Consider the following 285,000-nt stretch of genomic DNA (forward strand, 5'->3'; position numbering starts at 1 on the left):
CCACTCTTGACATAAATGTCGTATGGGCCAAATAAAATGAAAAACTAAAATATGGCACTCCCCCAAAACAGATACTTATTTCAGAAGACTGTTCCTGAAAATACTCCACAAAAGGAGAAATACAGTGGTACCTCGGGTTACATACGCTTCAGGTTACAGACTCCGCTAACCCAGAAATAGTGCTTCAGGTTAAGAACTTTGCTTCAGGGTAAGAACAGACCTCCGGAACGAATTAAGTACTTAACCTGAGGTACCACTGTAAAATGAATGAGTAGGAAAATTAATTAGAAATAACCACTGTGGAACTTTCGGTTTGGCTCGCCATGGCGGGGGCTGATTATAACATCGGAGCCGTTTAGCACAGAATGTTTTGAGGATGAGATGGGAGTAATCATTCTCCCAACCCCAGGGCCGGGGGGGCAGCTTCAACCACAGATTGCCCAACACCAGCCCCCAATCCAGAAATGAATTGAGGCATCTAATCATAGCCTGCATTTTTAATCAAAGCTTATATTTTAAAATTCTGTATATTAAAATGAGCTTAAAGATTTTCAAATGTTAAATGCCAGGCAGAAGAGCAGCTGCCTAAGAACCTTGGCAAGATGTTTATCCTCCTGGACAAGGGAGCCCCCTGATTTATAGCAGAAAACAATTCTCAAAGTCGTAAAAAGGGAATTACAGGCTGAGAGCCAAGGTTACACTGACCCTACATATTACAGAAGATAAAAAAAGCAGAGAAAAACATAATTAAGAGTGGGTAAATAGTAAAATAAAACCATGTGCCTCCCATTAAACTTGAGCCATATTTTCCTAAGGTTAAAAGGCCAAGAGCATCTGGCTGGCAGAAAGGGAGGGAGTATTTTGGGAAGTCTTTTTCTAAAGTTGTTTCTTTCTTAAACTGAGATCCTTTTAAGATTTCTTTTCCTTTTAAAAGGTTATTTATGTTATGTATTAAATATATTGGCTTAAATGTAATTATGCAAAGGAATTAGAAGCTAAGAAATGTTAAATCCTTATGCTAGATTCTTATTTCATATAGTTGGAAGAGACCACAGGGGCCATCAGCCCAGCCCCCCTTGCCAAGCAGGAAACATCATTAGAGCACACATATGGTTGTCAGGCCTTTGTTTAAAGACCTCCAAAAGAAGGAGATCTTTCAATGTTGATGTGAACTCAAGATCCTTGACATCTGTTTAAGATAAAAATTTAAAACTATTAAACCATCTGTTTTGGAGGGCAATAGGGCAAGGAGGGCAAGAGGTGAGCTGGTAATTAAGGTTCCTTGTTGAGACAAATGTAAGATATATGACTACTTATTTGTCATTTATAGATAGAAGAATATATAGCTTTTTGTTTCCCATAAAAGGCAAAAAGGAAATGGGTGTATCTTTTGTGATTGGTTCTAGCAAACAGCCAATAGGAATTTCAACCAGGCTGATTGGACAGAGGCAGCCACAGGAGGAGCAAGGGGGCTGGATTAAGGAAATATAAGTGCTGGCCATAACGGCAGGAGGCCAGGCCAGAGCTTGGTAACCATATACCACTGTGCCTCTCATTTATTTGTCTGACAAATAAATTATTATTTTAATTTCTCTATTGCTGCGTTGAATATTTCATTCCAGCTAAGCGTTAACCACAAGCAGGGTGCTACAGAATGACGGGGCTGGGAGGAAAGCACCGTGCGTCTCTTTGGCAACTCTCCAAAGTTGCCGCCATGAGCGAATGAACTCCCATTTTTTAAGATGAAAATTTGGATTTAATTAGTGGGCATACTCTGAGTGGTCTCTAAGGTGCTATTGGACAACTTTTTAATTTTTTATATATATTTCAACTGTGTCAGACCAACACGGCTGAATTAATAAATATTATTTTTTTAAAAAAGAAAGAACCACAGTGACTAGTCTGTTATTATGAGCAAATGAAATAACAATCTAAACTGAACAGCAGAGGAGGAAAAAGCATATTGATAGTACACTATAGGTATGTTCACATGAGCAGTTTGTAACACAGTGGGTTTATCCCGGCTGCATTGCAAGCTGCATTTGCACAGTGTTGTTCCCATCAGAGAGGGGGCAGGGATGTCTTCATCTGATGCTCATTAAAAGAAATGTTTCCCTGCTTTCAACCGTTCCACTGAATTCCTATTCATGAAGCTGTGGTCTGCACATGCCAGCTCGTTGTGAATGCGCAATGTCTGGCTTAGGTCACCTAGTCAAATAATGATTGCAAATGTTTTGAGGCAAAAATGCATAGGGCAGTATACAAATTTAATAAATATGTTTTCTAAAAATCTACACCAAAAAGTGTTTGGTATCCTTCCCCAAAGGCAGGTGGCCCTTGTGGATGGTATGCAGGGAAACAGGGCAGTCCGCTCAGTTTTGAGTCCTTCCTTGCCTCCCTCTCCCTCTATCTCTTTTCCCTGGAATTCTCCCCTCAGGGCAGCTGGTGGTAGAGGATAGTGGAGGCAGCATTATACAGACACGCCTGAGGGATACATCTCAAGAAACTGGCACAGCAGCTGTCCTTTGGTCCAACATATTGCTAAGAGCATTTCCATGTCCTGTTTCCCCTCATTCCTAACTGAGTCAACTTTTCCTTATCGCAACCTTGTAATTGGCCCACTGGGCATGTTTCTTCAAACAGTCTTTGCATGCAAGTAGTTCGTGATCTTTGTTTGCACAGGATCAGGGCTATCCTGAGTGAGAGAAGTCTTTTTGTTCCACTCTGTTGGCTCCTATAATTTTTAAGGCCCTCTTGTAGCTTGGGGATTATGCATACCTGCAGGCTTTTTTGTGTGTAACAGCAGCCACAGTGCCAGAAACCTTTGTGCATGCTTTAGTACCACATTTATGAAACAATGGCCCTGAGCCACATAATGGAATGCCAATCACCTGATGGCAAAATACATCCTTTGTCCCATGAGCTTATCATTACTGTCCAATAGCCCTTTTTCGCAACATGTAACCATCTGCTCTTTCTTTGTGTGCATTAGAGATGAGTTCGAAAGCTCGCCAAAAAAGTTCAAGCAGATAAATAGGTACCTCTCTGGTGGGAAGGTAAACGGCATTTCTGTGTGTTGCTCTGGTTTTGCCAGAAGCTGGCCACATGACCCAGAAAATCTGTCTGCGGACAAACACTGGACAAACGCTGGCTACCTCGGCCAGTAAAGCATGATGAGCGCCGCAACCCCAGAGTCGTTCGCGACTGGACTTAACTGTCAGGGATCCTTTACCTTTACCTTTTTACCTCCTAACAACCTTCTGGTGTGATTTGGCCTGGCTATTTCAGCAACTGAATCCTTGCTGGATCCAGGAATTAGAAGGGGGCTCAGACATACAGCCTAATCCACCCCCCCCAACTCACAACAATATGTTACATTATTTGACAACAACAATCTCTATGGAGCAGGATCCTACTATAATTTTCTCTCAGAAGCATTCTGCCAGACAGTTGACCTGAATCCATTAAACTGATTAAGCACCTGCAAGCATCGTAACTGAGGCATGGAATGTGCCCGGCATGATTAACTTTATTGTAAACAAAACAGAAAACAAAAAAATGCATCTTTTTTTGGGGGGGGTAACTAATATCTGCCTTATTGAGGAACATGCAGGGAGTCCCACAAAACACCTGCAACCTTGCCCACTTCTGACACCCAACTGCTAGCTTACGCCCATTTTCATGACAAAAGTACTCCACAAATTTGTTCCAAAGGTCCTAGAGCTTGCTTTCTTGGGGCCAGTCATCTTATCAGGTCATTTGATTATTCAACCAATGATCAGACTGTCTGCTCCTTGTTCATTTTCAGCTCTGCTCACAGGAATGTACTTCATCCAAGCCAGGCTCACCGGAGCTTTGTACATGCACTTTGGCATTCTGACTGCATAATTGCCCATCTTGCTCTCAGGAACCTTCTACAATGAGGCCAACTTTAAAGCGAAGGTCATGAAAGCCAGCATCCTGAGTTCATTTCCTAAGAATTGGGAAGGTGTTATAGATAGTGCGAAACAGGCCCAGGCAAAGGATCGTCATGGAGTGTGCCAATCTGGTTTATTCCTGTATATCATGACCTCAGTGAAGTTGGCATGACTTGATATTAAAAGAGGCTCCCAGTTTGACCTATTTTATCCCTTGGTACTAGTCTTCATCTTAAACGATGACCTGGATGACATGAGTAAATATATTGACATCCTAATACCTAATGTAGAGATCAGCACACTAATCCTTTGTTACCAACAAAAATTAATGATCACTTCCTGTAGAAAGAACTGAGTTCCCTATAGACATATGCATAACCAGTTAGTCATTTCTCACTACAGTCATGTCCTTTCAACTGCAAACTGGACAAGAGAAACATGTGGAACCAATAAATAAAGATGTTGTAGCACTCACACATCCCCAAAGACCACTCCCTCCTTCATAAGGATTCACTGGGTCAAAGAGGTACTGTACTTAAACCTGACATTTTCTATGGCTGGGTAGTTCAGAGCTCTAACAGGACCCCCTTTTCACTCTGTGCTCTCAAGCAGGGCCAACCTGACCTTTTGGCACTTGATGACGATCTAGAGCAGAAACAAGGAGAGATCGACACTGGGATCTGCTGCCCCGGTGAGTCCTGCCACCTGAGGCGGTCACCTTGCCTTGCCTCATGGATGGGCTGTCCCTCCTCTCAAGGAGACCTTTGTGCTTCATTGGCCCACAAGTCAAAGAATGGAGGAGAGAGATGCTGCAACCTTGCTAGTGCAGGTAAGACATGAGGAGAGCATAACTCTCAAACAAAAGGCACAGCCCTTCATCCCTGACTTAAAGGTAAAGGTAAAGGTACCCCTGCCCGTACGGGCCAGTCGTGTCCGACTCTAGGGTTGTGCGCCCATCTCACTTAAGAGGCCGGGGGCCAGCGCTGTCCGGAGACACTTCCGGGTCACGTGGCCAGCGTGACGAAGCTGCTCTGGCGAGCCAGCACCAGCGCAGCACACGGAAACGCCGTTTACCTTCCCACTATAAAGAAGTACCTATTTATCTACTTGCACTTAGGGGTGCTTTCGAACTGCTAGGTGAGCAGGAGCTGGGACCGAACGGCGGGAGCTCACCCCGCTGCAGGGATTCGAACCGCCGACCATGCGACCGGCAAGCCCTAGGCGCTGAGGTTTTACCCACAGCGCCACCCGCGTCCCACTTACTTACCGCATCCCTGACTTAGGTCCCACTAACTTCAGGACTTCTGCTTACTTCTCCTCCCTTTCTCACTTTCCTTTTTATGTGCGTACAATCCAATCAAGGTAACTAAATGCTGCAAAAATGGTCTTCCTCAACCAGGCCTTTGGCTGATCAGAATCTGATACCATTTTAAATGGGGAGGTGAAATATTGTTGTATTAGATACTGTTTTTCTTATGTATTTTCCCAGTAGTGATATATGGAAGTGAGAGCTGGATGCTTTTGAATTCTGGTGCTGGAGGAGACTCTTGAGAGACCCATGGACTGCAAGAAGATCAGACCTATCCATTCTTAAGGAAATCAGCACTGAGTGCTCACTGGAAGGACAGATCCTGAAGCTGAGGCTCCAATACTTTGGCCACCTCATAAGAAGAGAAGACTCCCTGGAAAAGACCCTGATGTTGGGAAAGATGGAGGGCACAAGGAGAAGGGGACGACAGAGGATGCAATGGTTGGACAGTGTTCTTGAAGCTACCAGGATGAGTTTGACCAAACTGCGGGAGGCAGTGGAAGACAGGAGTGCCTGGCGTGCTCTGGTCCATGGGGTCACGAAGAGTCGAACACAACTGAATGACTAAACAACAACAACATGTATTTTGTGTTTTTTATTTTGTATTTTTATGTTGTGAAGCACCCTGAGATCTATGGGCAGTAAACATAATCAATCCATCAGTCAGTCAGTCAGTCAATATGTGTTTTTATCCACTATTGGTGTAATTATGGATTGGTGTCATTTCAAATTTCAAAAGAAGTGAGGGTATAATAATAAATATAATTGGAAAAGTTACAGTAAAGTTTCTGGACACCATTTGAGTCACTTCCTGTCTGGTTGCTAAATAAAATTGGGTAACAAAACAAGGAATCAACTAACGTCATAGCAGTTTGCAACGCTGGGTGTGTAACTGGATTTCACTCAGAAAGCAAAAGGGAACTGTTTAAAATGTCATTATTTTATCTGTGTGGAGACAGAAACATGTCTGATGCTGCCCAAGCCCAGATGTTGGGTTCAGAAGAGTGCTGTGCTGAAAATTTATTCTGTGTGCAACCCCCACTGACTACTCTCTATCAATCAAAGAGAAAAGACAATGCATTCTAAAATCATCAAAGGCAGGGGAAATGTTGGTGAAATTCTCTTGGGCAGGGAGAAGGGTTTTTGTTGAGCTCACCAGCCTCTTATTTTTTATGTGGTGAGAATTTTTGTGAGTATCCTTCCCTTCATTCTACAAATCAAGCCACATGCTCCTTTGAGTGTATGTGTGGTTTTATTCTTTGTGTGTACCTGCATTTTTTTCTTTTATTGTAAAACTTGTGTGAAAGAAATTCATGCAAGAACCCAGCTTTCCTCCTTTGGTAAAATGGTTGTGAGAAAAAGTGGGCATTTACTTGCATAGGGAACTTATTTTTCTGATGGGCCATTGTTGTTGTTGTTTAGTTGTTTAGTCGTGTCGGACTCTTCATGACCCCCTGGACCAGAGCACGCCAGGCACTCCTGTCTTCCACTGCCTCCCGCAGTTTAGTCAAACTCATGGGCCATTGGGGGCCAGAAAATTCTAGAGGCTTCTGTTAAAACTGAAAGCTGTCCTATACTGTTTGTTTTGCAATTTTTAATTTATGTTTGGATTATTTAAGTCCTTTCCAGAGAAAACCCACTGAACTTAATGGACCTAAGTGAATCATGTATATTAACTTCAGTGGGTCTACTCAGAGTAGCATGGGTACTGAATACCACCCGCCAAAATGCATGTGTGTTAATAAGGGGCAGAGAGAAAAACTGGGGCAGAGGAAGAAATAATTTGTAGTCTTGGGAATGAATATTTGAGAATGCAGCCTCAATCATTGACTTTGATAGCAAACTGATTTTGAAAGGGGATCACAGTTATTTCTACCGTGGCTGGAAAATCTTAAGCAAGATGATTTTCATTTATTTATTTACAATTTAATTACATGTTTATACCACTTAGCGCTGCAAAGAAATAAAAATAATGTCCGAATCACAGGAGGGAGGGTGTTCCAGAAGGTCGGCCCCACCATGGAGAAGGCCTGGTTTGGTTTTGCTGCCAGATGCCATTCCACAGCAAGGCTTCCTCTGAAGATCTTCTCAAGGATCCACTTGGTCTATAGAGGGAAGGCCAATTGTGAGAGGTTCAACAGCTGGAAAGAGACTAGGTTTTCTGTACTCCTGGATGGAGGGAGCGTGTTGCTGTGCAAACAGGGAATACCCACCATTTCTGCCTCCCCTCTGCAAGAGCAGAGTGGATAAGGAGGGGGTCTCTCTCTCTTCTCAGGGCATCTAGAGAAATGACAGTCTGTTTCCATTTGGTAGCTGCAGTGGGGAGGATGCAGCTTTTCTTAGCGAGAGCAAGTGGGGGAGGACCCTTTATCTCTTCGAGTTGAGTAGGTGGGTGGGTGGGAATGCCTGGAGGTAGAGGGGACACCCCTGAGGAATGTGCTGGCATTCTGGTGCAGGAGGAGGCTGCAATTCAAGTGCTCCCCTCCTCAGTCATGAGGCTCTGGGTTGAAGACTCCACGCTGGTTATCTGGCAATTCTGCAACGTAGTCTCAAAGGAGAAGGTCCTCTCTGTCTCCCAAGTTCCTAAGTGTTCCCCATTAGTCCAGTTGCTATGACAGCACTGTCTCCATGGCAACCCATCAGCTGAGAACACCCTTATGGGAACACAAGCAAGGAGGGAATATAAGAAGGCGGACGGGGGGCATTTCAGTGCTCCTTGCCGCCTGCAGCCCTGAACTTCAGGGTCTGCTTCATAGCCTGTCAAAATGGCATCTCTCAAAGCTTCTTTGGATATAAAATGCCAGGCTGTCCTCCTGTTGGGGGCCCAAAATCTTCTCAAGTATTCTGAATTTGCATAAACTTCCAATTCTACTATTAAGATTTTTAATGTGAAATTTTGAATGTGAGTTCAAAATTCAAATGGCAAATGCGATGTGAGCTGCCAAATACAGTGACATGTTGCCTGTTCCATCTGAAAGAAGAGAAAAGGCAAATGCAGGACTCTGCCCCCCCCATTCCTTTCACAGTTCTTTTGTCACCTGCCTTTCTCCCTTACCTGCTGTGGTGAGAGATCCCAAGGAGAACCACAGCAGGAGGGAATGGACACACTCAAACACTATGAAGTGTAAAATGTCATTGCGTGTCCACTAACAAATACTGTCAAATATAGCCTCAACTAGTCAAAGATGAGAGAGTAAACTCAAATGCATTAGGATGTCAAATCATCAGTGAATATCTTCAGAAGAGAATTTTGATTCAGCTTTTCAGGAGCCAATTAATTCCATCTCTAATATTTCATGGAGAATGCCTTTGCCTTCAAAGTTATACCAGAAAGGCCTCAGAGACTGGCTTGAAACATGCATGTGTGCATGCACACACATTCAAAAGAAAGTCTAAGCAGTCCTACAACTGGCACCACTTGTATAGACTTACTGATATGATTGATGTTTTATTTCCAGATTTCCTGGGTGAGGGCATGCAGATAGCTGAAGCACGAGGTTAGACACTGAACAGGAGGCAGCTGAGGACATGTGCCCCAGGAAAGTTCAGCCAGGCTTTGTGGAGTCACTAAGAGCTACCAGAGGAAAAAAGCTGAAGAGAAGAAAATACGTGTGGAAAAAGGAATCATTCAAGAAGCTGAATTAGAGGGGTAAGTGAAAATAATGTGTCCATTGAATATCCCAGTATGATTGAGCTACAATATACTTCGCTTTGATACAAAAGGTTAAAAAATGCATTTATCTTACTACACCTTGGACCCACTAATTTTGTAATGTGTAAAGAAAACAATGCAGACTGCTTCAAGAGATGATGTGGTTATTCAGGATACTCCCTCACCAAAATATTTGGACCAGATGTTTGTGAGGCATTGGGTATTTAGAAGGAATGAGGATAGTATCTGCATTATAAATGTCAATATAAGACATTAAAATAGAGATGAAATGAGAATTCCACAGAGGAGAAAGACAACATTCTCCTATGGTTGTCATAACATGCTAGAAAGGGGCTTCTGGGGAGCTAAGAAAGAGGGGCAAAATTCTCACACTAGTGAGGATGCATTAAACAGGCAAGGCAACATGTTGAGAGCACCTCAGATGAAGTTGTGCTGCAGATAGTGGTCCTGAAGTCTCTATCATTTTTATGACTGGGAATATTTCCTTTCCACAACAATTAATATTAAGATCATTCACTTTTTGCACTTGTGACTGCTCTGTGAATGCCAGCTGAACTGAGTGGAGGCTTTGTGTCACCTTTGTGTCTCTCCACCCTCCCCTCCCTTCTGCATCTTGTGAGAAGCCTTGCACCCGCAACATGAGCCACCATCATGGGTCTGTCCTGTCATTTATGAAATATAGCATTTTGATGCATTTCCCCCCTAACCAGGTTTAATTCAAACTGAGAGAAAGAACAACCTAGCTGTTTTTTAAGTTGATAGGGTCCACACCCCTTGTCTTTTTCTCTAAGGCACAATGCAAACTCGGCAGTTGGAGAGAGCTTGGGTGACTTCCATGGAATCTGGATGGGGTCTGAACTGAGAAGATGCAAGGAATGCCAAGCGTTCATTGCTGAAGGAACCACAGGCTGACGGTATGGTAAGACAGTCTGACTTTTAGTCCAGGAAGCTTGAAGAACTTGGGACTTGGTTATAGTTAGGACCGCCTTTCCGTTTATACCCCTGCCAAGTCTTTGTCCATCAGGTAAGATACCCTTAATAGTGCTGTATGATATCCATGTTCATCTTATGTCTGTACAAGTAAAAACCTTCTCATTTTTCAAGGGCCCAGGAGCAAAGGATACCTGACCACAGTATGCAGTGTGACATCAACTTTCAAAGTTGTTTGTGGGCACCAAGAGTTATCTAGAGCTGGAACTTAATGAAAGTGTTGCAGATTATTAGTTCAGTTTGAACCCTTCACATAGAACCCAGTTCACATTGTTCCCTTTTGTTCTGGGAAAGTTCACTCTATTCTCTCTGCTTCCTGCGGTAGTTAGTTAACATTTCCTTTTTTGAAAGTGAGGAGACTTCTGCAAACAATCTTGAGCAACTTATTTTCCTCTTAAGAGCATAAGAATATCATAGCCTGCAGGATCAGGGCAATGGCTCATCTAGTCCAGCATCTTCTTCTCATAGTGGCCAACCAGATGTTTGTGGGAAACCAGTGAGCAGTTGTTTGTGGGAAACCCTGGTTTCCAGCAGCTGTTTTTTCAAAGCATTGCTGCCTCCAGCTGTGGAGGTAGAGCATAGCCATCATGGCTGGTAGCCCTTTCGATGAATCTGTCTAATCCGCTTTTAAGGGCATCCAAGATGGCGTCCATCCCTGCCTCCTATCTTCCAACATTCATTGATGTCCATGAGTTCTAGTGAGAGAGGGAGAAAAAGCTTTTCTCTACCCACTTTCTCCATGCCATGAGGAATTTTATAAACTTCTATCATGTCGCCTCTTGCTCACTTTTCTCACCCGGACATAACAACCCTTCTTCATAGAGGAGTTGCGCCATCGCCTTGATAATTTTGGTGGCCCTTTCCTAAACCTTTTCCAACTCTGCAATACCCTCTTTGAGGTGAGGCTACCAGAACTGTCTTGAGACACACTTTTCTTTGTAGCTATTAGCTCCTCTGCATCACTAACTGTCCTTCCTACCCAATAACACCCTTTTGCTTTTTCTTCCCGTTCCATCACAGATATTATTTCCTAAGTTTAAAGTTGAAGGGAAGCGTGTCCATGCGTCCAACTTCATTTAATTTCTTTTCAGTTTACCTCTCTGCTCTTTTCTCCTCCCCCCACCTCCTCGCCCCCCCCCCAGCCCAGCCAGCTAGTCCCATAATGCACTGGGTGTCTGGTCGGCCTGGATCACGCTCTTTCTCAGCGCAAATGACCCTTTTCTCCTCTTGAGTTTGTGAGCTTGAGGGGGTTTTGTATCTTTTTTCCTTTTCTAAATGAAATATACTCAGAGTCGCAAAGTGATTTCATGCTCTTTATTCAGCTCATAGTGGTGAGGAGGAATGAATGTCCCCTCAAAGTATCTGCTTTATATACATTGTTTACACAATGGGCTGCACATGATTGGCTAATTCCGGAATTCTACTGTAAGCCAATCAGGTTGTGGATTCACTTCTATCTGGAGCATGATTGGGTAGTTCCTGCCAACCAATCATACTGCTGCATTGTTCTAGGACCAATCAGACTGCTGCATTCTGAATCCTATTGTTCTAGGACCAATCAGGCTGCTGCCTTTTGGAACCTATTGTTCTAGGGCCAATCAGACTGCTGCAGTTTGGATCCTATTCAACCCAGTACATAACACTAAAATAACACTGAATTTGTAATGATCTGTTCCCAGAAAACACACACACACATACATTCATTAATGGGAAGTATTAAATAGTGGGTAGACATAGCAGACGTCGCAGCGATTTCTCCAAAGCAGCTCTTTATTTGTAAGCTGGAACAGAACTGAACTGCAAACAGCTCAGCCGGCTTGCTTTTATAGGCAGCCGGCTGTCAACATTGTAGCAACAACAACCCAGGGTTTCCCGCATAAGTAACTGACGTGGACCTGAGTGAAAACTACATACATGATACTCCTGGTGGCCAGGGTGAGAACTTCAATACATAACAGGAAGAGATCCTTTTCTCTTCCCAGTGTATCTCCTCAGCATCTGTTGGCTACAGAATCACTTCCTCTACCTTCCCCTGTCCATTCTTCACCATGCAAGTGGTCCCATATCTGCAGAAACTCCTTGATTGAGGCGGAAATATTTGCAACGTGTTTTAGAGGAGCGAGGGGGCTTCTATGGTCCTCATTGCACATCTCAAATAGCGCTTTCATCAATGGGGGTAGGGCAGAGAAAACAGGGGTCCCCTAGGCTGAACAGGAGGCTGAAGATTCCCTCAAGCCCTTTGAAACAGATTTTGTGGTCTACGTTTTCTCACATGGCATTGCAAGAGGTGACCATGTAGATATGGCTCTGATATAGGAGGTGGAGGGCAGGGATAAGGTCTGAGCAGGTGAGGCCAAGTTTTGTTTTTGGATTGTGTGTGGGGGGGGGGGACATACTCCATGTCTGGAATGGGAAAGGGGCTGAACGTGTGGTCTGAGAGAAATTGAGAAGAGGGCATTGAGGTTTTTGTTCACTGTTATTGTAAGTTTACCCTAATGCTCTTATTAAGATGTTACAACTAGCTTCTTCTACCCTATTTTGGAGGCTTATTTCCCCCTCCCCCCAAAAAAACTCTCTTTCTTCTCACCACCTAAATGATATCTCCTGTCCTATAGAAATTTGCCTGCTGGCTGCAGTGCTGAACAGCAGCACCAACTCAGACTGTGTGTGTGTGTGTGTGTGTGTGTGTGTGTGTGTGCGCCCGCGCATACACACATTACTCTGGAGGTGTGAGGCAACACAAAGTCTGGAGTCTTCTAAGCCGTCTTTTCTTATGCATTGGAGCTGAAAGGGGCTGGCATCTCATCCTCTCACCTCTGACCTTTGTTTTGTATCTTTGCATGTTCCCCGGGCTATAAAAGGAAGAGGAGAGCTAGGGGGTCTCTGACAATGATGGAAAAGGAGGTACTGATGGAGTGAACCTAGGGGGTGGAAAACTGGATGAAAGAAACAGGAGTGGTGTGGGTGGGATATAACAAGGGGCAAATGGGTAGAGATGAATGAAAAAGGATGGAGAGGATGGGAAGGCAGAGCAAACACACACAAAAAGCCTCACTGGCTGGCTGCTAAGATGCGCTTCATGGTTGCTTACCAGCCTGCCTGTACAAAAGCTAATGCTACTCTAGGCTGCATCAACAGAAGCGTACTGCCCTGATCAAGAGAAGCAATGTAGTTTTTGGCATCTGTCTGTCTTGAGAAACAATGGAGTGTGTGTGGGGGGGGGGGTGAAATCAAACTGCTGTGTCAGCAGCAGCCAACCACAGGCTACTGAGAGAGTTAGGAAGGTGTTGAATGCAGAGAGAAGCCAGAATGAGGGGTGGAGTCAGTCAGTGATAGGTATAGGGGGCATAGTGGAAGGGAGAGGGAGGAAGCAGGTGAGTGAGGAAGGGAGGTTGACATGGTGGGTGATGCAGCAGTTCAAGGATGGAGGCAGAGACTGCAGGGACATTGACTGCTGCCCTGGCATCCTGAATAGGGACACAGGGCAACACATCCAGTTTCAAATATCTAAAGGTCTTCCGATGCAGTTCAGTACCTTGAGAGACAAAGAGTTTGGAGGGAGAGGATGAAGTGGACCTGGCCCCAAGTCTGCAGGGTTTTCCTCTTGTGCAATAAATCCATATTGTGTTAGAGTCCCCAAAACTTCATATTGTCCTCTTCATTGTGGGACATTATCAATAACAAACCCTATGATGTCAAAACCAAGGCATGACCAGTCCAAGTACAACTGGTATTTTAAAATAATAACTAAAATTCTTGAACCCCTGCATTCTACATTGTCTAAGGCAGAAGTTGGCAAGGTTTACCTCACCTGGGCCTGTTCACTCCAGCAGAGATCCCTCCGTGGGCCGGATGGCGTGTGTGCATGAGTGCGCACGCCCGTGATTTCCAGCACCTGCGTCTCCGCAGACCCGATTTCCGGCGCAGCGGAAACAAGTTCCCATGCTGTGCCGGTTTAGCACATCGGGCGGCTCAGTTCAGGGGCAGCTCCTGGGCCGGTTAAATGACCACCATGGGCCGCTCGTGGCCCATGGGCCTTAGGTTGCCGACCCTTGGTCCAAGGCCATGGTGTCAGCCTCTTCACGGAGCTGTGGCATGGAAGTGCTAATTGGCAGAAATCCTCAATACATCTCAAAATATATCGTAATGAATGATGGAAGACAAAAAAAATACAACTTCCCCTCCTGACACTCGTATCTAGAATCTTTGGCAGCCCCCATGTTGGATATTCAACCTGATATGGCACATAGTCGTGTCACATGAATGATGGGATGTGGCCTCCCAGGGGTGGTGAGCTCTGACCTTCCTCAAAATAGTGTTTCTATTTCTTTCCGCTGGTTGGCATTACAGTTTTCCATCAGGTGTTGCTGGAAAGGCAGCAAGCTTTTGAAAAACTGCCATCACTCTTCACACTCCATATCAAGTTTTGCTTGTCCAACAGCTGTAGAAAAGAACCTACCTCTCTCTCTCTCTGTGTGTGTGTGTGTGTGTGTAACTTTTAAAGCAACATCCTGGTTTTCTCTTGCTTTAGGGTGAAAATACGGTAGTTTTGTTTGTTCATTTAAAAAACCACAACCTGAATTCTGAACAGAATGAAAAAGGAAACATCCTTAGCCCAGATAAAATGTGTCAATATGGTGTATCCACAAGTAAAAATAGCAAAATATTAATGCAACAGAATGTGTTGGTGCCAACTAGATACCTGTTCAGGCAATGGCAGCCAGAGATTATTCTGTATCACATATAGATAGGCCTCCTGTGATGCTAGCTCAGATAGGCCAGTCACTGCCAGATGTTTCACTGCTACCATCCCCACCACAAAATGTCTTACCACATAACAATGAAGATGTCATGCAGACAGCCGCACAGTGATAGCACACAGCCAAGAATACATGGAATGTACATCCAGATATTTTGATTTTTGGGGATCTAGCAGGTGGCAACACGAGAACTGGCCTTTTCAGTGGTGGCTCCCCAATTGTGGAATGCCTTCCCCATGGAGGCTCACCTGGTGCCACCATTACATATTTCTAGGAGCCAGGCAAAAACATTCCTTTTTCACCTGGCCATTCGCTTTTAAATATCTGTGGTGTTTTTGAGTGGGTGGGATGTTTTAATCTAGTTTTGACAAAAAAAGAATTGTCTTTTAGATGGTTCTATATTTTTAATGCTGGTTTTAATGTATGTATTTGTTTTTTGCTTAAACTATTGTTAAGTTGCTTTGAGCTGTCATGGCAAAAAGCAACTAATAAGTTAAACGGTCACACTCCGTTGTCTCTCAAGACAGATGGATGCCAACAGCAAATAAACAGTGCTCAGAACCCACTACGAAAATTCAGTGGTGCAACAGGTGCAACTGTAAAAATTACATACACAGTGATACCTCGGGTTAAGTACTTAATTCGTTCCGGAGGTCTGTTCTTAACCTGAAACTGTACTTAACCTGAAGCACCACTTTAGCTAATGGGGCCTCCTGCTGTTGCTGCGCCGCCAGAGCACGATTTCTGTTCTCAACCTGAAGCAAAGTTCTTAACCTGAAGCACTATTTCTGGGTTAACAGAGTCTGTAACCTGAAGCGTATGTAACGTGAAGCATACGTAACCCGAGGTACCACTGTAGTTGTAAATTTGGGAGGTTTATCTGGATGGAAGGCCCATAATTATTGGTTGTAAAACAGGTTTGGTCAGGAGAAGGTTAATGGTACCAGGAGTTCATCTGCAGATTATCTTGAGGGCTGTGGCATCTTGATGGTGGTCAAGTACCCTCCTTTGTTAAGGAGATATCTCTTAATGGATGGGCTATTTTGGAAGGAGAGAGACAGTTGAGAGTTGGAGCTTTGCCTCCCTGCCCCCCACAGGAGTGCTGGAAAAGATCCAGAGGCCTGGATCTTGCTGCTCTTGCTAATTCATGGGGGATTCCCTTAGCAATCTGATGGGAGCAGTATCTGCTGAAGTTAATGCCGTGAACCTGTATATATGTAGAAGCAAAATCTTAAATGACATAAACAAAACTTGTCTCCAGTGATTATTCCAAGGAAACCAACCCTGAATCCTCTTGGCACTAGGAGGCTGGGCCACGCTTGACAACGAAATCTGACCTTTTGTTTGTATCTGTTTTACCCCACACTCAGACCCCACCTGGCTCCCTAAGGGGCAAAAGTACATGTTGTTTCTATTAGTTGACCTTTGTTTCATATTTGCCCTATATTCTAAAGCAGGATATGCCACTGCCTCAATTTCACAGGCAAGGGGCTATAAATATACAGCCAAGTCTTGTGTTAGATTTTTTTAGAGAGAGAGTGAGCAGTGGACTTGCAGACCATAGATTCCATACGGCATCTTCTGGAAGGAGAAGGGCCTTTGACTTCTGCTGGTGCCATGTAAGATATATCCTACTACCGGGCATTTCCTGTGTTTATTCCTTGATTGTACTCCTGTTGTTTTATAAATCATCCCAAATGTTTATTTAATTAAATTGACATAATCTGAGGAGGAGGGGCTCTTATTTCACCCCATGTTCTACTGCTGTACAATTAATAGCTCATAATTCCTGAAATATTACATCTCTGCGAAAGCCTTCTTGAACAAAAGCATTTTCAGTGAGCACATGAACATCATGATGCTGGGTGCCTGTCTAATTTCAGCTGGCAACTGATTCCAGAGGGTTGGAGCTGCAACACTAAATGTCTGATTTCTAGTCCAAACTAAGCCCACCTCTGGGTCATGCCATGTGGTCAGCAGTGCCCCAACGGAGGAAGGCAGTTGCTGGGCAGCGATATATGGGTGAGGCAGTTCCTTAGCTAATTATCTAATTACTGAAGAACCCCTATTTTTCAAAAGCCAAGCCATGGACCTCTGCAAAGCAGTGTTGGGTTAGCCCCTAATAAGCAAAGGATTTTAGGTACAATAAAAAAACCAGGCTAGGGCTGGTTTTCAACATCCTGATAAATCAGCAGCTAAACAGCATGATATTCCGATATATCACAATGTCTGAAATTGGAGATCAGGCATGGAGATGAGGGAAGCAGCAGCCATGGAGAGGAAGGGGAGTCACCTCCACCTCATGGGGGGGGGATTGGGGGGGGTGGCAGCCAGCGAAGATGCAGTCCGCTGTGTCTGCTGCTGCTTTCCTGCTGACTAAGAAGAGCTGTTCCGCCCTGAAGTGAGGGTGATCAGCTCTTATCCATCAGTGTGAGTGAGGGGAAGGCAGCACCTCACAATCGGCTGCCCAGCTTTCCCTCACGCAAGAAGCGATGTATTGCTGCATATTGCCGTGTCAAAACCGTTACCGCATTGTGATTCAAAACCGATTTTGGCCAATATATTGAAAAACTGCACAGCGCTAAAACAGACCATAAAATTGTGATATCACCATGCAAAAATGATAAAAAATTAGGGGGGGCAGGCAAGGGAACCACTGCCTTAGGTGACTGTCTGGTGCAAAGAGTCAGAACGGTCTCTGAAGTTTTCAAGTCGGTGGCTTCAGTAAATGAGCTGACCCAGAATGTTGGAAGAGAAGCTGCAGAAAGAAATTGAGACATTTTTAAGGGAAAATTGTGGAACAACATTCCCTGCTACCTGGCTAATTTGCTGACTTTTATTGCAGATAATATAATAAATATATGATTAAAAGTACAGTAATAAAGAGAGAAATAGTTTTAAATAAGAATATAATAAATAATAATAATACTTTACTTAATAATCATAAATGGGCATGTTCTCCTATGGACAGAGAGCCACAGAAATAAAACAGACAGATGACTCAAGAGACCCAGAGGTGTGCTTCACCTCGTATGTTTCCGCAGGCAAGGTTTCCGAAACAGAATCTCAATCGCAAATAGCATATTTAAATTATGGATTGCAGTGTGCCTGTCAGAAGACACAAACTGCGCACCTTCTGCCGTGACTCTTGCAGCGTAGGCATGCATGTGACTTGGCCTGGCCTGCCTGTCTTTGCACTGGCATCCGCAGAAGGGTACAGGCAGGGTCAGATGACACAGCCACACATTTAAAGGGAAAGCGGGCAATCCAAGAAGGATTAACAACAGAGCAGAAGCCACCGCAGGGGAAGTGGATGGTGGCTTTGGAAGGGGAAAAGATGCATATTCAGGAAAAAGCAGGAACTGCCATCTTAAACAGTTTGGTTTATATCTGCAAGAAAAGAAAGGCAATTGAAATGTGGGCATGCCTCAGGTTTGGTGTGCTGGGAGAAGCGTGAGTTTCCCTCTAAACTGATGCCATGCACACCCTCCAACCATCTCAGGATGATGACAGGCACAGGAGGAGCCGTCATCTGCAGCCAAGAGATAGAAAGAAAAAATAGATTCTAGGGCCCGCCCTAGCCAGATTCCCTTCTCACCCAGCAGCATGCAAAATTCCCATGTAACAGAGACAACCCTGCCACCAGCTGCCTCTGCCAGCATATTTAGGGCATCATTAAGGCTGCTCAAGTGTGATCAGACTTCTCCGGGAAATGTTTATGGGCAAATGTCACCTATTGTGCTCTTCTGCAATTCCTGTTCCTTTCAAAGAGCCTCATGCAAGGGGACTCCCTAAGGATTGGGCCCCAGATAAATTAGTGCATTGGGTGCAGTTTGGATTTCTCACCTCCTATCAGACTCCACAATCTCTTGGAACAACCCTTCCTGATAATGTCAAAATGTTTTGTTCTGATTATATTTTATGTTTGAAGTTTTTTCCTGGCAATTTTGAAAAACTCAGCCTTAATGCCAAACAAGAAGCAGCTGTAGATTCAGACCAGGTATTATGAGTGCACATACACCAAATGAGCCCTCATGCATGGGACCAGGCACTCCACAGCACAGACTCTTGGTTCAGCTCCAGTGCAGTCACCCACAGTGTAATTTATTGTTCACAAAATCATAACACACTTTCTGAATCAAGAGATGCTTGAAGAAGACCATCTGCAATTCTCAGTCAGCACTGAGCAACTGCTAGCAGAGAATGCAAATTAAAATTGATTTTCAATATGTGGTTATTGTACTAATCAGTTAATGCGCTATTGCTTTCTAATGAGAAATGGTCTGGTATCAGAAGACCACCTTACAGTGAATCAGATCAGGCCAGTAGTCCATTCAGTTGAGGGTCATCATTTTGAGCCAAACCCTGTTCTGACAAGGCTCGTAAGCAGCCTTTACCATGTCACAGAAACCCCCTGAGCATGTGCAGAGTGTGCACATGTCCCTTGGAGAGACAACTTTACCAGATGTTCACATCCCCAGAGGTTGGCCAAGACTGGACAGTACAAATGGCAATGCTGTTTGTCTTCATGACAACATTTACAGGTAGCAGAAGTAGTGCAAGAAAGATTTAATAGTGCCCTAAGTGAAAATGGACTTTCCAGGTGTTTGGTTTTGGTTTCACATGGGTAGGAAGCGTGGGAAGGGAGACAAGAAGGAGGCATATATAAGGGACCTGAGGGTCATCTAGTCCAAACCCCTGCAATGGAGGAATGGCAGCTGAAGCATCCATGACAGTTGGCCACCCAACCTGTGCTTAAAGACCTCCAAGGAAGGCGAGCCCACCACCTCACAACGAGTTTGTTCCACTGTTGAACAGCTCTTACCATCAGAAAGTTCTTCCTGATGTTTAGTCGGAATTTTCTTCTTGTAATTTGAAGCCATAGGTTCGGGCCAAACCTTCCAGAGCAGGAGAAAACAAGCCTGCTCCACCTTCCATGTGACAGTCCTTGATATATTTGAAGATGGCTATCATATCTCCTCTCTGTCTCCCCTTCTCCATGCTAAACATACCCAGCTCCCTCAACCGTTCCTCATAAGGCTTCCTTTCCAGACCCTTCGTCACCCTCCTCTGCACACGTTCCAGCGTGTCAAATTCCTTTTTAAACTGTGGTGCCCAGAACATCAAGTGTGGCCTGACCAAGGCAGAATAAAGCTATTACTCCATATGCTAATTTACTGAGACATGCAAAGTACCAAGCCTTTATAATGCATTTCATTTCAGTTGGCATGGAATATGCTTTGAACTCCATTCATGGAAGCTGCCCATAAAAAAAAAAAGAACTGTGCGTATGCAAATTTGTGGACTTGCAAAGGAGCCTTCCACCTTTTCCCTCATCCATTCTCAAGATGGCAATTAATGCTGGGACATTTCCTTCAGGGTGACCTAGTTTTAATTCTCTCTGCATTACTTCCGGATTATCTTCCTGGAGCTTTTTTTCTATTGGGAGTAGGTAGAATCAAAACACACCATTTGGGACAGGCAACATCAAATCCTGATGTTTACCAATCTATAGGTTATTTCCCCCCAAATGCCAGCATAGATAAGTGTCATTAACTTTATCCATATCCAATTTCCATCTGTGGCATTTAGAGGGAAAGGAGAAACTACCTCTTTCCCATGACTCTTTGTTGATGTCATCGGTTTAATGGAAATTCCTGCGGGGCCCTCCCTTAATCTCAGCTCCACACCTGTTGCAAAGCACACTGAATTTTCCTCCAGGAACAGAAGGTGTCTGTGTTGCTGGGTTTTCACGGGTGGCCCAAGACTCTTGCACTGGAGTGGTTGTTCTTTTTGGAGGAGGGTGTGGTTGCTATTGGTTTTTTAAAATATTTTAGGTCTTGTTGTGATTTATGTGCAAATTGTTCAGTTTGCTTGTGTGTTAATGTTTGATTTATTGCTTATGACTACTTTTGCTATAACGGATACAGGTGGCGCTGTGGTCTAAACCACTGAGCTTAGGGCTTGCCGATCAGAAGGTCAGCGGTTCGAATCCCCTTGACAGGGTGCGCTCCCGTTGCTCGGTCCCAGCTCCTGCCAACCTAGCAGTTTGAAAAGACGTCAAAGTGCAAGTAGATAAATAAGTACCGCTCTGGTGGGAAGGTAAATGGTGTTTCTGTACGCTGCTCTGGTTTCGCCAGAAGCAGCTTTGTCATGCTGGCCACATGACCTGGAAAAACTGTCTGTGGACAAATGTCGGCTCCCTCAGCCAATAAAGCGAGATGAGTACCGTAACCCCAGAGTCGTTCTCGACTGAACTTAACTGTCAGGGGTCCTCCAGCCCATTCTTGTAGGCACCAGGGATGAGCAGCAAACTTCAGGCTCATGGGTCCTACTCCTGCTCTTGGTTAATTGGGAGGCCAGTGAATGTCAAAGTCCAGCAATCAGAGTGTGAAACAGTGTCAGGGGAAGGGCAACATGTGCCTAGAATTAAGGAACAAGGTGCTTCTTAGCATTTGCTCAGCTCAGGGGTGTGTTTTTATCACCAGATCTAAATTTACAGTCCAGTCCCAGACAAAACTCTACTCCTGGTTTCCCCAATAAACTTTCTTCATCTCAACACACACACACACACACACACACACACACCAAAAAAAAAACAAAAAAACCTGTCAGGGGTCCTTTACCTTTTTTTTACTTTTGCTATGTTGTAGTTATGGGTTTTCTTCCATGTTTTCTCTCTTTCTGGCCAAGTATTGTGAGGTTTGTGCTGTAAATATTAAAACAAAAAGGAGAAGAGATCAGCTGACATGAGAGCCTTTTACTCCATTATTGTGCTTTGAAAATGTATCAACAGACTTGCAAATAACTCTACACAATTAAACAATAAAATTTATGCTTGCCTCTGGAAAGCGCCCAGCTTTGATAGTTTATTTAAACAAAGAAATGTGCTCTCTTTGCCCAACTCTGTGAGAATAAAAAGCCCTCTGGCAAGCACCTTTTCTTTTGGTGTGCAAACAGCCTCCAGCAGAAAGAGGGAAAAGAAGTATTTTCTCAGGAGATAATATGATAGCTGGGCTCAGAAAGGAATGGGGACAGGGATAGAAGGCCAGCAACTGCCCTGAGGTCTGGTCCTGGGGGTTCCCTCTGTGTGAGAATGTCTTTTATATCCTTTAAGTCTATGTACATATGCACTGTCTCCTATACGCAAACATTCTGCACTCTCTCGCTCGGTCATTACTATATCTCGTGTTAGACCTTGTGCACGTGATATGTGCATGTAATGGTTACCTTGCTGAACATTAGCAAGTAGCAGGTTGGAACAGACAGCCAGTTTTTGCTATGGAAGGCAGCATCTAATGTAGCACCACTACGACCTATTCATAAAGGAAAGCTTTGCTCTTTTGTGTGCATCTTATTGTATGCAGTGGGGCAATTGTCTCTCCCAAACTCATTATTTTCCTGTTTCGGGTAGGTGATTGAGTCAGGAAAATGATACAGTTGGGGAAATGTTGTGGGGTGACAAGAAATGTGCTTTTTTGCACCCCAGACCTTTGTGACAATGGAGTCTGGTGCAAGTGAGAGAAATCACACCCCATTTCCCCCCAGTTGTAACCTATTTTAAGGGGAATGCAATCAGGAAAATGTGAGAGGACAAAGTCACCTTGCACCAGAAATCTTGGTATGTCAAGCATCATATTAATGTTGCTAAAATCACCAAAGAGTGCGCTTCATGCTGCTCTCTGGTTGGGCCTGCATAACGCACCACAGCTGGAAAGATCAGGGGTCTCAAATACTTCCCAACAAAAAAACATTGTATTCACTGATTCTACACTATGTCTTCATTTGTGAATAGCTGCAGATGTTAGCGAAAGAAGGAATATTACAGTATGTAGAAAGGGGTTGGGGAGGGGGTGAAGAACAAATGTTGTATGTTGCCAAGTGAGTCTGAGAGCATGAGAATAGGAAGGAAAGAACCAGTGGGTTATTTTAGAACTATACCCTAGTGGGCCTTGCAGAGACCTCGCTTTTGCACCACGACAACTTTGCTTCCTGTTAACATCTGCCAAATCATTCACTACAATTTCCTCCTCCTTCAAGCTATATTTTCAGTTCTTGCAGTCATTTAAAAACAGAAAGCAAAATGCCACTGTCCATGGTCTCTTCCCACCGGCAGAAGCTCTTGCACTTTCAGCAGCGTCCTCCTAGGCCCCTCCTGTTCTTCAAAAACGCACATGGGTAATTCCAGTCATTTGTAAACTTTCTGGAATCGCTTCCTTCTGCAGGCTTTCCCTCTCTTTCCAGCTGTGTATGAGCCTCTCCATCTTGTCCTGAAATAACCCTGTCATTCCTGCCCTGGCCTACCCACGTACACAACGCTGCTAGCGCCTGTCAATCCCACTACAGCGTAGGCCCTCTTGCTCCAGGCTTCTGCTCCTCCCCCCTTGAGATTTCTGCCAGTGCCTCTCTCAACTGCTTTCTGCAATTTTGGGCCTCCCCTCAGACTTCTCTGCTATTTTTGCTTTTGGAAACTGCAGCTCTGCCGGTCTTCCTCAGCCCTGAACAGGGATGTCCTGCCAGTACTCTCATCTTGATGAGTTTGAGTAAAAGAAATTCAACTATTTTGTCCTTTTTCTCTGTCTGCTGCATTATTAGTACCCTTCCAGCAGCCTCCTTGATTCTGCTCTCTCTCAGCTGGTGTGGCTCTCAGTGTCAAGAGGCCCAGCAAACTTGTGCAGAAATGCCACCCTGAGTTTCCAAGAGTTGTTTGCAATTTTAAATTGTAACTAAACTATACCCAGAATAGTTTGGATTCAAAGGGTTGCCTAGGGAATTCCTGAGAGATTAAAGTCCTGTGGGTGTTTATTTCCCTGAAGCCTGCTGTGTCCTCTTTCCCTGGCCTACCCAACAAGAGCCGCAGCTGAGGAACACCCTGGTTTCTGGCCCCAGCAAATTTCCCAGAAGACTGGTTTCAGAACTACAAGCCCAGCCAGGTTCTGGATTACACGTGGATCTAGTTCACGCAACCAGCAGATGAGGTAGTAAACCACTTTCTGGACTTGCACAGCTTCAGACTGACTACAAGTAAGGGATAAAATGACTAGATACTCCTCTGTAGGTTTGCTGGGAGGAAATACAGTGGTACCTCGGGTTAAGAACTTAATTCGTTCCGGAGGTCCGTTCTTAACCTGAAACTGTTCTTAACCTGAAGCACCACGTTAGCTAATGGGGCCTCCTGCTGCTGCTGCTGCGCCGCTGCTGCGTAATTTCTGTTCTCATTTTGAAGTAAAGTTCTTAACCTGAAGCACTCTTTCTTCTGGGTTAGTGGAGTCTGTAACCTGAAGTGTCTGTAACCTGAAACATCTGTAACCCAAGGTACCACTGTACCTACATATAGAAAACTAGATGTCAGAGAGAAAGGTGTCTAGCCTTCTTCCTGACATGCTAGTTTTCTGTGTGTGTGGATTTCTGTGTGCAAGTTGAAGCATTCAGTCATGTGATCACATGCCCCTGCAATCTGAGAAGTAGAAGGGAGAGAATCAGATAACTGTGATCTGTACAATCAAGAAAAGGTCATAGCTTGCCACTAGAGATTTCTTCATCATCTTAGTATGTGTGTGAAATGATGACCAAGTCAGAGACACCACAAGAGATAAGCGCATAGCTTATGGCATGACTTAAGGGCCTTCCTTTCTGGCTTTGTCCCTAGTTGTCCCTGTTTCCATGACAACATTGATCAGGAAAAACTGAGCTTGTGGCAAAGATGCTAAATTGGAGCAGCTTCTGAGTTGGAGTGAACAAGGAGGCCTGAAGGACTGAGAAAATGAGACAATAACGTCACGTCTCCCTCGTAAGCACCCCTCTCTGGCCGCATTTAGGAAGTGCTGCAACAACATAATCTCTCTTTTGCTCTGTGGTTTCCTTTCAACTTCCTGAGAGCTTGAAAGGAAGGAGCACCCTGCCCATATGCGGAGAAATGTATAAAGCCCTAAGTACTCAAAACTATGAAGATAAAAAGGTAAAGGTACCCCTGCCCGTACGGGCCAGTCTTGACAGACTCTGGGGTTGTGTGCCCATCTCACTTAAGAGGCCAGGGGCCAGCGCTGTCCGGAGACACTTCCGGGTCACGTGGCCAGCGTGACATCGCTGCTCTGGCGAGCCAGAGCCGCACACGGAAACGCCGTTTACCTTCCCGCCGGTAAGCGGTCCCTTTTTATCTACTTGCACCCGGAGGTGCTTTCGAACTGCTAGGTTGGCAGGCGCTGGGACCGAGCAGCGGGAGCGCACCCCGCCGCAGGGATTCGAACCGCCAACCTTTCGATCGGCAAGTCCTAGGCGCTGAGGCTTTAACCCACAGCGCCACCTGCGTCCCATGAAGATAAAATTATGCAATTGTCAACATAACAAGTTCTGTAAAATATGTGAGTGGTTTTTTTTAAAGGATCTGGAATATTGGTTCCAGTTCTCTCAACATCAATACTGAGGCAGGGAGCTATTATAAATGTTTAAAAAAAATGCTAAATTGGACAATTGACACTACCTCAGTTTTTGTGGATCTTTGAAGTGGATCACTGTGGCGCAATCCATAACAAAAATTTTTTTGTCCTCCCACTGCATGCCTTAGAAGCAAAGTCAGAGCTGTTCTCAGGAATGTGATTTGGAAAGCTGTTGAATGGGAGGGGAATCCTTTTTTTTTTTTACTTTTGAAATTGAGTTTCTGAACTTTGCTGTCGTGTTCAGAAGCAATCAGTCTGCATAGTCTACAATAATTCTATAGTTTATCTAGAACATTATTGAATGCTTTCTCTCAATCAGCTATTGGGGAGATGAAGGAGGCTTTCTCAGGCAGCAGCTTCTGGTCCAGTTAAAGCCCATAAGTTTAGTTATTGAATGTATTATGATACTTTTATAGCTGGGCTGGGGATTTTATTCTGAGCTGCATAGGCCGAAATGCCTTAGCCTGCCTCTGCTAGAGATGAGCTCAAACAAAATATTCCTGCATTGCAGGAGGCTGGACTAGATGATCCTTGGGGTTCCTTCTAACTCTACAATTCTAGGATTCTGTGCCAGAAAGGAGAATATGATATATAAACTGCAGAATCAAAGCAGCTGCAAATTTGCCGGTTTCATCTCCCCTTAGTTTTAACAATCTTTGATTAATCATCCTTTATCTCTTTTATGGTGGCCCCAATGCCAAAGGAATGACAAAATTAGGCCTACTAAAATTGCACAAAACGGGGAGCAACCTTTTGAGTTTTCCAGGGGCAAAATAAATAAAAAAAAATTAATGAAAATGGATCCAGGCTAAATCTGAGGCTGGGACCATTTTAATAGTATCAGTTCCGTAATAGCAATTCCTTAGTGCTCAGGAACTGGGGGAACACTGGCCCGGCCTAATTGTGGAACCTTTTCATTTCTTCCCGGGTTTTTCTCTTCTGTCTCTGATTCTCTCCCTCTCCCCCCCTCCCCTCTTTCTCGCCGAAGCCCAGAATGAGAACCCCAAACTCCTGCTTGAGGGTTTTCGCATTCCCGGAGAAAGACAAGCGGGCCGAGAGGGAGAAATCCTGGAGTGCTGCTCCCTCCGGGCCGACATTTCGGGGCTTGGAAAGTCCTCCGCCCGGGGCGCGCCCCCCGAGAAGCCGGGCTCCAGCCGGACTGGACCAGGGCGGGGGCGGCGCGCCCCGGCCCCGCCCCGCCCGCCCGAAGCTTGAAATAGACCCGCGCGCCGGCCGCCCCGAAGCAGAGCCAGCAGCCAGCAGCCAGCAGCCAGCAGCGAGCAGCGGGGCGGGCGGGCGGCTTGGCGCAGCAGGAAGCGACGTGCAGCAGAGGCGGCGCCCCCGCAGCAGCAGCAGCAGCAGCAGCATCATCAGCATCAGCAGCGGGCGAGGCGCGTGGCGGCTGCGCATCCCGGGAGCATGGAGAGCAAGAAGGTGAGGGCGAGGCCTCGGCGTGGTGGGCTCCGGAGACTGGCCGCGGAACAGGGGCAGGAGGCGGGCGGCGGGGGGACGGGCCGCCGGGCTGCAGGCGGGAAGGGGGAAATTTCGGGAGCTGGGGAGACGCGCCGAAGACCCGCTCCTCCTCCGCGCCTCGCGCAGTGCAAATGAATGACTAAGCCTCGGCCTGCTCCCGGTGCTGAGTGCTCGGCGCAGAGTATTTGGGGTGGCCCTTCTTGGCCGCTTTCCCGCCTGGCGGGGGCCGGGGGGGGCCGGGGGAGGACGGGCAGCACAACTAGCTGCTTCCCTTGAGCGTCCAGGGAAGATACCTGGCGGAGATGCAGGTGGTGGCCGGTGGCTGCTGGCCTGATCCAGGAGGGTGCTTGACAGAGAGTCTCTGCCAAGGTCGTTTAGAGGATGGCAAAGACATGCCCCACTTGGATGCAACAAGTGGTGCCCCTTGGGATCCTGCTCATTGCCCGAGGGGAGCTTGAAGGCCAGAGCATGGGGAAGGGAGAGAGCATGCATGTGCCTGGAGTTGGTGTGGGTTCCACCGTGAGGCTGCCAGGCCGCCCCACCCCCACCCTGAAGTGCAGACATTGCAGAGGGCAAACACTGTTAGATAGTAGCAACACAATTATGCTGGGTGGACAGCAGAGGAGATGTTTTTAGACAAATGTTTCTCATGGATTGCCAAGGCCTCTGCCGTCCTATGGCTTTGCAGTAAGATAAGGAAGCAGCAGAAACCCCACAGTGAAGTAATCCAGATTGTTGCATTTAAGGGCTGCCACAGGACACTCTTGAGATGTCAGCCAATTCAGAGGAGTCTACAGGAAAGCAGAGCTGTAGAAGGAGAAAAGTGAGGCTGCCTAAGGGAGCCTGACCTGTAGGGAGGGGTGGGGGTGCACGTGCACACACTCACGTACATACATGCATGCTATACATGGTTGAACAGAGGACTGGAAGTAGAAGCCTCAGCCCCTTACAATCACTTTGTCTTGTGGCTAGTCTAGGCTGATGTAGTCCTGTGATTCAGTGTGGGCTGGTAGACAGGAAGTCCTTGATTCAAATCTCACATCAGCTATGAGACCAGGGAGCTGGCCTTAGGCAAGCTGGGGCTTCCCATCTGCAAAAGAGATGTGGTAATGACACAGCTTACATTTCTAATGGTGATGTTTACAGAGATGGGAAGGGCTTTCAACACTGGAAAAAGTGCCATATCAGTTGCAATAATCATTTGACTGTTTGCTGGGAGATCTTAACCCTTCACAGCCAGCTTTGGGGTACTTACGTACTGTACATGTTTTTGTGTCTCATGTTTCCCTTTGCATTAAAAGGGCTACTGAGAGGCTACCTAGCCATAAAGGCAGGATATCTGTGTGCCAGGATCCCATCACTACCAAAATTTGTGGAAAACAGGGTGGGGAGATTTAAAGCACAGAAGCTGTAGAAGGTGGGGCCAGGGTGTTTTTTGGTTGTTGTTTTTTGGTGGAGATGCTGGGGGGATGAACTGGGGCAAGGGTGTTGAATCTCTTCGCCACATTCACTGTTTTCTCCAGAGCAATCCTCTCTCCAAAATGGGGATGCCTGACCCATGACAGATTCAGGAAATCTGTTTTGGGAGCACATGAAGTGATGAGGTGCACTTGAGGTTTGTTACAAGTTGGGATGCAGGTATATTTGGGTGGGATATACAGGCTTCAGGGGCTCCCACTGGACTGGGCCCACACATTCTGCTGTGCTGTGTCTCACCTAGTGGCACAAAAGTGGGGTCATGCAGTACCTGTAAGTAGATGGGCACACTTTAAAGGCCTGTGCCCACATATATATATACAGATGTGCAGACATGCATCACGGCTGCCCCTCCACAGCATCCAATCTTTCGCCTCAGATTTCAGCCCCAGAAAGCCTTGGAGAATTCTCCAGTGCTCTCGTCATGTGGTCTGGAACAGAATCCGTGCCTTAATAAAAAACGGTCACAAATATCAAATCACACATCAAATTAAAACAGCCCTCGGAGGGATTGTGCAAGTTGTAGAAGCTTGACAGTAACAGGGAGGGACAGGGAGGTCATCTTTTTATATCTTTTCCAGTAACTACCCCCCCCCCAAACTGTCTGGGGCCTTACCTGTGGCAATTCCAGTGCATGTGCTGGAGGAAGGGCTAAATTGTCTGATCTGTGGGAGATTAATGTTTTAATTTTCTTCCAATCCTGGATAAGGTAAGGAAGAAAAGCTAACAAATCCATTAGCCTGCTTTCCTTTGTCCTTCAGCACAAGCATATTCTGGAAATCCTCAAGGAAGAACTTGTGTGTTGTGTGTTGTGTGTCTGATTTGATTTTTACCCTTTAAGTGCTTGAATGTTTTCTCCCAGACACAAGCTTCACCAGCTGTTGCCTAGGGAGGGAGCCAGCCATTTTGAGGAGTTAACATTTGCAAACAGCCATCAATTCAACAATTTCCCACAAGTGTCTTTTTATTATTCTTCCTTTAAAAAAACATTTGTGGTTGACTTAGCAGTGTGTAATGGAGAGCTGAATGAGAAATATAAACGCTCTTGGATTACAATTTTTCTGTTGGGGTAATGGTTCTCTGTATTTCCTGCACTTTTTTGTAGTGTCTACAAGTTGCATTATTTCCCAAGGAGAATGGATAACTTGGAAAGCATTTCTCATTTTTACTCATTGATTTCTAAGAAACCTTGGATTGAGATTGCTACTTGTTTGCATGGGAAGCCAACTGGGAAAATGTGAATTAACTGTTTTCTCTCCTTCCCTTCTATTGCAGAAGATAACATGCCCGCTTGTCACTGCTGTGTTTGTAGCTGTCATTGGATCTCTCCAGTTTGGGTACAACACAGGAGTCATCAATGCTCCTGCAGCGGTAAGACAGTGGCACATGTGCTGTGGGCTTTTAGGGGCTCCATCGCTATCCTTTCCTCGAGTGGTGATCAGGAAGTTGAGGAAGCCATGAAGGGTACAAGAAGCAGAGGAGAAATAAATGAAATCGTGGGGCACAGAAATGTAGTAGTCATAGAGACAGGGGAGATGAAACTCAAGAACAATTGACACCTGATGTATCCTTAACTATTGTGCATATGAGGAAGAAATAAATATAGGATACAGTCTCTCCGGGAAGGAAGAAGAAGAAGAAGAAGAGTTTGGATTTGATATCCCGCCTTTCACTCCCTTTAAGGAGTCTCAAAGCGGCTAACATTCTCCTTTCCCTTCCTCCCCCACAACAAACACCCTGTGAGGTGAGTGGGGCTGAGAGACTTCAAAGAAGTGTGACTAGCCCAAGGTCACCCAGCAGCTGCAGGTGGAGGAGCGGGGAAGCGAACCCGGTTCCCCAGATTACAAGACTACCGCTCTTAACCACTACACCACACTGGCTCTCCAGGAAGAGTGGTCCGAATCCTCATACCTAAATTCCACCAGCCACACAGGGATTCCTGCTTGATATCTGGTAGTCCAAACAGACAAAGATTGTAAAGCATGGGTGTCACAGTGATGGTAGCGCTAAACCTGCAACCAAACCCCATATTTTGAGGTATTTCCGGTTCAAATTCCTCTGTAGCTGTTAACACCTTTCCAGAAAATGGACTTGTTGTGTGATAAATGTATTGGCCCTTCTTTTTGGTTGCATGGCCCTTCTTTTTGGTTGCATGGGATGCAAAGGTTTCCCCTTAAGAAAGCAGTTCTGTTAGGGGGATATCAGTTTTCCTAGCAACCTATTATTGCTGACCATTGCCTGAAAGTGGTCTCATAAGTACCAGTCATGCCCATGGAATCAGCACGGCTCATCCTGTAAGGAGGGGAAGAACTGGGAAGAAAATCTGGGAAAAACTACAGATTACAACTCATTTCCTGTTTTCTGACCCGGCCCTGAGGAAGGCTTACAAGGGGCGTCATAATGTAAAAGCTGGGTAAGATCAGTTGGTAGAGCACGAGACTCTTAATCTCAGGGTTGTGGGTTCGAGGCCCATGTTGGGCAAAAGATTCCTGCATTTCAGGGGGTTGGACTAGATGACCCTCATGGTCCCTCCCAAACCTATATTGCACACATGCACGTGCGCATGCACACACGTTAGGTGTTTCTGCCCTGCCCTTCAGATTCCCAGGACAGCTTCCAAGAAAATTGGCAAAACTATCAAAAATACACAGAGACAATATACTAAGCGCAGCAAAATCAGCAACATCCCTGCTCTAGGATGGCCAAAACATAAAAACAGCCATACCAGGATTGTTAGTGCTATAAAGAGAGTTTTGTTGCAGTCGGATGACTGAGGTGGGGACAGTGGGAGAAGAGCAGATTTGATGCTTAGAACTGGGGTAAGATTAAATGATTAACCTCCCAGGGACACACATCTTTGGGGATTTTTATTTACAGTATTCCACTCATATCCCACCTTTCCTTCCAAGGAGCTCAAGGGGCAGAAATGGCCCTCCCTCCCTCTCATTTAACCCTCACAACAACCCTGGGAGGTAGGCTAGAGGCAGTGGCTGGCATCCAAGGTCACTCAGTGAGCGACATGGCCTAGTGGTGATTTGAATCTGGGTCTCCCAGGTCCAAGTCCCGACACCCTCAGCATGACACTGGTTGGAGGGGGAAGGAAGGTAGCTGTAATCAATGGAGGACCGCCAGCTGCTGAGTCACAGTGAGGGCACATCTGCTTGAAGGAAGAAAGGCAGGGAGGGAGGGAGGGGGGGCCTGGCGCACAGTGCAGGGCTGAGAGATGCTCTAGTTTCCCTTAAGATTCTCTTCTACTTCAGCCCCCACCTCTGGCTCCAATCCTGTAACTATCACCCCCCTTCCCCTTACAGTTATAATTCTTACCCATCTTTTCTCGATCTTCATATTTTCAGTCTTCATGCAGCAGTAGAGCAAGTAAGAGACCTCAGAATTGCACCATTAGATTAAGAGAGAGAACCGGGGAAGTGTGTGGGTTTGGGTTTTTACAAAATGAATGACTCACTTGTACCATGCGCACCCGAGATCTGAAAATGCAGAAACCACAGGCATCTGTTCTTGCGCTCATGCTTTAGGTCCTGCTGCCATCTGGTGGCAGTGCAGAAGATGGCTGCCTCCTGTCCACTGACCCTGCTGCTCTCTTTCCTCATGTTGACTGGAACCATTTGCACCTGAACACTTTTTCAAATATGTGAAAGGGTGGGTGGGTGGGTTTCTTGTGGCTTTAGTAGTTGTGAGTGCAGAAGATGGAATTTAAGCAGCTATTACCTCCTTTCATGTCTGACTGTATCTGCCAAAAGCCTCTTCTCTTTACAGGAGCAGTGCATGTATATTAGAATGTAGATTTGTATGACTCTTATTAATTAAACATCTGTTTAATTCAGTGGATTGAAAGATAAGGTCCAATATTATGTGATAAAATATACCTGTTTAAAGCTATAAGCCAATGCACTCTTACCTTTGAGAAGCATTTGAGAACTGCTTGCTTGAGATTTGCCATGCCTCAAAAGGAGGCAGTGTCTCCACTCCCCATTTCTTAACTTTTCTAGAATAGTTTTCACTCTTTCTACCTCCAGGGGACATTTTACACGGTGAATTACCTGCAACAGATAAATATTATTTAAAAAAAATAAAAATACCTGCAACAGATTTCCTGTACATTGCAGACATTAGAATGCAGACTCCGTATTGGCCTGACCTATGGCAAGGAGCACGGGGCTTTCAGAAAAGCTTGTCTGCCATTGTGTATGTTCTCGCGGAGTAATTCCTGATTTAAACTTCCAGTAAAGGCAAGGTTCCTTCCTCACTTGCTGTTGGAAAACTACTGCCCTGGAACCGTAAAAGTATTTCTCCTGTCTTGAACCAGATTCACTTAAACATTTTTAGTGAAGTAGGAATGAAATGAAGTGATTTTTAACAATAAGGTTAAAAAGTAATATGCAAAAATGGCTTGATAATTAGATGAGAAATAGAATGATATAATATGTTTAAGATGAAGAACGAAGATAAAACAAGGAGGGAAAAATTTGCTGAATTAACTATTTGAATGGGAATACAAAGGAGGGAGGTGTGAGGAAGTCATGGAAATAAGTAAATGAAATATAAGACAGAGAAAGAGGGATTTGTTTTTAACCTGTTCTTATTTTTCCTTTTTTTTCTGTATTTTGTACTTTTTTTCTTTTTTTGGACTATGTAATTTCTTCTTTTTTTCTTTTTTTTTCCTCTTTTTTTTGGAAATGTCAATAAATATTATTTAAAAAAAACATTTTTAGAAAAGTATTTAACTTTTACACCACTCTATTTTATTTATCAAGAAGCTTTTCTTTTGATTTCTGTTCTCACCTCATTCCTTTAGTACAATTCCAAAGTTTTCTTAACACAATATCCCTGGTATGTGGTTGTAACTCAATACCTATGGAGTGTTTTTTTCTTCTCTCACACACAGGTTATCAAAGAATTTTTTAATGAATCATGGGTAGAGCGGTCAGGCGCCCCAATGTCCGAACCACTGCTAACCTCACTATGGGCACTCTCTGTCTCAATTTTCTCAGTGGGAGGAATGCTTGGCTCTTTCTCTGTTGGACTTTTCGTCAACCGATTTGGCAGGTACGTTGGGGGAACATTCTGGACTACAGAGCAGTTTCCGCCTCCATTTTGAAGAGCAAGAAGGGATAAGAGGACATTATCTCCATTACAGAATGGACAGAGAATTCAATTCCATAATGATCATTGTGTCACACTTTGGGGGAATGCCTAGTATGGAAGTACTAAGAAGGCAACTTGCCCTACCAGAAAGCAAATATGCTTTGGGCAGCATATTTTGGGCAGCATATTTTGCACAGGCAGAGGGGAACAATGGAGCCCAATCCACCAGGAAGAGCTTCTGCACAAGCCTCCTCAAAACGAGTCTGCTTTGTTCTCCAGTGTGGTTTCTTTGCACATGAGAATGTCCCAGTGATGGATTATGACCCATATTAATTAGGGGTGCATGGTGCCACTTGGATTTTCTGTTTAAATAAGTAACACCACTTTGGGCATATTTATATGGAAAAGCGGCATATAAATTGAAATAATGATAAGATTTTTTTCCCTCCTGTGCAGGCGAAACTCTATGTTGCTGGTGAATATTTTGCCCATTTCAGGAGGCATTTTGATGGGCTTCTCCCGAATGGCAAACGCTTTGGAAATGTTTATTGCTGGCCGGCTCGTTGTTGGCATCTACTGTGGCCTCTGCACTGGCTTTGTGCCCATGTATATCAGTGAGGTCTCCCCCACTGCCTTGCGAGGAGCTTTTGGCACACTGAATCAGCTGGGTATTGTCGTGGGCATCCTGGTGGCGCAGGTGAGAATGATTACAAAGCCACGCAGCTAAGTGGTTCATTGGTATTGCTGGAAGGGAGTTAATGACCAGGTCCCAACTCTGTGCACCTGGGAGTAATCCCTGCTGAGGACCGTGGACTGAATTCTAAATTAAACATGCATAAGATGGGTTCAGTTGGCTACTTGGAAAATAGTTTATGGCTAGTTGATAAGGCTGCTGGCTGGGACTGTCTTGTTTGGTTATTGACCTCATGTAAGTTACTCTGGGGGGACGCGGGTGGTGCTGTGGTCCAAACCACAGAGCCTAGGGTTTGCAGTTTGAACCCCCTTGACGGGGTGAGCTCCCGTTGCTCAGTCCCTGCTGCTGCCCACCTAGTAGTTCGAAAGCACATAAAAGTGCAAGTAGATAAATAGGCGGGAAGGTAAGCAGTGTTTTTGTGCGCTGCTCTGGTTTCGCCATGTGGTCATGCTGGCCATATGACCCAGAAAAACTGTCTGCAGACAAATGTCTGCTCCCTCGGCCAGTAAAGCGAGGTGAGTGTCGCAACCCCAGAGCCGTTCACGACTGGACTTAACTGTCAGGGGTCCTTTTTTTAAAAGTTACTCTGGGAGCTTTTTTCAGATTAAAGCTGAATGTGCTTAAAGTAAATGAATGAGGATTCATTCAGGAAAGGGGATGCTACATTACAAAGAATCATTTCTTCCTATTATTGAAACCTGGGTGGAGTTCTGCAGAGGTGGGCTAGGGATCATCAACAAACTACAATTCCTCTTGGGGAAAATCCATGCTTCTTTATGGGAAGCCATAGATGGTTATAAAACGTCTAGTTATGCTGCAAGTAACTTTTCAGTTTATGGGAATATAGCTCATAAGCGTTTTGTCTTGTCTTTCTCTCCACCAACTGCCACAATCAGGTCTTTGGCCTAGATGTCATCCTGGGAACTAAAACTCTCTGGCCATTGCTGGTAGGACTCACCGTTGTCCCAGCCGTCTTTCAGTGTGCAGCACTGCCATTCTGTCCTGAGAGCCCACGATTCCTGCTGATCAACAGGATGGAGGAAGAGAAAGCGCATGCAGGTAACCACCGAGTAATGAAGCAGTCCAATCCCTTGGCTTGCCGCAGCGTAGCCGCTTCATTATCCTTATAGGACAATCTACTCCCTTCCAGAAGCTATAAGCGGAATTGCAACTTAACAGGCCACACACTCCCATCACCTTTCTTGTGTACGTCTCATAATGTTCTGTCCGCACAATGAAGTATAGACAAAGGTACCACCCACTTGAGCAGCCATTTTTTTAAAAAATGGCATTTTATTGATTAAATGCTGGTTACTGAGGCAGCATGATTTTAAAACTGATTTTCAAAATCAGCACTATGATGCTTTTTCATCTGAGTGCTACTGCATAAATAATTGTAATTTTTAAAAGAATTAGCCAAAAACATTAGTAAAACATTAAAATGGGAGCCATTGGAAAGATAATAGGTTCACCTGCCAAACTGTCACTATCCACATCAAAACCACACCTCTAGAAGGTAGCATCGAGAACCACTAACACCTGCCGCGATTGCTGTATTGTTAGATTCTTTTCTCTAATTATCGTATTTTCTGAGAAAAATCTGATTGAGAAAACAGCACAACGAAAACATAGAAGCATGGAAATCCTGGCTGGCCCTTTCAATTCCTCTTTGTCTTGTCTTCTCCAAAACTTGAACTGGACTCAATCAAGTTGTTTTGTGGGTTGTGTGAATGGTATCTGTTTTACAGAGGGACTTAAGATACCCAGAATATTCCTGAGTCTTGCCATAAGGTTTGCTTCTGTGCCAGTACCTGCCTGCAATGGGAAAATGCAGAAACATGAGTAGAAAAAGGAAAGTCTGAGTGTTACCCATGGGATTTCTTTGGGAATTCCTTCCTGGATCTGTGAGGGTATCAACTTGCCTCATAGATGAATGGAAGCATCTCCAGGTGTGGGAGATCTCCTCCTAATTACAGTCGTTGACATGTTATAGCAGGCATGGCCAAACTTGGCCCTCCAGCTGCTTTGGTACTCCCATCATCCCTAGCTAACATGACCAGTGGTCAGGGATGATGGGAATTGTAGTCCCAAATCAGCTGGAGGGCCAAGTTTGGCCATGCCTGTGTTATATCTCTCTCAATGTACATGAGAGAACAATGCCATAAGCAAGAGAAACTGTCCCCTACTGAGAATTTGAATTTAGCCAATGGAGAAAGCAACAAGGAAAAGTGGAGAGAGAGTCAAGAGGCACCAAGAGATCTGTATTTGTGAGCAAATAATACAGTTAAAAATACTTTGATTTTGTTAAAGTTGGTGATGAGGATTAATGGGTTAGACCAAAGGCCAGTTAACCTTATGAGCTGAGCAGAAGAATAGACTAGGGAGCTGGCTTCATTGTCACAAAGAAGTGAACTCTCAGGGTAGGATGACATTATCACTGTCAACGTTGTGCATAATTCAGATGTTTGATTCCTCCTGCCAGTTCTCCAGAAGCTCCGTGGAACCCAAGATGTGTCGAGTGATATTCAGGAGATGAAAGAAGAGAGCGCCAAGATGTCTCAAGAGAAGAAAGTGACCATTCCGGAGCTCTTCCGTTCCCCCAGCTACCGCCAGGCCATCATCATTGCCATTGTGCTTCAGCTCTCCCAGCAGCTGTCCGGCATCAATGCAGTAGGTTACCTTCTTCTTCCATTCCCTGAGTGCTTTTCTCTTGCAGCCAAATACTTTTGCCATGCAGAAGGAGGCGGCCATGTTCTAAATTGCTGGCCTTGTGGATGGGCCAGTTCCTGTTGGAACTCATATTTGAAGCAGAGAATAGTGATTATGGGCTTGTAGGAGAACCTTAGTCACAGTAACTGAGGCCCCAGTCACTGGATATAAAAGTAGGAACAGCTGCAATCTACGTGAAAGGACTGTTATGAGGCTTAAAGATAGCAGGGAATTTTGTTGCCTGCCCTCAATCTTAGCAACAGTTAAGCAATGCAGTGGTCAATCCTGTGCACACTTACCTGGGCAGAATTCCCATTATACTCAGTGAGATTTGCTTCTGAGTCAATAGGCACCAGGCAAAAACGTTCCTTTATAACCAGGCCTTTGGTTGACATCCTATGCCCTTTTAAAATGTGGCTGTTTCTTTGGGGGGGGGGTGTTATTGGGTTGTTGTTATATTTTGATTACATAGTGGTTTTTATGTTGACCTTTTCTGTGAACCACCCTGAGACCTCTGGGTATAGGGTGGCATATAAAATGAATAAATAATAATGAATAATAATAAGATAGACGTTGAATTTCCCTGCTTAACATTAAGAACAAGGTGAGCTCCAGACACCAGCAGTGACAAATATTTATCTGCCTGTAGGTCTTTTACTATTCTACTGAGGTTTTTGAAGATGCTGGAGTGAAACAGGCGGTGTACGCTACCATTGGTGCCGGTGTGGTCAACACCATCTTTACAGTTGTATCAGTAAGTAGTCTTTGGCAACATGGCATTCATGTACTTTATAGCTGAGTCAAAGTCTCCCCTCTCCTTCCCTTTATATTTATCTTTATATCTAGAACAATAGGGAGGGAGGTAAATATATGGCTAGAATTCAAGGTGGGTAGTCAGTCCTGCAACCCTGTGCTTAATTGTTCTCCCCACTGGGCGACATTTTCTTTTCGAAACAGGGAGCGTTGCTTCCTTCGCCTTCCTTCTTTCCCGATTGTGTTGCCCTGAGGCCAGATCTGCCTGTGGGCAGGAGGCAGTTTCCTAGTTTGTCCCTGTCATGAGAGAGGATGGAATGCTGCCGCTGCTGCTGCTGCTGCTACATGGGGAATAACAGGGTCGCCCCTGTTTGTGTTCCTCCCCACCCCCACAAGCACGGAAATGTTTCCCAGCTGTAGAACAGCAAACTCTGAGGTGGCGTTTCTTGTCTTAACCAAAGTGACTTCAGATATTATAGCAGTACTACTTCAGCTATGAGTTTTAATTCAGTTCGTCAGTTGGCCTTTGTTCTCATTGGTTATCAAAGTAGAAAATGAAAAGGGTAGTTGTTTTTTATATATTTGAATGGTCTATCTTTATATATATTAAAAATGACTGGTAGTCTTTGCTTATTAAAGTGTTAGGGTACTGTTTCAGGGTTGGGGGATGGAGAAGAGATTTCAGTTAAGTTGGGATGCAAATTCACAGGACACTTCACCAGCCGGATGGTTGTTATGATCATCATTCAATAACAAAAAGTAGCAAAGGTAAAGGTACCCCTGATCATTAGGTCCAGTCGCGGACAACTCTGGGGTTGTGCGCTCATCTTGCTCTATAGGCTGAGGGATCCGGCGTTTGTCTGCAGACAGCTTCCAGGTCAGAGCAGCACACTGAAATGGTGTTTACCTTCCCGCCAGAGCGGTACCTATTTATCAAAAGCACATGATGTGCTTTTGAACTGCTAGGTGGGCAGGAGCAGGGACCAAGCAAGGTCAGAACCACTGACCTTCTGATTGGCAAGCCCAAGGCTCTGTAGTTTAGACAAACTCTGAAGAGGAGGCGGCGCTTAAGTTTGGGGAGAGCGCTTGCCACCAAAAGCAACATTTTATTTTTCTTTCCATTTTCCAGCTCTTCCTTGTAGAGCGTGCAGGCCGCAGAACACTCCATTTGATTGGCTTAGGAGGCATGGCCATCTGTGCCGTCCTCATGACTATTTCCTTGGCATTGAAGGTAAGCCGTCACCATCCCTGCTTCCTGGTGTGTCCGCAGTGTCTTTGGGGTCAAAACGGATCAGGCATACATGCAAGTGTAATGAAAAGAAAGGAAATGGCTTGCAGGTTGGAATCATTATAATAGTATTGCAGCTGATTTCTCACAGGCCAGGATGTACACTAGTCCACTAGCAAGCAAGGCAGCCACAACCAGATCACCCTTATTTTGGAGGTCATGGTTCCCCCCCTCCCCTTGTTGTCCTCACAACAACCCAGAGGCTGAGAGGCAGTGACTGGGCCCAAGGTCACCCAGTGAGCTTCATGGCTGAGTGGGGGTTCAATCCCTGGTCTCCCAGGTCCTAGTCCAACCCTCTAACCATTGCTGGTTCTCATAGGTGCGCTAGCTGTGTATTTGCTTCAGGCTATTGCTTCTCACAGGGCTGGCTCAAAGGTTTTTTGCAGGGAGAAATTGCAGCTCGCTTGCACCTGGATTCAGATCTAGTCTTGAGTCAGGAAATCTGGCGGCTGGGTTTTTCTTTCTTAGCTTCAGGCCCCTTTCTGTAAAATATAAATGAAAATGAACCAGATACAGATACAGACTCTAAAATACTTTGCAAGACACAGGCATGTTTGCACTCTTCTGTCTCAAATCTGCCTACTTCTGTTAATTCTCTTTCTCTTTGTAACAGGGCATTGTATCCTGGATTGGCTATGTCAGCGTTGTTGCCACGTTAGCCTTTGTGGCTCTCTTCGAAATTGGCCCTGGCCCAATCCCCTGGTTCATTGTCTCTGAATTATTCAGCCAGGGGCCTCGTCCCGCAGCTGTGGCTGTGGCTGGCCTTTCCAACTGGACGTCCAATTTTCTTGTGGGCATGCTGTTTCCGATCCTAAAGGTAAGAGAGTTGCTTTGAGCAATGTATCACGATCTGTGTATTGGGTAGTTAACAGTATTGCCAAATCACAATGTCAGGCTCCTGTCCCAAGGAGTTCTCAGTCTAAAATTGAATAGAATGAGAAAGGTCAGAGGGCAAGCAAGGGCACTGAGAGGTGAAAATGAGCAAACAAGTGTTTGTCACACTTGAGAATAGTAGTTTAATGAATGGTTTGCTGGTGTGATAACATTTGGGAAAGTGTTTTCTTTGCAGCTTCCAAGGATTAAAATAGGCTTGCATTGGCATGATACACGCCCGGTTGTGCAGGATCCCCATGCAGAGCCTGGAATTTGGCCTATACATACTGCATGAATGGGAATGAGAGGGAGAGTGGAGAAAGAGGTTTCTAGATGCCCTGACCTGTCATCCCTTCTCCTATTGGTTGCTCAGTTAGCAGCCACACACACAGGTCAACTTGGGCCAAAGCTCTTTGCTTTTCTTGTGAACCCTCAAGTGGCCAAGTACTCCTGGTCTGAAAAATGCCGCAGTGGGAAGGCTTCCTGCCACAGGGCATGTAACAGGGCATGATGTAGGAGAGCTAGTGAGAAGCATGATGGACCCCATAGCTATGTTTTTAATTTCAGGCCTGTGACCTTACTGAGGTATATAACTCTTTCTCTTTTCTCCCTCGCAGAATGTTCTCAAACATTATGTTTTCCTCATCTTTGTTGGTTTCCTCATCTTCTTCTTCATCTTCACCTTCTTTAAAGTCCCTGAGACAAAAGGCCGGACTTTTGAAGAGATCTCCAGTGGCTTTGAAAGGAGAAGAGAGGATGGTATTCTTCCAGCAACCATGGAAAAGGGGCCAATGGTGGAACTGACTAGCATACAGCCCACTAAAGATGTTGCACCAAATATTTAACAATGTTCTGTTCTTGACACTTTCTCGGTTCTGAGGATAATCCTCACAGGGGGGAAGCAGAGATACTTTTTTAATTGCTGCTATTTCTTCATTTCCCCGTCAGCCTTTCCTTGTGTGCCAAGACTCTTGTCACATGCTAAAACAAGTTAAATGCAGGGAAACCTGCCTTGCTTACAGTGCTGGAAGGCAATACGGCTTTATCATTCTCCCTACATTGCTCCTTTCCCTGTCACTCATTCATAGAGACCTAAGAAATGGCTCCCTCCCCCGCCTCTATTTAATACATTCTCCTGCATCATTATATGGGGCTAACCCTCTATAAGGGGGTTCTGGTCATTTACAGCTTTGAAGTAAATTATTTTCCTGTAAGTGAACTGATGGCTTCTCCTATGGTCCTTCTCTTGCCAGAGTGTTTTCTACAGTGTGGATGTGGGGAATGGCTGCCCAGAATTATTTAAATCATGGGTGAGCATGGGAAAGAGCTATTTATTTCATCAAATGGGAGTTTGCTTCATCTTCGGGAAATAGGGATAAAGAGAAAAGTCCCGCCCCCTTTTGTACTATTCAAGAAAAATTGTTTACTAGAGTTTATTTATTCCTGTGTCATTTTGCTTGTAAATATTTTTATGTAAAATAGAAGGAAATGTGGACTGGGAATCACTATGACTGTCAAAGCATTTTGGTGGTAGGCAGTGAAATACCAAAGAGGAAAAGGTCACTCTGTAGGTGGTGTACGGTCCTGCGGAGATTGTGCTTATCACTTTTTAAGGGTCTTTGTGCCGTTAGGAAAACTGAGCCTTGGAGAGAACAAGCCTGTAGTTCTATGGACGCTTCTGTGCTTGCCAGACTATTTGGTGAATGTGTTGAATACCTGTTGTTAAGTATTACTTGAACATTGTAATGATAAAGTAAAGAAGGCATTGCAACTTGATGGATTCAGTCATCCCATTTCCAGCTTATAGGCTGGAGGCCATTTCTTGTAGTGATTTTTTAAAGACATGAATGAATGTCCTGTGGCTGCTAATGTGTGAACGAATTATTCAGGAAGGGGGACATAAATGTCTTATTTCGAGACCCATCCAGTCTTTATAGACATCAGTATTTGTAGGGTCTCCTAATTTGCATTTGCAATATGAGAATTGAACCTTTCTGTGAGGGCAACCACCTCACACTTTGCACTAGTGAGAAGTGAAAAACCATCTCCAGCCATCTCTGGAGGCCTCTCTGTAGGTTCCCCTGCATTCCTCTTCTTTTCGAAGTAGACACAATTCTGTATCACATTTTCAAGCATATTAGGATCCTGGAATTCACAGTGTCTCTTAAAGGCGTTGTGGCAGTCATGATAGTTTAGTGGTTTGTTCTGTCTCTCCGTCTCTTTTTTTAAAAAGAGTAACACAACAGATGGTATTTATGAAATTGAAACGAAACTAGTTTCCCAAAATGTATTTTTGTAATTAATTATTTTATTATTAAATGAAGTATGTGGCAATTTATTGACAAGAAATAGCTTTGGGCTGCAGACGATAGAATGTAGGAATAGAGACTAAAGCTACCAATACTGGATACTAAAAAGTTGTAACCCCATTTATCTGAAGAGCCTGAGATCTCAAATATTTGTTAGCCAGAACTAGGGCTTATTTTACTTGAGATTTCGCTAACTCTCGTCTTGCGGGGAATGTTCTGTTACAGGTACAGATATATGACGTAGTGCAATATGCTAGCATTATGTTTGTTTTAATTCATTCCACTTGAAGAGGAAGCCAGTATGTATTCATGATCTCTTCCCTGTTCATGCTCATTAACCCAGTGGGACAATGTCCATACTCTGTGACTGCATGGGAAGATGTCTACCCCATAATCTTAAACCAGTAGTAAAAATAATACTGCCTCCCTCACCTCTCCAGGGGAACCCTGGGAACTATTGCTTTGTGACATCATCCCTAGTATGATGTGGTCTTCCTTGGGGCATTGAACTTTGGGAGGTTTTGAAGGAAGTGAGTGTCTACTGTCTTGGGAGTACCTGTTACATTCATAGCTTGGAAGAGCCTCACTTCCAGAACAACTGAAAAGAGATTGTCATAAACACTGGAAATTGTTACCATCCGTTTATATTGATTATTGCGAATTATCTTCATGTTGCTTCCTTTTGCTGCTCAGCCTGTTACAAAAAACTCTTGAGGGTAATGAGATGGTGGTTGCAGTAGGATGCCTGCAATCACCCTGAAGCAAGAGGGAGACTGGCAGTCCCCAAACCTTCCCTCATGGCTTGAAACATTTGGCATCCATTAAAGGCATGAATAGCCTGTTCTGACACAATCTCCTTGGGCTTCCAAGATGGATGGAAGCCTCTTTTTGTGCAGCAGAAGAGGAGAGGCAGCTTCAAGTGTCAAGCATTGTGGTTACACTCTTTTAAAAATCCATAATTTCTTTACCCAAATATCTATCCCCTCACATCCACTCCCCATTTTTGGATCCTGCTTTCTTTTACTTTTTTTGAGTTCACACTTTTTTATTTTTTGACCTTCAGTCCCCCCCCCCTTCCAAATGGGGTGGCAAAAGCATTCCTGACCTTGCATTCCACACTTCGTGCAATGCCTTGGGTTGAAATTGTGTAACTCACTTGTTCCTTTTTGTTTTCTGTACTGTGAATATTTCCAGTGGGTTTTATAATTTTTGTTATTGTGAATGTGTTGGATGTTTTTAAAATAAAAGGTTTCGGTGGAAATACTGCATACCTGTGTGTCTAATTTCTAGCTTTGTAATTTCTCCCCATGAGGCAACAAACAGCAATGTAGTTCTACTAACATTTAACCTTTTCATACAGATTCAAACCCTGCAGATCATTCCTGGACTTCCCATGCAGCAACCTGCAAAATCACTTAGACCCTGCAGATCTTCCACTCCACATCAAAGCTCTTCCTTTGCACTGATCATTTCTGCAGACCTTCCTTGCCTCCCTACTGCATTTTCCTTCCTGCTGTCCCTGGCGGCTCATACAGACCTCTACATTTCTTCTACAAGCAGGACAGGAACACCCTCCTTTCCCCGCCTCTGACTGGGTCTCTGCATCATCCAGCCTGCTTGTGTGGCCCTCGGCAGAGCAAAGCCAGTGTGGGTGTCCTGGCTAGCATGATAGAAGCATGTTGCTCACTGGAAGGTCTTGGGCCAGTCACCATGACTCCAACCTGCGCAGGGTTCCTGTGAGGATGTAGACTGCCTTGCTGAATTCCTTGGAGGCAAGGCTGAGATAAATGTTACCTATTCAATGTGTGTTTGTAGTGATAGAAAGCAAGAGCTTAGATATGTTTTGGGACGCCACTTGACGAGAGAGAGGATACCACAAATTTCCCCCCTGTGGTGTATAAAATGAATATAAATAAATTAAACTACCAAATTACCGGTAACAATCATCTGCATCCAGGTCAGAAACCATATATGTACAGTACATGTAGGAGAGGATCTGGAAAGCGAGTGTATTTCTTACTATGCTGTTTGCCCATCCGACTGCTTGCAGATGCCTAAGCTCCCAACTATTTTAAGTTTAAAAAGCAAAACAGCAGCCATTTCATGTAGAGTTATTTTTCTCTCTGAGATGAGCAAACTTCTATCAAGTTTTTTCAATTAGTGGCTTGAATATTAATAGGTATGGTCCAGAAGTAATCTAGCAGAATGAGGGCAATTCGCTGTTGAAACAAAATACAAATGGCATGCTAACAAGGGGCTAAAACTCCCATTGTAAACATAGTAAAAAAACCTGATGACACACAGGATTACAGTGGTACCTCGGGTTACATACGCTTCAGGTTACATGCACTTCAGGTTACAGACTCCGCTAACCCAGAAATATTACCTCTGGTTAAGAACTTTGCTTCAGGATGAGAACAGAAATTGTGCTCCAGCGGCGCAGTGGTAGCAGGAGGCCCCATTAGCTAAAGTGGTGCTTCAGGTTAAGAACAGTTTCAGGTTAAGAACAGACCTCTGGAACGAATTAAGTACTTAACCCGAGGTACCACTGTAGTTGATTTATTTAAAAAATCATATTAGACCAAAACCTTTATGAAGCCAACGAAAATGTCACAAAATATTGTGCAAGCTTCCAATGTCTCCAAAATGCTTCATCCGGTTAGGCCAGAGGTTTTCAACCTTTTTTGAGTCCATGGCTCCCTTGACCAACTATCATTCTTTCTCAAGGCACCCCTGGGTGCCACGGCACACTGGTTGAAAAGCACTGGGTTAGGCAGTAAGCAAAGCTGGAGGTGAGGAATTTGCTGGTAGGTATAGCCAGATGTGACTGCATCTGGTTAGAATCTTAAGACAGAAGAGGAAGCTGACTAACCCAGGATATCATGGCAGAAGTTTCTTTGCACAGGTGCATGCAAACACAGACAAATGGTTCTATATTATTGATAGATTTTTTTTTTAATGACGCCACATGTGAACTGAATTTTCTATTTACTTCTCTCTATAGCAGCACCTCCTTAAGAGAGGTGAACAGTGGAGTAACAAGCCATATAACATGTGAGTTACAAAACAATATTTTTAATATGGACAACCACTGTGTGCATAGAATCAATATTAGTTACACATTCTTTGTATGTGAAATGTAGAAAAAATAGAAATACAGTCAGAATTGCACAGCCTTATGACACACAAGAATTTACGCATTTTTGTGATGTGAAAGTTGAATTACTACATGATCTCCAGCTGGGTAAACCCAAAGTAGTTAGAACTGTGTCCCACTGAAATAAATGGTTCAGGCATTTTAAATCAAGTACTTCATCTAAAATAGGTTGCATGTTGAACTGTCTGAATGGTACTCTGAACACATGTACATCACAATCTGTCTTTACTAAAATAAAAGATGGATAGCTATTTTTCATTTGCTACTTTACATGTGGAACAGTAGATTGTATTTAAGTGAGAGAATGAGACTTAAAGTGCTTTATTATAGGTTTGCTTTTATTCCTAAAAAGATGTCACACACAAACATTGGCAAGAGTGACTTTCTGACATGCTTTTCTTTGGCCTTTATCACATTTGCTTCAAAGTAGCACATTTTTTACCCTCTTGGGGAAGATTTTTTTCATCAGCATATTTTGATTTTGTACAGGTTTTGCTCACTAGTGCAAAATGTAGAAACAAAACAGTAGCCGATTTTTTTTGTCAAAACTACACATTTCCTTCTTATTTAAAATTACTTTTTTTGCAACAGGCAACAGCTAAAGCAATCATTAATTTAAAGCAAGGCTTGTTATATACTTTTGAAGACCCAGGGGCTACTGAGATATTCCTCTGGGTCATGCAAATGCCATGTTTTCTCTCTCTCCAATTTTCTGTCCCTACCCCTAACACAATGAAGCTAGACAAAGGGTCGACAGCAGGTGCAGATGATAAGCTGTGGCAAGAGTGCAGTTTGTTTTCATTAAGCACATTTCGGTTTGTCTACGGGAGACTAGAAAAGCAGAGCTTTTTTCTTTAGCTCATTTCTTTTCCAAAGTGCAAGTCGTTCAAATTGTTCAATGCTCATTTCGAAGACTTCCTGGAACTGTTCAGGGGACAGGTGACGCTTGAAGAAGAAAAGAAAGAAAAAGCAGTAAAAAAAATCCTTACTTTTATGCATGTATTGTGCTAGAAATAAAAATGTGAAGTTTTGAATCAAATTCACAACATATTTCGGAAACCATTTGACCAAAATCATACATTAAAATGTCAAAGAAAATACTTCTCTATTAAATTTGTATTGCATCTTTCTGCCCGCAGCATTCAAAGCAACCAACAATCAGAATGAAAATACAGTAAGCCATAAAAAGACAAAGCAAGTAAACAGAAGGACAGGTAGATACCAATCAGGATCAGAAAATAAAATAATAAAACACCAAGTGTGGAGGCTCAAAGCCTGTCCATGGCCTCCATTACCCCATGGTATTTGGAAAAGGAAAATACTTACCAAGTGTTCCTGTTCCACATGACTTATGGAGGATATTCTAGACCGCTTAGGAGAAGACCCCTTCCCTTAATCCAGAGGCAGGGACAACTTTGGTTGCTCCAGAAGGGGAGGAACCTCTTTCCCTAACCCAACTAGAAGGATCTAGGATTCAACTCTGGATCTAGCAATCACTAACTTGCTACTTTCTGTGCCACTCACCTTCCAAATGCCACATCTGCTCAGGAAATTCCAACACATACAATTTAAAAATAAATAAATAAGTAAATGCATTCCTTACCTCCAGCCTAGTTCTGTCTACATCCTTTGGTAGCTTCACTCGAACCCTGTTTGTTACAATAAGTGTTTCATATGGATAGACCTAATGCAAAGAGAAAGTGTGACACTAGAAAGATGCATCCCTTGTGGAAATTTTTAAAAATGCAAATGGAACATATTTGTATCTATATTTGATGTATTTGATTTCAAAAGGACTAAAGGAGAAAAAAGGAATATACTGAACCTTGTTAAGAAGGGCTGATTCTCAACATTCTCTTAAGTGTTGTCAACAGCAACCCTTACCTTGTATTCTGCAAGAGACAGGGAAAAAAACGCAGGTTAGAGCAGAACTGGCTGTTGCTTATATACTACATTTTGAGAACTGGTTCAAGTATTATTTCTGTGGGAGATTTTAGCAGTCAAACCTAACAATGCATATATGCTAGTTAGTATATGAAGGGGTTAAGGACCACAGATTTCTAGATCACTAGAGTAGGCTCAGTGATGTCACACCCCCTCCTTGTCCTGAGAGCTAAGGCTTGTTTCCTGTTCCTATTTCTCTCCCTCCATCCCTCTCACTGCAAGCACTGGAGGCAGACATGCCTCAAGTTAGCTCTCTGCCTCAGACATGTGTCAGCAGCTGCTTTGCTGCATTTTTCTACCCAAGAACATTTTCCTGTATTTTATTGCTGTTGCATAAAGAAAAAGTGTGTGGCTGTGACCTTGGATTAAGCAAGTAAAGCATTTTTAAACTTACTTCAGAGTGTGGTCTGTTTCACGGAGGAGGGTAGAAGAGGTTGAATAGCCTATTCCTATGTTTCATTAATTTGCCTAATGATAAGATTTAAACTCTGCTACCGAGGCTCTTTATGTACTAGTCCCGTTGTTTTTAAAAGCAGGCACTAGCTGTTTTTCGTTTGTTAGCTAACCCACACGTGGGTCCGCAGAGTATTAAATATATCCTCTTCCCTACACCCATCAACTTCTCCCTGTCGACAGTTTACTGTGTGGAGTCAGACCATGTAGAAGCTGCAAGCTCCAAAATACAGTGGCCAAGTTACCAGCTGGGGTTCCCCTCAGATCACACAGAACCCCAACCCCTGTTTTGAAACAGTTGTACTGGTCAAGACGCTCATGTTGGTGTTTAAGGCCCTGAGAGTCATAGGCCCCAAATACCTGAAATATTGCGTCCTTCCCAAGGACCCCTCAGGTGTTAAGATTGGCAGAGGGGGGGCCTTTTGGTGATCTGCCATGCTCAGAAGCTTAGGTGGCAGTGGCAGTCTCTGTGGCAGACCCTAAACTGTGGAACTCCCTCCTCTTCTTTATGCAGTACTCATTGAATGCGAAAGACGCGAGAGATGTACATTGTCAGGACAAACCCTATTTTTGTGATTACGTTTTAAACTGTTTTTTGTTTGTTTTTTAATATACTGTTTTAGTTGTTGTAACCTACCCTGGGACCTTAGGGTGAAAGGAAAGTAAATTAAGATGATGATGATGATATAGCACTCCTTATCACACGCATCAACAAGTAATATATATTTAGTGCAGGCACTTCATATAACAACACTAACATATCCTTAATGGCTGCTATGTTGGCATGTTTTGTACAAATGGGAAAGGGTGGGCTCAAACACATTCAGTATTACCACCTAGAAGAGGGGGTTTGTGTGATGCTCACATGATGGCCCTAATGCCTGATCCAGTAGTTTTCAACCTTTTAGACCTGGGACTGGGTTTTAGCTGAAGAAGTAATTTGGAGATCCACTTCCTCATTTTTAGCTTTCATCTGTGTGACCCACGTTGGGTCAGACTAGACTGCAATTCAGTAGCAGGTTCCCAACCCACCAGCTGAAAATCAGTGAAATCTCAACCATCCCTGAGGTTGTGAAATCACTATAGCTGCACACTCCACTGACCTCTCTGACCAAACATTAAGATTATTCGTTGTAAAAGCAATTATGCTGGTAATTTGATGCTAAGTTTGCAACTCCTGCACTGATGCAAATGCATTAAATATGAAATCCATTCTACATTGTGCAAAGCAGCCTGAAGTTTGACTGTTATTAGTGGTATGCAGAGAGAGTTCTGAGGTTGCCAATTGCTCAGTTCTGGTGAGTGCCTGAAGGTTATGCAGTCTTAGCACAACTCATACAGAGAACAGCGGTTTGGCATCCCTCCCTCCCAACCCCCCCTTCCTTTGAAAGGCAGAAATGGGACAGTTTTGGGGTATACCTCTCTTTCCCCAAGTAGAATCCTGGTCGGTGTCATAGTGGGCCATATCTGCAGCCTAGGACAGAAAGAAAAACGGTGTTTTGTAAATTAATTCAATAAATAATAAAGTATAATGCCGAAAAATGCCATCTATAGCATGCACTCTTTAATATAACACTTTACCTGTGATGGGAATGTGACAAATCAGCTGCAACATGCATATGGATATGGATATGATGAAACTTTTTGAAGTGGTCTATAAATATCTATAACCACCATAAAAACAATAGCGATTTTACTAAAGCCAATTTTTAGTTTGGAATTCTTTAGGCATACGAATTATCGTGTAGCTTTATTACTGAAACTAGGTGTGGTTCAAACCTTGTATTTGAAGGTGCTGTCTTTTCTTGTTTGTTTCTTTTTCTTTTTTTTCTTGAAACGGTTGTGTGAAATATCTCTAGCAATTCTGTCCAAAGGGGCCTGTCATTAATTATTTCACTGAAGTAACAAAGCTATCAGATTGCATCTTATACACACTTAGCTAAGAGTAAGTCCCACTGAGCTTAAAAGGGCTTAATTCTAAGTAGTCATAGATATGATTTCACTGTTAATCATCTTACTGAAGTAATGCTCCATTATTTACTTTTATTAATGTCAAGCTCACATTTAAGACAATGCAATTCATTTCACTTTCTCATTTTATTTTTACATTTAGCTTGAAGGAGAGCCTATTCTAATGTTTTCTCATAAGTACAGGCAACCTCCGATTTGCGAGGGGGTTGCGTTCCAGGTCACTGTGTATGATGTGTGACGGTGGAGAGCACATAAGCTTGCGCTGCCCCGTTATGCTCCCGCCCCCTTTTCCGGTCACACAGTCAGATGTCAAACGGTTGCTGCCTGTAATTCTGCTTAAGAATTTTAGTGGGGTGATTATTTTCCTTCCTTTAAAGAAACAATGTCAAATTTACATATTATGCATCATGATAAACGCATTCATCAGATTTAAAGTGTCTCTATGTTCTTAAAAAAGAAAATAATCAGCCATGGTGGTACCACGTCAAATGGGGAGGGTTGTTTAACCCTTTCCCCCTAGTTGAGAGAGAAACAGAGAAAGGAGTAGTGGGAGAATACATCTGTTTGGAGATAGCCTTAAAGAGGAACAGAAGTCTATGGAGCTGGTAGCCAAAATTATTTACCCACAGAAAAAAATCAACTGAGTGTCATACAGAAGTAAAAATCACATTTCCCACCCGAGGACAGCTCTGAAAGTTGTGATCAAGCCACCTGACAGCTGGCCCTTTCTGCAAAAGCAGATCCAGGGCCTCTCCAGACACATGTCTTATTGCAGGCATATACAACAACAAACATTTTTAATGCAGATTTGTACTGATTTCCCCTCCTGATACATAAATGTTCTTCAATACTCTTGCAACTTTGAACTGTGCTGTCCTCCTTTGACTCCTCCCCATAGTTGTCAACTTTTCCCTTTTCTTGCGAGGAATCCTATTTGGAATAAGGGAATTTCCCTTAAAAAAGGGAAACGTTGACAGCTATGTTCCTCCCAGGCCACTGTTTACGTTCCCTCCATGTTCCCACCACTGCCTTTTCTAGCAGTGGACCCTCACCCTGCTCACACAAGCAAAGCCACTGGAACTGGAAAAAAGATCAGGCCTGCAGGAATTTTGTCTCCTTCCCCACACTTTTTATTTAAGCACAGAATGTTTGTGCTGTGCCACTGTGCCAGCACTATACTCTCACTCTTAACAGGCTGTGATTGCTGTGCTCAGTTTCACAAAAATGTCATCACCAGGAAGCGTATGTGTGAGTGGCTTCACTGAAGAACTGACTTCAATTTGGCACATTGCCGTGGTGGCAAAGGGCATCAAAGGTGACAGTAAAAAAACAACAACAGGAATATTTCTAGTGTGGAACTTTTGAGGCATTGCTACTTTTGGCATGTGACCATCCTAAAAGTTTTAGAGTCATAAATGAACTTGAATGCTAGAGCACATTTGAGCAATGCCAGGAACACAAAGAATCCTGAATACACAATTTTAAAAAGAAGTCTAGAGCCCCTGCCCCTCATCAACTGTCAGTTGGCCCAACCCACGCCTTCAAGGGGCCAGATGAAAATCAGCAAAAGGCTGAATCTGCCCTCATGCCATAGATTACTCAGCCCTTATGCCAGATCAGGCTAACAAATAGCCTGACCTGGCGCAAGCACAGGGAGCTAGATGGTTCATCAGCCTAATCACATATGACATTGTATTTGCACTTAAGACATTTTTATGTCTACCTACATGGTGTAACCCATTCTTTCCATAGTCAGGAAGAGAAGCAGATTTGGAATATGGAAATCCTACAAAAGAGACAGAAGGTATATTTTTTAAAAATGCATTGTCTGATATATGCATAGCTCAATAAGCAAGAGGTTGCCTCAATAATTTTAAGTTGTACTGTAGAAAATAGACAGGTCTCGCCAAATGTATCAGAATGGAGGCAGAATTTGCCATATCCACGCTTGAGTTTCTGTGTATAAATGCAGCTGCTTTTATGTTATACATTATTTTATAGGACAACAAGCTAACATATTTCATGAAGGATGAGCAGATATAAGAATTATATCCATTAGACTTCTTCTAGTCTGAAATTGAGGGCTGAATTTCCATAAAATGTCTGTATTATACTCAAAAATGAGGGAAAGAGCAGGGATTAAAAAAAACCCGCCAGTCTCTGCAGAGTGCCTCAACTTCTACAGAACATTTTGGAGTCATGTGGTATTTTCCAGATACTCCCTTTGATGTTCTAGGTTAGGCACATTTAGAAGTATAGAAAAACCTTTCCATATGGGTTGGCGATTGATGGCCAGTCAGTTAAACAAAATATATTTTTGATGCACTTTGAAGCTTTCACATGCATTAATTTAATCTAATTCTTGCTTGGAAATTTTGTGGGTGTGTTTATATTGTAATCTGCTCTGGCCTCTGGCAGTGAGATTAGACAGATCCCTCGCTCCACAAGAAAATAATGAGGTATGAGTGGCTCAGAGAAGACAAGTGGTACAACTGGTTCAGCTGTGAAGATTTAGAACTGAATGCAATTTCTAAGGCTAAAGGAAACACCGAACAGTATTTCAATACAGAGAAGTGTCCAGAATCAAAAGCAACTCATTGTGTGTGTTAAAGAAAATGTCAAATTTCAGTGGGTATAGATACAATTCCAGATGCAACAGAGAACAGAAAGCAGCCATCAGTGAGCATTGAGGCCTCTCATTCCAGAAGTACCTAGAGCTAAGACTTTAAGTGCTGAACAGTGTGATTACAGCTAGGATCCTGTGCACATTAAAAAATAATAATTGAAGATTTTATTGGTTTACCAAAGTACATGCCTTGTATCTTTTTTCAGGTTTAAGAATCTTTTTTGCATTTGAAGTGAAGCATTAGTGTTGTATACAGAATAAAGTTGAGGAAGAAGGAGGGGGGAAGAGGGATAGTAATACTTGGTGTGTATGTGGGGTTTTTATGTCAGCGTCACTTGGGTAGGTTCTTTTTCTATTCCTTTATTATATTTCCTAGGTAGTGAGAGAGGTTGCTGGGGGCCCAGGGAATGGTTGGTTTGCATGTGGGGAGGGGGGTTGTTGGGTCAAGTTAGCCATATTAATTTGTATGTTGTTGGTGGGTTCTTGCTGTTGTCGTGTTGGGCTGTGCATATCCTGTGCACATTTTAATTCTATATGACTCACTTCTGAATAAACAAGGGTAGAATCAGATTGCCAAATTAGTTTCAGCGGGACTTAATTAATTCTCTCTGGGTTATACCCAGAATGTTTTGATGGCAAGAGCTTCTCTGCAGATCATTTGGGATTTTATGGGAACTAGATGGCATGCTGCAAAAATATGTAAACACAACATTTATTTATTTAATTTTTAAAAAACACCCAGAAAAATACTTTCATTGGAACTAGAATTTAGTTGCATTTTAGGTAAACACTTTGAACAACTGGACCAAAGTCCACAAGACTATATTGGCAAAATAGGTCATAACATTATGTTTGCTGACTGGGAACAATTGTGGACCACAGGTATGAAATTTACGGCATGTAATGCCTTAAGAGAGAATATTATGAAAATGATTTATAGGTGGTACATGACCCCGGTCAAGCTTGCAAAAATCTATCATTTGCCTGATAATAAATGTTGGAAATGTAAAGAAACTGAGGGAACATTCTTTCACCTTTGGTGGACGTGCCCAAAGATTAAGGCTTTCTGGGAAATGATCTATAATGAACTGAAAAAGGTATTTAAGTATACCTTCTTGAAGAAACCAGAGGCCTTTCTCCTGGGCATGGTCAGCCAATTGGTGTCAAAGAAAGACAGAACATTTTTTATGTACGCAACAACAGCAACAAGAATACTCATTGCAAAACACTGGAAGTCGCAAGATTTGCCCACCCTGGAAGAATGGCAGATGCAAGTGATAGACTATATGGAGTTGGCAGAAATGACTGGCAGAATCCGAGACCTGGGAGAAGAGTCGGTGGAAGAGGACTGGAAGAAGTTTAAAGATTATTTGCAGAAGCATTGTAAAATGTTTGAATGTTAAAATGATGTTGGATTTAAAGATAATATGGCACTAGTGACACAGTTAAAAGGAATATGTAAAAATGATTAAAAAGAAAAGGGGGAAAAGACCAGAGTAATATTATGTCAAATGTATATAAAATGGCGCAAGGGGCTAAGTTATTAAGAATAGTTGAAAATTGATTTGAAAAGAGAAGAAAAATTGGAGACATAATAGGCTGAAACATATAATTATAAATGAGATCTGAAAGAGGGTAAGGATTTGCTGAACTCAATTGTGTAAAAGGGAACACAAAAAAGGGAGATGTGAGGAAGTCAAGAAAGAGGGTTCTAGAATTATGAAGTTAAAAATTGGGTTTTTTTTCCATTTTCTCTCTTTTTTTCTTTTGATGTATTTTTTGTTGTTGTATGTCTGCTTTATTTTCTATTATCTATGTATCTTTTTTGTAAAATCTTAATAAATATCATATATATATATATATATATATATATATATATATATATATGCAAAACAATGCTATTATGGGATTCAGAATGGTTCCCGCTATAGCTCTTGTCACAGGGCTGCTGGAATGGTTCTGGCTTGATTTAAGGGCCCAATTCTCCAAATTGTTAAGGTCATATTGAATCCTGATTCTGTTTTCTGCAGCATTGGCTACCCTGCCCAGTTTGGAGCCATCTGCAAATTGGATGACCATCCCCTCAATTCCTTCATCCATGTCACTTATAAAGACAATGAAGAAGAGGAGGCCCAGGACAGACCCTGCAGCACCCTTGGTGCTTTACCAATAACTCAGAAGGAGCAGCTCATAGTGTTGGGGTGCTTTTGGATCCATCTTTGTCATTAGAGCCCCTGGTGACTTCTGTGTTGAGAAGTGCCTAGTTTAGGCTGGGAAGACACTATGGCCATTTCTGGACCAGGATAGCCTTACTACTGTTGCCACATGTGCTAGTAACCTCCCAGATGGACTACTGTAATATGCTCTATGTGGGGCTGCCCCTGAGGTTGGCCCAGAAGTTGCACCTAGTAGAAAATGCAATGGCTTGAATGATCAGTGGGGCAAACTATAGGAGTTATGCCTGGTTTATATATTGGGGTGGGGGTGCAATATGGATAGCACAGATTTATAAATATGTATAACAGGGACAAGTGTTCATTCTATCTTTACTTTCCAGTAAGACACTTTGCAATGACATCTTTTAGGAAATGTTGGCAAATCTTGAAAATGCTATTAGTTAAGTGGCCGGAAGTTTTTGGACACTTGATTTCATGGATCACTAGTCATTATTCTTCTATATTAAATGGATCCATCTATCGATAAACGGACGGTTAAGGGTGTGCAAACACTGTGCCTTCTCTGCCAGTATTAATGCAATATATGGTGGCTGTTCCAGTGCCAACGCATTAGTTTGAGCCCATGCCTCAATAAAATACACAGCTTTCAGCTGTCTTTTTACAGACCACCGAGGTGCCTTCTAGATATTTTGGACTCCAATCCCCATCAATCTCAGTGATTACGCGAGGTCTACTCCAACAATAGCTTGAAGGCACCAGGTTGCAGAGGGCTGCCATACAGACCCTCCTAAGTCTCACGCCCTATGTCTTTGGCTGAATGTTGATGGGAGATCTGAAACCTCCCACCATGTGCTTTCCATTGCACTTTTTAAGTGACTGTGAATACAGGTGAAACAGCTGAAGTTCAATGCCATCACTTGTAAGTTAAATACAGCTGTTTCTGGTGAAAAACTCCCTGCCCCACTACAGCTGTGTTAATGCAATAATCTCAGTAACTGTCACCAACCTGCTTCAGTAAAAGGTTAAAGATGTGCCCACTGGTCATATATTTTTGTATCTCATTGCTATTCAACTCCCACCTTACAATTTTCTTACGATTTCACTTCATGGAACTGATGAAGTAGGCTTGAGCAACAAGCAATTATAAATGTGCCAGTCGTTAATGTGCCACATGACTCTTTTGATTGTGTTAATCAGGTCTCCGTCAATTTACTTTACCAGATACGAAGGGGGTGGGAACTTCCAGTACTTACGTAAGTAGGTACTGTTTGCGTTACTGTGCAAACGCTGAAGCTCTCTGTCGGTTCCAGGACTTTGTGGGAGTGACTGAGTATCCAGATCTGGAGAGTTAGTTCTGGCATCCACCTCCCCTTTCAAAGTCAGCCAACTTGATTTTAGCTGAGAAGAACAAATCCCAGCATTAAAATGAGACGCTTTCCCGAAAATTCATATAGGGAGGAATTGACCATGTGAAAGATGAAAGTAAAATCAAGTTTTATCATTATTTTGAAACCATTTGTATCAGCAACAAAGTATTTCAGATGTTAAGAAGGATGGATTTCCTGTTGCTCACTTACCGCTTTTCAATTTCAGTAAGATTTCAGGCTATATGAATATGAGCAACCTACCAAAAGAGGAAGTAAGGAGTAGCAAATCTGACAAGCTGCCTTCATGCCGGGGTGTGTGTGTGTGTGTCGGGGTTTAACATGCCTTAAACCAACACCAGCAGCATGCAAGGCCCATTTACACAGCTGACTCTGAATGTTTTTTTGCGAAGATAAAATGCTTCCTCCCTCCCAGTCCAGGTGCTCAAAAAATCTGACCAGTCTTACAAGCAGCACTGTCATTCAGTTTAAAAAAAATCATTTATCAGAGGTTTCAGTGATTATTCAATTATTTTGTACATGCATAAAATCAGGTGATGAAAAATGAATTATTCAGAGCAAGCACTCTTGGTATCATGGCACCCTCCGCACTGTGAGGTCAAGCACCTTTAATATTTGCATGAAATGAAAGATTATGCATTGACCCCCTGTAATTTACCCCAGGCAACTACACTGTTATATGATGGCTAATAAATTACCTATGTAGCTAGATCAAAGGTCTAGCCACACCAGTGGCCTAAAAAATCAAGTCCTGGAAATGATGAGGGGCAAGATGCCGGAGAGTCTCCTTACTGTGGTGTGGAATCATTTAGTGCCAAAGTGCCTATCTGGGTTCTTCTTAAGAATACGGAGCAATAAAACAAACTGAAATCTCACTGCAGTGTTTTGTGTAAACTGAGTGTCAATCTGTGTGAGATAACGAAGCTGTTGTCTTGATTTCAAGTTGGTGGATGAGTTTCTCACCTTCTGCTCACCCAGGAAAGAGAAAGAGATCCTGCTCCCTGTCCCTGTCTTCTGGCAAGTGCTGGTGACTCTGAAGAGGGGTGAGGAGCCAACCTTTCACCTCATGTCAGGCTGGGACATGCACAGAAGTGGCAAAAGGAAATCTCAGAGCTTCTGGGTGCTGCCCAGCCCAGCGTGAGGCCGACTTTTACCCTCAGAGGAAGCACAGCATAGCTTGCTCATCTTGTGCTGTGCCAGGGGGAACTCAAAAACAGTAAGCATTTGTCTTGAGTCTCTCCCCCCCCCCCAAACATATACCAACTTGACTTGATGACATGAATAAATGTGTCTGGTTTGTGAAGTCTGGTGCAACTGCCTGAAGAGCAGAGCAAGGGAGCTTTCAATACCTCTGAGCTTGACTTGCTGCATCGAAGATAATGCCTGGTTCATTTAGGACATTAATTTTAATTAACTGGTTTGTTTAATGAAGCAGCCCTACTTATAAGGTATCTGGGTGTGGTGACATTACCACCTAATATCACTAATAAATTTTGAAAGTTTTCCTCAAAGTGTCTTACCAGTTTTTCATTTTCTATGCCTGCCTGCCTACCTATATGAATCTACACCCCGACACCTTGGCTGACACAAAATGCAAAAGGAGATACTGGGTCAGCCACATTGTTATACTGACACCAGCCAGGATAAAATGCCACCTTCTGGATCATGCAACATACTCTTCGCTGGGTGATGTGCTGATAGGACAATTGTGTGGATGTTCCGCAAGTGGAACAAGTTCCATGTGAGCTATACTTCTAGGAATCTGTTTAATTCTTGAACCAGACACTCAAAAATTTATTTGGACTTGAAAAAAGCTATAGTGCAAAAATGTGGAGAGCTTCACCAAGGGCTTCATTATTATAATTTGTATTTCTTTCCATTGCTAATAGTTTTCATAGCCCAGATTCATTAACACTGGGTGTTATTTTGGGCTGTGGTCAGAAATCTTTGGAACCACTTCAATGGAGCAGTTCTGCTGATTTCAGTTAGACCATTCTGCTGGATGCGATTCTATTGATCACAGATATTTAATTAAATTTCTTGCCACTTCAAAGCAAACAATAAAACAAAAAGATCAGGAGGGTATATTGCTTTTTAAGCACCATTTCAAAAACTGTCCTCATGCAGTAGGAAACTATCATTCTGATGCCTTCAAAATTTACCTTCCTGCTGTCTTGATCACAACTACTGCTGTCATCATCTGATTTTCTTGATGCTAGACAATAAAAAGAATTTCCAGAGTAAAAATAGCATTTTGGTTTGTTTGTTTTTAAAAGTGTATTCTGCAAACAACAACAGCTTATATAAACAAACCTGCAAAAAGAGGGTTATGAAATGCTACATTTGTCAGTAATTATGAAATTAATATAAGGGCCGGTATACTAGCAAGCATCCAAGCCTTGTGTTATAGAGATGGGGGAGACATCCATGGCTAAATAAACTGAGCTACTTCCCCCCATTGGAAAGAAGCTTGGCTTATTCATGAGTCACAACCAAATTCACCCTTCATACCACCATATCCCCCAATTCTCTTCCATGTACCCAGTCCCTCCCCAAGCACTTCATCTGTTTCCATTTGCAGCCAAAGCTAGACAGTTGGCTTACACTGGGTAACATCTAGAAATAAATGAAGTATGTGTAGCATAAATTAAACAATTGTTTCACTTTTCCCACTTCACCAAGTGGCAGGAATCTCAAGGTGGCTTCCCTGTTGATTATTGGAGGCTTGTGGTACCTTTTGGAATAAACCACTATTTAGAAATGTACAGTGGGAAAATCGAAACTAGAAACAGAATTGTTAGAACCCAAAACTAAGATTTTGTCAAAGATGTATAACTTGCCCCTGAAATGGAACACGCAGGACGAAACGGTGAAGTCTGCTATGATTAAATGGGCAACAGGATGTTGGACATAATATTATGTTTGCTGACTGGGAACAGTTATGGACCACCGGTTTGAAATTTACGGCATGTAATGCCTTAAGAGAGAATATTATGAAAATGATATACAGGTGGTACATGACCCCAGTTAAGCTTGCAAAGATTTACCATTTGCCCGACAATAAATGTTGGAAATGTAAAGAGACTGAAGGTACATTCTTTCACCTTTGGTGGACGTGCCCAAGGATTAAGGCTTTCTGGGAAATGATTTATAACGAAATGAAAAAGGTATTTAAGTATACCTTCTTGAAGAAACCAGAGGCCTTTCTCCTGGGCATGGTTGGCCAATTGGTGCCTAAGAAGGATAGAACTTTTTTTATGTATGCTACAACAGCAGCAAGAATACTGATTGCAAAATATTGGAAGACACAAGATCTACCCACTCTGGAAGAATGGCAGATGAAGATGATTGACTACATGGGACTGGCAGAAATGACTGGCAGAATCCGAAACCAGGGAAAAGAGTCGGCGGAAGAAGATTGGAAGAAATTTAAAGACTATCTACAGAAATATTGTAAAATTAAGGAATGTTAGAATGATGTTGGACAGAAACTAAGTGGTTACCAGCTGTAACGTAAAGGTTGAGTAATAAGTTAAAATAAGTCATAACAAGTTATAATAAGGATTTGCTGAGTTAAGAATTTGAACTGGAATACAAAAGGGGGAGGTGAGAGGAGGTCTGGGAAATAAGTTAATGGAAATAAGCAATGAAAATTACATTTGTTTTTGTTTTTTAGGTTTTTTATGTATTTTTGTTAATTTTTGGTGTATTTTTGTTTTTTGTTTGTTCTCTTGTATTAATTTGGAAAACCTAATAAATATTTATATAAAAAAAAAATAGAAATGTACAGTTTGTGCAGGGTGGGGTGGGGAAGAGGAGAGAAAACAGACAAATCCTATCCATTAAAAACAAAGCAGCTGTTTTTCAGGAGCCAGGATGTAGCTGGAGAATGCAAACCTAAGTGTGGTTTCTAATGGCAGTCAAGGCTTAAAATCATGCCTTTCCAGCTCTCAGCTGCATATTGTAGGTGTAAATTGCATATATGTGGAAACAGGGAAATCTCCCAGGAGATGTATGCTTATACATAGCCTAAATGGAGCACATCAGACTTGCTGAACTTAATGGGACTACTTGTGAATAAATATGCACAGTTGCACATCTCCATGCTAAAAGACACATGAAACATGGTATCTTTTTCTATCATATCTTTCTAGTCATTCTATAGGAAATCTGTTGCTATGGCCACAAACTTATTTTTTGTTAGGTGGACCAGTATTCATAATCTCATCAGAGTTAACCTCATAAATAACACTGTGGAGCACATGGTGAGGAAAGTCTTGCAGTGTTTTATCCCCACAAATCAATCGCATAAATATCAGTAAGTTTAAAGTCCTCCCTGAATCAGCGTTAGATCTAATGGAATAATTGTCCAGTCCATGTTGCAGCTTTACTGTGGAAGTAATTCCACATTAAACAACACAGACAAGTCTCTTTGTACAACACAATAGCTGAAATGCTTGGAAAATTCAGCTTAGCAGGAAATAATTCCTGGAAATGCCACATGACTGGAACAAATGGTTATTTTTGTGACACCAGGAGCTGGAACTAACCAAAACAAATTGAGAATCTAGCATATGGCTTATCTTAAGCTTTAAATTCGGCACAAAAGAATTAAGCAGAACTCTCATCTCAAGGTGAAATCATTCCTGCCCCCACTCTTAATGCAACAGGAGATGAACTCCTATGGACTCCCAGGGCAGATTTTGTAGTAGAGGAAGAAAACAAAAAGCTTTATAGGTCATTTGAAAAGAGTGTCTGTGCCTCTCAACTCCACAGATAGTAAATGTTTTGAAAGACAAAGTACATTCACATGCTAAATTCTAAACTAATTTTCACAATCCTAAAACTTGCTTAATGTAAAATAAAAGAAGGAGAGTCTTAGCTACGTAAAGCAGACCATCAATACCCAGTCTTTTGGAAGTTTCTCATTCTGGTTTTAAAATGTAGCTGCACTGTTAGTGAAATAATCTTTTTTTGCTGTCCTATTCTCCTGCCCCCAAGTTCTGTTGCAAGGTCTTTAAAGTTGGCACTGCATTTGCTAGCTTTAATTCTTAGAAGATTTGTGCAACTTGTTTTGGGATTTATTCACAACAAATGACTGTTTCCATGGATCTTTACAGAAAAATGGACTTTGTTTTCTTCAACAAGACATATTTTAGGTCTAATAGAGCTAGCTTTTCAGTTCTCTGTTTACATACAAATAACTCCATGTACTCAGTGTTCCTTTTGTGCTTTGAGACAGCCATCTGGTCTGCATATCTGGTCCTGTGAATGAATTTTCTCTCTCTAGTAAATATGGTGGTTAACTCATGTATGTAAATATGAAGCATTATTGCTATTATTTATTAAATTTATATATGACCCTTCATCCCTTGTGAGAAAGGCCAGCCGTCAGGGCTAATGAGACTTGTAGCCAAACAACATCTGGGGACCCAAGGTTGAGAAAGACTACTCTAGAGTCAATGGTCAAGGAATAAAACACAATTTTGAGGCAGCTAGAAATTGCTATCAGGTCCATCAGGGCTACAATAAATTACTGGCTTGTGTAGAACTGCTGCACTGTAGTTGAGGTTTCTCTGAAACATGCTGCTAGTTCCATCTCTGACCTCAAGACTTCAGTTCTGGCTGTTACGTGATTCTGTACCTGTTGTGTTCCCCTCTCCTTGAAATGACACTAAATCCTCTATGGGAAGGATTTAGACAGGAAAAAGTCAGAAGAGGAAGATTAAATGTTCCTACCCCAATTGTACTTTCCCAAGTAAATTAGCAGGTTCCACCCCCGATTTCCACCATGGCTGCCTTGAAATAACAGCAGGAGATACTGATGTTTACCTGAGCTCTAATTCACCGGCAACATCCTTCTCTGTTGACATGATCTGGGTTGATTCAAAACTGACAGCATGTCATAACCACAACTTTGGAAGCCTATGCCCCCAATAACTGGAATACTCAAAAGCAGATGTGATGCAATGCGATGGAAATGTCTCATAACATGTCATCTAATCCAGTTTCATAAACATACTGCAATGGATTCTTATCCTTTTATGACAATGCATGATTTAGCCATCTTGAGTGCATCCAGTTCAAATTCCCACAACTGATTAACTGTTTCTTGTGGTGACTGTCACCATTTGATGCATTGGGGGCTGAACCGCTCTTGTTCTGTGTTACAGAAAGGCAGGGTTGGTTTCAGACTTAATAATGCTTAGAGCAAACCCACAGAAATCAATGGGATCTAAGCTAGTCATTAATTTCAAGGGGTTTACTTGTTGAAGCATGATTAAGCCTGGATCCAAGCCATGAACTCTAACATAAATAATGTGTCTTCACTTCCCTCATTTTTAAAAGCTGTCTTCATTTTCCAGAGGTTTAGCAATTGCTTTGAATCTCCCCAAAATCCTTCCCTATGTCCTTCAGCCATGTGTGTGCCCTACACTTGGAATTAATATTTAGATCACACTAACCTCCTTACAGTAATTTATTGGGTGCTATAGCAAAATATATAAACACTTTTATGTCTCCAACAATAAAGCCTTGTTGGCATTCGAGAGACAATGAAGTGCGTCTCTGGGGGTGAAGTCAAAACACTCCATTGATGTGAGCTCCCCAGCATACAAGCCTGAGCAGCGGTATGGAAGTCCTGGGCTGCCCAGATTCCAAGACTCCCCTCTCTGCCTCGCAGGGGGGAAAGGAAAGCAATGCCTTTGGAAACAGGTTGGCTGCAGGAGTTGCCGGAAGGAGGCATACAAGGTGCCACCCAACTCTCCTAGGGACTCCACTCAGATCTGTGTAGGGTTTGCTCCTTAGCCTTTTCTCCTCCTGAAGATATCCCACAAAGCAGCAGAGCTTTTGCAGAGTTTTCCTCTTCCTAGATGGGCTACCTTCCTAGGTTGACAAGCCCCATCTGCCCCTCACTTCCTTTTGCAGTATGAGCAGAAGCCGCCTTCTTGACTGCTGGACCCCCTCTTGGTCTTGTCTGCTCTATCTGCTAGAGCCTGTCTTCACATGCAGGGGAACTCCCTAACTCACCAAGGGTTTGAGACCCATCAGCTTCCCCATCTGGTTTAGCTGACCAGTTGAAGCCGTTTCTCAGGGTGCAGCTGCTGTCACATGCTGACAGCTCCTAGGAGCCTCAGGTGAGAGCTGAGTGCAGGGTGGGGACCAAAGGTGGAGCATGACATGTCCCTACACCAGAGGGACTAACCATCCCCTAATGCTCCATAAACCACAGGGCAAATATCATGTAATTAGCTTTCTCTAGTATTTATTAGTTTTCAGATAACTGAACAGAAGCACAGACTTTTATTCTCTTAGCACAATACACCTGCCTTGTATATGTACGAATCCTGACAGATGGGTCACCAATGTGAATCTTCAGAATACCACATTATTATGTAAGGACAGGCTAAGAAGAAAATGGGGAGGAAGCAAACAGTGAGTTGACCTCACTGGGATGTGTGGCTTATATGCAAGATTTATCTGTGTCACACAAGGCAAAAATCTAGCATGCGGAAAAGGTGGCGAATACTGCAGAATTCAACAACTGATTAATGCATTTTGATGTTTGCCTCATAACTACAATGAACTTGCATTTTGGTAGAGAGTCTAAATATTCACTGGAGCTCCACCAATATTTTTCTACATTAGTTAGAAATGCTGCTGACATCTCTGTCTTTACAAATCTGATGGTTCCAAGCCACTAATCCATTGAACTTGAAAGATAATACATTGTTATCTTTTGTACTATATGTATCTTCATATGTACCTGAGACATGCTCCCCCTTCATGTGCATGATTGATTTTGGAATAATCTGATGTGCATCTTTCCTGATCAAAGTTACCAGTTAGCTCCACAAGATCCGTTACAGCTTCAAGAGATCCACAAAAACAACGGGTTGTCCTGAGGCACAGGAACAACAAAAACATCCTTTCATCGCCTTCCTATTAGGGGCTCCAGGGCTTGAAGAAGGACTTTGTGACCTGACTGAGAGGCCTGCCTGAGGAAGTTATCCAAAACCCTGCGTGACACCATCTCTTTCTACACATCGCTGGGACTAGTGGTGTGGCATTTGTCTCTGAATTGGCCATATAATGAACCCAGCTTCCAGCAGTGATCAGGATACTTAAGTTGGAGGCTATGGTCTCACCGGCTATGCTAGGTTCCTGACTGGTGATCAAAGGGAGCCTCAGGTTCCCTCATGGTGCTTTCATGGGCCAGAGGATCCGAGTGCCTCCCACGCTACCGAACCAACCCCAAGAGCACAGGAAATGCACCAGGAAGAAAACACATGGAACACAGGGGAAGTGCCCATCTTTAGACCAGAGGCCTGGCCTAGTTCTCCACAAGGAAGCAAGGCTAGAAGAGGCAGACTGGAGGAGAGATGCTTAAGAGGCCTCCATTCAGTTTCAACCCCGGCCAGAGCAAGTTGCTTGCTAGCACCTCTCCATAATGCTGCCCTGTCACGATTTCAGCTCACAGCCTTACCTCTAACAACTGACTTCCAGGACCCAGAGCTGGAGAACAACATCACCCTGTTTCAGATGCAAAGGCAGAGGGAGTGGTGAGCACCATGGCATCCAGCTCTGCCTTTGGCCTAGGCTCATTTGTCCCAGTATCTGAAATAAACCTATATATGTACCTTCCCTGCCAGCACACATTCATTTCTTTGAGAGCTACTGACCCTGACACTTTCCTTGTCACCTTTTTTCAGCCTCTCAACGGTTTTGTCAACAGCAGCATTTGTTGACAGTCATTTCCCCAATTGTTTTCACTTCCTCATGCGTGCCACATGATTTATTTATTTTTTTACACTTTAATCCCCATTAAGATGTTTGAAGATGTTTCTAGGCAAACCCTAAACTGCATTCTGTAGCAGAGAATTGCTAAGAATTGGCAGCAGAAACAGGAATTAAAAGGCAATTTACGGTGCCATGACTGTAAAATATTTTACAGCAGGCACTGTTAAGAGAAAAGAGGGAAATATAAGCCAACAATCCAGGTTAATCCCGCTAACAATGTACTGTACTGTTTTGCAAAAAGCACAAACAAACAAACAAAACCACCCTTGGAGGTGTAGGACACAATAGTGATGGATCTTTGGGAGACCAGCACCAGTGTCCAAGATTGCCCAGTAACAAAGAAGTAAGATCCCGTCTGCCTGGACATATACATTCATGCAACCGGAATAGTGATAGGAACAAATGAGCAGAGAGTGGTGGCACACACTCAGAGGTAAACATGCATAAGGAGGGAAAAGGACCTGGCTAGACCACACGGCAGCAGAGAAAAGCAGACTGTACCATGCTGTCTGTAGATAGGGGGTTTCCTATAGATGTTATCTTTTATTCCAGTGTCTGAGAAGAAGGAAAGAAAAAGAAGAAGACCCAAACAGTAAGCAAGCGGTTGAAATATGCTTCCTCTTTATCAAATACCTCCACCACCACCCCAGATATTGAGTAATGTATTGCTTAATTTTGAGCATATAAATAAATGAGACATTAGCATTGGCTTGGTTCCTAACTTGTTGCTGTGTTCATGGAAGGAGATTTGCACTCCTCGAAGGACTCCCTGTGTATACAGATTCCCTGACCATGGAGCAAAAAGTTAGGAATCAACTCAGGAACAGATTTATTTATACGTGCAACCTTTCTGCAGTGTACTTAAGATGGCTGAGCAATGAATGCTCAATTCTTTCATATTTCTTTTTATGATAAAATGCATTTTTAAAAAATGGGCCATGTGGCTGAAATGTTCCCATATTCCTAATGTGGCTAAAGCCTTGTTCAGCTGTTAAAACTCACATGTAAAACCAAGATGTGAACAGACTCACTCCCAACGTCATACAGACCGTGCATACAACATGAATATCTGCAAGGAGGTATCATGCGAAAGCTTCTATCTGGATTGTTCAGACTTCCAGATTGTATGGAAAGTATACACAATACAATGTAAATATCTGGGAGACATGTCATCTGATATACTTTTGTAAGAGTTACTCATTCCTTTAAGACAATTTAAAAGATTTAGCTATCTTTATGGTATCCAGTTCAGCCAGCCAGCATTAACATATAAATTACCAGCTCTGATCAATTTTTTCCAAACTTTTTTTTGCAGTAGCTTTAAGTCCTTAAAAAAAAAGTTTGTCAGAGTCCTAAGTGACTCAGGGTTCCAGATGCCTCCCAGCTGATGTCCATGCTATATGTGAGGATGTGAGAGGGAGAAGCTACTCTTGTGCATATAGCATGAGACGGATTAGTCAACACAGCTCCCTCTCTGCTCATGCGATGGTTTTACACACAAGTATAAGGCCTGAACAGGGCTTGGGGCTAAACTAGATGTGATGCATGAGATCTGATTGTTTTCTGTGTTTAAAGGTTGCCATGTCAGGCCCAGTTTGAAATATTAAAGGCCAAACTAGAGATTATTTGAGCTCTCCCAACCAGAGATCTCCCAAAATTCTTTTCACTTTGTTCTTTGTGAACAAAGCGAGTGTGAATTAAATCAGGGAAGCTACGTGGTAAGAAAAGGCATCCCAGTGCTGCTGCCCCAATAAAAATTGGATTACAGATGCTTGCAAGCAAAGGAAAAGATGGCTTGGATAGCAAAGGAAAATATTCCAGTTTGGCTCTTAATTTGATGGCCTAGAAAATTGTTGTTAATATATGGAAATTAAGATTTGTATATTAGGCATAAAATGCAATTAAGTGTAGCATTAAATATTTTTGGTTTATATAAAAATAAAATTTGTTTGTCTATTGTTTATACACGCAAGCATTACAGATGATGGCAATTAAAGATTAGGACAAAGCAATGAATGCCTACCTGGGACATGGAAATGTCTAGGTGCTTGCTGATATAGCGATGATGAAGATTTGCTGTCTGAGCACATGGATAAGCTTGGAGTGCTTCGACCACTTTCGCTGCCTCCAAGAGGAAGAGCAAAACAAAAACAAAAAGCATATAAAAGAAAAAAAGGCAAGCAAAATAGAGATAAATTCAAGCATAAAAGAAAAGCTTTTTCAAATGACTTCTTAATCCAACATTTTCTTTTAAAAAAACAACAACAACCAACAATGGCTTAGGAAGCCCCAAATTATTTCAAACATCCCAGCAGCTTCTCATTCTGTATCTGCAATACTGCACTATGGCTCAAATCTTAAAACCTATATAGGAAAGTATTTAAGATTTTGTACTATGCTATGCAGTAGGGTAGGAAATGGCTTCACTAAAAGTTTAGCCCAACATCATTTGCACCACATACAGATCTTATCATCAGAGTTGCATCCTCTCCCAAAACGTACTGGGGTGGACCATATCAGCCCCCATGAATGTATGAAGCTAGCTGAGTGACAACTATTCAAACTAGTGGTGGCTCCCTAAACTCTCAAAGAAGGAGTTAGTCTGGGTCAAACATCTTGGAAGTAAGGGCTTGTCCACACTTTCATCTGACCTGAGTTTTCACTGGATTCTAGATCAGTTTCTTATCCCTGCTCTGAACCCACCACCCACTTGATCCTGTTAAAGCTGCAGCATAATTGCTGAGGTGAAGAAATTCCTTACTGAGCTGCAGAGCAAATTCACAAAGCATCAGTGAAGCATTTACTGAAGCTGGTAGGCAATGCATGCATGAGGCAAAGCTATCAGTGCTTATTAGAATAAGAAGGAAGATAAATTAAGAAATAACTGGACAAGGTTAAACCTTTGTGTAAAACCCTGAGAGTACTATAGTCTGAATGATTAGCTCCCATTATAGCCTTCACCTTTTTCGATGAGCTCCCAGCTTTTCCCTCTTACCTCTCTTTTTTCTAGCCCCCACCCCTAAATCCTGGCCCCACCCACCTTTATGTACGACAGGTAGTTTTATAGGGGCTTCCTACTTGCCGTCTCGCCTAGGATTATTTTATATGGATATACGCTTCTTAGGTTTGTTACAAATTCCTTCCTGTTTATTACGTAAAAAAGGAATGCATTTTTAAAGTAAATTTTATTAACACTGTCTTAACTGAAACAGTGGGTTTATTCTCTGCAAAATATTTTGTCTGCATTTTGATATTGCTTTTTGCCTGGCACCGGACATGATATTTTTCTCTTTTTAATGGTTCAGACTGAAAGGCCTCTCTTGTGACATTTGTTTTGAATTCTTTGAACCTGAAGTAAACAGACACGTGTAAATATATCAAAAATTGTCTCATTTCCACATATTGTTCCTCCATCTCCTTGCAGTTAATTAACTGCTTTTTCATAGAATAGTACAATATTACAGTTTTGTAAACAATGTAATGAACAGCTACACCCCAACAACTTTATTTACAAAACTGGAATTTTCTTATGTCACAGCTTTTGGGGGAACTGCTTTCAGTATGGGAAATCCAGTTCACAGAAAGTCTCATGACACACATAGCTACAGGCTAGATTTGCTAAAGCAAATCTTCAGAGTGTGGGGACACAGCTTTGCTGATGTAACTGGTCATAAATTCTACTTTGTCTCCCCAATAATCCCCTCTCGACCCTCTGATCTCCACACATACATGTGTGTGTTGTATTATCAAGTCACAGATATATAATGCCATATTCCAGGTATTAGGATGTAAAATGTATTATTTATTATGTATACATTCATTTCCTCTTTTCTTTCAAATCATCTTGTAACATGAACCAATTATCAGTGGCATTTTTTATGGCATTATAAAATAGCTGAGGAAACAAAAAAGTTCAAAAAAAGGGGGCGAGAAATCTAAGCTATTATTAAACAACCGAAAGCTGAATGGACATTCTAAATCCTACGCAACTGATGCTAATTTGGAGAAACCACTTTAGCATGGAAATAATGGGAGAACAATTATGAAAATTTATTGTCCCTAATTAATAATGAAATTTATTTGGGAGAGGACGTAGCACCTCGGGACTGGCCAAAGTTTTGTGGGCAGTCTGGAAGGACATAACCCTAGCTGTTGCCGAATCATTTATAGCTCCCCCCTCTCAACCTGTAATCCCCCCCACCAGCTCTTTGAGGGGTTGGATTTGGTTCCCATTTCAATCCATTCTCCATCAAGGAGCTGTTTTCAGGTTCCTTATTGAGGGCATTCACAGAGCACTGGCCTCTGTGCGTACTCTCTGTTGGCTCAGAGCCACTGTGACAGTCTTCCACAACCCGGTGCCCTCCAGATGTTTCAGAGTGCAATTCCCATCAGCCCCAAGCAGCATGTCCATGTGGGAGGAGGGTAATGGGAGCTGTGGTCCAAAACATCTGGGCACCAAGTTGGCAAAGGCTGCAGTGTAGGTCAGTGAGTTTATAAAGAGATGCGCCTCTTTCTAGATATACAGCCTATCAAATTTATCCAATTTCTGCTTTGGCCAGGGGACCTGCCACTTTTCCAATGAACATGAATTATATCTGTAAGATAGGAAAATCAGCCTTGGGTCAATTTTACTTCTATGGCTGAAGGGCAGAGTAGGGAGAAAGCTTGTAAAATTTGCTTCTGCTTTTTCCATCCTTTGCATAGGGACGAGATTTCATTTCATTTATTTTGGAGTTCTTCCTTTTGCCAATTTGATGCCACTTAAAACACAAGGGAGCATACGGTAATACGCTAATACCTCACTTTTATAAATAAATGGATGCTTTACTAGGAAAAGCGAGAGACAGAGAACCTGCTACCAGTACTGTGCAATGTGCAGCTGCAGCAGCAGAGTGTTGAGCATGCATTAGGAAACTTTCTAAGTTCACACAAACTCCTGAAGCCCTTCTGCGTCTACCCATAGGGAATTCATTGTGTGTCAAGAGTTAGGTATTTCAAGGCAGATGCAGGTGATATACAAAGGGTTTCTTAAAGGATTCTGCATACTAGTTCACAAGTAAATATATAAATTTAGGTACCTACTGTGTTCCTTTAATTTTGGAGCAACTGAATAACTAACTAACTCTCCTTAAAATGTAGAGAGTTAAAAGTTCTACATCCACCTCCAAGCAATGTAGGAAGATCCGGCCCCACCTTGGATCAGTATAAAAGGCCCAGGAGAAAGTAGAGATAAAGTCTTCTATATTAGCTTTCATTCTGTTTCTTTATGTCTCTCCTTGCCCTCCCTCCCTAACTCCCTTTTCTGGTTGCTATGGACACTGATATCTATAAACGTCTTAGGATGCTTGAATATGATGTAACTCAGAATGGTTTGGGAGGATTCACAGTTTACTCCCTCATTTACTCACATTTGCCTTTCCTCCACTCTTTCTAGGCATGGTCTGCGATTTAAAGCTCCATGTCCGAGGGTCCCTTTTTTGATCCAGAGTTCTCCCTGGGGAAAAACGCTCTTTAAAGTTCTGTCTGCAGCAAACTCAAATTGGTGTTTGCTCCAATTCAACTTTACAGAGCAGATTTTTGTGGGGAAAGCTCAGGCCAAAAACAAAAAACAAAACCACTTTGGCATGGAATATTGAAAGGGTAGACCTCTGCCTGGCAAGAGCAGAGCAAAAGGTAAGAGGGAATAGGCCTGTAGTTAAGTAGGAGTGCTGAGGGACGTTTAGGATGATAGATGCAAAAGGGCTAGGCTTTATTAGTGTTTATTTCTTTGTGGGGCATATTTTCTGTAATATTTCCATCCAATTCTTTATTTCCTTCATTTGTTTTTATTATTTCTTTACCCACAGTCCTAGCACTGGACATCTGCGTTGACCTTTGGGGATCTATTTGCTTTGTTTTCTATGTCTCTGCTGTTGCTGTGTGGATTGTGCTTCAATAAACTGCTTCAGTTGCAATTTTGTGTGTGTTATCTTTTCTACTAATTTAGCTTTACCCACCAGGACGCAATTTCAAAGGCAGGAATTTTACAGCCAGTAGGGGGTGGTAGCCACTGTCTTACTTGAGAGTGCAGTTCAGGGGCACCTGTGAGGTGGGTACTAAATGTGCCCTTGGGCGAGATGGTCCTGTTCATTCACTCTCACATGAATGTCCCAATCTGGTCACTTTGTTCCCTATGTGCATGGCCTCACTTTCAAAGACCTACCATGGTGATGAATGGGAAGGATGTGGCTCTGGGTAGGAAAATATTGCACCTTCATCCTCTGGTGACTTGTGTCATTTGAAAGTCAGATATTGCCCCACTTTTCCTGTGGCATGTAATGGCATCCATTTACTGCGACCCACAGATCTCAAATTTGGGCCAGGCCTTAGCTGCACAGCTTCACCTTTGCATCCTGTCTGCATTGTTTCTCCTGATTCGGTTTCTTGGTGTGATGCTACAATGAGATACTGAAGCATGACCACATGTGTGTGCATGAACACAAACATCTTCTCAAATCCCTGGCATGCATAAACCGCAGCATTGACTCCCCCTTGTTTCCTATTTGTGTATATGAGATGAAGTATGAATATTCATCACATCAATTATACTACATTCAGATTAGATTCCCACCCCCTCTTCAGCTTAATGTAATGAGCAAAAAGGAAAAGGCCAGACTTTCCACAAGAGTACCCCCACAGACAAATGAGAGGGAAGGGTGACCCTATTTTTGTATTCCTGGTCCTCACTCAAGCTCACAAGAGGGATTTGCTAAAAACTAAAGGGGGGGGGAGCTTTCCTTTGGGTGCTGGAGTGTCAGAAATGCACCACATTTAAACCTACAACTGTTTTCAGAAACTGCCCTGGGGAATTATACTGATGGGCAGTCCAGAAATACTTTCAACAGCACAAAACCAGGCGTCTTTATTCCTTTTGCTATCTGGGTGTAATGGTAGTGCTGATTCTGCGCCCATGAACAAGAAACTTCTGTATTTCTCTTTGCCACCATATCTCGGTCAGTAATTAGTTGCAAACTAGAGGAAAGCAGCACTATTTGACTAGGTCTTTGTGAAGCTGTCTTGGATCATTTCGAGGGAAGATTTTAGGATCTCTGATCTGCAGCATCTCAGAGATGGATCTGATCTTGTACTTGTCGGTCACCTACAACTTAGGGCTTCTAGAGTGCAGCAGGTAATTGTGACTGATGGTATTTGTGGGACCCTAAGCCTTTAATTAAAAATTAGAGTAGGACGTGCCTGCCTGAAATCTTCCTGCATCTGCTTTAGTCCATTCCTATACAGCAGGGGTCAGCAAGGTTTATCTTGCCTGGGCCAGATTGGTCTCACAGAGATCCCTCCGTGGGCTGGATTGCGCGCTTGCCCGCAATTTTTGGCGTCTGCGTAGACGCGATTTTCAGCACTGCAGAAGCGAGTCTCTGCCACACTGTGCCGGTTTAGCAAACAACCTCCGCAGGCCGCTTCCAGCCCATGGGCCTTAGGTTGCTGACCCCTGCTATACAGCAACTTTTGAGTGCTGGAGGGTATTTGTGATTTTGTTCCCAGGAAAATTGCCCTCTCCCCTCCCCGTTACTTAACAGTTGAACTGGGAACCCTCCTGGGCCTAAGAACTGTACCCCTTTGCGGGCAATGCTGCAAGGCCTTCAAACCAGTGTGGGGCCGGAGGCAAAGGGAGAAGGGTAGTGTATGTTACTCTTACCTTTGTACAGTAGGCTACATTCCAGCCATGCAAAGTCAGAGGTTTCCACATCTCTCCACAACACACACATCTCTCCATCCAGGCAAGCAAGAGGCATCATCATCACAGTTCAAGGACACATTCCAGTCAGGCAACAGCAGACGAGGGCATTGGGCATGTGGGGTGTTGCCACCACCCTGACCCACATGCTCCGGAAAGCAGCAGCTGGGAAGCCAGCTTCGTGGCATCACTCAAGCCACTCCAGATGAGGCCTGGAGACCACATCCAGCCCTGCATGAGGCTCCTCATCCTTGAGTTGAACAAACCTATTCGTTTTACTTGGATTACTACTTTGAAATTAGAGTCTGCCACTTGGACTGCTACTTCCCGAAGACAGTAAGAGGTTAACGTCCACAAATTCATTGTGTGCAGACGTGCAGAACAGCACAAAGCCTCGAGTCTCATGAAGTCGTCTACGCTGAAAAATGTGCCAAACTGACAAGAGTGTGCTTCTAGAAGAAAGAGGCTCAAATATTTGTGGTAGGTTGCCAAGAAGGCCACGGAATACATTCCTTAAAATGAAACTTCACCAACTTTTAGCTGAAGGGTTAGGTTCATCTCACAAGATAATAGTACTGCTCTAATGCACAACAAAGAAACTCGTCTTCACTCAAGATTTAAAAATTCAGCGTATCAGAATATGACAAGCATGTTAGGCTGCTTTTATCTACCGATTAGTGGAATACGGTACAAATTTCATACATTGATAAGAGTTAAGCTTTTTCCCCTAAAAACAGCTATTTTCTTTCCTGTTTCTTATGCCATTTCACTTATTGTTGCCTTTTTAAGCTTTCCATTGTATTTTATATTATCAATAAAATTAGCAATTTTGTGGAAGAAATAATGTTTTATTAAACACCTCCAATGTTTTAACTATTTAGGTAATACACAGGAGAAAATGATTCTAAAGATTTCCTCAGCACATATTTCCTGCTTGCCCTCTCTCTACACAAACACACACAAACACACTCACATACACACAGAATCAATCAAAGCTTTTGTGAAATATTGCAAGATGTTCCCAATTTTATACACAGTACACATCTCGGGAGATCAAACCCAAATGATACAAGGCCTAAGGTTATAAACTAATGAACTGGAAATTAGAAAGAAGGGAGACTGGATACCTGTCCAAAAGGAAGGTAGGGAAAAATAATTTTGGGTAGATATTTGATTTAGCCATTCATATTTCCATGGGCTTTGTACATTTGATGTGACAAAAAAATAAAAATAAACAAGTTTGTAAATGTCTGTAATATTGTGAAGTTAAATAATTTTGCCCTCAGTAATCATTCAGTACCCACAGAAGAAAAGATTTATAGCAAGAAATAGCAACAAAAGTTAGAGAGAGAAAATTATCTATTAGAGAGACATGCAAACACAACAGCAAAACACACTTGGAGATGTCTACAGTAACCACATCACAAATGGCATTCCTGGGCCTTACCTTTGAAGAAAGGGATGTAATGATGTCTGAATGTAGATGTAAGGCTTGTGTGTTGGGGCAGGGAGATGCAGCTACTGGTACCAAGAGTCTGAGTACCAGCTAGGGGGCAACAGAAAGTTAAATGAAAATAAACTCCTTCATTTGCTTACTGAAAGCTACAAAACACTCACAGCAATGACACCTTTTCAATTTAGGAAAACTGTCATACTAATAATGCAAAAGTTTGTTTGCACTAGGATGGATTGGGATGAGTTGAGGAGGAATAGCAGTGAAGCCAGAAGCGCAACATCTCTTGAGAAGCAGGAAACTCTGTTCTAAGACTTGGAAGTAGTGAACTCATTTCAATGAACCGAGAGTGTACCACAGTTCAGACTGTGTTACAGCAGGAGCTGTGTGAGGAAAATCACCCCTACCCTGCTAAGCCGTTGTTCTGCCTACGTTTGGGAGGAGTGGGTCTGGACAGTCTTTGACTCCTCTGCCAAGGCATCACCCATTTCCCAGATGGGCAACTCAGCATCCACACCCAGGTATGTAACTTTGAAAGCTATCTATACAGGACACAATTTGTGTTGCTTGTAACACATAATTTTTTATTTAGGGCTGGGGAAACGGGGACTGCCCACCTGCCTACAGTCTGGAACCACAGTTGTTATTTCACTTCCAGATAGAAGCAGAAGAGCGACTACTGGGAGGGCTGCTAAATCATCCATGTGTGGAAGCACCTTTAATTTGTCTCAACAGGAGTTTGCTTCCAAGCCTCAGAAGGGAAAATACCATTCTCTTTCCTATAGCAATGGCACAACTGTATTTGGAGTACAGTGGTACCTCAGGTTAAGTACTTAATTCCTTCCGGAGGTGCATACTTAACCTGAAACTGTTCTTAACCTGAAGCACCACTTTAGCTAATGGGGCCTTCCGCTGCTGCTGCACCGCCGGAGCACAATTTCTGTTCTCATCCTGAAGCAAAGTTCTTAACCTGAAGCACTATTTGTGGGTTAGCGGAGTTTGTAACCTGAAGCGTATGTAACCCGAGGTACCACTGTATTAGGTTCATTTCTGGAGATCAGAGTTCAAAAATTATCTTTTCCGGACTGGGTATATTGTCGGAGGGTCTTGGTGGTGCTTACCCAACATATTTTACCTGGTCCTTTCAAGTGACATTATTATTATTGCTAGAGGTGGATTTTTCTTGTCTTCTGGATGACAAATACATCCTACTGAAAACATTAAGCTTCTCCCACTTCCCTGAAAGGATAATAGTGCACCTGGAGGTTCTCGTAGTGGAACCCTGAATCATTTAATCCAGTGAGGACTGACTTTGTGTAGGAGGAGGATGCGGAGTGAACATGTTCTTTGGGGAGAGCCGCTACCAAAGGAGGGGGGCTGCTTAATATTCTAGAAGTCTTCTAGAAGACTTCCATAAATCCCTCATTGCTCACGTGAGTGTGCAGGCCTTGTTACTGTGGCCCAATGATGCCATTCTTCAACGGCTGCATGAAGGTTACATCCCATGGATTTTGAAGTGTGTGAGCTTAATGCTCTCAGGATGGCAGTATTTGACAAAATATAAACACCTTGTAATAAATTTTAGAGTGATCCTGAAATTGCAGTTACTTCTGTGCAAGGTACATCTAAAAAGGAAGACTGTCTCCTCTTCCACAGGTCAAAGGTGAGCAGGAAAGCCATGGGAGTCTGTAAAGGAAAGCTGCTCGTCAGTTACCTGGTCGGCTGTAATTCTGAGGAGAGTGAGAGGTTGGGGTGTTGCGGCCGTAGCCAAGTGAGCCAGTAGAACTAGGGCTGGATATCCTGTACTGCTTGAAAGAACGGTCATCTTGGTCACCCTAAGGATGAGAGAGGGAACTCATCAGGGCAGAAAAAACATGAACACTCAAGAAGCTTACAATCAACCACATTTTGCACTCATGCGGTCCAAACTTCAGGTTTCCCAATTATGTTTCTTATTCAGTTCCAAAGACACAAAAGCGACGCTAAAAAAAAACAAACCACCTAGACTTTGTCACACAATCTCTACTACCCTGGTACCTAGATGAAAAAAATGCTGTAGATTAAATAAATTCACAAAACATTGTAACTGCACTGATATAAACAGGGATGGCTACACACAGCCTGTGGGATGCATCCAAGAGGTTTTCTATGCTTTCTCATGATCCCCTCATTTTGTGTGTGTTTTTCTTACTTAACAGCTGACTTTGTGAAGCCCTTTCTATGTCCCTCCTCCCATATTTTATTGTTCTCCCTTATTTATACAAGAAGCAATGTTCAGCAATCTCACCCATCTCCCACAGAAGCACCAAACATTAATTACGTTGCATTGCATTGATCTTTTAAGTCCTTTCAATTTTAAACAAAGGCACCACCCCACAAATCAATGTTGCTTATGTAATAAAGAGCTGGTGAAATTCCTAGATGGGAGATGCGGGTGTGCAACCTCACATGTCACCATAAGCTCCTTAGAGGAAATGTGGGATGTGTGTATCTCAGAATAAACATACAACCTAGGTCTGCTGCGGCTTTGTGTTGGGAATTTGTGACGATTATAAAACAACCCACTCTGTTTTCCTAATGAATGAGGCATGATGGAATGAAATGAAGAGTGTTTTAAGACAAACTTTGTATTTTATAAAAGTGTTATTTTACATACTGACAACTGTTTGAGGTTATTATATGTGGGGGACAAATATACTGTCAGGATATGAATACAACGCAGCTGCAAACTGGCAGCTCGGTGTTGACATCACATGATGGGTCTAACTGTGGGAAAGAATGTTCCCGGAAGTTCACAGAATTTACAAGGCTTTGTTCTGTGTGTAATATGAGACCTTCCTGTTGCGTATTAAAGGAAGTCTGTGTCACTTGCTCGGAGAAGTCTGAACTGATCGGACATGTTTTCTGTACAGCTGAACAGTCAGAAATAAACGAGATGTAAATAGACTTTCTGACTATCTCTTTTCTCTTGCTGGTATGCAAGGAGGGAGGGGGTGTGCATCTTCCTCGCTGGGAGATGCGGGGATGCCAGCCAAGGAGATCACCGGTAAACAAGCCCCGGGAGCCTGGGAGAGTTGCCAGCCTCTCCCGAGGGGGCTAGTTTTCCAACATATACATGGATGACATGAAGATGAAAGATGCTGAAAGACAGAAGAGAATCTACAAAGCAAAAAGAGCTGCCTATATACAGCCACCAATATCATATCACGTGTGTAACAAAAACATGAATTTATTTTGGCTTGGTAACAGATTTTGAAGTGGAATTTAGCAAGGGATACTTCTTAACTATGACATGCATGTATACAATCTTTCACACAAAAATGGCTCACACATTACCTCCCCGTAACTATGTCTGTCATCTGTCAAATAGCTGATATATGGAGAATAGGAGATCATATCTGGACGGTCTATGTTATAGATAGCTTTATCCTTAGGAAGAGCAGCCAAATCTCTGTAATCAAGGATTTCAACTCCAAGTTTTGCCTAAGAAATAGAGGGAAAAACAGCTGTGAAGAGGCAGCTTAGAAAACAAGTATCACAACACGTTTGATACTGAGAACGTAAGGAAATTTATGAGATACTCCAAAGTGGACAATTTCATCAATTTTCTCTTCAGTTGCTATGGTACAACTAAAGAGTTACGCTTGAATTGTTGGTCTCTGTCTTTGAAATGTTTCTATAAAGCCACTGAGGAACAGCATAGAGAGGCATAGTGTGGTGTCACCAGTATACCGATAGCACCCACTTTGTGTTTTTCCTTTTCTACTGATCCGGGATAACTATTGAGAGACTGAGTCATTGCCTAGAAACTGATGTTGTCTAGATGGGAATAACAAGCAATTATGACAGTCAAAAACAGAAACTATGATGGTCAGAGACCTGCTTGATTGTATTTCTGTAGACAGACACAGTAATAATATCTGCATATTATTGTTTCTTAATACAGTGGTACCTTGCAAGACGAATGCCTCGTAAGACGAAAGAGTTTTTCGTTTTTTGAGTTGCTTCGCAAGACGAATTTCCCTATGGGCTTGCTTCGCAAGACAAAAACGTCTTGCAAGTTTGTTTCCTTTTTCTTGAAACCGTGCATTCAGGGGGTGCCTTTTTTGAGGTTTTTGAAGACTTTGGTGATCTTTGAAGCTTTTCCAAAATCCGTGCTTCGCAAGACGAAAAAAATCGCAAGACAAAAAAACTCGCAGAACGAATTAATTTCGTCTTGCGAGGTACCACTGTATTTGCTTTCAAAACTAATTCCCTCCTGTCTGCTCTTCATTGCTATCAATTATTTTCTTAGTAATTTCCCCCTGTAATGAATGTACTTACATAAATCACTCGACTTGGGGAACCTGAAGTATTTGAAGCAGGTACTGAAATTATACTCTCAGATGATGTTCTAGTTTCCTGGAACTGAAAACATGTAAGATGAGTATTGTTGAGTAATTATTAAAGGAAAACATAAAATAAAATGTTTTGTACTTCAATTCAAAAAGTAACAGTTTGAAAACCCCTGCCCTGCTGAAAATTATTTATCTGCACAAGCCTAGAATTTGAGTTTAGCATTTCATCCCAGTTCTGAGTTTCAATAAAACTGCAATGTAATGCTAAACTGAAATTTTGTTGTGGGAAATATATGGTCCCCCAATTGTTGTGGGCCCAAACCCCCATTATCCCCAGTCAGCACTGGCCGTGCCAATGAATGGGGGCAGTTGAGTCCAGCAACATCTAGAGGGCCACAGCTCTCCCACCCCTGGTTTAAAGCAATTGTGTATATACATATAGGTAAGGGTGTAAATGACCCCTGGACAGTTAAGTCCAGTCAAAGGCAACTATGGGGTGTGGCGCTCATCTCGCTTTCAGGCCGAGGGAGTCGGCGTTGGTCCACAGACAGCTTTCCGGGTCATGTGGCCAGCATGACTAAACCACTTCTGGTGCAACGGAACACCATGATGGAAGCCAGAGTACATGGAAACACCATTTACCTTCCCGCTGCAACAGTACCTATTTATCTACTTGCACTCTGACGTGCTTTCAAACTGCTAGGTTGGCAGGAGCTGGGACAGAGCAACCCCATCGCAGGGATTTGAACCGCTGGCCTTCCAATTGGCAACCCCAAGGGGCTCAGTGGTTTAGACCACAGCACCACCTGCTCCCACTACACACCCACCCTTCCATTTAGATGGAGAACCCTTTTACTGGTTTGTTATTCATGTGCTATTGCTTATCATAATTCCTTAGTTCAGCACTGCTGTAATACATGTTACTGGGCCATTTTGCAAACTCCTCCTTTCCATGCTAGCAGGTTAATTGTGCAGATGTTTCCTCCTCCTCCTTTTCTTCATGTGGGGGTGTGATAATTTGGGAAATCATTTGCTGATTTAGGATATTTATCCATTACTGAAAAGATGTGATCTTAGCTTTGGAAAATGAAAACTACCGATTTTTTTCCAATATTGTGTTCAGTTCTGTCTGCCTGGAAGTGAGGTAACCTACTGTCCATGCAGGAATGCTTTCACTCTTACTTGTTGAGGGAACTCTTAACAGAGCCATTTAATACTGGCAGCCTGACAGGAGTTAGACCTGGCCTCTTGCTTTATCCTGAACATATTAGGTAAATACTCAATTGCTTCAGAATTGTAAGGTTTTTTTGATAGTGTAAGTGGTTATCATAATAATAACAATAGTATCCCACCCATCTAACTGGGTTGCCCTAGTCACTCTCAGCGGCTTTCAACAAATACAGTGGTACCTCTGGATGCAAACGGGATCCGTTCTGGAGCCTTGTTCACATCCTGAAGCGAACGCAACCTGCGTCTGCGCGTGTCGCGATTCGCGGCTTCCGTGCATGTGCATGACTTCATTTTAAGTGTCTGCGCATGCGCGAGCGATGAAACCCGGAAGTAATGCATTACTTGCAGAGCGCAACCTGAAAATGCTCAACCCAAAGCTACTTCAACCCGAGGTATTGAGGCATCTAATCATAGCCTGCATTTTTATTAAGGCTTGATCAGGGCCTGTATTTTAAAATGAGCTTAAAGATCTTCAAATGTTTCATGCCAGGCAGAAGAGCAGCTGCCTAAGAACCTTGGCAATGTTTTTCCTCCTAGACAAGGGGCCCCCCCTGATTTATAGCAGAAAACAATTCTCAAAGTCGTAAAAAGGGAATTACAGGCTGACAGCCAAGGTTACACTGACCCTACATATTACAGAAGATAAAAAAAGAGATAAACATAATTAAGAGTGGGTAAATAGTAAAATAAAACCATGTGCCTCCCATTAAACTTGAGCCATATTTTCCTAAGGTTCAAAGGTCAAGAGCAATGGAAAAGCATCTAGCTGGCAGAAAGGAAGAGAGTATTTTGGGAAGTCTTTTTCTAAAGTTGTTTCTTTCTTAAACTGAGATCCTTTTAAGATTTCTTTTCCTTTTAAAAGGTTATTTATGTTATGTATTAAATATATTGGCTTAAATGTAATTATGCAAAGGAATTAGAAGCTAAGAAATGTTAAATCCTTATGCTAGATTCTTATTTCATATAGTTGGAAGAGATCACAGGGGCCATCAGCCACCAGCCCAGCCCCCCTTGCTAAGCAGGAAACATCATTTAGAGCACACATATTGTTGTCAAGCTTTTGTTTAGAGACCTCCAAAGGAAGGAGATCTTTCAATGATGATCCTTGACATCTGTTTAAGATAAAAATTTAAGATTAACCATCTGTTTTGGAGGGCAATAGGGCGAGGTGAGCTGGTAATTAAGGTTCCTTGTTGAGACACATGTAAGATATATTACTACTTATTTGTCATTTATAGATAGAAGAATATATAGCTTTTTGTTTCCCATAAAAGGACAGAAGGAAATGGGTGTATCTTTTGTGATTGGTTCTAGCAAACAACCAATAGGAATTTCAACCAGGCTGATTGGACAGAGGCAGCCACAGGAGGAGCAAGGGGGCTGGATTAAAGAAATATAAGTGCTGGCCAGAATGGCAAGAGGCCAGGCCAGAGCTTGGTAACCATATACCACTGTGCCTCATATTTATTTGTCTGACAAATAAATTATTATTTTAATTTCTCTATTGCTGCGTTGAATATTTCATTCCAGCTAAGCGTTAACCACAAGCAGGGTGCTACAGTATGACTGTATAGAAGCATAATAAAACATTCAACATTGAAAACTTCATGATACAGGGCTGCCTTCAGGTGTCTTCTAAATGATGTCTATTTACTCATTTCCTTGACATCTAATGGGAGGGCATTCCACAGTGTGGGTGCCACCACCGGGAAGGCCCTCAGAGCTAGACCTCAGTGTCCAGGCGACGGAGGTGGAGACGCTGCTCCAGATATACAAGTATTTTATTTCTAAAACATTTCAAAAATTATTTCCCTCACCATTCTGAAATATTTAATAAGTGATCTCTTTCTAATGGAAAACTTAACAGAAAAAACCCCTCAACTGCACCCCCCTGCATTTCCCCCTAAAATTCACAGGTTGATTTCTGACATACAGAATTGCAGAGGCTAAAGAATTCTAATAGCCTGGTTCTTTATGACAATCAATGGAGCACATTTGAACTGGGAAGGGTTTTACCTTGGCTTTTTCTTCAGCTTTGGCTGCCTGTCTGCAGGCGGGATGCCAGATGGAAGCCCCTGAAAATAAAGAGTCAGCACTCTAGTTAATTCTTGATATTTCTAACAGTTTCCCCCGAAATGCTCTATTTACTGGTGAGAGAGAGAGAGAAAGGGCTCATTCACATTTCTGTTTGTTCCATGGTTTTTTCCATTTGTCCCATGGTTTAAAGTCACAAGTCCAGGAGGTTTTGTTCCCTTGCTTTCCCAATGAAAACCCGCTGAATTGCAACAAATGTCAACCCACAGAAAACCTGATTGATGTTTGTTCCGATTCAGCAGTAAACAAGGTTTTTTTTTCAGGGAAAGCAGTGGGTCAAAAGAAAATCCTCTTGGACTGTGTCTAGACACCACGGGATAAATGCATGTCTAGATGAGTCCAGATTGAGAGAAAAAGATTGTGCAAAGCCATGCTTTATATGTGAAGTGCTTTAGTTTAGAGGAGGTATGGTAAAAAACATATGTGATATGTTCAAGACACAATGCTTTAAAAATGGCTAAAATCAAGATCAGATTAACCAGCATACTAAATTAGATGCAGAATTAGTGGTGACTCCTCCTACTCTAGTTGAATTCTTTAAGCAATTCCAAGTGTAGACAACGTAGCTATCATTTTACACTACCCATAGCTCAATACATAAACGGGTGTACAGACATCACAAAGCTACAGATAAGCAACCATATTTTCAACTGCAAACATTTCTTTAAAAATGCTGCATCTTGGAAATTTACATCTCCTCTAAACCAAGACCACAGTGCTCTGCCTATCATAGCAAATCCACAATAAAAACAAAACCAGTTACAACAATGCTAGCTGTTTCTCTATGAATAAAGCTCAGCAGTGCCAGTGATTCCAATCTGCTTTTCCTTTACCTTGAAGATACATCTCTTCTCCTTCTGCAAACATCTGGTTGCACTTGATACACAGTGCACAAGTTGGGTGATAGTGTTTTTCTCCAGCCTGTTGGGAGACAAAAGAGAATAAAGATGAAGGTGTTTGCAATTACTACATCCAGATCACTCTGTAGTTCAGACGAGGATAAAGGAGGGGGTGCTAGTTAAAGTAGTCACCTCCACTTCAACCTATGAAACTGAAAGAGTATGTCATGTGTAATCCCCAGTGAAGCATGCAAGTCATTTATTTTAATTTTATTTTAATTTTATTTTTTTAGAAGAAGAGTTTGGATTTGCTATCCCGCTTTATCACTACCCGAAGGAGTCTCAAAGCGGCTGACATTCTCCTTTCCCTTCCCCCCCCACAACAAACAGTGGGGCTGAGAGACTTCAGAGAAGTGTAACTAGCCCAAGGTCACCCAGCAGCTGCATGTGGAGGAGCGGAGACGCGAACCCGGTTCCCCAGATTACAAGTTCACCGCTCTTAACCACTACACCACACTGGCTCTCTCAGGCAAGTCATTTTAAAGTAGGCATTTGAGCAAGTTGATGCTTGAGGGGTAAGGAAATACGACTTTCCGGAAAGCGAGTGTCAAAGCCTGACAAAATATCAGTGTTTCAGTTCTTGTAACTCAAGCTTCCTCAACCTCAGCCCTCCAGATGTTTTGAGACTACAATTCCCATCATCCCTGACCACTGGTCCTGCTAGCTAGGGATCATGGGAGTTGTAGGCCAATAACATCTGGAGGGCCGAGGTTGATGAAGCCTGTTGTAACTCATGAATCAAAGGTTAGTTCTCAGGGAGTTTCTTCTTAGGACACAGACATTAAGGGCAGAGAGTTGCCTTACCTCCAGAACTCTTCCTGTGATGTACTTTTCACAATTGTCACATCTTATTCCAAATTTAGCATGATAGTCCATTTCACAATATGGAACACCATCTCTAGAAGAAAGACGATATTCATGGATCATTTCAACTACAAATGTCCAAACTGATGATTTAGTTGGAACATTTTATAATTGTATATATAGGGATTCCTAGCAGTTCCCTAGGTGTGGCTCAGTTGATAAGAAGCAAAGTTATGTGTCCCAGGTTGATTTAATAACACCATGCCATGAAATAAACTGCCCAACTTTTCTGCGGCACATTATTATGCATAATGAATCAATTAATCTACTGGCGATTAACTGTTCAGCTGTGAGGGTTGTAAAGTAACCTTTTACCGTATACTTCAAATGCATTAATGCACTGCACTGGCTCAATACTTTGGGTGGTATCCAATGCTAATTATTCACAGATTAGACCCATTCAAGTTAATGGACAGGAGTATAAGATATCACCCACATTTCCTTTGCCCATTTATTTATTTATTTATTTATTTATTTATTTATTCATTCCTTCCTTCTTCTTCTTCTTCTTCTTCTTCTTCTTCTTCTGTCCTGTCGCTTCCCCTGGGAAAACCTGTTGTTTACAACTGAATCATGACAAAGCTCCAGCAGGTTTCCTGGGGGAAGCAATGGGACAAAACTAAAATCTTTCAGACCCATTGCTAGATTTCTAGAAGTGTAGATGAGCCCTAACTTAGGTTCCTTAAGGGTGAGTAAGACTTAGTTGAATACAACTGTAAGCAATGCAACCACTAGTTTGTGACACTGCTCCTTATAGCATCCTAGTCTTTTTGAAGAAAGCTGTAGTCATTTTATCTCCTGCCTCCTGGGCCAGACCATCTTAATGTGTTTCTCACGCAGTTACAAAGACCGATGATCACAACTTCACCAGGTAATGAAAGTGACAAATAAGGAAAAAGCTGCTGTGTCAGCAACAGGGCTAAAAGCTGAGCCCTACTCAAGTCAATACATAAATGCCCTACATGCAAGAAATACATGATCTAGGGCAGGTATAGGCAAACTTGGTCCTCCAGATGTTTTGGGACTACAACTCCCATCACCCCTAGCTAACAGGACCAGTGGTCAGGGATGATGGGAGTTGTAGTCCCCAAACATCTAGAGGGCAGAGTTTGCCTATGCCTGATCTAGGGCAAGTGAGACTCCACCGGAATCCCAAGTCTGAATTCATTTTCCAGCTGCTGGATGGAATACATGGCAAAGGTGGTAGCAATTCTATGTATTGCTGCCATTTTACCCTCCCATTCTAAATGCCACATTTGTAAAAGGGCACTGATCAACTGGAAGATGTCTAGGGGAGAGTAACCAAGAAGATGAGGGGTCTATGATGAATGATTAGAGTTGGATGTGTTTAGCCTGGAGAAGGAGATATTAAGGAGAAAGATGAGAGCTGTCTTCAGATAGCTGAAGGGCTGTCATTCAGAAAATAGGGTAGGTCTGTTCTGTTGTTCCTGATGGCAGGACTAGACCTAATGAGTGGAAATTGTGGGGAAGAAACTGCTTGGGAGATGGTGGGCTCTCCTCTGTTGGAGGTGCTTAAGCAGAGGCTGGTCAGCCACCGGTCAGGTAACCTGTAGTTACGTCCTGCATTGTACGTCCTGCATTGACTAAGGGGTTGGTACATGCCTGACAAGGTCCCTTCCAATTCTGCAATTGTCAGGTTGGTGCTGATCACTTAGCTAGAAAAAGGTGTACTAAGGCAGGATTGGATGCCTCGTTCTGTCAGGTCTTGATGATACAAACTAGGTCAACCTCTTCATCCAGGACCATGTCCTGGATTAAAGCTGTTTTATTAATAACTGACCTGGCATTTAGCAGCAGCAGCTGTAGGTAGGGTGGGTGGGGAGTTAACATGGCATTGAGAGATTCTGGAGCTAGCTTCCCCATTCAGTTGTGAGTAGGCAAGCCAGCAGGTAGGATGTGTACACTGTGAAAGCCACGCAAGTCTCTGGAATAGGGTAAAAACATTCAAATAGTCACAAAATTATGGGAAGTCCAAGGCATGTTAAGAAATGACAGAGGAAATCAGGCAAGTGTTCCATGAAACTTAGTGTGTCCTTTGTTCACTAGGCCTGCCTAGTGAAAAGCGTTTGACATTCCACAGAGTCACACATCACAACATGCCAACAAAACACATTTTGACAATATAGCACTGAAAAGTGTCTTAAGAGAAGGTGGATCCACTCTATCCAACATACTTGCTGATATATTCAGCATTCAGAAGTTTGCCACATATCTTGCACTTAAAACAGGACAAGTGCCAGTGTTTGTCCAAAGCAACCAAAGACTGTCCATTTTTTATTTCAGAGCCACAATTCCCACAATCTGTAAAAAAAGAAGAAGGCACAAATGACTTTGAAATGTAAGCAATATATTTTATGAGTCATTTAAGAGGCTGTAGAAAAACAAATGCATCCCCTGGGTTTTGGGCATGTACTCAGGATACACAGCCATGGCCAGGTTTTAGAACAATGATAAATACTAGGGTATTTCGGAAATTTAAGGAAAAATATACAAGCACGTTATATCTCTAAATTCTGCCCCCATTCAAATTGATAGTTGTATTTTGCTCGTAGGATGCAAGCATTTTGTCTAGTTTTACTATTTGGGCATTTCTTTGCCAGAGAGAAATGAAGACGTGACTTCACTGATTCTTTCCATCTTTCTAATGCTTCTATTTAACAGCCTGGATTTGGGAGACAGGGATTTGTGCTGTGTCTTTTGCAGATTTATTTCTAACACATTCACTCACGTGTGCTCAGCCCAGCTAAAACCAAGAGAGGCTTCACTTGCTTTGCCGCCCACTTCTTACTTGCGTCAGCAGCTTGCCTGCCTTGAGCAAATATGGTTTGCATTATCTAATTTATGTTTGGCATTTTAAAATGAATTTTCAATACAAATAATAAAACACCGGATTAAATAAAAGCTATGCAAAGAACTGCAACATCCTGAAATTTCCAAAACACATTAAAAACAAGTTAATTTTTCAACAAATTTATCCATATGTATCCATAAAGAGATTTTTTAAAGAAAAAAGCCTATTTTGTCTACCTTCTACATTTATTCCAAACTAATCAGAGAATAGTGATGCTGCAGCTGGGGCGTAGGGGCCACAATGAAAAGTTTTTGCAGCTGTCAAAAAACAGCTGCTATTTCAACATCATATTTAAAGTAATGTTACCTTTGTAGGTTCAAAAGGTATAAAATGCCCATCATTCATGAATTAAACTAAAGTGCTCTCTTCAAAATCCTGCATGACAGGGCAGAACCAAATATGCGCTAACATCTCCAGCATATATCCCAGAAAGACAGATAAATACAATAAAATCTATGATGAAGCCAGGTACCCCTATATTTCAAAAACTTATACTATAATGCTGATGCAGCCAGTCTTGTTAATGTGTTAATACAGATCCAAGGCCATTCTTGATACGATGTGTTGTGCCTTTTTTGAAATATAAAACACACACAACTGAGGGTGTGTGTGTAGCAGATTGTTGGGCTTAAGACTCAAATCACTCCTTAGTGGCAGAACTTGACATGGGCCCTGCCATTATCTCTCAGCTAAAGGTTGCTGTGTTGAGGGAGAAAGAGAGGGGGGGCGAGGGGAGAACCACATTTGCCCCCCTAAGCTATTTGGAGGAAAAGTAGGGGAAGAAAAGTAATAAATAAATGAATAGTTTAGATAAAAGATGAAAGTTCTAAGACTCCCAGTTTCATTTTACCATTGATTTTTTTTGTTTATACAAATAATGCTGACATCAATATTCACAAATATTCAAACTTTAACAGAAATTCACATTTTGCCACAGAAGATTTATTAACTTTATCCGTTAAGATTTGAGACATCTCTTGATTGCTTTGATCTTGTCATGTCATGCATGAAACCATATAGATTGCAAAACAGTGTTGCATGGCATCAAAAGCTATCAGATATCATTGCATGTCAATGGTTAAATCCTGTCAAAAGCTAAATATTCCAGCTGCAACATATTATCAAATAAAAGGTAAAGGTAAAGGTACCCCTGCCCATACGGGCCAGTCTTGACAGACTCTGGGGTTGTGCGCCCATCTCACTTAAGAGGCCAGGGGCCAGCGCTGTCCGGAGACACTTCCGGGTCACGTGGCCAGCGTGACATCGCTGCTCTGGCAAGCCAGAGCCGCACACGGAAACGCCGTTTACCTTCCCGCTGGTAAGCGGTTCCTATTTATCTACTTGCACCCGGAGGTGCTTTCGAACTGCTAGGTTGGCAGGCGCTGGGACCGAGCAGCGGGAGCGCACCCCGCCGCAGGGATTCGAACCGCCGACCTTTCGATCGGCAAGTCCTAGGCGCTGAGGCCTTAACCCACAGCGCCACCTGCGTCCCATATTATCAAATACTAGCTACCAAATATTAACTACTGAAATCAAAGCACTGGATATGAAATAGAGAAATCAAATATTTGATGAATAGTCAGTTAATATTAAAATATTCAGAGCACATTCATGGAACTATTTAACATGAAACTGGAGACTGAAGAAATGAATATTAGCGAAATTTGGGTGAAAACCATTTTTCAAAAGCTCATTCATATAATTTTTTTAATCTGCTCTTACTTCGGAGGACTGGAAAATTGCTGTTGCTTCCAGCAGGTGGCAGAGAGCATTTCTGACAGATACAGTCTTTGCCATTGAAAGTTACGCGGTCCCCAGGAGGAAAAGGTTGCCTGCAGAAAAAGAAATCAAATGCATTAGAAAATGAAGAACCTTGCAATGTTTCAACTGCATTTCTATTTTTATAAAAGGGACTCCTTTACTTAGTTTCAGCTCTTTTATCATTCATTTCCAGCTGGCAAATCTGACCAGTGACTTGAAACTCAGCATTTAAGAGGCGTCATTGAAGAAGAATGCTTACTTCCCTCTGGGAAAGAACTGAGGTACCATAGCAGCTTAAAAAATATTCTTCTCAAAATACACATCATCCTTTCGCAGAGCTTTTTTCTGAAACAAGAAATGGACTGATAACAGAACATACAAACCAAGGCATACTGGGTTGAACTGGCTGCATGAGCCACATCCCAGCAAAATATACAAGAGCCACATTGCAGTTCAGCCTCTGTTGCCAATGCATCTCCACCCTAGCAAACACTCGCTCCACAGATGCTCCTACCTCACTCTCCATCCTGCAACGGAAGGATTCTGTTTGTTCCTTCTCCCTCATCTAAGGGCCCATCCACATCTGCATTTGTCACATGATTTCTACTATTATGCATCAGGGGTCTGAGAGGGTTCCCTTCCCCCGCCCTTGGGGTCCCACCACTTTCCCCAGGAAAAGTGCTGCCTATTGCTGAACTGGAACAGACACCTAACTGTGGAAAACCAAAATGAAAATTTGTTCCTCATCTGAACTGGTCCTAAAATAGATCCTGATGTGTTTTCCTGGGAACTGTGTTGGGGGAAGTACTGACTCATTTTCTATACGTCAAAATGATTGTTTTCGGATTCTCTGGTTTTTTCCAATCATGTGCTTTTCTGATTATCTGGTCTTCCAATTCTCTGACTCTTTTCCACAGGTGGGTGGAGCTGGAGACAATACGAAAAGTTGACTACTGATTATAGGAAGAATGAATGGGAAAACACAGGGTTTAAGGGGTCTTTCACCAAGTAAAATATGAGGCAAAGATCACAAGTGGGAACACCCAGCTCCAAACCAAACTAAAAATGTGGCAAAGACGTACAGACTTAAGGGGAAGTGTGGCTCTCTCTGCTCTTTTCATGGCTCAGTCCATCATCTAATTGTTCTTCCACAGACATACTTAAGTATCCATTGTGTTTTCTACAATATTCACTTTCTAGAAGTGACCAGCAGCTTCATAGAACTCAAAAACCAAGTTTTATCCCTCTCAGTATAACAGCAGGTTGATCAAGAATGGTGAAAGGATCCTATAGAAATCTCATTGCCACAGGCAGAAAAAATGTGGTTTTTAGTTAGAGGGAGCCTAACCATGTCAGAAAAGTAATGCAGGCAATCAAATAATGCACACAGAAACTCTGATTCCAATATCTGACTAAAACCAGTGGGGATGCAGTATTAACCAAAACATTAATTCATGGCAGCCATCTTGGATTCCAATGACAAAGCCAACTTTGAATGAACCAAGCAGACAAATCATGTTTCCAACATCATAGTCCCATTTGATACAAACTGATGGTTTTGCTCATTACTGTATAACCAACAGGTTTACAAATTTGCTAGATAGTCTCTTGTGTCTCAGATTATCTCAATGTGAAAACTTCGAATAGAGATTGCTCATACAAGATTTCCCCTCAAGAAAGCATTGTATTGTGAGCGTTGAGAGCAATGAAGCACAGAAAGATAAATTATGTTTCTTTAAGGAGGCTCACGGCCAACAGACAAAGTATCTTTGGTACCCCAATAAAGCCATTTAAAATAGTGTGGTGTTGTGGTTAGTGTCAAGACTAAACCTGGATTTAAATCTGGGAGAGGAGGCTTTAAATCCCCACCTGGCTATGAAGCTCACTGAGTGGCCTTGGGCTGCTCACTGCCTCTCAGCTTAATTTACCTCACAGGGCTGTTGTGGGGATTAAAGGAGAAGGTGAGACCTATTTATTCCACCTTAAGCTACTTGAAGAAAAGGTTGGCTATAAATACAGCAAATACATAAAAACTGGTGAAAACCTATGCACATTTCACAAGTGCATGAGTGAGTGTCATGATCCCTGAAGATACAGTATGGAGGCAGGCATGAGCAGAAACTTCCTGCGTCGTCTGAGGCTGTCACTCGACGTACAGTGGTACCCTGTTTACAACAATAATCTGTTCCAGAGGTCCGGTTGTAAACCAAAACAGGTTGTAACCCAAGGCGCACTTTCGCCAATGGGGCCTTCCCCCCCCCCCATGGGTTGTAATCCAAAAAAAGGGACACGCACTTCCAGGTTTGACGTGGTTGTAATCCAAAGCGGTTGCAAACCAAAGTACCACTGTATCTCCATCACTGCCCATGACACCTGCAATATCTCCAGAGACCTTAATGGACATATGGAGATGCCTCCTGGGCAGGGAAGCCACACTAGCTGCTGCTGCTTGCTTCTTCTTCTTCTTCTTCTTCTTCTTCCCAACAGAATATTAAAAACATAATAAAACATCTAACATTAAAAACCTCCCTAAACAGGGTTGCCTTCAGATGTCTTCTAAAAGTCTGGTAGTTGTTTTTCTCTTTGACATCTGTTGGGAGGGTGTTCTACAGGGCGGGTGCCACTACCGAGAAGGCCCTCTGCCTGGTTCCCTGTAACTTGGCTTCTCGCAGGGAGGGAACCGCCAGAAGGCCCTCGGCGCTGGCTGAACGAAGGCTCTCAGTGTTCTGGCTGAACGATGGGGGTGGAGACGCTCCTTCAGGTCTACTGGGCCTTTGAGGCCATTTAGGGCTTTCAAGGTCAGCACCAACACTTTGAATTGTGCTCAGAAATGTACTGGGAGCCAATGTAGGACTTTCAGGACCGGTGTTATATGGTCTTGGTGAATAATAATAATAATAATAATAATAATAATAATAATAAAGGCCCCTAAGCACACATGGCAAGGCCTGCAGTGTCAAGGAAGCCTCCAGAGATCCTAGGATCCACGGGAGAATGGCAGATTCTTAGTGGGGCCAAGGGCACCTGGAACAGTTCCTGGAGCAAAAAGTCCAATAGCTGTCAGAAGAGGAAATCTGGTGAACAGAAGCATTCCTGGAATTGAACTAGGTCAATTCTCACCATCTCATTTTTTAAAAATAAAGGTAGACGTTAAAGCTTCAGAGAAATAAACTCACCTGCAAGCTACACACACAAAACAATTTGGATGATAGGTTTTCCCCAGTGCTGAAACCACTTCTCCCTCAATAAACTGATCACAGCTGAAGCACCGTGTCCCATAGAGGCGCTGATAGTCCAAAGTACAGATATAGTCTCCTTGTCTTACAAAAAATCCTCCTTGAGCCAAGTCACATCCGCATGCTGTGGGCAAAACAGGACACAATATATGACAAAAGAAACTCCATCCCTAAGAAGGCAGAGCATCACTTATTGAGTTATTTTAAGCTGTACATGGCTTTTTTTTCCTTACGAGATGCCTAAAGGTCTTTATACCTTTTACAGATACAGCGTAACTCATTGTAGAATGAATAATGCTGATATAAAACGTATTTTCTGGACTTGTCCCAAAATAAAGAAACTCTGGCACATAGTGATAAATGAAATATAAACTATGACAGGGCATATACTGGTTATCCGTTTTGGATATACTGAAGACTCAATATACTCAAACAGATGATAAAGAACTGAATCCCTGCTATGGGTTTTAGCACATGGCATGTTGCTGAAATTTTTTAAAAGGACTTTTCCTTCTATGCCTTTTCAGGCAGGTAAACTGCCAGGAAAATGTTTCATCTTTGCTTCATCTCATGAGGGGGTGTTTGCTGTGGTGGCACTCCGATTGTGGAATGCCCTCCCATCACAGATTTAGCTGGCGCCAACCCTGATGGGTTTAAATGCCTATTTATTTACTGAGCCATTTGATAAGTTGAGTGGAGGAGTTGTTTTATTGCTCCCACAGCACTGTGATATAATCCGATTTACTGCTGCTGTGGTTTGGGTTTTTTAAAGATTTTTTTGAATGCATTATATACTTTTATACAGTAGCTCACTCTGAGACTGGTTTTAAACAAAAAGCATATTATAGATCACTGAATAACTCATCCTCTGGCTGGTGTCCTGCAAATGGCACCTCCTCCTTGTGTAATCTGAAACACCCTTACTTTACGCTATGTTCTTATGCAGGCTCTCTCAGATTACACACAGTAGCTTTTAGCAAATTTATTTATAGACTAGCAAGCGGAGTTGATCTGGTATATACTAACTCCTGTTATTACCTCACACATGGCTTAGCATATTCCTTCTTCTTTCTTTCCGTTAACTATGGAATAGTTTGTTTCCAGTCTTAGAATTTTCTCAGTTGATTCTGATAATAACGCTGTCAGCCAACTTGTCTGCACATGCATGTGGTCTACTCATGTGAGAAGTATAGCCTGAGAGCTGTGAGCTCACACAAGATCACAGCTCCTTTCCCTGCAAGAGGGGGATCTTGCTTGCATTTTTGACAGCTCCATTACAGTGTTCACACAAGTAGTACGTGTGCTTTTTACATATAAGCATTCTCATTGTGGGGGAATACTGTACCCAACATTTCCCCAAACCAGGCAAGACTAATGGGACCTTCAGCAGAGGACGCAGCAATTTAGACTGGGGAAACAGCACAAGAGAAAAGGGCTAAACATCTCTATTATCAGATTAGCAGGCAAACACTGCTGCATTGAAGAAGATCACAGGTCTCCTTTGCCATGTGTACACTGAGGCCCAAGGCTGACATTTGGGGTCGCCCAGTGTGAGATACTGCTTCCATTCTCCCAGAAGCAATGAGCTAGCAACCACAGTGGCTCTAACTATCCAGTTACAGAGGCCTTCGAGATTGCTTCCTTTTTCATTCTTTCCATAGCCACCCAGTGACTGTTTTAGGGAGTTGGAGGTGTCCTTGAAAAAAAACAAACACCCTGGCATATGCCAGCAATAAAGAATATCAAAACTAGTGGGAAAATATTCATTTGGGGGATTCAGGCAAGGCAAATTCATTCAGGCACATGAAGAGATGAGTAAAATCTAGGAAATTCACTCTATCATATCCCTGTCATTGAAGAGATGACAGAGTATCTATTTTGCTCTAAGAGAAAGCCTGGTCAGCCTGGATTCAGTGTGTACAACAGTGAGCATGATGTACCATTCAAAGCTATGATTGTTGTGAGCGAAAGGCCAAACCAAATCCCTGATACACCAAAGTGCCTGCCCTGCAATCTCTGTTAATCACCATTTACTTCTTCCTCTCAATTACTATTTATTATAATAACCTACTATAAAAAGTCAATAATAAGAATTGATTGCAGATTGCCATCAGGGTGCACATCAACATTCTCCTGTTTGCCATTAGTTGACTAATAGTTGTCTAGAAGCATAAGGAATATGAAAACTTTAGTGCCCTGCTAGCTCCTGAAATAATCAATGTGTATTGTATGAGAAGGAACACATCAATTAATTTGAAGCTGAGAAAAACAAAGCAAAAAAGTCTGCAAAATTTTGAAGTCACCCGCTGATGCACAAACTGCACCTGGTTTTGGTAGCTTTAGCATAGCAGCAGTGAAGTCCAATACTACCACAAAATACTCAAGAACAGCTGCTGACCTATGGAAAATGTGAGTCTGATTGCACACAATAGGATGTTCTTCTGAATAAACATGCATAGGATTGCAGTGTTAGAGAAGAAGGGGGGGAATGCAGAGCTACCATCTCTTGCAATTACTTGGCAGTGATGAAAGCACTCTGTATGTGCTCTGTAGAAAGGAATGATTTCAAAATCATGATCTGGGCAAATAATTGTTTACATTAGTGTTTTCCCCCATTTAGTACTTCTCATGACTATGATCATCTAAACTCATATAAAATGTTATAAAATTTTGCTTGCTGCAAATGTGGGGAGATCTGCGATAGGTTCACCTGCCCATTATCAAAACAAAAGGTGGAAGGGTAGACCTAATGATCTACTCCTAACTCCTAACCTGTGGAGTGACTCTATTCTTCAGTCCTTCGAAAAGAAAAGAAAAAACCCCAAACGTTGGGCTTTCTGTGGGAAGAAAGAAGCAGCACTGGGAAAATGCAGAAGGATTACAATGTCTGTCTCCATGAAACATGAGGGAATGGTGTATGGTGATTCCATGCTAAATATCTTGAATGAAATAAAATGAAATATGGCTTAATGCTCAAAGCCTGATTTCTCATACAGCAATGCTGCAGAAAGTTCACACCATCCCTCTTTCCTAATTCATGAACAGGTGGGAGAGAGAAAATAATGTTCACCTTCACTCAGCAGATCACCAGCAGCTCTGAACTGCTCAAGTTTTGCAGCTACCTGAACTAGACAAGCAAACCCCAAACAACCCAACCAACAAGGAAAATATTGCTGCTTCCAAAGCTTGTTACTGCACTCCAACTTTGGTTGGGGGGGGTTCTACCCCCAATTGGGCCGTGTGGAGCTTAGGAATGCCAGGGTGGGGAGAGAGAATAACAACAAGAACTGAGTGGATAAATTCCTGCCAGCCCTCATTCACCTTCATCTTCCGTTTACGTGAAGATGCCCATTTCCTGGAAATGAAGCGAGATTATTCACTAGTGGTCTCTCCAATGGTGCCTTTGTTTTGCAGGCAGCAGGAGTGAGAGAACGGTGCAAATCCATGTGACTTGGCACCCACGTCACATGGAGGAGGATGAAAGAGAATAGCATGCAAGTGCATGACAGTGTCTGGCCATCCTTGCCCCATCTTACAGGAGAGAAGCTGCCCCCCCCCCCCCGTTTCAGTGGAGGAGAGGAGAATGGCTTTTCCCCCCCACTTGGAGTTTTGGTACGGCAGCACCAATAAGGGAGACTTTTGTGCTGGTTGTGGGCAACAGAAGTAGGGGTGTTCACCACTGGCAAGAAATATGGGCACCACTCTTAAATGGGGGCGTATCTTTATGGCAACTGTTGGCATGAATTAAATTCTTCCCCTCTCCTCAGCTGCCACAGTCTCAACAGAACATTACACCTAACAGACCAACAATATGGATTTTAAAACATTACTACGTACCATAGACATTTTTTAAAACAAACTACTTAAAATTAGCATCTTTCCCATTCCACACCAAAATACAAATTGAGCCGGCATACAAATTCCATGGAGACTAACTTATTAGAAGTTAAGACAGAAGCCTGTGACCCTCCACATACTGTTGGACTACAACTCCCATCAATCCTGGCCATTGGCCAAGCTGGCCGGAGCAGACAGGAGTTGAAACTCCAGCAATATCTGGAGTGTTCTAAGTTGCCCAACCCTGCTGTTATTACCATGTGCCAACTGCGATTTGTCCTTCTGTATATGGAAGGCCAACTCTCACTCTTACCAAGTTGGGCGCAGGGGCCAGTAGTAATATCATTCCAACCTGGAAGATGTGGTGCTATGACCAGGGCCTACTGCTGCTGGCTACTGGATCAAAGGGTTGTGAGGGAATGGTGCCAATGATGAGAGGAGGCCCTACGTGGCGAGCTGAAAACCTCCGTCTGGGAGAGACACCAGCCGTGGAACCGCACAGGAAAATGGCTGTTTGCTACAACAAATAAGCTGGACCATGTATCAAGGCCAAGCTGGGGCTGTGAGTGAATCAAGACCTTGACTGAAAAGATTCCATAGCTGGAACCATTAAGTTGTGACCCAGCAGTCAATCAGGCAGAAGTACCACTCTGCAGGGGCAGGGAGTTTAGACAGGGGGAAGCACAAGTAAGGAAAAGGTTAAACATTTATCTTAGAGGACCACTTTCCTACTCTTCAAAGCTTGAGATGTTAATTAGATTTTTTTACAAAAGTGGTAGACCTTCATCACAGATCTTCTCAATCTGCTCCACTTCTTTTTATCTTCTGTTTAGTTTGCTCTGGTGTATGCATTTGTCCAGTGTGCAGTTTGTTGCCATCGTTGTAAATAAAACAAAATGAAGTGCCAGTTCTCTAATCTTGATAAAAGTGCCATGGGTGCCAGCACAAAATGGCTGCCACGGACAACAACAAAAAGAGGTGCTGGTATTGCATATTGATGTCTCCCATCACAGAAAAAGCACTGCATTTTGCTTAATATCTGAAAGTGCCTTTTTAGACAAGCAAAGTTATTCTAGGATTACAGCATACCAGAAGAGAACTGCATGTGCATTTCTCTGCCTATCTCAATGATTTTTACACCTCTTTAAGTTTCCATGCCCATACATAGCAGACAATATGAAAAGTAAATTCCTACCTTTGCAAACAAAACATTTAATATGGAAATACTTCTTTTGTACTCTTAGCACCTCTCCTTTGCATGGATTTCCACAATTATTGCAGAGGATTGCAGCACCAGAAGGCTTTTCCAAGTGGCTGTGCACAGCCTGTGGCTGAGAAGCTGCAAGAAAGAAAGGGTATGCCCGTTAGGACAATGCAAACTTTAACGAGCACGCCCCAATGTGAAAGTGGTGTGACGTCACTGCGGCATGCAAACATGATCCTAGATTAAATATCAGCACATACAATCAAGTACAATACCAGAGAAATTAATGACTTCAAGTGTGAGTATTTAGGAAGCAAATAAAAAAAGATCAATTTTACACCATTTGGTGCGACTTCAGTGCTTATATAGCAAAATCAGATCCCAACAACATACCAGTATTGTCTGCATTTATATGGGATCAACACTCTTCAGAGTACAGATCCATTTGATGAGTACAATGAATTAGACATTTGTGAGCAGCAACAGATCAAATCTCATGTTTATTCTATTTTTAAATTTTGTTTTAATTAATTTATTAATCTGTGTAGTTATGATCAATGGAAGTATTATGGAAAGTAGTTCTGGAATTTTTTCTAGCTGTTTGTAATGATAGATATCTTGTTTTATTTAAGGAAGTTTATTTTGAAACTTGAGATCAAATCTCATGTTTATTCTATTTTTAAATTTTGTTTTAATTAATTTATTAATCTGTGTAGTTATGATCAATGGAAGTATTATGGAAAGTGGTTCTGGAATTTTTTCTAGCTGTTTGTAATGATAGATATCTTGTTTTATTTAAGGAAGTTTATTTTGAAAGTAAAAAGGAAAGACTTTACCCTGACCTTTATTCTTTTCTAAAATAGGATTATCAGAACTGCAGGCCACATTCAGACAATTTCCTAAACTATTTTTCATTATTAAATGATATTAAGGGAATACTTCTGACCTTAATTTAAGTCTGTCCCATATTATTCATTTAGAAGTGATTATGTACTTGGTTGATTTCACCACCTTTATGAACACAAACTGAGCATGGATGGTGCCAGGGGAGGCAAGTGCTCCCCCCCAAAAAAAGGAGCTTGCTCCCCACTTACCCACTCATTTGCTGGACTCCTGTCATTAACACAGTGTTATTTTCCTTTCAGGGATCTTAATATGTGGCACACAACACCCCCACCTAGAAATATGCTTTGGCACTTCTGCGCCCCACCCAAAAAAAATTCTGATGCCGCCACTGAAACAGAGCTGCGTTGTGTCGCTTATCATGCCTTCCTATTGTGTTGCACAGCCAAAAGGATGCTTATGGTGTTGATCATGGGTAGGCAAACTAAGGCTCACGGGCCGGATCAGGTCCAATTGCCTTCTGGATCCGGCCCACGGACGGTCCAGGAATCGCCGTGTGGATCACCAGCATGCTGGTTCTTTCCCTCTCCCTCACATGGCGGTGGCAGCACCTTCTCCCTCCCTCCTCCTGGCTTCTCCCCGCCTTGCCTAGAGGAGGAAGGGGGCTTGGCTTTGTTGGTGCCAGCAGCAGCACTCGAGCAGGCGCCATTTTAAGCAGCCCCTCTCCGGAGCCCTTTCGCATGCCACTCATCATCTCACTGCCACCGCCGCCAGCCCCTGCTGCTCGCAAGACACAGGTAAGCAGCCACCGGGGCTCGTGGGGCTCTTGCATCATTTTCTTTTTTCAAAATATGATCCGGCCCCCACAAGTGGACCGGCCCCCTGCTGAAAACGTTTGCTGAGCTGACCCCTAGTGTTGACGGACAGTACTTTGTTTGCAAGTATTCCTAGCTCTTTCCACCAATGACAGCATGTGCAGTGTGTCAAGGGGAAAGATGTCATGAGTGGGTCTCCCCATCTGCCTAAGGAGACTGGCTCCTTTTGTGTCTGGTTGGCTGACCAGGGCTGACCAGTGTGGCTGAACTCTGGGGATATGCTGGAGGGTGATCACACACCCCTAGGTGAAACTTCCCTTCTGGTTTATGCTTGAAGGAGAGCAAATCTAAATGTGGTTGCGCAGTAAATCAATCATTTGATATAACCATGGGATAAGAATTTTGGATCAACCCACGCTAGCTACAAGGGCCAAGAATATCATCCAGAGTGTTCTTCACACGTGGGTTGTGTCCTGCATCTTGGTGCCCTGGAAGACTCCTGGAATCACTGCAGTTTTGTCCAGTGAACAATTTGCAGTGTCTTAACTCTGTGGACAATGATTGCATGCTTTTTGAAAACTTTGTTCACATCAAAACTCAAGGTAACAAAACGCTCCTGAACATTCCAAGCAGTGAGAAAATGAAACAGGCAGAATGAAAAATAAATGGAGTGGCATCACCCCTGTCTCCAAGAGAAGTGAACACTTTGGCTGAACTAAGCAAGCCCTCTTGCGAAGGGAATTCCACAAAGTGCTGCAACGTAGAGGATTCTCACTCTCATTGCAACAAATCACATCTCAGATGCTATAGGGGGCATTTTTCTGCCTGCTGTAACAATTGTAATGCTCTGCTAGATGCTGTATGGTTTTTAATTGTATTTTTCACCTGAATGAAGCTTGCAAGCCACTTTACCACGGACCGCAGCAATAAATCACTGAAGTAGAGGATCAACACTTAGACATCAAGATCTCTTTGAGCAACCAATCACTTTAGATCTGAACTCTTACACTCTATCCATTTTTTCCAGAAATATCTATTAGGTGGTTGAGAAAAATATGTTTTCCCCTTGAAGTGCAAATTACTCCCTTTGACCTTCTGGTTCTCTTTTTGTTGGTTTAGATTAGGCCTGGGCGATGTATTGATACACCACCCAGGACTGCTATGAGGGGCAGACCAAGATGGCGGCTTCACCCGGCAGCTTCCCTCTGCTACCAGCTCCACTTTCAATATTGGGCTGCTGGAAGCAGAGGGACAGCAGCAGCAGTTCCACCTCCAATATACTGCTGTGTGAAGCCAGCATCGTGCTCTGCCCCTCATATCACAGAGAGGGCAGCAAGCTGCATCACCAGGCCGATACAGCTTGTGGCACCTTTGGCTTCTTTAAAGAGCTCCCACCCTCCAGCTGAGCAAGCCCCAATGCCTCGCGCAGCATGAAAGCTATGCAGGATTACATCTAACGCCCAAATTTTGGCTCGATCATTTCCAGTATTTACTATTTATAAATGGATTTCAAATCCAAGTATTGTATAACACAAATAGCAAACTCTTGAGAGCCAAACGGTAAAAGATAGGAGACGAGCATATAAATGACCTAGAAAATAGTTCCACATTTTATTCAAGGTTTCCAATTTCAAAAATACAGGCTGTTCTCTATTTGAGGGAATTCATTCATCCACAAACACTTGGTCGGTGATGCAAAGTTATGCTCTTGGCCAATAGGAAACTCCTAGATAAACATAACTTCTGTTCCTGCTAATGCAGATGTCAAATGTGTCTGCTTGCATTGGGAGACGCAAATACACCCCTTGATGTGTAAATTTCTACTTTCTCTTATTTTACTGCCCTTATTTTAGTGCTATATTATAAACCAGATACAGATTATTGTGGCATTCCAGTTCAAAGTCTGCCAGCTGGATCTTAAGTGTGTTTCCTTAGAAATGAACTAGCAGTGAAATGTGGCATTTGTTAAATAAACCATGAAGGTACTGAACTGTGTTGGTGCTATCACTGCTATAAGCACCTAATTTTAAGTAGTCAGCACTGCTCTTGGCACATGAGGGTCTTTTAGTGATGCTGAATCTTCTGCAATCAGCAAGAAAGAAGTGAATGTTCCACACATGGCATGCAACATAAACACTACTTTCCCCACTATGCTCCTCCATGCCCATTCCCACTGCAAATGAAGAGTGAAAGGCACACTAGTAGGCCAACACATGTGAATACTCACTTATTATTTTGTTTTTATTTGTTTTTTATTAGCAGACATGCACTTTAACATGAAAACAAAGCAGAAAATTAAATAAACTTAAGAAACAGCAAGAAGGAACGATGCTACGGGAGCAAGATACAAGCGGATAAGTAATGGAAGCTAGGAGGAAGCTAAGAGTTGAATTTAGCCCTCTATCAGATTGTTGTCCCACCTTTCCCCTAAGGATCTCGGAGCAGCCCTCTCACAAGTTGTTTAGACTGAGAACCAGAAACTGGCCAGAAGTTATCCAGTAAACTTGGTGACAAGGATCTGGGCCTACGTCTCCCTGGTCCAAATCCAACACCCTACCTGCTTCCAGCGGTTCTCAACCTGTGGGTCAACCTGATGTTGTTGGACTACAACTTCCATCATCCCTGAGCTCTGGCCTTGCTAGCTAAGGGTGATGGGAGTTGTAATTCAACAACATCTGGGGACCCACAGGTTGAGAAAGGCTGCAGACTATACTGCTTCTTCTCCCAAATATCTGATCTGCATAATTTAAAGCTTTTTGAAATGGCGCCACGGTTGCAGATCAGGGAATCGCAACAATACAACCAGGAAAGACAGGCAAAACCATTCAGAAAGGTGGGATTTTGCCGCCTGCTTCACTTCTCTGCCAGGTAAAGCAACAGCAAGTTCACAACAAGCAGAGCCGTAGCATGGAGGAGAGGGCTCTGTTCACCATTTGTGCACCCCACCGGCATGTGCCGTCGCCCCGGCCGTGCACAAAACTTGCCCCGGCCCAGGTGCTGTCAACCCACACTATGCCATTGTACACAAGGCTGACCTTGGCCAGTATACCTGAAGGAGCATCTCCACCCCTGTTGTTCAGCCCTGATACTGAGCTCCATCTCTAAGGGCCTTCTGGCAGTTCCCTCATTGCAAGAAATGAGGTCAAAAGGAACCAGGCAGAGGGCCTTCTCGGTGGTGGCGCCTGCCCTGTGGAACACCCTCCCATCAAGGAGATCAACAATTACTGTACTGCAGATGACTTTCCATAGACATCTGAAGGCAGCCCTGTATAGTTTTTAATGTGTGATGTTTTACTGTGGTCTTATAATTTGTTGGAAGTCTGTCTGGGGCAACCCAGTCAGATGTGTGAGATGGAAATAATTTATTATTATTATTAAAAATTGGACTCAAAAGTCAGGGGCGGGGGGATCCCCCAAAATGGGAGGACACCAAATGCCATGTTTTATCAGCAATGTCATTTGTAAGAAATGGACCTCAATTCCAGAGAAATGGACCAGGGTGGAAGCAGTTAAGAGGGCACGACTCCTTTTTGTGGGGGCCCCAGGAAGCAGCCTCGAGCATCTTCGCCCGCACTGCCTTCCGCCGCTCACGCGAGCGAGCAGGTACCCTCATTTCCATGGAAGTCGACAACCCGCTTTTCCTCCCGGAGGCACCCCCAAGCAGCAATCCAAATGCAGCAAAAATGCTGAAAGCGGCGAAGACCCAGCCGCCTGAGCGAGAGCCGAGCGGCAGGGCAGACCAGGCGGCTCGCTCTGCAGCAAAGGCACCGCGGCGGCCCCGCCCTGAAGCCAGCCGAGGAGCCGGGCCGGGGCTGGTCGGGGGGGCCAGGCGGAGAGCGAAGGCGCCCCCGTGCGACCCTGCCCGCCTCGCCCGGGCGCCCGCGGAGGATGCTCCGCCGCCTCGCTCCCCGAGCGCCCCCGCCGCCGCACCGCCCGCCCGCCCGCCGCATTCTGACGTGACTGGGGCGCCGCCGCCGCGGCGGCGATGGCGCTTTCCTCCGGCGGCCCAGGCAAGCTGCCCCCCGCCTACCTGTGCCGGTGCTCATGGCGCGCCTCTTCCCCGCTGGGTTGCTGCCGTAGCCGGCGGGCTGGCGACGCGGGCATCCCCGGCAGGCGGGCAGGCGGGCAGGCAGGCACCTGTGGCGGCGCGGCCGGCCAGGCTCCGGCCGAGGCTCTCCTGCGGCGGGACGAGGCGCCGGCCTCCTGCCTCCTCCGCCGCCGCCGCCGCCGCCTCCTCCCCGCGGCTGGGCAGGCGCGGAAGGCGGGGCGTGCGGCGGGGCGGAGGCTCCGGGACGGGCGCGCAGCTCTCGGCCGCCGCCGCCGCCGCCCTCCGCAGCGCCTACAGCCCGCCGGGGCCGGAGGAGCCAAGCGCCCGGGGCTGCTGCGGCCACATGTCGCCGGGGAAAGCGGCAGGCGTCGATCCGGCGCCCACCTCTGGCCGCGCGGAGAAGACCTCGCCACGCCGCGAAACGTGACAGCCAAAGAATTCCTGAAGCGGCTGCATTTGGGGCGCCCCCCCCCTTCCTGGACGTTGGCTTTGGGGCGCGAAGCCCAGCTCCTTCTTCACTCCTAGATTGTAGAGTTGAAAGGGACCCCCAGGATCATCGAGCCAGACCCCCTCCAAGGCAGGAATCTCAACTACAGTGGTACCTCGGGTTAAGAACTTAATTCGTTCCAGAGGTCCGTTCTTATCCTGAAACTGTTCTTAACCTGAAGCACTATTTGTGGGTTAGCGGAGTCTGTAACCTGAAGGGTATGTAACCTGAGGTACCACTGTAAAACATCCATGATAGATGGCCAGCCAACCTCAGCTTCAAAAACGCACAGGAAGAAGAGCCTACCATTTATATGGACAGTTACTGAAATGTGAAATATCTTTGTCAAAAAGGAAGCACGAGGCCAGATATAATGCCATGGTGGGGGGAAGTGTGTCCACTGGCTTTATCTGGGATGGCACAAAGCTTAGTTGACCTGAGGTAACTGATAAACACCTTTGCTTTCCAAACTTTTCATGTTGGCAACACACTTTTTAGACATGCATCATTTTGTGACACATTAATTCGGTTTTACTGGCAAAGCACTTTCCAGAACCCAGAGGAGAGCAGGGAGCGTTCGCACGACACACCTACACACTGCAGCCAACACACGTACGTGTTGTGACACACAGTTTGGGAAGCTCTGATGTTGAGAATGCTTGTGCGTCTCAAAGGGAGGAGTCTCCAGGTCATGGAAACGCAGGATCTGGGTAAATCAAGTGTCGTTTTGGACATGCAAGGGGATATAATGCTGATTCCTCATCAAGCCTTCTCCAATACGTTCAGTCCAATATGCTGTGCTGCCTGAGCTGGAACAGTAGATATTCCACCCCTATGTCGAAGTACACATTACTCACTCAGGGCTGGTTGATTCATTTTGGTACCAGAGGCAGAAAATCCCTCTTGCTCTCTGGCAGAAGAAATATAGCAGTGATGCATTAAATAACTAACAAATTGCTGCTCTTTCGTGGCAACTAAAATCTGCAGAATGAGGCAGACTGCAATCAAAAAAAGTTGACAAAAGCAAGTCTCTGGCTGGATTAAAGAAGTGTTTTGGTTAAACGCATTGCAAACTTCGTATGAGAAATCGGGTTAGCAAAAATGGAACTTCACAGCACCATCTGGTGTCACAGTGTTATAATACATAAAGAACGCATAAAGTGCCTTTTCTTTGCCAATGTAGCTGAGTCCTCTGTCCCCTCACATCCTGGCTTCTTTTGGTTACACATAAGTAGGGACAGAGTGGAGCAGAACACTGGGAATGTTATCTATTTAACATCTTGATGACTTGATACCTGTTGTGGTGGACAATGGCTTGTCGACAGTTGAGCACTGTTTAGCTGTTATTCCACCTTTCCCTCAAATATGATCAGCATTCTCCACTACCTCACATATTTGAATATTTGAACCTTTATAGGCCCATGACCACAAGTAGAAGGGGCAGGCCCTGCATATTACCCTCTTAACACCTCCAGAGTCTAAAACTATCAAACTTTGCTTCTGCACATCCTTTGCATATGGAACAGGATCCATGTTATATATGCAGTTATATTCCAGGGCCAGATAAGAGACTAGCAGGCCCATTTTGCACATGTTGAAGTTTCCAGACTGTTTCAGAAAGTGTTCCCATGTAGTGAGCGTTGTGGGAATCTAGTCCAGAGGAGGGTGGAGGCCCAACTTCTATAGGAAAAGCTGCATAAGAACATAAAGAGAGCCTGCTGGATCAGGCCCATGGCCCAAACACCCTGTTCTCACAGTGACTGAACAGTTGTCTGTGGCAAACCAAGCAGGATTCGACCACGAGGACACTCGCCCCCCTCCTGTGGTTTCCACCAGCAACCGGCCACAGCCTCCAAAAGGCACTCTGTGTTTCTGCCAATTCCACCAGCACATCCAGGGAAGACCCTTCGGTGCCATACCTGTAGATGCACACCTGGCACTTCATCAGAAGTGTAACCGTTCGCAGAGCACAGCGATATCCTCACCCAGATTGTCAGAACCGCTAATAGCATCTCTGCCTTATCAGAAGTAAGTTTCAGTATGTTCACCCACCCAATCCATTTCTAAATAGATTTTGAGCTCTTAGGCGTAATATATATTCCTAAATTTGTACAATGACTGCTGAAAGGCTATTTTAAGCAAGATTCTGGGTGCTTTATTAAGAACTTGGTGTCTGAATCATCTCAGTCAGGAGGAACAAAACCTTTTCTGTTGTTCCCTACGCTAAGTTGCTGGGGTGGGGAGATAATAGTGGCCTTTTGTGTGAAAGGACCTGTGAACTTGGTTCTGGGCTGATGGCTAATTCCTGGGCTCAGCGGACCCTGGCACTTGCATCCGTCTACCTGTTCCGACGACTATTTTGCACCTGGTTCTAGCTGATGGACATGAAAGCCAAATCAGATTCCTCTAGCCTGAAGCTTTCTCCCCCTGCTCTGCACATTGTAGTAGTGTGGTGCAGTTGTCAGAGTGTTGGACTAGGGCTTGGGAGACCAGGGTTCTAGTCCCCATACTCTGCCATGAAGCTCACTGGGTGACCGTGGGCCAGACATCGCCTCTAAACCTAGCCTACCTCACAGGGCTGTTGTGGGGATGAAATGGGGAGGGGCAGAACCGTCTACACTACCGGGAGCTCCCTGAGGGGAAAAAGTGGGATTTTAATCAATTAATTAAATGCACAGGAAATGACCATGTGGTCATAATGACCTAAATATAGGTACTGTATGTCTATCCAGACATACAGTACCTATATTTAGTCTGAATGCTTGTTGCTTTGCGTTGGGATCGGAAACTAAAACGTGACTGTTGCTCTTTCTGTCAAGCTGGTGATAGAGTAAACGAGGGAATGTGTAGGTTTGACATGTAAATCTGCATCACAAGCTGCATTATTTAGATTCTATTTCCTTGCTGGAATTGTGAATACGGACCAAATATTGGGCTGGCAATGAGCAGTCTTGAGATATTCCTTTGACCTTTGTAGACATTGCTTTATTATGGCCATGTTTGTCAACCAGTTTATAATAATCCCATTACTTTAAAATCCTTAGTGATCAGAAATTTGTTCCGAACCATGTACAGGAGTGGCTATACTTTGATTTATGGTCCTGAAGAATGCCATGTGGCAGAAATAGCCAGCTGTCTTTGAAGACAATGAAAAAACATTCCTCCTCCCAGATCTGGAAAATAACTGTCATGAGCTATTCATAATGATCCTCTGAGGGACTATTAACACCATAACATTTATTTGTTCTGGAAAACACCAAGAGACATCCAGTGACAGCTTTAAGGCATTCAGTGATAACAACTCAGAGAGGTATGAGGTCATCCTTTTTTTAGTTTCATTCTCGCAAGTTCTGGATTATTAGTAGCTGTTTTACTGCTGGGTTTAAATAGTGTTTAAAATGGTTGGTATTCTATTCTAAAATTATAGTATTCTATTGAAGTTTTGCATTGCAAGTCTATATTTTTATGTGAGCTGCCTTAGGAGAGCTTTTTGCCTTGAAAGATGGCTTAGAAATATTTAAAATAACAGGAACAAAATATTTCTGGAGCTTCCAAACAGCCCACAGCAGCTGCTTAAAGGGAAAGTGTATCCAGTGGACATGCTATTACCTCCCTCAAATTCTCCGACCAAGTTCTCACCACGACGTCTTAATTTTTATGACTGTAAAATACAGTTTGGACTACAGCTTTGTGGAGACACTTGACTTCTGCAGATGGGTGTCTTTCTCTCCCCATCTTGGATTATGGTCATAAGCAGTGAGTGAACCTAAGGCTGCCACATTTTCACCAGCTCAGTTACTGTTCAGATTGTGATTAAACACATAGGGATCAGGCCAGTAAAAGAAAAAGCTGGTAGCTGTATTCCAGCCTCCCCCCCCTCCCCGCACTGCAGGTTTTTGGTTTGCTTTCTTTTAAGGACATTTACTTTGACTGCCTTCGTACCCTCCAAAGCTACAATGCACGTAGGACACCAACAATGGCACATATATCTTCCATCTAATAACATTTTGCCAGACACCTGCAGTTAACATTTAGCTCATTAGTTCAGGCCAATAACTGGAATTCAGTCCGCTTCTGGCTCTTGGTCCTCTGCCTTCTGCCCCCGACACTCTCAGATGCCCTGCTCCTGTGACCATCCACCGACATGCTTAGAGGCCTTCTCCAGCTGCTTAGCCTGTTTTTGCCTTGATCCTCGCACCTATCTGCTTTCCAACCCACTGCTTACTCCGTTTCCCACTTCCTTCTGCAACTCCACTCCATTTGGGGCCCCTATGTTGATTTAGTTATCTGGAATTTCCCAAGTGAAACGGGCTGTTGCTTCCTCTCCTGGGCTTCTTTAACACTCCAGCCACAGTGGCCACAAAGCATCCTCATGTTCCCACATGAAGATTTGTACCTCAGAGAGCTTTGCTTGAAATCAGTAGATTCCCTTTCAACATAGCAATGGTTAGCAGAGATGAATACTGTACAATCTTTCCTGCATAGAAAGAACATGAGTGATGGGCCAAGGGAAAGACTGAAGGTGCCAGAACAGGGAATACTGTCGTATGGAGTCTGCATTACCCTTTAAATTCACCCACCTGCCCAATTTACTGGCTGAAGCCTCCCATTCACTCACCTGCCCAATTTACTGGCTGAAGCCTTCTCACAGCTGGAATGCTTTGCTTTGCCTCCCCTGTCAGGTGAGTGTCTCCATCTCTCTCTGTGACTCAAGCTTTCAGGATTCTGTTCTCTGCATTAGGTGCCAGATATACAAGGACAAAGCATTTAGTTAATATTTTACTTTGGAACTAAGGCTTTAATCCTAACCCCATTTACCTGGGAATAAGCCCCACCAAATTCACTAGGGTTTACTTCTGAGCAAGTATTGTCCTGTAAGGCCCTAAAAATGAAGAAATAAAATAGGGTATCATTGGGGTGGGAGTTAAACTAATATTTCTGTGACTATGAATTAGCTATTTTTAATTATCCCTACATTTATGAAGTCAAGAGGCAATGTTTTCTTATTATGTGTGTGTATGTATGTATGTTTGGTAATTGTTTGATAATTTAACTTCATGTTGTTACTCTTGTAGTTTGGTTTTAAACTGAGGTGCACGTTATTTACTCTTTCTCTGCTAGGGAAATATTCATGTTTTTGTTTTTAAATAATTTTATTTTGTACTTTTAGATTTTTTTGGAGGAGTAAGTTCAGTCTGTGTCAGGGTCATTGGGATAATTAACTGTCTTTCAGAGCTGATAATTAATGTTTGATTTCATATTCTTTATAAGATGTTATAATTGCTCTAAGGCTTCAGCCGCAGGGAAAAGCCAAGTGAGTAAAATATGGTAATTGCACATCAACTGCTTTTTAGCCTTTAGATTAAAGTGTTCCTCCTTTCACAATTAAACAAACAAACAAAAACCCTTAACACAAGATGTGAAGATAGAAAGCTAGCAAGGAAACAAGTCGGGGGCATATATGATGTGTTTGGTCTTCTTCCTGTTGGGCTGCTCCAGCCTTAGCTGGCTTTTTCTGGATTTGAACACCATTTATTCTCTTGCAAATAATCAGCTGGTTGTTGTTGTTTAGTCGTTTAGTCGTGTCCGACTCTTCGTGACCCCCTGGACCAGAGCACACCAGGAGGAGGCGAGTAGTTTTGAAACGATAAGGAGAACTGCCTCAAGACATCTTGCTGGCTGAGACAACAGGCAAGATGGCAGCCAGTTTGTTAAGGGTTGCTTAGAGCAGGGGTCAGCAAACTTACCGCACCTCGGGCCAGTGTCTCCAGCGCCAATTGCATGGCGGGCCGGAGGGTGGGGGAGCGTGTGCCCACATGCATGTACACACCCTAATTCTGGCACACTTCCGGGTTGGAGGAGCACCAGAAATAGCTTGTGCACATGTGCACGGGCCTCCTCCGACTCGGATGTGCACCGGAAATAATGCGCGTGCGCAAATAACACTTGCGCATAAGCTATTTCTGGTGCTCCTCCGACCCAGAAGTGGGAAGCCGTACAGTGCAGCACTGGTAAAACCGAGCAGGCAGCAGGGGTCACTGCAGGCCGGATAAACGAGTCCCTCGGGCCTTATCTGGCCCGCGGGCCTTAGTTTGGGGACCCCTGGCTTAGAGTTTACCTCACAGTGCCCAGGATAAGGGGTTTTTTTGGGGGGGGGATATTGTGCTTTAAAAGTATAGTGTGTACACAGAATTTATTTGACAGTGGGAATAGGACAGCATCTTCACTGCGCTTGAGGGCAGCAAACTAGCATAGTAGGGAGGGCCCATGACATATAGCGCTCCCTCCTCCAATACTCTTTAGCTGCCGCTCTTTAGTACCTCTCACCTGAGATGGCTGCCTCTCTCTGACTAGCACCTGGGAACAAGAAGCAGGAGAGCTATTGTTTACATGTCCTACTTGTGAGTTTCGTCAAAACATATGGCTTAAATGGGTCCAATTTTTTAATCTTATTTTGGATGTGAATTATGAAAGTGCATCTGAATTTAAGATTGGAATGGGACTTATTTCCAGATATATGCTTGAACCAGCATGACTGGATTAATATAATACGGATTAATATAGTATGGATCAATATAAGGGCTGACGTCATTCACTGCTTTTAGGGTTTGTGGTAGGGAGTATTGCAGATGGAGTCAGATTATTTTGCTTCCAGTGTGCTGCTTGGTTTGTAACTGCTACATGGGGAAGTCTTTAAGAATCTATGGTGCAATGGTAGCCACTTGGAGCAGTTCCTTAAAACTACCATAAAGAAGTGAGTTGCTAGATGACGCCAGAGTTATTGCCTGCAAGATTTCTGTGGTGAGAGAGCCGTAGCAGATATTTACAATCACAAAACACGCAGTAAAGTAAAATACTGGAAATATATGCTGTTAGACCTTTAAAATATCCTCTTCTAAGTTTCTTTCCTAAGTTTCTCACTTCCCTTAATATAGAAAGAGACCACGGGTTCGGTAAGTTAAAAATGGTTTACTGACAATTTTTTCAGAGGTCAGATTGATGTGCTTTTCCATGCAGCAGCAAGAAAAAAGCAGGCAGAACAACATCGTTTTAAAAAGTTGTAAGAGTTTCTAAAATTTTTGTATAGAAATACTAAGATGACTTGCTAAAGCCATGTGGTCTGATCTTAGAGCAGGGTAGGGTGACATGGCTGAAGAGAGAAAATGGAAGAGAACAAAGAGTTAAGTAACCTGTCTTCCCGCGGTGAGGGGGTGTGACCTAGCTAAGCCTGACAGGACAGCTTACTCTATGGTCTTAACCCCTACATGCATTAATTAAAGTTAAACATGTTGGTTATATGAGGCTGGATGAATCCCACAGTTTTAAGGGACAACTAGACAAGATGTTGGTGTGTCTATGATCTCTATTTTTCATACAGATACTTGCATGGCCTTCCAGATGGAGCAAATCTTCCTTCACGGCCTAGGACCCGCGTACCTACGGGACTGCCTCTCTTGGTATGCCCCACGGAGGACCTTAAGGTCCATAAATAGCAACGCCCTAGAGGTCCCAGGCCCTAAGGAAGTCAGATTAGCCTCAACCAGAGCCAGGGCCTTTTCAGTGATGGCTCCGGCCTGGTGGAACACGCTGTCTCATGAGACCAGGGCCCTGCGGGATCTGATTTCTTTCCACAGGGCCCGTAAGACAGAGTTGTTTCGCCTGGCCTTTGGCGTCGAATCAGTTTGATTCCCTCCCCCTCTTTCTTTTTCCTTTCTCCTCCTGTGAAGAGGCTGCACCCTAATGTTTTAATGTTGTATCCTAATCTTTTAAATTGTATTTTAATCAACTTGTTTTTATTATCAGTTGTTAGCCGCCCTGAGCCCGGTCTTGGCTGGGAAGGGTGGGGTATAAATAAATAAATAAATAAATAAATTATTGTTATTATTATTATTATTATTATTATTAATGCAGCTTGTATGAAGGGAGATCTAGATTGGGGAGAAATAATTTAATATGCGTTCTATTAACATGCTTTGAATGCACATTGTTGTGGAACATCACAATAAACATTATTGTATCTGACTGCACATTCTTCAGCTTCAGTACTGAAAGGTGTACATCTTCCCCTTTTCATTTAAAAAAATGGATTCAGACAGAGGGGAAATAAATGTTTTATGCCATACATTATTTCCCTACCCACCAGTAATTAAATTACACTATATTGAGTGAGAGTTTTTTCTTGTAACATGTAGATGTGTCATCTTATGTCAGACCTATTTTTCTTTTTTCAGAACACAGTAAGGCAGAGGTGGGCAAACATTTTTAAGGTGCATTTTCCTTGGGGGAAAATCTTTTGGGTTGCATGCTAGCAGTTGGCAGAGTCAGAAACAAAAGTGTTCCTCATTTACTAACCCAGAAGGAAGACTGCCCTACTTCAGTTTTCCCAGTGGCTTCCTCAGGTGTTTATGGAGCAGCCATGTCCAAAGTCAGTTTAGGGGGCCTAATCCGGCCCGCCGTTCTATTAAATCCACTGGTTCCAGGCACACTTAATTCTCCCCCAGTCCCCACCTTTCAGATTCAAAATCTCAAACCTTTGCAGATTTTTTAAAAAAGAAACGTTTATTACCTGTTCTTCACTCAAAGTCCCAGGATGGGTTATATCATAATAAAACAATTAAATACATAAATAATGACTCTCACTAAAAGGACAACCAGTAAATAGATGAACAGAGGATGATAATAATAATAATAATAATAATAATAATAATAATAATAATAATAATTTGTTTATATCCTGCCCTCCCCAGCCGAAGCCGGGCTCAGAGCGGCTAACAACATTCAAAATAACACAGCATTCTAAAATCATTCTAAAATAATTTCAAAATTAATGGCACCCATTGGGCTAGAGTTCTGTGAGGATATTTTGAAGGGAAAAAAATGAACGAATTCCTATGCCCCACAAATAACCCAGAGATGCATTTTAAATAAAAGGACACATTCTACTGATGTAAAAGCACACTGATTCCCGGACTGTCCGCGGGCTGGATTGAGAAGGCGATTGGGCTGCATCCGGCCCCCGGGCCCTAGGTTGCCTACCCCTGCTCTAACCACTGCACTCCACAAGGGTGTTTCAGATGGCTGCATCTGAAAATCCGCTGCATATTCAGCTGACCATGCAGACACAGTGAAGCAGGAAGCTGTGCTGGCCCTGAAGAAAACAATAAAAGGAAATGTTCTCTTTCCCCCACTCATATGTCATGCATATCTCAGCTTCCTTTCAAAAGAAACCTAAATGCATCAAACTATCCAAAAGGGATTGTAGGTGGACATGTTTTGAGTATTTGTTTTTATGTAGAAAGAGCCAAGTGATAGCTGGACCTGGATCCTGAGTAGAATGAGAACGGAATATCACATACAGCTTGTGATCTTAAACATAAAGGGGATATACATCTTCCTAATATGGGTTTAGAGCATGGGTAGGCAAACTAAGGCCCAGGGGCCGAATCCGGCTCAATTGCCTTCTAAATCCGGCCTGCGGACGGTCCAGGAATCTGTGTCTTTACATAAGTGTCCTTTTATTTAAAATGCATCTCGGGGTTATTTGTGGGGCATAGGAATTCATTATTTCCCCCCCCAAAAAAATATAGTCTGAGGGACGGTGGACCAGCTGAAAAAGGTTGCTGACCCCTGGTTTGTAATGGTAATGGGACCCCTGACCATTAAGTCCAGTTGCGGACGACTCTGGGGTTGCGGTGCTCATCTCGCTTTACTGGCCGAGGGAGCCGGCATTTGTCCGCAGACAGCTTCCAGGTCATCAAAAACTATGCACACACTATGCTTTCTGTTGAGGTCTTTTGTGTGTGTTTTAATATTTTGTTGGGAGATGCCCAGAGTAGCTGGGGCAATCCAATCAGATGGGTGGCATATTATTATTATTATTATTATTATTATTATTATACATTTGAAGCATATTTTCCTCAAAGAATTCTGGGTACCTTAGTTTGTAAAGGATTTATGGAAATTATATCTCTGTGAGGGGTCAATGATAGTGCCCAGAATTCTTTGAGGAGGAAAAGGGTAACACAAATGTGATTTCAAGGTATAGTGTGTGTATGCTTTTTTGCACACAATGCCTCCTGAAATCAACGAAAAAGGATAGACCTGACATTCTTTTCACATTGATTTCATTGGGCCTAAGGGCAACAAACAGACTGTAGTCCTGTAAATAAATGCTTGTAATTGAATACAGTTGAACTCAATGGGGCTAACTTGGACTGTTAGGGTTTGGCTGCACTGGAGTTTACGGTTTGTATTCGCATTTAATTTGCATAGTCCATCTTATATTACCCTCAAACACAAATCTTTATGCTCCCCTCCTGAAAATTTAGGTTTACCTAATGCAGGGTTAATCCAATAAGTTGGGGGAAATGGGGCTTCATACTATTTGTTTTGGTGAGGGGTTTTTTGGTGGCGGGGGGTGGGGGGAATCAATCGTCACTTTCTGCTACTCTTTCCATGCCCACTACTTGCTCAATTATTTCTTTTCTGGGGGTGCTTGTAACTCGTCCTAGTTCACTCCCCCTTTCATTTCATCTCTCAGAAAACCACACAAGAAAATTTACAATTGCCTATGTGCTTCTGCACACTTTTGAGTGGGTTTAACACACACACAAAAAAGCCCTCTTTGCATGCCCTCTTGATGTTTTTTTAGGCATAATAGAACCAGCACATTAGAAGGGGAAGCCTACTGTTATGAACGGAAATATATGTGAGTGTAGATCACTCTTGTCTAACTCAGATAAGGGGAAAGTCAATCAACAGCTAAATAATGCTTGAATGTAGACAAGCCCTAAGTCTGGAGTCAAATTATGATTTTTAAAATTGTATTCCTTCTAGTAGTATTTATGAAAGCAGAAGATGTGATAGTTGCTAGAAAAGGCCAAAATCAATCATACATGTGTCTAATTTAAATTTTCTTGACCTCTGCCCCCTTCTCAGTAACAGCATAACTTGACCAGATGACCACCTGACCAAAATTTGGATGAGATGGCAATTCACTTAAAATCAAATAGTTTTTGGGAAATGGCCTTGTGGGTGAAATTGGGACCCCTGCTGGGCCAAATATGACCTATGAGTCAGAAAGTTATAGAGTAACATAAATTAGGGCTGCAATTAACTATTATACATTCTATATAGATCAGTCAAATTAATTACTTCCAGTGACAACATTATGACTTGTATATTCATTGACCACTAAAGAAGACCCCTTGTGAAGGCTCATCTACATTTCCGCTTGTTCTGTGTCTAGAAAGCACAACTCTGAGCGGTTTCCCCCTTGCCCCACTCCTTTCCCAGGGAAAACTTGCTCTTCTGTGCTCAGCCGGAGCAAACATCAACCTGGAGAAAACCCGAATTGCTGTTTGCTCCGATTGAGCACTAAAGAGCAGTTTTCCCCAGAAGAAAGCAGCAGAAAAAGATTACGGGTAGATAAGCCCTGAGTTGAATTGAATCTGGTCTTCAGCATTAATTTTATTGTGGTCATTAAGGAGTTGGTCACATGAGCCTGATGTTTAGGCATCACCTTACATTGTTGTGTTAGTAATGATTTAACCTTATCAAGGGGAGGGTTTTCAAATGCGTAGTAAGTAACCACACCCACCCATGTGGACTCAATCTAGGTGAGCATGAATGGTTCCAGACTGAGAAAAACTACATTGGTCAGGAAGACTGATTGTAAGAGCCCTGGGTCACAAGTTTGTGTGCTCCTGACTGGGGAAGCCCAGGTAATGTTGGTTGTTGTTGTTGTTGTTGTTGTTGTTGTTGTTGTTGTTATCATCATCATCATCATTATTTGCACTCCACCCATCTGACTGGGTTTCCCCAGCCCCTCTGGGTGCCTTCTAACATACATAAAAGCATAATTAAACATTAAACATAGAAACATTTAAATCTGGTAGCCAGGATTGTTTTATTAGCTTCACCCAACTGCAGACGTTTCTAGAGAAGGTAGACCTAGCCACAGGGATCCATGCTCTGGTCATGTTCATACTGTACTCCTGTAATGCATTTTATGTGCGGCTGCTTTTAGAGGCAGTCTGGAAACTTCAGCTGGTTCAGATTGTGGCTGCCACAGTCCTAATGGGTGCACAACAGTTAGCTTCACCAGTTCCTGTATTATACCAGCTACACACTGACTTCTGCTATGTTTCTTGGCCCATTTTAAAGTGCTTAAGCTATAAAACCCTAAACGGGCCTGAGCTATGTGATGGACCATGTGCACCCATACCATCCAGACTGCTAGAGGCCTTCTTGGTGTGTCCGCTGCCTAGGTCTATGAAGTTGGTGACCATGTGTCAGAGAGGACCTTTTATGCAGTGATTGTTCCTTTGGCACACCCAGTGGAACTGTGCTAACATTGCTGAGCTGCTTGTGTGTCACTCTGACTTGCACCTTTACTTTACTATGTTGTGATTTGGCTGGATTATAGCCAATATGTTAAATGTTTTTAACCATTGTGGTTCCATCATTGATCCTATTAGGGCTTAATTTGATCCAGGGCTCAGCACAGTGCCTGTTTTCTGTGCAAAGGCTTCCACCCTAGGATATATGAAGTGAGAAGACAGGTTCCTGAACACTGGCATTTTTCTCACCAATGAGTAAACATGGGAGCCCCCCTTGGCAGGGCCTGGGGAAGGGCTTCCAGCCTGAGCTGTTGGTCAAGAAGACTTGAGCCCCTCCATTTATTCTGCTGTTGATTGCAGGAGGCAAAAGCAAAGCTGAAGTCTGCCCCTTGAGTGATGCGCTGGTTCTAAAAGCTGAAAGCAATAAAAAGGATATAATCTGCTAACTTGGAGTTCAGGATTTCAACAGGCAAAGAGCAACAAGTCAGTTTTAAAGAAGAGACTCTAAGATTAAGAGTGTCTGTTAATGGTCAACTAACTTGCAGAGTTAGCTAAACTGTCCAGATCAGATGTGAGCCAACAGGAAAAGAGAAGTGGGGGGAGGTTCAAACAGGAAAGGATGTATCGGGAATTGGTTGGAACAAACTGGTAAAATGTGCCTTATGTTGCTGAAGTGAAAATTAGGAACCAGCAAGGCTGGGAGGTAGGTGTACTCTCTCTCAGACTTTCTGTTTGTGTGTTTTGATTCAGTTCTGTGGCTCTCATGGGGCCGACCCTATCATTAGGCAGAGTGAGGTGTTTACTTCAGAACAAGGGCAACAAATTGTTAGCTATTCTAATTTTGTTGTTGTTGTATTTTGACTGTCGGGAAGAGGCACTTGTGAGATTTTTCTGCCTCAAGTGCCAACATAACTTTCCCTACTATGGTCCTTTGACCTTAACGTGGGGTTGGGGTGAGGCACCATTTGGCGTTCTGCTTCAACTAGCAAAATGTCTTGGGCTGGCCCTCTCTGCGGCTATTTCAGATACTGGGCAACTAACGCAGCTTTTTGCAGGAAGACTGAATGCATGAGAAGAGAAGAGAAGGGGGTTAGTCTGTAAAATAAAATAGTTGCAGTGCCTGGGGGGGTGGGCGGGAATGGCAAACTGATGTAAAACTCAGCTTTTCAGGAATTTGCACAGGATAGATTATTTTCTCTTCCTAGAATATGAAATCCAATGAACCCTTAAGTCCTAAGTCATTCCCCCACACTTCCATATGCACACTTTACACTGTCTTTCCCCCTATCCATGTAGGTCAAAATGACAGCTGGTGTAGTTTGGGGGTTAACAGAATGAAAGCTGAATGACAACTGTAAACAAAAGCTTCCCAGTTGGTGTCTACCATGGGTGTGCAAAGTGGGGGCCATTTTATAATTAAGGAGAAGCAGCGGGAGGGGGCAATTTACTATTGAAAGTTTATTTCCCTGGCCACTTTCTCCCAGTTGTAGGTTAATAAGGGGGAAAAGGGAATACGGCAGCCGGGAAAGGATGAAACAGCCCCTCCCCCCCATCTCCTGCTTCTTCCCTCCAAATGCACCCCAGCAAATCCTTGGCAATTGATGGCATACATTTAGTTGGGTTTCTGGTGTTTGCTGCTGAAAAGCAGCTCTCTTCTGGGTGCAGGATGGGGTGCCATAAATAGGAATATGGTTATGAGCCTTGGCTGTATCTCTCCTTTTCTTTTGATTCCAGAGAGACAGCAGAAGTCTAATTTTTTTTATCTGGGAGCAATGATTAATTGGATGTGGATTAACAAGCGGAGGTTTAATCGTGTAAAGACAGAGAGGTGCAATAGGAGAACTAATCCAGGATTAGCTGCGCAGCCTGTTCTGGATGGGGGTTGCTTACTTTAAAATATACGGGGCTTCTTGAAAGATCAGCGGCTTAAGGGTGCTCCTGGATCCTGCCTTGGTCCTGGGGGTCAGGTGGCAACTATAACTAGGACTGTGTCCATACGCCCATCCGGTCCAGGGTGATCCCAGCACTACTTTGGGAAGATGTGTACCCACAGTGTTAGCAGCAACCCATATCCTGTATCATATGAAATACTGCATTTTGATGTGTTTTCCTCCAAACCAGCTTTGATCCAAAGAAGAACCACCACCCATTATTATTATTATTGATGAATTTTAACCATTTTAATTTTACCTTTATTAATTCCCCACATCATACTGAATAATACTAAATCATTCTATCCATGTCCATAGTCCCTCCGCTAAGATCACACATTGGACCAGTATTCTATTTTTGTTTCTCATTATATATCTGCTTGTTCATATCCAGATCCATATGTTCAGCTCCGTGTCCTGTTGTGTTTACGATGGTATCCAATCTCCACCTCTTAGACCTTCCATTTTTATTTTCCCCAGTCTTTTTAATAGCAACATTCTCTTAATTCACTCCAGATTGTATGCAAAGTACTTTCTCTCTGCTAAAACTAAAAAAAGGCCGGGAATGAAGACTGAAAGCTTTTTTTCTGCTCTTCACTTCATCAACACTATATCCAGATAGTTATCCAAATCATTTGTGACTTTATCTTCTACTTCTCCTCTAAATCCTTGTATGGAGGTCATCTCCATTTCCCTTTCCCTTTCCACATGACCACCAGGTTCCTTCCATTTGATCATTTCTTGATCTAGTCCTGCCAACTTTTCATCAGTTTGGTCTGGGGCCTCTGTGTATTCCCCATTTCCATTTTCTGCCTCATATTCCTCTGACTCCTTTTTTCCATTATCATCTGGTTCATTTTCTTCATTTTCATCAAACATTGATCAGATCATTTTTAATTGTTCAGCCATCAATTGCTGAACAATACCAACAGTCACTGATTGATCCAAAGGTACCTTCACCATATTAGATGCTTTTAATGTTCTTGTTATTATTAGCCACTCAATCCACCTTAATATAGTCTTGGACTTCTGCAGCTGTGACTTGTCTAGAAACAAATTCTTTTTCTCATGAGAGACATTTTCTTGAGTTCTTTAGTGGAAGTGGTAGCTCAGTCTCATAGCCACAATACTATATCACGTCAGCGACACCAACAGAGTTTGTGTGGTAATTTGCTTTTTATAGAGCTGGTAGTACCTGAAAAAGATGGAGTCCTCAGTAGCAACAGGAGAAGAACAATTTGACACATCTGTTTCTGAGTATGATGCTGTCACAGAGGGAAAGAATCCTTGCATCTCTCCCTCACACCTGCAACCCAAGCAGAAAACCAGCTGGGAAGCGAACGCTGAGCTACTGGGAGAGAGCACCTCTCCTTGCAAGCTTGTGCCTTTGTCCAGTGTGAATGAGAGAATTGCATTGCAGCAGCAGCAGCAGCAAAAAGGTAAGGCCTGTTAACGTCCTCCAGTTGTTTCGCCTCTCCTCAACCCTCAAACATATAATAATAATAACAACAATAATAATAATAAAATTAAAAAAAAATTCCAGTAGCACCTTAGAGACCAACTAAGTTTGTTACTGGTATGAGCTTTTGTGTGCATGCATACCTCTTCAGATACCTGAAGAAGAAGAAGAATAGTTCAATCTGCTTCAATACTCATATGTTGCCAGTGAAACTATGTCAATTATGGTAGCATTGCAGTCTAAAAGGGAAAATCACAGGGGTGACTTATTATTTATTTGGTTTTGTTCTTAGAAAAAGGAGTGTCTCAATTGAAGTTCTGTTAAGTAAGGGGATAATTTGCATTCATGAATGCATTCAGCTTGCATTCAACTGGCTGTGGTTCAGGAGATTACTCTGCATGCTTCATTACTTAAATTCCCAGTGTTTCTGCTCATAATATTATTCAACACATTTTTAACAATGGAATATTTCTGCTATACATGATGAAAATATCTTTTTGACATTTCTGATGTTTTAGATAGGTACAATTACTTGGAAGTAAGTTCCATAGTAAGAGACGCGGGTGGCACTGTGGGTAAAACCTCAGTGCCTAGGGCTTGCCGATCGCATGGTCGGCAGTTCAAATCCCCGCGGCGGGGTGAGCTCCTGTCTTTCGGTCCCAGCTCCTGCCCACCTAGCAGTTCGAAAGCACCCTTAAGTGCAAGTAGATAAATAGGGACCGCTTTATAGTGGGAAGGTAAAGAGCGTTTCCGTGTGCTGCGCTGGTGCTGGCTCGCCAGAGCAGCTTCGTCACGCTGGCCACGTGACCCGGAAGTGTCTCCGGACAGCGCTGGCCCCCGGCCTCTTAAGTGAGATGGGCGCACAACCCTAGAGTCGGACATGACTGGCCCGTACGGGCAGGGGTACCTTTACCTTTTTAAGTTCCATAGCGGTACTTACTTCTGAGTTAATACGCATAGAACTGTACTACTGTTGGTATTCTAATTTTTACCACATTAATTTATTTATATTTAGTATATATAGTATATAGTCTTTATTCCTTGTCTTTCATAATAAAAAAGTGAAATACTGCAAGTATTCACATATCCTTTTGCAAAAGGAAGAGGCATCTGCAAGCCACTGCCAATCAAAGTAGACAGTTCTAAGCTAGATGAAGTAATCTGACTTCAGTATAAGGTAGGTTAATCATATGTTCATATTCACAGTCTACCAAACACATATTTTCAGATTTACCCCTGAAGATAACCATGGTAAGATGTAAGACTGGGCTTCCTGACTCTCAGCTGCAGGGTTATCTGAGAGGACGACTTCGTCTTCTGGAAAACGATGACAAAAAAGCCAGGGCAGTTTTCTGTGTAAGTCATTTACAACCAGTTATTATCCACAATTGCCTTCAGTGCCACAAAATTAAGCTTCCAGGATCTATAATAAGCCATGGGAATTGTTTTTGCACAGCCTGCTATCCTTCGTGTAGAAAATATGGCTGGGCATCCCTGTCTCTGTTACCTGCAAAGCACAAAATGGTCACAACTTAAGGGGCAAATAATTTTAGCTCTGTAGCTGAAGTCAACCTTATTTCTTGATGCTTTATGATAAAGCAAAGCTGTCAACTTGGCTGCCAACGCTTAGAATGCTATAAAGCTGAAATAACAGCACCTGCTGTATTCTCAGGCCAGTTATAGTATTCATCTTTGAAAGCCCTAAATGGCCTGAGAGGAGGGTTATTCACAGGCTCACTTGCTGCTTTCAGGCGCCTGGCACAGATATGAATCTCTTTCCGCCCACTTTGCTTCCCAGGAGGCGTTTCCACACCCACCCCACTTTCCTCACAATTCAACCCAAGAAGGACTATTGCGATGTGCCGTCTGATCAGACGAGCAGCAGGAAGGTCGTCTCTGGATGAAGATTAGCTCCTCCCCACCCCACCCCCGCAGTCCTGCTCTCTCCCCCCCCCTCTCAGCTGCTCCCCAGACAGCTGAGCCACACAAGGGGAATTGCAGGGAAAGGAAAGTTTAAACCTTCCCTCCCCCTGCCATCATTCTGATGCATCCCCACCACCGCTGCTATTAAGTTTAGGAAAAAGTTTAATAGTAGCAAGGGGCCCGGTTATCATAGGGAAATGCAGGGAAGGGATATTTAACCAGGCAAGAGGTCTGCGAGAGAAAGGGTGTAAAGTACCGCTAATCCTTCCCACTGCCATTTCTGGCTCAGTCCACTGCTGAAAGATTAGTCCAAGTCCAAGTCCAGCCTTCTTTGCCTCTGCTGGTTAAAACTTTCCTTCCTCTTCACTGCCCCTTGTGCTGCTCACCTGAGTGGAGCATCCAGGTCAGGTTGGTGAGAAGGGACCTGGACTGCAGACAAAATTTAGGATTTATCTAGAGGGCCCCCACTTCTTTTTCCTGCAGCTTGGCTGGGTATGTTGTGGCCCATGTAAGATTATAGATTGGCACTGAAGCAGCCCAGGGAGTGCACTTCTGAACAAGAAATAGAAAATGGCATGTTTCTTGGAGACTCTGCATACTAACCAGACAATGTGCATATTACCCAGCAAATGTACCAAATGCAATTGACACATGCCCAAACCTCTTTGGAGATTCTAGATTCAGGTGGGTAGCCATGTTGGTCTGACGCAGTTGAAATAAAAATAAAAATAATAAAAAAATGGTCCAGTTGCACCTTAGTTTATAAGGGGCTACCGGACAATATTTTATTTATTTTTATTCCCTTTGGAGATTATGCATCATATCTGGAGAATGTATAAAACTCAGTAAATATATGCTCATTTCCCAAGACTGTTGGAAATTATGTATATTGACTGGGAATATGCAATTCTCTCTTCACGAAAGGTTTGTTTGTTTCATACAATTTATATACCACTTGATTATAAAATAAAAAAAATAAAAAAATCTCAAAGCAATTTACAAAACAATACAATGATCAATAAAAAACATTTAAAATTATTTAAAATGTTCAGATTAAATTAATTAAAAGAGCAATAAGCTAAAAATGGATTGAAATATATGTGAACATTCTGCATATCTGGTTAGGCTTTGTCTAAACAAAAATGTTTTTAGTAGGCACTGAGAAAAGTCCAATGGAGATGCTCGCCTGATGTCAGTAGGCAGGGCGTCTCAAATTGTGAGTGCTGGCACGCTAAAAGATTGATTTCTTTCGAACACTGAACAATTATTATGTGGCACCTGTAGCAGTGCCAGTTCCACAAATCGAAATGGTCTGGTGGCAGATATGGCATAAGGTGATCTCAAAGATAAACTTGCAGGATTATGTGCACCTTCTCTGAAACCTGGTGACTCTGCACAATGGCCAGTTGTGTACATTGACCACTCAACTTACATTCCTATTAACACATGCAGGGCTTTTCTTTCCAGCTGGAACTCACCAGAACCGAGTTCTGGCACCCCTTTTTCTAGGAAAAAAAGCCCTAGTTGCAAAATACATGTATGCTTTTTTGCTTTACTCGGTGCAGCTGGGTTGCTCTTTCTCACCCCAATCACTAATGTAGCTTCCGTAGGTCTGTTTCTCTTGGGGCAAACTTGTGGTTTAATTATTTCCACCATGGCTTTTTCTCTTTTAGCTCAAATATGATTTAACTGGTTCCTTCCATAGGACTCACATATATGTATTGTCTTCATCTGTATTGGAACTGTTTTTAAATGTATATCTATATTTTAAAAATGTTTCACAGAATTTGTATTGTTTCATCACTTGTTCACTGCCCTAGGCACCCTTGGAGGAAGGACAGGATATAAATTTAGTCAAAAGCAACAATCAGCATCACATGGGTGTTTTTGCCTTCCTTAGGAGTTGTCTGCCAGGCTGCTGTCCATTCACAGTGAAGACCAACTAATAGTGGTGACATTTTGGACCTTTGAAGAAATCTGGAAGTTTGTAACTTATTATTCCCTTGGTAAAGCACTTCTGCCTATAGGAAAGCTAAGATTTTTTTTGTGATTGTTGCTATTGTAAATATAAGTCCTCACAGTACATTTCTTCATAGTAAGAAATATAAACCAGATTTTTTCAATGCTTGCTATTTTTTCTGCTTTCTTTTTTGGAAACATGCTGTTGGATTTTTACAGGTACCAAAGGGCTTGAAAATGGAAGGGTTTTCAACATCTTTACTCATTACTCAAAGTGAAAACACTTGTAAGGATGAAATATTTATCAGCATAGCTTCCACTAGATAAAACTGAGGACTGTAAACTCTCCATTTCTGTTTGGCTGAAGATGGGTGTCATAAACTAAAAGTACATAATTGAGCACTATGATGACGATGACAATGATATTTTATTTATTTTATTTTATTCTATTATACCCTGCCCTTCATCTGTAGATCTCAGGGTGGTTCACAACATAAAATTACAAAATAAAAAGCACAAAGTACATAATAAAAGTAAGAACAAAAAACAAACTAACAGTCCCCCATCCAGCAACACATTTAATAGGGCACCGGGTGTTAATAAGCCAAAGGCCTGATTGAAGAGGAACATTGCCTGGTGCCTAAAGGTGTAAAATGAAGGCGCCAGGCGAACTTCACTCGGAAGAGCATTCCACAGACAGGGAGCCACTGCAGAGAAGGCCCTGTTCTCACGTTGCCACCCCCCGGACCTCTTGTGGAGGAAGCACATGAAGGAGGGTCTCAGATGATGATCTCAGGGTCCGGGTAGATTCATATGGAAAGAGGCAGTCCTTGAGGTATTGTGGTCCTGAGCCATTTTAAGCCTTTATAGGTCAGAACCAGCACTTTGAATTGGGCCTGAAAACTAATTGTCAGCTACTGTAGTCCAGCCAGGATCGGTGTAATGTGCCTGAATCATTTTGCCCCAGTAATCAATCTGGCTGCCAAATTCTGCACCAGCTGAAGTTTCTGAACCATCTTCAGAGGCAGCCCTACGTATAACATGCTGCAGTAATCTAACTTTGAGGTTACAAGAGCATAGAGCATAGAGTTTTTATTCTTCACGCTTGCTTTCAAGTCCTTTTTCTTTAGTTGCAAAAAGTTTGTTTCATCTCTGTTATGACAAATGAACTGAATTCAGAAATGCATAAAAAGTAGGTTACATGCACAGCCTTCTTGCCCTAGTTTTCAAAATCAGCCCCCTTAAAGGGTTCATATCATTGAGGGTGGGCAGAATTAGTAGTTTATGGATGAAATGGGTTCAAATAACCTTTGCTGTCTTTGCTTCCAAAAGGTTATAGCAGACACAAACACTATGCAGATTAGAAAAAAACATTATCAATCTTATTCCCAGCGAAAACATGCCCTGGCCAGGATATTTTATTCCTAGGCCACCTTTTAAGGCAAAGATCTCGCAGGACAGTTCACATAAAACTGTTACGAAATGATAAGATGCATTTCAATAAAAAAACAGCAATCTAAAACAGTGATCTTGGAACTACTCACAGGTCAGCTACACCTTGTTACCTGCCCTTGTTTCTGCTATTACCGGCTTTATGAAAAAAAACCCCACTTACACTGAAAAATTTCTTTGGCAGGTTTTTTAAATCATTGTATGGAGAATCTGTTGCTAGATGATTATTTCTGGCTCTCTTCATCAGAGGAATCAGTTGGAATTGATGTTAGTCTTGATGAGGAATGTCTTGGTATGATATACAGAGGCCTATTAATTCAAGAAGGTACTGAGTTTGTATTAGTAATTGTCCGGAAATACTAAATATTCATGGAGTTAAATTACATGATGATCTTTGGGAACAAATGGTGACTATTCCGTATTACAAAATGTCCTGGTGTGGGGGCCCCTCTCAGCTGAAGGAGGAGCGTCCAGCCAGGGGTCCAGCTCTTCGGGGCAAGGGAGTTAGTGGGAGAAGGGGGGAAACATTTCCCTGCCTGGTTTTCCTGAAACCCCTGTTTGCCCAGGACTTGATAGTTGGGTGGGAGAGCTAAAAATAATGCTAATATATTTCACATCCGGCAACCAGTGCACCCCATTGGTTTCAGATAGTACATGAGTAGTGGAAGACAGGAGTGCCTGGCGTGCTCTGGTCCATGGGGTCACGAAGAGTCGGACATGACTAAACAACAACAGATGAGTCTAAAGAGCCTGGGATACACATTTTCACGGCCCTCTAGTGGCTATGGTGGCTCATTTACCCAGAAGTAATGTATTTACGCACGTGGCACTGTGGGTTAAACCACAGAGCCTAGGACCTGCCGATCAGAAGGTCGGCGGTTCGACCCGCAATGGGGTGAGCCTCCGTTGCTTAGTCCCTGCTCCTGCCCACCTAGCAGTTCGAAAGCACGTCAAAGTGCAAGTAGATAAATAGGTACCAATCCGGTGGGAAGGTAAACGGCGTTTCCGTGCGCTGCTCTGGTTTGCCAGAAGCAGCTTAGTCATGCTAGCCACATGACCCGCAAGCTGTACGCCGGCTCCCTTGGCCAGTAGAGCGAGATGAGCGCTGCAACCCCAGAGTCGGCCACGACTGGACTTAGCGGTCAGGGGTCCCTTTACCTTTAATGTATTTAGCATTAACTCTGGAAGCATATACTTGATTCTGACCAAACTAAGCCTTCTAGAGCACAATATACATCAGGATCACACCCCCCACACACCAAAAACCCAACAACCCATAGAACCACAGAATCATAGAATTGTAGAGTTGGAAGGGGTCCACCAAAGGTCATCTAGTCCAACCCCCTGCAAATATGACCATAAAACCTTCACCACCACCCCTTATTTGATTTAACAGCATCAAACATAAAAGAAAAGACAATGGTCAAGAGTGTACTTCATGTTCCCACAGGGTCTGGGTTGGCTCATTTGGGGTTCATTTTATGTGGCTCATGTTAAAATGACTGCAAAAATACTTGATATGTTTTCAAATACAGCTTTTTTCTTAAGGTACCTTCTTTGTATATCATAATGAAAACGTAAGTGAGAGAAGAGCTGCGGACACTGGAGTCGGAATTCACCAGCTGAATTGGTCCGCTACTGAGAAAGCTCCTGAAGAAACGGGGGGAAGCCTGGCTAAGGGCTTCCCAGAGCCCCTGATCCCGTTCCATCAGTAGGTCTCTGAACTTAACTTTCAGTTCCACCTGTGTGTGCACATGTATTTGCAAATATACACCAAATGACTGTGTAATAAAAGTACATGCTCATTTCTTCATAATTTCCCCCAGTTTTACAGCAGATGGAGAAGGATTAATATTTAAATGTTTTGATGTCTAGTGAAAGTGACAGCATTTTCTATGCACGGCAAGAATTGTTATCTCCTTGAACGTATGCCATATCCAACCTGCACACAAAATATAGCCATTTGTCTAGAAAAAGAAAAAGAAAAAGATTGGCCAGCTTACCATACAAAACAAACATATGAAAAGAGTGTGCAACAGCAGAGGTGTTCAGAAGACACAGACGCCCTGGATTTGTTCAATGAATGTTTGAGGGCAGCAGTAGGATCACGTGGACTCTTCCACGTTGACCCATGACTGTTGGCCACGCATGCAGCACCAGCATGAAGAGGGCAGAATTGCACAGCCTTCCATGGGTGGTCACTCACTGCAGACAAGCATGGCTCGCAGGCATGTTCCAAATGCCATCTCAAGAATTCACTGAATGCAACAGGGAATTGTTTTGCATAGCCCTGATGTTGCTTTGCTTTTTTAATTGATGGCTTCCGATGATGAAATGGGCGGTCTTGAAAGCTCCGCCATTTTCCATTTGGAATAAACATTGCTATATAGAATAGTGCGTAGGGCTTTAGGTTATCAGCTTTATATGCTAAAAACTAAGTGTAACATTTCACAGTGAATATTTTAACATAGCTCTCTTGCAAATCTAAATTTAGCAACAGCAGTTAGATAATATATATAAGCAGCCACAATCCAGCAGAGTTAAGTGTGCCTTGAACAGTGGTGTTTTGCATCACCAGGAAACTCTATTAATATGCTCCATCATTTCTCTACATTTCTGCCTTTGGTGCAGTTTCCCTTTCTTATAACCAAATGAGCGTTGAAATTGACCTGATGTTAAAATTGCTATTACTGTTATGGCAGGCCAAACTAATTTCCTTGAACCTTTCCCATGCTAGATGGTTTCTGAAAGAAAACACAGACTCTGCTGATTTTGCTGTAAGAAATGAATCTGCAGCCACAGATCAAATAGGTAAGTAACTGCTATTAAGACAGAAGTTGTAATAGTTCTGATGACAGATAGGTAGCCGTGTTGGTCTGCCGTAGTCAAAACAAAATAAAAAAATTCCTTCCAGTAGCACCTTAAAGACCAACTAAGTTAGTTCTTGGTATGAGCTTTCGTGTGCATGTGTATCTGAAGAAGTGTGCATGCACACTTTTCGTGTGCATGTGTATCTGAAGAAGTGTGCATGCACACGAAAGCTCATACCAAGAACTAACTTAGTTGGTCTTTAAGGTGCTACTGGAAGGAATTTTTTTATTTTGTTTTAGTTCTGATGAGTTGTGACAAGAACGGAAATGAGAAAACTCCATTTTGTGCGTTGCAGTTCGAAAGCACATAAAAGTGCAAGTAGATAAATAGGTCCCGCTCCGGCGGGAAGGTAAACGGCGTTTCCGTGCGCTGCTCTGGTTACCAGAAGCGGCTTAGTCCTGCTGGCCACATGACCCTCGGCCAATAAAGCGAGATGAGTGCCGCAACCCCAGAGTCGGCCACGACTGGACCTAATGGTCAGGGGTCCCTTTACCTTTATGAGGTAGGCAAAAACCCCACAGAACCCTAGCCAATCCATCTGCTGGTAAAAAAAAATCTCTCAGGCCTTGAGAATCAGCAACCAACTGTGTCCATAGCAATGCTGGAGGTGGGATTCCCCTGTAAAAGGAGACTATACTACAGAAGAAAGCGGTGGGTGGGGAGAGCAGGCGTGGGCCTCCTTTTCCGCCCTGGGAGCAGACTGACTAAGGAAGTCTCAATCAGCTCCACTCCCAGGCGCTGCCGAGAGAAGCCAGAGCCCTGTCTCTGATTGGTTCCCTGGTTTGGGAAGCCCCTTCCCCACAGCCAGGCAAACCATATGGGGAAAGACTGTGGTCCCTCCTGGCACTGTGTGCTGCTGCAAACTGGGCTCGCTGGTAAGCTGGGAATTTATACTGACAAAAATGGAATGGCAGACAAAATTATCTGAGTATGCTGAGATGGGAAGATTGACAGGAAAAGTTAGGAATCAAGAAGATCAACAATTTAACAGAGAATGGGATAAATACAGACGATATTTAAAAGATCACTGTAAACATGTAAAATCTTTGACAGGCTTTGAATGACTCCTGCAATGTGATATAATTCTAGGACGTATTGGATAACTGCAAAATAGATGCTGTTTAACATGCAGTTGATATAGAAATGTAGAGAAGGAAGGAAGTCTCAATACAGGAATAACTTTACCTTATTCCCAACTTTTTTTACTTCTTTTATTTACACTACTGATGGAGAGTTACAACTGTGATTCATTGCATAAAATCAATAAAGATTAAATAAAAAATATAAAGTTGGGAATTTGACCTTGTGGCAATGCCTATGCTTTGAGACCAGCTTGCTCAGGACAACCAGCCATGTTGCATCATTGTTTATCATAGGAGGCCCCCTTTACATGGAGGACTTGTCCACTTGTCCCATACTTCCCAGGCACAGGTCCAGGCGGTTTTGCCTTTGCCCCACTGCTTTCCCCCAGGAAATCCACTCTTTAGCAATAAACCAGAACAAACGGCAATCACAGAAAACCCAGTTGTGTTTGTTCCGATTCAGCACTAAACTGCAGGTTTTCCCGGGGAAAGTAGCATGGCAAGTGGAAGTGTGAAGAAGCCCTATGTCAACGCTGCAAAGCTGACTTCGGTGTTTTATACTTTGTGTTGGTGTGTTGCATATTTATATAGTTTTGTTGTCCGTCTGTCATCTATCATTGCTTGGTTCTCCCCCTTCCACTTCTTCTCATAGCAACCCTCAGGTTTTGAGGTACTATTGTCCAAGTCACACAGTGAGCTTCAAGGCTGAACTGGCCCTAACCAGTCCTAGGCTGCGTCCTGATTCAGATGGGGACATAATCTCACAAATGGGTCATTCAGATCCAATATTATTGGTGCCTGAGTGATACATGAGGGTCCACACGCTCCCATTTTTCACTCTCCATATTAAGTGTTATTCCCCTGCTTGCTATCCACATCACTGGAGAAAATATCCTCTGTCTTTTGTTTTATTTATGTTTTGTCCCTCCCTGTAATCACCCATCCCTCACTCTCCTCAGGAAAACCTGCTCTTTAATGCTGAATCAGAACAAATGGCAATTTGGGTTTTCTGCAGTTTGCCATTTGACATTTTCTGGAGGTTGCCATTTGGGTTTTCGAGGGGAAAGCACGGGGGGGGGGGGGAGGCCCGAGTGCTCAGACAAGGAGCTTTAAAGCAAGAAACATGGCGTGAAAGGAAGTCTGGACAAGCTCTAAATTTCTAGCATTAAACCGCAGCTTGCTTGGCTTTTAAAAAAATATATTTGCACAATTCTGATTTAAGAGAATTCTGCAGGATTTGTAAGAATTAAAACAATTTGAGGCTTCTTAGTTCTCTGAATAGGGTGCGTGCATGTGCCAAATGTCCTGTAAAACCAGACAATTCCTCTCTCCCAGCCATCTCCAAACAACACCTAACTTAGAACAGCTCAGGAACATTGTGCTGCTGAGAATGGGGAGGGGAATCAAATCACTTAGATCATATAGGAAGATGAGCAGGTGAATGAATCCTGGGTGTGTTAGCCGACATTTTGGGGTCTTTTAATAGTGTTGCCTAAGTAGATACGGGAACAAAGTTGACTTCTGGGTTTGTTGGAGGGTCTGGTCTCTGTGTTTTTATCTCTGATATATGGCCTGTTGTTGCTGGTGTGAGTAACTACTTTAGTCCACATTGGGGCAGGGGGATCCCTACTTATCATTACTGTGAGTCCCTTCTCACCACCTGCAAATGCTACTGTTTGCTGTAACTGAGAATGGCTGTCCTGATACTAGACTGGCTGGGGAAACCCAGCCAGGTGGGCAGGGTGTAAATAATAAATTATTATTATTATTATTATTATTATTATTATTATTATTAGTCACCTGCAGCATCAAATTATGGCATGCAGCAAGTCCCACTCAACTCAACTAAATCACCTCTTGCCTCTTTGTTACATCAAAATCTATTTACTCTTATTTCTCATGTGACCTGTAATACTAAAAGTAATGATGTTGACAACATATTACCTTGATACCTTATTTTAAATAAGTTATTGTATTTCCCAATTCTTTGTTATTCAGCCACAGGATTTTCTGTAGCAATTGTTAGCCACGAAAGTGCTGTGCCTGAGGAAATTGGCTTCCAGAAAGGAGACAGAATTGAAATTATTGGCTACTTTATGAAATGCATGAAGTGGTTTGTGGGAAGACATGCCCCTACTGGCCAGGTTGGTTTTGTGCAGAGTAGCCATGTCAAACCTGATGACTTCGAGACGACTGCAGCAGAGTAAGTACTATGGATGACCATAAAGCCAGGCAGTTACTCTATCCACCAACAAATTCCACTTTTAGGAGTGTTTCTACTGCTGTGCATCAGAGGTTATGAATGCACATCTTTTACTCCAAGTTTGGGCATTAGAACATAGAACTCAAAAGCTTTCTAGCTAACTATATTGTAATAGACACAGGAATATTCTTTTCTCCAGTTATACTTACTGCTCTCAAAGGCTAGAAGTGACTTCCATTCATGGGCATAGCCAGGATTTATGATAGTGGGGAGCAGGCTTCATGTTGGGGGGGGGGCAGAACCTCAGTTAGTTAAGTGTTTTTATTGATTTACTTGATTTGGGGGGAGCAGCTGCCCCTCTGCCCCCCCCCGGCTATGCCCACTAGGTATGTTTATTTGAGGAAAGCTATTTCCAAGTGGCAGTTGAGACTGGAAGCCTTCAAGCAAAGAACTGACAGGTTAGCTGAAAGCAGTGCAGTATGCGAGACGCAGGATCATTATCCCTGGGTTTGGTTTTGGTTTTGGTGCTCTTGTTGCATGCTTAGGGCTTCCACAGCCGAAACAGCATCTTCAAGACCCAGCACAACTCTCTGCCCCATTCACTTTCTTCCTTTCTGACAGCCTCTACTTTCTGAAGGCCAAATGTATAAGTTTGTTCCCCTTGTTTGACTCCTCCTCTTGTTCATAGCCAAGGACAGATTAAGGTAGTTGAGGGCTCAGGCACCCTTCCCAAAATAGCCTCCCCCAGGAGCACATGAAACAAGCAACCACAAAATAAGTATTGTAGTATCTTTCACAGTTTCACAAGTCCCAGCAAACCCTCCCGCATTTATTTTTATTTTTTGCCAACCTTAACATGCAAAAATAAGACACTCTGAGCATGTGCAATTTCACATTTTAAACACCCTAAATTCATCGTTGTGTTTGCTCCCTTCCTGCCTTTCGGTTCGGGGCGGCTCAGGGGCTGCTTAAATGACCCCCTTGGGCTGCTTGTGGCCCCTGGGCCTTAGCTTGCCTCCCTCTGTCCTAACTCCTCTGTATCGTGTGCTTCTTCAGACCACCATGCCTGGCTTTCTTTGAAGAGGAGCATTCTATTTCCGCAGAAGAAAATGCCCTTTTGGAAGAAAATGTGGTGAATCTCTTGGCACAAACATCACATTATAACATTTGCAATTTATATCAATTAGGTAAGCAACTCCAGTGTTGTGTTCTTATCTGCATGTCCACACCTTTCATTTTGTGCTGTGGAATATCCAATAAAATGCCAATGTGGAATATCCAGTAATATTGTTTAAGTCTCATTGAGCTCAGAACAACTTAACTGTATCAACTTTCAGATTCAATAACTTGCGTTATTCTGGAGAAAGCTAAAGTCTATAACAGTTAACCCCAAAAAATTATTTTTCGCAAAACATCCAAGTATAAAGACAAAAACTATCCATATCCATATCCAGTTAATATACAATAAGGATGAAATCCTCATTAAATATAAAAACCGCTGTCTCCTGACTTTGACCTTTCAGCCTTCCTAGTGGCTTCTTTTTGCAAAAATATCACATCAAACAACATGCAGAATCCAATGTTTTCATTTTCGTTAGAACAGCTGTTAAGACTTGAAATCATGAGCAAGTTGTTCAGAATTCATATTCTGCCTTGCTCCTGTTCCGTCACCACAAATGAATTACAATTTCTACTGGCTTCATTCTGTGAAATTTCAGATTCTTATTTACAAAATATATGCAATAGGGCTATTGTGATCCAGGGTTGTGCTTAATACACCGGAAAATGACCAGGTGGATTTAATGAAAAGAATTGTGTTCACATTGCATATTTTGTGTAGTTCCATTCTCTGCAATAACTACAGCGATGGAGTGGCTTAAATGTTTTTCCTTCTATTATCAGATGGCCAGGAAGATTTTGAATTGGAGAAATCTACCGAGCGAGGTAAAAGGGCAAAGCAGAGGGATTATCAATATGTGTATCTCCCCACACCCCGACCTTTTCAAAGTGCAAACAGCTGCATTGGACTGTGGAAAAGGCTCTGCAGGAAGCAGTTCAATCCTTTCCTGATGCCTTTTCCCTGACTGAAATCCTGTCCCGCTCTTTCCTCTGTCTTCCCTAGTTTGGTCCAATGTTTTTCTTGTAGTTATTGATATTTCTTCTTGTGCAATGAGATAAATGTATATCAACAATGTAATGCAGTTTACTTTTCCCTTTGAAAAGCAGATTTTGCCGTTCGTTGAGCAGGTGCTGGCTGCTTTGGACCAGACCTGATCTTATTATTTCTGTTGCTATTTTCAGGTGGGATTCAGTTCCATACTGGCAAATTCCAGATTGTGCCATTGCAGTTGATTGCAATGTCTTACACAACAAGCCACTTTTCCAAAATATAAGATTTCTTGGAAAAAAGAAAGTGATAGAGAAATGCAATGTGACGTTTGAGATAGCACTTGCTTGTATGCAACACCCTCTAGTCTCCCCACAAGCAAATCAGAATGAATGGTCATTAAAGAGCAAACATTGTCTAATCTCTCTGCAGACAAATCAGGATGAATGTCCCATAAGCAGGTCTTCTGCAAGTGCTCTGCTCTCATACATGGTTCATAAACTGACTTCTGACCTGGTAATTAGACCTGGGCATTTATCACAATGAGTTCTTATGACTTATGTTTCCCTTACTTCCTGCGATTCTCTGTCTTTTGTATTTCAGAGATGTCACATTCCTTCCTTAACAAGCATTCTGGCACAATGAAAGACAATATGGTGCATTCCCTGATGAAAGCGAGAAGCTTACAGTTGCACAGGGAAGAGGTCAAGGATCAGAAAAGGCCACTCTCTGCTTCAGATGAGGAGATGCCTTCTAAATCCCAGGATCCACACTTCTGCATATGCCCAGATGATGGAGTTTGTGGGCCAGAAATCCTTGATTCCTTACTGTTGTTTCTGAACTGCAAAGGATATGAGAGCAGTTTCAAAAGCATATATGACCTCTCATTTTCCTTTCTTAGCACCCTATTCCATGGCTATGCCAGCGAGGAAGATCTGGTTGATTATTTTGTACTGGCAAGGGAAGCAGCCAAACGAGCAAGTCTGCCAAGGGCTTTGGCGCGACTCTGCTATCTCCTGGGGAGAATGAGTGTCCGGAAGTTCAAGCTTTCTCAAGCTCGGGTTTATTTTGAAGAAGCTTTGGCAACAGCACAGGGAGATTTTAGTGACCTCTTCCTTATAGCTTCTCTTTATACAAATCTAACTGGTATCTACCTGAAACAAAAGAACAAGGAAAAGTGTGCTTGCTTTTTTGAAAAGGTTGCTTCTTTGCTTATGGGAATTCCCAGCTATATCAGCAGCACCAGAATGGAATCAGATATTCTGAAGTATGCTTTAAAAAGGGCAGTGCTGAGTCAAAGCAAGTATGCAGAAGCTAGAGCATGCTTCCTGCTAGCAAAGCACTATCTGAACTTCCGCCAGGGCGAGGAAGCCCTGCCATTCCTAGAAAGGCTGCAGCTTCTGAGTAATGCCTTGGGTTTACAAAATGGCTCATTGTCAGTTGATTGCTATTTTAAGCTAGGTCCACTCTACAGTGAGAAGTGTTTGCCCCACCTTGTGCTAAGCTGTGTTAAGGTCGCCTCTTCTTGCAGCTCATGTACTTTGTCGGAGTTATTCAGAAGCATTGACTTAGTATTTAAAAATGCTCCCAAAGTCCATTGTTTGAAAACTGTGGGACAAAGACATCCCTCCCAGACTGCATATTATCTCAGACAAGTACTCCACTTGCTAGAGACCAGCAAAGAACACCCAAGGTTGTGCAGCATGGTTTGTTGCTATCTAGCTCTACTATATAGCCACCACAAACAGTACGGAAAAGCAATCGACTACATGGAGAAGGCACTAGATACAAATGCACATTCAAGCAGTGAAGAACTTATTGGTCATTTAGTCTTCCTCAGTTGGCTGTATATTCTCCACCAACAAAACACGGTGGCTCTGAACATTTTAAATGCTGTATTAGAGTCTACACAGAGCAGTCATCAGCAGTTAGGTATTGTTTATAACATGATTGCCATTGTTTTAAAGAGAATGAATGATACAAAGCAGGCAGCTGAAAGCTACTATAAAGCCCTGAGCATTTCAAGAGAGATGGGAATAGTACATAATCAGGCTGTGGCTTTGGCCAACCTTGGGATTCTTTGTCTGCATTCAGCTGCCAGAAGTCTTGGAGAGCGTTTCTTAATTAAAGCAGTAACACTGTTTTCTGAACTGCCAAGTGTTGAGTGTGGCAGAGATTTTATATACATCCTTCTCAGGCTGGGATGCTACTATGCCAGTGGAATTTATAAAGATAAAGGGAGATGTTGTTTTGAATGGGCATTTTTGGTAGCAATGGAAGCAAACCATTTGGAAGGTACGTATATTATCTTGCTTTCAAAACTGGGGTAACTTGTATTTCAGGGCCACCGTTGCAGATGCTAAGATGAGAAGTTATCGCTGCACAGGGAAACATGAGAAAAGTTGGTTCCCTTATTTCCTTTGTAAACTCATTTGCTACTTTTGAATTAGCTTGTTCATTCTTTGTCATAATTATCAGTGGACTTCCCTGTGTCCCTTCCCTCATCCTACTAGAAAAAGCTTCTCAGGACAGAGATTGCTACCTCCAAATTCTTCATTTGTTATAACGAGCTGGAACCAGCAATGGATGTAAATACCAGGGTGAGGTGATAAAAACCGCCACTTTCTATCAAACCCCTAATTAGGGATGGGGGAAGAACCTTCAGAAGTTGGGATTCCTAAGCCAACACCTGGTCCCATCAAGGTGCATTGTGACCTGGATCAGATCATGAGTCCTTTTCGGAATCTGCAGTCCTGTTGATCTCTTTACGACAGTGATGGCCAAACTTGGCCCTCCAGCTGTTTTGGGACTACAGTTCCCATCATCCCTGACCACTGGTCCTGTTAGCTAGGGATGATGGGAGTTGTAGTCCCAAAACAGCTGGAGGGCCTAGTTTGGCCATCACTGCTTTACAAGGTATGTGAGGGCTGCAGCACTGCCTCCATCTGGTAAAAAAAATGTATTTCCTTTTTGACAATTTGGTTATCTAGCCACCCACAGCCTTGAGTGGGGCAGGTGTGTGTGTTTGTGTGTTTTGTTTGTTTGTTGCCATAAACACTGGAAGCGGCCATTTTGTTCTGTACAGTTCCCTTTGGGAGTGACAGAATGACAGCTTGCCCATGTATGTGTTGGCCACTTCAGTTGGATGATCAAGATTCTTAGAATGAAAGTAATTATAGATCAGTGGATAAAAAATGCAGCATTTTTTTATTTGTCTAATTCATCAGTCTCAATAAGCTCAATAAGCCTTGTATGAAGCATGAGTTCAACCTATTAGAAATTACTCTGAGCCTTCAGGAAGTCATGGGCAATCCGAGCCATATCTCTGTGCAGTGGCCTTACAAAAGCAGCGTGGTCCCTTGGAACCAGCATGTTCCATTAAATCATTTGTTCCCTTTTCTTTATAGGGCAGCTCCAGGCCGTTCAGCATCTGTGTCAGTTCTACAGTACAGTTCTTCCAGATGAAGCTCTGTGTGTCGTCTACAATGAGTATCAACTCTCCTTAGTTAGGAAAATATCTGACAAAGTCATGGAGGGACAGATATTGGAAACGATCAGTCAGCTGTATCTATCTTTAGGCACAGAAAGGTAAGAAGAGGCAGTTGGGGAAGCTGATTTGTCTCAAACTGAAAGCTTTTTAGTTACATTGCTAGTTTCATGTCAGTGAGCCAGACCCAAAGGTGCCCTTCTGCATGCAAAAGCCACCTTCCATACACCTCGTGCTAGAGCTTTATGCAAGAAAACTGAAACTAATGCAAAGAGCTTCTGTTTGGCCTAGAACAGCCTTCGCCAGCCTGGTACTGTCCAGAGCTTTTGGACTACAACAGTTTTTGTTTTTGTTTTTTAAATAATATTTATTACTTTTAAAGCTTACAAAAAAGAAAAGAAAGAAAGAAGACAAAAGAACAAAAAAGAACAAAAAAGAGAAAAAACAATACAATACATAAACAATACAAAACACAACCTTAACACATTAAACTAACACAATAAACTATACCAAATAAAACAAAAACAATTTAAAAACATACATCATACCTTTTCCATATTCTATCTTTCATTCCCTTGTATCATTGACCTCCTCTCACCTCCCTCTTTGTATTCCACTTCCATTAATTGTTTCAGCAATTCCTTTCCATCTTTCTCTATTTTCTATCATATAAATGCCTTAACATATTATTAATCTTATTTCCATTAAAATTAGTATACTTATTTAAGCTTAACTCCTTATAGCATTTCAGCTAAAGCCATAAAATTTCCTTCCAACATTTTTCTATCACTCATTAATTTTACAATATTTCTATATATAGACTTTAAATTTCCAATCTTCTTCCACCATCTCCTCTCCCCAGTCTCGGACTCTACCAGCCACTTCCGTCAACTCCATACAGTCCATCAACCTGGAGATCTTATGTCCGAGGCTCTTAACTCTTTTCCACGTCCCTTCTGCCAGTCTTCTTCATATTCTTTGATGCTGAAGAGCAGATCTCGGGGAAACTCCAATCCAACGATACTTTTATTCCTTCTCAACAGGTCAGCCAGATTTCCATAATTAAAACTAGGATCCATAAAGGCCAGGCTCCGATCTTCAAAATCTGACTTTTTCTAGTCTCAATCATAAAGGGCCTCAACTTGTAGTCCTCAATTTGCCTCTGTAAGGCTAAGGCTCCCCCTTGTATTACTTTAGGTTCGACAACAGCAACTTTCTCCTTCTCCTTTTCAGCAATTTGTCCTGTTGAAATAGATTCCTGTGCCAAATCCTGAATAATTTCTGTATTGGTGCTCACTTTTGGTTCCAAAATGTCAATTTTAGTAGTCATAGCATCCATCTTTTTATGAAGCTGTTCGAACAAGTGGTTTATCTTAGAAAATGCAGTCCATAAGGCTTCTCCTGTCGACATTCTTGAATATCCAAGGTCAATCTCTAGTTCTCACAGTTCTTATCAAGCAGCTGGAGATTTCCCAGCTCCACTCTTGTAACAGTTTCAAAAGCTCCCTCTAGAGGGGAACAGTCTCCACTTGTATCAATCTTTTCCAACACAGATCAAAAAGTAAAGATAGTTTCAATTTTCAGATACTTTCCCTCCCTTTTAAACGCAGAAGCGGACAATGGAAACAATATATTTCTCTTATTTAACTGACTGTCAACATCCGTTCTCTTCGCTGTCAATGAACTCTCCCGAAACGTCAATCACTGGGAGCCCGTTCCCAGGTTCAGAGCAGTGGTAATTTAATTTTAATCACTCTCTCCTGCAGGATACACAGTCCAAAATTTCCCCCCTCTTCTCCTGCTTCCAAGGGGGGTTTAATAATTTCAATCGATGGAAGTTTAATCCTTTACAATAAGGCTTTCTGAGACCTTAACTTGTAAGCTCTTTGCTTCAGTCTATTTACAAAAGCGGAAGGCGGACTTCCTGTTTTGAACCTTCCCCGTTCGATGCCAAATTAAGATATTTAAAGATCCAATTTTCCGTTTTACTCACGGGTTGTTGTTTAAAATCCAATTGTCCACAAGAAAAGTCAGCGCTCTCCGGCAACAGCAATGTGGCTTCACTCCGTGAAAGAAGCGGTCGATTCAAAGCACCGCGCCGCTCACCCCACGTCGCTCCGGATCCCCAAAACAGGGTTTCCCCGTGAGTAGGGGAGGCGCAAAAGGTGCCAGCCGAATCCCAGGTTCACAAGCTTCTTCCGCCTGTGATTTCAATGGGTCTCCGCCTTCGCCGTGGTGGTTCAGACCCAACTTTCCACAGAGCAAGTTCCTCCCGATCGGAGGAGCTCCGCCATTGCCGGGGGCGCCAACCCGGAATGGACTACAACAGTTTTTGGACTACAATTAGCAGGGGCTAAAAGGAGTTGCAATTCCAAACCTCTGGAGGTCAGCAGGTGGATCTGCCCTAGAGCTTGTGCAGCCTCTTTCTCAAGTGGATATGTAACACTGCAACAGACTATCTGTTAGCCCTGTAAAGCTGTTGCACAGAGTGCTTGGATGTTTTATTTTTTGTCTCTTAGTTTTTTGTATCTTACCCATTTTATTTCATATTATTTTGATGCTCTTAGCTGCAGCAGCACTGAGGTGCAGAGAGGCAGCACCTAAAGATGGCGGTGCAGCCCTGCCACTGGGCCACAACTGGAAAAGAACTTCAGTTAAGCCCTGTTAAGTCAGACTCAAAGGAGAGGCAAGCGCTCCAGGTGCCTGAATCTCGCTTGGATAGAAACTGGAGTCAGAAAACAATTGCTGACTCCCAGTATGCCAGGCGTTGCTGAACTACAACTTCCATGACTTGTGTAGCAAGCGCCATTTCTTTCTGTTATTCTGTTTTGGGAAATGGTATGCCATTGATAAGAAGCAAATCCTGTTTCTCATGCCAGAAAATGGAATAATCAGGGTAGGGAGCATGTTTAGGTCTGCAGTCTGTCTCTTAAATAAGTGAATGGCTGCCAGGTGGGGGGACCACATGCACTCAGACACAACATTGCCACAAGGACAAGCCCCATTCATCACTGCTCCTGGTGGATGGCTTGACCACTACGGACAGGAAGTCATAAGGGAAACTTGCGCAGTTGCTTAGCCTTCCCTCCATGCACACAGCCATCCTCAGGGCTGGCCCAGGATGTTTTGGAAGAGAAAATGGCACACACACACACACACAGCCGCCACTGTCCTAGTCTAATGATTGATAAATAGCCACCTGATATTTCATCTTAAGCTTCAAGTAAATTATTAGTTGAAAGGTGTTTTTGTTTTATTTGCACCATGAACCGACAGTATTAAAGCAACCAATGGATATATTATGATGGTCCGCGGTGACTTTGACAATAATAGTATGTGGTAGCTGGAAGAAGCTTCCTTGAAAACAAAGTGGCAAACAGTGTTAGTGGGGACAGGTGTTTCCTTTCCTTACTCTGAGTGATTTCTTTTAGGGCATACAGATCTGCCCTGGAGTACACTAAAAGAAGCCTTGGGATATTCATTGATCTTCAAGCAAAAGAGAGAGAGGCACAGGCTTGGCTTCAGGCAGGAAAGATATATTACAAATTGAGGCAGAACGAGCTTGTAGATCTTTATATCCAGGTAAGATGAATGATGCCTTGGGAATTGAAGCTGTGATGGGATGCAAGGAGGATGCAAGGATAGCTGGGTTAAGAAGAGATTGCATAGGTTAAAAATACACTTTAATGTCATCTTTGACTTCTGTTATTTTACCTCAGTGATAGAATAACTGTCTAACTCAGTCTGGAGCATATAAATTAGGAACATGTTAATCTGATTAGAAAGCAAAGGGAGAGAACAAGTGATGCCACATACATGGGGCATGAGTGATCTGCAAAGAGACGTCGTCATACTGAGATATCTGCAAGCTTTTGAAATGCTATGTATGTTTGAGCCTTAGTCCAAGTGGGTGGATGTGCAGCTGTTTTAAAAGGTATCTTCGCATCCTCCCATAAACAAGAGGCAAGTTCTGTGAGATCACCTGTAAAAGTATTGGATAACAGAATAGAGGAAATTGAAGTTTTGGAAGGGGACTCTGGTGTTCAGGTGAGTCTCAGGGACAAGGGGCTCATCCACACTTTCTCTTGCCCTGCTACTTTCCCTCGGGGAAACCTGATGTTTGCCACTGAATTGGAGCAAACGTCAATTGACGCTTGTTCCAATTGAGTGCCAAAGAGTGTGTTTCCTGGAGTAAAAAGGCAGGACAAAGGCAGAACTGCTTGAACCCATGTTTCCTAGGCATGTGATGACCAGAACTGTGGACAAGACAAGAGTTACTGGCATCACCTCCGATTTGTTAGAGCAGGAGCAGCTGGTGTGGCCGGGTGGTGCCTTGGATACTGGCATTGCTGCCACTTACTTGGGCAGGCCAGGGCAGGATGGCAGCAAGGTTAGGCCTGCATGGGCGCATCAGACCCAATCCGGTGCTCATACTGCTCTGCCCTGACCCCATCCAGGCAAACTGCAGTGATGCCGCTGTTGGGCACTGTCCCACCACAGTGACTGCTCCTGCTTTATAGCCAGTTCATGATACGTCACAAAAGAAAGGCTGTATTGAAATACTTGTGGAATTATGTACTACAGGAGTAGCCAGTGCGACACCTGCCTGATGCAGCTGCCATCGGTCCTGGCTACAGACCATTCTGGCTGGGCTGATGCTCTCTACCCAATCTAGTGCTTCTGTTTGAAACAGTCACTATGGTTGCTTTAGAGGTCCAAAATTATGAAATCTCTCTCTCCTCCCTCCTCTCTCTAGGTTGCCCAAAATGCTGCTCTGTGTACTCATGATCCTAATTTGCAAATGGAATTGTTTGAAGCTTCAGGAGACATATTTTTTAATGGAGAATGGGAAAAGGAAAAAGCAGTGCCTTTCTACAGGGTTGGTTTTCTGTTCTCAATCTTTCTAACTCCGCGCTGTCCGCTCCTGGTCGGATGAGGCTGCAGTTGTGGCCCATATGAGATAATGCTGTGTAGTGATCTTTGCGAAAACACATTTTCCAGTAACTCTTAAAACAGTTTTTGGTGTGTTATTTGTACTCCTTTTAGGACAAGGCTCTACCACTTGCTATTAAGATGAAGAACAGCAACGCTGAGCTCCGACTCTTCAACAAACTGGTGGGATTGCTGTTAACTCTAAAGGTGTATGATGAATGTCTGGGGTATGCACAAACAGCGTTAATGCTCAGTGTCAATTTAGGTAAGGAGAATATATGGAAAACTGTATAGAAGTCTTTTAAAAGTCACTTGGGGCCTATTCAGACATACATATACACCGCTGCATTCCGCGTTGCTTAAAAACTGACAACTCAACAATGTATGAACTCGCTGTTGAAAAGCATGTTGAAGGGGTACTAATCTTCTATTTGTGGATAATGACCCATTTAGAGACTGCCTTTCCCCCATATGAGTCCACCCATCAGCTGAGGTCATCTTTGAGGACTGTAATTCATGTTCTGTAAGCTCATGACATTGGAGCATTTGCAGCAAGCAGTAAGGCCTTCTCTGCAGCTGCCATGATGTCATGGAAGGATTTCCAGAAGGAAAGTGTGCACTTCATCCTCCTGAACTCTAGGAGTCAGACATTTTTGTGGTGGTCCGGCTGTTATACCACTGCTGGTTGTTGTTTCTGTGATAGGCTTTCCACTAATTGTGCTTCTAAATTTGTTGTATGCTACCTTGAAGTTAATGGACATTATCCAGCAAAGTAGTTTCATGCAAGGATTTCTGTGCATGCAACAAAACTTCATCTCCCCAGATCCACTCTAGAGGGTTGAGGGAAAATCCAGAAAAGATTTGGAGGCATGTGAGAGACAGGGAGGGAAAGCTGTGTTGTGCCACCAGAAGTCATTGCACTAATGGATCTACTTGGTTGGTTTACCACCCAATTACAATAGGACGGTTGGAATATTTGTTGTTGTTTAGTCATTTAGTCGCGTCCCCATGGACCAGAGCACACCAGGAACTCCTGTCTTCCACTGCCTCCTGCAGTTTGGTCAAACTCATGTTTGTAGCTTCGAGAACACTGTCCAACCATTTCGTCCTCTGTCGTCCCCTTCTTCTTGTGCCCTCCATCTTTCCCAGCATCAGGGTCTTTTCCAGGGAGTCTTCTCTTCTCATGAGGTGGCCAAAGTCTTGGAGCCTCAGCTTCAGGATCTGTCCTTCCAGTGGGCACTCAGGGCTGATTTCCTTAAGAATGGAGAGGTTTGATATTCTTGCAGTCCATGGGACTCAGCATATGAAAGTTGGAATATATTAAATTCAAAACATGCAAATCAATAAACGAGGTTGCATATACATCACTTTGTGACTGCATGTGTAAACCAGCCCTTATATTTCTCTGAAAGGTTTCTATGTCCCATGATGTGAACACAATCTGTGTGCTATCTTTATTCCTTTACACTAGAACAGATGTTCCTTCTCTTGCTACAACAGGGTTAAAGAACTTGAGGTCTACAAGGAAAACTGAGCAATCCTCAAGTGACCTTCTGCTTTTAATTTAGTGTTTACCCAGTTTTGCATAGTTGGATATTAATCTTTAGCTACAATGTTTGTGGACTACCCTATAACAGAATATGCACTTCAGCAGGGCTGCTCCGTGCAAGGAGCAAGGGAGCAGGAAAGTGGGTGGGGGAGAGAATATTGAGTGGCCTTTTCCCCAGAATAAAATCATTGGAGGGGCCCAAGGGACCCTGGCCCCATTGGTTCCTATGGATATGACTCTTGCCCTTTTAATGGCTGGAATGGAGCTGGCTGCACATTCAGAGCTGTCTATACACACACGCATGTCTCCATCTAGCCAAGCAAGACACATTAACAGAATCCAAGTGTCGTTGCAGACAGGAATGGGAACGCCCATAGGCAGGGCCAGTGAGGGGTCTGGCCTGGGGAGAGTTGGGAGGCATCATTTGGTCCCAAACTTCAGGTTCCCAATCCTTGTTTTGGGGCCATCTCAGGCTCTTATTGTATTTATAAAGGAGAAAGATATTGCTTGCCTCATTTCAAAGGGGCTTCATGTAGCAAGTGGAATTAGCCCAAGGAGCGAGAATGACCTTCTCTTTTGATTCCCAGTAGCAGTTTCCATCTTGGGATTACGTGTGTCTTTTAATCAAACTAGTAGTGAAAGGGGAACTTATAGGTGTACGAGGAACACATGCCTATATGCGATATTGATGCATCTCTCTCTTAGTGTGTACAGCTGGACAGATTAAAAAGACTCCTTTATTCTGTCCTAAATGCACCCAAAAGGGGGCAAACAGATGGTGCAGCTTTACTTCACAAATGCAGACTTTGAACCCTGCAAGGGGAAACAGATGTATGTATTGGTGGCTGGGGAAAGCTGAAAATGGTTAGCAGGAAAATAGTTAACCAGCCTCTTCTCATCTAAGACTCAAAACACTCTTTTATGAAGATGACAGAGAAGGGATCAACAGGTCACAGTTTGACCCTGGATGTTTGAATGCCAGTCCACTGAAAAACTTGTGTGTTAATACGATATTTAAGTTCTACCTGTAATGGCCCCTTCACACATGCACATGTGGAGCGTGTATGTGTGAATCTGACCCGTCATTCATAGATACATACAGTGCTGTGCTTGTTTGTTTTAACTCATCTTTCGATTTCCACACTGTACTGATTCTTTTGCTTACCTCATTAGGGAATCTGTTAAATGAAAGGATAGCCTATCACCGGCTGGCTGTTATCTACCATCATCTAGGGCAATGTGAACTCACTGAGCACTTCTTCTTAAAAGCCTTGTCTCTCTGCCCCTCCCCTCTTGAGTTTGATGAGGAAGCCCTATACTATGTAAAAGTGTACCTTGCTCTTGGAGACATTACATTCTATGACTTAAAGGTGAGACACTTGGATGGAATTGATATATGAATATGGAAAACATTTTTGCATGCTCTGGATTAAGTAACAGGACCGAGATTATACAGCCTTGCCTTGACTAGGTGGGTTGGATTCCAGTATTCCAAGTCAAAATGTCCTATGAGGTGCTGCCTTAGGAATGGTTTGTCAGTTTGCTTGCTGGTGTGAAATGAATTGGACTCTTTAATTCCCTGTTCAGATGATTGGTGGGTGAAAGGTTAGTGTACGCTCCCACCACTGGCTGCTGTTTCTGTCTTCCAAACATTTGTCACTTTTTTTCAAGAACTTGGGCATATTGATTGAGTCCCACGAGGAAGATTCTGGAACAAAGTGGGCAAGTTGTACCTTTCAGTCCAATGATGTTCTGCCCCAAGTTCAAATTTGCAGAAACACGTTTTAAAAAGGGAAACAAGCAGTTTGGGGATTTTGCTTGTAGCCACTTTTTGGGGGGGTTGTTGAGGATTGGGGTGCTGTCTTGCTCTCAAAGATGATGAATAAGGGGATGAGAGAGGAGAGTGGGGTGGCCTTGGTTTTAGTCATATTGCTGGGTTTTGCTTAAGATAAAAGACAATGTTTTCATAATGTTGAGTTTCTGAGCTGTTCCATAATTTTATGGAGCAGATCAGATTCAACACCAAGTATAACTTAGTCAGATACCGCCCTGTCACTAAATCCAGCCGGAAATATAACAGGGAGAGGCATGAAGTTTAAAGTGTCTGAAAGTCTTTGTGTCCACTAGGGCATCCGTGTGTGCATGGGTTGCAGTTTCTGTGTGCACGTTCATGTGCCTTTATGACCACATGAATGTAGTCATTTTTGTGGCTCCAAAATCTATTTTGATTCTGAGGTCCATTGTGGGCATGAACTTGGGCATGTTTACCTGTTCTGGAGAAACTTTAGAAAAATACTATATTGCTTCCTTTATTGGAGAAAATCCAAATTTAGTGAGATAAAGTACAGGCTGCTAATTGGATGATGAGGCCATAAAGCAAAACAAAAATAGGCACAACAACTCACCCTCTATGAATTGGAGTGACTAGAGTTATAAATGGCAAAAATAATTGTCACACTTCACAAGAAGTAGCAATTTTGCTGCCTGCAAGGTGTGATGGTTATTCTTAGGTATTATTTAGAATATTTGTAAATTGTTGTCCGTATGAAATTCCACCGTGGCTCATATCTTGCTGCACTGTTTCAGGACGCTTTTGATGCTGCTGGATACTATAACTTGGCCCTTGCAGCTGCCATGGACTTGGGCAACAAAAAGGCTCAACTGAAGATTTACACAAGACTTGCGATAATTTACCACAACTTCCTGGTGGACCGAGAGAAGTCTCTCTACTTCTACCAAAAGGCAAGAGCCTTTGCCACAGAGCTTAATATTCGCAGAATAAATCTAGCCCCCGATCAACGTCTGAGGGCATCAAGGGAACCGTTGAAAAATGCCAAGTGAGGACGTGACATGAGGGGACTTTGTGCTGAGGAGATTTTGATTCTATCTTAGCAAATTGTAGCATTGCTTGTGAAATGGTACACAGTGCATAGGGCTCCTGACCTGAATGCTGGTACTTTAGCTCCTGCTCTTACATACAGAAATGTGTTTGCAAATGTGTCTTCTGCCCCCAAATGAGCAGCTGTATGGGCTCCAGTGAAACGAGAGCAAAAGGTTACTGGAGAGCTTTGGCAACAATCCATCTTACAAGCAGATTTTGGACCGAATTGTTCACATACTCACTGTTGGAAACACAGGAATCTTAAAATACGATTAACTGAAATAATAAATATACTGGCTGACTAATCCTTAAACTCCATCTGTAATTAATTACTAGGAATGTTCTGGGATGTGATTGTGAAATATTTGTTTCCAAATGGGGCTCAGGAATAAAAAGTTGTAATATATCCCATTCCCACCTATACCTGAGCTAGTGTCTGAGTGAGCGGAAGACAAGTCGACATGAGACAAATGTAAAATGACAGAATAATGAAGGAGTAAGCGAAGGAGCAAGGCAAATTTTGAGCTGGTGCAGTGGCTCTCTCCACTGCCCAGAGAGGAAGTGCCACCACCATTTGTTTGTTTGTTTGTTTGTTTACTGGAAGTGGGTTTGCTGCACAGCAGCACCAAATCTACTTTAATTGCACAACCTACATTTTCCAGCCTGCGGCAAAACTTCACTTACCAAAGAATACCAGTTGGGAGGCAGCTGCAGTGTGCAACGCAGAGCCCCGCTCTCCCCAAGCCAGCCCAAGTACGTACACAGAGTTGTACACATTTACCTAAAAAGGTTTATAATTTCTCTGCCCGCGAGAGGGCGCTCTGTGTCTTTAAAACAGGCTGCTGAATGCAAGAGCAAAAAGAAAGTTTGCGCATAACATTAAATGTGATAAATATGCTTGATAAATCTGGGCTTAGGAAGAGCCGCTTCAAATAACCAGTCCATCTTCACGAAATGCAGCTGTGTGTCATAAAGAAGAAAGAAAACCAGGGCAATAGTGTGTGTGTGTGTGTGTGTGTGTGTGTGTGTGTGTGTGTGTGTGTGTGTCTCTGTAGGAGTAGGAACACAAAATAACCTATCGTAGGTGCCAGTGCAAGAACAAGGTTCCATGTGGCTAGGAAGCCTGAGTACACAGAACAAGATTCTGTTGGCAGTAGTAGAGGAGAGCTGTGGCACAAAGATTTGGGCAGATTAAATTGCACAAGGAAGACACAATCAAGCTGCACACTCTACATGATAGATGACAAAGAAGCACTCACAAGAGTGGAAAAAAATATAGAGTAACTTAAAGACCACTGTAGATATCTAAAAATGCTACCGGGATTATAACACTTATAATGTAATATGATTTAAGTTTAAAGGTAAAGGGGCCCGACTCGGGGGTTGCGGCGCTCATCTCACTTTACTGGCTGAGGGAGCCGGCGTACAGCATGTGCGGAGTGCCAGACCAAGGCGCTTGCCCAGCTCCCTTCTCCCATCCTCGAGGCGGGGACGAAGCAGCAAGGCCCGCCACACCAAGGGGAATGCTGCCGTCCTACAGGCCTCACTCCCGCACTCGCCCACCACTCCCAACCACGGCTGCCGGCCAGAGCGGCATCAGAGGACGCCTTGAAAAGGGGGATTGGCCAGCCATGAGTTGGGTTTACCTCACAGCCGTTCCTCGGTCAGAGAGGCGTTTGCTTTACTTACCCTGCAATCTGAATACAGTCGCCCCTTTAATAACTATTTAGCAGGTCTACTCCGAAGCCCCACTGGGTCAAGACAGTAGCAACTTCAGCTGCTACACACCCTACATCTAATTCCTCAAGGAAAATCTGCAGCATTTGGGGGTGAGCTGGCAGGGTGGATTTGATTTACGGTAAATCAAATAAATTTAAATCACAATTTAAATCACTAGTCGGTAAGACTTTTTTTTTTTTTTTTTACAGAAAGACTCATTCTTGCTGGTATCATCTTAATATTGACAACCAGATAGGGTTTCATTTTTAGAATAATAAATTTTCACAATAGTTTTTACCGTTATATCAAAAATTACTGATTTGGTTATACTATTAGAAATACATAGACAGATAATTATGAAATTATTGTGAGGTTTAGCTGTTTATATTTGGACAACTTTTCTGCTGTACTTTATTGGAAGGAGAAAAATAATCATTTCCTTAATTTAAACAATTTAAACTATTTAACTAAAACAATGACATTATAGCATATGTATCCATGTTTGTTAACTGATGTGGTTAATTTAAAAAAATATATATATCCAAAATCTTAGACTGAGTTTTAGCACACATGAAAAACTTTAAACAAATCCTTATTTCCTGATGAATAGCCTTTGGACTATAATGTAACTTCAATAGAAAACTATCTGTAGAAAGATTTTTTTCCCTCCAAATGCATTTTATTTTAAAAATCCAATTAAGATTTAAAAAAACTGATTTAAATAAAAAAATCTCATTTAAATTTAAAAAATCCAGTTTTGGTTTTTTGTTTTTTTAAAAAAACACCATTGATTTTTATCCACCCTGCATATGCCTATCTACTTAAAACTGTGAAATCTGATGAGATCCACAAAAGCATGTACCATAATAAACAAAATGAGGCAACATAGTGGTTGACTACTAGCAGTTTGAATACCACCTGTGCTGAGAACTCACAAGCTGGATCTTAATAATAATAATAATAATAGTGACTAGCTCTCCAGGTCCATGTAAAGATAATGCGTAACATTTATATAGTGCTTGGAAGTTAGAAGTATCATTAATTAGTGATCCTCATGGTACTGAGGATGCCACAAGGCTCTCGGTTACTTTTGCTGCCAGCTGGCCCATCTGCAAGTTTTAATGCGTCTTGTAGCTGTGGCACAAACTGGAGCCCTTGCGGGCCCAGAAGGAACAACTGAAATCCAAAAATACTAAAAGGCTGATGGCATTTTGCCAGCTAATTAGCTTGCAAACCTTTCCTGTTCAACTGCTGGTGCCTCCTCGCGCCGGGTGCTAAGCAATAATCCCCACCCCCTGCAAAAAAGGGAGAAAAATACTGCATCTGGCAAGTGGAAATCTTCGTCTCTTTGTGGGTCCTTTCCTTTTGGGAGGGGGCGGACACAGAAATGAATGGGGAGGGAGGGAGGGAGGGGGAGGCTGCTTGTTTGCAGCCAATCAGAAGCTTCCTTCTGAGCTTTCCCAGGCAGTTAAAAAGAGCTTTGCATTTGGTGCTCCGAGAGGCGCAGGAAGGAGCCTCGGGCAGAGCTCTTCCGCAGGAGAGAAAGCTCAGCCCCGTTGGCAGCAGATCTTCTCCTTTCAAGGCGCAGCTTCAAGCCGGCAGAGCTTTTCCCGGGAGGAGCTCCTGCGCCTCCTGCTGGGCTTGGCCTGCCTGGGCGCCGCGCTCAACAACTGAAGGGAGAGACAGACCTCTTTTCTCAGCTGGCAGTTCAGCGGGCAGCCCACGTACCAAAAAGAGAAGCAGGGAAGAAGGAAAGCACTCCTGGTTGTCCTGGTAAGAGAACTGTCATTGGGAAAATACTTGGGAATTGAAATAGCACAGTAAATTTGATCATGCTTCCTGTGTGTTACCCATGCCAGATTGTTTGTGCTAGCAAGTACAGGTTACATACGCTTCAGGTTACAGAATCCACTAACCCAGAAATATTACATCAGGTTAAGAACTTTGCTTCAGGATGAGAACAGAAATCGTGCTCCAGCGGCGCGGCGGCAGCAGGAGGCCCCATTAGCTAAAGTGGTGCTTCAGGTTAAGAACAGACCTCCGGAACGAATTAAGTACTTAACCCGAGGTACCACTGTACTTACTTATTTGTGCATGTGAATGATCTCTGTGGTGTATGGGGTAGTACCTCTGGTGGGGGACACGTTGTGCTCCTTCTGGGGTAGTTTGTCCACCTTTTGTACCCCACCCTGCACTCAGCTCTCCCCTGTGGTTCCTAGATGCTATCGGCAGGTGACAGCGGCCACATTCCCAGGAAAGACTTTGACTGGCCATCTGATCAAGGCCTCCAACTGGTCTCAAATCCTCAGTGAGTCAGGGACTTCCTGCAGGCAAAGACAGAGTCTGGCAGGTTGAGCAGACGAGACCCAGAGTGGGTCCAACAATCAAGAAGGCAATTTCTGTAGAGGAAAGCGAGGGGCAGATGGGGCTCAAGGGAGTCCACCTAGGAGAAGGCAAACTCTGGTGACTTGTGGGACATCTTCAGGAGAAGAAAAGTCCAAGGAGTAAAGCCTACACAAATCTGGAGTCGAGTCCCTAAGACGGTTGGTTGTCTCCTGTATGCCTCCTTCCAGCAACACCTGCAGCCAAGCTGGTGCTCGGCTTTCCTTTGGACCCCATCCGTGAGGCCAAGAGGGGGGTCTTCTCATCTGCGCAGCCCAGAACCTCCATGCACACGGCCCAGGCTTTTTTTAAAAAAATAATAATATTTATTCAAGTTTTAAAGGTTACAAAAGGGGAAAAAACACCAAATTAAGCAAAAAAACACACACAAGACAATGCATCACAATAAGTAAAAACAAAAAAACAGAAAAATACAAACAATTAAAAAAACAAATCAAACCTTCCCATAACTTATCTTTCATTTGCTTGTTTCCTTGACCTCCTTCTAGTTCAGTTGGATATTTCAGCAAATCCTTTCCATCTTTGTTTTTATCCTAATAATTTATCTTAATATACTGTAATTTTACATTCTCTTCTTTCACCAATTAACAATCCATTTTTACTTAATCCTTTATAACATTTCTGCTAAAACCACATAACTTCATTCCAACATCCTTCTAACATTCCTTAATTTTACAATGTTTCTGTAAATAAACTTTAAATTTCTTCCAATCTTCTTCCACCAACTCTTCTCCTTGGTCTCGGATTCTGCCAATCATTTCCACCAGTTCCATATAGTCCATCACCTTCATCTGCCATTCTTCCCGGGTGGGTAAATCTTGTGTCTTCCAGTACTTTGCAATAAGTATTCTTGCTGCTGTTGTGGGCACACGGCCCAGGCTTGTGCCCCGGGGGAGAGGTCATTTTGGCACCGCTCACACAGCGCTATGACTTCACACCCCGAGGAGAGAATCCCTGATCTGGTGGTGGGACTTTAAAGGTAAAGGGACCCCTGACCGTTAGGTCCAGTTGTGGCCGACTTCGGGGTTCTGGCACTCATCTCGCTTTATTGGCCGAGGGAGCCAGTGTACAGCTTCCGGGTCATGTGGCCAGCAGGACTAAGCCGCTTCTGGCGAACCAGAGCAGCACATGGAAACGCCGTTTACCTTCCTGTCAGAGCAGTACCTACGGTATTTATCTACTTGCACTTTGATGTGCTTTTGAACTGCTAGGTTGGCAGGAGCAGGGACCCAGCAACGGGAGCTCACCCCGTCATGGGGATTCGAACCACTGACCTTCTGATCAGCAAGTCCTAGGCTCTGTGGTTTAACCCACAGCGCCAGCCACCTTTTAAAGCCCTGAAATAAATTTGTCTGTTCCACCACCCGCAGTCACCATTGCTGCAAATTCCATAAGTTATGTGCAATGTGAAGAAGGACTGTTGTACCTCGTTGTTGCTACATGTAAGGTTTTTTTTTTTATGTGCAAAGGTTAGGAAGCTTCTCACTTTGTTTAACAGAGTCCAAGGGTCTCTGTTGGAGAGTTTTGCAGTAGAATTTTCAAGTGGGACCTGTTATCAAAATAGGATCTCCCTGAGAAGAAAATAATAAAACTCTTGTTTGCTGCCAACTTTTGTCGTTCAGTTGACAAACTCCTAGAGGACTACACCCAGAATTCTGATTTAAGGTGTTGCATGCACAGTAGCTTACCTGCAAAACTCAATCTAAATGTTCTGTTCTTTGTCATTGTTGATTGTTATTACTATCCTCTTACAGATGCATAATGTCGGCTGAAAATAAGCAACAGTCTCTTAAGAAGCCAGCATTCAGCAAAAAGCAAGCCACTGAATTGGTCCAAAAGATATTCGGATTAACAGTGTTGGAGCTCAAACCGTTGCCGAGCTATGATGATCAGAATTTCTATGTGTGTGCTTCGGCTGCACTCGAAGGGAAAGCAGAGAGCGCCCAGAATTTTGTCCTCAAAATAATCAATTGTGAAGACAGCCAGAACACTGAACTCATCGAGGTGCAGACCCAGGTCATGATATTCCTGAATGGCGAGGGCTTTCCCGTGCAAACTCCTCATTCCACAAAAGAGGGTGGAATAATGTTTCTGGAATCCGTAGGTGAGGGGGTGGAACATGCATCCAACATTGCTATTCTGCTGGTGCCAGATCCCATCTAGTCCAGCAAGAGACCAGCTGCCTTTGAGCAGCTCACAAGCAGAACAGGAGGGCAGCTGCAGTCTCCCTGCTTGTGACCCCATACCCTCCAACATTTCCCTGATGAAAATAGGGGTGTCCTATACAACAACAATTTTATTATTTATACTTTGCCCATCTGGCTGGGTTGCTCCAGCCGCTCTGAGAAGCTTCCAACATGTATGAAAACATTATAAAACATTAAACGTTATAAAATCTCCCTATAGAGGGCTGCCTTCAGATGTCTTCTAAAGGTTGTACAGTTACTTATTTTCTTGGTGCCAACATTTCTCCGATGAAAATAGGGACGTCCTAACAAAAAGCAGGCCATTCCAGGATCAAATCAGAAACTGGGTGGCTTCTGTAAACCCAGGACTGTCCCTGGAAAATAGGAATGTGATTGTATTGCATTTGTTTTTTGAAACTCTTATTTATATTTTGATAATTTTATTATTACTGTTTTTAAAGTCAGTTTTTTATTGCTGTGATATCCTTTTGTGTAACAACTTAGAGCTCTTCTGTATGTGAATGTTGCTGAATAATATTAAATCTCTTTGCTTCTTAGACACTGGCTCTGCCAAAAGAGCATATATAGTGCGGCTGTTGAGCTACCTCCCAGGCAAAACGGTGGCCACGATCCACACGAGTCCCCCTCTTCTGTATGAACTTGGGCGGATGGCAGCCAGGATGGACAAAACGCTCACAGAGGTGAGATTTTGGAATATGCCTTAGTTTTAGGTGAGCCCCATAACTAAGACTAGCTGCTGTTTTAATTTCCAGCAACGCCATGGAGTAAGCCAGCAGTTTGGCTGCCGGGGGGTCAACCTGGGATTTGGGTGGGCTAAACATTTTTTGTTGACTTTATATCGCTTTTATGTGCATCTGCTGGTGCCAATCCGTAACCATTAGGCAATGTGAGATATTTGGCTCCAATGTTTGGGTAATGGAGAAAGCTGAAAATGCTCACATGGGGGTGGGGGGAGGGGAAAATGCAGAAGGTCTGGGGTTCGGTGCCCCCCAGTATTTCCAGGTTGGAGGGGGTAAGGCCTCTGCCTGAAACTCTGGACAGCCACTGATCTGGGAAGATAGACGCATCACAGCAACACTGCCCATATGCACTCAGCGATTTTGTTTTGTTTTTAATTGAAACAATGTATTCCTGTCGTCCCCCCCCCCCTCCGCCACCCAAAAGAAATTCCAGCATCCATTGGCGAGAAGTCTCCACCGAGGTGGCTTCATCTGGAATCTGGCTAATGTCCCTCTCCTGGAGCAATACATTCATGAGCTGGGCCGGAGCGAATACCTAGATGCAGTGAAATGGGCCATTGATCAGTTCAGGCGTAAAATAGTGCCAAACCTACACTCCTTCCGGCCCTGTAAGTATCTTTTTAAAGAAATGCACAGTGATATACAGTCATACTTCAGGATGCGATCGCTGCAAGTTGCACGTTTTCGGGTTATGGAAACACCGAACCCAGAAGTACTGGAACAGGTTACTTCCGGGTTTCGGCGCATGCACAGAAGCGCTGAATTGCGTCATGCACAGTCGCAGTGCTGCGGGTTGTGAACGTACCTCCCACACAGATCACATTTGCAACCCGAGGTTCCACTGTAGTTGTTGGTATTTGTAGAGGCATACCTTGGCCAGGAGCTGTACCAGCACTGCCCCCCCCCCGAAAAAGCCCACTTTACGAGAAGGTGCAAGAAGGGTGGGAAGCTCCTCTTGCAGTTGATCTCGCTGCGACACCGGCACTGTCTGCACACACATATCGGTCATGCATGCCATAGTCTGATAGGTAATTTATGCGGGGGGGGGCATGACTTGTGCCCCTGGTGGGGGCTGGTTTCACCGTCCCTAGGTGTGCCTCTGACTATTTGATTTTAATTTTGCTAAGTGTTTTTTATGTGCCTGAGGGAGGTGGGTGGGGAGAGAGATGCTTCATGCATGTGGTATCTCTAACTTCCCTGTGATGCGGTGGTGCTCAGTTGTATATTAGGCCCCAAATTAGATTAAAATAGTGAGCCTTAAAGTACCACTGAACTCTGGATAACTGATTTCTGCAGAGCCATGCATCAAATTGCATTGTAAGGCAGGGCCTACTGTATATTATTCTAAACAGATTGTTGCCTCCCTTTCCAATGTTCAGGCCAATACTTTTCCAGTCAAAACAACATCACAATATGAAGACCCTGCTGGATCAGGCCAGTGGCCCATCTAGGCCAGCATCCTATTCTCACAGTGGCCAACCAGATGCCCATTGTGGGAAGTCTGCAAGCAGAATTTGAACACAACAGCAGTCGCCTCCCCTCCTGCACTTGCACTTGTAGCTGTGGAGGCAGAGCACAGGGCATCCTGGCTGGCAGCTGCCCACAGCCCTCTTGTCCATGAATGTGTGTAATCCTCTTTTGAAGCCATCCAGATTGGTGGTTGCCCCTGCCTCCTGTGGGAGGGGGTTCCATAGTTCCATGCCCAAGTAGGAGGCATTGGCAGGCTTGGGGGAAACTCCAAGGGTTACAGAAGTGCGAAAAGTAATCTAGAGGGGAAGTTCTAAGGGGAAGGGGAGCTCAGCCCCAAAAGACACCCCAGTGAGGACAGAGCATCCTCATTGGCCTGACAGTTGGGGAGGGGAAACAGGATAATGACATGGAGTGGCTGGAATCCTGAACAGAAGCATTCAGCACTGCAACATTCTGTTACACTTGAATTATATCAGTTTTTCTTCGTTCTCCACTTTCAGGTATCATTCATGGAGATCTCAATGACCACAATATTCTAGTAGATACCGATTTTACTTCCCCTAAATGCTCACAGTACAGGGTGTCTGGTATTTTGGACTTTAGCGACATGAGCTATGGCTACTACGTGTTTGAAGTAGCGATACTCATCATGTACATGATGATTGAAAGCAAGGAACCCCTCAGCGTGGGAGGCCACGTTCTCGCGGGATATGAAAGCATCGTCCCGCTGACGGAGGAGGAGCGAGGTGCCCTGTTTCTCCTAGTGAGTGGGAGGTTTGCTCAGTCTCTCGTGATGGCTGCCCACACCACCCTCCTGCAGCCCGAGAACAAAGAGTACTTGATGACCACATCCAAGACAGGATGGAAGTGCTTGCTGCTGCTCTTTGAGATGGGCCAAAAGGCTGTGGAGATGATCTGGTTTAACACAGCTGAAGCGTATGCCAAAAAGGGGCCCTCCTAAATGTTGGGTTACATGGTTATGGGCCGCTCAGATTTACAGTTTTAAAATGGGGCTCTGCCCAGATTAAAGTTCCAGATGTTATGATCAGGGAATCTAGAATACTGCTACCTGAATGAATTATGCCAATACTTACCGGTATTTATCCTTTGTATAATTTCATCCTGCTTCCAAAATCTAGTTTTTCAAAGAATTTCAGATTTATTCCATTGGGCAGAGCCCACACACACAGGCCTCTGGAACGTCTGACAAAAACTAATGCCTGTGTTTGCTTTTTTCCTCCTCCCCCCCAACCCCCTTGCCTTTTGTGCCCTTGATTGTAAGCCTGTAGGCAGGGACCAGATTTTTACTGATTGCTGTAAGCTGCTTTGGAAGCCTATTTTCATCTGAAGAGTGGGATGAAAATCACTTTAAATAAATATTTTTGGGAAAGCTTATTATTCTATTGCTGGACCTTTCCTTCAGATATCTGAAGGTACTTTGTAGCGCCCCCCCCCCCCCCCGAGAGCTCCTGACTGACCCAAGGTCTTTGCTTCCGTTTGCTGGGCAGAGCAGCTGGGGAAACACAACCAGATCGGTGGGGTAGAAATAATAAATTATTATTAATATTGAAGCTGAGTAGTGATCCCCACCCGAATTCCCTTCCCTGTATAGGGAAGTTTCTTATGTCTTCCTGTGTTTTAATTTGTTGCAAGCTGCCCAGAGTAGCTGGGGCAACCCTGTCAGATGGGTGGCATACAATGAATATATTATTATTTATTATATCTATCCTGTGTGTCAATAATAATAAGAAAAATAAGTTATAACAATATTTATACCAGCCTTTCCATTAAAAAGCTCAAATACAACAATTTAAAACAAGCTAAAACAATTTATTAATATGATTAGAGTACAGTGAAGGGTTGTTTGAAACATAGTGGCATTATTATTATTACAGTGCTACATTTATTTCCCATTTTTTCGCCAAATAGCTCCAAGTGGTGCACATACCTCTCTGCCGCTCTGTTTTATTCTCTCAATGACCCTGTGAGGGGGTTAGGCTGCGAGGCAGTGACTGGCCCAAGGCTGCCCGGTAGGTGCAGGTCCTTGCCTGGCACTCTGCCCCCGGGCTGGGCAGCCCCCCCCCCCGGCTGCTTCCAGGAAGGGGACCCAGGAGTTCTGGCGCTGCAGACGGACGGAGGGCAGAGTGCTGTCTGCTCTCAGGCTTCCCCGCATCTCAGCCTTCAAGGAGAGAGATTTTCTCCAAAGGTTGCATCTATATGCAGAAATTAACATAGGCACATTTTGTGCACATTTGAGTTTTTTTGTTTTCCAAGATACCTTTCCTTTGGGTGCTGGGACAAGGAAGCAGCCCAACTCTTACCCCAGACTCTGCTGCTTCCCCCCAAAATGTCCAAATATGAGCCACACTGCAGATGGGACACACTGGGACAAGCAAGGAAAGGGAATTTGTATTTTCGAAGACATCAGAAGGGAAGTTTTTAATGTTTGGTGTTTTATTATGCTTTTATATGTGCTGGAAGCCATCCAGAGTGGCTGGCGAAACACAGTCACGTGGGTGGGGTATAAATAATAAAGTAATATCATCATCATCATCATCATCATCATGTTGGTCAATAACAGGGCATATAGGATACAATATAGTACATTAAAAACACTCTTAAATACACCCTTAAATGTAGAATTAAAAGCAATATAAAATGTTGTTTCGCATTTCGTATTAATTTGCAAAATCCAAACGGGGGGGGGGGGCAGCAGCAGCCCCTCCCTTCCTAGGACTAATCTGGCCCTTCGCTCCCCTCCGACCCGCCTCCTGGCCCCCGAGCGTCCCCTGACGCTTCCGTCTCTCTCTGGCGCAGCTCACGCGGGCGACGCTTCGAGCATGATGGGAGTTGTAGTCCACCCACGGGGACAATGGCCTCTGAGTCGCGTGGGCGGTCTGGCCCTTCGTCTCTATGCCCGCCCCTCTTGCTCAGCAGTGCGCAGGCGCGCGGCGCCCGCCATCTTTCTCGCTTTCGGAAGGCGGCGGCGGCGGCGGTGAGTGAGGCTGGCGGGGTCGAGGGGCCTCGGGCGGCTCCGGGGGGCGGCGGGTCCTCGCGGCCCCTGGTGGCGGGTCGGGGGTCCGGGGGGGGCGAGGGGCCTGGGCCTGCAGGCTCCTCCGAGAGAGGCCGCCGCCGCCCCTTCCCGGGATGACTCGGCAGGCTCCTCTGCCTGGGCCGCAGCCCGACCGGGATGGGCTCGATGACCCTCCGGGGTCCCTTCCAGCTCGCCTCGGGTTCCAGGAGTAGCTTTCTGGCAGGCTGGAGCTCCGCAGATGGAGGCGTCGCGCAGCCAGCGACCCAGCCCTTCCTCCTCACATTTGGGCGGCCTGCCCCGCGAGGGAGCCGGGTGGAGAGGCAGTGGCTCTGCTGCCTCCTTGTCCGTACTCTAGATCCGTTTGCTGTTATTTGAAACAGTGCAGTTTGGTGGAGGTCGGGGAATAACACCCGCTCCCCCCCCCCAAAAAAAAAAAATTAGTAGGAGCATTTTGCCAGTTTCCCTTAATGTTTGTCTTTGAAGGGGAGAAGGATCTCTATCCTGTTTCTCTTCTAGGGGTGTTTCAGTTTCGAACACCAACCTTTTCCTTTGTAACCACCTGTGTTTCTCTGTGAGATCGTTTATGATTATGTACACACATTTGGATGTTAACTTTGCCGAGAATAACATTTCATACGCCTAAAGCTTGAAGTGGTCATGTGCCAATGTTAAGAAAATGTTTTAAAAGTGTGGGAAGAGAGGGATGTTGCTTAGGAAAATGCTTAGGGTTGTTGTTTTTTTAATTGACATATTAACGCTTGAATTGAACTTATACAACAACTTCACAAGCTCATCGAAGAAATCTGGGAGAGAAGATCCCAGCAGACGACAGGAATGCCAAAATTATCAATCTCTTTTAAAAAAGGTGATAGAATGGATCGTGGAAACTATCAAGGCATCTCTTTATTAACTGCAGCCGGCAAAATTTTTTGCAAGGATATTAGCAAACCATCTCTTAACAATATCTGAGGCTACCCTTCCTGAATCCCAAAATAGTTTTAGGCATTCTAGGGCAGGCATCCCCAAACTCGGCCCTCCAGGTGTTTTTGGGACTACAACTGCCATCATCCCTAGCTAACAGGAGGGATGATGGGAATTGTAGTCCTAAAACATCTGGAGAGCCGAGTTTGGGGGTGCCTGTTCTAGGGGACAGTAGACATGATTTTCACCACTTGACAGCTTCAAGAAAAATGCAGAGAGGAAACCAACCCCTGTATATAGCGTTTATTGACCTGACTAAGGCCTTCAACACTGTAAATCATAATGCTTGTTTACGAAGCTATTGTACTACCAGCCTTACTGTATGCTTGTGAAACATGGGCCACTTATAAACACCATCTCCAACTCCTCAAAAGATTCCATCAGCGGTGTCTCCGAACATTTTTACACACTTGGGAAGACAGGCAAACTAATGCCAGTGTACTGGAAGAAGCAAATATCACCAGTGTCAAAGCAATGATTCTTCAACAGCAACTTTGTTCAACTGGTCATGTTGTGCGGATGCCTGATTATCATCTTCCAAAGCAACTACTCTATTCCGAACTTAAAAATGAAAAGCGTAATGCTGGTAGTCAACAAAAGAGGTTTAAAGACTCCCTCAAGGCAAATCTAAAACAATGTAGTATTAAACTGACATCTGGGAAACATTGGCCTGCGAGCGCTGCAAAGCCTTTACTAAAGGTGTTGTGAACTTTGAAGATGCTCGAACTCGGGACGAAAGGGAGAAACGTACTAAGAGGAAGGCACGCTTGGCAAACCCTCACCGTGATCAGCTCCCGCCCAGAAACCTATGTCCCCACTGTGGAAGGAGCGTGGATCCAGAATTGGCCTCCACAGACTCAATGTTAAAACGGTGCTCATGAAAAACAATCTTACTCGGCTACGAGTGATCACCAGAGAAGAAAGAAGAAGATACTCTCTAATTCTGTACCTGCTTGGGGGCGGGGGTGGGTAATTCATAGTACAGTGGTAGCTTGGTTCTTGAACTTAGTCCGTTCCAGGAGTCCATTCGACTCCCGAAACCATTCGAAAACCAAGGTGCGGTTTCCGATTGGCTGCAGGAGCTTCCTGCACACAAGCGGAAGCCAATGTTGGGCTTCCCAAAAATGTTCGCAAACTGGAACACTTACTTTTGGGTTTGTGGCATTCGGGAGCCAAGCCTTTTGAGTACCAAGGTACCACTGTAAAAGCAGAACTTCCATATACCAGGGATTAAGGGAAGAGTTACCAGGTCATGGTAGGCTGAACATTTCTTCCCCTAGAAAATAATTACTGAATGTAGTTGGACAATATTCCCTTCTCTATATAAAAGCTTGTGCCATTATAAATCTGTTAATATTTAAGATGTCACAAATACCTTTGATGCTACAAAATCTAAATACCAGGTTGTGCAAGGACTTTTAACTTGGTTTACTGTAGTCAGGATAGCTCAGTTGGTAGAGAATGAGACTCTTAATCTCAGGATTGTGGGTTCAAGCCCCACGTTAGGTAAAATTTTATATATGGAAGTTTTATGATGGCCTATACTTGTAATAAGGGACGCGGGTGGTGCTGTGGGTTAAACCACAGAGCCTAGGACTTGCTGATCAGAAGGTCGGCGGTTTGAATCCCCGCAACAGGGTGAGATCCCGTTGCTCAGTCCCAGCTCCTGCAGTTCGAAAGCATGTCAAGTGCAAGTAGATAAATAGGTACCGCTCCGGCCTTTGGCTTGGAGCCTGGCCTTTGGCTTGGAGCCAATTTGATTCCCCCCCCCCTCTCTCTCTTTCTTTCTTTTCCTTCTCCTCCTGCGATGAGGCTACATTTTAATATTTTAATGTTCCATTATTTTAATGTTGTATTTTATTTTTGTTTTTAAGTTGTAATCATTCTTCTTGTTTTAATTATTGTTTGTAAGCCGCTCTGAGCCCGGCCTTGGCTGGGAAGGGCGGGGTATAAATAAAAAATATTATTATTATTATTATTATTATACCAGTATTTGTAATGTCTATTAAAGGTTTGGCGAAGTAAGTAGATTCCTGCATTGCAAGGGGTTGGACTAGATGATCCTTGTGGTCCCTTCCAACTCTACAATTCTTTGATTCTATGATTCATCTGTTTCTAAAACAGTGTTTGGTAAGTGTGGGATGTTACTGGTATATGCAGTTAAAGCTGCCAGTTTTCTTACTGGTCCTGGCAGTCTTTCTCTCAGAAAAGTAGCAGATGAAGCTTTTCTTGGCATGGATGAATGGTAGGAATTTCCATGAGACAGGCTGGCTGTCAAGGGCTTTGCAGAACATTCAGGAAAAGGTTGGCAATCCTGTGTGTGATCCATCTAACACCCATTTGTTTTCTTTTGCAGCATACTGCAGTCTACAAGCACCATGGTGAGTTTCTGTCCTGTTTCTGTGGAAGATGGGTATATTTTAGCAATGAGGGTGGAAGCAGTTTTCAGATTACATAATGTAAGAATAGGCTGCAGAATCACACCCGTGGCCTACCTAGTCTAGTATCCTGTTTTGACAGTAGCCAACCAGATGACTATGCAAAGCCTGCCAGTAGAGTGTGAGTGCAACAGCACTTTCCACTCCTGCAGTTTTCAGCAACTCGTGTTTAGAAGCACTCTGGCTGTAGAAGATAGCCAGTAGTAGATTGAGGCTCAAGCTCTATGAAAACAAGGTTAATGAAATGGGGGGAGGGGCTATGTTGACAGGTCCACAGATATATGCAGAATAAAAATTTTTTCACTGTTCAGAATATAAAAACTGAGGTTTTTTATGAAAATCAGAAGTGTGGGTTCATTTATGGGATTTCCATGCACTTAGAACATGAAAAACCATAGACCTATGTGCCAGGAGTGACTGCCCCTTCCTTTTTGACAACTGCTTATCTCCCAGCACTCGATGGATGGGTGGTTGCCTGCTCTTGATGAGGTTGCATTTCCTCCGAAGGAGCAGGTACACAGCTTGTGGGCACTTCTGTCGCTTGAGGCTTAAGTGGCCTTGGTGGCGCAGTGTGTCTTCCATCAGTTTTGGTTGGTGGCCTGACTACACCCCTATCTAGGCAGGGGCAGTCTTAACTACTGCTCTCTATGCTCTGATAACCTCTAGGCTAGATTACTGCAATACATAGGGCTGCCTCTGAAGACTGTTCAGAAACTTCAGCTGGTGTAGAATTTGGCAGTCAGGTTGATCGCTGGGGCAAGACGGTTTGAGCATATTGCACCGATCCTGGCCTGACTGCACTGGCTGCCAGTCAGTTTCAGGACCTTATTCAAAGTGCTGGTTTTGACCTATAAAACCTTAAACAGCTCTGGACTCCCATACCTCAAGGAGTACCTGGACCCTGCCATCATCATCTAAGGCCATTCTTCATGAGAGGTCTGGAGGGTAGCAACACAAAAATGGGCCTTCTCTGCAGTGGTTCCCCACTTTTGGAATGCTCTCCCCAGGAAGGCTTGCCTGGCTCCTTTACTACTTATCTTTGGTATCAGGCAAAAACATCCCTCTTCTCCCAGGCCTTTGGCTTATTAAACAATCTATGGTCCTTAAAATGTGGGGGTTTTGTTGTTGTTGTTGTTGTTGTTGTTGTTATGCTATATATTTTTGTGTTTTTTATTGTAAGCCATCCTGTGATCTTGGGGTATAGGACAGTATATAGATCAGACACAGAAATTTGTGCCTCTGACATGCATTGACATGGGACCCAAAGTAGAGTTAAGGACCCCCGTTGGGTTTCAAATAGACTGTCTTTTGTGACACAGTTCAGAAGGATAAAACTAGCAGTGGATAAGTTTAGCAGCTACCTAGACAGATGTTTTTTTCCAAGTTCTTATTTTTCCAAGTACTATGGGTGTTGCAGTTTATCATTTGAATGGTTTGTAAATTAAATAATCATCTTTGCAGTCTCGAAGATATGATTCGCGAACGACAATATTTTCCCCAGAAGGTAATTGCATTGCAACATTTCAATTTTTGTCTTCATCAGCTGCTCTGATAAAAATGAAATGATGCTGTTTCCAAGGTGGCAGTTATGGAGCTTTGTGAATGGTTCATTGGTTGTAATATTTCATTTTTACATTGCTGTAATCTGCCTTGAGAGGTTGGCTGTGTACTGAAGCATAAGGATTTGATCTCCTGGGTTGCCATAAGCAGCAACTGAAGTTCACCTGAGGATAAACTCCTGTGCACACTTACCTTGAAGTACATCTCATTGAAAACAGTGGAACTTGTTTCCCGATAAACATGTGTAGGGTAGCACTGTGAGCACAATGCATTTGAATATTAATTATCTTAACTATCAGTTTTATGGGTTGTAACCAGATGTGTCCCCCGTACTGACAGAAAGCTCTTTCATCCAGTGGACCCTTCCATCAGTGGAATGAAGCTATATTTACCCATTCTTCCAGGCCACCTCCCAGTTCTCTGGAGCAGGTTTTGAATGTTATAGTTGCAGAGGGGATAGGAAATTGGTAAAAGAACTACAGCAAAAACACCCTCATTCCACTGGCAAAATTCTGCACGGAATTAAAGAGTCTTCCATCAGAATGAAGGGCACCCTTAGTTACAACCATATGCTGTTATTTTACACTAACATTATTTCTAAAAGTGGCAGTCTTTATTTATTATTCTATGTGGACTTGGTCAAAGTGGATTGGAACCAGAAATAGCTTTCTGCAAATGGAAGGATTCCTTCTGTTTGCAGAGGAGACCCCAATCCAGCCCAGGCTCCCACAGGAGAAAGGGTGAGTCAGTGATTTCTGCCCATTCCCCTGCGTCTCCCACATTTTCCAGAAAGCTGCTCTGCAGGGTCCGGGTATCCTCGTGAGAGGTGGTACTGGGGTCTGCAGAGTGGAGGAGGAAGTGGCAGAAATTGCTGAATCACTCTTTTGCCCAGCAGAGCATCAGAGTAGAACTCTCCTTGTGGGAAGTCTTGGGTTGCATGCTATATATTTTGTTCTGGACCAAAAGAATCCCTGGCTAGGACACAAATGAAAGAAATTTGATGCTTGTGTGACTCTGGCCTAGAGTTTAAATCAGTGACTCAGCTGCCACTATTACCCCCTCAGGTCGCCTGTATCAGGTTGAATATGCCATGGAGGCCATTGGACACGCAGGCACCTGCCTGGGGATTTTGGCAAATGATGGAGTCTTGCTGGCAGCAGAAAGGCGCAACATCCACAAACTTCTGGATGAAGTATTTTTTTCAGAGAAAATATACAAACTCAATGAGTAAGTTGTATGCCCCTATGTTTTATATATTTTTTTGTTTAAAGGTGGTACGATTATAAATGTTTTGAGGAAAAGTCTCAGCTCAGTGCCCCAAATTCAATCTCTCACATCTTCAAGTAGGGCTAGGAAGAGACCCGTCTGAAATTTGGAGGCTACTGTCAGTTAATGTAGAAAATACTGAGCTAGATGGACCAGTGATGTGACTCCATATAAGGCAGCTCCCTATTTTTCTGCAAGTTCAGGTTATGAGGTATTGACGTCTTTGATTCCCTGCCTTTTTCAACTTCCATTTACAGGTGTCTCTTTCAGGGCTGCTGCCATAGCAACATTTTTCTCCTAGCAGAAATAATACTGTGCTAACATTACTTTTCTGTAGTGAGTTGATGTATACCGTATTTTTCGCCCCATAGTACGCACCGGCCCATAGGACGCACCAAGTTTTTTTGGGGGGAAATAAAGAAAAAAAATTTATTTCCCCCCCAGGCGCTTGTGGGGCCGGCAGCGGGGAGAAGCGCTCTTCTCCCCGCCGCCCGCCTGCAGACCAGGTCCGGGGACAGGGGGAAGACGCACTGCGCCTCCCAGCTGTCCCCGGAGCTTGCGGGGCAGGCAGCGGGGAGAAGTGCTCTTCTCCCCGCCGTCAGCCTCCAAACCACATTGGGAGACAGCGGGATGGTGGCGTTCCGCCTCCCCGCTGTCCCCCGACCTTGTGGGGCTGGCGCTGCGGCTCTCCTGAAGCCTGGAGAGCGAGAGGGGTCGGTGCGCACCGACCCCTCTCGCTCTCCAGGCTTCAGCGAAAGCCTGCATTTGCCCCATAGGATGCACACACATTTCCCCTTCATTTTTGGAGGGGAAAAAGTGCGTCCTATAGGGCAAAAAATACGGTAACTTTGCCATCAATTTCTATGCATTCAGAAACATTCAATAGCATTCCTATATTTCAGCAACAAAATATTCTGTATTTGATTTCTCTATAGTTCTTGCCATTCCTCTTCTAGGCATCAGTAGTAGGAGCCCCTGGACTGTTAAGGAATATTTTACCATATCAACAAATTAACTTAATGTTTATTTGGTTTAGGCTCCATACCAATTTAGGCTACCCTTTCTTTTCCTAAATCCAATCCTTAAATTACTTACTTTGTTTTCCTTCTGCTGAAACAATAGCTATCATGTAACCCTCTTAAATTCAGCAAGAAAAGCATTTAGTAAAAACAGGTTAGAACTATCGAGACACAAAGTACTTTTTGTCAAGAAAGCAGATACAGCAAAACTTTTTTTAATACCTCTAGCAGCTGTTTCCAGTTAATTTTCTAGGACAGTGCTCTCCTTTCCTACCTTCCAGTTTACCCTTTCTGCCTTTGTTTCTGTGTTGAAATTTTGGCAGGTGAAGCGTTTCTGTCTGGTACTTCTGGCTTGTTTGCAGTGCATCTTCTCAAGTGTACCCTCCTGTGCACCCTATCGGATGCTGAATCTGTCTCTATACATCCACCTATTTTTGTTGTTATCCAGTAAGAGCACCCACCCAATTCCTATGCCTATCCATTGTTTCATGCATCTCTGGGTGGGCAGGTGCCCTTACTTTGGGATGATCCATATCTGGACTTCCGAAGTGTACGGTTTTTTGTTATCTTCTTACAAATGTTTGTGAGCGGTGTCAGTATTGTTGAAAAATATTTGATGTGACCAGAGGAGAGAAAATTGTTTATCTACTTGTTTTCAAAAGTCCAGCTGTGTGTTTCATTATGATAATTTGTGGATTAGATTTGATGACATAGAAGCACACGCACTGTGTTAATACAAGTCATTTGATAAACCCATATAACCAGCAAACTGTTTCAAGTAATGACTATGTGCAGTGAAGATAAAGGCTTGGAGCTAAGTGTGCTATGGTGTTATGAAATAGTGCCTCTGCTTTATAAAATGGTACGTGAAGCTCACAGTCAAACACAGTGATCTTCTATATTCCAGGGATATGGCTTGCAGTGTGGCTGGCATAACTTCAGATGCCAATGTGCTAACGAATGAACTGAGGCTGATTGCACAAAGGTACGTTTGTTTGTTTGTTTGTTTGTTTGTGTGTGTGTGTGTGTGTTTGCATTCTTCTGCTCTGCCCTTCCACCTGTCCAGGGCTGCCAGCAACAACCTTCAAGCACAATACAGGCATACAAGTTATCACTAAATCAATAGTAACCTTTAAAGCACAGTGCAGTGACAATGAACCCTGTCTGTTAAAATGTACAGCTAACTATCAAAAACCTGACTAAATAAATACTTTTAAGTTGATACCTAAATGACAATGCAGGCAGGAGAGAGTAGTAAAATCACAAGAATGGTTGGAATCTTTAAAAGACAAATTCATGACAAGCGATGTTAGGCTTGAAACCTAAAGTCCAGCAGTATTACAAAATTACCAGACATACTTGTTTTCTTCTTGTATCAAAAGATGTTATTAATATGTAAATTCTGAAATAAAGACAGTACTTATATGGATGTGTGACTTTAGATTTCAGACTTGCTGTCTAAAATTAAATGGAAGTATTTCCATGTTTAAAGGAGCTGATGGTTTAGACCAGCCTTTTTCGATCTTGGGTTCCTAGATGTCGTTGGACTACAACTCCCTTCATCCCTGATCACTGGCTATGCTGGATGGGACGGATGGGAGTTGTAGTCCAACAGCCTCTAGGAACCCAAGATTGAGAAAGGCTAGTTTAGAATGTACAACCCCCCCCCCCAATGTTCTGTAGTTAGATCCTAATCAAACCTATCATAAGTAAATCTTACTGTATTTAGTGAGATTTCCTTCCTGTTAGTCTTTCATCTTTAGCCGTAGTCTGCAGAGATTAAGCAATCTGTTTATAGTACCTTACTTTAAAGTTTAAAGCATATGAGGTGATACCCTGTGTTGTGCACAGGGACTTCCCCCTTCCTCTCCTTTAGCCTGCTCTAGGGTGTAATAAGGTAAAGGTAAAGGACCCCTGACAACTGTCCAGTCCAGTCGCGAGCGATTCTGGGGTGGCGGCGCTCATCTCACTTTACTGGCCAAGGGAGCTGATGTTTGTCCGCAGACCACAGTGCCACCCGCCTCCCACTCTAGGAGGTAGCACCTTGCAGATCTGCTCTCGGGTGTACCACTGCACTCTAGAGCAGATTTGGGAGACCTGCAGGAGGGAGGAGAGGAAGGGAAAGTCCCCTTGTGCCATTAGAAGTCTGTTCTGCTTGCAGATGGGTATTGCAGGTGAGATTCAATTGTATTCCAGACACTTAAACATGTTTAAATTGCTTCGTAAAACCAGTGGGATGAGTTTTTTGCTTTGACTTGATCATGACCATTGACCAAAATCCCAGGAAAAGCTGCTTGATTTTGGGAGGGACTGAGCTGCCCTTAAAGCAAGGGTCAATTGCATGCCTTGTTAGAAATCTTTAAAAATAGAATAGTCAAAGAGTATCTAATCACACCTCAGACAGAGCAGAACAATCTGTCCTCTCAGTGACTTCTTTTTTTGCTAAGACAGCAAGATATGTATCCACTTTGAAATTGGACAGTGAAAGTGGTTTGATTACCTTTTTTTCCTTCTTTCTGTGCTCCCCAATTTTTCTTTGTTTCAGCTTCCATTAAATAAAAAAGACAAAAGATAAGAGTGGCTGTACTCTAATTTGCAATCCTACTTCAACTCCTCTGTGACCCAGTTTAGGGTCCCAACGGATCAGCTACAGAATGCTGACTTGGCTTTTGAATTAAGTTATTTTAAGTAGCTTAACAATCCTGCCTGCCTACAAATATTTGGATTTTCTTCAATCCTTTTAATTTATATCATTAAAAGTAATGATATAAAGGCATTGATATGGATTTAGAGCAGGAATGGGGACTTTTTTTCATTTTCTGGGCAACCTTTTGAGGGCCACGGGCCAGTGGTGGGCAGGGATTGAGGATGCAAAGCCATTTATAGTACAAAACCAAGAAGAGTTCTGGGGGCCAGATAGAGAGCCCCAGAGGACTGCTTTTGGCCCCTGAGCCTGAGGCTTCTCACCCCTATTCTAATGAGTCTTATAGGAGCTTTGAAATTGTAGATTTAGCACTGTGTCTTTCCTAAGCTGGGTTTTTGTGTGCAGCAGTCCCCATCTGTACTGTTTAACAATCCCAGTGCAGCTTGATGTAGGTCCTCCAGGCTGTAGTGAAGCAGTCCCTGTGGCAGATGCTTGAAGGAAAGATGAAGGGGCTCAAAACAAGACGGAGAAGACCAGTCTCTCCAGTCATGGGGGGGGGGGGCGTTGTTGGAATTTTTGTTTTCAGGCATGTCAATCTGTTGGGGTCTGAAAGTAAAACGTAAACATGGTGCTTATTTGTAGCTGATTTGTGCAATTTCTATAGTGATTTTTTTTAAAAAAAAATTATTTATTTGATAATATTTTACCCTGATGCTGTAAGAGTTTTTCCAGGTAGCTTCAGAAGTAGATGGGAAACCATTAATCATTGCACTTGGTGCATTAGCACATTCAAGAGGTCCATATCATGGTGACTCCCTGTTTGTGGAATGCTCTCCCAAGGGAGACTTGCTGGTGCCTTTGTTACATATCTTTAGGCACCAGGTAAAAACATTCCTCTTCTCCCTGGCCTTTGGCTAATTAAATAATATGTGGCCTTTTAAGGTGGGGTGTGGGATTGTTTTGGTTTGTTACTATGTTATGTATTTTTGTGTTTTTCTATTGTAAACTGCTCTATGATCCTCGGATGAAGTGTGGTTTAGGAATTTAATAACATGTTTATAAATATTGTGCCAATTGTTCTAGGTATCTGTTGCAGTATCAAGAACCAATTCCTTGTGAGCAGTTGGTAACAGCCCTGTGTGATATCAAGCAAGCTTATACACAATTTGGAGGTAACATATTTACCTTTAAAGTGGCAAATAAAAGTAACTTGGAATACAAAGATCTGTCCTAAAAGTTAGATTCCTAGTCAAGTACAGGAAATCACCACTTCCAACACCAATAATCTAATTCATGGGTAGGCAAACTAAGGCCCAGGGGCCGGTTCCAGCCCAATCACCTTCTAAATCCGACCCACAGATGGTCCGGGAATCAGTGTGTTTTTACATGAGTAGAATGTGTCCTTTTATTTAAAATGCATCTCTGGGTTATTTGTGGGGCATAGGAATTTGTTCTTTTTTCTTCTTCAAAATATAGTCCGGGCCCCCCACAAGGTCTGAGGGACCGTGGACCGGCCCCCTGCTGAAAAAGTTTGCTGATTTAATTATTGCTGCTGGGCTGTAAGCATCTGGCTCTAATTCTGCTGGCATAGATTGATCCCAGAGTCAGACTGAAGAATTGACTTTGAGGCAGAGCTCCCTGGAAAGGTTCATTCACCATCCCTGTGTTTGGTGGGAGGCTTCTTCAAGTGGTGAATCGCTCCAGTGGGCTCACTTGAGATGGCAGGTCAGTCTGGTGTAGTTAATTAACCAGCAGAACAAATTGTAGTTTGGTCCTCTGAATTCTCTCTTTGGGGTATAGATGACATGGATCTTTTATTATTAATTTGCCTCTGCTTTTTAATTAAGAAATCTGCCTATTAACCTTGTTGCAAGGCTTGAACGGAGTTGTTCGTTGTGTCTGATTTTCCAAAATGCATTTCAGGTTTTTGTCTTAAATAAATATTTACTTCAAAATAAAACAAGTTTTTTTAGGGGGTGGGGGTGGGGGAATCAGTCCTTAATCACTCTGTATGTGTTTTGCAGTTACTTCTGCTTGTGTGTTGACTCTTTCAAAGAAACACAAGGGGGAAGCTGCATGAGGGCAGGCTGACAAAAATCGGTCTCTGGCATCCTTGTGGGGGTGAGGCAGTGTTGGAGCTTATCTTAAGCAGCAGAAGTTCTGAACAAGCTACTAAATCCTAGTTCATAGAAAAAGGATTTTGCATTCGTCTTGGCTTTTCCCCTTTTGAAGTGGGACTCTTGGCAAATTGTGCTTCTTAATTTAAATCACTCATAACCTTGTGTTTTAACAGGAAAGCGTCCTTTTGGAGTTTCACTGCTGTACATTGGCTGGGATAAGCATTATGGATTCCAGCTCTATCAGAGTGATCCTAGTGGGAACTACGGGGGATGGAAAGCCACCTGCATTGGAAACAACAGTGCTGTAAGTTTGTCACCTTTCATGCTAAATTCCTTCTTTCGTAATCTTGAAGATAACTTTTTGGCAAATAGAGCATCCAGCAGTAAGGTCTATGCTGAGTATCCACTAGCAGACTTTGACATGTCCCCTGTCTTACATAAAGGTGCAGCAGAACTGCAGTGTCATCTTTTATGTTCCTTAACAGGCAGCTGTGTCAATGTTAAAGCAAGACTACAAAGAGGGAGAAATGACCTTGAAATCCGCCCTTGCCTTGGCTGTCAAAGTCCTGAACAAAACCATGGATGTCAGTAAACTCTCTGCAGAGAAAGGTGAGCAGTAATGCGTCTTTTCTTGTGGGGCATTAAGATGCCATCATAAGAGATTTTGGCCTTCCCTCTGGGAAGTCTGTATCTGTTTAATAAATGCTACAGTTGCTAATGCTAATGCTCTGTATGTTTGACATATTAAATAATTTAATCTGTCAGCATCATCCATAATGATTTTTCCCTGTCTTAATATGAGTAGCATGACAGTGCCTAATAGCTGCTGGTGGCGGTGGTTGTATTTCCTTCCACATATGTCCCAAGATGATGTACAAAATATAATAAAGCCTGCTTAAATAGTTACATAGGAGATGTAGAAAGCTTCCTTATACAGAGTCGAGCTGCTGGGTCATCTAACTCAGCCCGGTCTGCATTGACTGGGCTGCAGGCAGAAGTCTCTCCCAGCCCAACCGGGAGATGCTGGGGGTGGAGTCTGCGACCCTCTGCATGCCAAGCAGATGCTCTGCCCCGGAGCCATGAGCCTGAGCCTTCCCCAAAACACTCCGCAGTTTTCCTATTGGAAAAACAGATCTTTAAAGAAAATTCAGGATTGCAAGGATTCCGACATGCTCAGTATTTTGTTAGCGGAAATTTTATGTTGTGAACAGCCCTGTGATGTTTGAATGAATGGCGGTATACAAATTTCATAAAAATAAAGACTAGGAACTTCCATTATCTGCTGAAGTGTCATAAAACCTTCTATCTTTATCTTGTACTTCAGTGTTTTCTGTTGGCACTGGAGAGAAGCCACAGTTAAGACATTTGCTCTAGTTTGGTGAATTTTTAAAGCAGAGAACGGATGTTGACTAATTGCCAGTTTAATAATTTAAGGCAGTCCCTTTCATATGTCAGTCATACAAATTGACAATATTTTTTGTAGGGGCGACTTGTACCTTCTTCCTTTGGCTGGCTCAATTCAAAAGAAGCCTTGGATATTCAAATGTATCATTTATATTTTTCATGTTTCAGTTGAGATTGCAACCCTGACAAGAGAGAATGGAAAGACAGTAATAAGAGTTTTAAAGCAAAAAGAAGTGGAAGTGTTGATAAAGAAGCATGAAGAGGAAGAAGCCAAAGCAGAGCGTGAAAAGAAAGACAAAGAGCAGAAAGAAAAAGATAAATAACTTAAGCACTTTGAAGTGGGGGAAATGGGCGTTTTTCGATAAACAAATACAGATCTTACTGGTGGAGTGAAGAAGCTAGTAATGCTGTTTATTGAATCGGGTCCTTTTGTACCAGTAAAACGTGTTGCCCACTTCTTCAGAGAATTATAATTTCTTGGTTCTACTCATCTTTGTTTTTTATTACTTAATAAAACAATACTGTTAAAGTTTGATTGCATCTCTGTTACATCTAACTCGCTGAAGCAAACATCTTGGTTTGAAAAATATGGCAGCTTGGAATTGAAGTCAATAGGACCCATAAGATATTTTGCCTCTTATTTGTAGTCATGATGGGAAGGAAGAAAAATGAGGTCTCTGAAATAACATTTGTTAGATCTCTTATCCTTCACAGATGGCTAAAGCACAGAAGAAAAATAAGCTCCTTACTACCCAAAATCACACTTAATACATGTCTTGCCCAAGGCAATAATCTTTTGTATTCTCTTAAATTACTCTATGAAGTGATTTAGAAATCCCAGAATGCAATAAATAAGCAATGAATGATGTTTTGTATAATGCATAGCTCCAGGTTATTTTTAGGATGAGTCTGCTAACTAGGAAAAACAAAACAATAAATAATGGATGTTTAAATATTTTAGAAATGTGTCTCCTGGATGCATGGTTTGGTTCTGAGTTTGTCAGCAGGTAAAATGACATTTGGTCAAAAATGGCTAAAAGTGCAGTCCTTTTACATATTTACTCAGAATTAAGTCCCATTGAGTTGAATGGAGTTACTCCCAGGTAAGTGTATATAGGGTTGCTACCTCAACCTCTTTGGCACTTAACTAGAAGCAAAATGCATTTGAAATGGTAATTGCTTACTACTACAGATGTTGGCTCAAGTTGTCCACAGTACTCTGTGTCCAACAAACTGGTGATTTGTCCAAGATTCTTGCAAATAACATATTTTGGCCTCCCCTTATGAGGAATTGTGGTGTAAGCTTTCCCCAGATCGCTTTTAGACATGAACAATAGATTGTAAAGGCAAACAATCAAATCAGTTGAGGCCAGTGAAGTTAACTCTTCATTCAATGAAACAAACCACAGCTTCGGCCTGGTAGTCTCAGCAACAATTTCCAGGAGGTCTTGCTTGGATGAAGCAGTTGTGAGGCCTGAAGGTCCCTGCTTTCCCAGTGCCCACTAGGACTCCTCTCCAGGGTCTTTCCCATGCAGTCTGCACACAGCCTCCCTCTGCTCTGCCTGTTTCATTTCTCTTGGAGGGAGAGGAGCTGGTTGCAGCAGGAGGGAGAGACTCCCTGGCCTCTTGCTGCTCACTAAACCCTTCCACCTCTTCTGCTTCTGGCACCCCCTCCCAGTCTGCTGCTCCCTCCAACCACTCTCGTCTTCTCACCACCAGTCCCTGGCTCTGAGTCGCCTTCCCCAGGGCACCTCGCTAGCTGGTTCCCCCACTGGTGCTTCCCATCACTCCTCTGCATCCAGCCAGTCCATGAGATCCTGTGATTAAGATTCAGATCAAATATCTTTATTGCGGTCCATAGACCCACAAAACAGTTTCAAAATAAGATACAGTTAAAACAGCCAAACAACAGGTGAAAGAGACTGAGGTAGTCATTTTGTTATGTCTGGAGCATGATGGTCTTTGTTTCTTGCGACCTCCGAAAGAAACTTTGCCATGGCCAGTGTAATGTCATTTGACCTATCCTCCAGAAGGTATTTAATATGGGAGGCTTCAGATTTTCCCGGCAAATTTGCTAGTAAGGGTTTGATCAGTTGATCCCTTGCTTGCTCATACTGCCCACAATGCAGTAGGATATGCTTCATGCAATCGGCGTCCTGAGAACATAAAGCCTATTCTGGTGATTAAGATTAGCTATACTTCTAAATGAGTGGTCCAAGTTCCTGAAAGTACATGCAGCATATTTGAATATTGCTACAAAACATAATGATACAATTTCACTTCTGCCATTCCTATAAGGGTTGTGTGAATAGTGGCTGCAAGTACAGAACTGTCTATAGAATTTTTCATTTGGCTAAGAATCTCCATGTATATATGGAAAAAGTTAGTTTGAAGAACCTTAACTTTCTTTGCACCTCCATGTTAATGGATCTCACTAGCTTAGCATGTGGACAGATGGGTCAGGAGGCGACCTTGTGCATCAATTGTGGATGCATGCCATAGTTCCACCCGCTACCAGTGTGGGAAGCATCTGCACATGGAGGCACTAATGCACACAAAATGCACTTCCGCCTGAACCAATTGCATCTCCGTTGCAGCTCTGCTCCCCAGGTAATCGCATTGCTGGTTACACCAGGTGAACCATCCTGAAGAGTTATTAACTGGGGAAGGGGAAGGGGAAGGGGAAGGGGACGATCGCGGAGTGAATGTGCCCTTCCTCTGACCAAGTTAATAACACTTCAGGATGGTTGATCGCAAACATGCCAGGGGGAGGCAGGGCCAAGGGCAAAAGTTAACTTCTGGTAAATTCCCCTTCCCTAATGTAGAGTGGAAGTGAGAGCTGGACCACAAAGAAGGCTGATCGCCGAAGAATTGATGCTTTTGAATTCTGGTGCTGGAGGAGACTCTTGAGAGTCCCATGGACTGCAAGAAGATCAAACCTCTCCATTCTGAAGGAAATCAGCCCTGAGTGCTCACTGGAAGGACGGATCCTGAAGCTGAGGCTCCAATACTTTGACCACCTCATGAGAAGAGAAGACTCCCTGGAAAAGACCCTAGAATCATAGAATAGAATCATAGAATCCTAGAGTTGGAAGAGACCACAAGGGCCATCGAGTCCAACCCCCTGCCAAGCAGGAAACACCATCAGAGCACTCCTGACATATGGTTGTCAAGCCTCTGCTTAAAGACCTCCAAAGAAGGAGACTCCACCACACTCCTTGGCAGCAAATTCCACTGTCGAACAGCTCTTACTGTCAGGAAGTTCTTCCTAATTCTTCCTAATGTTTGTGACCCTGATGTTGGGAAAGATGGAGGGCACAAGGAGAAGGGGACGACAGAGGACAAGAAGGTTGAACAGGGTTCTCAAAGCTACCAGCATGAGTTTGACCAAACTGTGGGAGGCAGTGGAAGACAGGAGTGCCTGGCGTGCTCTGGTTCATGGGGTCACAAAGAGTCAGACACGACTAAATAACTAAACAACAACAACAACAACAATGTAGAGTCTACTTTCCAGTTCAATATTTTAAATATTTTATTTTTCTATTTGCAAAAGTTTAGAGAAAGATTGGCATTGAAAGCCTTTCCAGGTTATTGACAAGTAATTCGCCATGTTCCTATTTTTAGTCGTGGGGTGACATCTGGAGCACTCCTGGAAATGTACCCTTGTAACCTGAATCTAAATAGCACATGAATCTAAATAGCATAAATTCTTTTTTGTCCATTCAGGCCAATTCCCTAATCAACTGAGCTGAATCAATTTTTTTTTGATCAGGCACAAAACCGTCCTATGCATGACCCCTCAGAAGTAAGTTCTATGAGACTCCCAGATAACTGTACAGGATTTCAGCCATAAATACCCATTAAAACTTTTCAGTGGTTATTCTTTCAAGTTTTAATTGCTTTAGTGCCCTTAAATAGTTTGTCCTTCCTGGAGAAGAATTAACTGGAGTCTTACAACTAATTGGTAATTTCAAGTTCCTTGCATTTACGGTAATCTGTTAAAAAGGTTAAACCAACTTCACAAGAGTTTGGGAGGGGGGAAAGATTTTTGCTAGATCAAAAGAACAATCATTCTGGGGTTTTTTAATCAGTAAAACATAACTTTGTTTTATTATTATTATTATTATTATTATTATTATTATTATTATTATTATTTTCTTGTTTTACAGAAGTATGTGTAATGTCTCTCGTATTTTTTCCATGTAACATTTTTACAAATCAGTTTCATTTGTTGAGACAATAGGAAGAAAAGGGGTGAGGTGGGGGAAGATGGGTGGGGGTGGGGGGTGTGACGATGTTTCTGTTTTGCTGAATGTATGTAGGGTTTGGTGTCAGCATTGCAAAACATAACTTTGTTTAAAAAGTAAAGACAACAGCCTGAGCTGCTACCTTCACACCCCGCTTCTGCACTTCCCAGAACAGTTTGGCGATCTACAGTGGGACATTGGAGACTGCAATGCAAGGGTAGGGGGAAAGTGGCCCTCCCACTCTTGTTAGACTACAATTTCCATCACCCTTACTGATCATGCTGGCTGGAGCTGTGGGAGCCCAACATCGAGATAGCTGTGCATACTTTTGTGTTCTAGATGGACCCTGGCTTCATTGATCAGGGATATTTTTATATTTTGTTTTTTAGTTATATTGAAAGTTGCAAGAAGGCCGTATGAGGAACGGTTGGATATGCTTTGCTTGGAGAAGAGAAGGATGAGCAGTGATATATATGATGGTCATCTTCAAATACTTGAAGGGCTGTCACTTCAAAGATGGCCAAGCTTGCTTTCTGTTGCTCAGAGGGTGGGATTCAATGGACAAGAAAGGAGATTCTGACTAAACATGGTAAGAGTTGTTCAACAGTGGAATGGACTCCCATGGAAGGTGGTGGACTCTCCTTCCTTGGAGGCTTCTAAGTAGAGGTTGCATGGCCACCTCTCAGGGATTCTTCTTCAGCTGTGACTATATGGCCCTGGTGGTCTCTTCCAACTCTATAATAATTCTATCCTCAGTTCCCTGGGAATGAGCACCACTGAACTCGGTGGGATTTATTTTTTAGTAGACATGAATACAATTTCACTGGATCACATTTTTTGACTTGAGTATTTATAAACTGAGAATCATAGATTTGGGAGGGAGGGACCTCAAGTGTGCAGCCCCTGTCGGTGCAGGGAATCCACACTACAATATCCCTCACGGGTGGCCCCCCAGCCTCTGCTTAAAACCAATAATGAAGGAAAGCCCCCACCTTCCAGGGGGTCTGTTCTACTGTCAACCAAGTGGACCATCTGGAAATTCTTCCTAATGTTCAGTTTAAATCCTTTTTATTGTAATTTGAGCCTACTGATTTGGGTCAGTGTGAAGTAGTTTAAATGTTTTGCACCATCTTTACTGTAATTAAAATTCCTCTATATGTAGAAAAGACAGACCAAAAAAACAAAACAAACCTCACAAATTAAGTCGATTTCACTGTCCAGTATGTACCAAAGGAAGCTGCTGCAGCAAAATGGAGGCAGTGTTTGAGGTTCTTGGGTACAAAAGGTGACCTGACAAAAAGATGTTTAGCTATGATCAGTGCTTTTTTTCTTTAAAAAATGTTGAGGGGTACTCTCAATAAAATCACCATTTTGTAGTTCAAAACAGGGGGAAATAAATATAGTAAATGAACAAAAGTACAAAGAGTCACAAAGTGTTTAGGGGTATGCATCCCCCCAGAAAAAAACATTGGCTGTGATTATTGATTTTCAGAAGGATCCAGCTACGTGTTGCTGTGATGTATTTAGGGAAGCTGTATCTTTGTGGAATTAGAAGGACATGGGAGGCCGGACAAAATGCTTCCAACTAAAGGCATAAAGCTGTTAATAATTCACTAAGGGAGTAAGGCAAGGTGTGTTTCCCTAGGCGTGAAAGCCACAGCCGTGAAGAGTGGGTAAGGACACTTGTTTCAGAGCAACCCATGTAAGCAAAAAACCACTGATGGCAGATGGCAGGGCAGGGCAGGGCCGGATTTAAGGTGGTGCAGGACTTCCGAGCCAAGGGGTCTCACCAACACCACCACCACCACCACCACCACAACAACAACAACATACTACCTAAAGGGTATATTTATGGAGGTGTCTACTCAAAGCTTGGGAGTTCCAGATTTTGTCCTCATTCAGGACACCATATTACCAAAGTCCGCCACTGGGCAGGAGATGAATACTTTATTCAGAATAATGGGCTAAATAGTGCCCCCAAGCCCCACCCCAATGTTATATGATTGGCAGGTGGGTGGCTTCACCCACTGGTGGAGGAAGAGGAGTGTGGGGGGAGCGCACCGCCCCTGGCAGCGCGATCCCAGTAGGGTGCCATCGCAGCTGCCTCCCCGCCCCCAAGACGCACGCCAGCCCCTCTTGGCCTGCAAGAGATGGGGGTGCTAATCGTGTGATCCTCTAGGCAGACCAGTAGTGTGGCCCTAGTGTAAGGCAGCTGGTTTCATGAAAACATATAATCATTTGTCATAACACCTAGAACAGGGGTCTGCAACCTTTAAGACAAAAAGAGCCACTTGGACCCGTTTCCGAAGGAAAAAAAACTGGGAGCCGCAAAACCATTGCGACATTTAAAACAAATATATCTCCGGAGGCGCGATCTGACAGCGGGCAGGAAGGTGATGTTGGGACGGTGCGTGACTAATGCACGCACTGCCCCCATGCAACGTCACAGCCAGTACAGCGCCTGCCACAGTGGGGAGTGTCGGGGCACACAATGCGCCTCCTCCCCTCGCTAGTATCCGCCCCGGAGCCGCGGCAAAGTTGTAAAAGAGCCACATGCGGCTCCGGAGCTGCGGGTTGCAGACCCCTGACCTAGAAAAAGGAAACCAAGGGTCAAGAATCTCCAAGTTGTGCACACAGGGAAAGTTCGAGACATTTGACCTAATAAATTACAGTAATGGTAAAGAATAGAGCTGAAAAAGCTTTCAATGGATATGCTAATTTATGCCAATCAAGATTGCAGCAGGCCATTAGATCCACTTGGTGATAAAAATAGTGCCATAAATCTGGAACAACAGAGCCGATTCAGGAAATGGTTGGCTCCACAAATAAAGCTTGATTGCTGAATGCAATTTGATGGGCAGCACTATAAGACATTTTTTTGCTGTCAGAAGAAAATACATTGCTTCATCTAATTCTTTGTGTTGAGCACACATTGTAAAACGAAAGACAAAGGCATGTAATATTCTTTGCAAATTGCCTGTGTGCAATATAGGATTTTGGTGTATATGAAGCAAATGAAGAAAACCGTCAAATAAATCAAGTGCCAGGAGTTTATTGCATAGCTTTCTAATCAATATCTCAAGCCAGTGCATGATAGATGGAGAGGAAAGTACTATATAAGCAGATTCCTCTAAATGGCTATCTGCTTGCATTATATCCACTCACTCATACAACCTGAATGCCATTTTTTTTAAAAAGAGAAGATCAAAGGTTATTAATTTTATGGAATGATGTGTTTGAAAACTGTTGGTCTAATTATGAATAACACTAATTACATATAAAAGCCATATTTATGTATATAAAACCATTATATTGCTAAGTACTTCTATAAGGCAGAAGATTTCACTACAGTCCTATTGCAGTTACCTGAGAAGAAACAAATAGGCCTTGTGCTGTTGATTCTTCTTTTACTATTCAAATCTACTTAAGTCCTGCCCATATTCTGGTGACTTGACTCTCAACAGGATTCATGATTCGCGTCGCATACAAGCCAGATATTTGTATCCTGTTCTGGTAGTCAGAGGCTCTGGGCTTTATGGGATTTTATGGGATGCAGAGTTTACATCCAAGGGAAAAAGGAGGCTGTGAGGCTGAACTACTCTGGAACAGCCTGGCACAGTGGTCCTTGGTCCATAATATCTATCTGTATTTACAAACTATTATTAATACACTTATTGGTCAACATGCTGTGTGGAATTGCTGTTGCGTCATGGCTTCTTCCTCTCCTTCCCACAAGAGGATCTGGAGAAGTTACACCCCAATCATTTGCAGTGAGCTCAGCGATTTGACCACCTACAAATGCACGTTTTCACACAAGCCAAATAATACATTTGAATCTCTCCCACCCTATTTATCTTTGTGCTGTATACAGGGGATCTTTATGTGCTTCTTCCTGTCTCGGAAGGGGCAGAATGGTGTCCAGGCATCTGCCACCTGCCACGGATTCTGTAGCTGCCATCCCTCCATTACCGAGGCAACTGTCTATAAACAATAAACTTCCATAAAAAATGGCCAAAGTAGTTTCTTTCCCAAATCAGTTTTATCTTAAACCATAGCACACCCTCAAAGTAATTACTTATGCGTTTGTTTGTGTTATGTACTGAAGTTCTCACCCTGGGCCAGCAGGGGGATACTGTAGGTAGTTATGCAAATGAAGGATCGAAAGTGACGTTCAGTGATTGGCTAGTTACAGAAAATGGTTACTGTTGCATTCTAGTGGAGCTCTATATAAGCAGGCTGACTGAGCTCCTCAGTTCAGTTCAGTTCCAGCTTACAAATAAAGAGCTGCTTTGGAAGAATCGCTGTGTTGTCTGATATGTTCACCCACAACTTAACACTGGCAACGAGGGCAGTGGCGTAGCGTGGGTTGTCAGCACCCGGGGCAAGACAAGTAATTTGCGCCCCCTAACCCATGGATTTGCGCCCCCTAACCCGTGGATTTGCGCCCCCTAACCATAACCCCCAGATGTTGCGCCCGGTGCGGCTGGCCCCCCCTGCACCCCCACGCTACGCCACTGGACGAGGGTGGGATCGATGGACATCAGAGCACAGCCAGATGCGGCCATCCTCTGAACTGAGCTGAATCACTGAGCTGAATCACTGAGCGAAATCACTGAGCGAAATCACTGGACAGAACCAATTCAGAGCTGACTGTTCTGGCTAGAGCACTGTGTTCCATCCATCGCCCTTCACGCCAGCATTGGAATCATGGCTTCACTTGTGCCTCTACCGCCGTTTGCGCCAGCCTCTGAATCATGGGACTCCTACCTCGCTCGGTTCGACTGCTACCTCGAAGCCAACGAGCTGACAGGGCCGCCGCCTCAGGTCCCCGCTCGACCGGCTGCACCCAGACTTTGCCGTGGCCGAACCCCCAGGCTGTGCCAACGCGCCACGGTCATTTGTTCCCGGAAACCAGGTCTTTGCCCGGAACTTTGTGGGGGACATTCCTTGGGTGCCAGCCACAGTAGTGGGAGTCACTGGACCTCGCTCGTACCAGGTGGCACTCGAAGACGGACACTTGTGTCACTGGCACATAGACCAGCTAAGGCGCAGGGTTGGGGACTTGGACACTACCGTGGTGCCCCTAACTGCACTCGTGGCTCCGGAACAGACACTTACAGATGGTGAGGCTCCACCTACACCTCTCTCGCAAACTGCCGGCATGGAGCCAAACCAAGCCATTTCAGAGGGTCTGCCAGACTTACCATAGGCTCAGACCACTGCCGTGCCTGACATTCCGCCAACTCCACTTGTTTGTTTGTTTCCTTCTTAGGTATTTTTATTTGGTTTATAAATATATTAGGACTCCATCTGGGAATGTAATCTGGACACATTAAAACCAGTGGAGAGAGTTGAAGATAGGGGCTTTACAACAAATAAGTGACAGTCATCACAAGTGTGGTTTTGTTCAATGAAGTCTTCAACCAGCGGAGCCTCTCTGATGTTGCCTCTAATGTGGGATCGGTGTTCTAAAATATGAGTCTTAACAGGGCAGGTGGTCTTTTAAAAGACCACAGAAAACTTCTCGTCTACCACTGGAACACTTTAAGTGTGGAGGCTGTTTAGCCTGCAACCAGGCTATTGAAAGTGCCTCTTACCATGTCCCTAACAGCTTCATGATGCTGAAATCGAATGGATTCATTAACTGTGGCACCAGAAACGTGATTTAATTAATTGATTGCCCTTGTCAGTTGATATACATTGGTGCCACCACCCGCCCTGTTAAGACTGCTATAAACACAACACACTAGTTCCATGTGGACTAAATTCAACATTAGTTCACAGGATTCAAGTAATTACATGCAGCTGTTTGTGGACTTTCTGCCGTTATGTCTTTAAATTTGTGAGCTCTGCCCACGTTTCCTAAGGAGGTTTGACAAACGGAAGGACATTGTCCTCTTTAGTGACTGGGGGTATTAACCAGGTACAGTGGTGCCTCTGGATGCAAACGGGATCCATTCCAGAGCCCCATTCGTATCCTGAGTAGAACGCAACCCGCGACTGTGCGTCTGTGCGGGTCGCAATTTGACGCTTCCGTGCATGCACGTGACGTCATTTTGGGTGTCTGCACATGTGCGAGCAGCGAAACCCGGCAGTAACGCATTCTGTTACTTCTGGGTCACTGCGGAGCGTAACCTGAAAACGCTCAACCTGAAGCATATTTAACCTGAGGTATGACTGTACAGTGGTACCTCAGGTTAAGTACTTAATTTGTTCCGGAGGTCTGTTCTTAACCTGAAACTGCGACGCCGGAGCACGATTTCTGTTCTTATCCTGAAGCAAAGTTCTTAACCTGAAGCACTATTTCTGGGTTAGCGGAGTCTGTAACCTGAAGTGTATGTAACCTGAGGTACCACTGTATGTGCAAATAGACAAGTTGTTGTCTCACTTTTTTCTTGTAGATATACCCCTGCTTTAAGCTGTTTACACACTGTCTTCTCTTGTGTATCATTTACTACAAAGGTATACCTCAATTACATATTCTCAACATATTTTTAATTTTAATTCTCCTTATTCTACTTGTTAATTAATTGCAATTCTGTTACAATAGATTTTGGCAGCTTGATGACTCAGCTCTTTAGCACTGAAACGTTGGATTACCAGAACGTCTGAGCACCGAAAAACTGCTATATCAAAAGTGGACTATTTATTACTGCGCTTGCAATTGTTTAAGATAAAATCTAATTTGGGAAAGAGAAGAAAAGAGCACTGAACCACCAACATATTGCAAGTGAACTCTTTATTTACTGTGTTTGCTGTTAAGATAAAACTGATTTGGGAAAGAAACTTTTGCCATTTTTATGGATGTTTATTTTGTTTACAGACAGTTGCCTTGGTGATATATTATCTTGTGTAGATTGCAGTAGTCATTGTATCACCACCCCTCTGTTCACTGTTTTATTGGTATTCCCTCCATTATAGCGGGTGGGACTAGATGACCCCTGGGGCTCCCTTACCTTCTCTTCGTTCATGCATATTCAGGGCTGCCATATGCCCGGATTTTCCCGGTCATTACCGGGATTTCTGGGGAGCGCTTTGGAGAAGTCAATGTAAGAGTCGGGTTTTTTGGGGGAGGGGTGTTCCTTAAAAAGCTCAACAACTTTCGGGGTGTCAAACCCAATAAAAATACCTAAGAAGGAGAGAAAGAAACGCACAAGTAATGATTTAGGGGGGGTTGTGCGTGTGCTAGCTGTGCTTCTTTGGGGGGGGGGCATACTGGGGATTCTTGCAGGAGCTCTTTCCGCCCGCAGATCTTTGCGCAGCGCGCCGCGGCCACTCGGGGCGGCGCCTCCTCCTCCTCCTCCTCCTTCTCCTCTTCCTCCTCGGCCGCCGCCGCTCCGTCCTGGCCGAGGCATGGCGGGCTCCGGGCGCCGAAGCCTCCTGCTGCTGCTGCTGCTGCTCCTGCAGGTGCTGGCGGGGCCGGGCGCGGCGGGCGGAGCGCCTTCCCCGGGTAAGCGCGGGACCTCGGCTTGGCCATATTCCTCGCAGAGCCATCCATCCATCCATCCATCCATCCATCCATCCATCCATCCATCCATCCGGCGGGCGGGACCGGGGAATCCCTTCCGTCTCCCCGGTGCCGCCGCACACGGGGCTCTTTCGGGTGCAGACCGCTCTCCCCCCCCCCGGAAATAGTGGTGCCCAGTCGTGCCCTCGCGGGGGGGGGGGATGATTTCAGAGCCCGCGGCAATACTGAAAACGGATAAAGTAACTTTTATGTAAATGCGTGTTTCTGTTTTGTGGGATGGTGCTGGAACAAGAGGGCACCGTAATCGGGGCTGAATGGCCTCATCCTATATTTGTCCACTGGGAATGAAGCCATCCTGGCTTTCCAAAGGATTGAATCCCAGGGAAGGGCATTTCTCTATATGTCTGCTCAGAAGAAAACCGCGTTGAGTTCAAATGCTCCTTGCTCCCAAGTAAGTGGCTAGAGTATGCAATGGGTTGGCAGCATTCATATCCCTTGGAATTATGACAAAAATGCAGAGATCTTTGTTGGTCCAATTATATTTTTAAAAGGCTTCTGGGTCAATATGCACATAACTGCCGTAAATTGGTTGCTAACTTGTGAGAGGGAAGGAAGAGCATTTTGTACAGTTTCATATAATTCAAGCAATCCTCATGGGTCATTTTGCTCAGAATTATAATAAAGTAGGATTTTAGCAGGGGAGTATTTAACAAAGGTCCGTATAGTTAAAGCCCTGGTTTCCCCAGTAGTGATGTATGGAAGTGAGAGCTGGACCATAAAGAAGGCTGATTGCCGAAGAATTGATGCTTTTGAATTCTGGTGCTGGAGGAGACTCTTGAGAGTCCCATGGACTGCAAGAAGATCAAACCTCTCCATTCTGAAGGAAATCAGCCCTGAGTGCTCACTGGAAGGACAGATCCTGAAGCTGAGGCTCCAATACTTTGGCCACCTCATGAGAAGAGAAGACTCCCTGAAAAGACCCTGATGTTGGGAAAGATGGAGGGCCCAAGGAGAAGGGGGCGACAGAGGACGAGATGGTTGGACAGTGTTCTCGAAGCTACCAGCATGAGTTTGACCAAACTGCGGGAGGCAATGGAAGACAGGAGTGCCTGGCGTGCTCTGGTCCAGGGGGTCACGAAGAGTCGGACACGACTAAACAACTAAACAACAACAACATTAGACTTTTCCCTATCCATAACTGCCCCCACCCCCATTTTGGGTAGGGCAATTGCCTTGCACAGACTTGTCAATCTGACTTTTCTAGGCTAACTTTTACAGTGGGCTGTCCAGAAAAGATGCAGAAGTCTGTTTTTTGTCTTTACAAAAATGATGTTGGATACTGGAATTTAAAAGTAATAGTTGAAGGTGGTTGTTTTGGTTGGGGATGAGAATCCTGCAGGCATTTAAGTGGATACAGGCTTGTGACATGTTATATGCTGGATGTTTCCTTGCTTTGGAGAGATTTCTGATGATTTAAGGCTTATTTGAAGGACAATTGAGGGCTTTGAACATTGGCATTGTAATCCTAGGGAGACAATGTGGAAGCATATTTGCAATTCTGTTCTGCAGAAAAAACTGATGATGCTGTGACTACACTTCATTCTGGTTTTTAGAATAGAATCATAGAATCATAGAGTTGGAAGAGACCACAAGGGCCATCGAGTCCAACCCCCTGCCAAGCAGGAAACACCATCAGAGCACTCCTGACATATGGTTGTCAAGCCTCTGCTTAAAGACATCCAAAGAAGGAGACTCCACCACACTCCTTGGCAGCAAATTCCACTGTCAAACAGATCTTACTGTCAGGAAGTTCTTTCTAATTTTATTCATACATAATCCCTCTTACCTATTTTATTAATGTATGTTTATATATTGAACATTCTCTGCTCTCGTACATATTTATGTCCCTTCCTTTACCTTGTTAAACACAATCAAGCAAATTTGTTCTTATAAGCATATTGCTTTTTGCCCATCTTACACAATCATAATGGTACATTTGACTTATTTTCTTGCTTCCTTATACACATTTTGCTGCTACTGTTCTGATGCTGCTTCCTATACATTTATATAGGATCTCTAAATAACTAAGCTTCCAGAAATAAGTAGAGCAGAAGTTAGTTTAGAAATGCACAATAAAGCAAAACAAAAATGTATGCAAAAACTGAAAGCATTAGGATTACAGTGGAAAGACTGGCTATAGAATCCTGTAGACTCCAGCTTGGTAAAAATTTGGTTTTATTGAATGTATTTGAACTGGCAGGTGTTCTTGCCAAGTAGATGGGAAAGGCATTTAATAAATAAAAAGAAAAATGAAGTATGCATTTTGAGTCATAATAGCTAAATTGCGGAAATGCAGTATTTAAGCTTCCTTTCTGTGTGAGGTGGTACGAAAATACTGTCTCAAAACTTTTGTTCAGTTTTAATGCTTGGTGTGATGTGAAGAAGAAAAATATTGAGAACATCAAGTTGAGCATTTTAACATTTTAATTTAAAAAATGCAAAGATAGGAGACTGAATATTGCAATGGAAGAAATGCAGCGATGCTTCTAGTCAAACTTCTGTTTCATGACATCAGTTACAACAATAGCATAAATCTGGTTGTTTGCCTTTGTCTTTCTGTTCCATATGAAGAGACAGTTGAGCTAGACTGGTGCTTGGAGATGGGCTGGATGTGCACCAGTAACGGAAGCTGAATCCTGAAAAGACTCTGCCTTCCAGGTTCTTGAGTCTAGGAAGTGGGCAGACTGCCTGTTCTGGATGGTTTTACTCCCCTGGAAGGAGTAGGTCCGTAGATTGGGGTTGCTTCTGGATTCATCATTGTCAGAGGCTGGGCGGGCCTATTTCAAGCTTTGTCTGGTTTGCCAGTAATGCCCCCCCTCCTTTTGATAGAGATGACCTGGCCACTATATTTCATACTGCAGTAATCCAATCTGAGGGACGCAGGTGGCGCTGTGGGTTAAAGCCTCAGCACCTAGGACTTGCCGATCGAAAGGTCGGCGGTTCGAATCCCTGCGGCGGGGTGCGCTCCCACTGCTCGGTCCCAGCGCCTGCCAACCTAGCAGTTCGAAAGCACCTCCGGGTGCAAGTAGATAAATAGGGACCGCTTACCAGCGGGAAGGTAAACGGCGTTTCCATGTGCGGCTCTGGCTCGCCAGAGCAGCGATGTCACGCTGGCCACGTGACCCAGAAGTGTCTCAGGACAGCGCTGGCCCCTGGCCTCTTAAGTGAGATGGGCGCACAACCCCAGAGTCTGTCAAGACTGGCCCGTACGGGCAGGGATACCTTTACCTTTACCTTTAATCCAATCTGAAATTTACTAGTGTGCTGTATATGGGCTGCTCTTGAAGAGAACCTAGAAACTTCCATGGGTCCAAAATGAAGCCGTCCTAAATGACTTAATATTTGAAAAAACACACCTTTCCATACAGACTTGACCCTCTTGGGTGTTAAGACCAGCAGATGGGACTTTCTCATGAATACCTGTGTATAGGATTTCAACCTAATTCTGTAGCTATGAGGCAACAGGTGGGAGTTTTCTGCTTCTCGCTGAGCTGAATGGTGCTGAGGTCCTATGGCCTGATGACTGGATTTAGGCCCCAATCCCTGTTAACCATGAGTACAACCTCAGCCATAGGTATTGTCAAACTCAGTCCCACAGTGCATTGGATAATGAACTAGTTTGCATGGTGTTTTCCACTCGATAAAAGTGATTTATCACATTTGGGGACAGGAAGGCTGTTAAAATGAGGTTGCAATCTCAGCATAAGCCCAGATGAACTCAGTAGAACATACAGTTGTACGTTGGTTCTCAAACTTAATCCATTCCGGAAGTCTGTTCCAAAACCAAGGCGTGCTTTCCCATAGAAAGTAATGGAAAATGGATTAATCTGTTCCAGACTTTTAAAAACAAGCCCTAAAACAGCAATTTAGCATGAATTTAACATGGTCTTTTACGAGACCGTTGATCCATAAAATGAAAGCAATAAACAATGTTCTGTAGTCACACAATCAATCAGTAGCTGAACTGGATTCTACACAGTCACAAAAACAAAACAAAAAAGCCGCAAAAACACAAAATAGCAAAAACAGACCTCAGTGTGACACTCAAATTGGAAGCATAACATTCAAAATGGAGCACATTTGGCTTCCAAAAAAAGTCTGCAAAACACTAACTTCTGGGTTTGCGGTGTTTGGGTTCCAAGTTGTTTGAGTACCAAGGCGTTTGAGAACCAAGGTACCACTGTACTAGAACATCACAGAGAACTCTTCTGGAAATTCCATTTGTAAGGAATTGCTTTAAACTGGCATCGGATTGGTGTGTGTGCCAGTTAAGATTAAAAAGTAATGTGCACATAATCCTTGTTGCAATACTGCAGAACTGCTTCATATATAACTGGCTCTGAAATGCGGTTTACAAACTGTTTGATTAAACCATAAGTGATTATGGTTCTCTACAGATGTTTATCCTCAAGCAAGAGTATTAAATGTTTTTGAGAAAGGAGATGCAGCTGCTAGTTTCAAATATGAATGCTTTTCTCCTGTGGTTTTCCTTGGATTGTCTTATGCTCTACTTCTAATAATGCAAATTTTTCAGTAGGCTACAGAGAAATTAGAGCAAGAGGAGTGCTTATGTAACTCCCCAAATGAGAATGCTAATATGGATATGTTGGCAATGATCACTGTGAAAGCCAGTGGAGCTGGCAATACAATTCTGTGTACCAGCACTGGAAAATAGTTGTTTACAGTACAGTGCAGCTATAACGGATTATGTACCTGCACAGAGGCCTTGCTGCGTTGGAGACTTGATTTTGCAACTCGCTAGGAGCCTGAAGGCTGTCCCTAATTTGCATGTACATTTACATAAAATGTCAATTTGCATTTATAAACTTCACAAAATAGACAAACTACAGTACGTGTGGCTATAATAGGAATACCTTACAGCCATCTTACTTTGCATCCTTCTTTCTTTTTTCATATTGTCTCCTTTGACCTCTTTGCCCCCATAACAATTGCCTTCTGGGTGCACTGATTAAAACTCAACAGCTTGGTATAGAAATGTTCATATGTATGTATATATGTATGTCATTTTGGGGTTTAATCCCATGCACTGAATTCCCTATGAATACATCTGAGTCAGCATGCACTGGATCAGCGTGTTTACTAAAATTTAGGCATGATTTCAGCACCTCTTAACAGATGGCTGGTGAAATTCACAAGGAGACCTTTCTAAAGCTTGCCTGTATGACAGCCGACCACAGCTTTATTGCTACTGCCAGACAGCTTGCAAGGCCACAACTTGAATAATTGTCCTTACATTAATGTCTACAAAATGCCAACTGCTTTCCAAATAATTCAGAAGGGAACATTTCTCTGCTCTGTTAAGCTCTTAATCTGAGATTGCCACTGCACAGGGGGAAGGAAAGCTATAACAGCCACCAGCGTATTGAATAATACAGGAGGACTATGGATGAAAGATGCAGCGTCTCAGGGCAAATATAGAAACCATGGAAAGGGAGGAGGGGAAGTCACCAGAGAAACAATTTACATTTTATGTTAAAACATGTTAAGATTGTGTGTGTGTGTGTGTGAGAGAGAGAGAGAGAGAGAGAGAGAAATTAATAATATTTTTTAATTAAAAAAAAGGCATAAATATACAACCCAATTGCATTCCTTGTAACAACCAGGTACAACTTATATTTCCCACTGGTTCAGTGCTAAGCTTGCAAGATGTTGTTGTTGTTGTTTTATCATTTATACCCTGCCCATCTGGTTGGGCCACCCCAGCTACTCTGGAAGGCCTCTAATGCATATAGAAACAAAATAAAACATCAGCATTAAAAAATTCCCAATCTAGGGCTGCATTCATATGTCTTCTAAAAGTTGTGCAATTCTTTATCTCCTTGGCATCTGAGGTAGCGTCTGCTGATGTTTACCTATAATTTCTGTTTTCAGCATCAAAGTTTTATAGCTTTTTGAACACTGCAATTGTGGTAAATTTAGTATATGAGCCAAATTTAGCAGAATATTGTGGTGTCAGCACCCACATTTTCTGCATCTACTACTGCTGTTGGCTTTCTCAAATTGCTCCAGGTTGCATAATGTGATTTTTCAGCCAGGGTGGTGGCAGTGGTGAGGAAGCGAATATTTCATGGAAACTATCAGATTTATATACCTTGAAAGTTGAATGGAATCCGTTCCGGAAGTCCATTCAACTTCGAAAACGTTCAGAAACCAAAGCTCCTGCAGCCAGTCGGAAGCCACGTCGGATGTTCAGGTTCCAAAGAACGTTCGCAAACCAGAACACTCACTTCTGGGTTTGCAGCTTTCGGGAGATAATACGTCCGAGTACCAAGGCGTTTGGGATCCAAGGTACGACTATACAAACAATAGCGTGGATTTCACTGTTTTCTCTCAGTTTTTCCAGGTGTATTTCAATAAATGGTGTGTAGTACAGACTATGGAGTATTGTTGTAAATAAAAATATGCCCTTTCCCCTTATGGGGTATCCAAGAGCCCATATAGAGTCCTTACATAGGTTCCCTATTGGTAGGAGAAAATAACAGAGGCCAACCAGAGAATATTGAGAAGCAAAGCAGCTAGTAAGCTTGATCTTTATTGATCTGTTGCAACAGGGTGCTCCCCTCACACGCAGGAAAGGAGGAGGACCCAGAAAAATAGTGTGCAAGGCCTTATAAAGACTTTTGAAATTCCCATTCTCTAGATGAAGACCACCCCTAGAAACATTATGCATACATCACAGAAGGGGTGTAACCTAAGACCACTCCTCAGATACATCCCAGAAAAGGCGGTCTAAAACAGAACATTTGCATGTTGTTTTTCTCCTGTCGCAGTTTATCTCCTGTCTGGCAAGTTACTTGATTGGATTTCCTGGGTAGCCTGGCCAGTCTTTTGTAATGATAAATACTTAGTTCCTGGGCCAGGTCACAGGCTCACACCCTATTCATATCTTAAATGTGTCCTTAAGACAGCATTTGTGAGGAAAGAGGCAATGGGGAGACTTTTCCAGTTTGACCTTGCAGAGAAAAACATTTGGTCAGTTTAGGAATCAAAATGGTTCCAGGTTGGCCTTCCTGTGCTGATCCATGTATGTGCGGTTATGAACATTACCATATATCTAAGACCATAAAATTCCTATCACATTATCATAGACAAAAATTGATAATGTGTGAAATTCAAATGGTTGAAGTGAGAGTAAAATATTTTCATGACAGAACAGCTGTTAGTTACAGGGGTAACTGGTCAGCATTACACTTGAACCAATGTTATCATTAATCAAAGTCAGCTGTATCAAGTCCACTTCTAACTATGGTTGCCAATTGTGGTTAGCAAAAACGCTACTGCCTCCATAAGGCTGACCATAGCTACATCCAAAACCGAAAGAGAGAGTGAATGTCCATGCAAACCAGGAGGTGTCAACCCACACCTCCAAACTATAGTTAGCAAAGTGTTACTTTTCCTTGCAGTGTGATTTACATGGAGGAGAATGAAACAGCCCACAGGATGGTTAACAGGGTATGTGGGGTCATAATCTATGGCCACAAATGCAATGCACTTCCCAATCTGTAAATACCCTTCTTATGGAACTCATCCACTGAATTGTTGCGCCTTCTCTGGAGAAGGAAAAACTTAAACACGATGCAGAGTTCCCCAAAAATAGACCAGTGGCAATTGTATTTCACCCAGCAGAGCTTTAGAAGAGTTTGGATTTGATATCCCGCTTTATCACTACCCGAAGGAGTCTCAAAGCGGCTAACATTCTCCTTTTCCCTTCCTCCCCCACAACAAACACTCTGTGAGGTGAGTGGGGCTGAGAGACTTCAGAGAAGTGTGACTGGCCCAAGGTCACCCAGCAGCTGCATGCGGAGGAGCGGGGAAGCGAACCCAGTTCACCAGGTTACAAGTCTATCACTCTTAACCACTACACCACGCTGGCTCTCTTTACTGCTACTGAAGGCAGATGAGCATAATGGTCACAAATCCAGTACATTCAGGATTGGCACATTCCATAAACAATCCAGTTGCAGCACTTACAAAAACTTAAAACAAGACTAAACCATAAACTAAGCATGCTATGTACAGAGCACCACACCAGAAGGAAGAGAGATAGAAAGTAAGAAAGGCCCATGCTCCTTCTGGCCTATATCAGCATGACCTTAACAGAAAGAGATAAGAGAACCAGTTTACATCAGCTTCTCTGAAGGTATAACCCAAACAGCATGAAGCTACTTTCACACAGAGAAGCTTCCAGAAACCTATTGAATGAATTTGAATAGGAAAGATCTCTACACATTAGATCAATACTTTCTGCACCAAGAAATGCAAACCGACATGACTATCATGCCCATTTTTACCTTATTTGTATTAAGTCATAAGTCAAATTTGAAAAAGCATAAATTGTTGCTTCTTCTTTCCTCCTATACAGGCAATTCCCCGTTTACACGGGTTGTGTTCCATGTCATCATGTGTGTCAGTGGAGCGGGTGTAAGCCTACCCCATTCCAGCCCTTTCCAGGGCCAAAAACGGCGCGCACGTCCGTGGTCACGTGCCAATCGAGCACGTGCAAAATGGTTGCCATCTGTATGCAAAGTAGGAGAATTGTAATGTTTGTGTGACCTCTTTTCCATCTGTACAGGTATGTCTGAACCTTCCTTTATTGCTAAAAGTGAAGACCGTCTGTTTAAATACTTATTTGAAGATTATGAAAGATGGGTTCGCCCAGTAGAGCGTCTGAACGACACAATCAAAGTGAAGTTTGGCCTTGCAATTTCCCAGTTAGTGGATGTGGTACGTTGGAAACTTCTGCCGTTTGCTCTTTAAATAGGCATGGTAGCGTAAAGGAGTTGCTTGTCAGAAGCACATCGTCTGAACAGCACCCCTGGCTTTTTCACAGAGCCTCTTCTCCTCATAAAGTGGATGTCATAACTCCACACAGGGTGTTGGGGTTGCAAAAGTTGTACGTGTGTTATTGGTCACTTGCTGTTGAGAGGATAGGAGGAAGGAACCATGCATTCATATGCTATCTGTTCACACAGGCCTGGTTTGCATGTTATAAAAAGCCAGAGTTTGCTTTAAAACATAGTTTAATCATGAATATGCCTTTTGCTTATCTTGTAGCTCTTGTAGCTCATACAAGCCATACTATGCCTTGTTGTGTTGTCTAAATCCAGTCAGTGGTTTATTTGTTTCAAATAAACAATGAGCTGTAAGCTATAAATAAACCAGCATTATTATCTCAGGTTATTTCTGACTTTCCGCTTGGTAAGCCTGGGTTTGGAAGGCATGTCAAGCAATAGTATGGCTTCTTTGAGCTGCACAGGAGAGGAGGAGCTGTGCCGGAGCCTGTGCAGCAAGGGAGAGGCATGGTCACCATCCAGCCCTGGTTGAAGAGGAGCTTGCTTATTCTGTCATGTATCTGAGGCCTCTGTGTATAGACATAAGTGGGAGAGTTCCGGCACCTCTTTTTTAAAAAGAAGAATAGCACTGTATGAGATGATTCTCTCAAACAATTATCTTCAAAGGAACTGCTAACTTGATTTCTTGTAGCTGCCAGACTTTCTTTTGCACAAAAATGGAATAACTTAAATGATATGTCTCTCGAGTTGTGGTATAAAAACTTACTGAACCTCACTACTGCTGAAAAGATAGCCCACGAGATTCATGTGATGCAAGGGTAAGAACCAGTAGAACAATTGGGACTTTTATCTTATGTTTAAAACAATGACCTGCAGGACTTCTTACCTGCACCTAAAAAAAAAATCCTGCCCTAAATAATATATTAGTTTAATAAACCTATGTAGAATTGTACTTACCATTATTATATAAGTATTTCTCTGATGACTTTCCATACTCTTGTGTTGAAAAATTTAAAAGGAAAGAAATTTTTGAAAAGGAAAGAAAAACTTTCCAGCCAATAATAAATAGATTAAAGTTCCTCCAATGCCCCAGAGCAACCACAACATAGTGTTAGTCTGGGGCATTTTGGGAAATTCAGGTGTCAGCCTGGAGCCTGCCCTGGTGAGAGCTGTAGAATATATACCATATGTTAATTGACCGCTGTCTGGAAATGAGAGAAGTGTACTGTCATTCATATAAAATGCTTTTTTCTCTCAATAGGATGAGAAAAATCAACTGATGACAACAAATGTTTGGTTGAAGCAGGTGAGTAGTATATTAGGAAAAGGTTTGGACTGTAAAAAGGAAAGAACAAAATACAATTCATAAAATTAAAGTGGAAGACCAAGAGATAGATAATCCGAAAGGAATTAGAAAAGGTTTTGTGGACTTTTACAGACATTTGTATAAAAGAAAAGAAAGAGGTAATATAAAGAAAATAGAAGATTTTCTAAAAGGAAAAGAGGTGCAGAAAATACCGACGGATCAAAAAGATAGACTGAATGAGACAATTGAAATAGAAGAAATTAATAGTGCAATAAAAGAATTAAAAAGTGGAAAGACACCAGGGCCTGACGGATTTAGTGCAAGATATTATAAAGAATTGAAAAACACCCTGCTTGTACCGTTGAAGGACGTGATGAACAATATTTTAAAGAAAAAGGAAATACCGGAAACTTGGAAAGAAGCCTATATCACTTTTATCCCAAAACAAGATTCGGACTTGACTCAAGTTAAAAATTATAGGCCTATTTCGCTTTTGAATAATGATTATAAATTTGCAAATATATTAGCAAGAAGGATGAAAAAAGTATTAAATGAAATGATACATAAGGATCAAGCAGGTTTTCTTCCTGGCAGGCAGATGAAAGATAATATAAGAAACATAATTAATATAATGGAATATCTAACTGTCAGGAATGATAAACAGGCTATGTTAATCTTTGTGGATGCAGAAAAGGCCTTTGATAATATTTCATGGGAATTTATGTTGAAAAATTTAGAAATGATGGATATGGGTCAATCTTTCCTAAATTGTATTAAGGCGATATATTCAGAACAAAGAGCAAAATTAATAGTTAACAATGTGACAACAGAAAATATTACAATAACTAAAGGTACAAGACAAGAGCCAGTGTGGTGTAATAGTGGTTAAGAGCGGTGGACTCCTAATCTGGGGAACTGGGTTCGCTTCCCCGCTTCTCCACCTGCAGCTGCTGGGTGACCTTGGGCTAGTTACACTTCTCTGAAGTCTCTCAGCCCTACTGTTTGTTGTGGGGGAGGAAGGGAAAGGAGAATGTTAGCCGCTTTGAGACTCCTTAAAGGGAGTGAAAGGCGGGATATCAAATCCAAACTCTTCTTCTTCTTCTTCTCTTTCACTGTTGTTATTCATTTCAGTTCTGGAAGTCTTTTTAAGGTCAGTAAGAAGCAATGAACAAATAAAAGGTATAGCAAATAAAAGGTATAGTAATGAATCTAAGGTAAAAGCTTTTGCCAATGACTTGGTGATTACGGTTGAAGATCCCATAAATACAGTGACAGAAGTGTTAAAAGAAATAGAACAGTTTGGTCAGGTGGCTGGATTTAAATTAAATAAGAAAAAAACTAAAATAATTGCAAAAAATATGGATCAAGAAACAATTGAAAAAATGCAGCGACAAATAGAGATAGAAGTGGTTAAGAAAGGTAAATATTTAGGAATTTGGATAACCCCCAAGAGTATTGATCTATTTCAAAATAACTATGTTCCAACATGGAATAAGATTAAGAGAGATCTGGAGGTGTGGAGAAGAATGAGGTTATCATTTTGGGGAAGAATTGCAACGATAAAAATGAATGTGTTACTGAAGATGTTGTTTTTGTTTCAAACAATTCCGATAATCAAAGGGGCAGCAATATTCAAAGAATGGCAAAGAATAATTTCAAGGTATATCTGGCAGGGTAAGAAGCCGAGAATAAAATTTAAGTTATTGACTGATGCAAAAGAAAGAGGAGGCTTCGCCCTGCCAGACTTGAAATTATATTATGAAGCGTCATGCCTCTGTTGGTTGAAAGAATGGATGAAATTAGAAAATACTGAATTGTTAGATTTGGAAGGTTTTGATAACAGATTTGGATGGCACGCATATCTATGGTATGATAAGAAACGTGTGCATAAGGGTTTTGAAAACCACATTATCGGAAGATCTCTCATTGAAGTTTGGGATAGGTACAAAAATGTATTGGAGCCAAAAATCCCATACTGGTTATCTCCATTGGAGGTGATAAGTGTGAAGAAGATCAATATGAGGGGGGATTGGGTAACATATGGGAGTTTAATAGTGAAAGTAGGAAGTAAATGGAAAATGAAACCATATGAAGAGGTAAAAGAATATGTTAATGATTGGCTGCACTATTTTCAAATTAATGAAATGTTTAAGAAGGATATGAGAGAAAGAGGTTTTTCGGATAAGGAATCAAAATTCCAGTGGGAAATATTAAATAATGAAATAAAAAGGCTTGCCAAAATGTATAAATTACTATTAGAATGGTATACAAAAGATGAGGAGGTGAAATCAGTTATGATTGACTGGGCCAAAGATTTTGGATATAATATACAACTAGATGATTGGATAAAACTGTGGAAAGAAGGTATGAGGTTTACCGCATGCACTACAATAAAAGAAAAGGTGATGAAGATGATTTATAGATGGTACGTAACACCAGTGAAATTAGCAAAGATGTATAAAATAAGTAATAAATGTTGGAAATGTAAAGAGAAAGAAGGAACGTTATATCATATGTGGTGGGAATGTAAAAAAGTAAAAGGCTTCTGGGAAATGATATATAATGAATTGAAAAAAATGTTGAAATATACATTTGTTAAGAAACCAGATGCTTTTTTACTAGGAATAATAGGAAATGAAATTAATAAGAAAGAAAGAAAGTTGTTTTTATATGCGGTGACAGCAGCAAGAATATTGATGGCCCAGAAATGAAACAGGAAGAACTAGCTATGATTGAATAATGGAGAACGAAATTGATGGATTACGCAGAACTTGATAAACTAACAGGAAGGATTCGAGATCGACGTGACCAGAGATTCACAGAAGACTGGACTAAATTTACAGAATATATGCAAAAATTATGTGATGATCAGATAACGTTCGTATGTTTTCAAGAAGTTTTGTGAAAATGAAATTTAGAAATATTGTTAAAAATAAGGTCAAAAGAAAAATAGTATTTTAGTGCAATAATGATTTAAGAAATGTGGAAGAAGTAATTAAAACGGAGGATTGTCAGACAAGCTGAGGGAAGTAAAAAAAAGAGAATGTTGGTGATAAATAAGATGTTTTGACTCTATAATTTTATATTGGAAAAAGAATAAAAATAATTATAAAAAAGGGGGAAAAAAGGGAAAAGTTTGGACTGTAACCATGATGTTGGGAGGAATGTTGATGTATACCGTTCGGTTGCGACTGAGCTGTATTATTCAGTGTAAACTCAAATAACCAAGTTGCTACAGCGGTGATGAAATCCTATGCACACTATTCTGGGAATAAATCCCGTTGAATTCAGTGGTGCTTATTTTTGAATAGACCTGTATATAATAGCACTGTAAAGTAAAGTAAATAAATTAAAGTAAATAAATTAGTTTATCAATTAATATTATCTTTACTCTCTTTGTAGGAATGGATTGATGTAAAACTGAAGTGGGACCCTAAAGATTATGCTGGAATAACATCTATCCGTGTCCCTTCAGATTCTATATGGATCCCAGATATTGTTTTGTATGACAAGTAAGTATTTAATGTTTTTTAACACAATTCTTACCGTTCCAAAAATTAAAGAGAGAAATAATTTGAATAAGTTGTATTTTGAAATTTCTAGAGTTGAGAGCATCTTTTTTTCCTGAAATGATATATTTGGCACGATAGCATGGCATTTATGCAGAATTTTCAAATGAGAGTAGTAGTTTCAAACCATGAAATATATTATGTTTGCTGGAGAGATGTATTTTCTTCAGTTATGTGTGCTGTGTGGTGAAAGAGACATTCCACTACCTGAGAACACTACCTGAGAGATTTGCATCTGACTAAATGGCAGCCTCATGGTCTTTGTTAGATAAAAGAAGTAAAAAGTAAAAGGGACCCTTTAGCCATTCATTTTGTAAGAGCAAAAGCGGAGTGTTATAAGAGATAGTGAAATGCAAGCAGAACAGTAGTTATAATAATAATAATAATAATTTATTTATACCCCGCCCATCTGGATGGCCTCCTCCAGCCACTCTGGGCGGCTTCCAACAAAACACTAAAATACTATAACCTATTAAACATTAAAAGCTTCCCTAAACAGGACTACCTTTAGATGTCTTCTAAAAGTTTGATAGTTATTTTTCTCTTTGACATCTGGTGGGAGGGCATTCCACAGGGCGGGTGCCACTACCAAGAAGGCCCTTTGCCTGGTTCCCTGTAACTTGCAGCGAGGGAACCGCCAGAAGGCCCTCAGCACTGGACCTCAGCGTCTGGGCTGAACGATGGGGGTGGAGACGCTCCTTCAGGTATACTGGACTGAGGCCGTTTAGGGCTTTAAAGGTAAGCACCAACACTTTGAATTGTGCTCGGAAACGTACTGGGAGCCAATGTAGGTCTTTCAAGACTGGTGTTATATGGTTTTGGCGGCCGCTCCCAGTCACCAGTCTAGCTGTCGCATTCTGGATTAGTTGTACTTTCTGGGTCACCTTCAAAGGTATCCCCACATAGAGCGCATTGCAGTAGTCCAAGCGAGAGATAACAGAGCATGCACCACTTTGGCGAGACAGTCCGCAGGCAGGTAGGGTCTCAGCCTGCGTACCAGATGGAGCTGATAAACAGCTGCCCTGGACACAGAATTGACCTGTACCTCCATGGACAGCTGTGAGTCCAAAATGACTCCCAGGCTGCACACCTGGTCCTTCAGGGGCACAGTTACCCCATTCAGGACAGGGAGTCTTCCACACCTGCCCGCCTCCTGTCCCCCAAAAACAGTACTTCTGTCTTGTCAGGATTCAACCTCAATCTGTTAGCCGCCATCCATCCTCTAACCGCCTTCAGACACTCACACAGGACCTTCTAGCCGTCTCAACGATTGTTTCATTGCCCTCAGCTCCGGGGAAAACCACGGGGCTGTCTGGGCTCCATGCAATCGAAGAGGGCGCTTCGGAGCCAAACAGTCAATAGCCCTGGTTAACTCCACATTCCAGCGGGCCACCAGGGAATCAGCTGAAAGGCCATCAACATGGGATAAACCATCAACATGGGATAAACCAACATGGGATAAACCACAGTTCAAGAAAGACACCGACAAACTGGAACGTGTCCAGAGGAGGGCAACCAAAATGGTCAAAGGCCTGGAAACGATGCCTTATGAGGAACGGCTAAGGGAGCTGGGCATGTTTAGCCTGGAGAAGAGGAGGTTAAGGGGTGATATGATAGCCATGTTCAAATATATAAAAGGATGTCACATAGAGGAGGGAGAAGGGTTGTTTTCTGCTGCTCCAGAGAAGCTGACACGGAGCAATGGTTCCAAACTACAAGAAAGAAGATTCCACCTAAACATTAGGAAGAACTTTCTGACAGTAAGAGCTGTTCGACAGTGGAATTTGCTGCCAAGGAGTGTGGTGGAGTCTCCTTCTTTGGAGGTCTTTAAGCCGAGGCTTGACAACCATGTCAGGAGTGCTCTGATGGTGTTTCCTGCTTGGCAGGGGGTTGGACCCGATGGCACTTGTGGTCTCTTCCAACTCTATGATTCTATGATTCTCTGGAAACCATTTTTTTTTTTTAATAAATATTTATTGAGATTTTTTTTAAAATACCAAATGCAAAAATAATAAACAATATAACATGGATCATAACACATTTTTCAGAACTTCTTTGGACTCCCTCACGTCTCCCACTCCCACTTACATCATTATAAATTTTTTCCAGCAATTTAGCATCTTGTTTATATTCTTAAATCTTGTTCAGTTAGTTTAATCTAGTCTCCAAAAATTTTGTGTTTCCCTCAATCTCACTTATCGTCAAATTCAAATCTAATTCAATGGTAGGCAATTATTTATGATCTAGCATCCTTCTTAGCATTCAACCAAATTACAATACTTTTGTAGATAGATCTTGAATTTCTTCCAATCTTCTTCAACCCTCTCTTCTCCCAGGTCTCGAATTCTGCCAGTCATCTCGGCCAGTTGCATATAGTCCATCAGCTGCATCTGCCACTCTTCCAGTGTGGGTAGATCTTGAGTTTTCCAGCTCTTAGCGATGAGTATCCTTGCTGCCGTTGTTGCATACATAAAAAATGTTCGGTCGTTCTTTAACACCTTCTGGCCGACAATGCCCAGAAGGAAGGCCTCTGGTTTCTTAGTGAAGGTATACTTAAATACCTTTTTCAACTCATTATATATCATTTCCCAAAAGGCCTTCACTCTAGGGCAAGTCCACCAGAGGTGAAAGAATGTTCCTTCGTGTTCTTTACATTTCCAACATTTATTATCAGACAAATGGTATATTTTGGCAAGTTTAACTGGGGTCATGTACCATCTATATATCATTTTCATTACATTTTCCTTCAAAGCATTACATGCAGTGAAGTTCAGCCCAGTGGTCCACAACCTTTCCCAGTCCTCAAACATAATATTATGCCCAATATCCTGAGCCCACTTTATCATAACCGATTTAACCATTTCGTCTTGTGTATTCCATTTTAACAGCAAGTTATACATTCTTGAAAGTACCTTAGTCTTAGGCTCTAACAGTTCTGTTTCCAACTTCGATTTCTCCACCTGGAACCCTAACTTTTTGTCATTTTTAAAGACTTCTCTAATCTGAGCGTAGTGTAGCCAGTCTCGCACTTTATCCTTCATTTTCTCCAAGCTCTGCAATTTCCAATTATCTCCGTCTTTTTCTAATATTTCCCAATATTTTGGCCATTTGGCCTCCATATTGGGTCTTTTTCGGGCCTTAGCTTCCAGAGGTGAAAGCCACCTCGGAGTTTTGTTTTCCAGTAAGTCTTTGTATTTTGTCCAGACATTAAAAACTGCTTTCCTGACAATATGGTTCTTAAAGACCTTATTGATCTTAACCTTATCGTACCATAGATATGCATGCCAACCAAAAGCATTGTTAAACCCTTCCAAATCCAATACGTCAGTGTCTTCGAGAAGTAGCCAGTCTTTTAGCCAGCAAAAGGCTGCGGCTTCATAGTACAACTTTAAGTCCGGCAGGGCAAAGCCCCCTCTTTCTTTCGCATCAGTTAGTATCTTAAACTTAATTCTGGGCTTTTTGCCCTGCCAGACAAATTTAGATATATCTCTCTGCCACTTCCGGAAGCACTCTGTTTTATCCACAATCTGCAATGTTTGAAACAAAAACAACATCCTTGGCAATACATTCATCTTAACGGCAGCAATTCGGCCTAACAAAGAAAGCTTCAATTTTGTCCAACTATCCAAATCTCTCTTAATTTCAAACCAACATTTTTCATAGTTATCCTTAAATAGACTCAGATTTTTTGCTGTTATGTTTACCCCTAGGTACTTTACTTTTTTGACCACAGTTAGTTCTGTTTCTCTCTGAAACTGTTCCGACTCTACATCTGTCAGATTTTTCCCCAACACCTTAGTTTTCTGTTTATTTAGTTTAAATCCCGCCACCCGACCAAAATCTTGGATCAGTTGTAATACTCTTTTTGTACTAGATTCTGGCTCCTGCAAGGTCAGAACTAGGTCATCTGCAAAAGCTTTGAGTTTATATTGTTTCGCTCCGACCTGAATCCCTTCCACCAACCGGTCCCCTCTAATCATATTCAAGAGCACCTCCAGAACTGATATAAATAACAAAGGGGAAATCGGGCAGCCTTGTCGTGTTCCTTTTTCAATTTTAAACTCTTCAGTGACCACATTGTTTACTATCAATTTAGCCTTTTGTTCTGAATATATTGCATCAATCCCATTCTCAAAACCCCGACCCACTCCCATTTCTTTTAAATTTCCCTTCATAAATTTCCAAGAGATATTATCAAAGGCCTTCTCCGCATCTATAAAGATTAACACTGCTTTTGTGTTTATATCAGTTTGCAAAAGCTCCAAAATGTCAATAATGTTCCTTGTATTGGCGAACATGTGTCTACCTGGGAGAAAGCCTGCCTGGTCTTTATGAATTACTTCGTTTAAAACTTTTTTGAGTCTACTTGCCAAAACGTCTGCAAATATTTTGTAATCCACATTTAAAAGGGAGATGGGACGGTAGTTCTTAAGTTGTGTCTTTTCAGCTTCCGATTTTGGTATCAATGTGATGAAAGCTTCCTTCCACGATTCCGGCGCCCTCCTCCCCTCCATAATTTCGTTGCTAACCTCCATCAATGGTTGTATCAAATGGTCTTTTAATATCTTATAATACTTGGAGGTTAGCCCATCTGGCCCTGGAGATTTGCCCAGTTTCATGTTTTGAATGGCTTGTTCAATTTCTTGGCATGTTATTTTACTGTTCAGGAGAAATCTATTTTCTTGTGACAACTTTTTGAGTCCATTTTTCTCCAAAAATTGTTTAATCTCGACCTCATTCTGCGGCCCTTGGGTGTATAATTTTTTGAAATATTTCCAAAAACACTTTCTAATCTCCGTGGGGTTCTGAATATTTCTTCCTTCAATTTCCAAATTTGTAACTGTATTCAATTTTTGTCTCTTCTTCAACTGCCAGGCTAGCAGTTTCCCACATTTATTTGCCGATTCAAAGGTTTTTTGTTTCATTAATTTAATCTTCCACTCTATTTCCTGATTTATCAGTTTAGAGTACTGTGCTTGATAGAGTTTGATTTCTCTCAAGATCGGCAGGGACTTCGGGTTTGATCTTAGCTTCTTCTCTAATTCTTTTATTTTCTCCAAAATCTTATCTTTTCTGTCATTTTGTGTCCTCTTCCTTGCAGCATTCTGTTGTATCAAGAACCCCCTCATCACAGCTTTACTTGCATCCCAAATAATTCTTTTTTCCACCGTAGTGTTCATATTTATCTCAAAGTAGTCCTTCAATGCTTTCTGGGCCTTCTTAATAATCTCCTGATCTCTGAACAAGTTGTCATTCATCTTCCATCTAAAGGATCCAGTTGGTAATAGTATCATATCCATTTTCAGTGCATTATGGTCGGAGCAGGTTTTTGGGCAGATTTCCACCTTTCTGACCTTCGGTGCCAGACCTCTAGTTATCCATATTTGGTCGATTCTTGTCCAAGTCAGCTGAGCTTCAGAGAAGAATGTTCCTTCTTTTCCCAAGGGGTTCTTCGTTCTCCAAATGTCGATCCAGTCCATATTGTCAGTCAGTTCAAAAAAGGTCTTTGGTAGTCTGCCATCTTTTGTAACATTCTGGCTTTGTGACTTATCCATGTTAGTTGATACGACCCCGTTCATGTCTCCCATCATGATGATGTTGTCATAATCCAGATATTCCAGCATAGTCTCATGCAACTTCTTGAAAAATTCCGACTTCCCTTCATTTGGTGCATAAATTCCTAATATCAAAATCTTTTCTCCTTGATGTTGTATTTCAATTGCCAAAATTCTTCCATATTCATTTTAAATAAGAATTTAGGTGACAGGCTCTCTTTTGCATATATCACCACGCCTCTCTTCTTTACTTTGTCTGAAGATATAAATTCCTGACCAAGTCTTTTGTTTATTAATACTTTCCTGTGGAGCCTAGTCACATGTGTTTCTTGTAAGCAAATAATGTCCAATTGTTCCTTTTTCAATATATGAAAAATTTTCCTTCTTTTTTCCGGAATGTTACAGCCATTTATATTCCAACTCAAAAGTTGCAGAGACATCCTGGATAAGTCTGGTTGTTTTTCTGGGGGTAGTACCTTGTTCGCTGGGTCTTCAGAATCCGAGGGTGCAGGCACCTCTGGTACTACAGGCCCCGAAGGTAGTTCCAATCCTTTTTGGAGGTCCTCTCCGTGCGCAGTCAGAAATTTGTCTCTATCTTCCAGTGATCTGATTTTAATCTTCTTCCCTCTAAAAGTAAAAGATAATCCTTGAGGAAAATCCCACCTGAAGATAATTGTATTGCTCCTTAACAATCTTGCTAGTTCCAAATAGTCAGATCTAAGGTCCAACAGTTGTTTAGGAATATCCTTAAAAATTTCGATTCTTTTGTCCAGAATATCCAGTGACTTTCCGTAATGTAGACCCAAAATCTTGTCCCTTTCCTCCTTTGATCTCAGTATTATTAAACAATCTCTGGGCTTCTCTCTCTTTATAAGTCTTCCAAGTCTGAAGGCTGATACAATTTTAAAGTCTTTTTCCTCTAAGTTCCAAAACTTGGAAAATTCTTTGGTCAGGAACTCAGCTAGGTTGCCTTCTTCCACCTCTGGTACCGACCTTATCCTTAAATTGGTCTGTCTATTCTGTAGTTCTAACATAGAAAGATAGGTCTGATGTTCACCTACTTGTTTACTGAGTGGTCTTACCTCTTTCTCTAAATTTCCCAATCTTTGGCTGGTATCTTCAGCCAATTTCCGATTTTCACCTGCAGTCTCCTTCAGTTCTCCAATTGCTTGCACATTCTGTGCAACTTGTCCAGTTAGTCTATTTAGACATTCAGTATTATGATCAATTTTAGCTGTTTGCTGATCAGCTTTTTTATCCAAAGATTCCACTTTTTTATCCAAAGATTCCAATTTTTCAAGAATTTTCTCTAAAGTGGAACTGATTTCTCCTGAGGCCATCTCTTCCGATTGAAATTCCTCAGTTTCTGCCCGTGGCAGAGAAGCAGCTTCTTTCTCAGAAGTCAGAGTAGGCAAAGTAAGCACAGTAGGCACGGATGATCTGCGTGCCTGGGAGACTGCGGTTAGAGTTGTTTGTCTGGTTCTCGGTCCCTTTTTTCTTGCGCCACTCATTCCAGAGTTATCTAAAATTCAAGGTCAAGCTGAGTTGTTCCCATGAGAAAGCAGCGGCCCAGATGGTAATAGTCAAACAGGAGGCCGGGAAAAGGAAAGTAAAACAATGTCACTGCTATTAATCCTAAATCCTCTAGGGGGAGCTTAAAATGTCTTTAGGAAAGAAGACAATTCCAATAAAAATAATATAATCCCATTTAATGTCCGAGAACCTTCAATATGGTAACTTTTAGCAGACTTAGTGTTTAAAAAGTCACAGTATTTCAGACAGTGCTTGCTGGTATTCCAGAAGATGCTTCAAAGTAGCCAGTTCAAACTCCCTCAGATTGTTTCAAAGTTTAAGTTCAAAAGTATCCAGCCCTGCAAGCTGGCTGCTCAGTTGCTCAGGCAGTTCCAGCACCTGGGTTTCTTGCTTAAATTGTAATCCAAATAGAAGAAAGGTATCACAGTCCACATAAGAGTCATATAATCAATTACTTAAAGTCCTTATTCTGTTTAAAAATAATTTCCACAGGTGTCCAGATCAATTAGATTAAAAGTTCACTCTTTGCCTCCACTTCTCCGGCTCTTTGCTTAGTGATTCAATGACAGCGGAAGACGGACTTCCTATTTTTCATCACTCCGCTTTCAGCCAAATTAAGTACTTTAGGTACTTTAAGTCCCGAAACTTTTAAAGTCCATTTACTCACGGGTTGTTGTTTTCCGAATCTGTAGTTTAGGAAGAAAGGACAGCGCTCACCGGCAGCAGCAACGCGGCTTCACTCCGCCGATTGCGGAACGATCCACAGCGCCGCAACCCCCTCCGCGATCCGGAGCCCCTTACGGGGTTCCTTCAACGTTTTGGGGGCTGCTCCTGGCGCCCGCCGGACCCCAAGACCACAGGCTTCTGCTGCCTGTGGTTTTCCAAAATGGGTCCCCGCTTCGCCGCAGCGGGAGACCCTTTTTCGGCGGAGCTTCCCTTCCCCAGCTAGGAAAGGGCAGCCATTGCCGTTCGCGCCGCCTCCGGAAGTCTCTCTCTGGAAACCATTTGGATCCATTAAGTGGCGGGGTGGACCATCCAAATCGGTCCCGCCTCCCTGTTGGTTTGCAAGCCCCCTCCACAGAGGCTGGCCCCTCTCACTGTCCTCGGAGCTTGCTTACCGGTAACCTCCTCTGGCTGATATCCAGACAGATCAGGGAGATTTTGATAGGCGACATTTTCCCAAGAGTGGGTAAAATGCACAACCCCTCCCTCCTGCTTCCGCAGGGGAAAGAAAATAAGTCAGAAATCTATTTACATGATGTTTATTTCTGACATTACAGCACTAAAGGAAAACACGTCCTTTCAGTTCAGTTCTTCCAGCAAGTCTGACAAACTTCCTGAACATGCGCAATCGGAAGGTTTTAAGTTACACTCTTCACAAAGACTTATCCAGCCTGTGAACGTCCTGGGAAAATCTTCTTTCCCACAGATAATCGCATCATGTGGTGTCAACAATCTGGCTGTCTGCAGTGGTGATGTTTCCATATACTGACATCCTCCCCCATATGAATCATCGTTAGCTGCGGACAAAGCTTGATCCAGAGAAGAAAACAAACAGTTGTTATACATGTAACAATCCCCTGTTGTTTCAGTTCCACCCTTTGAACTACCCGCCACTGGTTTCACCAATGTAACTCTCTGGTTGTCAGTTTTCCAAGGAATGAGTGCTTCTGCATTACCTTGACTAGGGAATGCAGTGTTACGTTTAGCAACTCCCTGTTGTGTCTTTGTCTCCGACTTAGACATAGCTTCAACCTGTCTTGAGTTGTCAACAATAGTAACACATGCAACAGCTGAACTAGCAAACTCTTGAGAATACCTGTTGGGTGGTACGCCCTTTGTGATTCTCTCAGACCTGCGTATGAGGTGCTGATCCTCTTTGCTGACTGGTTCAGTCTCAGGACTTTTCGAAGAACCAGTTCCAATAGTAAACAGTGGTTCATCCTTAACCTGTGAAGATCTAGCTTTTGTGTGTGAACCTTTCTCAATGACTGTGTCAACAGAACTCTCTGAGCTTTCTGTGTCACTTTCAGTATCACTATAATTAGAATAATCAAATTCATCATCTGAATCAGCAGTAGGATATGTGTGAAAAATTATTCTCTCCTGTCCAGGAGCACTTTCTAGAAATTTTGTGAGAATCACCTGACCAGATTCAGACAAAATTACTCTGTAGAGACCCTTTTCATAACCCACAAAAATGCCTCTGGCATTCTTCACCCCATCTGGAGTTTCAGTTCTGATTTGAGATCCAAAAACCCTAAAATGCGAGACAGAAGGTTTCCTGCGGAACAGCTTCTCAAAAGGAGAACATTCCATGCCCTTTGAAACCTTTCTCACCCAGGTGTAACAAAAACAAGATAAAGATTCAGTCCAAAACTCATGTGGCAAGTGTGAACTCAGCAATTGTGCCTTCATGCCATTTTGCAACATTCTGTTCACTTTTACACACACAGTTTTGTTCCATGCAGCCTCTGAAACAGCAACCTTGTGCTCTATCCCTTGCTTCTCCAGGAAATCCTGAAAATCCTGTGAAATAAAAATTGGTTTCTCATCTGTGGAAAGAAAATCAATTTTAGCATCATGAACATTCTTAACCTTGTCACAAAACTCCTTAAACCTTTCTAAGGTTTCTCTGGGAGATCTCAATGTGTAAATCCATACATATTGAGAAAAATGATCAACAAATACAATATAGTATTTAGCATTGCCTCTAGATGGTGCTAAAGGACCAATCACATCAGCATACACTCGCTGAAAAACTTTGTTAATCTTTGTTGCCTTTCCTCTCGTGTCTTCTTTCGAGATACCTGCAAGAGAAAGCATATTAGATTCACATGCTGTGCACATTTTATAATCGTTTTCATCAAATGTCAACAGATACAGTCCGTCTTTCTCTCTGGCAGAAAGATACAGCTCTCCATCTTTGTAGATTTTGCAGCTTTCCTCATCATAGGATAACACCAGTTTCTTCTTGGTGATTTGAGATACACTCAACAGATTGTACTTTAAACCTGGAACAAAATAAACATTGTTTATAGTCAAGTTCAGGCTTTCTAGATACACAGTTCCGATCCCGGTTGCTTCCATTTCCTGACCATTGGCCAGTTTCACAGTGAAGCATTGCTTCTCAAACGTTGAAAACAGTTCTCGACGTGATGTCATGTGTTGCGTGCATCCTGTGTCTACAATAAATGAGTTCTCCACGGATGATGTGGCTTTTAGGGACATCAAAGCCATATCTGGTTTTGCCTGGGACTGGGTATGACCTTTGCTTGAAGTCTCAGGCTTTACAGAGCTCCCTCTAGCTCCTTTTCTCCTGATGTGATGTCTCCTGACGAACAGCATTCTGAGTTACAGCTTTCTCCTCTATAGCAATAGTAGTGGGGGTGCTTGATTTCCGAGCTTCACTCCCCCATCAGCAACAGCAATTGCAGCAATGCTAGGATCATCATCAGCAACAGCAGCAACAGTCCCTTCACTTCCTTGTTGTGGCTCAAAGCTCTTCCCAGCTTTCGATGAGCTCTCAAGAATTTGGCTAGCTTCATCTTGGCTCTCCCCCTTTGGTGCAACCAATTCTCGGTCCTTGCTTCCCACCCCAGCTTCACAAGCTTTGCGGAGTGACTCCCAAGCGACCCTTGGTTCTTCTGCGTCCTTTAGGACTGGCTCAAGATAAGCGTCCACATTTTCCGCCAAAATTCTCAGGACACGCTGCTTCAATTCACTTTGAACTGCAGCCTTCTCCCCCTGTGCTTGTACAGCAACAGGTTGTGGAGTTTGTACTAAGTCCCATAATTGCTCTCCCACCAGCAAAAATTCCATTGCAAATGACCATTCTAGCCAGTTTTGGCTATTCAGTTTCTGAGAGAACAAAGCCATCTTTAATCCCAAGCTGCAGCTTCAGCTACAAACTGGGAAATCCAAAAGCCTATTGGGCTGTTTACAAGCTGCTTGCACTTGGCAGTCAGCCCAGCTGCCTGGAAATTTTCCCTTCTACAGAATCTGTAAGCAAATAAGCCTTCACTGCAATCCAACAGCAATCAGCTTGGAAATTCCCTTTTCCAACAGTTTGTTTACAACAAGCGTCGCTGAAGAACACCCAGCCTTGCTTTTGTTTTTGAAGCTTCTTTTCTCTCTATGCTTTTTAAACTAACCAGCTCATAAATTTAGCTCAAAAAATACTCACAACTTGTCGCATAGCAACGGAACTTCATATCAGCTCTGGAATGCGAAGTATTTGGCTTCTCACCGCTCTGTTTAATCCAAAACAGGAGCCTTTTTTTTCTCAGGGAACCGAAGACTTTTCAATTCGTGTTCACCATCCAGCCATAAATCAGCATTGCAGAGGTCCGTGGATCGCTGCTTATCAGCAAAAAAACGTCTCCCACCTGGTGCTCACCGTCTTGTTGTTGCAACCATTGGGCTCTGCTACCAATTGTTGGTTTGCAAGCCCCCTCCATAGAGGCTGGCCCCTCTCACTGTCCTCGGAGCTTGCTTACCGGTAACCTCCTCTGGCTGATAGCCAGACAGACCAGGGAGATTTTGATAGGCGACATTTTCCCAAGAGTGGGTAAAATGCACAACCCCTCCCTCCTGCTTCCGCAGGGGAAAGAAAATAAGTCAGAAATCTATTTACATGATGTTTATTTCTGACATTACAGCACTAAAGGAAAACACGTCCTTTCAGTTCAGTTCTTCTAGCAAGTCTGACAAACTTCCTGAACATGCGCAATCGGAAGGTTTTAAGTTACACTCTTCACAAAGACTTATCCAGCCTGTGAACGTCCTGGGAAAATCTTCTTTCCCACAGATAAGCGCATCATGTGGTGTCAACAATCTGGCTGTCTGCAGCGGTGATGTTTCCATATACTGACACTCCCTGCAGAGGGGAAGGGTCGCGGAGAAGTCCAGTTGCACCAGGAAGTGATCTGACCATGGCACTTCTTTAGTTTCGCTTTTACTTAGTGTCAGATCACCAACATCCATAGAGGTAAACACCAGGTCTAAGGCATGTCCGCGGCTATGGGTTGGGCCAGACTTTTTTTTAAAAAAAAATAATTTTTATTAACAGGCCAATCAAATCACATTAATTCCAAATCACATTAATTCCAAATTACACAGCCAACTTTTTAAATTTTTGTTGGGTGTACCCATGCTTCGAGCTCCGAAAGGGATCCAAACATCTCTCTTGCTGCTGCTTTAATGTACACAGTTCTGTCCAAATAGTATTCACAGTTCTGTTCAATCTTCTCTTTGTTATTTTCCTCATCTTCTTGTTGTTATCATATATTCCTTTCTTTGTGATCTCTGGTAGTCTCCACAAGCGGGTTGAAAACAAACGTTGTTATATCCTGTGTGGATTTTACACTCCTCCAAGAGCCATATCAAGATAGACAGATGCCATTTCCACACCTCCGTACAAAACATTCCCAAAGTCTGTCCGTTAGTTTCCACAGGCCTGCCAGTCTCTCCTTAATTTTCTCAGGGGGCCCTGCCAGGTCAAACTCACAGTCCGATATAATAACAAGCCAGCCATGGTCCTCCTCCCCCTCGATCATCCTGTGGCCAGGCCTGCCGTAACAAATCTCTTTTTATAACTGCGTCACAAAGAGCTTTCATTCCTTTCCCGATGTTCCCACAAGCCATGTCTTTGATTAGTAATTTATTTCCACACAGTTCTTAATCATCCTGCTTATGATCAGTAATTGCAACGATTCTTTCTTGGGGGGAGGGTTATTGGGTACTCACATAAGACAAAAAAAAAAGAAAAGTTCCCCCCCTTTTCAGTCCCACTCCGACATACCGATCCTTTGATGAATCTTCTTCTTGATTTATTGTTGAATCCAGCCCATCGCTCCACTTCACAGAGATCACTTTAATTAGCAGTCTTATCTCCCGATCTTCGCTCGAAATATGTGCATTTGCTTCTCTCTAATTGTTTATTTTGAGCTCCTGCAACCAGGCGGCGCAATCAGAGACAGCGTCAGGGAGAGCCATCTCCCACGAGGGCTATGTGCCTAGTGCCCTCACCCCCTTCTTTTGAATCGGGGTGATTTATGGCAACTGCAGGCAAGGCAATGTTCCCCATTCCCTTGGGGTAACAAGGGAGGCTGCATACTCCCATATCAGCCTCTTAATTACCTCGTGTGAGCCGGAGAGATGGTATTGTCGGCCATCTTCCAATGCACCCCTAGCAGTGGGTTGGGCCAGACTTACTCAGGGACAGCCCCACGGAGGCCATGCTTTCCATTAAGTCCCGAGTGGCCCTTTGCAAGGTCATGTTGGCATGGATGTTAAAATCCCCTAGGACAACCAAGCTAGGTGTCTCCAGGAGAACACCTGAAGCAGCTCGGGCAGGGAATCCTTGGTGCAGCGGGGAGGTCGGTACACCAAAAGGAATCCTGTACTGCCCCCTATTGCCCAACTTCCAGAACATGCACTCAGAAAACTGGGTCTTCCCAATAGGACGCCTAATGCAAACGAATGACTTCCTAAAAATCACTGCAACCCCTCTCCCCGCCCACATGACCTGGGTTGCTGTGCGTAAGAGAAAATTGGTGGACAAGCAGAGGCAAGGACAGGCCCATCTGCTTCATCCAACCAAGTCTCTGTCACACATGCCAGGTCAAGTCCTCCATCCATGCCATGATCAAGTCATGGATGGCCGTAGTCTTATGAATCATTGACCTGGCATTGCACAGCAGCACCTTCAGATCATGTGATTCTAGTATCTGTCTGGTCAGGACCAGACCCGGAGGGAGGGATAGTCCTCAGACAACGACTAAACCTGCCTCCTCGGTAATGACATGGTCTGGTCTTAGCGTAACTCCTCCTCCTACCCGTAATCACTGAGATCAGTTGTCCCAGTGCATCCCACCCCCCATGGGACCCACTCCCTGGCAGCCCTGATCCCTCCCCTTAAGAACAAAACAAAACCTTTAAAAGAAACCAAATACCCCAAACAAACCACAATAAAACAATACAAACAAAAAACTGTAAAAAGCCCAACCAAACATCCACCCCCCACATACAAAAAATTCAAAAGGGAAAAAGAAAATTTTAAAACATTTTAAAAAGAACTCTGTGGCCCTCCGAGTCCTCCTGGACAGGAGGAGCAGCAGCAGCAGCAGCAACCGTTTTGTGAGGCCTGTCAGGCCCGGCCCTGGGCCAGGTGGTGAGTGGCAGGAGCGGGACCCTCAGGCACTTACTACAGGTTTAAGCTGAGGAAGGAGTCACTCCTTGAAATAGGTGTCTTCAGAAAGTTTTGGAGCTCAGCTTTCCTCTGTGTGCTGGAAATGCTGCCACATATAAACTGCAGAGCTTTGCGTGCCACCTTAGCAGCCATAGCATATGGGGGCCTCCAAAGTAGTCTCAGGACTGATCAGGCCGCTTAGAGTCCTAGAACTAACTCTTACATGAATTTGCAGGAAAGAATAAAAGACCTTTATTATGGATCTTGACATTCATAACCTTCAGCATAACTTGGTATAAATCAATTAAATATATTACAAACAAACAAAGAATGGGTGCAATCGTTCTTCAAACAAATCTTTAGCTTGCAGAAAGCCCATTTAGCAGACCATTTTTAATACAGCAAATGCCTTGCTTGTTGATTTCAAACCAAATATAAGAACCATTCCTTCTTTGCAGTCTCTGAATGTGCATGGGTTCTTGAGCTAGAGTTTTGGGTGACTCCCTGTCTCCATTCCCCATTTGCCCACATCAAAGGGTATTTCTTCTGCCTTTCTCATCAGTTCTCAATAGCAAGGGCTTCAAGGTAACGATAGTCTTGCTGGATTGTTAGTGTGCATTGTTTGTTGTTTTCAAACAAAATACAAAAAACCATTTATTTTGACCTCATTCTGTACTGGGTGCCACTGTTAAGAGCGTCACATAAACATCTGAAAATAACCAAGGAAAATGTTTGAGGAAAATAACTTCAGCATGTTACATTTTTAAATAACTTTTCATTGAATATTTTTTCAGTGCAGATGGTCGTTTTGAAGGAACATCTACAAAAACAGTAGTGAAACACGATGGCACAATTGCTTGGACTCCTCCAGCAAATTACAAAAGTTCCTGCACCATAGATGTCACTTACTTTCCATTTGACCGCCAGAACTGCTCCATGAAGTTTGGATCCTGGACGTATGATGGCTCACAAGTTGACATAATTCTAGTGGATGATGAAGTAGACAAGAGAGATTTCTTTGATAATGGAGAATGGGAAATAGTAATGGCAACAGGAATGAGAGGGAACAGAACTGATGGGTGTTGCTGGTATCCCTTTATTACCTACTCATTTATAATTAGACGCTTGCCTCTCTTTTATACACTATTCCTTATTATTCCCTGCATAGGGTTGTCCTTCTTAACCGTCCTTGTCTTTTACCTTCCGTCTTACGAAGGTGAAAAAATTTCTTTGTGCACATCAGTTCTGGTTTCCTTAACTGTCTTTCTGCTTGTCATTGAAGAGATCATACCGTCCTCTTCCAAAGTTATACCTCTTATCGGCGAGTACTTGGTATTCACGATGATATTTGTTACATTATCCATTGTAATAACTGTCTTTGCTATTAACGTTCACCATCGGTCCTCGTCTACGCACAATGCAATGGCACCTTGGGTCCGCAGGATATTCCTTCACAAACTTCCAAAACTGCTTTGTATGAGAAGCCACGTCGACAGGTATTTCACTCAGGAGGGGGATGTCACCAATGCGGATGGTGCTGAGGCATCTCGGATTACCTTGGAAGCCGCCCTAAATTCTATCCGATATATTACAAGGCACATTGTCAAGGAGAACGAAGTACGTGAGGTGTGTGTATTAGTTAACGCTGCAGTCAACTCTTGAGGCTGGCAGTCTGGAACAGCCGCGTGTGCAGTTGGGGAGTTAATCATAAGTAAAATCCTTGCCTGCTCATTTCAAATATATCCTGCACTGTAGATATCTCATATTTTCAGACACCATGATCTCTAATACAAGTAACAAGGCAACTTTTGCATGAGAATAATTTCAAAGGTGAAAATGAACACTTTCAGAGATAATGCAGAAATCCTTATTTAAAATGTTACGCCTTTGTGGTGCAACAAATAGGCTCCCTGCCCCATTTTAAATCATATGTGGTTATTCCTTAGGAACAACCATTTCATTGTGATATAAAGGGAGCCACAATAAGTTATGTTTGGGGCAATTTAATTTTGCATCTAGCCCGATAAGAGAGACAGCAGGGTTTGTGCCATTATTATTACTCTTTAGTTGTAGTGTGTATACAAATATTCTGGAGTGTATTTCAGAAAAGGTACTGATTTTCTTTCTTCTCTCTCTAGGTTGTTGAAGACTGGAAATTTATAGCTCAGGTGCTTGATCGTGTGTTCTTATGGACGTTCCTTCTGGTTTCAATTATTGGATCACTGGCTCTATTTATTCCTGTAATTCATAAGTGGGCAAACATAATAGTCCCAGTCCATATTGGAAGCACCAACAAATAAGTGTGTGAGGAGGACAAAATTGTACCAATCTTTCTAGAAATATTAATCTTAGAGGTAGTAGTAGTGAAATTATCTGGCACATTTTAATCTACAGTTCTGAAATCTTGGAAGGTGTGGGTTGGAGTTGAGGCTTATGTTTAAGCATGGACCTCTTAGGACATACGCATTTCCCCCCCTGAAGTGTTAGTTCATTGCTTTCCTATTAGAGCTCACTGGTATGCCATTGCTGCCTTGATGTGCCCTAAAACCACCTGTGGAATAAGTGAGGGGCAATGTAGAGTAAAGGACACTCCAAATGTAAATACTAATTATAATCACTTTTAAGACCTGCTACCTGCCATCTGCCAGCATTGGAAGGCTACTTCATCAAGCGGAACGAGATCCAACTGCTCAGCCCTTGCCTAAGAAGAGTTGGGAGGGAGCTGCTGCCAGGTGTATCACCTGGGAGGAACAAGGACAAGGAGAGGAAGTTCTCTCTGAACAATCCTGATCCCACCCCATATGGGTGCCATGTTCTCTTCCGCTCCTGTATTGTGTTTTGTGAGCCACATTGAGAGAGGCAGGATATATGAATAATGCAAAACATTTTAAGCCTTAGTAATCCCGTGCAAGGCTTCGGTAAGACAGGACACTATTATAATCCTCAAACGGGGGCTGAGAGTGGGTGGCTTAAAGTAATCTAGCGAGTTTGTGATCTGAAACTGGCCTGTTCCATAGCTCATATTCTTAGCCACAATCTGTATTTATTGTGGTTTCGTGCTTTCACCTAGCTCCAACATACCTTTCTGCAGGGCTTCTGTTGGCCTATGATCCTTTATCTGCCAGGTCTCCATCACAGCTAATATTCTCTGGAGCCTATTCTAATGTCCACTGCTTGTTTGGACACATAGCACAACACAGCAGGGTCCCAAGATGTAGGCCTAGAAAACCTTCATACCCTGAAGAGCCAAAGGAATTCATTTTGCAACAGATTCTGAATATGAAATTGGGGGGGTGGGGATGCTAGCATATATTTACTTTTGTGTAAGTATTTGGGACGGGGTGGGTGGAGAAGAGAATGAAGCACATGAGAGCCACAAGGTCTCAATCTGATTTAGCGTGAGGCTTCTGTTATTTTCAGTTCTACAACACACACGGAAATGTTCAAGTATAAACAAGTTAATGTTTCATCGGTAGATTGCCTTAGAAGACTGGGAAATGTTGGGCTACCTAACAAAATGCATTTCTCCCCTCGGTCTCAATTTTTAATACTTTTTGGGGGGCTGTAGACTTGCGTGTGGAAAATGAATATACAAGCTAATGGAGCAGCAGCTATTTCTGCAATCATGAGGTGTTTTTTATTATAGAAGGTGACTTAGAATCATAAGTTGTAAAGTTGGAAGGGACCCCAAGGGTCATCTAGTCCAACCCCTGCAATGCAGGAATCTTAGCTAAAGACTTATCTGTGATATGGTGGCTAACAAGTTATTTTCCTACATGCATGGGCACACTCCACTCTTCTTATGGAGAAAAACATGTTGTGTAAACGGGTCTTAAATTTAACATCCTAACGAATATCAAATACTGAAATTAAAAAGTCTCTGAACATTTGCATGTTATGTCAGAAAAAGAAGACTGTAATGCTGTTTAAAATCACTTTAGAGATACGGTATAAAGTAGGAAAACCATATCAACCATGGGCTGCAGTCTGTTAAAAATTCATATTTGTGTTTGGCATAAGATAGTGGTCCTTGATGGTTTTGTCTTCTGAGCAGAGGAGGGTTATTAAAGTATCTGGATGAGTCCAGTTTTTAAAGTGTTTTAAAAAAGAATTTCCAAGTTTGCCAGCTACGCTAATGCACTTTGGGAGAAATCTTATACTAATGATAATAAACTAAATATTACATTTGGTACTCATTAGTGACATCTGAGGGACATGGGTGACGCTGTGGTGCAAACCACTGAGCCTCTTGGGCTTGCTGATCAGAAGGTTGGCGGTTCGAATTCCTGCAACGGGGTGAGCTTCAGTTGTTCAGTCCCTGCTCCTGCCCACCTAGCAGTTCGAAAGCACATCAAAGTGCAAGTAGATAAATAGGTACCACTCCGACGGGAAGGTAAATGGTGTTTCTGTGCACTGCTCTGGTTTCGCCAGAAGAGGCTTAGTCATGCTGGCCACGTGACCTGGAAAAACTGTCTGCGGACAAACGCTGGCTCCCTCGGCCAGTAAAGTGAGATGAGCGTTGCAACCCCAGAGTCGTTCGCAACTGGACTTAACGGCCAGGGGTCCTTTACCTTTAGTAACATCTGAAACATGTTTATATCTGACTTAAAATCTATGTTGTATAATGCATTTTTACCATGCAATGAAGGGTTAATTAAGTATTCTTAATTTATTAAGAACCCTACACAGCGTATGCTTTTATACACTCTCATTCCTTTGTCACCCATAGTCTCATAGTAATTTGTTTGCTTTTTATGTAAACAGTTGATATTATTTGTTCTTAGCAGGGAGGTCATTTTATGTTGCAGAGGGACACAGGTGGTGCTGTGGTCTAAACCGCTGAGCCTCTTGGGCTTGCTAATCGGAAGGTCAGCGGTTCGAATCCACACAACAGGTGAGCTCCCATTGCTCTGTGCCCAGCTTCTGCCAACCTAGCAGTTCAAAAGCATACCAGTGCAAGTAGATAAATAAGTACTGCTGTGGTGGGAAGATAAACAGCGTTTCCATGTGCTCTGGCTTCAGTCACGGTGTCCCATTGAGCCAAAAGCGGTTTAATCATGCTGGCCACATGACAACATCTCCCTCTGCCTGAAGTGAGATGAGCGCCACACCCCATAGTCACCTTTGACTGGACTTAACTGTCCAGGGGTCCTTTATCTTTTACCTATTTTACCATTTCATATTCCTTTTCATTTAATGCTCAGCCTCTTTGAGTCAGGAAGTTCAAAGCTGCACCCAGCTTTCATCCTTTTGGGTGAAGACAGAGACAAAGTAGATACTGAGCAGTCCCACCTTCTCTCTATGACCCAATAGCATTTATCCATCTTCTCCATGCAGAGGGCCTACCACTTGCTTGTTCCTCTTGCTTTGAACGTAGCCGAAGAAACCTTTCCAAATTATTTTTAACTTGCAAGCCTGAGCTCATTCTAAGCCAGGCATCCCCAAACTTGGCCCTCCAGATGTTTTGGAGCTACAACTCCCATCATCCCTAGCTAACAGGACCAGTGGTCAGGGATGATGGGAATTGTAGTCCCAAAACATCTGGAGGACTGAGTTTGGGGGTGCCTGTTCTAAGATTTGGTCCACCTGACCTTCTCCCTGCAAGATCTTCCTTCACAATTTCCCCTTTCTTCCATTTCTTATCTCATCTGTAAGCTGAGCCACACTGGTTTCTTTAGATGCATCCCACTTTTCTTTCTTGTTGGAATTGTCTGCCTTTTGGCCTTCAGTATTTCACCTTTAAGAAACTCCCATCCATCTTGGACACCCTTCTCCTTGAGTATTTCTCACCATGGGAATCTCACCCAGTATCTCCTTAAGCTTTTTGAAATGGACCTTCTTAAAGTCCAGAGTGCCTGTCTGACTACACTCGGCTTTCCCTGCCTCTGTATCTTGAAACCCAAGAGGACATGATCACTTCCTTCCAAGATTCCCAGTGCTTCCATTTCTTCAATCAGTTCCTCCCTCTTGGTGAGGACAAGGTCCAAGATGGATGATCCCCTTGTTGCTTTTTCCACCTTCTGAGAAATGAAATTGTCAGTGAGGCAGTGGAGGAATTTGTGGGATCTTACATTCTGGGCAGAGTTTGAGTTTCAACAGATATTGGGGAAGTTGACAACTCTATCTCTCATTTTGAATGTTTGGTAATCTGTTCCAGAAGGCACCCAAGTCTTCAGTCCGGCATAGAGATCTGTCACAGACATCCACAGTAACATCACTGTAGTTTCTCTCTTCTGTGATTTTTACCCTTATACTGTCAATCTGCCTTCCAAGTCCCAGGTCATGAATTTCTTCACATGTGCGCACATCCTTTACATATAATGCTACTCCTCCCTTCCTGTTTGGTCTATTCCTTTTGAACAGGTTATATCCCTCAATATCTACATTCCAGTCATGAATCTCACCCCACCAGGTTTCAGTAAATCCTATTAGGTCATATTTGCCATCCTTCATTAAGAACTCAGATTTGTCTTGTTTCCCATACTCTGTTCATTAATATAGAGTCAACTGAAACCATGAGTCATTCCCTCCAGCTGCTTCCATCTTTTAGTTTCCTGCCCCTTAGCAGGTTTCTGGAGCATCACCAAGTTTCCTGTGCATCAATGATGCTATTATCCCCAGTACCAGGTATACCCCCGTCATCTGTAATAAAGGCGTCGTCGTCCCCCTTACGCAGGGGTGTTCCTGGCCCCCGTGCACATAAAAATCACTCAAGTGGGGAGCACCCTTTAAATGCCCTCTCTGCTGCTCTATCTCCAATCCATATCAAAAACACTGTATCCAAACATATTCACAACTAGAATTGAAGCTCTTGGGCTGGAGGACTGGAGAGAAAGAGGCTGCTGCTGCTGCGCTACCCCACACATCAGCTGTTAGGTGGGGAGGCTGAGCAGCATAAACAAAGCCCTGCTGTGCCTCCTGTCTCTTTGGGGCCTCCTCCCTCTTTGGGCTCCAGGGAGTGTCTCTTTGAGAGTCATGAGGATTCACCAGCTCATTCCCACCATTTCTGGGTTTGAATCAAATTACCGTATTTTTCACCCTTTAGGGTGCACTTTTTCCCCTCCAAAAATGAAGGGGAAATGTGTGTGTGTCCTATGGGGTGAATGCAGGCTTTCACTGAAGCCTGGAGAGCAAGAGGGGTCGGGTGAATAATTTTTTTTCTTTATTTCCCCCCCCCCCCAAAAAAAAAAAAACTAGGTGCGCCCTATGAGCCGGTGCACCCTATAGGGCGAAAAATACGGCACTTACTTATTTCCTGGTGCCATACATGCGCAATTGTGCATGAGTTGATTGTGCGTAACTGGGGGGCGCCTGTATGGTCTCCCTGATCAGGTTTGTGAGACACATTCCTGCCAACCACTGTGAAGTCCAGCCCATCTCTTGCCACAAGTCCTTCCTCAAGGAAATGGAGACCATGGTCCAAGAAGCCAAACCTTTCTTGACGATACCACCTGTGCAGTCAGCGGTTATACCTCCAGTATTTTCCTCTCCATTCTTGGGCCACGACATTCAGTGGGAAGGAGTGATGAAAAGACCACCTGTGTCCCAAGGCATTTTACATTATTATAATAGTAGGTCCCATTTGATATGCTCCTGTTGTTTTCCTTTTGGGCTTCTCTAGATTATCAGTTTATACTGCAGTAATTGTAGGATTTTTATCCATTTGCTTCAGCAGGTCCCAGTGTCACTAACCCATGCCTAATCATCTTCCTTTTATTATTCTTAAAACAAGATTCCCCCCCCAAAAAAAATTCCTGGTTTTAATCATTGAAAATTATGCGGCCAGTTAGAAATTAAGAATAACTGTTGTATTCTTAATTTTCTTCAGCTTCTTAGTCCAAGCTCTTTATTGTGGATTTGTAAAGACTGCAGTGCTTCTTCAGTGCTGATGAGTGCAATTCCTCCTATTCCTTAAGGGAGCAAATAAGCTTGTGACTCTTCCACTGTGGCAAAGCCCACCCCCACCATCCGTTCTATGCTACTCCCACAAAATGGGGCTGATACAGCATCAAAGCTAAAATCTGGGATTTCAAAAAAATGGCTTTGAAAGACCCTGAGTATTTTCATGATTGGTGAATGAAGTTTATTTTATAGTATATGAAGTAAAATGTACATGCAATGAGTCTATTCCTTCTGTTCTCTTTACAGCACTCTATTCAGTAGATACATAACCAAATTACATTTTGTTAGAGGCTCTCCAAAGCAAGCCGGGGGGACACAGACCCAGTCTTGGTTCCACTGGTGATTTCCACAGGTGGCTTGGATCAGAATGTCGTTTGCAGTTGGGATGACATCTATAGCTACTTTTTGCCAAAATCCATCAAAACAGTTCTCTGCTCTGTGCAGACACTCCAAATCCTACCTGCAAACTGCAGATCTGTTCCCTCTAATACTAGCCATTACTGTACTTGGGACTTGTGCATACTTCCACTTGTCTCGTGTCTAGAAAGCATGCGCTCGAGCAGTTTTGCATTTGCCCTGCTGCTTTCCCCTGGGAAACCCCACCGTTTCCCGCTGAATTGGGACAAACGGAAATTTGTGGAAAACCAAACTACAGTGGTACCTCGGTTTATGAACTTAATCTGTTCCGGAAGTCCATTCTTAAACCGAAACCGTTCTTAAACCGAGGTGCGCTTTCCCTAATGAAGCCTCCCACTGCCAGTGCCCTTCCACCATTCGGCTTCAATTCTTAGACTGAGGTAAAGTTTGCAAACCGGGACACTACTTCTGGTTTTGCGGAGTTCGTAAACCGAATAGTTCATAAACAGAGCTGTTCTTAAACTGAGGTACCACTGTATCTTCTTTTTTCCCAGTTCAGCAATAAGCATAAATGTTTTTCCAGGGAAAAGCAAGGCAAACAGAGATGTGGAAGAGGTCTTGCTGTGTCTGCAATGTTTTAGGTCTGGTAACGGAAAAGCCTTTCAGGTGCTAGCTGACTAATCCACCATCTTGCCTAAACAATAATCCCTTTTTGCGCACATCTTATGCTACATAGCAGGATTTGTTTGCAGTTATTTGCCAGATGAATGTAAAAACAGCAACAGCCAAGAACCGGTGAATTGCCTTGTTCCATCTTGTACAGCTAGGCATCCCCGTGAAGCTCACAGGCAAGGCATCATGGAGATGGCTGCCCCCTGTTCTGGTCAACAAAGGTTTGCTGCCCCTGAATAGTAAGACCCTCATTTTATCAATGGCTAACAGCTCTTCTGAGTGTCTTCAGTTTGCTTGATATGGCTCTCTTTATTTCGCAATGCCTGAACTCAACAGTGTGGGAGTAAGAAAAGCAAGTCCGACTGAAAGTGCACATAGGTTTGGTTCTGTTTCTCATCTATAATGACCTCTTTTCTGATGAGTCCCACTAAGGAAGAGAATAACTTCCTTTCCTTGACACTTCAATGGCTAATGAGCTTGTTTCTAGGCCCAAGCGAAAGTGGGTTGCCTAAGCCGTGTGTCATAGAATCATAGAATCATAGAGTTGGAAGAGGCCACAAGGGCCATTGAGTCCAACCCCCTGCCAAGCAGGAAACACCATCAGAGCACTCCTGACATATGGTTGTCAAGCCTCTGCTTAAAGACCTCCAAAGAAGGAGACTCCACCACACTCCTTGGCAGCAAATTCCACTGTCGAACAGCTCTTACTGTCAGGAAGTTCTTCCTAATGTTTAGGTGGAATCTTCTTTCTTGTAGTTTGGAACCATTGCTCCGTGTCCGCTTCTCTGGAGCAGCAGAAAAGAGCCTTTCTCCCTCCTCTATGTGACATCCTTTTATATATTTGAACATGGCTATCATATCACCCCTTAACCTCCTCTTCTCCAGGCTAAACATGCCCAGCTCCCTTAGCCGTTCCTCATAAGGCATCGTTTCCAGGCCTTTGACCATTTTGGTTGCCCTCCTCTGGAGACGTTCCAGTTTGTCAGTGTCCTTCTTGAACTGTGGTGCCCAGAACTGGACACAGTACTCCAGGTGAGGTCTGACCAGAGCAGAATACAGTGGCACTATTACTTCCCTTGATCTAGATGCTATACTCCTATTGATGCAGCCCAGAATTGCATTGGCTTTTTTAGCTGCCGTGTCACACTGTTGGCTCATGTCAAGTTTGTGGTCAACCAAGACTCCTAGATCCTTTTCACATGTACTGCTCTCTCTCTTTTTTTTTTAAATAATATTTATTGAACATTTTCAAATATAACAGAAAAATGAAAAAAAAGAAGAAAGAAGTTTTATATCCTTATTTTCATTAACATCCTTCCAGGACTTCCCCTCCCCACCCCCTCTTGTATTCCAATTCCTTCAAATAAATTCAACAAGTTCTTACCCCAAATTTTAAACTTATTACAATTAACCCAATGTTAAAAATGTTTTTCCCTCCCCTAAAAATCGACCTCGCTCCCTTCCACGAGTTCCCCTTTTAAATATGCAGAACAAATTAAATTAAAAGAAAATAGAAAAAAGAAAAAAGTATAATTTAACACCCTTTGGATTCCAAATTTCCCTCCCCCCTTTTCCGATTGCGTTCCCCAATGTCCATCAATGCCTGTTGTCGTCCTGGAGATCCCACATCTAGGACGAGATCCTTGCCAAGTCCACTTTGCCATCTTTTTAATAGTCTTTGCCATCTTTTAGATCATCTTTAATTTCGAACGTCCAATCTTGGAAAGACTTTATCTCAAAAAGGACCATTTCTTCCATCCAGATCTCTATATTTAAGAGTAAAAACTCCAATTTTATTTCTTTAGACCTTTCAAATCTGGATGTCCCAAATGTACCCACTTCCAGCTTTATCCAATTCTTGTTGTTCATATTATTCTTATTATTCTCTCTCCTCACTTTTCTCCAATTTCTTTTCCTGCTCTCCTGCAAAAATGTTCCAATTCCAAAAGCTTCTAAATCCCCTACAGAGGCTTTGTTATTCAGGAACAAAACTTTACGTCAAGTCCCTTCCATTCTTCAATAGATAAGTCTATTGTCTCCTTTAGTGTAGAGACCTCTGTAGACAAAATAGTGTTCCATTTCTGCAGTTTCCCAGGAGATAAAAAGTCCAATTCAAATTCCATACCAGCAATGCTTGTAATGTCCCACAGCCCCTCTAGAGGGATTATAATAACTCAGTTTCCTTCCAGATCACACCCAACAGTCAAAATAGCTTGTTATTCCTTGTTTTAAACAATTTATATCTAATTTGTAACAAATGTAACCGGCAAAGTCCTCGTAACAAAGTTCTCTTTTTTTTTTATTCTTCAGCTTTGACAGCTCCTTTGACAGCTGTCAAAGCCTCTGTTTCTCCTCTCCCGGCACTCTCACGGTCCGCTCCCGGGGGGGGGGGGTTGCATTTTAGCTCAGGTTCTACTTTTCTCCTCCAGCCCAGTCTTATAATTTTCCATCGTGAAATTAATAACTTTATTAAACTTAGGTAGCACTCGATCTTAGTTGTTAAATCCTTTGCTTTAACTCCTCTACGACAGGGAGGAGGCTGACTTCCTTTTTGCACCTCCCCCGCTCGCTCCGAATTTAAAATTTAAAATCTTTTCCCTTTTTAAGTCCAGTTTCCAATTACTCACGGGTTGTTCTTTTAATCCGAATTTTCAATAGAAGAAGTCAGCGCTCTCCGCCAAATGGCATGCGGCTTCACTCGGCAGGGGAAGCGGAGGACTCATAGCACCACACCCCCCCGGCACCCACTCCGTAGCCTTTAAAAAGGCTCCTTCGTGAGTTGGGGGGGCGCAAACGGTGCTCGCCGAGTCACCATGCCCATGGGTTTCAGCGTCCATGGTTTTTGAGGGTCCCCGCGACGCCGACGCGGTAGAACCCAGCCCCTGCCGAGCAGGCTCCCTCCGGAGCTCGGAGGGAGTCCACCATTCGGCGATGGCGCCAACCCAGAAGTCTCACATGTACTGCTCTCAAGCCAGGTGTCACCCATCTTGTATTTGTGCCTCTCATTTTTTTTGCCCAAGTGCAATACTTTACATTTCTCCCTGTTAAAATTCACCTTGTTTGCTTTGGCCCAGTTCTCTAATCTGTCAAGGTCGTTTTGAAGTGTGATCCTGTCCTCTGGGGTGTTAGCCAGCCCTCCCAGTTTGGTGTCATCTGCAAATTTGATCAGGATGCCCTTGAGTCCATCATCCAAGTTGTTGATAAAGATGTTGAATAAGACTGGGCCCAAGACAGAACCCTGTGGCACCCCACTAGTCACTCTTCTCCAGGATGAAGAGGAACCATTGATGAGCACCCTTTGGGTTCGGTCAGTCAGCCAGTTACAAATCCACTGAGTGGTAGCATAGTCAAGATCGCATTTTACCAGCTTCTTTACAAGAATATCATGGGGCACCTTGTCAAATGCCTTGCTGAAATCAAGGTAGGCTACATCCACTGCGTTCCCTTCATCTACCAGGCTTGTAATTCTGTCAAAAAACGAGATCAGGTTAGTCTGACATGACTTATTTTTCAGAAATCCATGCTGACTATTGGTGATCACAGCATTCCTTTCTAGGTGCTCACAGACTGTTTGCTTAATGATCTGCTCCAGAATCTTCCCTGGTATTGATGTCAGACTGGGCGGTAATTATTTGGGTCCTCTCTTTTCCCCTTTTTGAAAATAGGGACAACATTTGCCCTCCTCCAGTCTGCCGGGAATCATTTGCTCCAAATTCTTCAGGTCGGGCATTGTTTTCTTTATCGGAGAAGACTGAGGCAAAGAAGGCATTGAGGAGTTCAGCCCTTTCTGTGTCCCCTGTTTGCATTTCACCATCTTCTCCTCTGAGTGACCCCACTGTTTCTTTGTTCTTCCTTTTGCTACGAACATACCCATAAAAGCCTTTTTTGTTGCTTTTAACCTCTCTAGCAAGCCTGAGTTCATTCTGTGCTTTAGCTTTTCTGACTTTGTGTCTACACGTGCTGGCTATTTGTTTGAATTCCTCTTTGGTGGTTTCCCCCCTTTTCCATTTTTTGTACACATCCTTTTTTAATCTTAACTCAGTTAAAAGTTCTTTAGATAGCCACCCTGGCTTCTTTAGGCACCTTCCATGTTTCCGTCTCATTGGTATTGCCTGAAGTTGTGCTTTTACTATCTCCCTCTTAACAAACTCCCAGCCATCATGAACTCCCTTTCCTTTTAGTATTACTGTCCATGGGATCTCACCCAGCACTTCCCTAAGTTTTATGAAGTTGGCTTTCTTAAAGTCAAGAGATTGAGTCCTAGTATGCTTGGCTGCTCCTTTCCGCTGTATAGAAAACTTCAGAAGAGCATGATCACTCGCGCCTAATGATCCTTCCACTTCTACCCCACTAACCAGGTCATCAACATTCATGGCTTGCCATGTTCTAACTGGTCAAATGACCTGAAGTTGTGAATGCCTGACTTGGGAAATGAAAGGAGTTTTGGTAGGTTTAAAAAGAAACAAACAAGATACTTGCTTTTCCTCATTTGCTGGCGAGCTCAGAAGCCACGAGGACTATATCTTAGTTAGCGAATAACTTCAGCCTTGTAGGACCTCATGTCCTGTGCTTCAAGTTCTGGTTGCTCCTGCCACGAGAGATGCAGTGAAGAAAGGCAGCTGCCTGGTGTTTTGCTATTTTTATTGGCTTCCCTATGTGTGTATCCCATCCTATGGCCAGGACTTCCATAAATTAGCTGTGTGTGTGAAGAAATCCTTCTATTTTGAGTTGAGGAATTGATTTCATAGTGACACAGTGTCCTAGTGTATTTGGAGAGGAGGACTTCACTCTTGACACACCATCAATGATATGGCTAGAGTTGTGGCAGTGAGCCACATTGTTAAAGCTATTACAATATCTTTGGTTGACTTAGGGCAGTAGAACAAACTTTTCCCACTCGTGTAGAACTGCATTACTTTGAGGCTCTTGACACCCACTCAGATCTCATTTTCTTCTAGGAGTGAATATAAGAAGAAAACTGGCAGTCTTCCTAGAAATTAAAATTTTCCAGTTTTATACAGTACTTCATAACAGTGTTACACAAATCATTAGTATTTTTATATTTAAATGGAAGGTGGCTGAATCTAGCCTAATGTTTAAATATCTTTACTCCACTACTGAAAGACATAGGAATAATTACTTTAACATAAAGAGAGAGCAGGTAAGACGTTTGGACAGCAAACAGGAAATAGATTTTTTTTACAGGGGAATATCGCCTATACTTCATCTCCAACCATTAGCGGTTGCAAAAATAGTCCTGCTGTCCCCAGAATGCACACAAGAATAAATACCCACAGGAAAATGCGATCAATGACCATGGCGACGTATTTCCAGTCATCTTGAGTCTGGAAAATAAAAATATTTTTTTATCAATTCAGGTACAACTTTTATAAACCTATTGTGGTAGTATGAAAGTTCCATACAGTATTTGTGATTTGATATAACAAAATCCACCATGTGAATTTGCTCCATGGCTGGACTGGTACTGCAGTGTTTCCTCACCAGGACCATCAGCCTGAAAAGGTTCAGAAAAGAGCAGCCAAAAGCACTGGGAGGATGGAGCAGCCGCCTTATGGGAAAAGGCAGCGTGTGGGACTTAGAGGAAAAGCTGAGCAAAAGGCAACATGATAGAAGTGTTTCAAGTATGTGTGACATGGAGGAAGGGGGCAGGAAATGTTCTCTCCCTCACAACACTCAAACCTGACATCTAACAAAGCTGAATGTTGGAAGATTCAGCACAGAGAAGAAGTTCAGCTATGAACTTCTGCTCCCACAAGAGGCAGTGAAGGCTTTAAAGGAAGATTGGACAAATTCATGGGGGCGAGGGCTATTGATGGCTTTAGCCAGGATGGCTGTGCTCTGCCTCTTCTGGATCCCAGTTGCTGGAACCCACAGGAGGGAGAGGGCTCTTGGGCCCGGGTTCTGCTTGCAGGTTTCCAGCAGCGTCTGGTCAGCCACTGTGAGAACAGGATAGTGGACTAGATGGGCTTGATCCAGCAAGCTCTTCCTATGTTCTTACTGTACGTAATACACAGTAAGTAGTATTACTACTACAATGAGTAAGTAGTAAGTAGTGTGTCATCCAAGTCAGTACATCTTGTGACAGTGAACTCCATGTGTGTGGTGGATTGAGTTGCAAGTGATAAGGGAGCCCAGAATCTGAAATGGTGAGGATGGAGGAAATAGTACTGGGCTAGGTGAACAAATAGTTTGACCTGGTACAAGACAGCTTCCTGTGGTTCCTCACCCCTGCAGTCTGATGTTTTGTTCCCTGGGTACACAGGTTTATTGCCCTGCTCTGCACCATGACTTGGGAACCTTTCACCTGACAGATGCTAATGGACTATGACTCCCATCATCCCTGACCACTGGTCCTGCTAGCTAGGGATGATGGCGGTTGTAGTCCAACAACATCTGAGGACCCAAGATTGAGAAAGGCTGATATGGAGGGTCAAAGGTTCCCCAGCCCCAATTTAAAGTGTGGTGCATGTAGCTTGAATAATTAATAAAGTTTGCCCATACCTCCTTGGCTTCATTTTGCATTCTCATATTTTCTGCAATGTATTTAATGCTCTCGATCGCATCTCTCATTTCTGGTGATACTACCAAAGATGAAAGCAGAGCGTCTACAGATTCAGAACTGGAGCTCTGGGTCAGGTTGCTGTTCACCTTGACATATTTTATATGTTGGTGTTGGTAGCAAACACAGGTTGTTTCTTGGCACGGGAGGCTGTCTTTGTAGCACCTGGTCTCTGTGCCGCCAAAGCAGTCCAAGTGAGAGAGCTCCGTGTTGTAGGACGGCTTTGAGTCCTGGCCACCGTCATCTGATTCACTGGTGGGCCTGGTCATGAACATGATCCGGGGGAGAAAGTTCAGGAAGATGGTTTTCACCCACTCAGGCATGGTGTGCGTCCTTGGTGTCCTGTAGTGTACATTGAGCACAAACACTGTGATGACTATGGAGAGAGTGACAAATATCATGGTGAAGAGGAGGTACTCCCCAATCAGTGGAATCACTAGAGAGGTTGAAGGAATGGTCTCTGTTATCACCAGTAGGAAAACAGTCAAGGACAAAAGGACCGAGATGCACAGCGTCACTTTCTCACCACAGTCGGAAGGTAGATAAAACACCAACACGGTTAAGAAGGAGATCAAGAGGCATGGGATGATCATATTGATGGTGTAAAATAAGGGCAGCCGCCTGATATAAAGGGAATAGGTGATATCTGTATACACAGCTTCACAGCAGTTGTACTTGATGTCATGTTTGTAGCCTGGTGCCTTAATGATGGCCCACTCTCCGCTCTCCCAATAGTCCTTGAGGTTCATAGTGGAGCCAACGAGAACCAAGTCAATCTCGGCTTTGTCGTAGGACCAGGAGCCAAACTTCATGGTGCAGTTCTGGTAGTCAAATGGAAAGTATGTCACGTCTATTTTACACGAGCTCTTAAAAATAGCTGGTGGCATCCAAGTCACATTCCCGGTGTAATTCAACAGTGCTTTGGTTTTGTCGTCCACCTGGAAGTCTCCAACAGCACTAGGGAGTGGGGAAAACAACAGACCCAAAAGTTGTGTTCTCCACATTGTCACATCACTTTGTGAATTCCTTTTTTTTAAATGCCCTCAAGAAAATTCAGCAGCATTTTAGTGTGAATTTCTCCTAATTTGCAAAGCAATTTCCCCTAATACAATGCATTGTTGAGTGTTATATTCACTAATGCATTTTAACACACACTTCACCCTAGCGTGTGCATTTTTGCACTTCTCATTAGGCTATATTGCAAAATTTGGATAATTTTTAATGCTGAAGGTTGGCTGTGTTTCAGCTCTCACATTGTTTCAGAAATTATTAAACTGCATTGCATTTATCCCCCACCCTCTGGAACTGTGTTCCTCGCGTTGCATGCAATGTCTTCAGACTCTTGTTGGAACTGAAGCAGGGGCCAAAGGTCGCCTCCCTGCAGGCAGCATCCTTCATCCTGCAGCAATTTACCTTTTAAAAAAACAATACAGTGAATCGCTTGAACATAATTAGCATCATATCTATCAGATGTTTGGGAAACGCTGCCCTGGAGGGATGGCTGTTCTGCACAGGGTACGCCCAGCCTCTTTCTTGATGCCTCCTAATGTATACTGATGAGATTCAATTAGTGCCCCAATGGAGCAATTACAGTCATACCTCGGCTTACAGAGGCTTCAGGTTGTGTTTTTTCAGGTTGCGGACCGCCGAAACCCTGAAGTACCGGAATAGGTTACTCCTAGGTTTCGGTGGTTGCGCATGCGCAGAATCGCAACCCGCACGTGCGCAGATGCGCCACTGGGTTGCAAACGTGCATCCCGCATGGATCACGTTCGCAACCTGAGTGTCAACTGTATTGTTCTTTACTGTTATTGGAAGCTACCAGATTAGAAATGCAATGCTACCTCTGCCATACTCTGTTCCAAGTTCATTACACATTTCATTTCTTCAGTTCAGTAGAAGACACCATGTTAGAGAAACAATGGAAGGGAAAGGGGGGCGTTGAGACTCATCTACAGGAATCCTAGAGTTGGAAGGGATCTCAATAGTCATGCAGTCAAGCCCCCTGCAGTGCTGGAGTTGGTTGTGCCAGTCCATAACACAGACACACTACTGAGACAAGAAAGTCTGATGTGGGTTGGATTTGTCCAATATAAGAAGAAAAAGCTAGCAAGGGAGTGGATTCAGATGATCACTTTGCCGCTTCTGATTTTGACTTTTGCAAGCAGCTTGTAGTGAAGCCCTTCTAGTGGCCCTTGTGTGATTGTGACTTAGTTGAGTCAGATATCCTGCACTATGGTCCCTGGAAAGTCTGATGATCCCTGAGATTTGTGAAATGGCAAGAAATTGCAAAAGGGGTGGTGGTGCACAAAATTACTTCATGAAGGAGAAAAGATGATACCAAGGCTTGGTCTGGAAACCTTGCCTGATGAGGAATGGTTGAGAGAGTTGGGAATGTTTAGCCTGGAGAAGATAAGAATGAGAGGGATATGATAGCCATCTTCAAACATCTAAAAGGCTGTTGCATAGAAGAGGGAGCAAGCTTGATTTCTGCTGCTCTGGAGGTTCGGACCCAAACCAATTGATTCAACTGACAAGAGAGTCCAACTAAACATTAGGAATAACTTTGGGAGGTTGAGGGCTGTTCCACAGCGGAGCAAATTCCCTTGGAAGGTGGCAGACTCTCCTTCCTTGGAGGTGTATAAGCAGAGGTCACATGGCCATCTGTCCTGGATGCTTTAGTTGAGATTCCTGTACTGCAAGCGGTTGGACTAAATGACTCTTGGGGTCCCTTCCAGCTCTATGGTTCTATGGTTCTATGTTTAAGGAAGCATTTACTCTTTTGAGAAATAGCATGAGCAGGTTATATGGGAATTCCTTCCTCCAAATGGGCATTTAACAAGGAGAGTGCTGTGCCTTGAGATAAGAACCTGTGTTTTGCTTGTGGATGCTCTTGGGTCTCTGGTTATGTGGGTCTTGGGTAACGAGCCACTGGGCTGGACAAGAGACCAATGATGTTACTCTGTCTAAACCAGTGCCAGATGTTCAGTGTAAACCAGAGACTGGGAATCTGTGGTTCTCTAGATCAGGCATCAGCAAACTCTTGCCCTTCAGATGTTTTAGAACTACAACTCCCATGATCCTAGCTAACAGGACCAGTGGTCAGGGATGATGGGAATTGTAGTCTCAAAAAATATCTGGAATGCCGGAGTTTGCCTATGCCTGCTCTAGATGATGATGGGCTGCAACTTCATCCACCCAGTGGCCATGCTGGTGGGACACAGCTTCCATACCATGGATTTTACTACACCTTTGGAAAGGAAAAGATGCTAAAACATAATCTTTTAAGAACAGACCAGACTGTATAATCTTACTTGTTATATAGCACAATATCTGGCTTCCAGATCTTCTGCGATGGCACTCGAATAAACTGAACACCTCCATACTTCTCTGGATTCCATTTCAGTTTGTAATCGTTCCACATCTAATCAATGAAGAAGAAGAGAAATCAAGCGGTATTTTAGAATTTCCTCACAACTTCCTATTATAGCTTATTCATTCATTCATTCATTCATTCATTCATTTTATTCATTCATTCATTCATTTAGTGTGTTTATGTGTCTCAATACAACTTACAGAATAAAACCAGAAGAAAAAAAGAAATGTGAAAATCAAATGTAAAAACAACACTAAAATTAGACCCAAAGCGCTCATCCATCTGTCTGTCTGTCTGTCTGTCTGTCTGTCTGTCTATCTATCTATCTATCTATCTATCTATCTATCTATGATGCTGGGAACCACAGTTTATCCCTTGCAGAGCTATGATTCCCAACACCCTTATCAAACTACAGTTCTCAGGATGCCTTGGGGGAAGCCATGTTCTTTAAATTTGGTGTGGATGTGAGCTTTCTCTTCCTTCTGCACAAACACACCCAACATTCCATCCCTGATAAGCCGTGGAAATGTCTTTTTACACATCTGCAAACCTCACAACATGCCCCCCCCGCCTCATTCCCCTGTTAATTTCCCCTTCTGCAAGGGTGGTGCTGTTTTGGCTGCCTAAGAAAAGCATTCGCAGGGTAAACATCAGAAATGCAAGGAATGATGGGTCAGCTTGAGCGATCAAAAGCCCCACATTTTTCAGTGGCTGGCTAAATCTGCCTCATAATGTAGGGTTGCCATATGTCCGGAATTTCCTGGACATTGCCAGGATTCGGCTGTCAGAAATGGAAATCGCTTAAATGTCTGGGAAAATCTGGATGCAACCCATGTCAGAAGTGTAGATTTTGGCGAAGTAGATCAGCGGGGGGGGGGGAGCTCAATGTCTTGTGTCTGGATTTTCACTTTTTGAAATATGGCACCCCTGGATGATGTTACAAAATGGGGGGGGTCTATAGTTTATGATTTGCTCTCCATTTTCTGTTTTCTCAAAGGGGAGGGCACCCAATGAGATCTCTGAATTCCTCACACCATTTCTGTGGGATTTCTTCATTCCCCAGGATGCTGTTATGATTTATTTAATGCCAACAAGACAGACAACCACTAGGTGGCAGAAGAGCATAAAAGGTGTTTCCTGTTTTTGACTTGGGCTGTAGCCTTCCGGGGTTTCCTTCTTCAATGGGTTCCTTGAACACACAGGTGTATCATCATCATGTATGTACATACTGCACTTCCTATCTCTTCCCCTTCCCCAGCTATCCCCCCAATATAGGACACTCAGCCACAATTTTCAGCACCCTTAACACTACAGTTCCCAGGTTGCTTTGGGGGAAGCTATGTGCTTTCAATGGTATGTGTGCAATCTACACATATAACTGAAAATACTTCCAATGCTTTCTGGTTGTTTTTTTTTACAAAAATCCTAAAGTGTTCCTTCTGTGGTAGGGGCGGGGTTTTTTTTTGGGGGGGGGGGGTGTTACTTACATGTCTCAGCCATAAATTAGTCTCCATAATCTGGTTCACTTCATCCTGGGAAAAGAAAAGTCATAGCTGGGTGTGAAACCCCTCATCCAAGTTACATTCCCAGTGTAATTCAACAATGCTTTGGTTTTGTCGTCCACCTGGAAGTCTCTGGAGATGGAGAGGCGCTCAGCCGTTTTTCTTGAGCTGGCTGGAGGGTTGCTCTGCAACCCAGGGGGAAAATGGCACAGATGGGTTCCTTCACTTTCAGGTCAGTTATTACTATGACTATTATTAATAATAATCCACTCTTCACTCCAAGGCAGGTTGAAACATTAAAAGACAACATTAAAAACATTTTTTTTTAAAAAAACTTACAGCCATATAAATAAGGTGGATCCTAAAAACGCAGACCTCAAGTGTCAAAAGCAAGGGAAGGCACCAGGCAACCCTCTGTGGGGCATACACAGCTTAGGGGCCACCACGGAGAGGACCCTCCACTCCCCAAAATAACCCTGAGGGGGAAGGAACTACCAGGAGGGCCCCCTCTGCTGATCCCAGTACCTGAGGGTTTAAAGGGAAGGAAGAGGCTTTCAGGTATTTGGGGCCTGAGTTGTTTAGGGCTTTGAGCACCGGAGTGAGTACCTTGAAAAGGGCTCGAAAATGAACTGGCACCCAGTGCAGTTGTTTCAAAATAGGTTATATCATATGATCTGAGTAGAACTCCAGCCAAGTCTCCCCCCTCCTGCCCCTGTTCACAGCTTCTGTACTATTCCCCCCCCCCCAAAAAAAAAGAACGCTGGGCCAGTGGAAAGTGGCTGGGCTCTCCCTTGAACCCGTTTTGCAGTTCACATCCCATCCATTCAGCAGAATTTTTGACTTCCAGAGTTGAGTGGCAACCTGACACAAACGGATTATTTCAGCAACTGAACTGAGACAAAAAATAACAGTCTCTGGTCCAGCTTTTGCCAACCCAGCGCCCTCTGGGTGGTTTATTTATTTGTTACTGCCTCTTCCCATTTCACCCCACAACGTCCCTGTGAAGTAGGCAAGACTGAGATACGGTGACTGGCCCAAAGTTACCCTTCATGGCCAAGATGGGGATCTGAATCTGGGTCTTCCACGCTCCAGGACTCTAACCACTATACCACACTGGCTCCCAGTCTGCCCATCAGCTGTAAAAGTCTGAAGACAACCGGAAGGCATCAAGGCTTCTCTTGCAGTCTACTCACCACCTTTACGAGTTGCGATAGGGACACCTCGAACGAAATCATGACCGGGTCAGACACATTCTCCACAGGCCTGATGATGTTGTTGTAATTGGCAAATAGCTCATTGTAGAGTCGGTGTTCAGCTTCGAAACAATGGCAACCTAAAAGAGGGCAGGGTTGGAGCACATACAAACCTCACAACATTTTGGCCTGGATTTCTGAAACATTCTTGGCTCGGTCAGAGTAGGGCTGCCATACGTCTGGAATTGCTAGGACAGAGCTGGGATTCACCCATCGAAAATGGCATCTGGGCGGAATTTTGAAAAGTCGGTTAAAAATGTCCAGGGAAACCCAGGTATATGGCAGCCCATATTGGAAGTGTTGATTTTGGGGCAAATTTCCTAAAAAAATAGCTTCAAAACTTTTCATTTTTTGAAATATGGCAACCCTAGCAGAGTCCTTCCCATAATCACCTACAGAACCTTAAGAATATAAGAACCTGTGAAGAGCCATGGGGCCCTCTCCAGTCCAGCACCCTGTCCTCATGGTGGCCAGCCAGATTCCAAGCAGAATTCAGGTGCAAGAGCCCTCACTCTCCTGCAGCTTCCAGAAACGCATTGGGTGGCAGGACAGAGCATCCTTGCAACTGAAAATGCTGGGGATTGGAGCTGGGACATTCTGCATGCAAAGTGCTTCCTTTGCCCCTGTCTCTTCCTCTGTCCAAGAAGGGGACAGAACAAAGGGACAGAACTGACATCATCACCATCATTGCTAGTCTCTGTATCTTGCCCAGGGCAACTTGCAAGCAACTAACCACACAGGCAACCTCCATAGATATAAAAACCAAGGGGAAAATAAATACATTGAAAACTTCCGACCCACTTCTCAAAGGTCCCAGATAGTGAAAGCCCAAAGGCTTTGTTGTGGAGGAAATGGTCTATGGTGGAACGGTCTACCTCTGAAGGTGCTGGGCTCTCTTGCATTGAAGGTTTTTAAACAGAGGTTGGGTGTCTGTCTGCCAGGGATTCTCTAGCTCGAATTTCTGCATTGCAGGGGGTTGGACTAGATGACCCTTGGCGTCACCTTCCAACTCCACAATTCTATGATTTCTGGTGAAAAATTAAATGACAAACCATGACCCTTCTGCAACTGCCCTTATTAGTGTGCCTCCTCCTCCACCAACAAACTCCATAGACACAGAAGACAGGCAGCTAACCAGAGAAAGTAGCCTGGGATTTATTATTTAGATGGAGAGATACCCAATTTAATTTACTTGGTGCCCATGCAGTTACAGAAGAATGGCATTGGATGTAGTGTCTTTAAGCAGTATAATGCGTATATCTAGCCAGCAGTGGGGATGCAATGAGTTTGGAAACATTAAAGCTGAGTTTGTAGAGTTTCCCCTTTCCTTTCCTTTCCTAAATTAAATCATTAAGTGCTGTTGATTTACTTGTTCCGAATATTGTCAACAGCTACTGACCTCACAAAAGCAACTTTGCTGAATTGCATTCTGTAAGCTAAAATGTGCCTTTTAGTGGGGATGTAATGAGAATCATTGGACACAGTCCGTGTTTGTCCAAGAGTTGATGTTTCTTGAGGGGGGGGGATTTTTATTTTATAAAGTGATTAAAGCATGCTCGAGTATGCCATGACGAATTAACATTTGACACAATTCACAGAAATCCATTATAATTAACTACAACTAACTGCATTAAATCATACAGCATGAACAAAATACAGCTGCGTATTCCTGCAGAGTCTCTTCCAACTACAATTCTAAGGTTATAAAAATACAGTGGTTGCTTGTCAATACTCTACTTGTCAATGCTCTACTACCAAAATTAATTCTAGATACATATTCTCAGCCACTAGCTATTTAAAAGCTCAGAACTACTGCTACTGTTTTAATTTTTTTCCTAAAATCTCTGCAGTTAAAACCATGCACCTGTGCAGATGGGCACTGGCTTATTTATTTTAGTAGAGGAGACTCCTTCCTACCAAAAAAAAGTGTGAGTGAGCTAAGATCATGTTAGTATCCTGGGGTTTACAGTCATAAATGAAAGCAATTCATGGAGGAAACTAAAGAAATATCTGCAGCATCGCCCCCTCAAAAGAAATATATATATACTTGCCCACCCCCACCCCCCCCGGAGTTCAAACGCTCTATACTGAATATTTTCTATTAAGGCTAAAACAAAAGATTGATCAAAATGCTCGTGGCATGTGTAAATCATGTTCTGATGGTAGAACTGATCAACCTTGTTTTGTGGCCGGGGGGCCATGCGTGAGCATGCACAGATTGCTTCTGAGCGCAGGGATGTGGCTGGTTTTCCTCTGCAACAGCCCCTTTGCCCCATGAACTGCTGTTCCAAAGTGCATGGGGGGGGGTCATGGATTTTGCATTATCTTCACACCACTGTTAAAATTTCTGCTATGTGTTCTAACCATTTCGTATTGCTCACTATGATTTGTTTAAAATATTTTGAAACGTTTCTAGCCAAAGGTGCACTGCTGATAGAAATGGCAACAGAACCTCTAAAAACAAATTCCCCACATTTGAAACATGAGCAGAAATGCAAAGGAACATAATGTGCTGTGCAAAGACGGTAGATCAAAGCAGACTTACAGAGGTACAACAATGTTTGCTACCATCTTGGATTAGAGAAAAAGAGGGGCACGCTTCGTTTTGCTCTCTCTTCAAACTGACACAATTTAGGAGCTGCTCAAAATGCAATGCAGACTCTGGACTCCCATTTGCAAAGGTGGCTGTGCTCCTCTGAGCACGTGCAATTTGGTTGTGATTCTATGTTCAGTCAACCAAGTAACAAAGCACAATTTATTTATGGTTGGACAGACCTGTGGATTTAACAGGCCATCCTAGGAATGGGTGGGTTGCCTATAACCTCTGCTTTGAAAGCCATCTATTTTTGCACATCTAATGTTTTGCTTCAAAATCTTGCCTTTGTGAAAACCTGCCACATATCCCCTCAATCAACAGCTACTCAGCAGCAGAACAGAAATTTGAAAGCTTGTACTACATTTGTTTGGAGAGAGTTTCACTCCTTGTATATATTCCAGGAGACAGGAAAACAGACATGTTCCCAACTGGTCAACAAAAACAGCATGAATTTTTATCCTCAGGTACATTTTACATATTGCAGACATGTAACATTCAGCGCTCCAAACGTTCAGGCTGTACAAGGTTTAAAATATTTCATTGCTTTGCTTGGGAAAGTGATATTTCCTTGCAAAAAGAAGGAAATTACTAATTCTGAGTTAATTTATACATAACTTTAAGTCCTTCAGAGATAACCTCTTAAGTGAGACAACCTGAAACATTAGCATTTTAGATTTTTTATTTAAAAAACCCCAGCTCTTATTTTCATGTATGATTTCCTTGGCATAAATATGAAGTTTTCATACGGCTTCTTTGTTCTCTCGCCTCCCGCCTCTCCTAGTTGGCTTGTTCTCCTCTTGAGTTTTCCCTCTTTCCAACACCCACCTCTCTGCTAAAGATGACCCCACCCTCCCTGCTCCCAAAACAAGCTTAAAGGCTGAGTTTGTCAGAGGTTAGGTCCCTTATCTCAAATATATTCTGCAGGGTGAGGGTGTCACCATTTCTGGCCTTTACCACATTGTCAAACTGAAGCACACACAACACATTCCCCTGGGAAATTACGAGAAATGTATGGCCTTCCCAATCAACCATTTTGCTTTTTCAAAGGAGAGATAAAAAAAGAATAATCCAGCTGCACAACCCTCCAGAATGAAAAAGAATCTTCCATTACAGATTCCTAAACCCAACTTCAGGTTCTATTGAAATCCAATAAGTGTATTCTACCCTTTGCAATTCCCCCACCCGCAGCCCTCTCCCCTAGCCGTCCACAGTCACTCACCTTTAAGGAAAGGGAAAAGAGCCACTGGCAGGAGCAGCTCCAACATCCTCTCCACTCGGCAACAGAGCCTGCCGGAGACAGAAGCAGCCGGGCAGCTTTGCACAGACTCCTTGCAAAATAAGACAGCCTGGATTCTGACAGATGCAGCCAGGAGCAGTGGGTTGCCAGCAGGGCCCTGAACCTACCGTTCTGTGCTTGGAAGCGCGCTCTATAACCACAGCCCTGCCCCTTTCCTGGCTGCCCACACCAAGATAGGGGAATTGTCAAGTCAAATAGGTGCAGCTACAGCAAGCATGAAAACCTCCTCATCCGCTGATGTGCTCATGCATAAGCAAAGCTGATAACCTGATAACCATAGTTAAGAGCTTTTGCACTTGGCCATGCAGGGAAGATCGGAAAGTTACTCCAAATTTCATGCCAAGCTATTTCAGACAAGTCCAAGTTAATGAAAATGGGATAATTGAATTTGTGCATGGAACGGATATTGACAAGTCTTGAGTTTGCATATCACTTTGGAGCTGAGCTGGTAGTCAGGCACCATTAATGAATTAGCTAACACAGTTCTTAGATGTTTATGGATTTTTCTTAATGACCGCGACAGAAACGGAGGAGGTGTATGAAAGAGAGGAATCTAGGCTCTGTGCTTGTACGCTATGGCTTTAATGTACATTCAAAGCACTTTTTTCCGGCAAAGAATTCTGGGCACTGTAGTTTGTTAAGGATGGCTGCGAATTTGAACTCTGTAAGGGGTAAACTACAGTGCCCAGAATTCTCTGAGGGGAAGAAAGTGCTTTGAATGTTCTTTAAAATTATGGTCCATACACTCCTCAGGAGTCACAGTTATTCGTAGATGTGCTGCAGGACCCATTTTGTTACTATGTAACTGTTGTTGTTGAGTCGTTCAGTCGTGTCCGACTCTTCATGACCCCCTGGACCAGAGCACGCCAGGCACTTCTGTCTTCCACTGCCTCCCGCAGTTTAGTCAAACTCATGCTGGTAACTTCGAGAACACTGTTCCACCATCTCGTCCTCTGTCGTCCCCTTCTCCTTGGGCCCTCCATCTTTCCCAACATCGGGGTCTTTTCCAGAGAGTCTTCTCTTCTCATGAGGTGGCCAAAGTATTGGAGCCTCAGCTTCACGATCTGTACTTCCAGTGAGCACTCAGGGCTGATTTCCTTAAGAATGGAGAGGTTTGATCTTCTTGCAGTCCATGGGACTCTCAAGAGTCTCCTCCAGCACCAGAATTCAAAAGCATCAATTCTTCGGCAATCAGCCTTCTTTATGCTCCAGCTCTCACTTCCATACATCACTACTGGGAAAACCAGGGCTTTGCCAAGAAAACTCCATGGACTATGTAACTAATTTATTTAAATTGTTTCTATAATGCTTAATATTTCAGAAAATAATAACCTCAAAACAGTTTACAGATAAATTTAAAGCATCAAATAAAAAAATCACAAAATATCAAAATGAAACATCACAGAGGAAGGTGAAATACAAAGTGCATTTAAATAAACACGATGAATAGGAAAACAAATATTCTCTTAAACATACAAATACATTATAGAAAAAATCAGGTGCAAAAATACAATAAAACCCCACAAAACATCATAATTTACCACTGACCCAAAAAAACTAAAAGAGAAGCTGCACTGAAACGCATCTCCCCTCATATCCTCTCCCAAGTATATCTTCAGGATATGTCTCATTTTCCAGGGGTGCAGCCAGGATATATGGGGGGGGGGAGGACACCCTCCTTTCGCCGTCCTCCGTCTGGCTCTGTCCAGCAGATTTGGAATGAAATGTCTCAACAACAGTTGTGTTAATTTACTTTCTTTTGACCCCAAGAGCTCAGAAAAATCTGTCAAAATCTTTCTGCAGTTCCTATTTTTAGTTAAGTATATTTATTTACTTGACTGGGGGACAGATCCCCCCCACTCCCCCTGGCTACACCCGTGTCACTCTCACACAGTCCCACACCAGCCACGCAGTTCATGCAGCTGATCTCCAGCCCACCACCTATTACAAAGCAAATGTCTGGTCGACAAAAACCCATAGCAGAATTTAAGCAGAATTTACAACCGGCTCATTCATCCACTTACGTATTAGGGCAATTAAGGCCCTACTATACATTTAAAGCACATGGCTCCCCCCCAAGAATAATGGTGCTGGGAAATGTAGCTCTGTGAGGGGCAAACTATGGTTCCCAGGATTTTTGGTAGGGAGGGAGTCATGGCTTCTAGGGTCCGAGGTCCCTTTGCCCTCCCCATAAAATATTTGAAGGGTCTGCCCCCCCCCCACTTGATGGGCATTTCCATTAAATGGAGTGAGTCTGCTGCATTAGATGTGTGTGTGACCATAGTACTATTCTGAGTTTGGGGGAGGTTGGAGACTCACTCATGCGAGTTCTTTCGAGACAAAGGCCAGGGGACCACTTCAGGGCTCTGATTTGCTTCAAAGGGATGTGCTGGGTTGCAGTTAAGCGCAGGAAAGTGAAGCAGCAGCAAGAAGAGCAAAGCCTGGGGTGGGCTTTTGAGGGAGCTGGAAGGGCAGAGGCCGGGAGAGCTGGGGACAAAGGCTTGACTTGTTCTGTGCTGGATCCAAAGCTGTCAAGGCAAGATAATGATGTAGGTTTGCGGGTGGGGAAAGCCTGTGTGATGCCCAGCGGCGTAGCGTGGGTTGTCAGCACCTGGGGCAAGGCAAGTAATTTGCGCCCCCTAACCCCTAACCTGCCACCGCTGCCAGCTTCTTCTTGCTGCTGCCTGGGATGGGGTATTTACGGTAAGGTAGCCACGGTGGCAGCGGCGGGTCCGTGTCAGGTGATCTGAGGCGAGTTGCCGCTGGCGCTGCTGCCCAAACGACGCCGCTTGCCCAGAGGAGGAGGGCAGAGAGGCGAGGAAAATGCAACATGGCCCAGCAGCTGCAGCAGCAGCAGCGGGGCTGTGAGGAGGGGCTGCCTGGCGCGCCCTTCGCGGCCCTGACGCGCAGGGACCGTGGCGAGCGCTGAGAGCCGCTGCCTGCCGGACACCTTCAGCCCGGACGCGCGCACAGCTCGTCGGTTCCGCGAGACATGGGGCTCTGCTACAGCCTGCGCACGAGGCTCTTCGGCGACTCCGGAGGCGGCGAGTGCGCCCCCCCCCCCAGATGTTGCGCCCGGTGCGGCCGGCCCCCCCTGCACCCCCCACGCTACGCCACTGGTGATGCCTAAGCCTCTTTCTGGTTCTCAGGGTCCTCTATCCAGTAAGAGAAAAGCTGGTGGAAGATTCCATTGCTAACTGAGCAACTGGAGGTTTTTTTGTAAATAATTTATTATTATGAATAAAAAAGACAGTATCAAAACACCATGTTGTAGAACATCTTCTGAAAATTATACAGAATAAAAATAGAAATCTAAAGCAAAATGCTATTGAACAGAGGGTACTGATAAAGGACTAGCTGGACAATTGTAAGATAAAGGCTGTAGCTTGCAACTGAAATTACTCCATCAACACCCCTTTGTCTAGGCCAGGCTTCCTCAACCTCAGTCCTCCAGATGTTTTTGGCCTACAACTCCCATGATCCCTAGCTAGCAGGACCAGTGGTCAGGGATGATGGGAATTGTAGTCTCAAAAACATCTGGAGGGCCGAGGCTGAGGAAGCCTGGTCTAGGCAATGGTTGTGAATAGCAGAGCACCATGCTTAGCCTAATTAAAGATTCTGTGCCAGAGGGTCAATGCGTGGCGCTGGTGTGGCTCCTCCTCTTCCCCTGGCTGGTACATAGAATGTGGGGGGGGGGGCGTGAGCACACAAAGCAAGAGAGACAGAGCCATGCTGGATGACAAAGCTGGGACCGTGGGAGAACTATTTAAATAAATCACATATCCTAAGGACATCACTGTCTCTTCTGACCCTCATTCCAAGGAACCCAAGCCATGGGTAAATGCCTGGAACCCCTTGAAGACTGGAGTGGTGTGCAACAATTTTGGGGTGTTAATGCTGTGAGCACCTCCATCCTCTGCTTAGGTTGCAGCAAGAAGACCATGCATCTTTGAGGCACCACAGTCTTCGCTGACCTTGGGGAGAGGACGGGGCAATCATATCATGGTGATCAACATCACCAGCCCAGCTATGGAAGTTTGCTTCTTTCAGAAGTAGAACAGCAGTAAGAAGGCCTGTCACCTGCTGCTATCAATCCACTCCATGAACAAAGGTGCTTTCCTCCCAGTTGAACTATGGCATTATGATACTGGCAGTTTTATTCTCAATCCCTTCCCTAAATGATTCCTAGCATGCAGTTTGCCTCTTTCAAAGCTGCTGTTTCCTGGGTCTCATTTCTGGTCGGTTGCTGCCGGCTCAGACCCCATCAGCTCATACATAGGAAGTTAAGACCTTTTTGCCCCAATTTGCATCAACTTACACTTCCTTACAGTGAACGGCACCTGCCATTTCAATGTCCAGTTAGCCTGTTTGATGATATCCTTTTTTACATTTGAATAATTGTTGTCAACAAGATTGGCCAATTCCCTGCTCATTCTTGAACAAATTAAAAAGCACTGGCTTTTGGGTGCCAGTGCTTCACCATACATCCCCAATTTTGAGAACTCTCCATTTTTCCTACTCTCTGCTTCCTGTTTTGGATCTAAAATAGGACTTTAAAAATATATATATATATATTAACAATTTCAACATATCAAAATATCAAAACATATCATATTCATTATTTCCCCCCCTTTCCCCCCACCTCCCCATCAAACCCCCCTCCCTCCCCCATGACTTCCCTCAGCTCCTCTCTCTGATTTCTCTTTTTTTTAAAAAAATAAATAAATTTTTATTAAGATTTTAAAAATTACAGAGAAAAAAAGAGAGAAAATAATAACAATCAAAGAAAAAAAGAAAAAATAATACATATAAAATACATATTAAAAAAAATCATCAAAAACCAGAAAAAACAGAAGAAAAAAGATAAAAAAACAAGACAAACCTGTACATCACTTTCTTACATTCCCTTATTTCCTTGACCTCCTCACGCCTCCCATTTTCGTATTCTAATTCAATTTGTTATTTCAGCAAATCCTTCCAACCTTATTTTAATCTTAATAATTTGTCTTAATATACTATAATTTTACATTCTCTCTTTCACCAACTCATTTTAATTTAATCCTTTATGTCATTTCTACTAAAACCACATAATTTTCTTTTCCCAATATCTTTCTAGCAATCCTTAATTTTGCAATATTTTTGAAGATAAACTTTGAATTTTTTCCAATCTTCTTCCACCGACTCTTCACCTTGGTCCCGGATTCTGCCAGTCATCTCAGCCAGTTCCATGTACTCCATCACCTCCATCATCTGAAGAAGTGTGCATGCACACGAAAGCTCATACCTAGAACTAACTTAGTTGGTCTTTAAGGTGCTACTGGAAGGAATTTTTTTCTTTTCTTTTGTTTTGTCCATCACCTCCATCACCTTCATCTGATTTCTCAACACATATTGTTCTCTGTATACTGTAAAATTGTATAAATGCTTACATTATCTGTCTACTATGTTAACCATCAATACATTTGTGCATGTTTATTCAAAACCTGCCAAGGAGTCCAATTCATTTTGTTGTTTTTTTTAAAGTAATTTGTAAAAAGTTCCCATTCTTCTTTGAAGTCACAGTTGTCCTTATTTCGCAGTTTGTATGTCAATTTAGCCAGTTCTGCATAGTTCATCAATTTCTCTTGCCACTGTTCTTTTGTCGGGGTTTCCTCATTCTTCCATCCTTGTGCTATCAAGACTCTTGCCGCTGTTGTGGCATACATAAATAGATTCTTTGTTTTCTTTGGCAGGTCTTGTCCTACAATCCCTAATAAAAATGCTTCTGTTTTTTTGCAAATGTCATTCTAAACATTTTTTTCCAATTCATTATATATCATTTCCCAAAATTTTTATATTTCTCTACATTCCCACCATATATGATAGAAGGTCCCTTCCTTGTCTTTACATTTCCAGCATATGTTTCACCAGGGTTTTGTACATTTTTGCTATCTGTACTGGTGTAATATACCATCTATACATCATTTTCATATAGTTTTCTTTCAGAAGAGAACAGTCTGTAAATTTTAAATCTGTTTTCCACAGTATTTCACAATCCTCAAATTGTATGTTGTGTCCTATATCTTGTGCCCATTTGATCATGACCAATTTTACTTCCTTGTCTTTTGTTTCCCATTCTAACAGGATACTTACTATATGCACCCTTCAGCAACTTCACTTTTCCTTCTATAACTTCCTTTTGAAATCTAGAAGTGGTATAACTAAATCCTTTCTTGCTATCTTCTTTGTATATCTCATGTAATTGCCTGTAATGTAACCAACTCTGAAAATGATCTTTTATTTCCTCATACTCTTTTAATTTCCATTTTCCTTCTTCATCTTTTAATAAATCACCGTATGTAAGCCACTTCCCTTTTTTCCCAAGTGGTTTGAGCAGCAAAGCTTCAATTGTTGAGGGCCACCAAGGTGTCTTTTGTTCTATTAAATCTTTATATCACTCCCAGACCCTCATTAATGATTTCCTAATTATATGATTGTAAAATCCTTTATGTACTTTTCCTTTCCTATACCATAAATATGCATGCCATCCAAATCTGTTATCATGGCCTTCTAAGTCCAATGCTTCTTCCTTTTCCAGTTTTATCCAGTCCCTGATCCATACCAAACATGCAGCCTCATAATACAATTTAAGGTCTGGGAGGGCAAAACCGTCTCTTTCTTTTGTATCTGTAATTATCTTATGAAGAAGAAGAAGAAGAAGAAGAAGAAGAAGAAGAAGAAAAAGAAAAAGAAGAAGAAGAAGAGTAGTAGTAGTAGTTTGGATTTAATATCCCGCTTTATCACTACCCTAAAGGTACCCCTGGGGGACGCAGGTGGCGCTGTGGGTAAAAGCCTCAGCGCCTAGGGCTTGCCGATCAAAAGGTCGGCGGTTCGAATCCCTGCGGCGGGGTGCGCTCCCGCTGCTCGGTCCCAGCGCCTGCCAACCTAGCAGTTCGAAAGCACCTCTGGGTGCAAGTAGATAAATAGGGACCGCTTACCAGCGGGAAGGTAAATGGCGTTTCCGTGTGCGGCTCTGGCTCGCCAGAGCAGCGATGTCACGCTGGCCACGTGACCCGGAAGTGTCTCCGGATAGCGCTGGCCCCTGGACTCTTAAGTGAGATGGGCGCACAACCCCAGAGTCTGGCAAGACTGGCCCGTACGGGCAGGGGTACCTTTACCTTTACCTTTTAAAGGTACCCCTGCCCGTACGGGCCAGTCGTGTCCGACTCTAGGGTTGTGCGCCCATCTCACTTAAGAGGCCGGGGGCCAGCGCTGTCCACAGACACTTCCGGGTCACGTGGCCAGTGTGACGAAGCTGCTCTGGCGACCCAGCACCAGTGCAGCACACGGAAACGCCGTTTACCTTCCCGCTATAAAGCGGTACCTATTTATCTACTTGCACTTAGGGGTGCTTTCGAACTGCTAGGTGGGCAGGAGCTGGGACCGAACAACGGGAGCTCACCCCGCCGCGGGGATTCGAGCCGCCAACCATATGATCGGCAAGTCCTAGGCACTGAGGTTTTACCCACAGCGCCACCCGCGTCCCTATCACTACCCTAGGGAGTCTCAAAACGGCTAACATTCTCCTTTCCCTTCCTCCCCCACAACAAACACTCTGTGAGGTGAGTGGGGCTGAGAGACTTCAGAGAAGTGTGACTGGCCCAAGGTCACCCAGCAGCTGCAGGTGGAGGAGCGCAGACGCGAACCCGGTTCACCAGATTACGAGTCTACCGCTCTTAACCACTACATCACGCTGGCTCTCTTATGTTTAATTCTTGGCCTCCCCCCCCCCCCCCCCGATAAACTTGGAAATTTCCTTCTGCCATCTTTTGAGGCAATCATCTTTCACCATTACTGGGACTGTCTGAAAAAGGAAGAGCATTTTTGGCAAAACAGTCATTTTTACCGCTGCTATTTTTGCTAGTAGGGATGTGAGGGCGATCTCGCTGTAACATCTGTCACCCCACTGATCGCCAGAGTTGATTCGGCTGATCTGGCTGGCTAGGCTGGTGTCCCCTTCCTCCCTCACCGCTCCATGTGCGTCCCTCCTGAAGCTGCACGCTCGGTGGAAGAGGATGACCATCCCAGATAGAAGGAGTGTACCATTCTTCAGTCAAGGGTATACGAAAGCTGCGCTCCCCTGCTAGAACCTCCAGACAAGCTCAAGGTCCATAACAGGACTTTCAACCCATTAGTGCAAAGCTTGCTCAGACAATTTTGTTGAGATTTTATCAAAAGCTTTTTGAAAAACACTTTATGTAAACCACTAAGAGGTTTTTTATGATTAGGTATATGAGTTTGACTGGTATACACATTTTGTGTTCATTTGTTTGTTTGTTTTAATCCTAATGCACAACGTCTACCAGTTCACCCTTGTCTACATGCTTGTTGCCACTTTCAAAAAGCTCTAAAACCTTAGTGAGACAGAACTTGTAGAACCCAGGCTGATTCTTACTGAGCAAGACTTCTTGTTCTATATCAGGGATGGATAACCTACATCCCTCAAGGCTGTTGGACTCAAACTCCCCTCAGTGCCATTCAGCACTGCCAAGAGTTTGTGGAGATCGCTCCAACGGTTAGAGATGGTGGGAGTTACAGTCTAACGGCATATGGAAGGCCTCAGATTCCTCATCCCTATTGTAGATGGTTACATTTTGTCTAATAGCCAGAGATGTCTCTTTAATGGGGGTTGTCTAGAGGATGTTTCAAGGGAACACTGATGGTTGGTGGCTACTAGCTAGCTGCTCCAGTGGGGTGCTGAGAAACAATTTGAGAGTTGGAATGTGGTCAGCAAAAGAGACAGATGTCTGAATTTGCTGGCAAGCAACAGCCTTGTGAGGCTCCAATGAGATGGTGTTGATTATGGAGGAAGTGGTGCTGCTTTCAGGACCCTGACCTGTCCCTCTTCTGCACATCATCGGAGATCATCTGAGGAGCTCCTCCCGGGCCCCTTTCTCTCCCGTTGTGCTCAACAGGATGTAGCTTTGTGATGTGCCTAGTAGTGCTGCCTCTGAAACGTTTCTCCACTTCGATAAGTCAGGAGCCAGGATGATGTCTGTGTGATATCTATGAATATTGTTACTTTCACCCCACTTCTCATTTCTTAAACATCTCATTCATTTTTCTCATATTGCTGTATCCAGTATACATGGGTGGGGAATGTAAATGAAAATGTAAAACACCGTAACAAATAAAGGATATAATGAAACAAGATCTTAGGCATATGTCCTTCACCAAATAATCAATTAAACCAAACATAATACTTTTCTATCCAGAGTAGCTCACCCTACTTTTCTGACTGCTCAGAGGCTGATTTGGTGTTTCGTAATGTCCGAATTTATACGATCTGAAGAGAAACCAGAGAAACCAGCGGGACGCAGGTGGCGCTGTGGGTTAAAGCCTCAGCGCCTAGGACTTGCTGATCGAAAGGTCGGCGGTTCGAATCCCTGCGGCGGGGTGCGCTCCCGCTGCTCGGTCCCAGCGCCTGCCAACCTAGCAGTTCGAAAGCACCTCCGGGTGCAAGTAGATAAATAGGGACCGCTTACCAGCGGGAAGGTAAACGGCGTTTCCGTGTGCGGCTCTGGCTCGCCAGAGCAGCGATGTCACGCTGGCCACGTGACCCGGAAGTGTCTCCGGACAGCGCTGGCCCCTGGCCTCTTAAGTGAGATGGGCGCACAACCCCAGAGTCTGTCAAGACTGGCCCGTACGGGCAGGGGTACCTTTACCTTTACCTTTACTTTAATGTCCGAATGTAAATGGAGGCACATAGCTTAAATAGCCGGCACCCAAAGCCCATTGCTCTCACTTCAGATCTGTGGAGAAAGCCAGCGCCTAAGATGCTCACGGAAGCCAAACTCGGATCTCTGTCCCGCTGGCCTCATTGGCACAGCAGGTTACATAGCTAACAGTTACGGTGAAGGTGCCAACTCTGGCTGCTTTGATTCTTCCCACTCTTACTGGGAGGAAACAAACCATAAGCCAAGGCTTTCAGTTTGCTTTGCTCCCAATGAACCAAGGCTTTGTATGGTTTGTTGGTGTGAAACAAACCAGGATCCCTCGTTGGCTAAGCCAGGAACTGTGGCTTGTTTCCTTTGCCCACAACAACTCAGAAAGGTGTGCTTGTGTACTTTACCATGACATGGAAAGTAGACTGCTGTGCTTCTGAGCTTTGAACAGTCATTCCAGTTTGTTTGCAGGTTGGTTATACACTAATGTGCACTCATCTTGCATTCATCCTCATTTGCTCTTGGGGTGCTTACACATGTTCCCCTTAAACACTTGTTCATCCCATCCTTTTCCATGCATTTCCCCTGTCACTTTCCAAACTGCAAAATGCCAGCTGTTTTTTAAGTGAATTTGTTACACATGGACAACAGAACTCTTCAATCCTAATCCAAGCCTAAAATTTTCACTCCTGCAAAACAGTCACCATCTGGAGGTGCCCAGTATCAGTTTCACTGCTACTGCAATCTATTGTTCGTCTTGTGTTTCCCCCAATCAATCCTGATGGGTCATCTCCACAGATCATCAACTAGCTCTTAGCTCTCATAAAGGGTGGAGACATATTACTGGGACAGGTATTGCCTTGGGCATGCCACACCGGTAGCAATCAGTTAGGAAACCCATAACATGTTTGGGTATTCCTTTGTGTTAGTCTGTTGTCTTCGAACAATCAGTGTTTTGGCTGAAACCGGAAAGGACTATAAGTCAGGTGTGGTGCATTTTGTGGAAACAAGCACCAGAGCAACAGAGCACCCTGTGAAATAAAGAGGACTCCCACTCTGAAAGCGTTTTAAGTAAAATACTATTTTAATAGACTGTCTTTGTGCCTACAGAGAAAAATCTGCAAGTTCCAAACATACCTCCTCCCATTTCTGTAAAAGACCAAAATAAAGTATTTTGCATTCAATTCAGTTTTTCCAGACCTGGATCCCACCTTTAACTGCAGCCTGTTGCATGGTGTCCACTTGATTTATTTATTTTATTATTTTGACTACATATGCCTGCACCTGTCTGACTCTTTCTGTCCCTGCCTTCCACTTTTTCCTCATTTCCCTCCATGCTATGGACTACGCTGCCACCCCCAGTGCCTTAACACTTTAGCCTAGGAGCATTCAGGCATTTCTTCTCACACCCAGCTCCCCTGGTGTCTGAAAGAGACTTTGGTTCAACCTGCACATGACTGCAACTCCCATCATCTCTGGCCATTGGCTATGCTGGCGTAGACTGATGGGCATTGGAATCCAATGACATCTCGGGGGGTGCCAGTTAGCCAGCCCTGTGCTAACCGTGGTCAGTGCCAGCTGGGCATTTTGCTGCCTGAGGTGAAGGACAAGAGCACATTCTGCCATCTGAAGTCAGCTGGACCAGCAGTTGAATCTTGCTTCTGCACTGGTGAGCGGGCAGCATGAGGGTCGCAGGCAGGCTGCATACAGCCCTCCAACCTCTTACCCTCAGTATCTCATCCGCTGCCTGTGGCAAACACCCCACTCTGCCTAATGGTATGGCTGAGTACAAGGATGATCTGCAGCAGGGGTCCCCAAACTTTTTCAGCAGGGGGCTGGTCCACTGTCCCTCAGACCTTGCGGGGGACCGGACTATATTTTTTTGGGGGGGGTGAACAAGGGATGGTGAGCGGTGCACGAAAGGGCTCCAGAGAGGGGCTGGCACCAGCAAAGCCCAGCCCTCTTCCTCCTCTAGGCAGGGAAGGGAGAAGCCAGGAGGAGGGAGGGAGGAGGCACCGCCGCCACCGTGTGAGGGAGAGGGAGGGAGAGGGAGGGAGATGGAAAGAACATGCATGCTAGCGAGCCATGCAGTGATTCCCGGACTGTCTGAGGGCTGGATTTAGAAGGCAATTGGACCTGATCCGGCCCATGGGCCTTAGTTTGCTGACCCATGATCTGCAGTGAGCCTTCGGTTCTCGTGCTCCCCATTCCCCACTCCTCCAGCACAGCCACAGTGGGACATCTGATCTCTAAACTGAGCTTAATTTCAGTTCGTGCAAACAAGATAGCTTCTTAAACTATGGTTTGAAGCCAGCTTGCCTCTGCAAAGCCCCAGCGGCAGTCTGCCAGGTTCAGACAACATGGCAAGCTGTAGTGAATCTGAAACGGAAGCCAGCGCTTCCAATTGTCTCCTCTCAACCCCGAGAGGAAGGGCATCACACGAGGCTAAGACTTGCCTAGACTCATTTTTGCAACACTAAGCTTTGCTTTAGCATCGTGTGTGTGTGCCCCCAGTGCACACTTCCTACTGAAGAAGGTTGCCAAACGACACAGACCAAGCCTGTTCTTGACAGGCTGTGCATGTTCCTAGGCTCCTACTGTGGGGGAGAGAAATTGTGCTGAAAAAAGATATAAATGTATGTGAGCTGAAAACAAGTGTTTTTACAGAATTGTAGAGTTGAAAGGGATCCCAAGGGTCATCTAGTTCAACCCTCAACAATGCAGGAATCACAGCTAAAGAGTCCTTAACAGATGGGCACCCAACCTCTGTTCAAATGAAGTTAATAAAGAGGTAACACTGAAGATGGAGTATTTTGGTGAAAAGTCCGAAGAAATGAAACTGTTCCAACTTTAAAGGATGCCTAGAGGGGTGATCTCTCCCTACCTGCTGAGCACACATGGGATTCTCACGACCTGGAGGCCCACCAGAGCCCTGGCTGGATTGTATTTTGGAAGCCATGTAAGGGCAGGCATTTGGGGACTGGGGTTAAATGTACAATTGTTTCCTAATTGTTTTTGCCAGTTTTCGTCAACACCTCACTTAGTGCCAACACCCAGGCTAAAGTGTCACGTGGGATATAAGCCCACCTTAAAGAAGTTGATTAAATCAAATAATGATTTTATGTTATCCCCACCCTAGTAAAAATAAATAAACAAATCCTGCTCAAATGACTGGACTTTGACATTACACTTGTGGAACTCAAAAGAGAGTCCAGCCCGGTCAGTGAATAAGCAATCCTAGGTCTCAGATTTACCCGTTTAAGGGCTCACGCCAACTGAGTGGTTTTGAAACAGCGGCTGCAGGAATAATCCAACAGTCCCCACCACGCAAACAAAGACAAATATCCAGAGAAACAGTCTGTCCACTACCATGGCAACATATTTCCAGTCTTCAATGACCTAGAAGAGAAAAACTCAATTAAATAATTTAATGACTTATCCATTGCATAAACTGCCCAAGTGCCTGTCCCCCTGTGCCTCCCCTGCATGGTGTTTATGGAACTTACGTTCGATCATTTCATACTGATGACTTTTAAATACCAGCTAAGAAGTAATCTGGGAATCAGTCTGAGGCTTCAGAAGATATGAGGGTCAGAAAGGCACACTGCTTAATTCAGCCTCAAGCCCAGAAGACCACCTTACAAGGGTGATGGGGGGGCAATGTCATGTGTGTGACATCAGGACATTGGGAGGAGCTGGGGGTGAGACTGAATACAGCCGCTGCACGGCTTCAGTGGCTGGTGGTTCCTCCTCCTCCAGGTGCCACCTCTGGTGGGAGGCTGTTTTTACCCTCCATCCCCCTCTGATCGAGCAGTTGTTGCATGACAGGCCCCATCATTCCTGGCCTTTGGCTAAGAGGGCCGCGGTGATGGGAGTTGTAATCCAAGAACATCTGGGGATGCAACATTGAAGAATGCTGGCCTAATCCTTATGCTACAACCAGGGGTGCCAACTTGAATAAAATATTGTGGGGGCCTACGTAAGCCCTGCCCCACATAATCGATCACATGACACAGTGCACCCACACCATTCGAATGGGAATACCCTATAACTTTGTGGGGGCAAATATTTCATTTTGGGGGCTGAAGCCCCCATGGCCCCTAGGAGTTGGCTCCTATGGCTACAACCATCTTTGTTTAAAATGGGCCGTTCCACAAAACCAATAAAAAAGCTTTGTTGAATTAGGTCAATAAAGCCATTGGGGCCAAACTTTTACCCCATCATGGACCACTTGCAAATTGCTTGTGAGTCCATCTATGACTTCCAAGATATTTTTTTCTGCCTGTTGTAGCCATTGCAATGCAGCATGCTAGGTGAGGTATATTTTTTTACTTAACAAAATGAAAGTTTTTAATTCTAGCTCTAGCCCACTGGGTCCCAAAGAAGAGCCTGGAGGCCCCCATGTTGGAGAAAGCAAGAGCCGCTCCTTGATAGGAGAACATAAGAAAAGCCTGCAGGATCAGGCCCATGGTCCATCTAATCCAGCATCCTGTTCTCACAGTAGCCAATCAGATGCTCCGATGGGAAACCTGCAAGCAGGATCCAAGCACAAGAGTCCTCTCCCTTCCTGTGCTTCCCAGCGCCTGGCACTTAGAAGCATTTAGTGTCTCCAACTGTGGAAGCAGAGCATAGGCTTTGTGGCCAGTAACCATCTACAGCCCTCTGCCCCATGAATTGGTCTAATCCCCTTTTAAAGCCATCTAAATTGGTGCCCTCCTGAAGGAGGGAGTTCCATAGTTTAACTCTGTGCTGTGTGTCCTGAATCTGTCCAAGGGGAGTGGGATTACCTATGGGGGCACCAAGAGGCAAGAGGACCGCCATGAACACAAACCATCATGAACACCCAATAAGACAGAGGCCCTCAAATTGCCTGAGATTTCTAGAGACTGTGGGATCAAGTGCGGTGGGAAATGGAAGGTGCCTTGTGCTACTCACAGTCTCATTGTTGTCCTCACTTCTCATGTGGTCTGCTATGAAACTGACTCCCTCAATAGCTTCCTGGACCTCAGGAGAAAATTTTGCCGATGACCGTAGCCTGACATCCTGATGGCTGCCAATGTGATCAGGGTTTTCCGTCAGTTTCAGGTCGTACTTTTTGGCAGAGGCTGTGTTCACAAAGTAAGTGGAGGAGCCCTTATACAGGTCCGACGGGTTGCTGCCAAACGTGTCTGCTTTGCTCCTCTTGCTGCCAGACAGCCTTTGCCTCATGGAGTTATTCTCTGGGCGCTTCATGAAGAGGAAGTTGGGCAGCCTCTTGAGGAAGACCACCTTCACCCACGGAGGCATCGCATGGGTGCTGGGAGACCTGTGGTGCACATTCAGCACGCAGACACTGGTCACAATGGAGAACGTCACCAGCACCATTGTGAACATCAGGTACTTCCCAATCAAGGGGACGTCCAGCGATGTTGGGGGGACGATTTTGGAGATCAGGAGCAAGAAGACAGTCAAAGCGAGCAAGACAGAGATGCACAGCGTCATCTTTTCTCCGCAGTCTGACGGCAGGTAGAAGACGAGGATGGCCAAGGATGTTATGAGCACACAAGGGATGATGAGGTTGATGGTGTAAAAAAGAGGCTTCCGTTTAATGATGAAGTCGTATGTCACATCCACGTAGTTTGGGTCCAAGGGGTTCTCAGTTCGCCGCCCCGGGAGCGCCACAATGTCCCATTCACCACTGGGTGTGAAGTCATCCATGCTGGCCGAGCCGGTTTTAAGGATCATGTCGATTTCGGTGTGGTCGTAAGTCCATGACCGGAACTTCAAGGTGCAGTTTTGTTGGTCAAAGGGGAAATGCTTCACTTCGATTTTGCAGGCGCTCTTGTAGATGGCTGGAGGCAGCCACAACATGCTCCCGTTATTCTTCACGATCACGTTGGTGTAAACAGAGACTTCATATGTTCCATCAGCACTAAAGGAGTCAAGAAAAATGTAACTATAGAAAAGGACGTGTGGGTTTCAAAGCGCTGCAAAGGCCAGCCAGTTTTTGTGACCTGAACCAGCCTGGACAGCTCAGTTGGTTAGAGCATGGTGCTGATAACCCCAAGGTTGAAGGTTCGATCCCAGTAAGGGCCAGCTGTATATTCCTGTATCTAGGGGGGTTGGACTAGATGATCCTCAGGGTACCTTCCAACTCTACAATTCTATGAGTCTATGATTCAAAACTAATTCTGATAATAAAATATTGGGGCTTTTTGACAATGAAAGACCATGAAAGAGCCCATTAATAGTTGGTGTTTCTGCTTATCCAGATTCAGTACCAATATATTACAATGCTATCCCATCCCTACAGTCATGAGCAAGGAAGAAAGCCACTAATAATAATAATTATCTGTCAGTGCAAAGTGACTTACAATATTTTAAGTAGAAAACAAACACGAACGTAGATTAAAACCAACATTAAAAGAAAAATTTAAAAGACAATTTTTTCTTCTTTTCAAAACTAGATTAAAACATTCCACCCGTCATGCAAAAAATAAATAAATCCATGGATAGGTGTCTTGCCTGGCACCTAAAGGTATGTAACAATGGTGCCAGGCAAGTCTCCCTGGGGAGAGCATTCTGTAAGTGGGGAGCCACCATAAAGGGCCTTGTTCTCATGCTGTTGCCTCAGGACCTCCTGGGCGGGGGAGCATGGAGAAGGGCCTCTGGTGGCGACTGGAGGGTCAGGGCTGGGCTGGGGGGGGGCAGTCCTTGAGGTATTGGGCTTGGCTCAGGGGTGGGACATCTTTTAGGCCCAGCAGGCAAGAGCCTTATTTATCCCCCCCCCCTGGCAGGATGAGCAGTGGGGGGGACGACCAACTCAACAAACTTCCTTCAAGAGTAGTTCCAGGGCACCTGAAGTGCAAGGCTCTTCCCAAGCGGCAAGCCTGGGCTGAGAAAGCTGACTTCTGCAGGGATTGGCTGCATGATCCAATTATCTGATCTGGCAGGATTATCTGATCTGGCAGGTTATATATCTGATCTGGCAGGATTTTACTCAACAGCCATCAGCTGAGAGGTAGGTTAGGCTGAGAGTGAGCCCACGGTCCCACCTTCATGGAGGAGTGGGGATTCGAACCCTGGTCTCTCCCAGGTCACAGTCCAGCACTCCCACCACTACACCACACTGGCTCTCCGGCCTGCAGGCAGGAGCCTCGCCCCCACCCGACTTAGCTGAACATGAAACTTCTACTGAGTCAGACCACTGGTCCATCTAGTTCAGTATTGTTGACACTGACTGGCAGCAAAGGCTCTCCGGGATTCCAGGCAGGGGAGATGCCAGTGGAGACGGAGCCTGGCCCTCCCCCAGGCCGCCAGGGTCCCACCTGAATTGCGGGCGGGGGGGGGGAGGTGTCAGAGGAGGCTCAGGCTTTCTATCCACCATGGCAGGAAGGCTTCTTTTTAAAAAAGGGATGGAATCTGGTCCTAAGTCAGACATTTCCTTCATAGCGCCGAGTTGTACAAACTTACTTGTTGTATAGAACAATGTCAGGTAGCCAGACTTTCTTAGCTGGTATTCTCAGCTTATTGATGCCTTCGTACTCCGAGGGCTCCCAGGCTAAGCGGTAGTCCGTCCATTCCTAGAAGCCGGACACAACCCACACTTTGAGTCGCTGCTCCCATTGCACAACAGACTTGCACAGTTAATTGTTTGGCAGCCTTTTTGTACAAAATACAATTAGAATCACACACACGCGTGCACACACACACACACACACACACACTCCAGCTGCTGCTGCTGCTGCTGCAACAACATCATTTATTTAGTTAATTTTACAAGATTTATATAGCACTGGATTGTAATAAAACCAGTTTACAAAAGAATAAAACAATAAAATTACCATTTTTATTAAAAACTGTTTACAACTTTTTAAAATATTCAACACATAAGTAAAAAGCATGCCAGTGTTTGACATGTCTCAATAGGCTCCCCCCACCCCACCCCATTTTTAGAAGGTGTACAGGGGAGGCACCTGCCTAATGTCAAGATGCAGGGAGTTTTCAGTGCTGCCACACTAAAATACTGATTTCTTACAAATGTGGGGCCAGTTCCACAGGTGTAAGTGGCTGAGTAGGCATATAAGTACATAAGACTAATAAGAACGTAAGTCACTCCCTCTCCTCCAAAAGGTACAAATATACTGTGAAGGAAAAAGTGCTCTGTACATTTATCTAGTTTAAATAGAGAGAAAAAACAGTTATCTGCAACAATGCGATGGGAGCTGAACAGATGCTGTGAACCTTGAAATCTGTGCCAAAATGTGAGAGATAAACAGCTTCCCAGCCCTGTATATCTATAACTGCAGGACTCACTGTGATTCCTCAGAGCACCGTCCCATTCACAACTATTCAAAGGGCACTCAGTTGAGCTGGAGTAGTTGCAGTATGTATGATAAATGGCTATAGGTAAATGGTTATAGGACTGCAGCCTTCAAAAATAAACCAAGCTGGACGTCATAGCAACCGTCCAAATTCTCAGATACCAATATAATGAGAGGATGGGGTTGTAAATTAATAGAGCAGAAATTATGTATCCACGGGATGCTTACTTGATTGAGCCAGACGTTGGTAGTCATGATCTGTTCACGCTCATTCTGAAGAGAAAGAGAAAGACACAGAAAATCTATGTGGTAAAGAGCAGCATCTTAATTAGATCCATTCATTAGGCTTGAATACGCTTCCCTCCATCCTCTCTCCTGAACCTAGAAGGGCACTCAGGTAGAAGGCAGCAAGGCAGTCAGTCTTCCAGTTCCCTTGGGGACTTCAAAAGGCCAGCATGTATTGTAGCACAAGCTCTGATGGACCACTCTGGCCACTTCATCTGAGGCAGAATTGCATTTTTGCATCCCGCCCATGAAAGTTAATGCTAAAATAAAGGTTTCCTTTTAAGGCAGGCCTTTGTAGCCTGTCACGTTGGTCCAGATGTTGTGAACTACACCTCTGGGTTGATGGGCATCATAGTCCAAAACATCTGTAAGGCACCAGGGTGGCCCAGGCGACATTAAATCTTCTAGAAGCAGACATGATTCTATGTGGAGTTTATTCAGATTATTACAAAATAAATGTGGCAGTAAGCCTTGGAACATCTGGAAGAGACTAAGTGGCTGGAGGTGGAAATAAACCACAGAGGAGAAATTGGATTAGAGAGCTTTCTGATGAACCAGGCTCCAGGCTCTTTTGCTAGGCAGATTTCTTAAATGAGAACAAGGCCCATGGCAACACAGAAATTGGAAAATTAATGGACAAGTCGCAACCTAAAAGGCTTTGGCAGTTGCTGTGCTGCTGTGCTACTCTTGTACCTCTCCTGGGACAGGAGGGGAAGGGAAATCCAGGAGGAAAGGAAGGAGGACTGGATGGATTCTGCTAGGGTGGGAACCTAGGAGCACAAGAAGAGTCCTACAGAACAGGAACACATGAAGCTGCTTTATTCTGAATCAGACTCATGGCTCCATCGAGCTTAGTATTGCCTATGCTGAGGGCAGGGCCTCTCCAGGGTTTCAGAATACTGGAGATGCCATTGGAGGTTGAGCCTTCTGCTCTACAGCTGAGCTGAGGCTCTTCTGAAGAAAAGAAAACCCTCAAGCCCCAAAGCCCATCTAGTTCAGCATCCTCTTTCTCGCCAGGGCCAGTCAGATGCCCCCAAGGGAAATCCACAGCAGGACCTGAACACAGCAGAGCTCTCCCCACTTGTGATCTGCAGCAACCTGTATTCAGAGGAGGCATACTAGCAACAGAAGGAAAACATAGCCATGGGGTTAGGTAAAGGGACCCCTGACCGTCAGGTCCAGTCGTGGCCGACTCTGGGGTTGTGGCGCTCATCTCGCTTTATTGGCCGAGGGAGCTGGCGTACAGCTTCCGGGTCATGTGGCCAGCAGGACTAAGCCGCTTCTGGCGAACCAGAGCAGCGCACGGAAACGCCGTTTACCTTCCTGCCGGAGTGGTACCTATTTATCTACTTGCAGTTCGACGTGCTTTCGAACTGCTAGGTTGGCAGGAGAAGGGAACGAGCAACGGGAGCCCACCCCGTCACGGGGATTCAAACCGCCGACCTTCTGATTGGCAAGTCCTAGGCTCTGTGGTTTAACCCACAGCACCACCTGCGTCCCAGCCATGGGGTTAGCAGCCATTAATAGCCCGGTCTGCCATGAATTTGTCCAATCCATCTTTTAAAGCCATACAACTTGGTGTCCACCACTGCATCTTGTGGGAGCAAAAGCCATAGTTTTCCTACATGCTGCAGGAAGACGTTAATATTTATTTAGGGAGTATTCAGGGTCCTCGATGCTGCAGGACTTGACGTTCAAGGAGATTGGCCATTTCACTAAAGTTGATTAAAGTCTCTCTCCTTTCTGTCACTCACTTCCAATAAAATATTTTCAAGATGAATTTATACATTTAACACACAGAGGAACTGATCTCTTTCCACACAGCACTGCCATTCAACTGGTCAAGAGCTGGGGCCCCCCGGAACCCCAATTTGCAACATGAGCCCAGGCAGCCATAGAGCACAGAGACAAAGGGGGGTTCTTGGGGGTGGGATCCAGCACTAAAGTGGGTGGCTAAAGTGGGGGGTAGGAAAACTGCATAGCTGCCACCTTTACTCCGCAAAGTAGGATGTGCTCTTGTCACTCCAAGTCATTGTACCAAGGAAAAGAGAGATCAGCTGCAAAGATAGAAGGCATGGCCTGCCTTCATATGCAGACAAGACCAGAGGGCTGCAGGAAGCTTCCTGACAATTCAATGAGACTCATTCCCAGCCGCGGCGTAGCAGGAGAGACATGTGGCTTGGGCACGTGGCAGACCCCCCGGGGTAAGTGCTGCCCCTGTGGTAAGTGGTTGCCCAGTCCCCCCCCCCAGCTGTGCTAGTGACTCCCAGGTTACTGTGTTCAGGATGGCATTGTCTCCTCTGGTTCACAGCAGATCTCCAGGGACTCAAGCTTCTTTTCCCATGGCTGCTCAACCACAAGAAGGCTTAAGTCAGGACACATAAAGGGATGTTCTTCTTTACACAGCACATAGTTAAACTACAGAATGAGGATGGCCACCATCTTAGATGGCTTTAAAAGTGGAATAAAAATGTTCCTTTTTAAACCAGGCCTTTGGTTCAGATCCTACGCCCTTTTAAAACTTGGGGGGGAGGCGCTATTGGGTTGTTGTTTTTATTTTTCTTATGTATTTTTTTTTTGTTTTTATAACTTGATTTTATTCTGTGAACCTCCCTGAGACTCCCTTGTATAGGGTAGTATATAAATTCTAATAATAATAATAATAATAATAATAAGATGAATTCATGGTGGAGGGGGTTATTGATAGCTGCCAATCAGGATGTCTCTGCCTAGGTGTCCACAGCTGGAGGCAGCCATGTTGCTGGAAGCCACAGGAAGGGAGAGGACTCTTGTGCTCGGATCCTGCTGGCTGGTTTCCCAAAGGCAACTGTTCAGACACTATGAGAACAGGATGCTGGGCTAGATGGGCCATGGGCCGGATCCAGCAGGCTCTCCTGATGTTCTCCCCAACCTTTTGGGGTCACTGGTGTCATGAATCCCATGGATACGCCATGGAGAGGATAGTCCAGTGTGGAAGACGAGTGAGAGGTACTCACAGAAGAGGCTGACCCAAGGGATGGTGCTAGTAGGACGGAGAATGAGACCTAAGTGGAGTCTTATCTGGAGGAGAGCCCCAGTGGTTTAGGAAAAGGGGCTCTGGATTATGGGGATGGGCCTAGTGGTCTGTTAAAGGAAAGACCCATCTCTGTAATAGCAGACACCTCAGGTGAAGGACACTGTCGGCGAAGAACTCTCTTCTTCAGACAGGTCTCTGAGAATAAGCCCAACCGTGGCCAGACTTCACTGAACCCCCTACCCCACCCCACCCCCCGTCTCCAGGGTTGTGTAGGCAACAGTGTGTGCAAACCCTGCATGGCCAGCCTTCATGGAAGAGTTCCCACGCACTGGTCCAGTCCCAAAGCTCGTGATGTGACCCACACAGTCGTAGATTTTGCTAGGAAGGAGCGATGGAAGGGATGCTCAGACTCACCACATTGATGAGCTGGGCCAGGATAACCTGCAATTCTATAACGACCAGCTGTGAGGAGTTGAAGGCAGGGCGGATTAAGTTGTTGTAGCGAGATGTGTTCAGGAGGTGGTTCATCAGCCTCTCCTCAGCATCAGCTGTGTCACTTCCTATAAAACAGGAAATGGCAGCCGGGTCACAAAATGGCAGCACTGTGCCGCCATTCCTCTTGCTTGACTTCAGAGGATTGGATTGAAAACACATTGGGTAGGAGATTTATGTGACGTTTCTAGATTCCATAGTAACTAGGTTTCTTCCCCCACACGATAAATAGGATTCAGTTTCTCGGTGGACTCATTATAGGTCTATTCTATGACTTTTTGAACCCTCTAGGAAGAACAGCCTCAAAAGCAGAATGACTTTAAGCAGAAAGCAACCATTTTAAAATTAAGAGCAAGCACATCAAATGGCGGGACGGTTTCATTCCTTCACAGCCTTTGAGTAGAAAATTTAACCATGGGGGAAGAAACCATAAAACACGCCCCCATCACAGACACAGACACACACACACACACACACACACACACACCCAGCAACATAACCTTGAGGTGGTGGAACAACATTTTGCATGAAAATTCGTGTAATGAAAGCTTGATGGGAAACGCAGACTTGGGAGAGAGCTTTAGAGTCCCGAAGCAGCCAAGGAAGGGACGCTCACGTCTTCCATTCCGAACCCTTCCCCACTTGCTTAGCCCTCTTCCTGTCTACTTCTTTGCTGTTAAAATACCCCCAACCACAGAAGCCTCTCCCTGCCTGCCCCCCCCGCTGCTTTACCCTTCCCCTGCCAATTTCTTCTCTTTCAAATGTTCCAGCACCTGCTCAGCCCTCTTCCCCACTCCAACTGCACTAATCCAGGCAAGGTCCATGCAGTGGCGTAGTGTGTGGGGTGCAGGGGGGGCCGGCCGTACCGGGCGCAATATCTGGGGGTTAGGGTTAGGGGGCGCAAATCCACAGGTTAGGGGGCACAAATCCACGGGTTAGGGGGCGCAAATTACTTGCCCACACTACGCCACTGGGTCCATGTGAGAAAATAATCTAAGAGCCAGACTCTTTATAAACTACCGATCCTATTCCACTGTCAAATGCTATTTTCTCCTCATTTTGTGGCAAATAGGGACATGCCACTAGATGTCAGCAGCAGGTTGCTTTGGAATATATATTTTTATGTTGGAGCCTCAATGGTGCCCAAAATTTATGTTGTTCCTTCAATCAGTGTTAAGGTCCTTCCCCTTATTATTATTATTACTACTACTACTACTATTACGTAAATTAAGTCCTGGGCACATTATATTCTGAAAGCAAAATAACCCAAAATAACCCAAATTATCGCCATCACTGTGTCAGATTACAAATTATGGCTAAACCTCTGGTTATTCCCACCACCACCAACCAATATGTGTGATTGGTGGTTTCCTTGCACCCCAACAGGCTAGCAACTTTTCATTCAACCAATTAACATTGTCACCAGGGGGGCCAACCCTTTTCAAGCGGCCTATGAACATTATTTTAAAAACACAGCAATTCAGTCATTTAAAAATCTGAATTAAAATCACTAACTGATACTTAACTAACTGATACGTTTCCCCTACAGCTGGTTTAATTATGCAGCAGTTTCAGTTCCACAGAATACACTTATCTAAGGATTCAAAGTGAGTCACTAGACCTCAGTCAATACAGCAACCACAAGCCCACCTTGGAAACAGAATCAATTTCTTTGTTGTGAAGTTGGCAAATGCATTTACAGGCTCTGCAACATAGCAAAAACTACATGCAACTTCTTTTCTTGGTCTTCTACTTTAGACTGGCTAATGTCACGCTCCCTCACTTAATCCAAATGTTTATATGATCAGAATTCCTATTTGCAACAAGCAAGGATCCTTTGCTAGACTTTACGCAATTCCAGATTTTCTTTCTCCTTCTCTATGTCAGCAAAGAACAGGAAGGAAATGTAAATTTTAAGATGTCTCAACGTCTTTATTGAATGCCATTGTTATTGCTTCTCAGGATGCTCTATTAGAACATGATTTATTCATGTTGCCTAAATGTTGCCTACTGCACTCTAGCAAAATCATGTCAGCATCGTGTCCGAGGCAAGTAAGATCTAATGGATCCTCACTTAAAAAACCTAAGTCATTTTTTAAAAAACGAAAACAGAACAGACAGAGAGATATTTGTTTAGGTAGGTCAAAAGTCAGCGTTCTTTTTCTCTTTTCGTTTCAGCCTTAACTCTCCCCTCTAGACACATGCGATGTTTTATCGACAAAAAGTCCCTGTGCATAAATTCAGTAAACGAAACGCAACTTGGGTAACGAAACGACGCCTTCCTTTTTTGGAAGGACAGCAAGATCCATCGCCTAGTTAAGTCAGAGCATGTGAAGTCGAGCCAGTTTGCTCCCTTGGAATCTGGTAGAACAAAGAGGGAGGCTGTGGATGGGGCTCTCGAACAACCTGGCTAAAGCAATACCCTATTAAACGCCGCTCTGCACTGAGATGCTACGAAGACATCTCAATGCGGGAGGAAAATACCGAGGCTCGGATTTTCAGCCGGGGGCTTGTTTTTACCACTTTCTCAACGATCAATTGCTTCTCACTTGCTCAAATAAAAGGGCTTGCTTCTGTAATTCCCATAAAGTGACAGGAAACTCCCTCCTGACATCTCCCCTCGACTCAATGCCCAGCCGAGGCACATTGGTTTGCCGTTCTGCTTTGGCACCGGTTCAGTTAAGCAGGTCTGTACTACATGTCGGTCTTCCTGATCCCATCGAAATCCTGTTCCGCGTAAATGGTGCTTCAACTTTCATGCACCCCCCCCCCCCTCAAAGAAGCAATCCTGCTTGAAAGTTAGAGAAGAACCTTCGTTTCCCAAAGAATGGCTTCCCTCCCCGTCCAAAGCTCCCGTCCATTTGCAAGAACTGCATTGAAAAGAAAAGGCAACTCACCGTTGATATAAAAAGAAAGCCCAGCGAAGAGAGATAGCCAGTTGATCTTCCTCATGGCAGTTGTAAGAAAGGAGGGGAGCCCTGTTCTTAGCGGGGGGGGGGGGCTCAGCCGTCAGGGCAGGACAGGCAGGGGGGGAAAGCAAAGCACAGCGGAGCTCCCGAGGCGCCCCGAGCAGGGAGGCTGTAGGACCCAGCAGGGCAGCCGAGATCCCTCCCTCTCCGCAGCTGCTTCCAGAGCAGGAGGTGGGCAGGAGGCATCATGATGTGCGCGTGTGGGGAGAAGAAGGGGCCACTGAGCGCCCTTGCCCGGGACGAGCAAATGGGCCATGTGACCAGCTTGCTTTACAGGGGTGGTTCATTAGCTAGATGCAATAGAGCGGGGCGGGGGGGGGGGGGAGACAGAACTATGGACCAAAGCAGTGCGTGTCCAGGCAGCCCTTGCTCTGGGAGACGCCTTAGGGCGCCCCCAGCCAGCACCACTGCAGGATAAATGTGGGCACCAGGCCTCCCCCCAGCTCACCCACACCCTCTCAGCTGAAAGGAAAGCAGAGAGAGCGGCCTCATGGTTCAGGGGTGGGGCACATGCTTGGCATCCAGAAGGTCCCGGGTTCAATCCCTGGCCCCTCTGGGTAGGGATGGCTCCTGGCCATGATGGCGAGGCTGTGCCTCTACAGCGGAATACCAGAGCGCTGCTTTTGTGCAGGATGTCTGACTAGCTGGGCCATTGGCCTGATCCAGCAGCCTTTTCTTATGTTTCTGTTAGAACCCCCTGCCTGAAACCCTGGCCAGTTTGCTGCCAGTCAGTGCAGACCAGGAATGGGACACCTGTGCCCCTGCAGATGCCTTTGGACGCCTGACTGCCGTCAACTGGGGCCAGTAGAGTTATAATCCAGCAACACCTGGAGGGCCACAGATTCCTCACCCTTGGTGCAGGGAGGGCTGGGGTACGTGGGCCAATGGTCTGATCCAGGAGGCTTCCTGTGCTCCACCAACTTCAGTCTCCTACATGTAAGCTGGACAGAAGGTGCCTTTGACCATGTGCAGAGTGCTTCTCCCCTTCTCATATTGCCTCTCTGTTTGCCCGTGGAACAGCTGAGCCAGGACCAAGAAATGAGGTTCATAGAGGAGCATTCAGAGAAATATCAGAGGGGGAAGATTTCAAAGAAGAGCTGGGTTCTGGTTTGCATATTGTTTTGGAAAGCATGAATTTTGTAGATTTGGCTTTAAATGCCAAATCTTTAAATGAATTGAATGTCTTCTCCATCCCTTGCTCTGCTACCCCCTTGACCCTCTCGAGGGTCCATCTTTTCTCCTGCTTCCCCTTCTCTCTGCATCTTACGCTACTTTGCACTTTCTCTCGCGATGTGTCTTTGTGAAGTTCCTTTGTGCATTGTCTGACTCAGGCTTACTGCAAGCATCTGGCTTACAAATCAAAGTTTCTGGTGGCAGGAGGAGCTAACTCAGCCTTGTGTCCCTGGGACAGGATCTTATTCTTCCCTCTGTCAGCAGCAGACTGCAAATGCTTTGGAGAGCCAGGCGCCATCCAAAGCCGGGGGAGGGCCATTTTCCCTGGCAAGAGTCCTCACCCCCCCCCCCCCAGTATTATCTCACAGCAAATCTGGGCAATTTGCAAGATGGGTGGAAATCTCTCTCTCTCTCTCTCTGGGGGTGGGTGGTGAGTGGGTGGGTGTGCTTTTGCTGCTCAGCTGTTGGTAGCCCTAGTTTTGTTTTGCTTTTTAAAAGGGCTTTATTAATTTATTTAGATTTAGACAGATTTATAAGCTTTCTAAGTGGAGAGTTTATAACAAAATGATCAATAAAATAAGCTAAAGCAATATGGTAAAGTATTGTACATGTTACCTCTGTTAAATATTTGAAAACCAAGGACTAAATTATTTACAAAAATACAAATAAACACACAAAAACACAGCTAAAACCCACCAAACCATTAGAAAGCAAAAATACTCAAGGGAACCATAATCCCCCCCCCAAAAAACTGCTAAAAATCTGCAGATAGGGAAAATATTGGTAATAAAGATGAACATACTACCAAGGATGATGTTTTTATTTCAAAGTATCCCAATACTAGGAGGAGGAGAGAAATGTTTTAATAATTGGAAAAGAGATTTGGACAAATCCGTGTGGTCAGGGGAAAAACCAAGAATAAAACATAAAATAATGATAAGAAGGAAAGAGGAGGATTTGGCCTCCCTGACATGGAGTTATACCATGATGCGGTAGGTCTGACCTGGTTAAAAGAATGGATTAAATTAGACGATTCGGATGTATTGGATTTAGAGGGGGTAGAGATGAGATTTGGATGGCATGCCTATCTAATAGATGAGAAAATCAAAGTACATAAAGGCTTCCTAGGGCATATAGTCAGAAAGTCTATATATAAAATATGTGAGAAATCTAAAAGACTCCTAGAACTGAAAACTCCTTGGTGGGCATCGCCACAGAAATTGTTGCAGTGAAAAAATAAAATATGAAAGAAAATTGGGTTACTTATAAAACTGTATTAAAGGAAGAAAATGGAGAATTGAAATTAAAGGATTATACAGAAATTAAAGCTCATATTAGTGATTGGCTCAAATATATTCAAATTAAGTATAGATTAGCGAAAGATAAAAAGATAGAATTTGAAAAAGAAATATCTAAATTCGATAAATATTTAATACAAGAAAAATCAAAAAATATATCTAAATTATATAATCTGATCTTAGAGTGGGAAACAAAGGATGAACTGGTTAAAGCATCCATGATTAAATGGGCGCAAGATATTGGGAAAAATATTATGCTTGAACAATGGGGAAAATTGTGGAAAGAATATATGAAATTCACTATGTGTTATATATTGAAAGAAAATTACCTTAAAATACAACATAGATGGTATTTAACACCTGAAAGAGTAGCAAAAATGAATAAAAATTGTAGTGATGTCTGCTGGCGATGCAACACTGAAAAAGATACTATGATGCATATATGGTGGAATTGTTTAAACATTAAACAATTTTGGGAAACAATATACAATGAAATAAAAAAATGTTCAGATAATCATTTAGGAAAACATCAGAAGGTTTTCTATTGGGAATAGTACCAGGAAGTCTAAAGGAAGAAGACAAGACATTATATTTATACGCAACTGTAGCCGCAAGGCTATTGATTGCGAAAAATTGGAAAAGTGATATTATACTGACAAAAACAGAGTGGCTTTCCAAATTATTGGAGTAATACAATGTATCCAAAACAATGGGAGAAATTGGAAGGATCTCAAAAGAAAAGATAGATAAGGACTGCAAGATGTTTAAAGGATACTTGCAAAATTATATTGAAAAATCAGGACTCCTATTAGAATAAACAAGTTCCGTTATAAATACTGAAATACTAAATAAGATGGGTAACAATGTGTAACAGAAAAAGAAGTAGAAAATTGGTTTAAAAGTGTGTGAAAGAAAGTAATAGAAGTGGAAAGAAATTGCAATTGAGTAGACTGGAAGTCTAACACAAGGGTGGGGTGAGGGGTGGTGATGGGAAAAGGAAGTATCTGTGGGATTGAGTGTGGGTATGTCTGAATATTTTTAAGGATTGTGTGAAATGTTTGTATGTTTGTATATTCGTAATATGTATGTATTAATGTTGAATTATTTTAATAAAAAAATAAAAAAATAAAAAATCTGCAGATAGGTTAGAACAAACATTGATGACTAAGGTGATCAGTCCCGCATCAGGCTCAGTGTTGTCTAATGCTGGCTGTGAGTCTGGGATCCAGTGGATCTCAGGCTGGATCAGCCTCCTTCCTGCCCTTAGAATGCCCCATTTTGGGGGAGCTGCACTGAACTCCACTGGTGGGGATGCCACCAGCAGCCCCCCTCCGAGGCAGAAGGAGCAGGCCAGCACCAATGAAGTGATGCTTATGCGCTTCCACCAGCAGAGGCCAGTGGGAGACTAGCTCAGCCAGGAGTGGGGAGGGGAGGGAGGGACACCTCCTCCCAATCCAGCCCCCAGCCTGGCGTAACATTGACCCTAGAGGCAACTTCCTGCTTGGGGGAGTGAGCATTTATATACTGAGCATTTATATAAGTGGTGGTGAACCTCAGGCCCAGGGGCTGAATGCGGCCCTGTGGACCTCTCTTTCTGGCCCTTGGAATGCTCCCCAGGGCACAAGCCTCTAGGGCCCTGCTTTGTACTAGAGTGCTTTTGCCTGGCTGGAATTTGTCCTTGGACTCTGATAATGTCCCTTGCTTGCCGAGGGGCCACTAGGGGCGCATCGGAAGATGGCTGACAATAACATCTCTCCGACCCGCACGAGGTAATTAAAAGGCTGTGATGGGAGTAAATAGCCTCCCTACCCCCAAGGTTGTGGGGGGGCTGCCCTTGCCGGCTGTGCCCTATACCACCCTCGAATTTGTGGGGATGGGGGCACTAGGCAGAATGCCCTCCTGTGGATCTCGGTGCTCCTGGACGCTGTTTCTGATTCGCACCACTAGCTGCAAGAACTTCAAAAGAAACAATTAGGAAGAAGCGAATGCACATATTTCAAGGAAGGAGGGGGAGTAAAGACTGCTAACTGAAGAGATCTCTGATAAACAAGACGGGTTGGAGGAACAAGATAAATCATGAGAAGAAACGCCAAGGCTCGGTACGGCAAAGGGCTGGAGGGGGGAGGGGGAAAACTTTCCTTTTTTCTCCTCTATGTGATTAACCAAGAATCCCCCCCCCCAAATCAGAAATGTCGTTTTAATGACTTAAGCTGTGGATTTATGACTGTGTGGAGATAAACTTTCTAACCAAAGCATGTTTTAAGAAGATCGTGCAAAGTATAAGAGCTTTGGAATGACGCAGTTAAAAATACCGTCACCATGTTGGCAAGTTCTGTCGGAGGACTTAAGTCTGGGAGGAGAAATAGAGCTGCTTTTATATTGTGGATGTGACTCCTCAGAGGGACTTAAGAGCGACAGTTTTGCAAGATTAATGATGGAAAGAGCGATGTTATTTATGAAAGCGATGATATATGGAAACCATCTTGATATGAGGATTGGACGAACGGAAAAATTCACACAGGATTATAATTGGTGTTTATCTGCTTAAGGTGATTATCAGAAGAGACCATAAAGGGAAAAAAGAAAAAAAATATACTGTCAGGGACTCAGCGTCAGAAGAGTCTAGAAAGGGCAAGACCCCAGCGGACAGGCGGACCCAGAGGAGGAAAGAGCAAAGGAAGAGGTGGAGCAAGGCTAGAGTCTTAAACTGGTGTCTGGGGGGAGGAGACTCAGACGGAGCTTCAGCGGTCTAGAGTTTAAGACGTAGAGCTGCGCGCCGCGGCTTTGAAATGGAAACTGAACTTCAATAAAGACTTTTGTATATAACCACGGACTGGCGTTGGTCCTTTGTGAGCTGGGACCTTGGGCAGCACTGACATATACGAACAAGATGAGATGTGGAAACAGCAAGATAAGACTGGATAGAATTATGAACTTTATGAACTTTATTTGGACTGATTTGGATATTAACGCAGTAGCAAGATGACGATCGGAATCCCCCTTCAGAACTTGAAATATGGGTCCCCCCAACAAAATTTTAAAATTCGGCTTTGTAATTCGGAATTTATGTGATGTGATTTAATTTGATTTGATTGGTCGGTTAATAAAAATTATTTTTTTAAAAAACGATAATGTCCCTTGCTTGCCTTTCTGGAGGATTCTGTACCATAGATCTGCATTGCGGAGGTGGTGGGCTGGATGACCTCCAAGGTCCACCCAATTCATCAATTCCAATTCTCTCACAGTCTAGAAGTGGAGCCCTGATCAGAATTCTGGTGCTGACTGGGGGTAGAGATGTAAGGAGGCAGCAATCCTCATCCCCATCTTGTGTTCATCACAATCAGGACTGTTTCTGTTCTGCTTCAGTTTGGCTTCTGCTAAAACCTTTGTTCATTTCACTATCCGATGCCCAAAAACCCCCACATAATTTATTGCATGATTTATTTTGACGCATTTCAACAGAAGGGAAACAACAAAACAATGCTAAAGAAGAAGAAATTTTATTTATGTATTGTGGACTACAATTTATTTACATTTGTTGTTTTAAAAAACCCTACTCATACTGAAGACAAACATGTGAATTGCAGCAATTTTTACTTTCATTTGCATTTCCAGTGGAATTTGCGGATATTAGTCCAACAGTATCTGGAGGGTCACAGGTTTACCATCCCTGATTAAAGTGTTGCTAGACCACTTGAGAGAAGCTACCGCACTCTCTCGACTTCCGGGTTAGCGCCTCTGGCAATGGTGGAATTCCTCTGATCGGGAGGAATTTACTCTGTGGAAACAGGGTCTGGCCGCTATGGCGAAGGCGGAGACCCACTAAAAATCACAGGCGGGAGAAGCCTGTGAACCTGGGGTTCGGCTGGCACCTTTTGCGCCTCTCCTACTCGCAGGGAGACCCGGTTTCGGGGATCCGGAGCGACATGGGGTGAGCGGTGCGGTACTTCAAATTGATTGCTTCTTTCATGGAGTGAAGCCGCATTGCTGTTGCCGGAGAGCGCTGACTTTTTCCTGTGGACAATTTGATTTTAAACAACTACCCGTGAGTAGAACGGAAAATTGGATCTATAAATGTCTTAATTTGGCACCGAAACGGGAAGGTTTTAAACAGGAAGTCCGCCTTCCCCTTTTGTAAATAGATTGAAGCAAAGACGCTGCAAGCTAAGGTCTTGGAAAGTCTTTCACAAAGGATTAAACCTCCATCAATTAAAACTATTAAAAACCCCTTGGAAGCAGGAGAAGAGGGGGAAAATTTTGGATCGTGCAAGCCTGCAGGAGAGAGTGTTGAAAATTAAATCACCACTGCTCTGAACCTGGAAAAGGGGCTGCCAGTAAGATTGACGTTTTGAAGTTCATTGGCTGTGAATAGAATGTATCTTGACAGTTAGCTAAATAAGAGAAATATATTGTTTCCATTGTCCTCTTCTGCATTTAAAAAGGAGGAAAAGTAACTGAAAATTGAAACTATATTTACTGTTTGAACTGTGCTTAAAAGGATTGACACAAATAGAAACTGTTTCCCTCTAGAGGGAGCCTTTGAAACTTATAAGAGCTGAGCTGGGAGAACCAGCTGCAAGATAAGAGACTGTGAGAATCAGGGATTGACCTTGGACTATTTGAGAATGTCGACAGAAGAAGCTTTAGTGATTGCATTATGCAAGATAAGTCACTCGTTGGAACAACTCCACAAGAAGACAGATGTCATGACTACTAAAATTGATAACTTGGGACAAAAAGTGACTGATTTGGGACAAAAAGTGAACATCAATACAGAAATTATTCAGGATCTGATACAGGAATCTACTTTGACAGGGCAAATTGTCGAGAAGGCGAAGGAGAAAGTTGCTGTTGTTGAACCTAAAGTAATACAAGTGGAAGCCCCAGCCTTACAGAGGCAAATTGAGGACCATAAGTTGAGGCCTTTTATGATAGAATTTAGAAAAAGTCAGATTTTGAGGATCGGAGCCCCGCCTGGACTGGAGAAGGAAAGTTGGATAGATCCCTTCATGCAGGGATTTACTGACTTTTGGGATTTGGACTTGGGTCGTGAGGAGATTGGAGCTTTGGGGGCCTTTGGATTTGGAGGAATTTTGAAACATGTCCTGAAATACCTTATGGATTTTAGATTTAACCATGGAGATTTGGTTGACCTGTCGAGAAGGAATAAAAGCATTGCTAGGTTGGAGCTTCCCCGAGATCTGCTCTTCAGTATCAAAGGAAGGAAAATAAGAACAAGATCAATAGAAGACAAAGTAAAGTGCATGTATAAATATGAAGAAGACCTGCAGAAGGGACTTGGAAAAGAGTTAAGAGCTTCGGACAGAAGATCACCAGGTTGATGGACTATTTGCAATTGATGAATGACTGGCAGTATCCGAGACCAGGGAGAAGAGATGGTGGAAGAAGATTGGAAAAAGTTTAAAGTTTATTTTCAGAAATAGAAATATTGTAAAATTACTGAGTGTTAGAAAAATGTTGGAATGAAATCATATGGCTTTAGTAGAAATGTTATAAGGAGTTAAGTATAAATAAGCATTATAGTATTAATGGAAAATAAGGGTAAAAATAAGTTAAGATATTTATATGACAGAAAATAGAGAAAGATGGAAAGGAATTGCTGAAATAATTAATAGAAGTGGAATACAAAAAGGGAGGTGAGAGGAGGTCGATGAAACAAGGGTATGAAAGATAGATTACTGAAATGGTATGATGTATGTTTTTAAATTGTTTTTGTTTTGTTTTGTTTAGGTTAATGTTGTGTTTTGTATTGTTTATATATTGTATTGTATTGTTTTTTCCCTTTCTTGTTGTTGTTTTCTTTGGTCTTTTTTCTTCTCTTTCCTTATTGTAAGTTTTAAAAGTAATAAATATTATTTTAAGAGAGAGAGAGAGAGAAGCTACCGCACTCTCTTTGTTATTCAACATAGATCTATGGACACTTGCCTAGGAAGCGTTGCATGGTTACATTTCATTTCAAAAGGGTAAAATTTCTATTTTTCTAAAATAATGCAAGGATTTGATAAAAAGAAGGGGAAGGGGAAGATCAAGTGGGATGAAACCCTCTAGAAGCCTGGATGGTACTTAGAACCACCCTGAGTTGCAGAAACAATCTGACAGGTTTACCATTCAGAATCTGTAAAAATCAGGAACAAAAAGAAATGGAATTTGTATATTGGTTTAGATGCTAAATGAGCAAGTAAACATAACTTGCCTGTCAAACTTATAACAAATGTACCAGTCGTCCAATATCATGTTTTATATATATATATATTCTTTTTTGTTTGCTTGTTTATAAGTTAATTTAATAAAAAAATTAAAACGAAACAACTCTAACAGATGCTCACAAAGGTCCCCCAAGAATGCTAGCATTGACTGGAGTAAGAAAGAGTTATTTCTTTCTTTATTTCATAAAATTTATACACCAGTGGGGTGTAGTGGTTAGGAGCAGTGGACTCCTAATCTGGGGAACCGGGTTCGCGTCTCTGCTGCTCCACCTGCAGCTGCTGGGAGACCTTGGGCCAGTCACACTTCTCTGAAGTCTCTCAGCCCCACTCACCTCACAGAGTGTTTGTTGTGGGGGAGGAAGGGAAAGGAGAATGTCAGCCGCTTTGAGACTCCTTAGGGTAGTGATAAAGCGGGATATCAAATCCAAACTCCTATTTCTATTCTCCTCCCCCTCCTCCTCCTCCTCCTCCTCCTTCTTCACTTGATAGTAAAAAAAACCAACCCTCAAAAGATAAAACAGTAAAATCAAGCAAAATTCACAACCTTATTTTAAAACACACAAAAGTTAAAATACTAAAACAGATTAAAATTACCTCAACTTTAAAGCATCTGGGTAGGCTTGTCTAAAGAAGGATGTGTTTTAGCCGGCATCTAAGAGATTACAGTGATCTCAACCGTCAGGGAGAAAGTAAGAAAACTCGTGGGACTTTTGCATAAGAGAAGAAAATGGGAAAGAGCAGAAACTCAGCAAAACAAGAACGCCTTGATGACAAAGCACTCAATCTGCATTTTCCAGCTCCTTGACTCAATGCAGATTAGTACACAAGAGCACTGAGGCCTTGTCTGCTGTTAAAACCTTACTTGTTGTCTGTGGCTCTTTTTCACCCATCTCAATAATACTTCCATTTGGGAATGAGTACTCTCTACCTGCCATAGACTTTCCAGCAAAGGAAAATAAGGCACATATCACTCTTACTTTTCTTCTTTCCCAAGTGTCCTTTAAAACCTCTACTTAGCTACCTAGTTTTGCAAATCGGCTGAAATTTCCAACTTCCTTTTGGCATTAAGGGTCATTTTCAGACTTTTGATTAGGGTTGGAACATAAATATTTATGGATGTGGGAGTTCATTTCAGTTCACGTTTAAAGGCAAACTTACACAAGTCACACTTTCTAAAACAACCTGTGAACTGAAACACAGCCATCCTTCAAAATCTACACTTTGGTGAATTTTACAGTGCAGTTCTCCAACTAAAATGCATATACAGTACCAAGGGAAATTGTGTATAGAAGTACCTTTATTACTGAAAATTACAAAAAAATAAATAAATCCCCCCTAAAAATTTGGGTGAATTTGCATTGCAGAAAATGTGTATTATAGCAGATATTTGCACTAAAATGCCGATGAATTTGCACAAGGACATTGTAAGTAAAATATGCAAGCTGATGTGGAAATATGGTAAATTGAACTTACAACTGGAAAAACGAGAAATTGAGAGAAAACAAAATTAACCCAGAAAAGTGGCAAACGTAATATTGGGGAAATAGGAAATGGAAAGGCTCCCAATCCCAGCATGGCCCCTGGTGATTTGGTTTCCTGGTTTGGGCAAACTTACCTGATGGACGCTCCCTGGACAAATAACCTGGATCAGGATGCAGGGATGCTTCAGATCGCACACTTCTCTAAATACTATTCTTGGCTCCCCAAACACCAGACTGCAGGGTTGAAGTGTCTATTTGGAGGTCAGACATGCAGACTGATGCAAAGATGGGACAGAATAATAGCTCTGGGTTAGCTCAGCTGGTGAAGCATGAGCCTCTCCATCTCAGGGCTGTTGCTTTGAGGCCCACGTTGGGCAAAAGATTCCTGCATTGCTGTGGTCGTCCCTTCCAACTCTACAGTTCTGTGGTTCTAAGATTTTGGATCAGACGTATGAATTACTACAAGTAGTACTGAAATTGGTTGATCCTTCAATTTCCTAATTTGTTGGAAGAGCTACGTTAAGAGGGTGTTATTAAAAACCCATTTCTGTTAGGTATATAAAATCAACACAGTGTTTCAGGAAAAGCAAGCCACAACAGATACAAATTTATCCTTTGATCACATTTCACGCCCAACCCTTCAATCATTTTTATAACATTTACATGCTGCCTTTTGTCCAAGCAGCCACTTCAGCATGGAGTGAGATCGGTGACCCTGAGAGGTGGCGAGTCACCCAGTGAGCTTCATGGCTGAGTGTGGATTTGAACCCGAGTTCTCCTCAGAGCTCGTTCCTAGGCTTGCAGAGTCCCACTGTTACACTGCGGTGGCTCTCATTTACAAGCCAACCATCCTACTTCCTATAAAGTAGGATGCCAAACTCCAGGGAGAAACACAAATATCAAAATAGCCCTCCTCACCTTATTCCCTTAAAAGGTAGGAAAGAGAAGGAGAAGCAAAGGAGAAGCAGCGGCACCACAGCCTCAACCTTACAAACACAAAACCACCTGTGGAAAGTTTTCTTTGCAAACTAATGGCACTATTAATCTCAAAATAGCTGGAGGAATCTCTGCCAAACATGCTGAAATGCAGAGTCCTCTGTTGCAAATCCTGCCTATGCGATGGACAGCTGCTCTTGGCACCGGTGAGGTCCTCCGGGTTGGATTTCGGCCTGCTTCTGATTTGGCAGGAGATTCTGCTTAGGGTGCACTGGAGCCCAGCCCATTCCCGGCATGTTGAGGCTGGCTCAGTTGGACAGATGTTGGAGTTGTGGGTCAGGGGGAGGAGGGGGCTTCTTTCATCTCCTCCAGAGCACGGGGTCAATCCTGTCTTTCTGGAACAATGTGTTGGGGCAGAATTGCATGGCCCTAAAAATATGCGGTTTGGTCCATATCCTCCTCCTGTACTTGCAACACACAGAATGCTGCGGCTCTGGAACTCCTTGCAGGCTGTCTCTTACACGGCTCTTGTTCTGGAAGCAATTAAAGAACTATTTACTTCTGCAAGTCAGAATGTAGGAAAGGTGACGCCACTGGTTAATTTTTATCAACAGCCATGTTAACACTGAAGTGGCCTCTACACATGGCCCTACCGGGACCCTGCATTAATTGCCTGAGCCCCCTTTTCATGTGTGGCATCCGAGGGAGGTGTGGAGGGTGGTGACACAAAGAACAGGCCTTTTTAGTGGTGGCTCCCCAGCTGCCAGAATGCTCTCTCCACCAGGCCGTTGCCCCTTGTGCCATCAACATTAAGGATTGAACCTGGGCCCTTCTGCATACAAAGCTGAAGCTCCGCCCTTCTCCTGCTTCCTCTTTCATCCTGCTGTACCAGAAGTCGAGTTCAGGTCCAGAAACTGAAGTGCATCCAAGATTTAATTGCTTGGCTGTGCAAGAGAAAATAATACAGTACTCTAATATCCTAAATTAGAGGTATTTTTAAAACCCTGAACATCTTGGCTTAGGTAAGCTAAATATTTGGAAATTTAAAAGGGGTTGTGTTTTTTCCTGCCTTTCTGACTTGGCATACACTATTGGTAATGTCCTGAGCCCCTGACAGATAATATAGGTTTTTTTAATTGCAGCTCAGCTCTTGCACACAGAACCTTCCAAGTTTGATCCCTGCTATCTCCTTTTATTTCATTTCATTTTAAATTTTTATACCTCATCTTTTCAAAACCCTCAAGACAACTAACAATAAAAAAGTATAGCAGGATTAGAAAAATATATCACAGATCACAGATCTATGGTGCAGCCACATTTGGAATATTGTGTACAATTCTGGGGACCTCACCTCAAAAAGGGTTTTGTAGAGCTGGAAAAGGTTCAGTAAAGGGCAGCCAAATTGATCAGGGAGATGGAGTGACTCCCTTATTCAGAAAGGTTGCTCTAGCTATCTATCATATGATGAAGGGGGGGGGTATATAAGTAAAAATAACTGTGGCTAAGTGGGGTTTTGATCGGTGACTCTACAGGCCTTGCCGTTTGTCAGGGAACAACCTCATCAGACATACTGCGGCTTCAGCCTGCCTCAGAGAACTTGCGCTCAAGGCAATGGCCTGTCAACTTGGTAAATCTTCAGCTACTCATGGAACAGCCAGGCAAAACCCTTGTGCTGACTTCTGGGGAAAGCATGAAGAAGAAGACACACTTCTCCCTTCTCTCCCCCAAAGGAACCATCTCCATCTGCCATCTGATCATAGCTTAGGGCTGCGACAGCAGTCAGAAGGGAACAGGATTTGGGGCCCTAGAGCTATTCTCCTCACCTTCCGTGCCCCCTGACAGCAGAATACAATGTGGCCCTTGCTTGGCAGAATGTATTAGCATCTACAGTGACAGGCAAGAGATATGCCTGCGATTCCCAAATCCAAGGTGCTCCTTGGAAGCCCCCTCTAGTATGAGGCCTGGTGGGGGGAGGGAACCACCCAGAAGAATTCAGTGTCTCACATTCAGCAGGTAAAGCAAGTGAAAAGAAACCCAAGTGCAGCCTGGGGGTGAGAAATCAGCCCTGCCTTTTCCATGTCTCCTGGCAAAGCAGGAGCCAGCTGCCAATTGCAAAGAGAATGAGGGATGCACAGCTGAGCTGCAAGATGTCTTCTCCATTAAATGCCTCTTGGGCTCCAGGAAGAAGTTGCCAAAGATCCAGAAAGCTGAAAGCAAACCCCTCAGTCGCCCAAGTACTCTCACACCTGGGATATAGTAGGAAGAGACCTGGGAGACTGCAGTGCATAGGTCAAGACCAAGACTCGCTCTGTCTGGTTTATTTTATGGGTTGTTGGGCAAATCCTTCATACCAGCCATAGAAATGGGGGAGAAATTCGGTTCAGTTTGAATGGTGAATCTACCTAACTGCACTTTCTGAAAGATTAGGCAAACTGAAACAGATTATTTGGAGAAATTCACAGGAAAACACTGATTAATTTTCATGGGGAAAAGTTAAAACAATGTGGAAATAATAGAATCATAGAACAATAGAGTTGGAAGGTTCACCCAGGGTCATCTAGTCCAACCCCTGCAATACAGGAATCACGGCTAAATAATCCCTGATGGATGGCCATCCAACCTCTGCTTAAAAACCTCCAAGGAAGGGGAGTCAACCACCTTCTGAAAGAGTCATTCCACTGTTGAACAGCTCTTACCATCAGAAAGTTCTTCCTGATGTTTAGTCAGAGACTCTTTTACATATTGATTTGAATCCATGGGTCTGGGTCCTTCCCTCCTGAGCAAAGCTCCAAGTGCCTTCACTTATTTGGCTGTCCAAATCACATCTCCTCTTCAACAGGCTAGACATACCCAGTTCCCTCACCGGAAATATGGAGAACTGAATTTAAGACAGCAAAAAATGAGAAACAGAGAGAAATAAAAATAGACAGATTCTCCAGTATTTGCTGACTGAAGATGGCAGTTTGCTACGCTTGCCACTCTTCTGAGGTTCTAGTTGTTTCCACTGCATGTTTTACTCTGCAGGCAGTGCAGTGATCAGGCCACAGAATGATGTCACAAAACAGTATCTTGTCTTCCTTACAACAAGGTAGACTGCTACAAGTCATCAACCTGTTAACTAAAGACTGGAGTGGGAAAGCTGTGCATTACAGATCATGTATTCCAGGCGTACGGAGTTGTTCCTGGCCACTGAAATGCATTCTGCACTTTGTCATTCTTTCTCTTTAGTTTTCTGCCTGCATCGTAAAAAGTACCAGAGGCAAAAATGTCCAGTTTTCTAAGCTGAAGCTGCCTGAGGGTGATCTGAAAGTGGGGGATATTGACATCAGTCCCTTGTCATGGTCAGCTCACTTTCTGTTGAGATGCAGCTTTCAGCATCTTTTCCCTTCAGCAGAGGTGGGGGACCTATGAAGAGGGTCTGTCCTCTGAGGCTGATGGGTCCAAAGGGTTTTGGCTTGGCTCTGGGTGATTTCGCGGCTATGACTGGTCCTCCTGTCAAAGCCCGGGCTGACTGTGGAACATTTGAATGGCTTGGGTCGTTAACACAATTGCCCCTAAGCGCCCTCTCCTATTTTGTGGAGCCTGCTTGGCTCCTTGGTATCAGAGATGCATTTAAGGCAGCACAACTGGTCCGGCTGCTCTGGGCACTGAGCGTGGGGGCACTGCAGGGCATCACAACTATGACATAGTAGTGAATAGATGTGTGCACGCCAGATTTTGTTATCACACTGGATGCCACTACAAATTGAAAGATCAATGCCCACCCCTATTGGTTTACTCCAGAACTTTAGGACAAGGAAACAAGCTGGGACACGGCTCAAACACGAGTGGAGGAAAACTCCACTCACATACAATCAATCACTGGTGAGGGCTTATCATTGAACCTACTTAATGGCAGTGAAAAACGAAGATCATGGCCACTGGTCCCATCACCTCCTGGCAAATAGAAAGAAGGGGAAGAAATGGAGGCAGTGAGAGATTTTACTTTCTTGGGCTCCATGATCACTGCAGATGGTGACAGCAGTCACAAAATTAAAAGACGCCTGCTCCTTGGGAGAAAGGCAATGGCAAACCTAGACAGCGTCTTAAAAAGCAGAGACTTCACCTTGCCAAGAAAGGATTGTATAGTTAAAGCTAAAACAAACCTCGACCTCTACCCTAACCCTAACCCTAACCCTAACCCTAACCCTAACCCTAACCCTAAGCCTAACCCTAAGCCTAACCCTAAGCCTAACCCTAGCCCTAGCCCTAGCCCTAGCCCTAGCCCTAGCCCTAGCCCTAGCCCTAACTCTAATTCTAACCTCAAACATAACCCTAACCCTAACCCTAACCCTAACCCTAATCCTAAACCTAACCCTAAGCCCATCCATAACCCTTACCTTTACCATAACCTCAACACTAACCCTATCTCCATCACTGACCCTAAACTCAAAAACAAGCCTGACCCTACCCCTACCCCTACCCCTACCCCTACCCCTACCCCTACCCCTACCCCTAACCCTAACCCTAACCCTAACCCTAACCCTAACCCTAACCCTAACCCTAACCTCTACCCTAACCTAAACTCAAACCCAAAACCTAACCCTAACCTCTACCCTAACCTTAACGTTAAACCAAACCCTAACCCTAATTCTAACCTCAAAATTAACCTTAACCATAAACTCAACCTCAACCCCTTCCTCTTGGTTCATGTGGGAACCAATGACACTGCAAGCAATAGCCTCCAGAAGATCAAAAGAGACTATGAGGCTCTGGGCAGGAAATTGAAGCAATTAAATGCACAAATTGTCATCTCATCTGTCCTCCCAGGAAGAACAAAGAAACAGTGGGGTCACTCAGAGGAGAAGATGGTGAAATGCAAACAGGGGACACAGAAAGGGCTGAACTCCTCAATGCCTTCTTTGCCTCAGTCTTCTCCGATAAAGAAAACAATGCCCGACCTGAAGAATTTGGAGCAAATGATTCAGCAGAGGAAACACAGCCCAGAATAACTAAGGAGATAGTACAAGAATACTTGGCTACTTTAGATGTATTCAAGTCTCCAGGGCCAGATGAACTGCATCCAAGAGTATTAAAAGAAGTGGCAGATGTGATCTCAGAACCACTGGCAGTCATCTTTGAGAATTCCTGGAGAACAGGCGAAGTCCCGGCAGACTGGAGGAGGGCAAATGTTGTCCCTATTTTCAAAAAGGGGAAAAGAGAGGACCCAAATAATTACCGCCCAGTCAGTCTGACATCAATACCAGGGAAGATTCTGGAGCAGATCATTAAGCAAACAGTCTGTGAGCACCTAGAAAGGAATGCTGTGATCACCAATAGTCAGCATGGATTTCTGAAAAATAAGTCATGTCAGACTAACCTGATCTCGTTTTTTGACAGAATTACAAGCCTGGTAGGTTCCGAAGTGGATGTAGCCTACCTTGATTTCAGCAAGACATTTGACAAGGTGCCCCATGATATTCTTGTAAAGAAGCTGGTAAAATGTGGACTGGACTATGCTACCACTCAGTGGATTTGTAACTGGCTGGCTGACCGAACCCAAAGGGTGCTCATCAATGGTTCCTCTTCATCCTGGAGAAGAGTGACTAGTGGGGTGCCACAGGGTTCTGTCTTGGGCCCAGTCTTATTCAACATCTTTATCAACGACTTGGATGATGGACTCAAGGGCATCCTGATCAAATTTGCAGATGACACCAAACTGGGAGGGGTGGCTAACACCCCAGAGGACAGGATCACACTTCAAAACGACCTTGACAGATTAGAGAACTGGGCCAAAACAAACAAGATATGATAGCCATGTTCAAATATATAAAAGGATGTCACATAGAGGAGGGAGAAAGGTTGTTTTCTGCTGCTCCAGAGAAGCGGACACGGAGCAATGGTTCCAAACTACAAGAAAGAAGATTCCACCTAAACATTAGGAAGAACTTTCTGACAGTAAGAGCTGTTTGACAGTGGAATTTGCTGCCAAGGAGTGTGGTGGAGTCTCCTTCTTTGGAGGTCTTTAAGCAGAGGCTTGACAACCATATGTCAGGAGTGCTCTGATGGGGTTGGACTTGATGGCCCTTGTGGTCTCTTCCAACTCTATGGTTCTATGCTTCTAACCCAAACCCTAACCCTAGCCTCTACACGAACCCGAACCTGAACCCTAACCCTAACCTCAACCTCAACCCTAATCGTAATCCTAAAACTAACCTCTACCCTTACCCTAGCTCTAACTCTAACTCTAACTCTAACTCTAACTCTAACTCTAACTCTAACCTCAAACCTAACCCTAACCCTAATCCTAACCCTAACACTAACACTAACACTTTACCCTAACCCTAACCCTAACCCTAACCCAAACCCTAAACCTAAACCTAAACCTAAACCTAAACCTAAACCTAAACCTAAACCTAAACCTAAACCTAAACCTAACCCTACCATAATCCAAACCTCAACTTCTACCCAAACCCTAACCCTAACCTAAACCCGAACCTGAACCTGAACCCGAAACCGAACCTTAACCTTAACCTTAGCCTTAGCCTTAAACCTAACCCTGACCTTGACCCTAACCCTAACCCTAACCCTAACCCTAACCCTAACCCTAACCCTAATGTCAACCCTAACCGTAAACCTAACCCTAACCCTAACCCTACCCTAATCCAAACCTCGACTTCTACCTTAACCCTAACCCTAACCCTAACCCTAACCCTAACCCTAACCCTAACCCTAACCCTAACCCTAACCTTAAACCTAACCCTACCCTAATCCAAACCTCGACATTTACACTAACCCTAACCCTAACCCTAACCCTAACCCTAACCCTAACCCTAACACTAACCCTAACCCTAACACTAACCCTAACCCTAACCCCAACCCTAACCTCTACAGTAACCTTAACCCTAACCCTAGCCCCTAACTGTAACCTCAAACATAATGCTAACCTAAACCCTAACCTTAACCCTAACCTCAACCCTAACCGTAAACCAAACCCTAACCCTAACCCTACCCTAATCCAAACCTCGACTTCTACCTTAACCCTAACCTTAACCTTAACCCTAACCCTAACCCTAACCCTAACCCTAACCCTAACCCTAACCCTAACCCTAAGCCTAACCCTAACCCTAACCCTAACCTTAACCTCTACCCTAACCTTAACCCTAACCCTAACCTCAACCTCAACCCTAAACCTAGTCCTAACACTAACCTCTACCCTAACGGTAACCTAAACCATAACCCTAACCCTAACCCTAACCGTAACCCTAACCCTAACCCTAAGCTCTACCTTAACCTTAACCTTAACCTTAAACCTAACCTTAACCCTAACCCTAACCCTAACCCTAACCCTAACCCTTACCCTAACATTAACCCTACCCTAATCCAAACCTCGACTTCTACCCTAACCCTAACCTTAACCTTAACCCTAACCCTAACCATAACCCTAACCCTAACCCTAACCCTAACCCTAACCCTAACCCTAACCCTAACCCTAACCCTAACCTTAAACCTAACCCTACCCTAATCCAAACCTCGACATTTACACTAACCCTGACCCTAACCCTAACCCTAACCCTAACCCTAACCCTAACCCTAACCCTAACCCTAACCCTAACCTCTACCCTAACCTTAACCCCAACCCCAACCCCAATCCCAACCCCAACCCTGACCCTAACCCTACCCTAATCCAAACCTCAACTTCTACCCTAACCTTAACCTTAACCTTAACCTAAATACTTAACCTTAAACCTAACCCTAACCCTAACCTCTACCCTAACCTTAACCCCAACCCCAACCCCAACCCTGACCCTAACCCTTCCCTAATCCAAACCTCGAATACCTGACCCTGACCCTAAACTCAACACCAAGCCTGACCCTAACCCTAACCCTAACCCTAACCCTAACCCTAACCCTAACCCTAACCCTAACCCTAACCCTAACCCTAACCCTAACCCTAACCCTAACCCTAACCCTAACCTCTACACTAACCTTAACCCTAACCCTAGCCTCTAACTGTAACCTCAAACCTAACGCTAAGCTAAACCCTAACCCTAACCCTAACCTCAACCCTAACCGTAAACCAAACCCTAACCCTAACCCTACCCTAATCCAAACCTCGACTTCTACCCTAACCTTAACCTTAACCTTAATACTTAACCTTAAACCTAACCCTAACCCTAACCGTAACCCTAACCCTAACCCTAACCCTAACCTCTACCCTAACCTTAACCTTAACCCCAATCCCAACCCCAACCCTGACCCTAACCCTAACCCTAACCTAATCCAAACCTCGACTTCTACCCTAACCTTAACCTTAACTTAACCTTAACCTTAACCTTAACCTTAACCTTAACCTTAACCTTAACCTTAACCTTAATACTTAACCTTAAACTTAACCCTAACCCTAACCCTAACCCTAACCCTAACCGTAACCCTAACCCTAACCCTAACCCTAACCCTAACCCTAACCCTAACCCTAACCTTAACCCCAACCCCAACCCCAACCCTGACCCTAACCCTAACCCTACCCTAATCCAAACCTCGACTTCTACCCTAACCCTAACCCTAACCCTAACCCTAACCGCTACCCTAACCCTAACCCTAACCCTAACCCTAACCCTAACCCTAACCCTAACCCTAACCCTAACCTCTAACTTAACCTTAACCTTAACCTTAAACCTAACCCTAACCCTAACCCTAACCCTAACCCTAACCCTAACCCTAACCCTAACCCTAACCCTAACCCTAACCCTAACCCTAACCCCAACCCTAGCTCTAGCCCTAGCCCCTAACTCTAACCTCAAACCTAACCCTAACCCTAACCCTAACGTTAACCCTACCCTAATCCAAACCTCAACTTCTATCCTAACCCTAACCCTAACCCTAACCTCAACCTCAACCCTAAACCTAGTCCTAACGGTAACCTAAACCCTAACCTGACCCTAACCCTACCCCTACCCCTACCCCTACCCCTAACCCTAACCCTAACCCTAACCCTAACCCTAACCTTAACCCTAACCGTAACCCTAACCCTAACCCTAACCCTAACCCTAACCCTAACCCTAACCCTAACCCTAACCCTAACCTTAAACCTAACCCTACCCTAATCCAAACCTCGACATTTACACTAACCCTAACCCTAACCCTAACCTCTACACTAACCTTAACCCTAACCCTAGCCTCTAACTGTAACCTCAAACCTAACGCTAAGCTAAACCCTAACCCTAAACCTAACTGTCAGGGGTTCAGGGAGAGAGGCGCAGAGGAGGGAGGAGACCGAGAGTGAGGGAGAAGGATTCCAGCCTGACGAGGAAGAGGACGACAATGACCCGAGATGGTCCATGAGTCCGTCCAGTGAATCGGAGGATTCCCAAAAGGGAGCCCCCCTGGTCAAGCCAAGGGGAGCCCAAGGGGGAAGCAGTCAGGAGCAGGGGAACGTAGGGGGAACCGCCAGTGGGAGTTGGAGATCGAGACCTGCTTCTCCACCGGAACGGAGTGAAGAGGGTGGAGTTACCAGTGTGTCGGGAGGAACAGAACAAGGAGCAGAGGGGGGAAGGAGATCGGGGCAAGACGTCCTGCCGGAAGGGGCGGAAAGCAGTACCGGGAGCAGTGTAGCTGTTGAAAGGAAGGTCAGGAGCAACGTACGCGCGCCAAGTTCAAATGTGGAGGCGCGCGGAAGTGGGGAGAGCTCTGGGGAGGAGCCTGGTGCTAAAGCACGAAGGAGGGGGCAGCAGGCAGGAGAAGACTCAGCCTCTGGGGAGTCCCGGAAAGAGGGAACACAGGGGGGCAGGAAGACCCTGCGGAAAAGGAAGGAGAGGAAAAGGTGGAGCAGCACAAGCCTCTTAAATTGGTGCAGGGGAGGGACGGACTCAGAGGGGACTTCTAACATCTAAGGGTAACAGATGTGGAGCCACGGAGTTTGGATGTAATCACGACAATGATCTTCAATAAAACCTTTTGTATATAACTTGCACTGGACTTTGGTCTCTTGTGAGCTGGGACCCAGGGTGGCTCTGACAGTAAGTCCCCTCCAAAGAACGCAAAAATTTTTTTTTTTTTTTGCAAAGCTCACGAACGGTGACAGCCATGAGTGCGGAGGAGCAGTTGACAGCTCTGCGAACTACAGTTTCCGAACTCACTGCTGCAGTCCTTGCGTCTCAGAAGAAGCATGACGAAATGGAGAAGCGCTGCCAGGACCTGCAAACCAGGTGGGAACGTGCAAGCAGGGAAGGGTTCCCAGGGTCCAGGTCAGAAGGGATTGGACTTGGACGGAGGGGGGGCAGCCTAGTCACCCACTTCGATGGGAACCTGAAGCACTACCCCAGTTTCAGAGCAGACGTTTTGTATGCATTGCACTTGCTTCGTCATGACTTTAAAGATGAGGAGGAGAAAGTGGGGTTTATTGTTTCTCACTTGCATGGGCCGGCCAGAGACTGGTTGCGCAATTTGTGGCGTGAAGATGGCCCTGCCCGCCGCGATGCAGATGAATTCATTAAAGCAATGGATGCCTGCTTCCAGTCAACTGTAGATGTGGATCTTGCACGCAGGGAAATTTTTGGATTGCGGCAAGGCAAAGCCACTGTGCGTCAGTACCATTCCAGATTTTTTGCTTTACTGACTGCGCTAAGCTGGGAGAAGGATTGTGCACCTGTGAGGGATTTGTTCTGGGAGGGGCTCAGCGGTCCCATTAAGGATGAACTTGCCAGGGGAGACAGACCCCAGACCCTGGAGGAGCTTGTGCAGAGGGCTTTGGCGATTGGGATAAGGCACGAGGGACGTCCTTGGCACACTGAGGAAGAACGTCAGGTGCGTCCACCAGCGAGGACGTCTTCTTTCATCCCCAGGGAGTTCAGTCAGTCACATCCTTCGCCACTGGGAAGGCAGGGGGAGGAGCCCATGGAACTTGGTGGTGCTAAGGCTCAAGCAACAGCCAGAGCCCCAGCTTCCGGTGCAGTAAAGGCACAGCCTCCTAGAGGGACCAGGAAGTGTTACATTTGCGACAGTGCACAGCACATGGCGAAAGAGTGTCCCCAGAGGCTGCAGAAACACACTGCAGCTTTAGCAACTGTTGCAGCAGAAATGATGCAAGCAGAGCAACCTCAGGGAAACGACAGTGCCTGGCTGGAAGCAGAGCTGCTGGGGCTCAGCCAGGCGAATCTGTAGAGCAGTCCCCAGCGCTTTTGCAACGCACAGACCCTTTACCACCCAAGCCAGCGGTGCAGCTCACTGCAACACTTCAGTTGCCGAATGGAACCACCCTGGAAGTCCCCATCACGATTGATTCTGGGAGCAACGCAGATTTTGTGGGGACGCACTTTGTCAAGCAGCATCGCATAGCGCTTCTGCCAGCGACAACACCTCTGAACGTAGTCACGGTGGATGGCAGGAAATTGCTAGGAGGACAAGTTGTGCAACAGACGCCTCCCATGGTGATGAGGATTGGAAATCATCGAGAAGTCATCAGCTTCAATGTCACCCGCCTTTCAGACACGCCTATAGTATTAGGCATGAGTTGGCTGGAGAGACACAGTCCTGCTGTAGCGTGGTACCAACGGCAGATCACCTTTTGCTCATCGTACTGTGCTCAACATTGCATCCAGTCCAGCCAGGAGGAGGGAGCGGAGCAGCAGTTGCAACTTGGCATGGTGCAGGCAGTACCCCGCAAGTACGAGGGGTTCCTGGAGGTTTTCTGCGAGAAGGAAGCTGACCAGTTGCCGCCCCACAGGCCTTATGATTGTGCCATCGACCTGGTGCCAGGGGCGCAGTTGCCGACTGCAAAGCTGTATTCCATGTCTGAGGACGAGATGCAAGAACTCAGGGAGTTCATAGAGCACAATTTGAAGCGCGGCTTCATCCGAGAATCGAAAGCGGTGGGGGGCAGTCCTGTTTTCTTTGTAAAGAAAAAGGACACGCCCCAAAAAAGACTCATTGTGGACTATCGATTCATAAACAGTAAGACCAAACCCAAGGCCTTCCCCATGCCCAAGATAGATGATCTCCTGGCAACCGTAAGGAAGGGGAAGATCTTCACCAAATTGGATCTGCGTGGAGCGTATAACCTCATACGCATCCGGGAGGGCGATGAGTGGAAGACGGCCATGTTCACGCCTCTGGGCACGTACGAATACAGAGTGATGCCATTTGGTCTCCAAAATGGATCTCACGTCTTTCAAGCATTTATGCATCACGTGCTAGCGGGACTTCTCTACAAGAAATGCGTGTGTTTCCTCGACGACATCCTGATCTTTTCGGAAACGGAGGAGGCCCATGAGAAGGACGTAAAGGAAGTCCTGCAGAGACTACAGGAGAACAAGCTCTACGCCAAGTTAGAGAAGTGCCAGTTTGATGTGACGGACGTGGATTTCCTAGGCTACAAGCTGTCCGACAAGGGGCTGGCCATGGACAGCGCCAAGGTCCGCGCGGTGTTGGACTGGAAGAGCCCTCGCAATCGGAAGGAGGTCCAAAGATTCATCGGCTTCGCCAACTTCTACCGCAAATTCATCAGAGGTTTTGCAAAGGAGACGGCAGCGATCACGGACACTCTCAGTTCCAAGAAAAAGAGGTTCGTGTGGACGGAACAGGCGGAGCGCTCTTTTCAGAAGCTTAAAAGCCTTTTCGCCTCCGAGGAGCAGCTGCTGCACGTGAATCCAGGCAAACCCATACGAGTAGAGACCGACGCGTCAGACAGAGCGGTTGGAGCCGTACTCCTGCAAGAAGATCCACATGGAAACTGGAGACCCGGTGCCTTTTACTCCAGAAAGCTCAGCAAAGCGGAGCAAAACTACACCATATGGGACAGGGAGCTGTTAGCCATTCACGCAGCGTTCAAAGCGTGGCGACATTTCCTCATTGGAGCCAAGCACACAGTGCAGGTCCGCACGGATCACAAGAATTTAGAGTATTGGCGCACGGCGAAACTCCAGAGCCAAAGACACATGCGCTGGGCAGAGTTCTTCGCGGATTTCGACTTCAGGATAGAGTACGTCCCAGGGGACTCCAACGTTATAGCCGATGCGCTCTCCAGGAAACCGCAATATCTTGAGGAAGCGGCGCCAATAGCAGCCAGGCACATTTTTGCACCGCAGGCGTGGGCGTGCGCTGCCATCGCTGTCGACCTGGACGCAGTGCGACGCGCGTTGCAGGTAGATCAGTTTGCACAATCCAAAATAGAGGAGCTGCGTAGGGGTTCGCTGAGAGACGATGAGTTCCAGTTACGCGACGGACTGTTAACTCACAAGGGTGCCCTCTACGTGCCGAGCGACGAGCTCCGAGCAAAGGTTCTGCAGCAGTTGCACGACGCTCCCAGTGCGGGCCATTTCGGCAGGGAGAAGACAATAGAACTGGTGGCCAGGGACTTTTGGTGGCCCCAGATGCGAGGAGAAGTAGCGGAGTACGTCGCCAGATGTGACACTTGTCAGAGGTCCAAGCCAGTACACCAGAAGCCGGCGGGCTTGCTGGAACCACTGGAAACACCACAGCAACCGTGGGAGAGGGTGGCGCTGGACTTCGTCACTGACCTGCCCAGTTCCAGAGGCAAGACGGCGGTACTGGTGGTGGTGGACTTGTTCACCAAGATGGCGCACTTCATTCCCTGCGCGAAGGTGGCGACGGCGGAACAGACCGCCAAGCTCTTCATCGACCACGTGTTCCGGGCGCATGGGCTGCCGCGGGCCATCCTGTCCGACAGGGGGCGCCAGTTTATTTCCAATTTTTGGCAGAAGCTCCTAGGTATCCTGCGCGTCAAGATCAACCTAGCGTCGGCAAGACATCCACAAACCAACGGCCAGGCCGAGAGGGTCAACGCGATCATGCAGCAGTACCTGAGATGTTATGCAAATCAGCGACCCACAGCTTGGGTGGACTACCTACCGATGGCGGAGTTTGCCTACAACAACACGAAGCATGCGTCGACGGGGGTGACGCCGTTCTTCGCGAACAATGGACGTCATCCCAGGACCTTCCCGGGGTTCGTAGCACCAAGAGAGGGGGAGCAGCAAGAGGCCGACCAGTTCGCTGCAGAACTACAAGAGGTGCACGAGGAGCTGCGGAGACATTTGGAGCTAGCCAAACAAGCATATAAGGTGCAGGCAGACAAAGGCAGAAGAGTGGGAGAGGACATCCAGGTGGGGGACTGGGTGTGGTTAGCGGCCCAGGCGATGCCAACCAAGTCGTTGGCCAAGAAGAAGCTAGGGCACAGGCAGCTAGGACCATACCAGGTGGAGGCTAAGATCAACCCCGTGGCTTTTCGACTGGCCCTCCCCGAAGGTTCCAGAGTCCACCCGGTTTTTCATAGGTCGGTGCTCACTCCCTACAAGGCCCCGCACAGGTTTCAGGAGTCTGAAACAATACCGCAGCCACGCACAGAGTCACCTAGGAGGGAGGGATCGCCTAGGGTCGAACCACTCAACGAGGTCACAGAGATCCTGGACTCGAGATGGGGGGAAGAGGGAATAGAATACTTTCTAGTCAGAGAGGGTGCACCAGTCAGTGCCAGTGGGTGGGTGCCGGACTACGCTTTAGACGAACCTCTTTTAAAGGACGAGTTCCATGCCCTTTTCCCACATAGACCCATGCCAGCCGAGTACTTCGATGACTGGCTCTTTACCCCCACATGTTCAGGCAGCACTTTCCACGGCTTTTCTTCAGCCGAGGAAAGAACGCCGAACTCAAACTCGCCCAGGGGATCGTGT

General features: G+C 43.7%; 8 protein-coding genes and 2 long non-coding RNA genes across 27 annotated transcripts; 6 read left to right on the top strand and 4 right to left on the bottom strand.

The window, feature by feature from the left end:
- The first annotated feature begins 16,150 nt into the window (after positions 1–16,150).
- LOC307224631 (solute carrier family 2, facilitated glucose transporter member 3-like) lies at positions 16,151–43,031 on the top strand. 2 transcript variants are annotated; one of them, XM_079991637.1, is made up of 11 exons: positions 16,151–16,268; positions 24,299–24,439; positions 29,310–29,405; positions 32,938–33,098; positions 33,594–33,834; positions 34,728–34,890; positions 36,314–36,501; positions 37,190–37,294; positions 38,423–38,524; positions 39,195–39,398; positions 40,072–43,031. In XM_079991637.1, exons 4-11 carry the CDS (start codon positions 32,989–32,991, stop codon positions 40,297–40,299), a joined length of 1,341 nt encoding a protein of 446 aa, XP_079847763.1. In that variant the 5' UTR covers positions 16,151–16,268; positions 24,299–24,439; positions 29,310–29,405; positions 32,938–32,988; the 3' UTR covers positions 40,300–43,031. The 2 variants fall into 2 exon arrangements, with proteins under 2 accessions (XP_079847763.1, XP_079847762.1); XM_079991636.1 differs by lacking the exons at positions 16,151–16,268; positions 24,299–24,439 and adding an exon at positions 26,369–26,519.
- On the bottom strand, positions 17,182–20,550 carry LOC307224700. Its single transcript, XR_013842700.1, has 3 exons — positions 19,475–20,550; positions 17,677–18,039; positions 17,182–17,407 (listed from the first exon to the last, which is right to left on the bottom strand). It is a non-coding gene; the product is annotated as an uncharacterized lncRNA (long non-coding RNA).
- A 2,206-nt stretch (positions 43,032–45,237) lies between the features above and the next one.
- On the bottom strand, positions 45,238–101,967 carry ABLIM2 (actin binding LIM protein family member 2). 7 transcript variants are annotated; one of them, XR_013842681.1, is made up of 21 exons: positions 101,483–101,967; positions 95,786–95,929; positions 90,694–90,877; positions 87,479–87,588; positions 85,080–85,206; positions 82,825–82,918; positions 81,955–82,042; positions 81,044–81,102; positions 77,784–77,867; positions 76,797–76,943; positions 75,175–75,295; positions 73,455–73,553; positions 66,299–66,400; positions 64,777–64,830; positions 57,639–57,691; positions 55,345–55,489; positions 51,016–51,074; positions 48,737–48,791; positions 46,746–46,812; positions 46,524–46,604; positions 45,238–45,865 (listed from the first exon to the last, which is right to left on the bottom strand). XR_013842681.1 is itself a non-coding variant. In XM_079991603.1 (21 exons), the coding sequence occupies exons 1-21, from the start codon at positions 101,496–101,498 to the stop codon at positions 45,752–45,754; spliced, it is 1,944 nt and encodes a 647-aa protein (XP_079847729.1). In that variant the 5' UTR covers positions 101,499–101,695; the 3' UTR covers positions 45,238–45,751. The 7 variants fall into 7 exon arrangements, 1 of the variants encoding a protein (XP_079847729.1); XM_079991603.1 differs by having other exon boundaries at positions 46,805–46,812; positions 101,483–101,695; XR_013842684.1 differs by lacking the exon at positions 73,455–73,553 and having other exon boundaries at positions 101,483–101,698.
- LOC307224708 lies at positions 57,698–59,533 on the top strand. Its single transcript, XR_013842708.1, has 2 exons — positions 57,698–58,243; positions 59,267–59,533. It is a non-coding gene; the product is annotated as an uncharacterized lncRNA (long non-coding RNA).
- Positions 101,968–103,013: 1,046 nt separating the features above from the next.
- SH3TC1 (SH3 domain and tetratricopeptide repeats 1) lies at positions 103,014–144,469 on the top strand. Of its 8 annotated transcripts, none has more exons than XM_079991509.1 (17): positions 103,014–104,015; positions 117,443–117,698; positions 118,947–119,074; positions 121,542–121,647; positions 123,237–123,377; positions 124,601–124,763; positions 125,790–125,863; positions 129,004–129,208; positions 130,265–130,395; positions 131,111–131,152; positions 131,919–133,610; positions 134,723–134,903; positions 138,234–138,384; positions 139,559–139,681; positions 139,849–139,999; positions 142,457–142,653; positions 143,870–144,469. In XM_079991509.1, exons 2-17 carry the CDS (start codon positions 117,464–117,466, stop codon positions 144,122–144,124), a joined length of 3,975 nt encoding a protein of 1,324 aa, XP_079847635.1. In that variant the 5' UTR covers positions 103,014–104,015; positions 117,443–117,463; the 3' UTR covers positions 144,125–144,469. The 8 variants fall into 8 exon arrangements, 7 of the variants coding, with proteins under 7 accessions (XP_079847635.1, XP_079847637.1, XP_079847638.1 ...); XM_079991511.1 differs by lacking the exon at positions 103,014–104,015 and adding an exon at positions 106,653–106,669; XM_079991512.1 differs by lacking the exon at positions 103,014–104,015 and adding an exon at positions 109,318–109,335.
- A 2,894-nt stretch (positions 144,470–147,363) lies between these two features.
- Positions 147,364–154,098, top strand: HYKK (hydroxylysine kinase). Its single transcript, XM_079991706.1, has 5 exons — positions 147,364–147,656; positions 150,041–150,390; positions 151,031–151,173; positions 151,658–151,841; positions 153,204–154,098. Exons 2-5 carry the CDS (start codon positions 150,048–150,050, stop codon positions 153,662–153,664), a joined length of 1,131 nt encoding a protein of 376 aa, XP_079847832.1. The 5' UTR covers positions 147,364–147,656; positions 150,041–150,047; the 3' UTR covers positions 153,665–154,098.
- A 4,885-nt stretch (positions 154,099–158,983) lies between these two features.
- PSMA4 (proteasome 20S subunit alpha 4) lies at positions 158,984–169,704 on the top strand. The gene is made up of 8 exons (XM_079991745.1): positions 158,984–159,099; positions 160,618–160,660; positions 161,781–161,943; positions 163,909–163,986; positions 166,729–166,817; positions 167,939–168,069; positions 168,251–168,374; positions 169,338–169,704. Exons 1-8 carry the CDS (start codon positions 159,097–159,099, stop codon positions 169,490–169,492), a joined length of 786 nt encoding a protein of 261 aa, XP_079847871.1. The 5' UTR covers positions 158,984–159,096; the 3' UTR covers positions 169,493–169,704.
- Positions 169,705–180,749: 11,045 nt separating this feature from the next.
- Positions 180,750–213,104, top strand: CHRNA5 (cholinergic receptor nicotinic alpha 5 subunit). 3 transcript variants are annotated; one of them, XM_079991669.1, is made up of 6 exons: positions 180,750–180,866; positions 189,538–189,689; positions 191,019–191,063; positions 194,466–194,575; positions 209,707–210,538; positions 211,051–213,104. In XM_079991669.1, exons 1-6 carry the CDS (start codon positions 180,770–180,772, stop codon positions 211,210–211,212), a joined length of 1,398 nt encoding a protein of 465 aa, XP_079847795.1. In that variant the 5' UTR covers positions 180,750–180,769; the 3' UTR covers positions 211,213–213,104. The 3 variants fall into 3 exon arrangements, with proteins under 3 accessions (XP_079847795.1, XP_079847796.1, XP_079847797.1); XM_079991670.1 differs by having other exon boundaries at positions 209,707–210,529; XM_079991671.1 differs by having other exon boundaries at positions 209,707–210,408; positions 211,051–211,200.
- A 9,111-nt stretch (positions 213,105–222,215) lies between these two features.
- On the bottom strand, positions 222,216–234,681 carry CHRNA3 (cholinergic receptor nicotinic alpha 3 subunit). Of its 2 annotated transcripts, none has more exons than XM_079989536.1 (6): positions 234,370–234,681; positions 230,498–230,634; positions 229,287–229,331; positions 227,738–227,847; positions 224,366–225,380; positions 222,216–223,188 (listed from the first exon to the last, which is right to left on the bottom strand). In XM_079989536.1, the coding sequence occupies exons 1-6, from the start codon at positions 234,413–234,415 to the stop codon at positions 223,060–223,062; spliced, it is 1,482 nt and encodes a 493-aa protein (XP_079845662.1). In that variant the 5' UTR covers positions 234,416–234,681; the 3' UTR covers positions 222,216–223,059. The 2 variants fall into 2 exon arrangements, with proteins under 2 accessions (XP_079845662.1, XP_079845661.1); XM_079989535.1 differs by having other exon boundaries at positions 230,495–230,634.
- A 10,931-nt stretch (positions 234,682–245,612) lies between these two features.
- CHRNB4 (cholinergic receptor nicotinic beta 4 subunit) lies at positions 245,613–259,404 on the bottom strand. The gene is made up of 6 exons (XM_079990640.1): positions 259,145–259,404; positions 256,170–256,315; positions 252,683–252,727; positions 251,604–251,713; positions 249,087–250,062; positions 245,613–247,550 (listed from the first exon to the last, which is right to left on the bottom strand). Exons 1-6 carry the CDS (start codon positions 259,197–259,199, stop codon positions 247,410–247,412), a joined length of 1,473 nt encoding a protein of 490 aa, XP_079846766.1. The 5' UTR covers positions 259,200–259,404; the 3' UTR covers positions 245,613–247,409.
- Positions 259,405–285,000: the final 25,596 nt, after the last annotated feature.

Source organism: Podarcis cretensis (genome assembly GCF_951804945.1).
Source record: "Podarcis cretensis genome assembly, chromosome: 9".
Taxonomy (NCBI): domain Eukaryota; kingdom Metazoa; phylum Chordata; class Lepidosauria; order Squamata; family Lacertidae; genus Podarcis; species Podarcis cretensis.

Excerpts from the sequence above, each read along its gene's own strand:
- LOC307224631 (XM_079991636.1), top strand. Across the intron at positions 36,502-37,189 it reads AGCTGTCCGGCATCAATGCA|GTCTTTTACTATTCTACTGA; the intron begins GTAGGTTACCTT and ends ATCTGCCTGTAG. Across the intron at positions 39,399-40,071 it reads TGCTGTTTCCGATCCTAAAG|AATGTTCTCAAACATTATGT; the intron begins GTAAGAGAGTTG and ends TCTCCCTCGCAG.
- ABLIM2 (XM_079991603.1), bottom strand. Across the intron at positions 85,207-87,478 it reads CAATTTTCCAGTCCTCCGAA|ATTGTGGGAATTGTGGCTCT; the intron begins GTAAGAGCAGAT and ends CTTTTTTTACAG. Across the intron at positions 51,075-55,344 it reads CGCAAACAGTACCTACTTAC|GATTTCCATATTCCAAATCT; the intron begins GTAAGTACTGGA and ends TCTCTTTTGTAG.
- SH3TC1 (XM_079991509.1), top strand. The coding sequence starts at position 117,464 with ATGGAGTCCTCAGTAGCAACAGGAGAAGAACAATTTGACACATCTGTT. Across the intron at positions 129,209-130,264 it reads TTCGAGACGACTGCAGCAGA|ACCACCATGCCTGGCTTTCT; the intron begins GTAAGTACTATG and ends GTGCTTCTTCAG. Across the intron at positions 133,611-134,722 it reads GGAAGCAAACCATTTGGAAG|GGCAGCTCCAGGCCGTTCAG; the intron begins GTACGTATATTA and ends TTTTCTTTATAG.
- HYKK (XM_079991706.1), top strand. The coding sequence starts at position 150,048 with ATGTCGGCTGAAAATAAGCAACAGTCTCTTAAGAAGCCAGCATTCAGC. Across the intron at positions 151,174-151,657 it reads TGGACAAAACGCTCACAGAG|AAATTCCAGCATCCATTGGC; the intron begins GTGAGATTTTGG and ends GCCACCCAAAAG. Across the intron at positions 151,842-153,203 it reads CCTACACTCCTTCCGGCCCT|GTATCATTCATGGAGATCTC; the intron begins GTAAGTATCTTT and ends CTCCACTTTCAG.
- PSMA4 (XM_079991745.1), top strand. Across the intron at positions 166,818-167,938 it reads AGCTTATACACAATTTGGAG|GAAAGCGTCCTTTTGGAGTT; the intron begins GTAACATATTTA and ends GTGTTTTAACAG. Across the intron at positions 168,375-169,337 it reads TAAACTCTCTGCAGAGAAAG|TTGAGATTGCAACCCTGACA; the intron begins GTGAGCAGTAAT and ends TTCATGTTTCAG.
- CHRNA5 (XM_079991669.1), top strand. The coding sequence starts at position 180,770 with ATGGCGGGCTCCGGGCGCCGAAGCCTCCTGCTGCTGCTGCTGCTGCTC. Across the intron at positions 180,867-189,537 it reads GGGCGGAGCGCCTTCCCCGG|GTATGTCTGAACCTTCCTTT; the intron begins GTAAGCGCGGGA and ends CCATCTGTACAG. Across the intron at positions 191,064-194,465 it reads CAAATGTTTGGTTGAAGCAG|GAATGGATTGATGTAAAACT; the intron begins GTGAGTAGTATA and ends CTCTCTTTGTAG.
- CHRNA3 (XM_079989535.1), bottom strand. The coding sequence starts at position 234,415 with ATGTTGGAGCTGCTCCTGCCAGTGGCTCTTTTCCCTTTCCTTAAAG. Across the intron at positions 225,381-227,737 it reads GATATTGTGCTATATAACAA|TGCTGTTGGAGACTTCCAGG; the intron begins GTAAGATTATAC and ends CCCACTCCCTAG. Across the intron at positions 223,189-224,365 it reads TGCAAAATGAAGCCAAGGAG|ACTCAAGATGACTGGAAATA; the intron begins GTATGGGCAAAC and ends TTTATTTTCCAG.
- CHRNB4 (XM_079990640.1), bottom strand. The coding sequence starts at position 259,199 with ATGAGGAAGATCAACTGGCTATCTCTCTTCGCTGGGCTTTCTTTTTAT. Across the intron at positions 252,728-256,169 it reads TGGCCCAGCTCATCAATGTG|AATGAGCGTGAACAGATCAT; the intron begins GTGAGTCTGAGC and ends CTTTCTCTTCAG. Across the intron at positions 247,551-249,086 it reads GTGAGGACAACAATGAGACT|GTCATTGAAGACTGGAAATA; the intron begins GTGAGTAGCACA and ends TTTCTCTTCTAG.